This window comes from Copadichromis virginalis, linkage group LG9 (assembly GCF_057382275.1).
Source record: "Copadichromis virginalis isolate Kocher_CV1m ecotype Utaka linkage group LG9, C_Virginalis_male_GT1.1, whole genome shotgun sequence".
Classification (NCBI taxonomy): domain Eukaryota; kingdom Metazoa; phylum Chordata; class Actinopteri; order Cichliformes; family Cichlidae; genus Copadichromis; species Copadichromis virginalis.
The window spans coordinates 15,489,669-15,778,026 of record NC_140626.1 but is presented as its reverse complement, the minus strand read 5'-3'; the positions used below and the strand labels follow the sequence as shown (position 1 = coordinate 15,778,026).

The 288,358-nt window shown below is 41.9% G+C and overlaps 2 protein-coding genes across 4 annotated transcripts; one reads left to right on the top strand and one right to left on the bottom strand.

Annotated features, from left to right (window-relative positions):
• The first annotated feature begins 62,459 nt into the window (after nt 1-62,459).
• LOC146701652 (cadherin-10-like) lies at nt 62,460-136,694 on the top strand. Its single transcript, XM_085467948.1, has 12 exons — nt 62,460-62,733; nt 86,295-86,691; nt 100,007-100,301; nt 102,203-102,322; nt 109,388-109,555; nt 111,645-111,832; nt 119,127-119,380; nt 125,933-126,069; nt 126,648-126,769; nt 128,955-129,072; nt 129,179-129,430; nt 131,758-136,694. The coding sequence occupies exons 2-12, from the start codon at nt 86,458-86,460 to the stop codon at nt 132,258-132,260; spliced, it is 2,391 nt and encodes a 796-aa protein (XP_085324074.1). The 5' UTR covers nt 62,460-62,733; nt 86,295-86,457; the 3' UTR covers nt 132,261-136,694.
• Nucleotides 136,695-138,597: 1,903 nt separating this feature from the next.
• Nucleotides 138,598-282,216, bottom strand: drosha (drosha ribonuclease III). Of its 3 annotated transcripts, XM_085467944.1 has the most exons (34): nt 282,161-282,207; nt 282,019-282,058; nt 278,878-279,706; nt 278,734-278,802; nt 277,021-277,321; nt 273,439-273,580; nt 272,044-272,204; nt 268,522-268,602; nt 266,558-266,644; nt 266,334-266,420; nt 264,027-264,098; nt 263,602-263,683; nt 261,075-261,149; nt 259,762-259,931; nt 256,437-256,561; nt 251,959-252,058; nt 247,544-247,651; nt 242,438-242,545; nt 227,656-227,794; nt 227,495-227,555; nt 227,353-227,403; nt 227,145-227,204; nt 221,851-221,950; nt 215,517-215,619; nt 205,683-205,753; nt 181,725-181,769; nt 175,931-176,088; nt 165,598-165,703; nt 164,294-164,435; nt 158,178-158,260; nt 156,548-156,651; nt 152,928-153,020; nt 151,892-151,938; nt 138,598-139,249 (listed from the first exon to the last, which is right to left on the bottom strand). In XM_085467944.1, exons 3-34 carry the CDS (start codon nt 279,702-279,704, stop codon nt 139,119-139,121), a joined length of 4,089 nt encoding a protein of 1,362 aa, XP_085324070.1. In that variant the 5' UTR covers nt 279,705-279,706; nt 282,019-282,058; nt 282,161-282,207; the 3' UTR covers nt 138,598-139,118. The 3 variants fall into 3 exon arrangements, with proteins under 3 accessions (XP_085324070.1, XP_085324072.1, XP_085324073.1); XM_085467946.1 differs by lacking the exon at nt 282,019-282,058 and having other exon boundaries at nt 282,161-282,216; XM_085467947.1 differs by lacking the exon at nt 227,353-227,403 and having other exon boundaries at nt 282,019-282,192.
• Nucleotides 282,217-288,358: the final 6,142 nt, after the last annotated feature.

The window sequence follows — 288,358 nt, the reverse complement described above, 5'->3', positions numbered from 1 at the left end:
AGTTCACTTTCTATCGCATACAGTTTTCACCCACCTTCCATCCCCTCTCCCTCTGTCTCTTTCTCTAGTGCTTTCACATCAACTCTCTCCACAGTGGGAGGCAACGCAGAATCCCTCCAGTCTTAAGAAGTCAACTTGCCTCCAACTTAGATGTGGAGGGGTTGCACTGGAGGCAAATCTCACTACAGCCATTTTCTGTCTGTGCAGTGCAGGTGGCCTTGTTGAGAGTGCCCAAGGGGGGGAACTAGTCATGCAGCGAGGATTCGTGCACATGAGGCTTTGGAGTAAATGACGGGGAACTGACTGGGGAACTAAGGAGAACTGGCGTACTGACCCAAAATTAAAAAAAAAAAATTAAATACTGCCACCATGCAGCACACGAGTGCACTGGTTAATAGCCTCAGCAGTTGAAAATAATAGGTGTAGCCCGTGAGCCAGAGAACCTGAGATCCAGTCAAGGTCCCAATGGTGGAATTAATGTGAAGGACAGCGTTAGCGATATGAGGGTGCTGCTGCAAAACTGCCATGCCCAGCTCACCAGTCATTTATTTATATAAGCCTCTTGGTTCACAGAAAAGGTTGGTAATTACCATTAGCAATTACCACTGAGCAAGTGCAGGCACCTCCATAGCTCTGGCTGGAGGTGCCAGATGTGATCTGGAGGTGAGAAAGGGTTCTTTGAAACACACCCAAGGGCACAGTTCCAGATCCCTGATGCAGCATCAGTAGTTCAAAGCACATCTTCCCAAACAGCTCTGATTCAACTGTCGCACCGTGCAACCTAAGCTGCGGCAGACACTTGTCTTCCAGAGCCAGTCTACTCTAAAAAATATATATCTCCCTCAGACTGGTCTTATTATCATGTACTAGAGGTAACGACTCCCCTTTACCAAGTCAAAAAAAAAAGTAAAAGGCAAAAGGAGAGAGGGAGAGGCAGAGAAAACAATGCACAGTGAGAGAGAGAATTATAGGCAATGGGAATAATAGGGCTGGCCAAGTGAATGCATCACTCTCTGTATCCAAGGTAAAATAGGGCCTTATTTGCAGGAAGGGGCTACGATTTAGCAGCAAGATAGCAGCAGGTTCTTGGGTACAGTTGTGGCAGGAACTTAGTAGGGGGTGTACAAGAGACAACTGGACACCTCTGGGTCCATGTACTTAACTCAAGGGGCTGGGAGGCAGGAGACATCATGCTGTTCAGTGAAAGCGTGGACACCCAGCGACGATGGTAATGAGACAAGACCACCGCCACTGCGGCAGAGGCGATAATTACACACAGATATAGCCTCACACAGCCAAACACAAAGAACAGACTCACAGTGAGCCACCTTCCCTATTTCTTTTCAGCTGAACCTGAAAAGAAAATGAAGTGCTACTGTCACTTAGTTAATGTGTAAAGGTGAAGCAGAGGGGTTTTTGTATGTAGTCACAGCTTGTCAGAGGAGGTCCTCGCAGTTATGATGCCAGGTAAAGGTTAATTAAATGAAGGTTTCTCAGACAGTTTGGAAAACAAAACAGAATACAATGAAGTGCAAATTATTAAGTTATCTGGTTTGTATAGAAAGGACCTTTAACAAAGTTGACTGAAAAGTAAAAAATCCCAAGGGTTCACTCCCATCTTGTGGTGGTAGTTCACTTATTTAAAGATACAATATGTAGCATTTTTGCTTATAAATATATATATGATGAAACCTGTTGCGTTAGTGTATTCTAATAGTTAAACAGAAATGAAACCATCAGCATTAATCAATGTTTATTTCTATAGCACATTTAAAAAGGACCTGTATCCATCAAAGCGCTTCACACAAGTGCGGTTACAACAAAAGACAACAAAAACCATTATAGTTACAGTAACACTTACAGTTATGTAGCACAAATGCAGACCGGGTGGAGGTCTGAACTAATTTGCTTCAAAGGTTAAATTAACGATTGTATGGATTCTTACGTGCCAACATCGATTGGAAGAGTTCCAGAGTTTGGGTGCAGCGTTTGCAAAAGCTCTAGTCTTTCGTTGGGCCTTGGTTGCACTAAGAGCAGCTGGTTAGAGGATCTAAGTGCTCTCTTGGGGCTATACATGTCGATGGGGTTGGTTAGGTAACTAGTCGCCAAGTTATTAAAATTGTATAAATATGCAAAAGGATTAAAAACGATACGGTATTTGACAAGGAGCCAGTGTAGATTGGCTAGGACAGGGGTGATGTGATCATGCCTTCCAGTGCCAGTTAAGAGGCGTGCTGCGGCATTTTGAACTAATTGCAAGCGCTGGAGGAGAGAGAATTGGGGGCCGAAATATTAACTTGATTGCTTAGCTGCCACCAGCCTGTCAGCATTTCACACCCTAAAGCAGATATAATTTACAGTAAATTCACAAACAAACCCAGATAGGTCTGATAAATCATATAAATATATGTGTTTTGCTACACCAGTCAATCCCCTCAGTTCTCAAACACTGACATTCTAGTATCAGCTTTAAAATGGCCAATAACATTTCTCATTTTAAAAATCTGATGTTTCTTTGAATTATTTCACCTAAAAATATTGGGTTTAAAATATTTGCAAATGATTGCACTTGTTTTATTTAATAATCAAGCCAATGTTTTGGAAATAGCGTCATATGCTATCATAAAATGATTCTTGGCATGAAATGGCAGCTGTGTGTTGTTTGAAGTTAATTTCTGACAGACCTGAAGTTTAAGATAAATTGCTCTAATTTGTAAGGTCATAGCCAAGGTGAACAAATGCTCTGGAGCCTTTGAGCAGTTGCTCAATTGTCAACAAACTGCACATTCACAATCAGCCGAGTGTTTTTTTGATTTCAGTAGCCTTAAGCAGCAGGCAGGACTTAATGAACAATAAAGCCAGTTCACATTTTAGAAAAAAAAAAGAAAGAAATACTGCAGAACTACCCAAAAGACAACAATGTGCAAAGCATTTCTAGTTATGAGTGGCTCGGTTGAACATAAATTTAGAAACTCATTTGCACAAACTCTGTGGCAAAATCACAAATTCGGACCCAGTAGTAATGCTGAGGTCAGAGCCAGACACTTGTTTCACCCTCTCCTCCCAGAGTTGTTGTCGAGGTGGCCGATAACCGTTAGCGCTCCTCTTTGCAGTGTATCCACACGCTGTGTAATTATCTTCAGCCAGGATAATCAGTGGTGCTAAAATGTGATGGATGGTGAGGGAATGCGCTGCAATAAACTGAGCAAGCAGTCCACTGATAAGCTAAACCATCTAACGAGCAGTCTAAATTTGTGATATATCTGATTGATTTCAAATAAAAACACAGTGCAATTAGATTGCTTACAGAGCGCTCTAATTGTAAAACATCTGGGTGTAAAAAAAAAGAAAGAAAAACAAGATTTCATTGGAATAGATAATTAAGATCATTCGCTAATTTACTAAATGCTGTTTTCATGGAAATTCGAGCGTTTCAGAGCAGGAAAATAAAATGAATCTGTTCAGGTTCCAAACAGAGAAAAAATAGGCTCTAAAATATTACTACCACGAGGTACAATTTCATCATTTTTGCTGTATCTGATTTGAGTGAAAAATAATATGCATTTGCATTTGAGGCATTTAGCTGATGTTCATATTCAGAGTGGCTCGCAGTGAGTGAGCAAGCAGGGGTTCGGAGGCTTATTCAAGGACACTTTGACAGGATACAAGGCTGTTTGCTGAGCATATTGTCTGTTGGAATGATGAAAATCTGTGACCTTTCAGGTTGAGGACAGTTTCTGATACTGACTTTTAAAAGTCACAAAGAGCAACATGGAGAATAAGTTTCTATTTCTTTATGCTTTCGGGTGTCAGCACAGCCACACAGGGCTGCGCCTATTAAAAATTTGCAAGAGCAAAATGTTAAAATCACAAAACCTTTCACAATAATTCAACATTTTTCGGCTGAGTGCTGTTTTGCACAGCTGACACTACAGAAGCTTCTTCATTTCTCTGTAAAAATAAAAAAAATTAAAGTTTGCTGGAAGGGCGGTATCTACATGACAGCTGAATTTTCATCAGCTCTTGTGGAACTGTGTCTGTTTGAGATACTAAAGCTTTGAAATCTAAATATTTCAGACATTATTACATTTGAAATGCTTTTTAATAACCAACACTGGAAACAAATGTTTGGCATCATATTTCTCCTTTTCTGTTTTATTTATTTTTGCAATTCATTTTGCAAATAAAATCATTGCTTTAATGGAGACAACATATCCTTAACAATGCGTAATGCTTTATGAAGTCAAATTCTTAAAAGTACCATCATTAAATGTTGATTTGCTGAAAAATGTCCTGCTGCAGTGTCAAACTACATTTATGCTTGTTCTTAATTGCAGTACTGAAATAAAAGCCTTTTGTTGCTGTCCTGTGCTTCCGTGCAGCATGCGCGGAGTCCTCTGGAGCAGTAAATGCATGTGTTTGTGGTCTTTTGTTGCAATTAAAGCTATCAAATAAAAAATGGCCATGTGTTCATTTTTAAAGGTCACTGATGGCAGTGACATCCTAAAGAATGCTGCATATTCATGCAAGGCAAATGTGAAGGCTGTGTGCCAGTAAATACATCTGCTTGTACAGTTGTTTGCGGGGCACTTTTTGTGCGGCCAGTTTTTCTCATTAGAGAAATAAAAGGTTTGTGGATTTTGCAGCATATTATATCGCAACATGGGTTAAGGTCCTCTGCAACACATCAGCAATTACACTGGGTGTGCTATTTAGTTTCAACTAACAGTTTTTTAAAACATCTGAGTTGGAGACAGATGTCGAATCTTTTGCTGTAAAATCTGATTTACCAAACAAATGTTTGTTTTTTTTCTGGTACACTTAAAGGTTATTTAGAAAAGCTATTTTCTATTTTACAAGAAAATTGTTCCTTATGCGGTCTCTTTTAGTATTTTGAACACTAAATCTCGTGTTACAGGACTTTCAGTGGTTCATTTGCAGATAAAGTGACTCCATTATGGTTCTCCCATGAGATTGGGAAGTTGCATGAAGCTGCAGTGTTAACTGCAGGAGTGAGATCCTAAAGTTGCTGAATGTGGAAATAGTTGAGCAAAGCAGAGGTACTTAAATATTTATCTGAGTACAGTGACTTGAGTAAATGTACTTAGTTAAGCTCTGCAGCTGCCATGCAGACCCGTATGGTCCCTTAAGGTAATGATTTCTGCAACAGTTAAGTTAACTGTTTATATGTTTCCCTGCAGCGCATGGACAACATGCTACACATTTTCTTTTCCAGGAGCTATTTTTGCAGATCGTCAGGAACAGCGTTCACCAGCTTGATGTAAAAGGAAAAAAAAGCAATTCATATATCAACCTGTAATGTCCTCATAGTGTGTCACATTCTTTCACCAACTCTAAAAAAATAAAAAATAAAATATGCTGATAGGGATAATTAAATTTTTTTTGACGATTCCAAATCCTGAAGTGCTTTTTTCTTTGTACCCTCCCTGTGACTCTGTTCTGAAAGTGCAGCGAACAACAAGTCAATATGTTCTATAGAGCTGAGAGACCAGGGACCTCTGGCTGACATGTGGACAGTCAACAAGCTTGTTGGCTGAGAAGAGTTGGCCGTAGCTGAACTTTTCCCACTAAGCAGACGACAACAGCTTGCTAAATTCCTATGTTTTCTATTTCTGTGCAGAAGCAATTTTGTTTCACGACTACAACTCTCCCTGGCAAGAGCAACAAGGATGAGAAGTTGATAACAGCTTTAAACGCTTCTCAGGTCTCTTCAACTTTTGTCTAAAACAAGCATGTAATCTGTGAAAGCCAACAAAGGATGGCTGGAAAAAATAAACTATGCATCACTGGTAACATATGGGATAGACAAGACTGACTAATGCAAGTGAAATGGTGGGTTACAGCCATCTAAACAAGAATAGACTTTATGTTTTTGGCCAATAGTGCAGGGCTGATGTTTGCAGTATGTGTCAGTTAAAAGAAACAACAAGAGCACAACAGCAAAGGAAATTACAGTGAAAGTTTGAATGTTGCTAGGAAACCAATCATTTCTCTTAAAAACAGCCTAGAAGATCTCTTGTCCTTTGGTGAGCAGGTCTTAAAAAAGTTCCTAGTTGTTAGAGAATGTTTAAAATATTTTTCTTTCCCTTAAAAACATCAATGAGACATACCGATTCCTGCTGGTTTGCAGACATTTTAAAGCCATTTCACATTTCACACAAAGTTAGAGTCATGTTGAAGTATTTGGACAATTACTTTTTTTCATGTACTACCACAACACTGAAATCTTAAAGATGTGCCATTTTTATACATAAATATCAAATGCTAGTTCAAGACTTACTTTTTCTGCTTAAATTGTCACAAATTACAAAGGCAACACGCCTCACTGTGAAACTGTTTTCAGTTCTCCAATTACTTTTGAGCGTCTGAAAATGGGGGACTGTGCATAAAAGATACTTATAATTCCTTAATATAATACTTTTTCTAAACTCCTTAAATTATAAACTCCTGTCAAAATATTATTATTTTATGTGCCATAAAAAGTGCATCTAAGCAACACATTACGTTAATGGATTAAAACATTGCAATTAGAGTTACAACTGCTCTAGCCTTAACGATAAGCCAGTGATACTCAAAGGTCAATTAACTTACAAAATCTCAATTTTTCATTATCCATATAAAGAGCACTTTTCTAGCCACTCAAAAGGCTTTACTCTGCAGCCACTGTGTTTCATAACCTCTGCATTTTTTGCGACGCAGCTACCTGCTCAATAGACCTGTTCACATTTGAGATTGGTCATGTATTACCCAACCCATAGCTAGACTGGGAAAGCATGGGTTGATTAATCAAGTTGATTACTGCTATCTTGGAACCGCTTAACCTGATTGCCAATGTTGGAGTAATTGAAACCAGATAAGGAAAAGCTATCCTTGGTTCAAGTTGTGTTGCAGTATAGGCCCCAGGTGTTCAACAGCCTACAGTTCAGCATTGTCACCCAGTGAAAACATTTGGAAATGAAAAATACTTGAACAGGGGCCTTGAGCTGCAGCTGCAGTCGTAGTGTTATTTCGAGCGAGAATGGGAAAACATTTCTCTTTCAAAACTACAGCAGTTCTTATGCTCAGTTCAAACAGTGTAAACAGGCTTCGCCCCAACTTACTGGAAATGTGATGTTGGCATTACTTCAAAATGAAAGTAAACTTTCCAAAAATATGGTTGTACCAGTTTGAATTAAATATTGTCTAATTGATTAGAAGATCATTGGTTTTATTGGATCCAAAATGTTACATGTTTGAAAAGCATTCTCGGACCAACACAATACAAAGTGTTACTGAGAAGGCGTTGCATAGTGACATAACAAAATCAAACTTTGTGACGGTTTTGTTGAGAAGGCGTTTGTGTATCTTGTGCCTGAATATGATAATGCAACTGTGGAGATTTGTTGAGAAAGAGACTTACTGGCAGTGGCCTACAATACAGGACATGTGTACTGCGGATCTTTTACTGAGCAAAATGTGCACACCATCCTATCACACACAATTGTGATGAGATGCTGCTTGGATTTGACACTTGCAGCTGCATCAATTCCAAGAAAAATCTAATCGAGGGAAAGCGGCTGGTCTGGCAGCCCAAAACATGACAATACAAACAAAAGCGTCATTTATTCAGAGTTAGCACCGGAGATAAACTGTATTGGGGTTAAATTAGGATACATTTCAAGGATGTCTTGAAGCAGTATTTTTATTGCTTTGTTTTCTTTATTAGATTTCGAGCTAGCTTGGAAACACTTTGTACTTTTGAATTTGGCCGTAGTTAAGCCTAATGAAGGCTATACAATTACACATAAACTCAAAGTGCTTTAAAGCCAATGTAAAATGGAGCATAATGAAAGAGTATAGGACATAACAATGCTTCAGTACAAATCAACCTTTTAGACACTAATGTGGCCCCACAGTGTTAGAAAAAGACTTCTTTTAAGACATGTTTCTCCTGGTTTTGTATCAAGGAGCTTGACTCGACTGCACAAAACCCTGACCTCAACCCCATCCATCACATTAGCGTTAAATGGAGCCCCAAATGCCACAAAGCCTTATTGTCCAAAATAGTGACTAACCTAACTGATGGTCTTAGGAATGAAAGAGAGCAAATACTGCAGGAAGCTTTTTATATCCTGATACAAATCTTTAAAGAAAAGAGCAGCAGCTCTTTGAGTTTCAGATATTTGTCCCACACTGGTGTAAGAATGTGAACACATTTAGCTCAAAAATCTAGCAGGTAACATCAGCACTAAAACTCCTCGAGATGCAGAATCCATTTAACCAGCAGTAACTGTACTGTAGAATACATTCACCAAATCTACTAACTGGCATCTGAAGCAAGGGTGTCAAGCATATGACTTGCAAATGGGACCGATCCAGTCTGTCGGAGGGCTTTGCAGAAGAAAAGGGTTTAACTTTGGGGTTTTTCCCATTTTATTTGCACCAGAAATGACTGTGCTGGAACTCATTAAAAAGGCCTGAATCATCATCATCAGTTTTCCAGCCTTCTTACTCACAAACACATTACCCATGGCGATGGTTTGCCACACCACACTAAAGCAACCATGCTGACTTGATTCTTTGATTTACGACAATATCTCCTCTTTGCAGTAGTAGTACATTTACTGAAACTGTGTGTGTCATCAGTCATCCAGACTTGGTAGTCCTTATAAGCATTTGTGCTGAAGGCAACTGGACTGCTGAAAGGTTTCTTTTGTTGTAATGGGGAGTCCCAGGTATTGCCCTATTAGGTTGAGAATTTCCAGGACCAACCACAAGGTGACAATCCCAACAAATGGACTGATCAGTGCAGGCTGACTTCGATTGATTGCAACATTCCTGTCTGTTTATAGATTAAATAGCATCATTCTGTCTGAGAATGATTGCAGTCAGTCTGAATCAGACCACAGTTGTTTGGAGACAGGCTGCCTTCCATCAGTTGACCTGTGCAGTGGTTACCCCGAGGTTGCGGAGGGTGTTGCATGTTCAGTGACCAGTTAGTCACTACAACTTCTTGCAATCAGTTGCTAAAACTCCTGTGCAATCACAGAGCAACTGCCAAGTTTTAAAAGTCACGTGGAGGATCCTATTTTTACTCTTGTATGATTGAGCAATAAGACTGCACTCAATGAATATTGAAAAACTGTGATATACCATTGAAACTGCATTTATTTTTCAGCATCTAATGTGCACTTGGATGGTTCAGTAGGTATGAGTATTTGCTTTTTGGCCAATAAAATACTAAATAATATATTTTTTTTATTTTATTTTGCAGTATTTTATGGTCTCGTCTACTTGAGATCAAATTGGGCTCTTTGAGCCAAAATGAGTTTGACACCCCTTGTATAGAGGCACCTTCCAGAGTGCTTCCATATCACTCAAACAAACCGTATTTCACAGTTACTGTCATCATTTTCAGCGACTAATCTGATAGTAAATCAGCATGTCAACACGTGTTGTGCAGGGGTGGGCGACAGAGCTCTTTATTTTTGCTTCATTCTTTCTGATTTGTGATTTACGTCTTTTTGGCAAAAGTGCAAACTCGAAACTTGTATTTTTGCTGGGTTTGTGATGGAGCCTCTTGCAATACACAAAAAAAATCCATTAGGACACAGAAACCATTCAACCAAGGTTCTGTCAGCGGTGTGAAAAGCAAACAAAGACTCGCAGAAAAATCTCTAGTTATATGTGCTGAACTAAAAACACAGTGTTTGCGCAATCATACGGGGTGTACTTTTCAGATGGTTAATCAGGTAATATTGCAACAACTTGGGAAGTGGCAAAGAACACGAGGCTTTATGAAAAAAAAAATGTGTGCTGCACTACACTTGGCTCTGTTTCTGATGAAACTGTCTATCTTTGTTGTGCTATGCCATGTGTTCAGCATCCCACTCTGTTCTGCACACACGGCCTACAGCAAATTTGTGTTTACGGGTGTTTGTGGGGTGGATGATACAGCCAAAAAACTGAGCGAGAGAGAGGCACACATTAAAGATGAAGAAAAAGACAGAGCAAGATAGAAAGAGGGACAAAGAGAGACAGAGGAGGGCAGTTACCTCAGATGCAGTTTGCCCACATCTCATTAGTGCCTGCTTTCAGCCCAGCTGATGTTCACCACCTACTGAATTATACATCCGCCACTAATTTGGGAAGGATTTAATATTGTATCTGCTTTATCTCTATCAAAAAACTGCAGGCATTTCATAATTTATTTGTCAGAGCCCTCTAGTTATACCTTCTAAGCTTTAGAGACAGGCGAAAGAATCTCATATTAGCCTAATTTTGAGTGTTATGACCCACATGTATTTTCATGTATCTTGAGTAGCTTATCAAAATCATGCTTTAAAAAAATACAAATAAAAACAGATTTGGACTTTTAGGAGAAGAAGTTATAATAAAACAACATAGCAGCTCCATCTTCATTACCAATAGTCTGATGTGAGGTAACTGTGGCTCTATGCTGTGTAAACTGGGCGCCCTCGCTAGTACGAGACATGTCTGATGCTTGTGTGCAGTCCATCCCCAATAAGTCATGAATATTTAATACGGTAAATGATCTTTCACCTCCAATTTCATGTATACAGTATGAAATATTACATGGTTGTATTTTTAGTTAGGTTAACAGAGCTTACACACCACACAGAGGCCACACGGGCTGATTATGTTACAGTGATAAAAATAATTCTGGCCATCCATCACGGGGTTCGAGGAAAAGTCTGTCACTCCGAAGCTGCAGGGGTGGATTTTATCTTTGTCGGTGAATTGCAGTAAACCAATCATGCCAATTATGTATTCAAACTCCAATGAGTCTACTTTCAAATTACAGGAAGGAGCTCAGAAAGGCGCCTCGTCCTTAGATTAAGCTACGGCGACCGAATCTGTTCCAGTTAAACACCTGCTTTTGCTTGTTACCAGGAAATGTATATAAAATTATATTAGTGTTATTCAGCCTCCAGGTTTCTTTCAATAATTAATCTTACAAACAACAAGCAACGGAAATTAATTATCTTTTGTTCATGCTGTAGTTCCTTCTTTTTTATTTAATTATTATTTCTGGTAATGCCCCATTATTCCACCATTGTTTTATACTGAAAAGGTGATGCTCCAGTCAATTTCTTTTCCAATTTCTCTTTTAATTTTCGGGGATCTGAATTGAAATGTAAAAAAGCATCTCTCTCTAACTGTTCCCTCAATATCCGTTTGACTTGAAAAAAGAAATTTAAACTATCATACTAATTTATTTTATAGCTGCTGGCACTATTTTCTGCCCTCGTGTAAAAGGAAGAAAAACAGAAAAACACCAAAGTGAATCAAATGTACTTTCTCGTAAAAGGGATCCAATTATTTCATCTCATATTCTGTATATACTTACAATGATAGGTGCTCATACTGGATGCTCTCTAGCTCTCTTCCTCAGCGTGTCTTCATCCTATCTTCCTCCCCTCACCCCAGTCGGTCTCACCCATCACTGAGCCCGGTTCTGCCGGAGCTTTCTTCCTGTTAAAAGGGAGTTTTTCCTCCCCACTGCTGCCAAAACACTAGCTCAGAGGGGATCCTATAAATTGTTGAGAGTTTTCATCTTTTTTGCATCATTGCAATACAATATAAAGCACCTTGAGCCAACTGTTGTTGTGATTCGGCGCTACATAAATAAAATGGAATTGAACATTAAACACAGCGGCAGTGTCAAATAATAAGGTCAGTGTATTTTCAAGTGATCCTGACGAACCAAAAGTTTAAGCTTCAGACCGAAGCACTCAGTTTTTGACAATTTTTTTTTACATTTTGCATCTTTATGATTTCACTGAGAGCAGATATGACTTCAAGCTGAAGCCCACTTGAGTTCTGCAGCAACACAATGATCCAAAACACACAAGAAAGTCCACCTTTGAATGGGTTAAGAAAAACAAAATGAAGACTTTGGAGTGGCCTAGGCAAAGTCCTGACCTCAATCCGATTGAGATGCTGTGTCATAACCTTAAAAAGGAGGTTCATACTTGAAAACACTCTCGTGTGGATTCTGCAAAGATGAGTGGGCCAAAATTCCTCCAGGGTGCTGTAAAAGATTAGCCAGTTATTGCAAACACTTGAATGCAGTTGTGGGTGGCACAACCAGTTATTAGGTTTAGGGGGCAATCAATTTTTCACACAGGGCATGTATGTTTGGATTTTTTCCACCTTATTAATAAAAATCTTCATTTAGAAAAACTGCATTTCGTGTTTGCTTTAAAATTGTTTGATGATCTGAAACATTTCAGTGTGACAAACGTACAGGAAAAAAAAGGAAAACGGGAAGGGAGCAAACACAGTTTCACACCACTAGATATAATATATACATTTTTATGTAAATAAAAAAATATTTAAAAAATAAATGCACACAAAAGGAATCTACGCTCACTACCTGCAGGTATACAAATAGAACATAATTGGAAATTGAGAAATATGTAAGATTATCTAAGCCTAAGCAAACAGTCTTTAGTGATACTTTAAAGCACATTTTAAATACAAAGTGGACTCTTCAGTGTCTAAATGTACATTTTTTACCCTTTAAAATCAGGAAATGGTGATTTTTTTTTTTTTATACATGAACAAAGAAAAATACATATTCAAGAAAACACACACACATTTTTTTAATTGTGTCCTAAAACATGGGTCAATAAAAAAAGCCATGATGATCTAGGGTTTATTTTAAACTGTGAAGCATGCAAAGTTCCTCCAGTAGAGTCTAAGAAAAAATAGTATTTTACAGCATAATTGGCTCACTGTAAGATTAATTGACTTGTTGAATGGAGCTATATAAAAAACCTGCCTTGCCTTCCATTGTCTTGCCTACATCATGAGTAAGTGCTAACACTCCACAATTTGAAGTCATCCCTGAAGAAAAATCATGGCATTGCCAATTCTATTCAATAGATAATTGAGTCTAGAGATTCAAGGCAGCATTTCAGTCTCTGTACTTCTGATAGAATATTATACTGATGTGTCCTTGTTTTAGTACAATTGCTGGTGAAACCTCTTATCTCTCCTCAAACTTGTCATTGAAGAACAGAGGACAAATGAGTCTCAAGATTGCATCAGGACAGACAAATAATGTCGAATTGCAAAGTTTTCCAGGAATACTGCAAAAACAATGTCCCCAACAAAACAATCCCACAAAAAAACCCTCACAAATTCTTGTGAGATTACCGATTCTGGTGCTAAACACACACACAAGGAAATGACACTGTAGGAATCAGCAGAGTTAATCTCAGGCAGAGTCACCTGGGGAATAACAGTCCCTCAGCTCATCAGAGTCCAAAGCAAAGTTGAGGAAGACACCTCTAGCAAACACCACCACAACACATCCAATATCCCTGACATCTTTAGCTGTCTGCCCATGTGTCCTCTGCCAGAGGAGGAAAACTGGGAGATTAGATCATATTAGATAACGGGTCAGATGAGGTGGGATTTGGTGGCGTGTTTTGAACCTTTTCCATCATGGCCAGCGATTCTTTCGAAAGGCTAAAACTGACACGGAGGCATAGCTTATCAAAGCTGCTTCCTAGACTAGATAGATCAAAAAAATTCATGGACACACACACAAAAAACAACAAAAAAATCCTCTTTGCTGACAATGGATTCCCAGGATGCACTGCTGGTTAATTATCATTCCTTTATAACTTTTTCAAATGGGGGGCTCAGCTGTTTTTGAGTCCATAGACAATATTCCCGATGACTATACGCAGAGCCAAAATAACATGCCGTAAAGCAAGCCAGCAGCAGCCCCGCCAGACCTACCGCTATTTTAAAAACAAATGTGACTGTTTAAATAGGTCCTTTTGATGAACTTCTCGGATTTGTTTTTGAAAACAAAAGAGGATAATTACATAAACATCATCGAACTACCATGTAATTAACAGCATCTTGGGTTCGTTGGACAGATAAGAAGGAGCAGGCATAGAGTTTTGTGTGCGTATGTGTGGGAGGTGTTTAGTTTCAAATAACTGCATGTTACTATTTGGTACACAGCGGCACCAGTGGTTCAGCAAGCATGTCTCAGGAATATGCCGAAAACCTCCACATAAGGACAGACCTGTTAGTCTTTGGTATTCCGATAAACTGATCAGCTCCCTCCCACCTCCGCACGGCTGCCTTCTTCTGCAACCCCTCTTCAGAAATAATAAAGGAGCGAGCTGTGTTTGTGAATTCCTACCGTGGAGAGATTCAAGGAGGAGCACTGAATTATGGGCACGCTGGTGCAGAATGAAAGAAATATTTCTAAAATTTCCTGCAGAGCAGCTGAGCTCTCTGCGCCCAGTGAACAGAATTTGATTTATCTTTAATTTCACTATTTTTCTTTTTCTTGCACCTGACTCCTGGACAATGACAAGGGCCTTGTGCCGCCTGCTGCAGCTGCAGGACAAGAACTGCGTCTATATTGGCTAATAAGAATCCCTCATCTGGCATTCATTTGCAAGGCATTCTCTGGATTGGCAACAAATTTTTGCATACAGAAAATCCATCTTCTGCATAGTTAGGTTCATTGTATTCATGCAAAACAATGTGTGTGGAGAAAAATATCGAGCTGATGCTTTTTAATAGAATTATTTGCTGTGATTTAGACTCTATAACCCACATGCACATGGCCTCCATATGGAGAAGTTTCCACCAACGCCTCTCTGTGGTCCACCACTCTGTTCTGCGGATTGCAGAAAGACTTTCATCATCCAAGCTATAATTGACAAGCTTGTTTTAACTGCGTCTGCACGCAGCCACGGGAATGCTATTTGACATCTGTTGCGGAAGCTGCTGGTGTTCCATTACATTTGATGGTGATAATACTTTTTTTTAAGCAGTACAGTAATTCAGCTACACCCTTTTTCTTCATGTTTTATTTCAACTCAGTTTTTCTCCTCTCTCCCTCCTCCTCTCTCTCTCTCTATCTTTCTCCCTTCCTCTCCCCGCCTACAGTATATTCTGGTACTTTGATAAAACAGTGAAATTAGAGGTCATTTTTTGAGCTCCAAAAATAGAAGGCAATCCGAGTTTTCCAGCCACCAGGTCTCTGTGGAGTCTGGTAAAATCAGAATTGTTAGAATGTAATACTAAAACAATGTTAAGAGGGGGCCCATGGCTCCCTGCCAGTAACACACAAAGAGTGCACCTCAGAGAGACGCATCCCTTTGGAAAACATTGCTTCATTAGATTCGCATGACTGCACAAACATTAAGTGTTTTGTTCAGAAATCTCCAGTTTAAATGTGCTCTGTGCAACTTTTTCATGTGTTAGACATTTTTTTTCCAGTGTGGGAAAGGATTTAATATAAGTGAAAATGTGACAGGAGAGACTTTTATGTTACTGTGGGCTAATTTTCCGTGAAAATCCAAAGGATGTGGTGCTGATGTTCACTCCCAAATGGCTTTCTCAACTCCCAGTGTCAACAGTGACGAATAGTAGCTATGAAGAATGGAAACGGAGACCACTCATAGACACTATAAAAGATGGACATAACTTCTGGGTCTGATAGGTCAAGCCAACACTAAAACCAACGAGTGACTTAAACCTGTACTCTATTATCAAAGGTCGCCAGCGGGCAATTTGCTAAGACGTCTGTAAACACTTTCCTCATATGATCTCAATTGGCTGTTTTGCATAACAATGAACAAAATATCAAGTCAAATTTGTAAATTTTGGTTATGCTAGGTTCAGGGGGTTTATCCAGGTTCAGCCATCATGCACCACACCAGGTTTCTGTCCATTTTTTATCCTGCCTATGATACCACTAATCTATAAAGTCAACAAACAAACAACTCCCAGCACAACATTATTGACACATAAACAAAGAAAACAACTTTTTTCATTAGTGTTTTAAAAGCAACAAGAGGAAGAAAATCATCTAATGAAGTCTGCGTGGCCAAACAACAATTTGATCAATTTTAGAGGAAATCAAGAGTGAACGGAAGTCCTAAACCTCACTTCTCTAATATTGTCTAATATAAGCTTTCCTGCTAAAACACATGAATTGCAATCTATTTTAAACATAAACAACATAAAATGTTTATTTTATGGAAGCAAACTAGCCTTCAAATCCCATCAAATTACATTTTGAAGTATCCATTGTGAGAGTTATGCTGCATAGCCATGTTACTGCTAGCTTGGTAACCATATGCTAATGTTTGTTTTATTCTGTTGCTCCTGTGACAGGCTTTAAAACACGGATTTTGAAAAGTATATAATTGTATGGTATATAATTGTAATTTATAAGAGTTAGTTATTATTTGTATTTACTATCTGGCTTGCTTAAATTATCACAAGACATATCATATCTGAGTGGAAATGCCTGATGGCTACGTTGCCTGATAACTTCACTAGCTAAACATCTAGCTAACTAACACATACTGTAGCTATTTTAGTATCTTGCAGTGGCATGCAGTGACTTATTGAAATGTAAGCAGAGACAATGTTTCTAGTTTGGTAGCTCAGAATAACAAACCTATACTTTCTTTTATAATGATATTAAGAAGAAGAAGAAGTATTTTTTAGAACTCTGAATTTCAAATGTTTGAGCACTCTGTGACATGATCATCTGTCATTATCTACAGGGGTATTAATAACAGTGTGTTGGTAAAGACAGCCAATTAAAACACAATGAATGTTTGTTACGCCAGACATAGTGGGAGTTAACATCCTTTCTTCATCAAAACAACTCTCTTAGTAACTGACTGTAAGTTGGTTACTAAGAGAAAACCTAACTCAAGATGATTAATCAGAGCAGGCTAATTTACTTGCTAATGTTAGCTCTGTTTCAACACAACACACAGATGGTAACTGATCTCAGAGCAGTGAAAGCAGAGCCAGTAACAGCTTTCCTAGGATGCCAGTTTCTGGGCAGTTCCAGGCAACCAGCAAAGGCTGCTGGTCTCACAACTTGACAAGCTCAGGAAATTGGTAATGTGACGCTAAAGAGTCCAATCAAGACGAGTCAATGATGCTCTAAGACAGTGCTTCCCAAACTTTTTCCAGCCATGTACCCCTTGAACTACTACCCCTACGAATGACTCTTAATTAGTGTCTATAAATACATTGCAATACCGCATGCATAAAAATAAATACTGCACAGTCGATTATTTCTCACCACCAAATGAATTTATTAATATTTTTTAGTAATGACAGAATTTTAATAACAAACTTTACTACTTAATACTAGCAGTGTATCAAAAGATTTATTAGAATTCACCGTTTTGTCGAGAGCATAAAGGCCATATATGAACTTTCATTAAACAGAACTTTATTTAATGTGATGGATGTGCTTGAGCAGAGGCACACAGCTCTTCAATGTTTGGCTCAATTTGGGAAAGGCTGAGTCTTAAATCGTTTTCCACACAAAGTCTTGCTCTGTATTTTGTTTTCATGTTTGTTAAAGCAGAAAATCCCCTTTCGCATAAGTATGTGGTGGCGAAAGGAGTCTTGACAGCGCGCTTAGCCAGCGCGGGCTGTTCAGTGCGCAGTCCTATCCAGAAATCCGCCAGGGTCTTTTGAGCGTGTTCAACTTTTAGAGATCCATCTGTGGCGATCTCAATTAGGCTCTCCTGGTCAGACGGTGATAACGAAGTAGGCACGGCGGTGAACAGGTGACGTATCCAATCATTTGAGCCGTCAGTCTCTGGGAAGTATCGGCGTAACTGCACCGCCAGCTCCTCAAGGTGCATGTTACATTCGCGCTTTACACTTTTTGATAATGTGAGATCCTTAGAGCACAGAAAATCATGCAGCACAGGAAAAACTTCGGTGTTGTTTGTATCCATGCAGTTCTTCCAAAGGTTTAACTTCTTTATCATGGCCTCAACTTTATCTTGAACATTGAATATAGTTGCAGAAACGCCTTGTAATCCGAGATTGAGCTCGTTCAGACGAGACAATATATGACACAGATAAGCCAGGCACGTAAGGTACTCTTCATCATGCAAATGTTCAGACAGCTCAAAGGGTTTCAAACCCAAACATGTTTCAAACGGACAGGTATTCCCTTTGCAGCAAGAGCCTCTCGGTGGATGCTGCAGTGTACCCAGGAGGCATCTGGCGCGACTGCTTGCACACGCGAAACCACACCTCCGTGTCTCCCAGTCATGGCCCGTGCGCCATCAGTACAGATGCCAACACATCTGTCCCACACAGAGTCCATGTGTGTTCATGAATGTGTCCAGCTTTTGAAAAATATCTGCGGCACTTGTCCTTTCTTCCAGCGGTTTACAGAACAGCATGTCCTCCTTAATAGTTCCTTCATGAATGTAACGCACATATACGAGGAGATGCGCCAGGCCAGCCACATCCGTGGACTCGTCTAGCTATATTGCATAAAATTCACTGTGGCGTATGCTCAGAAGTAGCTGCTGTAAAACATTTTCTGACATTGCATTGATGTACCGTGAGACAGTATTGTTTGATGATGGAATGGACTGTATCGTCTTTTTTGCCTTTTCCCCCAACATTGTCCCTACCATATCTAAAGCAGCAGGGAGAATGAGGTCCTCCACAACAGTGTGGGGTTTGTTGTCTCTAGCCACTCTGTAACTGACCATGTAAGATGCTTGTAGTCTGTTTTTATTCATAAGATCTGGCACCTGAATGCAGGTTTTACTTGTTGAAAGTGATTTTAGCTGTCGCTCAAAATATTCTCTTGGTTTATTTTTCAAATGGGGATGATTTGTCTCTAAATGTCTGCGCAAAAGTGAAGGTTTCATTGAGTTCTGAGACAATGCTTTTGCACAAATAACACATTGTGGCTGGGAAAATCCACCAATATTTATACACGTGAACCCCAGCGAAATATAATTGTCATCATATTTGCGCTTCTTTGATGAGGTTGTGTTACAGTCCGAGCTGTCATGCTTTCTCCCACTTTGACGCTCCGCATCAGACACTTCATCACTTTCCACATGACTGGCTCCAGCTATGCTAGCCACTTGGCTAGTAACCACAGATACATCCGTGCTAGCATCCAAATCTGACGAACACATTGTTGTTGAACAATCACCTGTGCGGTCACAGGAAAATGCATCTTCAGATATGAGCTTATTGGTTGTTGTGGCCGGTGTCTCTGTGGTAGGGCCTTTTTTTCTTGTTAACCACCTGTCCATTTTCACGCTGCACTGAATGCTTGGAGGCAACTTCAACTGTTAGGTGTCAGTCATCTGGGCAAGTCACGCCCATGCGCGCCCATGGGGCGACTGTGGCTCAGGGGGTTGGGAAGCGCATCTGTAACCGGAAGGTCGCTGGTTCGATCCCTAGGCTCTCTGTCCTGGTCGTTGTGTCCTTGGGCAAGACACTTTACCCTACTGCCTACTGGTGTTGGCCAGAGGGGCCGATGGCGCGATATGGCAGCCTCGCTTCTGTCAGTCTGCTCCAGGGCAGCTGTGGCTACAACCGTAGTTTGCCTCCACCAGTGTGTGAATGTGAGAGTGAATGAATAGTGGTATTGTAAAGCGCTTTGGGTGCCTTGAAAAGCGCTGTATAAATCCAATCCGTTATTATTATTATTATGTATTTTGTCAGAGCTATTTTTTTGCTGAACACCGGAGGGTGTTCATAGCCGCATAAAACTGCATTAGCGCAAATCTCGGCTTTTAAAATTTTTGATCAGCACTCCAACCCCGACCCACGCGTACCTCCTACAGCCACTTGCGTACCCCTGAGGGTACGTGTACGCTAGTTTGGGAACTAGTGATGTGTCGGTCGTGAACGAAATGGCTCTTAGAGCCGGTTCTTTGACATGAACGACGGGAGCCGGCTCCTTATCGCGAGCCGTGGTTTTTTATTTTTCTTTCTCTCACCCTCTCTCGCACTTTTTTTCCGCTTCACTCTGCACGCGAGCCTTGTGCTTTGCGCTGGGAAGAGGGGGGAGTGGCGTTAGTTACGCTTGCAGTAGCACAGGAACAGAGCGGGAGGGAGAGAGAGCGAAAGAGAGCCAGGGACAACAACGTCACATTAGAAAGGTATAGTAATCATCCACAACTATTTTCAGTTGCAGATGATAAAGGATTCAGAAAGTTTATTCATGCAGACCCATATGACAGAGAATGTGCATCTTCTTTTAGTTTTCATATTTTAAATTATATTTAATTGTGTTGTGGTTTGCAGTGTTTTGTGTTGTTTCACTTTAAATTTGTTTAAAAGGAAAAAGCTGAAAATTTAAATAGTTAAAAGTTGAAATGTGAATAGTTGGTTTTTGTATTATATGATTTATTTATCACATTTTATGTGGAGTGAATAAATAAAAGTATATTTACGGTGGCCCCTAGAGACAAAGCACGTACAAACACGTACGAACTCTGAAGGACGTACAAACTCCAAAGCACGTAAAAACTCAGAAGCACATAAAAACTCTAAAACACGTACAAAAGACAACAGAAGTGCTCCAGAATGCTAGGCGCAGTGTTGAGCTTTTGTTACTTAGTGGCTACACAAGCCAGCAAGTACCAACGACCTGATTTGGTGTGTGGTAGTAACAGGTAAATGAACATTTTTTTAAAATTATTTGAATATATATGAGTGCTTGTGTATAAATACACAAACAATACACATATGCTTTCAATTGTGTAATTTAAGTGATCTAGTAGCTCTGTTTTGGAAGTTCAGTTCATGCTAGAAATGTGTTTTAGAGTTTGTACATGTTTTGTCTCTAGGGGCCACCTCATATATTCATATATAAACATATATAAATAAAACCACTTTTTTTTTTACATTAGTAATTCCTTTTGTGCATAATTTTATATTATTGTTAATAATAAATTAACTACAGCAACAAAACAACCTGAAGAGCCGGTTTGGAGCCGAAAGAGCCGGCTCTTTTTAGTGAGCCGAGCCGAAAGAGCCGGTTCTCTAAAAAGAGCCGGAAATCCCATCACTATTGGGAACTACTGCTCTAAGAGACAATAATGCAATGGCACAAATAATTTACATTTTATTTCAGCCAGCTAGTCAGCTAGCTACAACTCACTATACAGCCTGCATCCATTATTGCTTACATTCAGATCAATTTTGACATCATACTGACACTCGGGTATGATAAGATACAGGGTAAAGCTAAGTGTAACAAGCTGCTGACTACAGCTTACATAAAAAAATCATTATTAACAATGTTTATCTGAAAGTTAACTACTGAAGTGACCTCAGATGTAAAATGTAGCTGTATGACTGATAAAAATATGGTCTTTTCTTCCTATTTAATTCAAATCTATCCACAACTATCTATGTGGTGTCTGACAGACAAAGCTAGCAAAAGGTAGAGGACAAAGGGTGAAGGGGTCAGCAGTAATTTCCTCCTCTTCAGTGACCCAGTAAGCAGAGACTCTGATGGTGGTGTAATAGAAGTTGACTGTCACAACAATATTGAGGAGACATGAAGACAGAAATGGGAGCGAACCATGAGAAAGGCTGTGACCCGATGACTTTGTGAGTTGTTTGGGATACAAGAGGGCAAAATTTGGTGTCTCTCCACTAAGCTTGTGTGTGTGAGAGCCCATACTGCAACTGACCAAAGTTAACAGGAAGCCAGAGTTTAGTACTCATGTTACAGTCAGTTGGAAAACTTGTATTAGCGAGTGAAAGCAAAAAGCCAGCAACGTGACAATTTAGACTCTCATTTATTTACTGTTGCTGCTGGGTAATTTTCTCTTATTATTTTTGGACTACGGTACGTGAGAAGGAAGAGTGGTAGTCTGCACACTTCTGTTATTTTTATCTTAGGTACAGAGCACGTTATACTCAACGCTGTGATGTTTCTGCACTGAACTTTGCACAGATCACCTGTCAATCTCACAATGCTATCTTACTGTGGTGCTTTTACTTCAGGTTGTTTTTAAGAGTTAAATTTGGATTTGTGTAAGCAGCAATCTCTGTTAAACACACATAGTTGGCATAGCTACTGCTTTACAGTCGTTAGTACAGTAAGAGAACCTCTAGTGCACACAACTTGACTGTGTGGTTTCATTTAAATTTTGTAAGCAGGATGAGAAGTTATTTTAAATAAATGACCAGAACTGGGTGGATAACATAGCAGCATTAAATTCAACCCACTCAATAAACAGGTCACCATGAATAAAAGATGGTTTTGCAAAATCCCAGATTACATCCACTCCAATAGCTATTTACTGTAGTTATCCGTGAATAAAGTACACAATGTACAGCTACAGTGAAACTACATGGTCACAATCAGGCCCCAAACAACAATATGTGCCTGTTGTCCAACTTTTAAATCTCTGTCCGCACAAAAGTTTGAACATTTCTTCTCCTTGTGTGAATTTAGACGTGTAAATGAAAGTTATGCAAACAGCACTGATTAATGGACCAATGTGGCTGGAAAATGCTTAACTGCAAATGAGACACAAGTGTCATGGTCCGTGAGTGTCTTTGGTTTGATTTATTTTTCCACCATGACTCCTGTGTCTTGGTCCCACCTTTCATGTGACAGTGCGTAGTTGACGTGGGTTACATAGGATTTCTGAAGCCTCTCATCATGCTGGAACTCACAGGCCTCCTTGACCTGGGAAGAGCAGGTCAAGGAGGCCAACAAGTGGAAATGCGCAAAGTACCAGGAAGTAGTGCAGGGGAAGGGGCTGGAAGACTTTCTATAAACCCATAGGAGTGGATTGTAGGGGCTTTGCAGGACAATCACTCTGCAAAGTCCTGGGTTGGCTGGGTGTGGCTGGGGCAGCCAAGAAGAGGGCCATCCAGCGAAGCAGCAGAGAAAGCCACAAGGTGGCTGTGGATTAAGAGGGCTGATCCGTAGGTAGCTACTGGTACGCAAGTCGGGGCCTGATCACCCCCGGCTGGGTCGCCTGGGCGAGGGTGTATGATGTTGCGAGACCCAAAACACCTGATGACTCCAGGACACATCCCTGAAGTTTCTTGCATAGGTAAAGAAAATTGTTACTTATGTTAATTACTTTGAAAAAAATTACCTTTACTTTGCAGAATTATGAATTGCTAAAGGGAAATAATTTCACAAGGTTTGAAATGTTTTGCTCTATTTTATACTTGAGACATTTTCTGTTGATCCAAGCCCAGTTTCATGAAAATGTTGCCATCTGAAAAATGGCATTTGACATTTGAGTAATATTTGTCAAAATTCAGGGGTCAAAAATGATTTTAGTCATTTCTGAATTTGATTTAAAACATTTGGTCTTAGAACTATCCTGGTAGCATATGAATAAAATTAGAGCCAACCGAGATTTTTTAGCACTATCATCCCCAGTTATTAAATTTTGACATTTTTTTAAACATTTTTTGGCTTCATAAAACTGTACACCAGTTTTACAAAGTTAAATGCAGTTAGGTGTAATCATGTCTAGATTTGAAAGCCTCTTCCAGAGATTTTAACAATTCTTTTAAAAAGCAAAGGCTTTACTGGTAAACCATGTTTATTAAATATATGGATGTTTTAAATAACCATAATGAAGACACAAGCTGCAGTGAGTTAACACATTGAATATTCTGTAGGGCATTTGGCAGCCATAATTTTGGAAACATTTCCCGTCACCTCTAGAAGTTACAAAAAAAGCTTTTTGATGTAATAAAAGTAGTGTATCTTGGCAATGTTATCATGCCTCAAAAATAATAAATAGTAAAAAGCATTTGCTGTTCCTGAATGGTTCTTACCATTTTTGGCTTAGAACCCGTGGAAACCAAAGGTCACTAGGGGAAAATGCTCATTCCTTAAGCTATTGGCACATAGTTGCTGCCAGTCATTAGGTGAAACTTGTTGCAAAGAGGTGCACAGTGACACACTGAAAAAATCATTGCTATTGCTATTGCTTTGGTTGCAAGGAGTCAGCTGTGATCACCCTTTGGTTGCATGGTAAACAGTTGTCTGCAAATAGTCTGCGACTGGTTACAAAGCAGTAGTGAAAATGTAAAAATGTGAGGCCTTTTTCTAGCGTTGTCTTCTGAACTATATACAGAAATCTTCCACACATATCTTTTTACATTAGACCAAGGAAGTCATTTCCCTGTACCACTCCAAAGTAAAATTGCAGAACGTGGTGAGAGCGATGGATCTGTGTAGCTGCTTTGAAAAACAACAACTAAGAAGCAAATATTTTTTTCACCCCATTGAGCATGTGGACATCTCAGTCACTTCTGATTGCTTTGGATGTTATGGCACCATGTGAAGTTAGCAACTAAAAAAATGTTTAAATTCTAAAACATCTGCAATATTTTTATATTTTAGAGCCAACGTGGCATGTTCCAGCGTCTAAGAAGGCAGTCTTACCCTGCCGTTTTGGCATGCTGTCTGTCACTATTGCACTGGCACTTTATGTTGACATTATACTGCATGCCCCCCACATAATCACCCACTGTGATCTCATATTTCTTGGAGGACTATGGTTGTTTGTGTCAGAAAGCAGCAGTAAGGAGAAAATTGCTGCAGATATTATAGAAGAAAACTTTCAAGTGCTATTTGATTAAACGATACTTTACTGTAGTAAAAGACAGGAAGACAAAAGAGGAGGAATGGTTTGACTGTACTGTTCAAGCATGTGCAATTAGACTGAAGATGATGCCTTTTTCCACCCGTATCCTAATGACAGACTGTGGAAAACATAGAATAACTGCAAAGGACCCAGGAAATGGCAGAGAAGAGAAAAAGACGCACTGGAGAAAATCTGAGAGGCTTGTTGAGAAAAGAGGCTTGAAGACAACATTATGAGGCACTGACATTGGCACTCTGAAGCAGAGGAGGGAAGGAGTGATATAAACTCGATGTGCTGTGGCAGAGAAGATCGAAAATATCAGAGCAAAGAAATCGAAGGGAGAAATTAGAATAGGTTATTGTGAGATTATGTGTAATCAAGTTAACATTTGGGCTCAATGAAAACAAATAGATAATTGGTGTAGAAATGTTTTCAGCAATATACCCCTGCTTTCAGTGTAGTCTTTATAATGCTGCAAGGACAGGCCAGGCCAGTCAGTTCCAGTGGCATTCATGCAAATGAAAACTGCTGCAGCTTATTCAATTTCAAGGCCTTGTTTTGCCCTACATTCTCAAATGTTGCAGTCAATCTGAAGCCTGAGAGAAATTTTAAACTTGTATCAGAAAACTCTTGGGTAGTCTGTGGTGAAATATATTTCTATATGTAGCAGGAGACTCTCTGGTAAACAGTGTGGGTTTATGCGGGCAGCGCTCTGGGTTTATCATGATCTATTAATCAATATTCTGTGCCGCCATGAACAAAAAGCGTCAGATTTTCATTGTACAGAGATGACACACTCAATAGGAATGGTGCTTTATAAATGTAAAGTGGAATATATCTATTTCAGTGCTGTGTTTTAGGCAGGATAATGAATCAAGTGACATAGCATCCCTTACCCGCCACCTGTCAGCGATTTATTGCCAAACCAAACCAATGGTTTCTGTCATCTCTTTTATTATCTTGTCTGCCAGCGAAGTCGCTGCATTGTTAAAATATATTCTAATCTTCGTGCAATGTGGCTTATTGTCGAAGTAAAGGTTCCCCAGCGAGGATGACAGCGACGGCATCAACGCTGAGCGCTGACCCTGCTCCAATTTCCTCTTCATCTAATTTCTACATGGCTGCACTCAACCACAGAGAGGAGGAGGAGAAGAAGAAGAGGGGAGTCATCCTCAGAATGGAAATAGCCACTTTGAAAGAGGCCCTAGAAAATGGGCCGCCCCCCAGTGCAGACAGGGGCATCAAAAGTGCTACAGCAATGGATGCTAATGATCCCATGACACTTGGAAAGGGGGTGCCAGAGCGTTAACCTCGCTCTAGACGACCCATCCTATGTAGGTCAAAATGAATAGGTTCTGCATCAACACCCTGCTACCTGAAAATGACAGATTCTGTCCTCCTTTTCTTTCCCTCTGCTTTACCTCAAAATGACAAAGAAGGGCCTTTTGTGACACATCTCTGCTGCAGCTGATGCCACATTGCAAAAGCCTTTCCATCTGAAAGCATTATATTTTTGCTTTGATTTAATACAGACATCTTCAAATTAGCTAAAGCAATTTGACTTGCTTCAAGATAATTTGGCAATTTTCACTGCAATTTCAAATCCAAAAACAAAATGAAAATTAGATTTGTTGGCATAACCTGATGCTGAAGAATTATGTTCATATACAAGTAATTTCGTCCTGAAGGAAGTGAAACACTACTATGGTTAACAGAATTCAAAGGTGGAAAGATAGCAGCAATTCTTCATGCTCATCAACTTGGGAAGGGTTATAAGGCCATTACTCTACAGTGATAAAGGTTGTGGGAAACATTCAAGACAGTTGCCAAGCTTCCTACGAGTTGATGTCCCAGCAAATTCATCCCAAGGTCAGAGAAACTTCAAAAAACCCAGATCTACATCTCAGACTCTACAGGCCTTAATTAGCATGTTAAAATACTATTTTGGTGTTGATATTTGGGCATAATACACAGCGCCACATTTAATAAAAACCACAGCATATCAGAACAAAGACTTGATGACAGCTGAGATAGGCTCCAGGCCCCCCGCCCCCCCATCAAGCACGGTGGAAGAGGTGTGATGATTTGGGCTTGTTTTCCAGCCCTAGAACGTGGGCACCTTGTAGTCACTGAGTTGACTCTTCTGTATATCAAACAATTCTTGAGTCAAATGTGAGGTCATCTGCCCAACAGCTAAAGCTTGGCCCAACTTGGGTCATACAACAGGACAATGATGTTGGAACCTTATAAGAGCTATGTCTAAATTAATGTTCGCAAAACACGATCTGATATCGTCGTGTTGGTGTTGTTCCCAGAGCATCATACTAAATGTTGTTTCAGGATCAACATTGCAAGTGACCAATCAGAATGTTGTGACGTCATTCTTTGGCGACTTCGGGAAAAACCGCCATAAAACAAAAAACTGTACTTAAGCTGCGAGAAACCACCTCTGTCCGCCGATTACGGACCCTAACCCTAACCGTAACCCTTTAATAAATGGTAAGCAGAACTGATATTGTCTTTGCAACATTGGAATTTCATAAATGCACGAATGGCTTGGCGAGCAAAAGAATAACGTCACAACAATGTGATTGGTCACTTGCAATGTTGAACCTGGAACAACATTTTCATGATGATCTGGGAACAACACCAACATGACGATATCAAATCATCAGTTCGCAAACCTCAATTAACTGAAGCAACGTTGTTAAGAAGAATAGTTCCAACCTCTTATATCTGCATTTTCACTCTGGACTACAGTCGTGGAAATGTCAAACTGACCTAACCTCGTGTCAAGAATTATCACTGGTGATGACAGCTGGGTCTCACAGCCCCCGGAAACCAAACAGTAGTCCTCAGTGGTAGAACCCACAGTGCCCAAGCATGAGAGCAGTACACATGAGGTCATCAGCGCAACCTTGAACATGCTTTTTCAGTCACAGGGTTTTGACAACTAAATTCATCCCCCCAGGATTCAACTTTTAATGAGGAGTTTGACTGTAGCGTTCTAAGGCACAAAAGACCTCAGCTGTGATGCCAGCCAGCATGCTAATATGCTCAAACTTACCGCTGAAAAGCTTTTTGGCCACCAACACAATCGTTGCTTAATACCTACAGTGCTCGCATTTTATTTAGCTGCAACTTCCTTAAATGAAATTCAAGTTGAAGGATGGAAGAGACGACTCACACGCATGCACTAGAAGTCAAAGTAGGGCGTTCGCTAACAATTGCAGCAGTGCTGAAATTGGACCTTGGACCTTGAAGGAAAAACTTTATTAGGCATATCTGTTGATGGGAAAAGGCTTGGATCATCCAACTGCACTCAAATAGCCTCCATAGTTGCCAGATCTCAATCCAAAAGAGCACCTTGAAATGTGGTAGAACCGGAGATTTGTATCATGATGTGCAGTCAATAATTCTGCAGCAACTTGTGATGTTAAAATGCAAAATGTCTGAAGAATGTTTTCAGCACCTTGTTGAATCTATGCCACAAAACATTAAGGTAGTGAAAATGGGTACTCAAACCAAGGTGTACCTAATAAAGTTAGCAGTGAGCATAAATTTGTTTTTGTTTTTTTAGGAGATGTGTTAGTAGTAATTAGCAGTAAAAAAAAGCCTGTATTTAATGGTCATCAGTTAAACAAAACTCAAGAAGTGCAACTGATGACTGAACCAAAAAACAAATCATAAGAAATAATTAACCCTTTAACGCAAGGCAAAATGACTCATTAACATTTCTTGTTAGTGGATCATGTTTTATTCATTTGACAAACATTTCAAGGCCTTGTGTGCCACGATGATTTCGTGTGAATAGCAACACATAATGCAAGTATGGATGTGCTATTGATTCAGTCACACATGTTCCCTTGCAACAGCAGAATAAAAGACATTTGTGAGAATTAATGAGCTGATTGGATTATGATGCAGTGTAAATTCCCTCATTCAGTTCCCTTATGAGGCAATAATGACAGAATTTATTCATACAGACATGTTGCCAGATTAATTTTCCACCAATTTTGAACAATTATGATTATTGGGGTGGTGGTGGAGAGGGAGTATTCAGGATAAATGAGGTGAAGAAAAGTTTTGTTGGCCTCTGTCCTGATGAATACACAGAAAGAGCTTCCATATTAAGCACCACTTCTGATTCAAAAAGCTCTCTCATTCATCATTCATAAACATTTGTTTTGTGATGCTATTCTATTTGAGGTTTTTCTTGTTTTGTTTTGTTTCAGCTTTGCTTTGTCGAGCCCATGGCTTCTTTTCACGCAGCAAGACTGGAGAGCTGCGTCTCTCCCTTTAGACTCTTTAAGGGTGTTTAAAATGCATTTGAAACGTACGTGAACGTACGCACTCCTGCTAATGCCCCTGGATGTACTACGCACTCAGAAGGAATCAGACTCCTCATCTCTCTTTATGCTGTATACACATTTACACAATGCACACATGACCACGCGTTCAGCCCTATGCGACAAGAACCCAATTTAATTTGTCAAAGAATTATCCCGTCCATGCTGATATTTCCCGTCAAGCATGGCTTCTGCTGCTTTATCGGTTGCCATGCTAACTCTCGTGTTAACTAGGAAGCTAATTAGCAGTGTGTCTTTTTTCCTACTAGCTGTTATTCTCATGAGTTTCACATAAATTGGTACACTGCCTGTCAAAGGTTCTTAGTTTTGCCTTGTTTTTTCCTTTTTGCATTCTTATATGAATTCTCTGTGTTGTTGCTAATTTTGAACATAGAGTATAAATAAGGAGTAATTTGATTATTTCAGCAAACGGGGTAAACATAAGAAGAAATTGTACATTGGATTCAAAATGATAAATCAGTCCACAATAACTTTCTCCGCCCTTCAGCAGTCCACTGTTTATATATCGTAGCCCAACCGAGGCTCTTAACCCTGTTTTGATGGCTTAATAAAGGTTTCTGAGCTGTGACGCCCTGCCTCTTAAGTCTTCGCAGCCCCGTTGATTTTCTCGCGCTGACTCTCATTGAGCTGTGCCTTGATGTCGGCTGCAGCCGGCTTTGTGTAACGCCAGCTAGGGCAACTTATGAACTCGTTTGATTTTGTTGTCGATCTAGGTCTTCCAGCCCTTTTCATTTATTTATTTATTTATTATCATAGTCCTTCATTTCTTGATGCTTCTGAAATCAAAGAAAGACACATCGCTCAGAGATACTTTAAGATTTTTGTGGGGCTATGTCTCTTCAAGACAGTCTTTCATTCCTCAGAGTAATAACAGCTTGCCTTTCCTGCCGTGAGCTGTCATTTTGCTCCCATGATGACTGCTGAGTGCCTCAGAGTGTTCTACCAGAGACGTCAATCGTTGTATTTAAGAACCTACTAATTGGCAACCTCTCAGATCCTAATGGATCTCTAAAAGTCATATTTTTCTATTCACGTTTACTTATTTCGAGTGTTTACTACACTTCTTGAAATTTAACTAAGAGAGTAAAATATGGGCCTTTTAAAATTAGATGCGCAAACTACAATGTGCTATTCTCTGTGCACAGGAAAAAGATATAAAATTAGATATAGTGTCCAAGTATCTTGTGTACCCAAAGATTTTTCTGAACAGAACTGTTGTGTATCTTGTGCATCTTGTTCTCTGTTGTGTACAGCCCAATAGCTGTGTCTGTGATTGTATCTCTGTGCTGTATGCAGGAATTCCTATACACTTGCTTCAGAAGCAATTCTGTGATGCACCAGGCTATAGAGTGAAGAGATGTCTGCACTCCAACTCCTTTTCTACTGCACTACAAGACGTTTCCTATCAGTGCAGATAATTCCCAGCCAGGCCTATAGCTTTCATGTAAATGTCAGTGGCAAAGGCGCGTCAGAGAGATAAAAGCTCAGATAGTAGACCCTCGTCAAGACACATTCAACAATGCAGGGGTAGAGAATTGTACACGTGTCAGTGGAAGGTATTGACGGATGGTGTGCAATGAGTGCTCCAGCCTCTCTTTGTGCGATTGCTAGTTTATCGGATTTCAGTGGTCTTCAGATTTAAAAGTACGGGGAAGTTTTGATGACTTCCTCATCATCAATGAATTAAAACCTGCTATCATGATGCACCTTAGTCTCATCCCCGTGAGCATTACAGTATGGCTAATGAAGAAGGAATCGTGGTAACTAGGTAACTGTCCTACAGAGTCCAAACAAATACAGTTTAAACAACCTCGCTTTGGGAAGTGAAAAACGCTTATTTGTGCCTCTGCGGCACGCACCTCCCACTTGATCAAATTAAAGCCACGTGCTGCCTCAGTGCCACGGGCGCCTGAGAGCTCCCCCAAGTATTCCAGTTTTGTTTGACCCAGACAATCCTTTTACCAGTGATGCACATGATGCGGTCCTCAGTGGGGGCGCCACACTGGCAAGATTCCCTTTCACTCTGAACTCGGGGATGGGGTCGTAACCTCGCTCTCCAAGGGGGTCAGGGCCACAGATGGGGTCTGGCGTCCACTGCTGTGTTTGCGGCTGAATCGGAATCTTTAAAAACGGGTCTGTGTTTACATTAACTCACAATGATTGGTTTCACTGAGTGCCAAGGATAATTACCAAGGGTTTTCCTTTATTGAATGGTAATTACAAAAGACAAATAGACTTCAAGCAACTGACTTCCTGAGTAAAACAGCTCTCTCCCAGTGCAGCTGTGGGTGGTGATGCCGCCAAGAGTCAGCGTGTTTGTTGGTGTTGCTAACCACTCAGAACAGTGAAATAAATAGACAAAGGTAGCTGATTAAAAAATGAATGTATGAGTGAATAATTATACACTTTGCGGTGTTATTTGACTAGCTTTCTTTATTTTTACAGATTGCTCTCAGCTTAAGTGAGGGTAATAAATCAAAAACCTTTAGCGCTGAGTGTTTTTGCCTTTTGTTGTACTCTACAGTCTCATAATGTGACCAGAGAATCCACTCTTGCACACTTGATTTCAAACTTTTTCTTCCGCCTGACCTTCATATTATTATTATAATGACCTTTGACAATCTGCCATTTCAAAACTCAGCCCATTCAAAAGGTATACAGCCAGATATGAAGATAGCACATCATCACTGTAATTGACTTCTGTCCAGGTCTTGACTGAAGGTCACGCAGGCAGCCAGACAGATGAGTAATTAAAATCTCTTCTGCTCTTTAAGACACTCATTGAAGTCCACCCTTCATTTGGAACATCATTAGTCATGCTACAACTGACTCAAGCTTTATATCATGGAACTTCTTGGCACGCATTTGCATTCGCACACAATGTATAATCATTAGGAATATCCCAAGTAATTGAAGGTGGCACTTGGGAAATGGCTACCTGACACTGACAAGTGGAGGATGGAGGGTGCTGTCAAGGAGGTGCCAGACTTGTTACCTTTTTTTTGGTTCATCAGTCAGAATCTGTCAAAGTGTGATGAACTGGAGGTTAAACTGTTCCTTTCAACTTGGACTGGACTCTTGTTTCTATGCTCCGAAAAATTATTCGAATAAACTCATAGCACAAAATGTAAATATCTAATTATCCTCAGTTAAACAGAATGGGGCTGTGCAAACTCAGCTCAGCGTGCTTGCTGTAGGTGAGCCCACTGTTAATAAAATTAGTTCAATGCTTTGATTGGTTTTTAAAAAAAAAAAAGTTTCTGTCTGCCGTTTCTACACGATAAGAGGACGAATATCTCCAGTCCTCCGTTGGAATATAAGCCATGGAAAAGTCAACAGTTTAACAACTGGAAGAGCTTAGATCTGAGCTCTAATAATAATCAGAGTTTACAAAGGATCATCACAAACTGCTAAACGAGTACACGAGAAGAGATATAAATTAGTTGATGTTTATTTAAGAGAGATAAGATAGAACTTTATTAATCCCTCGGGTGGGTTCCTCTGGGAAATTCGACTTCCAAAAAAAAGCACAGCAACGACCGAAGTTACAGTTACAGAATTGTTATATATATATATATATATATATATATATATATATACACACACACACACACACATATATAAATACAGAGACAAATATAAATAAAATATACAAAGGGGATAAATAGAATAAATAGGAATAAAAAATAAAAATACAAGTGAATTGCACATTTCAAGTATTGAGTCTATTGCACTGTTGACTATTTACAAAAAGTATTGCACAAGGTATTGTACAGTGAGGTGAAGAGGCACTACAGCTTAGTTGTTCCCCCCTCCTTTGTCCTCCTGTTTCCCCTCCCTCTCCCCTCCAGAGAGGAGTTAAACAGTTTGATGGCGTGTGGGACAAAGGAGTTTTTAAGTCTGTTAGTTCTTGTCTTGGGGAGAAGCAACCTGTCACTGAACAGACTCTTCTGATTGTTTATGGCCGTGTGCAGAGGATGCCCAGCATTGTTCATAATGTCCATCAGTTTCTTTAATGTCCTTTTCTCTGCCACTGTCACCAGAGTGTCCAGCTTCATGCCGACCACAGAGCCAGCCTTCCTGATCAGTTTCTCCAGCCTGGATGAGTCCTTCTTTGCTGGAAAAGGGTGGATTGTGCCTTAGAACCTTTTTCCAGCAAACATGGCTTCCAACTAATTCTCATTCCAGTTGATTCACACTTGGCTGCAAACCACCCTGCGAGGTAGAGGTTACCATCTGATGAAGCCAAAAGAACCACACAATCCAAATAAGCAGAGAGATGATCCTGAGGCACCAAAGTGGAAATCCCCACCACCACTTGGCTACTTAGAAATTTTATGCATAAAAGCTGTGAACCGGTGACAAAGGGAAGGCCTGGTGGAGTCCAGTGTCCACTGGCAACAGCTCTGACCTACTAATAACTTACTTGTAATGATCATATAAAAATACTAATTCAATATAGGGATTCCAACAGCATCAAAACTGCAGTGGATATATTTAGATTCCTCACTGTTTTGGGGAGCCCTGAAAAACTTCAGGCCCAGTGGAGCACACTGGCCTGTCTTGACTGTCTTCTGTTTGTCGCTGTTTGTTTTGCCTCGATGAAAGGCCTCAAGGACAGCCTAGCTGTTAGTGTAGAAGCTTGCTGTGTTCTCTTATCCCCACGAGGGTCTAGGAAAACACTCTAAGGAAGAATATACTTCAAAACACATCTGCTCATTTCTCTTTTCCTTAATATCAAGAATTTCCCAGGCGGCAACCTCTGGGGCCACCGCAGAAGTGCCAAAAAATTGCAGTTCCTCAAGTGGTCACTTGAGGCTAGTTCCAAAACCAAGTCAGTCCCCACAGACTCCCATAATAAAATACACAACTTTACAGCATTATCATGCATGATATGAAAAATGTTGATTGTGATTTTATTTTATATATTTTATTTCATTATGTTGATGCTTAAAGTTATGGCTGGAAGCTCTCTGCTGGACATCGCGCTGTTACCTTGAGTCACTGACGCAGACCCCATATCTATATTTGTGGTGCTTTGCTTTTTTGAGCTTTTTTAATTTAATTATGTAACACATAACATGGCTACTCTGAGGTACAGACCATCACAAAATGTGCCAAAGAGTTGCTGTGTGAAGTTCTAGTATTTGATTAAGCTGTTACTGAGCAGTAATTAGTAATTAGTTTTGTGTGGTTGTGCGTGGCTTCCATACAGCTTATGAATGCAGCTTGCTAGCATTACGTTGACAGCTTGATGCTCTAATCTCCAATCGAGATATGCTTACTCCTGGTTCCAAAACTAGAAGCCAAAACACTTATATTGAGGGTTTTAATGCAGACTTCAGTACACAGTGAGTGGTTTATATATGGCTATGATATTTGCATAATATATTTTATACTTTATATCCGTGTTTCCTGAAACATTGCTGCTGCATGAAGCTAAACCTGATCTCATCATAAATTCTATAATAAAAACAGTACCAGGTAAATCCATTATCATTCACCTAATTCTGGGAATAATTCAGTTATTTAAGGTTCAGATTAAGGTACAGATTCAGTTATTCTCCTTTCTTTAAGCAAACTGTTCCACAGTCCAGGAGCTTTTGTTGTGACTAATTGTTAGGCCTTTCTATTATCTTGTTCAAGCCCCGAATGTGAATGTTCAAGCATTTGTAAACAGAAACTGTATGCAGACAGTTGTACACAAATGTAGGCTGAAATAACCCTGAACGTCTACCAACAGAAACACACATGGACACACACGCACGCACATGCACACACAGTGATGAACACTCACACAACCAGCTGCTGTGTCCCTGTGATCTCGTTTCCAGTGTTAGCTGTTCTGCAACAGCAAAGCCAAGACAAACTTCTACCTTTATTGTACTTGGCAAATAAAGTGATTGTGGTTCTGATTTTGAAACAACACACCCATAACTGGGAAAGAGACAACAAAACACAGCCTCCCATACACACAATCACAGAGACAGCTTTGGTCTAGTCGGCCGTGGTGAGTGATGGGAGAATGGACACATCACAGCAGCCTGCGGTGCTGATGGAGCCTGGCCCATCCGTGGCCTTGCCAATCTGTCATCCACTGTGTGTCCTGCAGGGCACAGACACATGCGCATACACATAGGCGCACATGTCCACACTCAGCCTGCTAGGCAAGGCAACCCATGAATCAGTCATCTCTTGCTCTTCCACGACCGCCACTCACCACCGTTCGTTGCCTGACTGACAAAAGCAGCAGGCCGCCGTGCCACAGCTCGGCTCCCCCCTCCTCTCCGCAGGAACCTGTTTCGAAAAGCCACTCTTTGGTTCCTGTGTGACCTACAGGTGCGTTTCAGGCTTCAGGTCTGTGGCAGAGACACAGCCAGGTCTAACTAGTTGCAGGAGGCCTTTTTTAGTTGCATTCTCACTCAGTTTACTTGAGCAGGTATGCACAAGGTTATTTAAACCTGGGTGGCATAAAATAACTGCCCTGGAAAATGCAGGTTGCAGTCTCCTTTTAAAGGAACAGTGGCAGGGCTTTTTGGGAGAAAAATGATATCCAGGCAGCAAAACAACCTCAAACACAAGACTGTCACTAAAAAGAGGTAGATATTTGCATCTGTTGGAAAGCTAAGGGTGAAATTCACATTAAGCTCCGTCTTTATGTGACGTTAGCCGGTATTAACACCCAAACAGGCAAAACGCTAAACAACACGTTCGGTAAAGAATTTAATAATGATCAGCGACAGGGGTTCCGCGTGGAGTCAAATCAGAGTTATTTGCCCGACCACCCACCTCTACCCCCCGCTGCACCCACCAAATCTCAAACCTGGCAGAATGACAGGTTACCAAAACTTTGTCCAATTAACCAGCCACATGTGAGTCCATGTGACTTTTGTTTACAAGCCCTGGTTGGCTTATAATTGGGCTTTGCCGACTTAAATGAGCCAAATGCAAAAATGCACCACAGTAAACTACTGCTGCGGTTGACAGAGAAGGAAAACAAACTGCCGCGCACCGTTGCTTAAAATACTGACGGAGCATTCGATTAAATACTGCACGGCAAATCTGCAGCCATTTGTGAAACTTTGATCAACAATGTAACGTGAATAAACAGGAAGAAAGGGGTTGTGATTCAGAAGGGACTGATTACGAACAGAGTATTTTATCCAAAAGTTTCCAAATTGACCGTGATGACTGAGCGAATGTTTGTGCAGAGGCGGTAGCAGTAAATTTAACCACCCTCCTCCCTTATTTTAAACCTGAAATGATGCCAGTTGCTGTGGTGTAACAGTTGCTACTCACTCTGTATTATGTTGTCTGACAGACTTGTTTTGCCAGCAAATCAGAACCAGAGGTAAGCAGCATCCAAACCCCATCCGATGAATAAAACATTTCCAAAAGACAATCAAACTCGCTTTGACATATACAGTCAAATCACACGGCTGGCTCTCTGATGGCTGTCGGCTAGAAATCGCCGGCCCTGTCTTTGTTGAGAGTGTCAGGGGGGAAGTGAGGGAGAGAAGCTCCAAGTCCATTATCTGTTCTCTCTCACTTAAACAACGTGGCTTCCCCTCGTTCTCCCCACCATCACCTATGGACTTTCTCCCATGGTTCAGCAGCAGGGAAGTCTGATAATTGGTTAGACTGCTGCACAGTCAGAGAAACACTGTTCTTTTTTACCTCATTAGAGACACCCATACAGCTGCATTGAAATTTCAATAAGCTGTTTGATTCAAGCCGCTTTGACATTTGCAGATATCTTATTGACTGAATACATTCTATTTTACACTCAGGGATATGACAGTATTTATATTTGATTTGCATGGCTCCTATGACAATGAGCAAATACACACACGCACACCTGGAAGCAAAGATCAAGCATGTCGAGAATCTTTAGTTGATATAAATCCACACGCCTGCATGAAAGACATTCCGATAATGTCTGATCTGAACGTTATATATTTTTAATCTTTTCTTTCTTTATTTTCTTTATTTGGAGACTTTGATTGTGTTAACCGTATTGAACCGAGTACTTTTATCAACCTACGCCTTGTTTTCGCCAGCCAGTCTTGATCGAAACTGCTGTTAATAGGTCCGTAAGGCATTATATCCTCCATACTTTCTTTGCACTTTAACAGTTGTTTCTTGCTACAGAAAGTCACAGTGCTTTTCACACAAAGCCTGACAATGCGGCAGCTAAATGTTATGTTTGTTTAAAGGCTGAAGAGATTTGCATCCTACTGTTTTAATGAAAGCGGAGCTCCATTATCTTCGCAGGATTATCGCGGCAGAAGAGTGTAGCAAAAATTAAAACAGTGACAAAATGCAAGCTTGATGGTCTAACGGGAAGGTGGAGGAAGTGTTATTGTCTTTTATGTGATGCAAATAAAATCAATGTTTAATGAAAGTGTTTCAAATGATGATGTGAAAACAATACAAGAGGTGTAGCTGGTGGAGATAAATTCGCAGAAAACTTACACTTCAATCTGCAGCTTAACTCAGCTTTACAGGGCTGTATAATTAATTCCGAACCTCTCTTTTAATTTTTATTGTTGTTATCTGTGAAGGGGAAATTCCAACAGTATATTGGTACCATTTTAATTATAGATTGTTCTCATTGATTCCTGAACCGTTTTCTGTGTAGAGGGAAAAAAGTAAGCCTTCTCTGGCTCATCATTTTCCTTCTTGGTGCAACAAGCGTGAAACGGTTTTGCAGGCTGGGAGATGATGAGCTACCTGTAGCAACACTATGTCTGAATTAGATGGAAGTTAAACAATGTGAGCACGGTGTTCATTTTCATTTAGGTTGCTTTAGTCAAATCAAAACTCGGCTCACCCTTACCCCTGTGTAGCACTATTGTTGTTAGGACGTTGAACATTTACTGTTTTTTCTGCACTATAAGGCGCACTTAAAATTTTCACAAAAATTGACAGCGCGCCTTATGTATGAATTCTGGTTCTGCTTAATGACCTTGAACCAATTTTATGTGGTGCACGGTGTTCAAAAATCTGTCAAAAAATGTTTTAGTATGACTTTAAGCCACACCGCTTGATGGATTGTCAGCGACTTACGCCTACCGTAGTCAGTAGCCTCGCAGAATAATCTGGGTCCAAAACTCTGTCCGCTTCAGGTCCCAAAGTCAAACACTGCGGCATCACTGAGAGTTAAAAACCATCTAAATTCTTTAATAAAATAATCAGCGTTGCTGCTTTACCAGGTGTAACAATTAAGTTTAACATCCAGGCATCTTTGAAAACAGAATTTATTAAAATTAACAGAGTTAGAAGTTAGCAGGAAGTTAGCTCGCAACACAGCTATGTTAGCATAACATAAACATAGAGAAGCTGAAGGATGGACGCTAACTTTTTTTCACTCGATAAAAGTTAGCGTGAGGGTTTCTGATGGCTTGGAACAAATGCAATTGCATGGCAAGATGCTGTAAACGGACCAAACTTCAGTCAGGGGAACAACTGAGATAATCCATCCACAATACGAGGTTAGTCATTAATATACTGCAACAACATGGGAATAGAGCAGTTGTGAGAGAATTCAACATTATTGAATTAATGGTACGGAAGTAGAGGAAGCAAGAAGAATGAGAAGAGTAAAGTTTGACTTATCTGACTGTTTTGTTTCGCTTGATGCGCCTTATAATCCGCTGTGCCTTATGGTCCAAAAAATACAGTACCTTCTGTAGTGAATGTGCTGCAGCTGCACCTGTGCACAGAGTGTCAAATCCATGGCATTCATGTTCAATATATTGCTGTTTTCTCCACCTTTATTTGAAATTGTCTTCTTGCAGTCATTACAACAGCCAATGGCGTCATCTTTCTTTCAGCCTTACTGCACCATGACTCCTTGTTGTTGTAAGTTTCCATCAGCGTAGAGGCACGAGTTTGACATCAAGCTCCAGACCAAATTCTTTTATTTTTTCCTTATGCAGCCCACAATTCATCTGTTTTGGATTCCCCTCATTGCTCTTTAAGTATTGTTTTTAGTCCCCCTCCCCCCAAAAAAGATAAGAAATTTAAATACCTCATGTAGAAAGCAGGCAACAAACAAGCTGGTGAACACACTGAAGCAGTTAGCCACTGAAGAGCTAAACATTTCCTCCAGTAGCTGGTAAGAGACCAAAACAGCTTAAAGAGAAGGGAATATTGGTCTTTCATTGCCAGGTTGCCAGACGCACAGCTCCCAATGAATAATAATGTTGCTCTGCAGCTAGTGGATGTGCACTAAATGAGCAATCTGCTAAGAAGTTAGCCATATTGACTTTTGAGGCAAAGATATGTCAGTGCTGTGCTCACCATTTTACAGCTCCCCTCAAATGGCAAAAAATAATCTTATTAGTTAACTGCATTAAATCTTTAATCTCTAGACTTTAAACTTGATCTTGCTTTGCAGAAAGCGACTGATACTATCCAATCAGTGCCAGGAAAGTAACAAATAGGGATTGCACCCCTTACACCCCATACAGGTAAACTCATCCCTACTGCAAAGCTCGTTCAAGTGAAATGAACAAGCTACACGTTCCTATGTGTTAATCAGTCATAAGGGACAGTCTTCAACAGTTGTGCTGCATGTGCTATGAATGTTTCTACATGTGATGTCTTCCTGTTTTGCATTGAATTCTCATAGATAGACAGATAGATGTGAAATGGCTCCAATAAACTGCAAGGTGCATTTCCCATAATGAATTCACATACATACTTTTTCAGTCTTATTTCTCTGGAGCTGTAATTTGTGCAAAGGTACATTGGATATAATTAGGAAAGAAGTTGTTACCTCCATCCAAGCAGCACCTGTCCATTTTACACCGAGGACCTGATTCAGCAGCACTTCCCTTCTGTTTTTTCACTAGATCTGCATTATGTTTAGATGCTTCCCGCTGAAGGTACTGTGTTTTAGTAGGTGTATATGTACCTTGTGAAAATTGACCTCAAGGGGAAATATATATATATATATATATATATATATATATATATATATATATATATCTATCTATCTATCTATCTATCTATCTATCTATCTATCTATATATATATATATATATATATATATATATATATATATATATATATATATATATGTATGTGTGTGTGTGTGTGTGTGTGTGTGTGTGTGTGTGTGTGTGTGTCAACTGATAGTGGTAAAGAAAAATTATCCCACTTGTTCTGTATCTACATCGTATCATACACAGCTTCCCATTATGATCCAAGCTAATAGTCAGATTTTGCTTCTGTGTGCCGGTGATTATATGGGCAAAATGAGCCCCCAGCATGCCCCTGTTTTTGTCCTGCCATTTGCAAAGCCTTGTGGGATATGACTAATGGAGTGTTGTGCTTAAAGGATTGTGGTTTCTAGTGCGAGTGTTCCCTGGGTCGTGGTGAAGTTAATTACCTGGGATTGAACAGTTACTTTGTCCCTCTCGGGGGAGGCAGTCAGCAGGCAGGAGAGGAAAGCGATGCGTCTTGAACTGGCTGCATATCCAGGTCACTGAGGGAAAAAAACAACACCTTTTTTAATATTTTTCCTCCCCTGCTTTAACCCTCCTGTGTGTCTCTGTGATCTTAGCATATGGCTCAGGAGCCAGACTCATTCCATCAGAGCCAAAGGACACCAATATCACCCCATGTGGAGATATTGGGAAAGTAATGGCTATTCTTTTTGTCCTCTGTTTACCATGTACAGGAGAGAAAAATAATATGGCAAAGCTATATACCCAAAAATACTTTAGAAAGACACTTTACCACATTCTTCACTATGTGCTGCTTTCAAAAGTCCATTCATAGTGTCCTTATAAAAAAGTTATTAATAACTCTTAGATTTGTGTAAAGTTGGTCAGAAGGTTCCTTTGTGAGTGCGCATGCGCCATTAGCGTGCTGCCTGCTGTAACCCCTAATTTCCCTCGGGATGAATAAAGTATTCTGATTCTGATTTTATTATACACATTGAGCATATAATAAGAAGAAATGTGTCTTTTGTTTCTATTGAATCAGTGAACTGTGTACAAAAAAGTAGTCCTCAATGATCTCCAGCCCACGCATGTCTGCGGCATTAGTTACTACTGATTTTTTAAAGCCACTGGTGAGGCTAGTTCACACACAAAGTGTCCTTTGGCATGTGTGCTAGGATGCCCTGGATTATGGCATTAGTAGGAGTGATTGGTCGCTGATTGTCAGTTAGCAGGGCGTGTTTTATTCCAAACAATTAACCTTCAGGTAGTTTGCATTACCATCAAGTAAATTGTACAATCTAACATTAACCAACAAGTGGACAGTAAAGTGAAAAAGTAAAGGGAAGGAGGTAAGTGCAAAATGTGAAAAGGGTCTTAAGATTGTTTACCTTGGAAAGTGCACTACCGCGACCCAACCAACCCTGAGGACTTTGTACTTTTGTTAAACAGGGCTGTTACCTCTCACTTGCCAATTTAGCTGTGACCATGTAGAAGACACCTAGCACCTTCAGGCTGTGTAGCCTAAAGCTAGGCACCACCAAACAATGTTTAGCAAGCAGGAGACAGAAACGTCATTAACCCTATTTCTATGCTAATGTTAGCTAGCCAGATTACAGCAGAAGATATTTTCCAGACATTTCAGATAAAAGTACATAATAGATACACACATTATGGCATAATTCAGTGTTTTTACTTGTTAAACTGGCCCCTTCAGTGTAGAAGAATTACACGTAAAAGAATTTAGCACTAATTATATTATAAGTGCTCACAAACGGTCATAGTTAGCAGCAAAGTTGTGGCGAGCGTAAAACCCAACTGTGGAAAGAACTGAGTGTAGAAAGACTGTGAAAATACTATACAAGTACGCACTCTAAAAAATGTACTACTTGAAAATGAAGAAAGTATTGCATTTTGACAATTAAGGTAACCTAGCTACATGAGTTTCTTGCAAAAACTGGTTAGAGTATCTTTTAATACTCCCAACTGACTTTATAATAATTAGAATATCAAATGATGGATGCCAACTTATCAGCACCTTCACCACATGAATAAAACAACAGCATTGTTCTTGAGTTACACCTATAACAAACATAACATTAGAACACCCTGTTTTCTTTTCCAAACTAGTCTCACAGTATCATACAAGACACAACCAAAACTTTACTGAGTTAAAACAACCAATGTTCACATATGTGAACAAGTGCACAGAGAAAATTGCTACATTTTCTGCAGCAGAACTCATCACCCTGGGAACTCAGGTAATGGAGGAGAAGCTTGCTGATTTACCTGGTGCCAGCACATAATTTAAAGACATTATATAGTGTTGCAAAAACTGTCTGCCTGTCCACACTTAAGTAACACCTCTGAAAGGTACCGCACACTACAGTAGTGCAAGGCTAATTAGTCCACATGCAATTTAACAGGCATACCGACAATTATCTTACCTTCAGTTATATCTACAGTATGTGTTTGTCCATCCTTTGCTTGTGAAGACTTTGTGACTTTGAGTATGAAAACCCATAAGTATCTAGTGGCATGACTTAGCCGAGACAGCTGGAAATGATGCAAAAGATGACCAGTAGTGTCTTGATTATGCTTCATAGCACTTTGCTGGAGCTGCCTTTTCCCACCATCATTCCTCAATTTGTGTAGTCCACTAGAGTCGAGGTTTTGCATGCACAGAAAAACAAACCCAAGCTCACTGAATGTTTTAGACCCATCAGCTAACCTCCACCTGGTCAAAACAACCTATTACAGCTATTGTCAGGGATGTGGCCACTGCTGCATGCATAAAGGTACAAGAAGCCACAAGTTAAAGCAGGGAAGCAGGTGCGGACCAAAGAAAAGAAACTAGTCTGGAGGGCAGAAGAGGTACTACAACCTGTATATATTACAGTTCTTTGAATGTAGGCTTGTTTGCAACCTGTTTCATAATGTTGCAATTTCTTTGTTAAGCATAAAGATAAGAATAATAGAGATGATGGTTAAAATTCAAGTTGCCAAAACTTAGAATTGCATTGTAATTTCTGTGAACACCTGAGAGGATTTTAACGTGACTGCAGAAAAAAAGAACTTATTAAATTTTCCTTTGGAGTCACCTGGATAAAGCATTAAATGACTTCTGTGCTGCCTCGGATAGCAAAGTAGCATCAGAAAGGTTGAAAAACATCAAAAAAGGAGCCCCTCAGCCTTCCTTCCAAAAATTGCCAGGTCTTCAACACACAACCTTGCCCTGAAAAACAACCCGCACATCCAGTACGCTGCAAAAATATAAAAGCCAGTCTGAAAAAATATTTTAAAAATAGTTGAATGCAGAGGGTGAAGAAATAAAAAATAAAATTAAAAAAAGATGAAGAAATCCCTATGAGCGTTGGAGCGTTTATCAGGGGATATATATCCCCGACTAGTTGGCAAGTGTGCAATGAAGCCTGCCACAGTGTCACGCCGCACTGTGGCTTTTAATAGGAACACGGCTTAAGAGGCCCTTACATCTTTCGTTTCACTTGAAGTTGTCACTCAGTAATCCCTCGGTAAAGTGTAATGCCGCTGGATTAGCGCCGCAACCCCAGATTTCCAAATTATCATCTGAAAAACCCACTGAATGATGTTGCTAATAGGAACCAAATTATGCAAAAGAACAAGAAGGCCATTTTTTCGTCTCTCTCTCTACCCTCTTTCAATTTGTCACGTCATTTTTTTCTCTCCTTCTCTCCGTAACTTTTATAACAGGCAGATTAGCATGCCGCTGTGCTCATGTCCACTAGCTACTTGGAACGCGGGGAAGAAAAAAAAATGTCCAGATGAATATACAGCATCACAGGAGGATTTATTAATAGGGGGCAGTCTAAGTCCATGTGTAGTTGAGCTCAGGACTAATCCTTTCCCCCAACTGAATGAGACTGTACAAATTCCCCATGATGGCCCACGTCAACAGCTGCTGGAGTGGGTGGGGAGAATGAGAAGTGAAAGGAAAAGGAAAGGAAAGCATCCAAGGCCTCCTCCCACTGTCCACACTCCCTGGAGTCATCTTAACCAAAGCCGAAACCCAAGCTGGCCATGTTTGTTGTGATCACTAAGCCCGGAGACTTCCACTTTCAGGATAAAGATGATTTTGACCAGCCCTTCTCCAAACCCACACACCAAGGCTGACTTAGAATCTTTTTTTGGCAAACTCTCACTGTCTGCCTTTTCTTTCCTCTGCCTCTCGCTCACTCTTACAGCACTTTCATGTTCCGTTTCTCTCTAAGTTAAAACACTGGGAAGAATTCCTCCCAGAGTGCATTTCAGTGCATTTCAACCATGCTAAATCATACACTCTGGGATCATGTGCTGTTTTTGCTCAGACTTTGTAAATTCTGTATCAAACTGCCGCAGAGTCACAGTGTTGTGACTACACCGTGACTGTCGCCGCTCACCCCGCCCACTGAGATATCAATGCTGATAGAAAAAGGAGACGGAGAGAGCAGACATGTTTTCGCCGTTCCACTTCTTTCTTCAGACACAGCCAGGGGACTCGGGAGGAGGGATGATGGTAGCTTCAATCTGCCCTCACAGCACAATTGGGCTGCCTGCCATGAGCCCCATGATTTATGATGCCGTCAAAATGTACACAGTTTTTTCTGTTGCTTCACCAAGGGTCACCGTGTTGTCTTAGATGCCTCTATCTCCCGGTGTGCTGCTATGCTCTCACTTCCAAAAAAGAACAACTAATCTCCAGCAGTCAGTGTCCATTTATCTGCTGTCTCTGAATATAATGTTAAAATGCTAATGCTGCATTTTAATATTCTTTTTCATTCCCCGATGCTGTGATAGAATTTATTCTCTGCCGTTGTTGCAGTAAAGGAGGTGTATCTTCGACGCTATATGCCTACATAGTCTTCAGATGTTAGCACCAATTACTGGGGAAACCTGCAGAGCTGGATATATACATAGTAGAGACTATTAAGCTTTGAATATCACCTTAAATTGTGAACTGCAAAATTTATGCCTCTACATATGCATGAAGCTATGCTACTCTGTAGAGAGGAGAGGAAAAAGGACTTCCACACACCTTGCAAAACTCTGGGAGCAGCCGAATTATAATCATTTGAGGGGAAACTTGTTCCTGCCAATTCTGAAAGAATGATTGTGACACAACAAATGCTGATCCATAACTCCAACCCCCTCTGGAGTCACAGCACCACAAGTTCATCTGCAGCAGCGCTCCAACAGGAAGCAGGATTTCTCTCCGTCAAAGGACATGGCTCAGCTTGGCTGATTAGCTACGCTCGCTGAGTGTGCCCAAACAGCAAGGCCCGCCGTCAAAGTGGTGGAAAGGATTCAGTTCCAGGAGGGGAGGGGTGGGGTAAGGGGTTTGCGGGGCGGTGGGCTGGGGGTGGAGGGGTTGCCGATGCAAAAATGCAAAAGCTGAGGTTGCATGCTAATAAACAAGACCGCCACAGTGTCATGCAAATGTGAACTCCCCTTGGCAATTTCACTGCATGTTTGATACAGTCCTTGTGTGCCACTTTCCCTCACTATTGTTAAGGTGGCCTGAAGTACGGTTTCAAATTCTGCTTTTTAGTTTCCGCAGAGCATGAGGTCCTCAAATCCAGGTCCAAATGCCATTCAAAATCCTTTTCAAATGCTTCACTGTGATTTATTTAACGGCATAACTGAATTGCCTCAAAGTGCCGGCCCCCTTTAAGACTGGCACTCCTGGTGTGCTTTAGTTGCAGAGAGACTGTGAAAACTTCTGAGAAGCAGAGTCAAGCATTTTTGATGCTTTTATATTAGCTTTTCAGTAAACACAACAATTGGGACCAGATGATTTGCCTCAGTGAATGACTCATCTCACAAGAAAAGTCACATCTTTGCAATACGTCTTTGTTAGAAAATAAATATATGGCAGTAAAGACTTCATGATCTGGGATAAATTAGTATTTTGGTGCTCTGAGCTGCAGAGAAGCCTTTAAAATATTCCTATTGACTAATCTGCTGATCAGCATTAGGTGTGGCTGCTATTCTGTCAGCAAAGAATTATGTTGATTATTGCACAATGTCAGAAAGTCTTCACCGAGTTGGAGGGGGTAGTTGCAGAAACAGTTATTGCTCTGCTTTCCTCTGCATAACACCAATCTCTACTCAGTGGAGAGTAATCAGAATATTTTGGTGTGGGAATTGAAAAGAGATGGCTAAAGACAGATCATAATCCCCCGCTTTGCGAGTTTTTCTCTTAGGGAAAAATTGCTACACTAATAATTTCCTGCCAAAGCTGAAAAGGGTATTTTGGAAACTGGAAAAGGTCATCTCATTATTGGGAATTACCAGAGGAAGCTATGTCGTCATGTTCAGTATGTACACATAGAGGCCAAACACCAGAGCAAAGACCTTATCAGTTTTCCAAATTAGTAATATGTGCAAAGAGGAAACAGCACTAAGTGTTAGCATTCAGGTTCACACTTTAATTGGCTTCAGTGTATGCTTAGGTGCCCATGCCAGTGTCCTATTAAAACATGTTAACCACTTTATATATGGAGGCACTGTACCATACTATAAGTTAAATGAAACACTAACAACTCCTCGGTCATTAGAAAAAGTGGATAATTTGGAAGTTGATAAACAAAATACCATAATCAAAACTTTGCCTCAGCACTGCTCATCTGTTTGATTTTAACATGATGTTACACACAACCAGAAACTATGCGCAATGTAAACAATATGAAAGGCGGAGGGGGAGAAAGATGTTGTGTTGAAAATATTTTTAATTCTTGTTTATATATTGTAAACAGCAAAGCTTACGTTGTCCTTTCATGGTTACTTCTTTGGCTTTGTTGAACAACTGAAGGTAATGTAGAATGTTGAATGGGAGGAAGATAGAAGCTGTTGGCCGTATTTGGACAAAAATACAGTCAACAACCTTACAATATTTGCCCAATATCTTTGGGCTGCTATTCAAATGTATTTTGACTAAAACAGCAGTTCCTCTTGTAGTGACTTCTTGTAGCTACCACATTTTCTGCACTAAAAGGCGCACTTAAAATCCTTTAATTTTCTCAAAAATCGACAGTGCACCTTATAATCTGGTGCGTCTGAATTATGGTTGTGCTTACTGACCTCAAATGGATTTTATGTGGTACACGGTGTTCAAAAATCTGTCAAAAAATGTTTTTGTACAACTTTGGTAAGCTACAAAGCCGCACTGCTTGATGGATAGTCGGAGCATTACGGCTACCGTAGTCAAGAGCCTCGTGGAGTAATCTGGGTCCAAAACTCCGTCCGCTTCAGGTTCCAAAGTCAAACGCTGCGGCATCACTGAGAGTTAAAAAACCATCTAAATTATTTCATCTTTAATAAAATGATCAGTGTTGCTGCTTTACCAGGTGTAAGTTAAGTTTAATATCCAGGCATCCATGAAAACAGAATTTATTAAAATTCTTTTTTAATGGAGTTAGAATTTAGCAGGAAGTTAGCTCGCTAGTTCGCATCTAAACATGATATGCCATGTTCTGACTGAGAGATTTCTGAAAATTTAAAACGTAGCTACAGCTCTGCTATCACTTCCAACATAAATGAAGACAGAAAACTAAACCGCAGTGACATTTGTAGGGTTACTGAAGTTGGACTAGCTGGTATATAATGTTGTGCTACGTGATCGCTAGCAACACAGCTTTGTTAGCATAGCATAAACACAGTGAAGCTGGATAAAAGCTAACTTTTTTTCCACTCAATAAAAGTTAACGTGAGGGTTTCCGATGGTGAAGAGAGAAGAATTCAACATTAATGAATTAATGGTACAGAAGTGGAGGAAGCAAGAAGAATGAGAAGAGTAAAATTTGACCCCTTTTTACTGTTTTGTTACGCTTAATGCGCCTTATAATCTGGTGTGTCTTATGGTCCGAAAAATACGGTACTTCCAAAGTGTTCTATTCATATGTGTATGATTATATCCATATTACTGTAGGATCTTTACCTTGAGGCAACTGTTGTTACGATTTGATGCTATACAAATAAAATTAAATTGAACTGAACATAAAGTTGTTATTAAGGCTTAAAATTTACATTGTTGGTGCCAATTTTATTAGATTCGAACAAAAACAACACAACAACATCAACACATCAGACGATGATGTTGTTGTGTTGTTGTTTTTAAACCAGGAAAGGAAAGGAAAAATCTGAAATTCTGGGTCCATCACAACCATTTTCATACATATTTCAGGATGTCCGTGGGACAGTTTGAGCTCTAATTGGCAGAGTTGGTGCCAGGCGGAGGAGGAAGAGAAATCATTTTAGAGAACTGATTGACTTGGAGCAGTGTCTAGCTGTGTGTCTGAGGTAAAATAGTATTATTTTATGAAAAGATTATTACCTTTTGGTAATCCAGGTATTGGCCACTTTATCCAAATGGCTGTAGCTCATTGCTCATTAGGGCTGGGTATCATCACTGATTTCTATAATCGATTCGATTCCGATTCACAAGGTCCGAATCGATTCGATCCACGATTCAATTCAATTTGATTCGATTCAATTCGATTTAAATCTTGGAAATTTTGCCTCAGACAGTCAGAAGTATTATAATTCAGATCAGTACATTTACATATTTTTGTATCTATAAAAAGGAAGCTGACACTCGCAAGACTTTATCAAAGGTGCAAGCATCACAGCAGATGCCTTTGTGTCAAAGCAGCTAAAGATAAAACAGAAAAACATGAAGGTGATTTTCCTGGCCTGGGATTTTATAAAAATATTCTGCAGTGCATCAAAAATGAAAGAAAACCATTAATCAACATATGAACATTACCTCTGAAGTTACAGTGGTTTTATTAGAGACACGGCTAAGCGTTTTGCATTTTGTATAATTTTAAAAAGTTTAAATTTGTTCAGTAGCCTATTGAACGGCAGAAATTAGGTTTTCTTTTTGGGAAGTAAGTAAAAGGAAAAAAAAACAGCGGCCGACAGTGCTGTAAATAACGGTCGTCTTGTGCGTAACAAGCAAGCAAATAATGCAGAAAACAGATTTTTAGACAAGAAACTGTTCTTCAAGTACAGAGAGAGAGAGAGAGAGCTGTGCATGAAGTGTGATTTTATCCTGGTAGAAGCAAAACAGCAAAAGTAAGAGGGAATTCATGACGATGTTTAAGTGAAGCGTAGTTTGGATCTTCTTTTGCTGCTGGTTCAGTCAATAATGTTTGGAGAGAGATAAAACTAACAGCTTTAGAATCAGCGAAAAAATGACGTAAACACAAAGCGCGGAGCCGCCGAAACATCAGAATCAGCAAGCTGTCAGCTTTCAGCCCCAACCGTGTCCGTGCCGTCGGGTGAGAAAGGCGACATCTCACTGATTCTGATACGTCGGCGGGTCCGCACTTTGTGTTTACGTCTTTGTGCAGAATCCGTGTTCGTGCTCTCATTTACTGTTTTAGCTGTTTGGTGGTTGTCGAAATTTTGTGAGGTTTCACCTGAGATTCTGGCATTTCGGGCAAAATAAATTTGTATTAAAAAATCGCTTCAGGATTTTAATGAATCGATATCACGTTATCCAAGCCAGAATCGATTTTAATCGATAAATCGATTATTAAAACCCACCCCTATTGCTCATATTCAACAAGGTGCTGAAAATGTTCCTCAGACACTTTGGTCCATATTGATAAGCTAAAATCACACAGTTACTGCAGATTTGTCAGCTGCACATTCATGATATGAATCGCCTGTTCCACTGCATACCAAAGGGTGCACTATTGGATTGCAATCTGGTGAAATTTGAGTACAGTGAACTCATCGTCATGTTCAAAAACAGTTTGAGATGATCTGAGCTTTGTGACATGTCACATTATTCTCCTGGAATGAGCTGTCAGATGAGGTTACCCTGTGGTCCCAAAGACATGGACATAGTCAGCAGCAACACTCGGATACGCTGTGGCATTTAAAAGAGCTCGGTTGGTATTAAAGGGTTCAAATTGTAGACATAGACATATAATTTCTTATAATACTGACCGTCCAAATGATGCAACAGAATTCGAGACTCATTAGACCTGGCAACATCTTTCCAAACTTCTCTTGTCCAGTTTTGGTGAACCAGTGCAAACTGTAGCCTGTGGCCTCAGTATGGAGTGGCACCCAGTGTGGTCTAATGCTGCTGAAGCTCATGTGTGTTCAGAGATACTCTTCTGCATATCCTGGTTGCAATGAGTGGTTGCTTGATTGAATGTTCCCCTCCAAAGAGCTTGAAGCTGGCCATTTTCCTCTGACCTGTGACTTCAACAGGACGTTGTCTCCCAGAGAATTTACTGGATATTTTGTCTTTTTCTGACCATTCTCAGTAAACCCTGGAGATGTTTGTGTGGGGAAATCCCAGTAGATTAGGAGATTCTGAAATACTCAGACCAACACCAACAAACAAGTCACATTCACCAGCACTTAAATCACGTTTCTCCACCAGTCTGATGCTCAAGTTTGGTCACCTTGACTGTATCTGAACATATCTATGTGATTGGCTGATTCTAACTAGTTAACTAGTCTATAATTTCGACTAACTAGTCTACCAAGATCACCACTTCTGTCACCCATAATAGCGTTGGCTCTTCAGAACTCTGCATTTAACAGGCGTGCACTGGATTGCTCGTGAAATAATTTTTTTTATATGTGAAAGAGTTCTCCTTTCAGAAGTTACACAGTTTTGCTTTGAGCAATATTCAGGGAGTCAAAAGCTTTTAAAAACATCTCTTTATCATTTCGATGTTTTGCTGACCACGGTTTATCTCTGGAAGTTTTTGAAACCTTTAACACTGACTATTTCCCTGCAACCAAATGTTATCAGCAGAGTGTCATTATTGCTATAGTACACTCTGTCCTCTCCCAGATCAGCTCTATTGCAGAATTCGAAGGGATACACACTATGTATGAGCTCTTAATTGCACTCTATGGAGAGTTATGCACAGCTCCTCACAGCAGTTCTCCTTATCCTGTCGCATGTACTAAAGATAATGCCCCGTGTTCCACAGTCATTAGAGGAGCAGAGAGACATTCTAAGTGTGAACAGCCCTCTGACATTTAGCTCAGGCCTAATTTTCAGCTCGGCACTGGCTAGAAAAGGTGGGCTGAATGTTTGAAAAAATTCTTTCGGTGGTTTTTGAGAGAGAGAAGAATACTTTGTGACTTTATTTTGAGCCGCTTTGGTTTATCTCACCTTAATCGACCGTTTAGTGCAGCGTTCGCCTTCTCGGTGCTTGCAAAATTAAAGCATTTCCATCTTGCCTGTCCGATTAGCCTACCTCACATTTTTTTCATACTCAGGAGCACTTCCACAGAAAGGCAGCTTGGTCAGCAGTCAAAGTAAATGTGCATCATGAAGGCGTGTCAAACTGATATTAAGGTCAAACCCCTAAGCACTACAGAAAACAATCTGCCATGCAGTGGAAAACTTGTGACCATCAGCTGTTTTTAAGTGTGATTCACTCGAAACAATGCACCAATTCAAGATATGCCCCTAAAGATCATTTTTGCAACGTACTGTATATGTGCTGTAAACAAGCGTCTCTTTATCTCAGCTGAAAATGACAGAAGAAATACGGTCGACTTCAGGCCGAGTTCCAGTTTTTTGCAGGAGACACAGCATTATTTGCGACATAGTGAATATTTATACCACGGAGTCCTTCAAGTTAGAAGATCCAAACATTATGCAGTTTTTTTTTATTTCTCTCTGGAGTTGGGAAACTGTGTTGATAAAAACTTATCTTAGCCCCACAGAACAACATGGTATCTGATATTCTTTAAAGAAGACTATGATATCTGTGATACGAGGTGCTTGGGCGCCTGACTCCTCTGTGCTCCCTTGTTCACTTTCCTGTAGCGTATCGATCTTTTTCTGGGATTGTTTATAGGACTCTGTGCGTCTAAAAGGAGACCTATTGATTTCCTTTTCTAGGGTTCTGCCACAGCAGAGCTCAAAGTCTCACCCTTAAAATAAAAATTAAAAAAGCATAATAAAATTAGTCAGCTTAATCATACATAATGAGTCCCCAAAGTGAATAAAACACATTTATGATAGCAATCTCTAACATGTGTAAAACTCTTCTTTGTTTTCTTATGAAAGTCATTTGTGGACTGAACTTTTTTCCGCTCTGATAGCATCACTGTTCATGCAAACTAACTAGGTCCCAGGTCTTCTTTTAGTTCAGAAAAACGTTCATTGCTGCTCCGCTAATGTAGATTTCATCACTTAAACACACAAACACGAGGTAGCAAACTCAGAGGGAGGGAAGTGAGAAGCTGAGCCTGTGCTGTAATGTTGGAAATTGTTAATTACTAGCCTATTTTAGCCTCTAAACTACACATCTCTTTAAAAGAGATTACACCAGGATTTGGTTGAATCACATCATATTTTCTAGTTTACTTAACTTACATAAGGTTTGCATCTTTAGTTAAACCTAAAATGTCCTATTCTTATTTTCACACTGCTTATATTTTTTGATTTCTAACATCAAATGAGGAGTTCAAATTTACCTCTACCAAGGATACCATGTTTTTGGCATCATTTGCATGTATGTCTTTATTGTCGTCATCCTGCCTGGCAGGCGGACTCAGCTCAACAACAAAGCAGCGTAAGAGTTTCAAATGGATATCAAAGGTGTATCTCCTAAAAATCTCAGACGTGTTCGAATCAGAGTAACCTCAACCTCAAGGTCAAGGTCAGAGGTCAAGTTTTCTGAAAGTTTTGTGAATGCAATAACTCGAGAAAGAAGTCACCTAGGATTTTGAAATCGATACCATAGGCGCATCTACTAAAAACCTTGACCTCAAGGTCAGAGGTCAGTTTTTCTGAAAGGTTTGTGAATGCGATAACTTGAGAACAAGGCGACATAAGATTTTGAAACTGATAGTGTAGGTATATACTAGGGCGCTGAGGGGTACCTCTTCCCGCGCCAGTATTTTCTATCTGTAACACGATAGAAAAATACATTTTGAATTCATTCTAATAAAAACTTGGGATGTAGATTGAGGTCAACGGTCAACCTCAAGCTTTATTGGTCACAAACTGACAAAAAAGCCTTATAACTTAGAAACTCCATTTCTTTCATGTGTGGTGGGCATTGTCGGAATATAAAGTACGCTCTAAATATTTAAAATATCATGTCACATTTGATCTCTGACCTCTTCTTCAAGGTCAATAGATTGATCTGAATGTCAAAGTGATAATAATGCTATATACACAGCAAATTCAAAAGTGTTAAATGTTTTGGTGTTAATAGTCTTCTTGCAAAAGTTGAGTTAATTTTACTCTAAGCAGAGTCACATTCTTTTAATGTAACTCTGAGGTGTAAAATGATAGTAGTTAAAATCGAGTGTTAAAAATGAGTGTTTCTATGTCAAATCTGGAGGTGTTACAATGGAAACATTAACTCTTGACCTCTTAACTCTGAACTCCTAGAGGGGCTATGACACCAACAGAGTAAATTCACAGACTCCGCCCCCAGCACGGCTTCAATCGAAGCTGAAGTGAAGCCGTTTCAGAACATTTTGCACTACATATTTGAGTTGTTTGCCATGCTTGGTAAGTCATTTTTTCAAATATTGTTTCAATTATTATTATGAGCTTTTACTTCTGTGGCTCTTTGGGGTTGAGACAAAGCTGTGTGGAAGGCAGTAGCCATGTTGCTCGGTGATAGCATAATATTCTGTTTTAGCTAGCTGAAAGGTATTGTTTGCGGGCAAATACCACAGCCTTGAAAAAAAGCTTGCATGTGAATTTTCAGTCAAACTTTTGGTCAAATACACCTAAAACAATGTCTAGAATGTGAAATGTTGGTATAATGGTGCTACTTGAAGCCTGAAAACGATCGCCCATAAAAAAAAACGAGCAAACAGCAGTAGCAGACGTCCTGACTGGATTCTACGGTAGCATAGATCCCTCCAGAGTTTTGTGCACACGGTTTGGGTAAAAATGAAAAAGGTTGAGGTTTTACATTTAGTTCAGTATTACCTGTTGCCTGTGTCTTTGTCTTTTGGGAAAATACTTTACACAAGTAATGGCTCAAAGAGGATTCCTTTTTTTTTTTTTTTTACTGTGCTGCAATTGTTTACTGGATTATTTGTGCCGTTAATTAGTGTCAACTAATTTTTTATTCAATCTCCGCACAGGATATGCTTGTGAAGATGGAATATGAGGGAGAGCAGAAGTGCGTTGAAGTTCCACAAAGGGATGAATGAAGGACATGCATATTGTATTGAAGAAATAAGTGATGAGAATGCTGTTATTTGCATTTACCATGTCAGACCTTTTGATAAACAAAATTCTAATGAAAGTGAGAACATGTATACTGTTACATCTTTCAGAAAATGTTTTGAAATTGTGGTGCACAGTTCAGAATAAATGTTTTTCAAAAACCATTGCGTCTTTTTAGTAAATGTTTATTTCCAAAAGAAATTTCTAGAAGTTCAGAACAGTAAAATTCCTGCTTTTTAGAATGAATTAGAAGATAACTCTTACGTAGTTAAACTAAAATACTCTTTGAGAGTTAATATATAAACTCTTAACACCCAGTGTTAAATTATCAACTCCAGACAGATTTGGTGTTTAACACTAAATCAGAGTTAACGTACCAACTCTCCAAAAAGAGTTAAATTAACACTCTCTGGTGTGGACCCATATAGACACTTTAATAGTGTTGAAATCAAATCCGACAGTGTTAATTTGGACATGCTGGATTTGCTGTGTAGAGCTTTTTAAAACTAGGTTTCTTACTGCTGTTGTTTGTATTGATAATATACAAGCACATAAGGAATGAAATACATAATGATCTGAATACATTTTTGAAGAAGTAACTAGTAACTATAATTAATTACTTTTTCAAAGTACACTGGGTTTGAGTGCCTTAGTGCATAAGAATAAATGAGAAACAGGTTTTGTTTTCACACACTTATAATAAAGGTAAAAAAAGAAAAACAGTCTTCAAATCAGTTATATGCATATTTTATTTTCGCCTTTCTAAAATAACTGACGCTGCTCATCTTAAACTGTAATTAATGCTGGTGAAGGAAGAAGGAAGAAGGATAGCAAGTGGGACATCTTTGGCAGCATGATTTTTTAGCAGAGACCAACATGGCAGAGAGTAGGTTTAGCCTGCACACGTTGGCACTGTCAAAAGTCACAAAGCATAAATAATGTTCACGCGTAATAGTTTAAAACCACATGCTCATCAAAAGCTTGCAGATTTGGTGGAACTCCCTTGTTTTCGGTCTCAAGCCAAGCATCCATCGTTGATTTGAAGTGTAAAGCATTAACAGTCCAAACAGGAGGCAAAGTACTTGAGGTAACCTCTTGAGACAATCCATGAAAACCTCCCTCAGAAATGACGTCAGTAGACGCTGGATCAAGGTGGAGAGGATGTGGAACGTTAGACGTTAGTGTCAAAAGCCTTTTTAAAAGCAAACCAAACATTATAGCAGATGATCAGTTATTAAACAGCTTCCACGGTAACAATGTTTATACTTTTAAAAAACCCCAGCTTGAAACAAACTACAAGGAAGATTTTTTTTTTAAATGAAAGAGTGATTTAATACTGTTTTTCCTGTTTAGCTGTTATTCATCCACTTGAGTCCAGTAACCGAGGGAGGCTAAATCATTTATTGCTGGAGATGAACAAAGTCAACTGTGATTTGGAGCATTCCCACATCCTCTTCGCGTTGGTAATTGGACAAATCCTCCCTGGTGGCTGCCTCCCGCTCCTCCTGGTGGAAACCCTGAAGTGCTTTACGAAAAATAAAAGATATAAAAGAGGAGTAATTACTATACAGTTGCTGTCTACTTTTGTGTTGAACTCGTGTTTATATCAATCTCTTTGTCTAACTCTTCATAACACACCTGCAAATACAAAGTAAACTTGTATATAACTGAGGCCTTGTAGTACAACGGTACACATTCCTGTCACATCTGGTTTGTAGAACTGAACAATGAACAAGCAGAGCACAAGTTTATGACACATTCAAAAGCTACGGCAAAAAAAGGCTTGCAAAGACAACACAAAACACCACAGTGTGACAGTGAAGCTAACAGTTAGTAACTGGAAAATCCCCAGGTTTAATGCTATAAACAGCAATTAACAACAACTCCTCAGATTAACAAAAAGAACAAGAAAAAGGAAATACTTTATTTGCCCCATATTTGGAAAATTCAACAGCTTAAATGATGATATAAATATCCTAAAGAGTTACTGCATATAATAGGAAAGATTTCCTGTGTCTGTCCTTGTTCAGTGCTCTGCTGCCTGTTCAGTAAGTATTAAAGAAGAGAGTCAGGACTGGCCACAGGCTGAGGATAACGTCTCCTCTACCACAGCTTCAAAGATGTCCATTTTGCAACCAATGATAGAGCCAGCCTTCCTAATCAGTGCTTTCAGTCTGTCTGTGTCACCGGCTCTGATGTCACTCCCTCAGCAGACCATAGCAAAGTACACTATGTTTGCTACAGAGAAGCAATGGGAAATCTCCATTTTGCTGCAGAACAGGTGAACAGAAATGGAGACAGCACAGTCCCCTGTGAAAGTCCTGTAGAGCCCATCACCAAATCAGAAAAGCACTGAATTTTTTTAGATTTTAATCTGCTAAGATGCTTAAATTACCCCCACTCTCTCCACTCCCTCCTCCCCAACCAATTGACAGTTAGATACAATATTGAAGCCATATTGGTCCAATGACTGATCCCAGGTTTGATCTTCAGTCCTCAGTCATGCCTACCTGAGTGTAATGAAGCAGTAGCAAAGTCACAGATACCACAGATAACATGAAATTTGATTATTATAATCTTTATTCAGATTTATATTTCTGTTTTTCTATTTAGCAATAGCTAGCTAGATGTGCAATAGCATGTGTAAGGTTTGTTTCAAAAGCCCAGAGGGACTGTTAAACCAAAGCAAGAACAGACGCAGCTATTGGAGACCGCATGGAGAGCGCCAATCTGCCGGCGCAGCTTTGGGCTTCAGTGCCTCAGCTGTCCGAGCTGGACCTGCAGTGGGACTACACTGGCATGCAGTGTTCCAACATGCAGCTGCACTCCACTCAACTGGGAGTCCTGGACAGCCAGCGGACTGCAGCAGGGCCTGTTCAGTTCACTACTATTAATACAGTATAATGTGGCAAATGATTTGTACTCATAACAATCCAAATGATATATTTTAAGACAGTTCCACATACTGTATGTCCTCCTTTGGCAATAAATGTCCACCTAATATTTCTGATCTGTCCATAACGAATACGTTTCTCCTACTACTTTAATAAAAAACTACAACTACACTTCTTTACTACAATTCCCAGTTGTTTACTTTTTTTCAAAATCAAACTACAGACTTCTACTTGCGACTCCTTTTTTAATGATTTGTGTCTTTGTTAGGAGCCTGTGGACACACTGTTGATTTCATTCTTTTAATTATCTGGGTTGCCTCTTTATTTTTACAGATCTGAATCCATTGCTAACCCTTCAAGAGCTCAGATGTGTAAATGAATACACAGAAGGCTTAAATCTAACCAACAACCAAACAACCACAGCCAGCCAAATCGCCAACTGTAATGAGTTTACAAAAACAAGATAAGAACTCATGCTGAAAGGAGGAGGGGGAGCCTGTGCTGGCGTGACGGCCTGGAGGACTGAGGATGGATTGGTTCACTGCTTGTAGATTGGCGGTATAACCATAGCTCACTGTGTCCTCGTTTTTTTCTGTCACTTTCAGATAGACCCTGGCAAAGCCAGACACAGATTAATGAAGTATGGGTGTCTATAAACACAGAAGCAAAGAGTCCTGGCAATTCTTTTTTTTTTTCTTTTCCTGACCAATCCTAAAGTATCTCTGCTGTCAGGTATAATAGGAGCACAAATTTCTACCAAGGCTGTCCTCCACATGCCTTGTCTAACTCCATGCGCTATAAATGTCATTTTCCTGTAAAATAACACACAAGGATGAATATCTAGGCTTTCTCTTCTAATCTATTCTGTCCTTTACAAGGCAGCTGTTGCACACATTTTCACAGCAGTATGTTTCTTATTTGCTCATTTATATTAAATACAAAGATCAAAGCAAAAAAGCGCATTTCCACATTAATATAACAAGTAAAGATTTGTCAGAATTGGTGTTTGCAGACAGCTTCTTACTGTTGTGATGTGTTTATGGAGGCCGGCTGTTAAATAATCTGCACAAAATACAGAGGCAATGGTGCAGTCAAGGGCAGCGGTTATTCATCTCAGGCTGATCTCCTGATAGAACATGATGCCAAATGCAGACATCCCTTTGGCTCACTGCATTTTGCGCTATAGGCAAGAGTTTGATGTTTGGTTGAGAGGACAGGACAGCAGCAAAGTGGATGCTTGGAGCACTTCCAGGGATTAAACTCATGAATCTAGCAGCAGCCAGTAGTCATCGTGACACAAACACTGCATGGGTGGTAACGTGTGCACAGCGTGGGGTCTTAGGCTTGGAACATAGAAGAGAGAGAAAGAGGGAGAAATTTGAAACCATAAAACCATAAACGCCTGCAGACTTTTCTCCCATCTCCCACATTTTTATTATAAATGACATATGCTTTGTGGCGCTTGTCTTGCTAAAGCTTCATTAAGTGTTGTGAAACTTATGAGACACAAATGATAAATAAAAGAACAGGCTGTGCATCTCTGGGCTCTCTTCTTGATGTATTTTCACCCCTTGAAGCCTCGTTTGTGAAGTCTTATAAACGTCTTGAATATATCTACTAATTTTTCCTGTACTCCTGTTACCTCATAACTTAATTATCCTGTTATGTCAAAAAATCATACTTTGTTTACTTGTATATCTCATCATCACAGCACTGCTTTCATGACTTCGTCGCTTAATTATGGGACTGATTATAGTTGGAGTGTCTGCCTTTGTTGCACCTTTATGACAGTGAAATCTTCCACAAATATTCAAATTCATCACTTTATTTCACTGGAAAGTCTACACTTGAATTAAACTGCATTTATGTTGAATGTAAATAGCAGCTGAAGAGTTGCACATAGTTACAGCATAATTAGATTGTGATTTAATATATTTTATGTTGTTTTTTTTATTGCATTCAGTGCACATACCAGCATTTTACATGTACCTCAAAGCCTTTGGAATATAATAACATATTCTTTACAACATCAGCCTTTGCATTGCCATTTGGTTTGTTCCTATTGAGGTATTGCAGACATGTGACCACTAACCGCGTGACTTCACCATTTTCAAGGCGTGACAGTCATGCTGTTAATGTAGGATTGCGTATAGAAGGTCAGACAGGCCTAGAGAGTGGAAGCATGTATTTCCCAATCAACTAATATTATATAAACCTTCTCGTGATTGCTTTCGTCACTAGCAGGTAAGTAGTTAGCACATGTTTTGCTGAGAAACATAAAAAAACTGCAGCCAACCTTGACAGTCCACTAGCAACCAAAGCAATCAGCAGCTTCTTTGCAACTGATTCCATCCAGTGAGAGCCAGAAACCTCCTGGAACCACTGCCAGCCAGCAGGGAATGCAGTTTTTTCATAGCCACCAGTGATTGTAACATGTCCAATATGATAGTGAACTCTCGAGCAGTGTGTCTATGGCGTCACATGAGAAACCTCAGTAGACAGTAAAACAGATGAATGCTTCTGAGCCTGAAAATTTGAGCCTGCAGGGGGCGATATCTGTGGCTACAATAAGGCTTCCAGTCCCATTGAAGTCTATGGGAAAACAGCTCTTTGCTTTTAATTCTGTAAACACCTTCCTGGTGGGTTTTTGGGTTTCATACTGTACAAGACAATTATTTTGTTATTTTATTGACTCTAAGGGCCAGACAAAATGACCGTGTGTGTTGTTGTTTTTTTAGCCAGATGTACCCCTTGCTCAACACTAAGATGGTGAGAATACTACACAGCGGCTTCATAATGGGACTTCCTGTGGGTGACATCATGGTATAGCTACATTCATCTTTTACACATTCTATATTAAAACTAAATCAGAATCAGCTGACTTAAAATCCTAAATTTAACATTTAGAGAGAGTTAAAAAAAAATATTGTCTAGAAGTGTTTTTACAAAGCTAGAAGATGAATCAGGTATTACACAAGGAAACCATTCACTGGCTAGAACAAGGACCTACTTTACACCCATAAAACTTCACTGAATTTTTCTGCATTTTTTGAATTTTTCTCCAATGAAATACTAGAAGCTTATTTCTACTACTTTATGTTCTAGACACTAAACTTGTGCAATCTTTCCACTGAAGCTTTGATATAGTCCATGACTGTGACTCTTGGGGTGGTTATAAAAAGGATTTGGTTGCATTTTGTAAGAGATCGCTTGTGTTTTTCAACCCTGAAAAATTTCCATGCTTGTCTCCTGTATTTAAGAAGTTATGAGAGCTCAAAAACAGTGGATAAATAAAAGCACCCAATTCTTTGATTCACTTTGAGGGTCTGTAACTTGGACATTTTAAAAGCGTGAAAGTTACATTTTGCATGGATTTTTCAAGTAGACTAAAGTTATTGTACAAAATAAGCAATAGATTCTGATGGGGTTCGATTTGACTGACTTTATATGCCACATATGTTATAACAAGTGTCCTTATGTACTATAATAGTCACAATAGGACAAATAAGTGTACTATAGTCACCAAAAAACAAGGGTCAGTTAATCTGGTTTGTAGATTTGGTTACCCATTTAGATTTTTCATATGTGATTCCCAGATTTGTTTGTGTTTGTGTGTTTTTCCTTACTGAGCTGCTCATTGTGTTATATTCAGCTCTACACATGTTCTAATATTTTATTCAGATTTGTATTTATCGAGCTCGTTTTAAGTATATTAATTGTGCCCCTTCTTTGTGTGTCTTTTTAAACCTGTTGAACCTATTGTGCTTTTTTATGGCTCTTCTTTTTTGCTATTTTGTCATAGGCCGTGCTTAATATTTTGGCTGCTGTCATACAGGATACCCACCACAACCATCGCCACCATTACAGCCACTTTTTTTTGTTTTAGTATAAAAATATCTCATTTTATCTCTGTTGTATCTTACGCTAGACAACCAAAAGAAGTGAAGCTAGCCAATGTTTCAGCTTAGCCAAGCGGGGCGCCATTAATATTTACATCCTGTCACGCTCTCCTGAGCACGAGCCACTCATCACGAGCAGAGGTATGCTCCCTGCTGCGGAGTGATAAGATTGAAGGGTGCTGGTAGAAAGAAAATACTTCCTAAATGAAACCGCTTACTGAAAGGTTTGTGGATATTTTGGAGTAAAAGGGTCATGATTTTTTAAAATGTATTTTTGTGACGATTTGAGCGCCACAAGGTGAGTGCCATTTACTTCCATTATATTCAAGAGAAGGCCGACATCCCTAGCAGCGGAAATCTTCAAAATTGGGCAACTCACGCCAAAACAGTCTAAATCAATAAATAGCACCGCAGACCAGGGGGAAATATACATGTGATTTAATAAATGTATTTATTTATTTCTGTAATTTATTTTTTGTAGTGAAGTGGCCTTACAAAAAACGCCTTAATGGAAAACTGTACATCCTGCAAAGTTGTTTTGTCAAGCGAAATTTATTTTTTAAAGCATCTATTGAGCTGCAAAAGCTCAGTTTAGCCCATTTTTCTATTTGCAGTAGTGCTCTTATGCTTGAGCACTTCCCACTTGATTGTGCTCTTAATTGAGATATATTTAGAAATGCTAAAATCGTGTCTTGGCCGGTTGAACAGATAAACCTCCCCAAATATAAGTCTGACATGATTAGCAGCAGATCAGCGGACCACACAGATTAAGTTTTCTTTTCAAGGTAGGAGAGGCTCTCGCAATGTTTGTGCCCACCAGCGAAACAGTTACTCTGAGAAAGTTTAGTTACAGGCTGATATATGTTTCCCCCTCCCAAATATCGCTATAGCTGATATTTGGGGAGGTCATAGTGTTTTAAACTGGATTACAGACTCTGAAATGACCACTGAGTTGAAGTGTCAAAAAATGAAAATAATAACCTTTATAAAGGTAGGGTTCATAGCAGGGATGCTGTATTAGATTGAGGTTTTAATATTAGAAGCCTCGACTAATAATAATAATAATAATAAGGACAGTCCTGCGGTAGCATTTAATCGTGAGGTATTAGTGGTAGAAACAGCAGGATGTAATAGAAGCAGTAAAGTCAGGCTGCTATTAACAGAAGTGCCTTAATAGTAAGTGTATGGTGATTGTTGCAGCAGCATTATTCAGTTCATAGAGTTGATTCATAGCCATACTTTAAGTACATTTACATTTGCAGCTCTGTTGGACGCACAAAAGAAAATACATGCATATTATTGAATTTATCATAAGCATAGTAGCTGTAGGCTTAATAGGGACATATTAAGACACATGCTAATTTGCCCTGGCATGACACTTGAGTTCACACAGTTACTCACATTTAATTAGCTATTGTAATAAGCCGTGATCTGTGGTTTACACGGTTTTAAAGGAAGCAGCGAGCCTAACTGGATGCTTTCGCAAATATAAAGATTTATTGATTGACTCCCAACCCGCAGTCAACCTATGACTTTGCAGCTGTTAATCACGGGGATTATGCAGATGCACAAATAAAACATCAAGCTTATTAATAAACTTGAACGCGCTCGCCCCACCGGAGCTCCTAATCTCCCCCTTTCTGCCATCTTCCTTTTGTTTAGTTTTTTGTCGGAGTGTGGCACTGTTTTTTTCTTTCTTTCTTTCGTTCGTTCTTTCTTTCTTTCCTCCCCTTCTCCCTTTCTGCTGGGGACTTGTGAATGGCAGCCAATGGGAGGGTTGAGTCCCCTCAGCCTCTCAGCCTCCCTGACATCCACAGCGAGAAGTGATGCAGCGCGACTGAGACGCGCAGTTGAGGTGGAACAACGGGCAACAAAAAAGCTGCAGCGAACGGATACACACTTGGCTCCGACGTGCGCCTTCAACACCCCGGGAACATTTCCTCCCTAGAATAAACTTCATTATCAGGTGAGCTTTGCTTGCAACTTCTCTCCGCCGGTGGGAAATTGTCTCATTTGTGCCCGATTCGCCGCTCGAACAGTTACTTCTTGTCTTTGCGGCGCGCTGTATTGTCCGAGTCGGGGTTAATTTATATTGGAATATGACCAAAGCGAATTAGTCGTGTCGCCTTTATAAGACGGTTTCCTCTTGTATGGATTGTAATGAAATCGCAAGTGGGGCAAAAAAAAGAAAGAGAGAAAGAAAATCCATATTTGGAGGAGACTAATTAGTGGGGTAACTTCGGGCTTTGAATTGGAAATGAGTTTGAATCGAAGTTATTTGTATGCACGTCCAGAGCCTGCTCATTCAACTTATATCGGGGGTCAATCTGTGGCCAGTGGGTTCTTTAACTTTTCTGTTTCGTGAAAGGGCTCTGTGCGCAATTCTCATTCATTTTTGTGGATGTAGAAAGGAAGCGTGCTCCTCCCGGTACAGAGGTCCTCTGCGACGCATTTTCCCTTCTTTTTTGCCCTGTGATGCGATCATGCAGGCCTGGGCTCTCAACGCACCTTTGCCTTTTATTCTGTCGCGTATGAAACTTCACCCCAACCCAACCCCCCACCCCGACGCTCGCGTGAATCTATCTGTGAAGATTCCCTTTTTTTCCGCCCCTCTCCACCGATGATCGCGCTGAAGCCAGTGGCAAATCCACGGGATGCGAATCGATGCAGGTGGGACAGCATGCTCTGATAAAGGCGGATGACTGTCTATCTGCGGCCGCCTGCAGTCGCACTGTGATGCTCTGCTGCCTCTTCTTTTTTTTTGCTCTGCTGTTAGAGATCAGCTCAAAGGCCTTGCTTTCTTTTCCTCTTTCTGGGGGAGGGCACTCCTGGAGTTGACTCAAGTTTTCTAAAAACAACATGTCCTCCAGCGTTATTGACAACAAGATGATATCAGTGATGTGGCTTTAAATATTTAATGGATTCGCTGAATAATGCAGGCAGGCTATAAAGGGATTAACTTGGCTGTTTTACTCCAAACTTGCAGGTATCGACATGGTGATGGGGTAGAGGTGTGGTGAATCCAGTAGCCCCTGCACAATCCTGAAAATTGAATTCTGTGCTTGGAAAAGTTTCGCCATCCTTTCCTGTTTGTCTGCAGATTGCTCCATGTTAGTTATTGCTCTGGCTTAAAGTAAGCCTGAGGTAATATGCCTGAAGGCAGCCAAGAAGTTGTTTGGGGGAGTTGTCAAACTACCCGGGGAATATTCTGCAATAAGCACGCCTCTTCACACATGCTTTTAAAATTACAAACAAGAGCTCCTCTTATCCGAAGATAAGGGAGAAAAAGAAAGAAAAAAGCTTTACATCTGAAAATAGTGGGTTAACTTCGCTGCTTGCCTTTTTACAGGAACAACTTCCCACCTGTTTCTATATAGCACAAAGCAGCGTGGTGAAAGGAGATTGTCTTAGCCAGAATAGCTTCTGTGGTCCAGGTTTTTCATTTGCTGGTTTGAAGTTTTGAGATGAAAGGGACAGAGTCGAATCTGTGGCTGATCAAAGTCAAACAGAAAACATGGCAGGTACTGAATATTTAAAGGCTCTGCAAACAGTCTGTATGTGTGCATGTGTGTGGAGATCATACAGTACATCATGTATGTGTTTATCGCGCCGGCTGCGGTGGAGCTTCGCATGAAGACATTTTTAAGCGATATTGCTGAACTGGTTTGACAGGCGGAGGGGGGATAGACATATTCCAGCCATCAGCATTTTCTAAAGCAGAGCTCAGATTACAATAGACAGCCCCTCACATTTCATCTCCCTCTTCTCCCACATATATCTCTCCTCTGTGGGGCATGTGCAGCAGCTCAGGGGCTATTCCAAAAAGCTCCAGTCTCACTCTGCCGGCCGGCTCCTGTCTGTCCCTGTGAGCGCTGACGTCACCGGATGGTGGGTTTACCCGATGGCCAGACGACGATGACCGGTGACCCGAGCTGATTACATTATTTGTGCTCCAGATGGGCAGCATCATTTTGATGTGTCCTGCTCGTAATATTGAACGGTTCTAGCCCTCTCTGCAGTGGCATCTGGAGCTAATAAAATCACATCCCAGCGGTCTGTGCTGAAGCACCCTTCGATCCCCTATGGTGATCTCTGCGGCCCTCTTTTCCTCTCCTGTGAGCGTGTTTGGATACTTGTGGGCATTTGTTGAGCCTGCGTGCACGGCGAGTGGCTCTAATGTGTGTGTGTGTGTCCGTCTGTGTGTGTGTGCCTCGCTTACGAATGTTTGAAGTCAGAGGCAGAGAGCACCCCTGGGCATTGTAGTTCAGTAGATGCACCTTGATTGTTTGAGTGCATTAGTCACGGTCTGTATGATGTGATAATAAATCATGACGTTGTTTGTTCTGCGAGTGCTCCGGGATTCCTCCTAAGATTTTCTTGTGCCAAATATTTATCTGGAGTTGCTTCTTTCAGTGCCAGCCAACTAGGTCTCTCTGTTTTTCTTCTCTTTTTCTCTTCCTTTCAAATCTGAAGTTTCCCCCCCTTCCACTAAATACGTGACGCTGTCTTTTATTTCTCCAGGCTTCTTGTGACCATTAGAGCAAATTTTCTGCTGCCACAATGGTGACTTCTTAACTTGCTCCTTTACTAATGAGACAGATTCCCTTCAGAGACGCCTATTTATGGAGCCGTCAGATCCGTAATTGCATGGAAACCAAAATAAGGCGAGACGCGTGTTTCTCACCCACAGACTCACAGAGAAGGCAGGAATTTGTGACGTCTACTTCTGGTTATTAGATTCGTATTGTCAGGGTCCGCCCTCACCTTGCCTCTGAAGGTCAACCTGAGTCTCAGAGTGAATTTGCTATGACTAAAAAAGACACAAGAATTAGATGGGATACAGTTAAGCCACGCGAAGGCTGCTTCTCGACAGGTTTCAGCTGAAGGGATTTGCGAGCTGGACGATGGCCAGGAGGGTTGAACATCCCTATAGAGTCTGCATAAATCCCTCCGAAAAAGGCCTATTCTCCACTCTGTGTGCTGAGAAGATAAATCCACACAGATCTGACAATTTATACCTCACTTAACAATGACTAATTATCACTTCCTGCTTCGTGTAGGAGAACACCAATTACACAGAAATATACTCCTAAATCTGTTTTCAAAGTGGTTGGACAGAGATGTGGTATGTGTGTGTGTGTGTGTGTGTGTGTGTGTGTGTGTGTGTGTGTGTGTGTGTGTGTGATGTAATGCACATTGCTGGATGAAGCTGATAGTAAAAAGCGCATGAACTTGTGATAAAAGACGAGTGCAGCTTTTTACAGTATGGCACAGTAGGACGGATGTGACTATGAAATCACTTAGATTCGTGTCTTTGGGGTGGGAGACGCAGTAAATCACTGCCAATGTTGAATAACGCAGTCTGCCAACAGTTTTTTCATTTTTTTTGGTCCCTCTTCCCCCTCAAACTGTGGCTTGGCTCCACAGCTTTTCTAATTATGAAGTGGCTGAGAGATAGCTTCACAGCTCCGACACTATGTGGTGGTTGAGCTAACCGAATGGCAATCTAACTGAATTACCAACAAAGCCTGACAGACTTGTGGAGTTTAGCGAACGTATTTGCAAAAGTAACATCCTCACCTTCCTGTTCAGCCACGAAATGTAGACACAGATGCACAGGCGCAGGCTCACACACATATGGAAAGAGGCGCGCACACACACACACACACACAAGCACAAATGCTAGCAAACAAACACAGTACAAAGAGCGAAGGTGTACAGTTCTCCGCACGCTTCTCAGCACAATTTAACAAGATATATTAGTCACCCAGGAGGCAGCAGAAAGCCCGGCATCCACAGTGTGCAGCAGACTGCAGTCTGACAGTGGGAGATAGTGATTTACAACAAAGCCCCGTAGACCATGGCACAATTTCAGAGTTGCGGAAATGACACTGGTAAAGCAGGGGCATGAAAGTCTATCCACCAGCCACGTCTCATTTCTTACACCATTTGCCCTGGGATGGGGAGGGTGGAGAACGACGGGGCAGATGACAAATCCACTATTGTAGGTACCACACAATGAGTCGAGCCCAGGAGTTGAATTCTTTCCTGGATGTCATCGAAAATATGAGCAGAAACTGGATGGAGCCCACCTTCAAGGACACTGAACATTCCTTGGTTCTTAAATTCGAGGTGAAATCGATTTTTTGACCCAGCGAGCATACCGTTAGACTGCGGATTGGATTTTGAATTAAATCTCTATATCCAGTATGTGGGTGGGTGGGGGTGGAAAACAATAATCATCTAATAGTGGAAATCACAGATCCAGATCACTATCAAAATCTAATCAACCCTTCTCAGGCTTGAGGCTGATCTCTCTGGCAAATTTCATGGAAATTTGTTCGTGGGTGTTTCAGACACCACGCTGACATACAGATTAAGTGACAGAGGTGAAACTGTAGCTTCCTAGAGAGGTGAAAATTCACCCACAAATTTAAACCCCAAAATGAGTGCTATTTTGTCTTGAGAGGATCTTGCGTCATTTAAGAAAACTTGGTTAATCACAAGTAATTGTTCCATCCCTGGATGAATTCTTAGATTCTGTAATCTAGCTCCTTCGCCTGTGTTTAATTTAAGAAAACCCATCATGTAGGTAACGTCTTGTATGATGTGTGTGTTTCAGCGCTGCCTTTGAGGTACCTGGCTCAGGAGCGAGAGTGCGAGTGAGTGCAGTAGACAGATTGTGTCCGCAGGTCCTGCCTTTCCCTTCTAGTTGGATTCCTGTCTGTGCAAAGCCCAGAGGCTTAACTCTGACTGCAGTAAGAGGACTGAGGAACGCTAAACACTGTCTGGGGGAAGGCTGCTGAACATGACAGCTAGTTAATAAGTGTATGGAAGACGAGCTTGGAGGGGTGGAAGGGGTGGGTGGAGAGGGGCAAAATTGTCTGTCTGACTTTTGAGACTTTTGTGAAAGCAAAGGGAGGAAGAGGGGAGGATTGGTCAGGAGGTGGGTGGGTTTGGGGGGGTGGGAGTTGGTAATATTGACTGTTGGATGACGAGAGGGTAATAGGAGATCAGAGAGTCCAGCCACAGGACAAGGAGCATTAGTGCCTGACTGGAGTACAATGAAGACAGAGAAGGCAGTGAAGGGAAAGGGTCGAGTGGTGGATGAAATAAGGGAGAGTTGTAAAATAGGGAAGTGCAGAGAGGTATGGTGAGAGAAGGCAATAATGATGCTTACTTTACCCCTGCAAGGCAGCAGCAGCGAGAGCTGTCAGCTTCAGGCAACGCTGGCTGGTGGGATGCTGTTGGGATGCCTTGGTATGTTAACCCCCCAGACACCACTGACAGTACGTGATAGATCGCGGCTGCGTAATTACGCGTATGTGTCTGTTTGCGAGAGAGGGCGATGCTGAGGTTGTTTGTGGGCCTTCGTGCGTGCGTATATTGAGGTGTGTCTTTGTATGACTTTTAGCGTGTCAATTTTTCTTGGCAGCGGCGAAAGCAGAATGATGTGATTTTCCCCTTTAACAGCCTCCAGGAGTAATGATCCAGGTTATTGCAGATGACGTGTAACACCTCAACCCAGCGGGCATTGGCGCAGTAAAACCTGTCCTTATAGGTTAGGCTTCAGGGATGCTGTTGTCTTGGTGGCAGCACTGAGCGCACAATTCCTCTGTCTCCCAAACCTGTCACCTTCACATGGGCCCCTCCTTCTGTGGATAATGGTCTCCTGTCTATGTTGTGAATGATATCTGGACTCTATTGTGCGCCTGTTTCCTTCGCTGTGCTATTGTCCTGTAGAATGCCTTTGTGAGGTTTGTTTTTTTTCTTCTTCTTTTTCTTCCCAGAGAGCTACAATGTGCAGGCTGTATTCTGAGGTGCTGTAAATGAACAGGCAAACACATCAGCAAAGGTCCTATTTACTTTCAGTCTCAGGAGTGAAAAAGAGAGGTTTCTGCCATTGTTCTCCTACCTCTCAAAACATTAGGATGGTTCATTGTGAGCGAGAGAAATAGAAAGACCTCCGCACAAGCTACCTGTCGAATCAAAGTGTGTGCGCCGCCGTGGGACTGTATATTCCTCGGGGAAGGACACAATAGGAGCTTTCTGCTGCAACATGGGACACACCAATAACAGAACGCTGCTGTTTCAAGCTAAATAATACCCTGAGCGTCCCTCAGACATAAGGGGGAAACCTGTCCCCTTTAAGAAAAGGTCATTGTTTAAGACCCCAAGCAGCTGAACACTGTGCTCTGACATGAATAACTGACAAACAGATGTGTCACAGGCGCCCAATTACTGTTTGACTCCGCTGTCCGTCAAAGACAAATGGGCCAGGACCTGCCGGAGGACTTTCACGTTGCTGGAGCAGGCAGCCTTAGAGTCCAGCCTTGTGCTGGAAGAGCTTTAAGCGCTCTGCAATAATTGAGTTTGATCTAATGGAGGCAATGCCAAACGTGGGTTATTGTTTGCCTGAGGACAATGCAACAGAGTTGAATTCATTGTTGGGAAAGATGCCGGGGGAATTTCTTTGAAATGGAAAAATTGCATTAAACATTCCATTTGTATTAATTATATTGTGCCTCTCATTAACATTGGCGCTGTTAGGAGCAGGAGCAGCAGAACCGCCGGTGGTATTGGGCTTAAAGCGGCACTTCGAGCAATAATATTAGAGGCAACCATCCATGCCTCAGGCACGCTGAAGCTGGCTGTGATGTCACTGACTGAATGAATATAGCTTTACTCTGAAGCATTGTGTCTGGACCTTTGGTCCTACGAGACATCAGTCATTCAAGTTACTCACCACTAGATTCAATTAATCATAGCCTTAATTCAATCCGATGGTCAGGCCTCCCAGCTGTAAGCCTTTAAGTGGGTTTTAAGAGAGCCGGAGCCTGCTGGTGTACGGTCCTCCGTGCTTGAGCCTGCCTACCAGGGATATAGTGACACTCCAGAGGTCAAGGGTTAGACTCACATAGGCAGGTGGAGTGGTTACTTAGGTCTGGCGTTCACTAGAGTGAATGTGCAAACAAGAGTACCCAAGCACACATTGGTGTGCTTGAGCTAATGTGCAAAAAAGTGGATATGATACCTTGAGCTACCGGTTCATCAGCCTTTGCACACAAACATGAGGCAGCAGGTGCGCGCACACACACATACGCACACACACGGAGTACAATGTCAGAACTCGACCTACAGTAGCAGAAGCAGACACTTGTGAAATGCAGTGTGGATCTCCTCAGTCTCATAAATAATGGACGTCGGTGAAGCATCTGTCAACTTTTCTGTCAACTCTGTTCCAGATGGGAGTCAGACAGGCCAAGCCAGAGCAGCGTGTTACATACACAGAACAAACCTCCATCCAGGGTGCCTCCTGCACAGGCGCCCTGTTTACATCAGCACACTGACACCCGCGCTCACCTACATGCCTCAGCCTATCTGCTGATTATTTAGGTCCTGCACCCGGCTTCCTTCGCCGTCTCTTTCTTGACACACACACACTCACAAATTCAATCACAGCAAGAAAAAGAGCAAGTGTGCTCTGAAGACCTCCCCTTGGTTCAATAAATAAAAGTTTTTTTTTAAAAAGCCATACTGCTCTCTATCTAAATACACACATATCCCCCAAAGGCTCTTCGAGTAAACGCATCAGTAGCACCTCCTCACTTGGTGGCAGGGAAGCAGTAAACACACGCCTCCAATGGCCTACATGTTTGTTGACTTAAATATGGCAGCGCTCACGTAACATTAAACACTCGCTGTGAGTTCCTTCCAGACGTAGCCACAGAGCTTTGCGTCACACTTCCTTGGCATCTGGCTCGGAGATATCGGGGTGTGTTGTCCACGGGCAAGCGGCCAGGAAGGGGACAAGCGAGCAAGCTCGGGATTTGCGCGCTAGAACAAGTTTCGGCAGCGACTTGGGCTCTGCCTCGCTTCCCTTCCCCCTGGCAGCTGGGGCGGGAGGATGAGTGGGTCGGGTGCTGCCGGGTGGCGGTTACTGTACGGTTGCTTTATGGACTAAAGCACTGTCTTCCCGGCCTTGTCGTAATAGAGGATTCAGCTCATAAAGCAGCATCATGATTTGCAATAAGCAGAGTTAGGGGAGAGTAATGAAGGTGTAAATCAACTGAGCCGTGGTTTTTTTCTTCTTCTTCTTCTTCTTCTTCTTTTAATCTGACGTTGGCGGTCTCTCTTTCCCTCTCGCTTTATTCCATGCTGCCCACTCCCTCCTCTGCTTCTTCCTCCTTTTCTCTCTCTCCCTTCGCAGTAATGGAAAGCCTGGCACTCTGTAATAAAGCAGAGTGAGCAGCAGTATTAGTAAACAGTCGCCGCACTCATTCAGCCAAGTCCAACTCCTTTATTTTGTGTGTGCGAAGTATTTCATAGCCCCGTATGGTGTTAAGGTTGTGGGCGTGGGGGCTTAATGAATGAGGATGGAATGAAGAGTATTTAATTCCAGTCTGGGAGAGGGAGGGACTATTAAGGCTTCCTCATAAGAAAGCCTTTGTTTTCATTTTTTCACAGAAGTTCTGGACCAAGAAAAGAAAAGCCTTCATTTTTTCAGTTGCACTGGGAATGTAGATGCAAATGTGCCGCACAGAAGCTTTGCAAAGAGGAAGAGGACCACACAGCCATCAGCGAGGCACCAGGGCTCGCCTCGCTCGCTGCCCTTTCCCCAAATAAAGACGTCGTCAGAATTTTGAAATGGAAGTCGGATTGGAAGCAATCATCAAAAGAGAGGGTCCAGTACTCCCCAAGTTAAAATGCCTGGCTGGGAATCATGTTAAAATTTCCATTCCTCGCTCCAAATCGATCGTATGGGTCCCTGCTCTCCAATATCCATGGTCACCTTTGCTATAAAGTAGGGTATTACTTCTTTAATGCAGTGGAGTTTTATTCTGTGACCAGTGAGGAGAGGAAGGAAAACAAATGTATCCACTGACCTCAAACACAAAGAAATGATGGCTGGGGATAATGAAAGAAAGTAGCTTGAGTTTTATATACACCGTACGTGTATATATGTGAGCAATGCTTGAAGTCCACGAGACATTGGCTTGAGTTATTTTCCTCGTCTGCCTGTTTAACGCCGGCTAGCCTCCGCGGACACGTTAATGCAGTATTGATTGTTTATCTGTAATAACACCATGCTGTTGCTGCTTGGGTGACAACAGACGAGGGAAGGGAGGAGGTGCTGCGGGTGGTAAGGTGGTGATAGATAACGCACTATACCCTCTTTTGACTGGTGGCTGGTGATTGTGAATCTGGGGTAAAACGAGGTGCCTGAACATATCCTATCTGGCAATAGTCCAGGTGTGAAATGGGAAATAGAAACTGGGGTGAAAACGTCAGTGCAATGTGGCCGCTGCTCGATAAGGCTGTCTCCTGTCTCTGAATAATTCAATCTCCTGCTCTGACCATTCTGGTAACTTCCCGGTGCCAATGCCGGCCGTCCACCCACTCTCTGCCCCTAGGCCCCGGAGCCCATATGGCCAGCTACAGTGTCTCTCTTTGACCTATGGCCGGGCCTGTTGTTGAGCCAACCCCCCCCCCCCCGAGGAGCTTGGTAATTACAAATAAGCTGGAAGTCACACCAGCCATGGAAAAGGTGAGTGTGATTAAAGATGTGTGTACAGCAAAGTTCAAGGGGTGCTCTGCTGGCAGGCCAGCATATTGAAGCGTGGGCCTCGGCAGCGCCGGGGAATCAAACGCTAACTTGGATCAATCGGGCTTCTTTGTTCATTAGAGTCATCCATTCCCGGGAGTGGAATTGAAAAGAAAAAACAAAAAAAGCAAGCCATCTCAGCGCTCATTTTAGTGATGAGGCCGCTGTCCCTCAGGGGTAACGAGCAGAGGTAAATAAACATGAGTAACAGTTAAGGTCAGAGGAGATCATGGCCGTCTGTTCTGCATCTGAGACGATGCCTGAATCTTTTTTGACGTGGTCGGATTGAAAGACCCTTATTTACCAGCCGGATCTGTTCAAAAAGGAGAAGGCAGCAAATACCCTCCTTTCATTTCTTAAGGAGCATTGCTACCAAAATATGTATTTATATGCGCCATTTAAATTCAGAAGCCTTCACAAAGTCTGCGGCTTATTCTTGAGTGGTATTCATACAATTTATACTGTTTTCATTTGTGGTGCTTTTTTCTATCCCAAGGCTAGGCTGATATCCTTGCAGGAGTCTTGCCCGTGACAAATGGCTTTCTTGACACTCGGCTGCCTCGCTGGTTTTAGTCGGGTGCGGTTTGAGAGGAATTTTGTCCAATTTACGAAGAGTCAAAAGCCATGCATGTCTCTAGCTTGTGAACATGTGTAAAGCCTCAACTGTTAATAATATAAAAACAGGTGCTCCTAACTGTCTCTGTGTGATTTTTATGGTGGGCTTCTGTGGGAAGGTCATTACTCTTAGTCAAAGGGGGAAACACATTTTCTCTGTGCAGCCTTTTATTGGGGTCATATTTTAAGTTGGTGATGTCTTTGTTTTAGCTCCATGTATTATTTAGGGTTTTGTGACGATTGTGTTTGTAGCTGCCTTGCTGCTGACCTGCTGTTACAGTCAATATACGGCTGAATGGAAATGTGCTTCCACGTTGCTGCCTTTCGTGTAATTGTCACAACAGGGAGGCTGAGACAAACGTGGGAACACAACTCCTCCACTGATTTTCAATTCAGTGCACCGAGTTTGACCTTTGTGTAGCCCAATCAATGCATCTGCTTCATGAGACGTACCATCATTTAAAAGCAATGGCTCCGTCTTAATCTAATATCCTGGAAGGGTAGTATTAGAACGGAAGAAAAACAATGTAATTGATACAGATATAACAGCCTTTTAATTGCCTGGTTTACTGTGAATATTATCCCTACACCTATGCATGCTCTCTGGCCTTTTGGCCTCCAGACTGTGCAAGGCTAAATATACAGAAAAGCCAGACTCTTGCGCTTGACTTCACATGAGCCATGCAAACACTTGGGAAGCAAACACTGATTTGCATAGAGACGGAGGCTCCCATAACCACCAGTGTATTACCACAAAGGCCACAGTGGGAAATGCAGGAAGCCGGCAGACCCTCCATTGAGCCTCTTCCCTCCTCCCGTCCCTAACCCCCCTCTGCCATTGTCAGTCCTTCAGAAGAGGGCTGTGTTAGACCACACGGCTGCTGGTGACAAAACATGTGCTCCGGTGAACACATAGGAAAGCAAACAACTCAGGCTGTCTCATCTGCTAACGTGTCACAGGATGAATGCCATTAAGCTATTATTTCTTTGCTCTTTATGCACGAGGACATCTCATGCCCATTTGTTCTGCCATCGAGCAGAGGACAACCACATCTGTTTGCCACCAGGGTACTAGACATTATTAATCTTTTCACGAGGACATTTAGCAAAATCAGGCCTCCATTTATTAGCCCCTAGCACAGAACTGAAGAACTGGCGAGGGGAGATAATGATTTTAAGCTCCCATTTAGTCAATTAATTCTCGGATGTGGAATCAGAAGCTGCTTGCTCAAATGTGAGAGTCTCTGTTGTTTATGATGTCATAGTCTGAAATCATATTTTTTCAGGGCTTAAAGTAATTATTTGGACCTAGATCTGTCACACACTCATGCCACCTTAATACAGTAATGCTTAACTAGAGTAGTTGTTTGATCTAAGCAGTAGAGACAAACAAAATAGTCAGGTGTATAGTTAGGTAACAGCCAATAAGTGAAGCTCACTAAAAGTATAGATAACATCTGAACAGCCAGTAGTATGGAAGCGCTTTGAACTCTTTATAAAAAGGTTATTTATAAAACTATTTCAGAGGTATGCTTATAATGATGATAATAATGATAATAATAATAATGATGATAATAATAATAATACAAAGAAGAGGAAGCTTTATGACCTTGTTTAAAAAAAAGTGCTATATAAATAAAGTGCTTCTCAGAGAGAAACTGCAGAGTTATAGAATATAAAAAAATCCAAGAACAGTAATTACTATTAAAATAGCAAATAAATAAATAAGCCAAAATGTCACTGTCACCCATTCAACTTTCATGAAAATGTTTCTAAAGTTTTCTAAAAGTATTAATATACATTTTTTGTGTAATAGCTAAGAATCAATGCAAATATTTTAAAAGTTTATTAAAAATATGAATAAAATGTTAAATGATCAAACTAAAAATGATCAAACTAAAAATGTGGATACAAATTAAAACTTTGTAACTGTTAAAAAAATATAAGTAAAGCTGTAAATAAAAAGTTTGAAATAAGTAACTAGAGATATGGCTTGCAGTCAAAAATGTTCATAAACAGCATCGACATTAAAAAAAAAGATTTGCCTTAAACCTACATTATTTTTAATGGCCACCAGGGGGCGATAACTGCTGTTATCTTCTATAGAACTATATGGATTGTTTACCAAACATCTACATGGCTTTCCGATCATATATAAGTGTTTGGCAGACAAAGTGTTTCTTGGTGATTTTCAACGACATAAGAGTAGCTACTTCTGTCAATCATAAGCAGTTGAAACAAGTACTTAACAATAGAATAGAATAGAACAGAGTAGAATAATCCTTTAATTGTCCCACAAGGTGGAAATTTCTTTAAATTCATCTTCAGATTGTTAATGTTAAAAAAGTAATTGATGAATAAAATTGTTTGGTAAAACACACATAATGGGTAAGTGGTTGAAGCTGTTTGCTAACATGTTTGCTAAATGTAAGTAAGCAGTGGACAAATGGCTGAGGTAGTCAGGCAGTATTTATGAGTCAACGTTATGACAGCTTGCTAAGTGTAACTGATTAAAGGATAAGCTGAATTTAATCACTTAGCTTCGAGTAATCCAGTAAAATGGACTTAAATTAGCTGATTTGAACCTGAGGGGAGTATGAAAAGGTTCATCTGACAGGACTCAGTGGGATAAACAAAAGTTTGGGAATCACTTCATGTCACACTAGGGGAAGGAACTGAGAGGATACTCTTCTGCTGCTCTGTCACTTGCCATAAACACTGTTGTAAGTTCAAAGGTGCCCATCTCTGTTTTTGTGACGACAGGAAGAAGGAATAGGGAGTGAGCTGAAAGACCAAGCAGTGTGTGGAGAGCTGGCAACCCACAATTTAGTCTAGACTGAAGAGACATATAAAATCAAGTGTGCTGGAGGAATGGTTACTTCAGGAGCCCTCTGTGGGTTTTAAACTGGGCCACTCCAGCTTTGGTTGTGAGAGCCTCGGTCTGAGTGATGCGGGCTCTGCTGAATGATGGCACAGTGGAAATAACTAGAAAAACAGGCAAAATAGCTCTCATTGACTTGGCCCAGATTGTATGATTTATATGGGTTATTTGGTATGCATTTGGGCAGCGAGGCAAGGTAATGTGTTTGCAGTGAGCTCTGGAGCGGTGCACTGGGATGAATGTTGTGGTCTCCCCCTATCTGTGTGTGCATGTGTGTGTGTGTGTGTGACAGGGATAGTATGAGCTAATTTGTTTCGATTACTGTCGTCCATTCAAAAGCACAGCCTCACATCCCCGACACGTATGATCCGGAAATTGGTTAATCACATAGTCTACAATTTGTCGGATTCACACGCAACGCATCCCGTTTCTTTCTAAATATTTCCTCAGATATATTATTAGTCTGTGGATAAACATCTAATAACATCCTTTCCCTGAGAATATATCGGTAGGGGTAATTGTTGGTAACACATCTTTGCTGAAAACTTAATGTGCTATTTAGAAGCAGATAGGGGACTTAGAGCAACTTTAACTAAATCTTGGTGCTATTCCAATGTTGCAGGTTGAATCCTAATTTCGACTAGAGGACTCTGGTGTTTTGCAGGCGTTCAGCGAGGAATTTCAGTTCAGCTTTGCATTCCGATTTGACTGGGGATTTTCAGCTGTTTATTCTGCAGCGTTTTATGATGATGATTTTGGCCTCCTCAATCTGTGGAGATTTTTTTAAATATATAATTTCTTTTGTGGTAATATCCCCCATCTGTCTGAAATCTCCTTTTAGTGTTCAATTTCCTTGCCTTAATCTGTGAGGCAGTGGGCACGTCTGTACATCAGATTGGAGTGGAGTGAAGTTATTTTCAAGACAATGTGACAGTGTGTCTAGACAGAGTTTCTCAGCTAAACAAAAGATCAATATATATTGACAGGGTTGTGAAGACATTGCTTTTTTTCCTGTCTTGGTTTCCATTTTGCTGCAAAAACGGGAAAAGGGAGCAAAAGTTCACCCAGATGCTCAGTTTTTTTTTTTCATAATTGGCTTCAGGGAAGTCGGTTGTGAACCACTAACCCACATGGGCAATAAGACAAATGGAGACTCCCACATTTGGGTCGAGTGTTTCCCTATTCACGCTTGGAATTTAGGCTGTCTATTTCTCCAGTGAGTGGCATAACATGGATTGTGACATCCACTCTGAGTTGGACTTAACAAACCGAGTCTGAGATGAAGCAAGGACGAGGAAACGGGGAGGCCAAAGAGAACAACCTGCTGCTGACACCTCCTCACATTAGCAGCCTTATAAGGGCCTCCTCTGTGGATTGTAACATGACCAGGTTACCTGTGGCACCAGTTCCCAACCCTCCTCCTCCTCCTTCCCGTCTCCCTTGCTCAGCCACTCGGCTGACATTCTCCTCTCTCACTTTTAATTGCACCCCCGGGGTTTTTTTCTGGGTTGCTGTGCAAGTCTTCGGCTCAACGGGCGCGATAGGGTGCTTTGCCGTGTCGCTCATATCCCTCGTTAGGGAAAAATAAAAAAAACGAGAAGAGAAGGTGGGAGAAGTAGAGGAGGAGTAATCTACTCTAGATTAGGCTAAAATGCCACCCAGGCCCACTGTTTGTAACAGCCCATGTTCACAGAAAAGGCCATTAGCTGGCCAGATCCAATATGTATTGATGAATGCATTTGTGCAGCTCACGTTGTCCCTGTCTCTATCCTCACGGTCCTGTGTTCGATAAACCCGATAGATGCATTTAATAACTAATTGCTCTGATTCAAAATGTTATCCCAGGCAATTCTTTGAGCGCAGAATCATGGGGCATTCTAAAATTGGCAGCAGACACATTAATCTTGCTTACCCAGCACCCACCACAAAGCACAAGTCTTATTGCTCTATGGTGACTCCACACAATCTGTGACAGGCAATTTAAAGCAATTTACTTTTTTCATTTTTTCATCAAGCATTTTTTTTAATGCAATTAAATGGCACATGATATGAAGTGAAGACGGGGCAGGCGAGGCAGCCAGTGTGTGTGTGTGTGCAAGGAGGGAGAAAATAAAGGCAGCCTTGTGCTTGTTGTAAACACTGCCTCTTAACTGGGAGAATATAATTATGGTGTCATGTTCTATTACACACCTTCATTATGACGATGGTGCTCCCTGAGAAAGCAAACAGGGAAAGACGAGACCTCTGTTTCAAAATTCACCTACAGCAATGGGCGTTTGAGGAAGATGGCTCGAACAAGAGCAGACTCATTTTTATTCTTCGGTTACACGTTTTTGCTCCGGTTCTTCTTTCTTTAACAGAAAATTAGGGTTAATTACGGCTTGTGTTTAGCCTGTAGTCCTCCACCATAATTTCTCCGTTTTCTCAGTTTTAATTACATTGTACTCACCGTAAGTGTGATCTAGAAACACAGAGGAAGTAGCAGAACCTTTAGATGAACTTTATTTGGAGTTAAAATCCTAAACTGCATAATAATGGTGCAGCATCGCTAATTGGTTTTGTTTGTTTTGTTTATGGCGTTCTGGCCACTGCCATGTTGTTTTTCTGCACACAGAAGTGACCACAGTCTATGCATATTGTCTATGTCTGCCTTTTATCTGGACGAATGCATAGACCAAATGAGTGCATGGCACAAACATAAATACCTGCTATTTAGTTCTGAGTAAAACACAAATAGGATACTTCAATGTGGATTTCTTGAATGTATAATTATTACTGGTAGAGAAAATTGTATTATGTATCTAATAATTGCATCAAGTATGCTTAATGGAATAGCAGACAGCTAGCTGAAACAGGAGCCTGTCCATCAGAGTGGCCACACCACAATAATCCATGATTTGGTCTCAGTGCAATTAAAATAGGAAGATTAACCAAAAACTATTGTTGTTACAAATCGGGAACTTAGCTATAGATACCAAAATCACTTTTGTACCATACATACATATATTTAGCTCTTTGATATCGCCGACAGCTGCTTGGTGAAATTGGTTGCAAAGAGGTATGCAGCACTGCACCAAAACCCTCCTTGCAATTGCTTTGATCACCAGCAGATTCCCACTGGTGCCTATAGTTTGCACAGACCATGTTGTTGCGTCTCCAAACACTCACCATCTACTCATGCAGTAATAAAAGTGTGAAAAGTGAGTAAAAGTTGCAGTTTTTGAAACATGTTGGCTGCAGCGGTGAGGCACAAATTTTACTTTGCAGATGAACGTTCTTCATTTTACATTTGGATAATCCTTTTTTATGTTTCGCTACCACTTTACGAGTAGTTGGCGAGCGGTTGCACGCAAGACACCAACTTGTCTGGAAACTGTCTGTAACCATAGCAATCATAAGGCGGTTTTTGATGCAGCACCCAGCAGCGCACAGGAATCACTTTCCAGCCAGTCATGGAATGCACATTTTTCCGTAGTCCTGTGGTTCCCACGGGGTCTATGACTGCGCTGTTGGGCTGTTTGAGAGGCGTTAGGTAAACACACAAAATGTGCACACCCAAGTTTTGTTGTTCATAGTATAATACAGTCAGTCTGCATACTGTGATGGATGCAGTAGACACATTGTTACAAGAGTGATATCTTTCTCTCTTCTTCTTTGTTTTTTCTGCCAACTAATTTGACCTCAGTTGGGTTTGGTGTATCTAGTTTAAGTTTTGCGTTCTCTTGATCTCTCAGACTTCTTTAAGGAAGGCAAATACAAATGATGTATTTTAGTACTGAAAATAAGATCCAAGTTGAAAGAAACCAGAAATTCCCATAAATCTCCATCCTTTCTTTCATTCAACGTCAGCCTCATAGAGTATAAATGTAAAGAGGCAAGCGTTTTTGTCGTAGCCACTGGGCTCCACGTGGCACCGCAGCATTCTTAACCAGCCGTGACATTTTTTGACGTAGCAAAAATCAAGCTTTAGCTGACTTACTCCTGGTCGTGGTCCCTTGTCAAGAGAATTATCAGAGCAGGGGACTGTACAATATGGCTTCTAGGGTATGACAAATGTGGTCATGGGGCGAGCGCTCCTTAGGGACAGTGGAGCCCTCTATGTAGTGAAAGCATTAGCTTTCCACAGTGACATTATGAAGAAATCCATTGAAAAGGCCGGCTTCCCAGTGCTGAGGGACTGGAGGTAGAAAGCTTCATGAGTCCACCCCAGAGACTGGCTGGTATTTCCAACCACGCTGAAGCCTACAGCAAATCAATAGCACAAAGTCCCACATGCTCCTCTCCAGCGTCAATTAAGTAAATTCATAAAGTCGAGAGAGCAGGGAGTTGGGGGAGGGAAATGAAAAAGGGAAAAAACTAGAGAGAGAGCAGGGGAAAAATCATCCAGTCATCTTACAAATTTGGATAGGAAACAGAGCGTCTGGCCTGTGAGTTGCAGTAGAAAGCGGAGGGTGGTGGTCTGAGAGACTATTTCTCTACGGGCATTATTAAGAAGCCTGACAGTCCATCTCACTTTCACCTGCCTCCATCAGCGCACGCACTGTTGACCTGGAAGTCTCCCCCCACCCCCACCCTCCCCACCCCGTGCTGAGCCAGGCAGAGGACACATGCAAAGTGACTGGCTTTCAGCGAAAAAGCCCAGCGATAATGCATATCAGCTTAGGCCTATGCAAGCAAAGCAGGCATACGCCGGGGGATGGGGATGGAGATGTGAGAGGGGGGAGGAGGGGGGACTGCTATAAACTGCAACGCATGAGGGAAAAGAGAAAGAGGGGACCTAACCCCCAGTTTCAATTTGCCTCATAAGGGGAAAACAGGGCATGCCTTGGCTGCCTCTAGAAGACAGGTAGCGTAATGGATGGGCCAGTCTCCTAGTCTGACTGCTGACGCTGCTCTGACAGGACGTTTCTACCTCTCCTTCACTCCCCACCCCTTTTGCCCCTTAGTGTTGTCACAGTAAGTACCTGATATCTAACTTTAGGCACGTGTGTCCTGTATGCAGAAGTTCAGCGTCTCATCTAGGCGACATAAACAAACACTCGGTTTGACATTTGTTTAACAGATCACAGAATCTGGTTTTCTCTGAAGTCGTGCCACAATGCAGTCCACAAGACACGCCATCATTCACGCTTGTGAATACAAAGAAAAAATAAACAGCAGCAGCTCTACTGATATTTTTCTTTTGTCATAAACAACTTAACACTTGTGAAACTGAAGAGATGGTTAGTTTTTAAGACCATTCTGATCAGTCCTCTTTTGAAATGTGTACAAAAGGTAACTTTTTCCTTAAAAGGACAATGGAAACTCATCAGCATGTCTTTTTAATAGTCGTTTATCTGCTTAAGGTTCTAGTATATATCAAGTTAAATATGGGTACTGTTTCTCACATATGGATTCTCATATTCAAGAAACTTGGATACAAGTCTAAACTAAATATCTCTACGTTTTGGCCTTTAAATTAAATACAATACTGTGCAAAAGTCTTGAGTCACCCAAACGTCTTTGCAATTTGCCACGTTTTTAAAGTTGTGTTGACCAGTAGCTCTCTAGGCTTTCTGAAGACATTCACCTCTTCCTTGAAAATCACCATTTACAGTGTTTTCTGTGTTTGTTAAGGACCATTGTGTCAACACATAACAGGCAACTTACCAAATAACCAATTTGAAATTGTATATTTGTTATTAGCAGCCTGTGGCGAGAACACATAATTTTTTCCCTTTTCTTTAGATCAATTTATGAAAAATGCCAAAGAAAACACAGTTTGACTTGCATAAAATAGTATTTTTATACCAGCAAGGTTATTTGCAGAAGACCAATTAGCTAAAAACTTGGTATATCTCAGCATGGTGTGCAGTGTGTCCTTAAATGACTAAACAAGTGGCGAACAAAAGAAGAAGCGGCATAAAAGAGAAACTTGAACAAAACGAGGAACGCCAAATTACACCAGAGCTAGACTCAAATCAGCAGCAATAGAACAGTAAGAGTCTGCAGTAAAACACATTGGAGGCTTTGTTATGGTTGGGCTTCATTTTCTAAAACTGATGGAACAATGAAGACAAAAAAAGTACCAACAGATGTTGATCCACCATGTAATACCATCTGGAAAGCATCTGATTGGCAACAGCTTTATTTTTTAGCATGACAGAAATACCAAACAGACCAATCAGTCATGGATTGGCCTCCTCAGAGCCCAGATTCAACATTATTGAAGCAGTGTGGCATCATCTTCACAGAGGATGGAACAAAAACCAGGCAAGATTCAAAGAAGAGCTCTGAAGAAGCCTGGGGAACTATTGTATTATTGTGTATATGCCAAATATTCAAGGATTGTACAAATTCTTTTTGCCTTATATGTTTCAATAAATTACTATTTTTTACTACTATTAACACATCTATTTCCCATTTTCCTAGCAAGATATAATAATGAGGGGTGATTCAAGCCTTTTGCACAATATTGTACTTGTGGAAAAAGTATTGCACACCTACACATGTGTCTGAAAATCTTCTGGTTTTAGAAGTGCTACATGTAATATAAAGGTTTGGGCATAAAAATGTTTTAAAGCGTTTAAACTATGTTTTTCATTAAAAACAATGTAAAGACAACATTTAACTAATTACCAACAACAGTAAAATTATTGGGTGTAAAATAGTAAAATCACATCTATTTCAGAAGTAAACGGGCTCACCACTGTGAAAGACTTATTAGCATTAATCTGGGGAAATTATCAACTATGCTGCATAACATTAGTAAGAGATTCAGAGAATTTCAAAAATCTCTTTGTGTCAATATGAATTGCTTTGAGTTTTGGATGCTGAGGCATTAACCAGCAGTCCTAACCCTAGCCTTAACTCTAACCCGTGGTAATCAGAAAACATAGTTTTTGTTTTCATTAAAGTCTTCTTCCAAGACACACATCAAAAAAAAATCATATTTCTTTTAGAAAATAATCTGTTTTGCTTTTCTGTAAAACATTGGGTTTGGGTAGTACTAGAGTCTTAAACCTCTGAAGCTCGAAATGCTGTTGCCCAAAGTAAAAAGAAAAAGATGTATACACACATTTCTATCTGTGATATACAATGAAGTGTATGGTTTAAATCACTTCCCAGTCAGTATCCTGGTTTACATTTTGCACGGCATCTCAACTTTTGTCAAAACAAGGTTGCCGATAAACTTTGTGATGATCTCCAGCTCACCAGGAGACGCTTTTCTTTTCATTGGGTATGTAAGGAAGGCAAACAAAAGCATGCTGCAGCATTGTTAATAAAAACAGTTCAGTCGACAAGCATCTTTACATGACGTTGGAGTCTGTGCCCTGGCTGATCTCTGGGATCGGCTTGTAGGAGTGAAAGTAAATAAGACATTCAAACTGTCTTCGTGAACCTCTGCCAATGCAGCAGACATTGCCAAATAAGCTGAAAACACACAATTGCATCAAACTCTCCATTATGTTTTGAACCGAATCTTTTTCACCACAAACAGCTTGACAGACTGGCACAGTGGAGAAATATGCAGCCGCTACAAAGACACCCAACCAACATCAAAATCCCTGTACAAAAGTTGCTGCAAAGCTGTCCCAGTCGATGTAGTGCGGCATCTGTTTTGTATGAATCTCAGCGGTTGTTTGATGTGTGGGGTTTTTTTCTTCTTTATTTCTGCAGCATCAGATTTTAAACTAAACTTAAGGTGTTGTATCTACAGCAAAAACTCTGGTATTGTAACAGCACAACACTACCGGCTCTGCTCCCATCAGCCGACACCTTTCCTCTCCCTGCTCTTCTCTCGCTCCATTTCTCTCACTCCCTTCAGTCTATCTGGCTGCACTTCTGCATGCAGGTCAGGGTACTTAATTCATGTCCAGAGACATCGTTTCCTCATTCTCTGATATAGTCTGCGGAGGGAAGCTGACCAAACCTGCCTTACACTGGGGCTACACTGCCCCTCTCCCCAGGCCCCTCATCCCTCTGCTCCCACCTTCTGAGAGCACGCGATATGGAGGAACGTTGCAGACGGTCCCCAGCGGACCCTCTGATAACCCTCCTACCAAACCTCAGCTGAGGAACATTGGCGGCCTGGATATCGCCCAGCCGCTGAGGAATAATGAGAACAAAAGCATAATACATGGCTTTCTTTCTCTTTTTACCTTCTGCTCCTCCTCCACCTCCGTCCTGTTGCTGTTCTTCTTGTTTCGTTTCCCTCTTACATTTGCCAGTGTTCACTGGCCTTTGGAGGACAGCGGACAGAAAAAGAGAATGGGTGGGAGAAATGACAGAGCGCAGATATTCTGCCGCCCACGTAAGGGCCATTCTGTATGGTTTGCAAACAGTCATTTTGTTCAGTATCTTTACCCTGATCTTAAGGTAATAAACGGGCCTCGACATTGCCCAGGGTCTCCATTGGCATTCTGCTGGGTCAGATAAAGTGTGCAGAAGCAGATTGCTTAAAAAGATAGAACGGGCCGCTCCACATACAGCCGTGTACTCTATTAGATGTTGATTCAGAGGCTTAATTCAGATAAAGCTCTACAAATGCTGTACAAGATGTAAGCCTATACGTTGATGTGCAAACATACTAATCTTAAATTTATCGTGTTAGGCAGCACTCAGCCTGCCCATCAATCAGATGACTGACATTCAGCATACAGAAATGTGAGCGTGTCTGCCCTTCGCATTCCTGTTATCATTTTGGTCTTGTGCCCAGCTTTTCCTGTATTTGATTTTCACGAAATCTTTTGACGTGAGCATTTTGATTTCAACGTGTAAGGTTTGATATGGGAATAAAAAATAAGGGTGATGTAGCTTTTTCTGGGTCACCTAGTTGGTTTTTAAATAATCCCAAGGTGATGCATTTAGATAGTTTCACTTCTATTATTCACAGAATGTAAAAAATGTTGAAATTATAATGATATACAACGTTTCCTAAACAATGCCCGGGGCATTTATTTATCTAAGCTGCACAGGCCAGCATTGCTATATTTGCAGCAGCCTTGTATTAGAGGCCAAATATTATTTGCAAGTCCTTCTGTTTGATTAGAATAAGTGATCATGTTAACTCAACAAAGCCTTGCACTGATATGTTTACATTTGCTCTTAATGGGTCACTGCCTTTAGCAAGCAATGACAAATGGATGATGATTTTCATTATTATTAATATTGCGTTTTTTATGTAAATTCTTTTCTCCTAAAATGGAGATGCAAACCAGTTACCCACTGCACTCATGTTGTCACAGCTTCACTAATGCAACATGAAAATCAAGCACTGCATGACCAAATTAACTGTGAATATAATGCTGCAGACACACTAGGGAAAACACTAGTTGGAGACTGCAGCACAACCCAAATTACTGCAGCTCTGTGCAATGAACTTGAAATATCTTTCCTTTGAAATAGTTGTTTAGTAGGTTTGCAGCTGCACATGGTCAGTTGCCACCTCAAAGCATCAAGACAGAAAGAAAATGGCAGCACAATGGAATCGGTCTGCGACGAGAAAGGGGTCAAGTTGGTAATTACATACAAACTTTCATAATACAGCAATTAATTGTGATAGAATTCAGAAAAATGCAAACCCGTTGCTGCCTACATGCTTGAAGTTATTTATTGTCGTGGGTTTGAGCTCTTGATAGCAGTTCTCTTGGAGCTCTGGAGATGCACCTGACTTGGAAAACTTTGTGCAGCCGTTTTAATGATCAAAAAGTCCAAGCATTGGACTGCCTCCAAAACAAAAATGAATCTTCATCTTTTGGGTTGTTTTATAGGTTTGTCTCTGTGAAACTTTTTCAGCCATTTATTTATTTTTGTCTTTCATTTGGAGTACAGCTTGTGTTTGTTCATATCAACCACACCCATGGCTATTAACTGTCGAGACTACCAATGTTTATTTTAGGAAATGTGGTAAAGCACAGAGAAACTGCCAATCTTCACATTTGAGAAGCTGCACCTTGCTGAAGGTTTGGCTCATTACAAAATCTACAACTAATTAATTTCAGTTCACCTGCGAAAGCAAACGAAAGCTCCCAGCAGCAGTAAACCACCTGTAGCGCGCAGGTTTTTTCCTGCTGATCAGTTCCATCTGGAGGGAAAGTGAAAGCTCACTGAAGCGATTCAGCGATGAGAAGTGAAGGGAAATGTAAAGGCAAGGATTTGGATGGAAATGTCTTTGTGAAATGATTTTTTTTTTTGCATTTCTAATATAAATTCCTTCTTTTCCTTATGTTTAAGATTGAGGTTTTGTGGCTATAAAATGACTTCATAGATCTTCATATCAGTAGATTCTTAAGATGTGTTTAAAGATATATGTTTGTTATTGTGCACTGAAGACTAAGCTGGTGTTAACGACAGGTTATGAAACAAAACGAGAGCTTGTGCAGTAACAAATTACTTCCTCTCCTCCCAATATTGACACTCTGCTTTGTCTTTGTAAATGTTCTAGATGCTGGTTGCTGCCCAATGTGAGTCTGAGGAGCCTTTCCTGCTTCAGTAGATTACAGCATGAGAACTGATCCGATACTCTGACTGAAAACAAACAAAAAAAAAACCCTGGACACAGACCACTGAGGAGTGGAAAGAAAACAGAAGGCTGTGGTGGCGTGGCCATGGATAGAAGGAAAGTTTGCATATTAATGGTGCTGTGGGCCATGGTCCACCTCAGCTCTCCAGGTCAAGGGCTCAGGGCCTTGAGAAGGACTACAGGGGGGCGGAGGGGGTCAGGACTGACAGGACAGGATGCCAACGGAGTGCCACTGAGACGCTCTAAGCGAGGTTGGATGTGGAACCAGTTCTTTTTGTTGGAGGAGTACACCGGGACCGATAAGCAGTACGTCGGAAAGGTAGTACAAGGCTCAACTTTCTTTCCTTTTTCTTTGTCAGATGCAGCAGAGCATCTGCACTACAGGCAGATGCAAACTGCAGCTGCTCTGTTACACCGAAACCTGCTGCAGATGAAACACAGCAGCTTCATGTCATGACTAAAGATGAGCCCACATCCGACCATCCACTCACACACAAGCATTACACACAGGCTAAACAAAACAACATGTGATAAAAAACAACAAAAAAGTGATTAGGTTTTTGTTCTGCTTTGTCTAGGCACCAGTTTTAAGTGCATGCACAGACACCTCAATAAGCCCCGCAGATGAGTTTTCAGAGCTTTTTCAGTGAGTGCACATAAATCAGACACATCAATGGAAATAAAACAAAATGGCCATAATATAGTATGCTAATTAAGGCAGGAAATTGAACCTTAAAACTCTTTTGTGGACACTAAAGTGTATCCATTGCATACAGAAAGCATGTCAGGCATAAAAAAGCACTAAGTGACAAAAGTAGGTACTGAATGCCTCCTCAGATTTACTATCTCGACTTATAGATAGTTGCTAATTCAAATTCAGATAGTGCTGGTGTTCATCTATTAAAGTAAATCCCCGTAGAAGTGCCGTCGGTACTTAATATTTATGAAGTTAGGATGCTTTAAGTAAAAATCTGAAGGAAAGATTTACAAGAAAAATACCAGAGTGCACTACTCTCGGGGTGCTTTTACTTGGATAAAATAAATGGCAGAGGTCAGGCTAGTGAGAGCTGGACCTGATTCTCTCACATTTGAAAGATTTAACATGGGAAAAGTCTATTGATGCAAAATATAAGATGTTTATAGTGAAACCTGTATAAAAATGGTCAGAATTTTCATTTTATGTACTATAATTATTTTTATAATAACAACGAGCAAGTCGTGTTTTCGTAGTTTTATACACATGCACATATAGCTCTCAATTTGGGCCCAAGTGTCGTTTGGTGTGGCTTAAACTGCACCCATATTTTTTTTTTCAATTTCCATCTTCAATTTGTTCACGGGGAATGAAAGGAAGTAGTTGGTGAGAGCAGCCATAACAGCATTATAGTTTGGAAAAGAAAATAGCAGCACATACAGAATCTCCAACGTCATTACGAAAACTGTCTGGACTGTAAAATTGATAAGTGATCACCAGAAAGTGCCAACAGCAATGACTGCTGTAGTAATGAAGATGTTTGCAGCAAAGTAGATTCTGGAGATTGGTTGTATATGTCTGCTATCAGGGCGTCTTTGAGAATTCAGATTTGTAAACAGGGTGTCTGCAGGTAAACGAGTTACATTTAAGACCTTTCAGGACCTTTTGCATAGTACTTTAAGTCAAATTTAAGATCAAACTTTCACAGCAGAAGTTAAAGTTTACTCTTTTCAGTTGGCGTCAGTTTAAAATGAACAGTAAGGTTAAATAGAATTGAATAGAAATGAATAGAAATAGAGTATTGATGAATGTTCTCCAAATCTTGAACTGAAACCATGGGCTTGTGTGTGATCTGAATGTGTAAAGCAGTGAAATTGTCACAGTGACTGGTCTTGAACTTGTGGCTCCAGACCAACATTTTTTTCCCCGTCTCCAGTGGTTAAGTGTGACTTTGACAAACAACTAGATGAATCTAATTATTTAAATGAATAACGCCAAGGCCGTCAGTCTCCTTGATCTGCAGCTGGATTTTGTCAAAATTAAACTGAAACTTTTTCTTTTGTTTTGTGTTTTTAAAGTAGGATTTTTTTAATTTGATTCAGTTGCACAAACACAGGCACTGTAGGACTGCTGTTTTATGTAGGCCTACATGTGGTAGTGGATACTTTGTTACTTTGGTTCTAGTCTGTACTTACTTTTGCAAATTTTGTGACAATTTTTGCTCAAATTTTTTTTCCCAAGAAACACTCCAACACTGTTGGCCTAGGACCCAAACAAACAAAATTTTAAATAGTTTTCTATTTTTAATTGTACATTTGTATTCAAGACATTTTAACATAGTGAGGTGTAAGTTATCGTTCCAAACTCCAAAACTGACCCTAAACCTGACGCTAAGATATCAGAATAGGCCATTTTTGGTTTTAGTTCATGGGTTTCATGCTGTGAGAAGACGTCGCTTCTTTCTCTGTCCACAATTTGCAAAAATCGTTATTCTGTAATTTGATCCAAATTGCACAGAATGCTCACCTACTGGATCTTTATTCATATTATGCAAGGTCACACTTGCATCAAGGTCAAGGGCACACTTGTCACTTTACGTGCAATACCCTGAGACTTATGACGACTCACTTTAAATGACGCACATGAAAAATATTTTATAATTTTTTTTGGAAGACGTTCTTTTGCCTTTTTCCAAAATATAGAAAATATATTAATCCCCTGAAATCTATGTTTCTTAAGAAAAGCTGAAAAGACTTGAAAAACATAATCCCTAAAAGGTTATTTTATATTCATTTTTTATACATTGTTTCAACAAGCCTTTCCATAATGGTGTTTGCTGTAAGTAAAATAATGGGACTGTGGCTTTCCCCACGTCTGAAACTGGCCAGATGGGAAAATCAAACGTATCACCCACCAGTGCAAAAGAAGCGATAGTAATGAACTGCTTCTTGCAAATTAGAACTTGCAGTCCCTAGATTCTCTGTTTAGTGTCTTTTTTCTTAATGCTTTTTAGTTGTTTACCTTTTTGTTTTTCAGTTTGCATGAAGACGCCATCTACGAAACACAACATGAACTTTCAGTACTGAGGCAGTGCTATTTATGTTCATCTAAAAATGCCTCATTATGTGCTGTCTTGTCAATACATATTTATGAAGACAGCGATCTGTTATTTATCAGTCCAAGTTAATGCACATTTCACCAAATATTGCTTCGTTTACATGCTACAGTCACACACACAGAAAATTTTGAATTTGTGATACAGCAATTTTGATATTCATTTCCTATAATAGCACTGATAGGCAGAACCTAACTACCTGTGGTGCCTAGTCTCGGTACCATAATACATACACTATGTAATTGTCCTCTGCAAACTACACTCAGTGGCAACGATCGCCGCTTAATGACATCCTTCACAACAAATAAAGTCCTGTATACGAATGTATCATTCTGTCCCCGCGAATACGAGAATCAACCCGTCATCTATTAGTCGACGTGACGTGATACTCCAATCGGGTAATGCTCACATATCGGACTTCCATCCATCCATCCCCGGGCTTTGTTTGCTGTCGGCTGTCCAATATATTTTGTGCTTACTGTCAGCTCTGTGGCTGCTTGCACAATGTCCATTCCACTCACATCAAACCATCCTAAAGCGGCTGTCTTGCCCTACAGTGAAATATGACTTCCGCTGAAGGTATTATTTGTTCAACAAAATGAAAACACAGTGTCGACCCAGATAACATTGGGAGGGGGTGCACAAGAAGATGGGCCAAATAATGCTTGCTTTACATGCAGCGAAGCGGAAGTCAAGATATCAGTCTCCTCTTCCAACCTACTGTAATTGAGGAGATTGTGAAGCGTTGTGGCAAGGTCAGGATGTCTGAGTCGGAAGAAAGGCTGTTTTGTGCGAGGGGCTGAATGGGGCTAGTGCTTTGCATTCCTATCATGCGTCCACGGAGGATGGAGTCATCCAACCAAATGAGATTCTGCAACATACGTCCTCCCCGAGTGAGGGTTGACTTTCAGTTCTTGCCTAAAAGGATTACAACATTTGCGGGCGAGCAAATACAAGAAAGAACAAAAAAAAAGTTGAAAAGAAAACCCCAGAATGAATGAAGATCAAAAGTAAATACAGAGCTTGATCAAACCACTTTGTCTTTGGAGAGTGGTGATTGATGTCCCACTTGTCCTTTTAGCTTGTAAAGGGACTAATAGCATAAGAAGAATGGATTATCTGAGTGAGGTATATACTTAGAGAGTAGGAGGCCGCGACCTAAGAGCCCATATCCCAAAGACACCATTAAAGCATCAACCTTCGAGCAGCGCACTTAATCATGACTGTGAGCACTTGTTGTTTCCCCTCCTAAGTACGTGCAGCTGGGTGCTTTTCCTCATTGTCAGCTCACTAGCCAGTTGTCACATAGGATTGCAGTATGTAGATCTTATCTGATTGCAATTACTGTTTGGTAATTGCCAGATAAAGTACAAGTGATGAATGAAGCCCTAAAGGGAATGAATAGCTTTTGAGTTGAACACATGGCTCAACATAGAGTGCAAGCATCTGCATCTGTATCCTCAGGTGGAGGCCGTATTTTTTGCCATGTAAAGGCTCCGAATGGGTGAAAAACTACAAGAAACACAAAAGAGAAGGCTTTTGTCACTGCGAATGACATTGTGGCAGCCGGCGAGCACAGCGTGGAACAAAACCGCTTTTGTTTGTGATGGAAAAAAAACAACTGGAAATAACACAATGACAGGTTATTATAAACAAGGGAGCTGCGCTTGACACACAGTAAAAGATAGAATGATGAAACTGCTCTTGAATTACAACATCGCGTCTGCAGTTATTTGGTAAACTCAATCTCCCTCGGCTTAGTTTTTTTAATTTATTTATTTTTGCTCTTTACAACAGCTTTATCGAGCTGTGAAGTACTAACAAATGAAATTGCAATTTTTCCAGAGCAAGCGTAACAAAAGCAGCTGGAACAGGAAGAAATTAAGAGAAGCGATCAAGATGTGATGGAAAAGACTCTGGCAGTGGCTTGTTGGGGGAGCTGGTTGGCTGCTAATCTCGCTGTATTGGCCAATGATTTTCTTTTTCCTGCAGAAAGGGAAGCCTTGCACTGCCTCTCATTAGCAGGCGAGCTGCATACAGGCCTCAGAGGGCCTGGGCTGTCACTGGGGGAAAGAGAATGTTTGTTTATTTCATTATTTCTTACTTTACCAAAGGGCACATATCCACTGAAAATGGTTAATGGCCTGTGGTTGAGGAGTGTTTGTGCTGCACTATCATATCTCATAAAGTATTTACAGCCCCTGATAGGCCCCAGTGGTTCTGGGCCTGGTGGGTAGAGTCTTCAGCGTAGTGAACAAACACCCCAGCGTACATGCAAACACACACACATGCACGCACCTGCAAATACTAGCCTCCAGTAATAGGCTAGAACTCACAGAAAAGACAAAAAAGGCTGATGAATACAGACATAATACGCTCCACAGCCCTGTATGACTCAGCGGTTGAGGCATCCTGGGGAAAGGACTTGCGAGTCTTATGGCAGTGGAAAGGTGCAGGGATTTGTGTGTTTTGTTTTTGTGTGTGGGGGGGCTGGGGGTGGTGGTGGTGGTTTTTGGTCTCCGTTCATACTCCCCCCTATTACCAGCTGCTCACCTTGGCACAGAGGCAAGGAGTTTGCAATATGGTGCAGGCCTGGCTGTACTCTAGACATGGCAGCCCCTGCAGGTCTCCAGTGGCGACCTGGAGCATGCATTGGCAGTGTTTATTGATTGGGCGATAAGTTCCCTGTTGTGTTCTGGGAAGTGTGGGCACGAGGGGGGGCGTGAGCTTCGGAGGAAACGGGCGCGATGAGGTCTTGCGGTGATGACACCCGGTAAACATCTGTCTGACAACGTTGCAGCGGCGAAGTGATATCTGAGAGAGATACGCCAACATGTCTAGGGCACCTGCAATTATCTCCATGCTATCACCTGCCTACCAGTGTTTAAAACACCCACTGGTTTTGTCAGATTAATTAATCTTCTCTCATCAACATCACAAGTATTTCGTTGGCCCGGCATTATTCGGCTGAGTGAAAGCAGCCCCACCTGCTCAAGAAAGTTCGACACAAAGGAAACAAAAATGTCAACTTATTAAAAAATTTAACTGAGCCAAGTGATGGTCTCAATGAGGAATCAAAGCCTTTAGAGTCTCATTTTAATGTCATTAAATTTTTTATACTGTAAAAAAGAAATTCAACGTTGCCAAGTACGTTGATGCTAAAACGGATCCCTTCTTCCTCAAGACAAACCAAAAATCTTACAGTTTAGAAATATAAAATGATGGCAAAAGAGCCAAACGGGACAGGCCAAAAAAAAAAAAAAAAAAAAAAAGAAATATAAAATATGGAATATTGCATCAATTTATTCTTGATTCAGTACAAACACACAGAGATATTTAAGCTTTTAAACAATGTTGTTTACTGAAGTAGAGCAAAGAATAGTTAGACTTTAACAGTAGAGCCGCCAACATATTGAAACCTTTGACACATCTGCAGTCAAAATAGTTCTTGAAGCAGTTAAAATGTAAATGTTCATCTATTCAAGTCAACAGTCTTGACAAAATGACCATTTAACATTTATTATATTACGCTTCTTAATTAAACAGTTGCTTCAGGCTTTTTCCTCACAGATTAAAAAGATAAAGCATGTTTTGGATTGCATTTACTGAGAACGCCACAAACAACGGATTAAAGGGCATTTAAATATTTTTTGTAGAAGAATTGTGTTGTTTTTGCATGGCTGTAACAACTGCAACAAGAGTTTATTAATTTTACAGTTCCAGATAGAATAGGTCAAGTAGTGTATCTTTTTAGAATTCAACACTTGACTATAACAACCCTTTTAATTATTGTAGAGGAACAACAGTAAAAAAATTTTGACCGCTTTTGAACCAGCTGGAGCTGCTACCATTGCTAATCCCAACCTGAGGTTTCCAGTTTAGTTCAGTTTTATTTGTTTGGCAACAGTCACAACAGTTGTATCAAGGTAACCTTAAAGCATTAAAGAGAAAACCCCCATTAATCAGATGAGCCTCTGTAGGCAGGAACTTGGTGAGAGTGGGGAGGAAGAACTCCCTGTTAATAGGAAGTGACCCACAGAGGAACCGGACTCAGGGACAAACAGAAGAAAACGCAAACTAGTGGTGATAAAAGGTAAACAAAGGCATGGGAGTGCATCACAGGAAGTCCCCCAGCAGCCTGGTCCTATGACTAAAGTTTGGTTCATGGTCACCTGATCCAGCCCTGACTGTAAGCTTCATGAAAAGGAACGTTTGAAGAATAATCTTTAATAGCCTGCAGTCTAAGAGCGAAGTCCTGCATTTGGGATAATATGGAGCAGTGAGGTCTTTCAGACGTGGGCACTGATCATTTGGAACTTTTTAAGGATCTGAATTGTGAGTATAGCTGAGAACCAATGAATAGAAGCTAATATAGGAGCAATGCAGTCTCTCTTTTCAGTCTCTTTCTTTGCTTTCTTTGCCTCGCCTAACAACAGAACTCTTTCTTTAGCTGGTTAGGGTTTCCTACTTAAATTTTTCCACCATTCCACCCACCTGAGGAAAGTTACCAATACTACTGCTTTGTGTTGGTTTGCATTGTAGATTTCGTACCTGGAGGCAGAGAGAATTGGATGGTGAAAGCAGGGTTTATAGGCAGCCAATCCAAATGTAGATGGTATCAACATTCATTCATTTAATTTCGTTTTTTTTCCTATTTAAACATAACTTAAATTATTTTTATCTTTTTGCAAAGAGGTTGCATTATTCTTTCTGCTCAAGCAACACTTAATTAAAGACAAAAGCAACACTTCTTAGTAATGTCATGCAGTGCAAACGTATCTAAATTTGAACCTACTGTGATACCAAGAGCAAAAATTATCATTTAAAAAAAGCACTAAACGTGTATTTATGACTGTTTAGTAGCTGAAGTGATACAAAAAAGTTAAACTGTTGACAACTGCCTGTAATTAGAATAAAACATGCTGAAAATTATGCACAAAACAAGAGATGTCAGATGTCCACAAGTGAGGATTGTAAGTTAAGTGACATTTCACCTTCATGTCGCAGCCGCTCTCACTGCATATCTCAAGTTTACACATCAACAGACATTTGATAGGCTATTTTTGTACACAGTCTGAGGCTACCATCTGGCTACATAGAAGGCAGCCAGTTCTCGACAGGCCAGGACACAAGGCCTTAAAGGCTAACTGGCTAATTGCCCTAAGCAGCCTGTTTCCAGTGCCATCTTTCTGGCCTAACTCGAGTGAAGCACAAATGGCGACCAGATCGAGTCAGCGCTAACATTTGCTGCTCTTGAAGCTGATTAATTTCACAAACAAAGACAGCTCGCTTATAAGTTATCACGCACAGATGTCTGATGAGTGCCACTTCACCTCTCAGCCCACTTCAAACTGCAAGATGAAGCATTTAGGAACAGAAATATGTTTGTTTTTCATTGTTGGGGGAAAATTACAAGCTTTTAGAAATATTATCGTGTCACTTAACAAAGTGGGATAATTGAATGAAGGGTTTTTGATATATATAGGCCATTATTGATGATATAAGGCTTGAAGCAAAGGCTTTATAGTTTGTTTCACAGACAATTCACAAGGAATTCTTCCTCACGAGTCATTTTTCTCTGTGATTGAGTCCTTGAACTCCAATTTTGTTGAAAAGTGAGAACATTTCAGCCTGTTTCCCATGCAAATCGACTCATTTCAAGTATTCTCTGAAATCAAGTTTCATTTTTTTTCTTGATGAGAGTGTGACTACTCTCCACATTCCTTCCATATTCTTTTATCCCTCCAGACACAGACACTAATTTTAGAAACATTATTACAAACTGTTTTGACATAGTTAAATGTGTTAAAGAAGGATTTCAACCAAATCCTAGCCAGTTAATGAGATTTTAATCTCATTTGCAAAGTTCTGTAACTGCATAATGTTTAACATTTAAGTAAATGTATAATCCTGTTAAATAAGTGAGAGTACAAAACTGACCAATGCATTCATCGGAGTATGAATGTGTGTGAATGTCAGTTGTGCTTGTGCGAATGGGTGTGAATGGGTGAATGCACAAGTTGTGTAAAGCGCTTTGAGTGCTCAGAAGAGTGGAAAAGCGCTATATAAGAACTAGTCCATTTACCATTTACCAAAAGAATCATAACTGTTAGTTTTACATTTCTGATCATTTACTTACTTTCAATTCAAATTTGTATGACGAATAACATGCTTAATTAGCTGGTTAGCGCAACGTTAAAGTAATATTTCTAAAGGTTGCAAAATCTACACCTCAGTAACTTGACCAAGGGTCTCAAACTTGCGGCCGGGGGATCACTTGTGGCCCATGTCACCCTTATATGCGGACCATATATTGATGTGAAGACATATAAAGCAGTTTGGCCATTGAAGTTACTTTTCTTGTTAGGGAGGATTTGTTTGTTGTTGAGTGCAATGTTAAAATAAGTTCTTTAAAAAGCAAAAAATGATTTAATATGAAGGCAGTATGAGCAGAGAGTACAAACATGCTGCTAGTTCAGTGTGAGACTCAAAAACTAATGTGTACTTTTTTTATTTGTTAAATATGAATAAAATTATAGCAGAAGTGCTGCCACAATCTGGTTATTTGGTTCAGTGAAAGGCTTCAGTTTGTTAAGAGTGAGAAAAAAAATGTTGGTTCACGTTTGCAGTTTTGTCTTGTTATAAAATATTTGAAATTTTTAAAAGCAACTTCTTGCTGTGCTAAGCTAACCAGCTATCCTGATAGTGTACTCATAATGGCTAAAAGTTTAAATTTGGAAAAGGTTGCTATCTAGTCCACCAACAATGTTTTAGCCAGTAAGAGAAAAAACCCAAAACATAACATTTGGAATAATTAATCAAGTAATTAAGTAAAATAAATGAAAAATATACAGCAAAGTTTTTAGTTTTAGTTTAGTTTAAGTTGTTCTGCCAGTTTTGTCATCACAATCAGGAGACTATATGAAAAGTCCTCCTGGCATCTGTGTGTTTAGTGACAGTGTGATGTGTAAATGATACTGCGTCAGATAATTTTATAGTTGTACATTTTAATGAAGCTAATGAAACCTACAATCAGATCAGTTTTCACAGGCATGAAAGCATTTAAATCAAATTAAAGCAAAACTGAGGCTAAATTGAAACCCAGGCAAATCTTCCATAAATCAATTAAAAATATAAAACTATAGTAACTCTAGTAGGATGAGGACAATGTCACACAAGGCAATGCTAGCTACCTAGCTAAAAGTGATAGATTGTACCAGGCACATAGACAGTATAAAACATGGACTTAATGGAGAAAACCTTCAATTTCAGAATAAAAGTCTTATACTATTGCAACCAACACGTTTGAAAATTATACAAACTGCAGGTAACTATATCAACCTGCTAGGGACCAAATCAATGTCAAAGAGATTTTCAGTGCAACTCCGTACTGCTTTGCAACCAATTTCACCTCGTGATAGCCAGCAACCACTCGTCAACTGGCCGTGGAATATAAATTGTTCCCTACCAACTGATAGTTGCCAGGAAGTTCTGCTGGAGGTTTCTTCCTGTTAAAAGGGAGTTTTTCCTTCCCACTGTCGCCAAAGTGCTTGCTCATAGGGGGTCATATGATTGTTGGGTTTTTCTCTGTATGTATCATTGTAGGGTCTACCTTACAATATAAAGCACCTTGAGGCGACTGTTGTCGTGATTCAATTTTATAAATAAATTTGAATTGAATTGAAGTCTTTGACCAGTACTAGAACTGTGTAACTGAGGTCTAACTTTACTTACTAGAGAGTGGCTGTCCAGTTTAGCTCTGATGTGTATTTTTTACAGTTTGTAAAAGAAAAAAATGTATTTTTTTTTCTTCAGTTCTTCCGTGTAATTTAAAAGTCAGTATTTGCAGTAGTACTTCACCCAAACCATCCAACCCTGCCACACAGTTTAAATGGTGTACACAGCGGGGTCGTATGCTAACAGAAATGAGACAGTGTGATGTGACTGTAGCATTAGTCTTCTAACCATTCCCTAAATGTTGAACTCTGCCTTTAGGAAAGCAATGGCTCTGTTGAAGTTTTTTTTTTGCAGAGCTTTTTTTTTTCTGTTTTTAAAAGACCAGAAGTCCAAGTGTTAATGGATATAGCATCATGCTCCCTGCCTTTTTTTACGATTTGGTGCCATAGGAGGGCATAGGAGAAAAGGCAAGCTATTGATGTGCCAGGGCTTCTTGGTGACCAAACTGAATGCACATGTGGCTTTCTTTTCTCCCCCTGTGACAGTTTAATTGTATTTTCGATATAAATTGATCAAAGGGCTTTTGTGAATGCACGTTGGGCTGCCACATTGATTTCCAAGAGAGTCTTTTTTTTCTTCTTACCACCCCCCTCCTTAATTTGAGTAGAAGGGCAGCAGTAAATTTTCCTCACCGGCAAGGTGGGCAACTGGGAGGGACGGGGTCGCTGCAGCAAGTGCTGGAGTTCGATACTCCGAGCTTCCTTGTAATATCCTTCAGTGTAGCAAGGAGGAAGTCTTCAAAACCACGAGAGCTCTCTGTTTCCATAGAAATGACAGTCGACACAGCATATGTCACACTGTCTATCTCACATCTCAGCCGAAAGAGAGGACTCAACAGTTATTAACTGAATTGTCGTGCCGGCAGAGATAGGCAGCTTGATAGACAATCATAGAGAAGGACATTGCAGCTATAACAGCGGGGGAAAGATAATAATGTTGAAGTGGATTGTTTTCAGCCAACTGAGTCTCTGTTTGGGAGCACGCACTGTAAAGCAGAACAGAAAACAAATACAATTCTGCAGAATATTCTCCTGGCTTGGTTAGGCAGAGCGAAAAAAAAACCAACCCCGAAACAAAACAGGAAAGTTGTTTTGACCAGAATTCAAAGTGGGTGAATGAAACAGTGCTCCACTCGAGATCCTAATCCGAGGATAGTCAAAATTTTGCAACACACTTGACTGGCTTGGTTAGACAGACAGAGAAAGGAATGAAAACAGTCTTTTTTTTTTACCAGCATTCAAGCAGTCGAACAAAACAGTGTTAAAGATGCTAATCCACAAAGCTGTTCATCTCACATGTGCCAGCTTTGCCCTGATAAAACAGCATGAATTAGTAAAGCTTCCGAGCACCTGCGATGAAAAGCTTTTTAATATATGATGAGAAGGGAGACTTTGCAATGTGGTCCCACGTGACCCAGCTGCGACGCACAATATCCCCCCCTCAGTCTGTCCACCGGCTGAGCCAAGAACCTTTATAGACACAACAGAAACTACCGGCGCAAAAGGGAGAAAAAAATAAGCATTCAAGCCGGCAAAATCAAACGTGCCGGCTCACTTGAGTTAATGAGGTGTCAATAACGGACCTCGGAATTACATCCCGGCATCCACTTACGCGGGTAAACATTCGGATGGCGTTTGCCTCGGTTTATGCTTGACATGTTTGCCCGTGTCTGCAAACATGTGCTCTCCTTTTTTGCCCTCTACCTCCCCCGCCACCCCACCCTGCAATTATTACTGTGTCCTTGGTTATTAAAAAAGGGGAAAGGGAAGTAGGATGGGAAGTAGTGGGAGGGGAGAAAAGACTGGACAAGCTTTTGATGAGTTCTAGGAGATAAATATGTTGTGTGTGTGTGTGTGTGGTTGGGGTGGGGGAGATTTGGCTGTGGAATTAAAATGTCAGAGCATGCTAAGCTGCTGTTCATGCAGAAAAAAATTAAACATTAGATAGGGAGGAACAGAGCAAATAATAATAACGAGGAGCTCCACACACAAGTGGGCTCTCGTGGTCTTCTGGCATGTTGGTCCTGCTGCTGATCCATCAGGGACTGGCAGGCTGCGGGGCGTGTGCTCACTCATGCTGGTAACCCCACAGACGTGTGTGTGTGTGTCCCCTCCCTCACCCACCCTTTCAGCGAAAAGTAAAAAAGTAACAGTAGCAGTGAATGCGACATTTTACACGCTCCGGCTGCTGGCTTTCTTCTTGGCAGGACGCGAGCTTCACAGAGGCGAGGTGAATGTGTATCGTCACAACACGATGACAGTTTACCAGAGATGATATGAATCTGTTAAATAACACCAAACACACTTATCAAAAGCTGTCAGCGTTTATTTGCCAGGGCCCAGATTGGTCAGATCACCGATGTGCGCGCAGTCGATCAGAAATGCCGCGATTCGGCTTTGAAATGTGATTTTTGCTGACATCTTTGCTGCAAAGCGCTCATCGCCGGGATGTGTTTTTGCAGCCGTCAATCAAGCGGTGCAGCTTGGACTGCAGCAGATGAAGATTTTTGTTTACTGTCACCATTTCTGCTCAGGCTAACAAGGAGATCTTTTTTTTCTTTTTTTTAATGTGGAAAAGGGTAGCTGACACTTGCTGTTCATAAGAGGAAATTAAGCAAATGTGAAAGCTTTCATAAAGTCGAGTTTGAATCTCTGTTGTGCTATAACAATTAGCAGTAGAAAGCAGCAAAATGGAAATTCATTAAAGTGAAAATGCCACAAACTGTTGCCTGAAATGGGTGTTTTGTGTTGTAGCAGGGGATCCAAATCATATTTTCTCCTTTTTTTCCCCCTCTTTCTTTCCACACAGCTTCACTCGGATTCTGACAGAGGAGATGGCAGCGTGAAGTATGTCCTGACAGGGGAAGGAGCCGGGACCCTCTTCAAGATAGATGAAAAGTCAGGGGACATCCATGCCACCAAGAGGCTGGACAGGGAGGAGAAGGCCTTCTACATCCTCCACGCCAAAGCTGTCAACCGCTTCACCAACGAAGCGCTCGAGGGCGAGTCCGAGTTCATCATCAAGATCCACGACATCAATGACAACGAGCCGCGCTTCACCAAGGACCCCTACATGGCCAGAGTCCCTGAAATGTCTGACATTGGTACGTTCCAGCTGTAAATATTAGACTCTTAAAAAGAGCTATTTATCAGACAATTAAATGTTTACACAAATGAAGGTTTGCGCCTGTGCACGCAAGAGGAGCCGAATTAAAAGGATTATGATTCAAACAGGATAGAGATGTTATAAAATGCCAGCCTTACCGGATCAATGGGACTTTATCAATCATAATAATGATGCCGACGCAACAAAGAAGGCCCAACTAATTAAACGAGAAAGACTAGGAGCTGTTTTATGACCGGAGAATAAACAAGGTAAAAGCGTCTCGACAGCGCCGGTGCAGATAATCTTTTAAATACAGTATTGTATCTTGTTAAAACGACATTTAATTTAATTACCGACATTGTCAGCTGTGTCATCACAGTGAATAATTGTGGATTCTGCACTGCCACTTCCTTAGACGCCGCACGGCACCATTCGCTGCTTTTGCGCCGTCCTTTCTGCTTGTTATTCAAACAGCAAATGAAATAATTCACGGTGCACTTTGGCTCCAGCCTAAAAGCACACAGCAGCCTCATGAATATAGATAAACAATAGGGAAAAAAAGTCATCAATACTTGCACGCAAACACGGGGTGAACTATATGTTGTGCTTCTGCTGCTGCCGTGCTTCTGGGACTGAGGGACGTTGGTCTTGCAGCCCAGACATGTGACAGAGTTGTCACTTGGTTCAGCAACCCCAAGAGAGAGGCCGGCACTTATCTAAGGGCAGCACGGGTGCCCATGGCAACAACCGAGGTGTGATGTCACCGCTTGGCAGAGCATGTGTTCACGAGTGACTGCCTTGAGACACTGCCCCTTTAAATGTGACACTTTGAGTTTTATTATAGTCTCACGGCTCTGACATCCTTCGCTTGGACTCTCAAGATTTTGACGCGCTCCTCCCTTTGACAAGTGAATGATTGCAGTTGGGGGTAATTTACTCCCCCTGCACAAAAAACCGTGATTATTCCTGAGTTGTTTGTCAGAAAATTCTTGTCTCGAAAGCTTAAAGTTGCCGATGAGATGGCTGATGTGGATCAGTGATATTTTCTAAAAGCCGCCATGTCAGAAAAGCCTCTTTGAGTCTAATTCCCTAGTTAAAGGTATTAGCGATCAAGGTTCGGTGAACTTGCTCAAGAATCCTCCCGAACTGTCACTTACAGCAAATCAGACAGCCGTGGTCTTTCTCTGTCTGTTTTTTATTTTTATTTCTACAACATCCTTCATCCATACAAATCACATGGGTTTTAAAGGAGGGAAACTCTGGTCTCACCCCACACTGATCTCTGCTGACATCAAATTACAGAAGTTTCATGAGGTCGTTATCCCATTGTATTGCACAATTCTATATTTATACCACTTTGCCATTAAATATTTCTACTCAATTAATTTTCTTCTGCATTTAATGAGGCAACACTTGGCCCCGCAAGGCGCCATTTGGGAGGTAGCACTTGGCTAACCGTTTCCCTTTGTTCTACTGAAATAGGGCCTCAGCCTTTCTGGAAGAGAAAATGGATCACAGTCGTTCGCCTGCTATCAGATATTTGGCTTCTCAGACACTCCAGATCTGTGGATACGCTAATAGGCTTCTCGGGGCTTGCAGAGAGCCAGTATAGGTGCTGCTGGCATGCTTAGAGAGATATACTTAGAAAAATACATTAGGAGTTATTGATTACCTGCAAAACTCAATCATGTATAAGGGTATAAGTGGCCGAGGAATAAAGATTGGTTTGGGTAACGCAAAGGGACAGAAATGATCCGTCACATTCTGCATGGGCATGATTAGAAGAGGATCCGACACCTCATCAGAAGGTGCATCAGCTTAACCAATTATCCAGCAGGCAATTTTCAGCAGTATTGAAGAGTTGATCTAAATCATTGTCATGAATCTTCCTACCCGCAGGCACCTCAGTAATTCAGGTGACAGCCACAGACGCCGATGACGCCACGTACGGGAACAGCGCCAAAGTGGTCTACAGCATCCTGGAGGGCCAGCCGTACTTCTCCGTGGATCCGGAAACAGGTCAGTGTTTAGTAAAATGCAAAAAAAAAGAAACCTCACCTGAAAATAATCCCAATTCCTCCAGTAGATAGATAAAGACGTCTTTGTATCTCTATCTCTTTTAGACAAAGACATTATTACACGCAGTTCACAGCAGACAACTCAGTGTCAGTCAGTCAGGTTGTCAAGCAATCAGTCTAAATATTTTTATCCATTTTTTTTCCACCTACTTATTTTGTAATATTCAGTGACCAGTAGGGGGCGACTCTTAACCCTTTAAAGCCGGTCAGAGCGTAATATAATATTCCAGAAACACGCTTTGCCGATCCGATCAGCTGTTTGTAACACTTCCTATGTCCAGCATCGCGAACTATCGCATGCCTGCCACGACCTGCGCGAAACCGGAAGTGACGTCATTTTGCGGAAATGTAGTTTTTTGCCTTCAGGGCCTTATGAGCCTATACTGGTGTTTTTAAAAGTTATGTTTGACTTTATGACTTTCTGTATTGTTTCTGGGATGTTTAGAGCTCATATTGCACTGCTGGAAATAGTTTATTTTGATGCACATGCTGTTTTTTGCAAATTTGCATCATAATATTTATTTTCGTTTTTCCTGCAGTGTAGAAAAATTGGTGTATTTCAAAAATAAAACTATGAAGACACTCAAAATAAATTTCCTGTGATGGGAAACTATTTTGTGCAACTTTTTTGTATTTGCAGTTTTGAGGGATAAGCCTCTTAAATTTCTCTAACTAGAAATATATGTTAAAAAAACAAAAACGATTTTAAATTTTTTTGTAGTTTATTGCACTTTTTTGAAATGTATGTAATTACTATGCACTTAATGCATACATATTATTAAAATGTGGGCTATAATGGTTGTATTGATGTATATCAACTTGAAATGCTCCCAAAAATGGCACTACAACATGTAAAAATATAATATAAGCTCTGGCGGACTTGGTTCTATGGTAGGTCTTAAAGGGTTAAGGATTCAGAGCATCATTCCCACATCATCTCGGTACAGACGCCTGAACACAAATGTTTGATGGATCTTAGTTGACATGTTATCGGAGAGCCCCGTAAATTCACCATCACAAAACTTTGCTAAAAGCCGTTTTTTGTTTTTTTTTAAGTAGGCGAAGCTTTTCCTTATTATGTCCTTCATAAACTTAAATATGTAAAATGTTAGGGGGGGAAAGTGTGGTGATACCCACTGCTGCCTCTCTTTGTGACATGTTATGCCCACAAATAGAGCACCACGCTGCACATATGTTTTCAAGGGCTGTAGAGTAGACAGGAAAGCAGGATGCCACAGCCAGTTATTTTTATCCCAGCTGATGTCAGATAGTTGGTAAATCGACTAGCAACACCACTGTGCTTGTTCATTGCATGTTGGATCCTATTTAAACACACTCCTCTAACCACGTCATGGAATCAAAAAGTGGTCAAATTGTAGCAATCTCCTTCTTCCCCTGACTCTGGTTCTTGGTGCTGAGTTCTTTTAAATAACTTTGGAAATAAGTTTTTAATTAGGTTTATGTCATATAACCTTTTTAAAATGTTACTGCCTTGTCACAGGTGACCTAGAAAGCTGACCATGGCGACCCTGAAATTTTAGACTGATGGATCAAAGTTAGGTAGCTACCAAAAATTAGCTAATTAACTCTCACCTTTGCTTTGACAGGGAAGAATTTCTTGTCCTTCATCTCTGAAAATCTAGCCTTTTTATACTTTTACCTGAAATATAAGATTCAACACTGACACTTTCTCACACACAGCAGGGACTGAATTCAAGGATTTTTAGCAAATGTGTGGAGTGTTGAGATTTGGGATGTTGCATTATCCTGCGGCAGCTGCAACGGCAGGGGTGCAATATTGATTTTAATGCTTGTTGTTATACCAATTTAATTCAGTTAAATTCATTTCAGGTTTATTTATATTCACAACAACAGTAATTTGAACATGTTTTATACTGTAAAGTATGTAACTTTAAAAGTTAGATAATATATGATGATAATATATTATATTATCATCATATATTATGATATCCACTGCCACAGTGTCGTCATTCATTTATTTGATTGTGATCACTGTGTAGTGAAAATCTGATGTTGACAGCCATGTGTTGATGGCAGTCTGGTTTAGATATAGTTTGGCGCTAAAAAAAACAAAAGCAAACAATTAAACAGATTTGTGGCTGTGAAAATTGTCCCACTGAGGGTTTCGTGTTCTGACCCTGCAGACTGTCTGTGAAAGACAGACATGTAACCAGACTGATGTCACTTTTTGTATTGACAAGATCTTGGGATGCCATGTTGTTTTTTTGTAATCAAAGGGTTTTTTCTAACCTTGTTCAAAAAGGACTTCTTCCTGTTCGTTCCTTTCACAATAGAAGTCTTTGACATACATAAAAATTATATTCATTGCATAAAGTAACTATTTAAAAATCATAATAATTCTTTTCTTTTTTTCTAGCAAGTTTCATAAACATATAGATTCCAGTGTGTATGTACACTTTGCTAGTTCCAAGTTTGCCTTCTACTCCAAATCTTTGTGGCACAGACTCAACAAGTTGCTGGAAACATTCCTCGGAGATTTTGAGCCATATTGACGCGACAGCATCACACAGTTGCTGCAGATTTGTTGAAGCTCCCATTGTATTGAGAGCCGGTTACTGTGGAGGTTGTACTCAAACAACCTCCACAGTATCATGTTCGAGAAACCAGTTTGAGATGAGCTTTGTGACATGGCGTGCACCACAAACCAAGACTCATCTGACCAGGCAGCATTTTTCTGATCTCCCATTGTCCAGCTTTGGTGAACCCGTGGGAACTGTAGCCTCAATTTCCTGTTTGTAAGTGAAGGGAGTGGCACACCGGTGTGGTCTTCTGCTGCTGTAGCCCATCTGCTTCACGGTTCAGTGCGCTATGGATTCTGGTTATTTGAGCTACTTCCTGTCAGCCCAAAGCAGTCTGGTCACTCTCCTTTGACCTCCAGCAAATCTTTGCGCCCCCCCAGCCACTCACTGGATATTTTTTTCTTTTTCAGACCATTCCCTGTAAATCCACAGGATGGTTGTGTGGGAAAATACCAGTAGATCTTAAATTAAAATTTGGCTTTAATTCAAGTTTTCCTTTATAAATTTACACGTTAATAAAAAAAAACACACAAAGAGAGAAGAGAGTGTAACTTTAATAAAAGAAATCAACTTTAAAAGTTAGATGAAAGGAAAGCTTTTCATAGAAATAAGCAAAAAGTATAGTGTAGTCTTTTTTTTTTTATTTTAAACAAAAATTTTATAGAGTTTGAAGGAGAAATCCGTCACACAAAAAGCAAATTTCTCCTCAGTGAGAGCAGCTTTAGTAGAGCGGCATGCACAGCAGCCCCGAAGGACGCTGCTTTTTGACTGATGTGCACAGCTCCTCGCTCTTTCTTGAGCAGGAAGCCTCTCATCCTGCTGCTCTAACAATGCTGCAGCCACTGCACTCTCCACCTACGTGTGTAACCCACGGCTCAGCGCAACAAGTTCACACCTTCCTTTCTGGGGGTGGCCATTGTGGGAAAGATAACGAATGGCTAACGAAACAGAAACGGCGCAGGCATGCTGAGGGAACGCTGCTTCAGCGGGAAGGTGAATTAAAAACAATTTATCAGAGGATAAATCCTGAAATAAATGCAGTGATTTTCCCTTTAACCAGCAGCCTTCTCCTCGCAGGCTGATGTGTGGCGAGGGATTTGTAGACAGAGAGAATGGCAAATAACCAACCCCTAAAATGTAACCGCTTGCTACTTTTAATCATTAATGTGCGCTTTGGAACTCATCCCGCTCGTGTCCTTTTTTCCCCGCTTAAACAAAAGGAGAATGACAAAAAAAGCCATTTGCAGATTAGCAGAGGGATTAACAGTAATATGGTTTATCCCACATGTGGTATGTAAGCTGACATCCCCTCTTACACAAAGACATGCCTGGACATCACATTATAAGCAGGATTTGTTTCTCCTCTCCTCCTCTTCTGTGTGCATTGTAGTCATTAAACAATAACAAAGGTAGCCAGAGGTGCAGAGCGAGCGAGATGCTGCTTTTCTAAAGATGCTATACCTTTGCTTGCTTCCCCGCAACACCGTCAAAACGATCGCTGTTTCCTTGCGTCTGAGATAAATTGTACATTGTTAGAAGTTGGGGAGGGGGGGAGTTATTGTATGGGAGGAACAAAAGGAGCAAGTTGGAGGGCCTTCTGAACAGCGTAGGCCACTCTGATCTGAGCGTGAGCGATGCGCCACATCAGCTGCTCCTTCTTCCTTATTGTTTGATATGCGGTGAATCATCAGTTCTGCCGAAAAGTGCTGAAGTTTGTCAGAACAGTTTATTTAGGGTGAAATTTATTTTTTCATCTTCATTCTCCCGTTCCGCTATGTCTGTCTGCGTCTCCCCTCGCCGCCTCCCCCCTCCACCTGCTCCTCTTTTATGATGCTTCAAATTCAAACGTGTAATAGCAGACAGGATTTAAGGCCGACTCTGATGGGAGATGGAGCACACCTTTTGAATATGCTGCCAATTACCGCTTCACTCGCTCTCTGTCCTGACTCCAAACTAGAGATCTGAGGTGTCAGAGCCGAGAAGTAAGCAACTGCACGGCACTTGAAAGGCTGAACATTAACAGAGTGTTAATTCAGAAAAAAGAGCAGATAAATGGTGCCGAATGCATTTGGAGGCAAATGCTACACTTAGGAAATTAAAGGAATACGCCGTGGTTTTGGTATGTTGGCTCTTTGGTCCACTTACCAGTTAAATCATGAGAACACAGACACTAAAATGTGCTCCTGGGTGGCCGCTGAGCTCCATGCTGCTGAGCAAGAGCACTGACCTTTGAGTAATAAAATGTTCTTAGTGGTTTAATTATCTGGCCTGTAGATGCATGAATCTAAGAGATGAAATATCATTAATTCAATACAGCTGATTCAGGCTGTTATTTTTAGATATGTTTCAGGTGAGAACTGTACTTTATTTAAAGATATATATTTATAGATATACCCAATTCACCCGTGGACGCATTATTTTCTGTCATGTGAGAGCAAATGTACTCCTTAGAAAGTATTTATTACTCATGTTCATACTGTATCTATTACTCATGTTGTACATTTACCACATTAAATCACACTGAGTTATTTGAAAGGCCAAAGGCAGTCAGAAAAAATTAGTTTTTAAGTCTGTTCATCCGGCTTTTTGGCAGCGTGTGTCTCAAGTGACCACTTGAGACTGGCTGCAAAAGTGAGCCATTCTCCATGGACTTTCATGTTAAAATTCCCAACTCTAAAAGCATCTTTGTAGAAGCCTGATTTTGGCTTCTGTAGGAAAGGTGCACCTTCATAACAGCTGTACAGGGGGGATTTCATTTATAAGTCACTGGCTGGAACTTTATTGAAGCATAATGTTTGCATATTTCGAGTTGTGGGTGCTAGCTACAGATCTAACTAGCATCCATGCATGTAAGCGTGCATGTAGCATGTAAGCTAGCATCCATGATTTCAAGTCATAGAACAAGTGTTTTGGGAGTTTATGCTTTCGGTGCATTTTTTACCCAACTGTCTTCACTTCTTGTTCTTTTCTTCTTTTGGCAGCTAATTATCATTCACAGTTGATTCCAAAAAAAACAACGTCATAGCTGCTAAAATGCTAACACTTAGGCACTGAGGCATTGCCATGTGTTCATTAGTTTGTAAATGCTGCACTGCTATGTTGTTGCCAGAAGTGACCACATCTGAGTTCCAAGTTATCAGCCCACAGTAGCAAGCTTGTTTAACAAGGTGCATTCATAGACTTTATGGGTTCATTGCACAGACAGAGATATCTTGTCATTTGTGATAGTAGCATACAGCTAAAATACTACAATTTTACTCATTTACAGACTTCTTGCCATGTGATTTTGCAGATAATTACTTCAATAGGCACCTACACCTCAATTAAAATGAAGAGGTCCAGTTCTGAGACTTGACGGAGAGCTCAAAGCCACGTGAAACATTCCTAACTTAAAGCAGTAATTAAATGGAAATGGGAGAAATATTAAAGAAAATCTAACAGTGCACCTGTCACAAAGGGAGGTATTATCTGTTGGGATATAAAAAGGATTTTGTAGCAGGGTAGACATGATCATTTCTGCTGTAAAGTTAGGCATTTTAACATGGGAGTCTATGGGGATTGACTCACTTTAGAAAGCATCCTCAAGTGGCCACTAGAGGAACTGCAGTTTCTGGCAATTTAGCATTCTATAATGATATTTTGCTTAGCGTAGAAAAAAACGAATTTTGCAATCACAACTAAGTAGCTGCAGCTGCTGGTGTGGGGCTATTTAATGTAGCTATTGTTCAGTTTTGTGACTGATTAATCAATTTACTAACTGCTTATTATTTTTGCTTCAGTGTTCATATTCTACACTTTAGAGTCCAGGCATGCTTTTATCTTTTCATACTTGTTTTCTTTTCTCTCTGTGCCAGCATGTACGATTACCTGGAATACTGCATGAATAGAGCATGTCAATTTATGTATTTTTGCAGATTTTCTCACACAAAAAAACCCTGTCATTAAAAAGAAGCAGGTTTAAATTGCTTTTCGCTCTGATGTTATGTTCCCACTCTGTCAAAAGTTTGCTGTAAAAGTGAGTAGTGACCGGAGTTGAAGGGTGAACGAGGTCACCGGGTCCTCTTGTACCGAGCACACCTCAGAAAATGCTTTCAGTTATAGACGGTGAAGAGGAAAATGGGCAAACGAGCTGCTGATTATGCAGCAGCGACTCGTTTCTCTCTAAGCAAATAAACATAAGTGGGTAAACTTTTTAGAGTTTGGAGCATTTTTAAAACTCTGATTTTCATCTAGATTTTTGCGTTGTTATTGTCTTCCTGATTCCCCCTAGTTTTTTAAAATCAAAGCTGGACTGATTTTAATGTCATAAAATAACAGATAATCAGAGGAAAACAGAAAATAATGAGTTGGATGAAGCTACAGATTGCCTGCTCTGATCAAATGCACGCTATTCTCTTTGTAAATCTACATTTTTTGGTTGTTGGGGTTTTTTTTTCTCTCCTCAGGCCTGATCAAGACAGCCCTGCCTGGCATGGACAGGGAAGTCAAAGAAAACTACCAGGTTGTGATCCAGGCTAAAGACATGGCCGGACAGATGGGCGGGCTCTCAGGAACCACAACGGTCAGCATCACCCTCTCAGACGTGAACGACAACCCACCACGCTTCACCAAGAGTGAGTACAGCCCTTCTGGTGGACTTGTGCATGCACACACACAGTGACCAATCCTCAGCTCATGAGAACCACTTGTCAGTGTGAGCCGATGCCAGGCCGGCAGCCCCCATCTGGTGTCAGTTTCAAAATGAATTTGGATTATTGCAGGGAGCTCTGGGTTTTGTGCAACTAAGGCGGGCCTCTTAAAGGCAGCGAATAATTAAATATAGAGCCATATGACAGAGCGAAGGGTCCTGCAAAGTGCATCAGATCAGCCCTGTAATCCCTATTAAATGAAGAGAGTACATTCACTGGGTTTTATCTCCCCTGCTCTTCCTCTCTCTTTGTCTATCTCTTGCTATTAAGTCTTCTGCTGCCTTTTTACTCCATAAAACCACTGTTCTCAATTTAGTGCTCAAACTGTCCTTGGTGCATTTTTCTCCTCTTTTTTGTTACACTCGCACTCATCAATCACTCACTCCTCTTTACTCCTTACGTACTCTCTTTTCACATACTCTCTCCCGTTCTTCCTCTCCCTCCCTCTTTGCTCTCGTTGCATCTGGCAAATAAATGGCGAAGGGAGCCAGATCAGATTGACAGATTACCGATGTTGTCGTGTCCCTCGCTCCCCCCACGCGTTTCACTGTACGGTGGGTGACGCGTGCGCACAGCCGCGAAATGCAAGGCAAACACGCGCCTGCGGAACTCCCACCAGCTCCGGGGTTGGTGGCAGTGGTGGTGGGGTGGCAGCTGCTGTCATTTCAAACCCCTCCACCAATGAATGAAGAGCGAGAGGAGGGAGGGAGGGAGACGGATACGACGGGGATGGCGAAGGTGACAGGAGGGGGGAAGAAAGGGGAAGAAAGAGGAAGAGTGAAGCGGACGGCAGAAAGACAGCCTGTGATAGAGGCGAGGGGGGTGGAGGGGTGGGGGTCGCGGGTAGATTGAAAGAGGAAGAAAGAGGAAGAGATATTGTAATGGGACACCCAGAGGAGGTAGAGTGTCAGGAAGCGATATCATTGTTGTCTGCCGGAGTGATGCCTCTTCTTTTCCACCCAATGCTAAATACCTGTTAGCCCAGGGAAACCTTCTAGTGGTGCAGTGTGTGTGTGTGTGTGTTTGGAGGCAAGTGTCAGCGTCACAGAGACCTGCCGACTCAGGCGTTGCCAAAACACTGTCAGCATGTTTTATTAGTGTGTCACTGCTGTTTGTCTCCGCAGGCTGTGTGTATATCACCCTCGCTCCCCTCCCGCAGTCCAGCTATTTATTTAAACATACGAGATGCAACCGAGGCCGCCGCGGCCGACAGGCAGCCATCAATTTATCCCCCTTCAAACCCAGAAATCATCTCAGAAAATAAGTGTGGGTGGGGGGAGGGAGAAGAAGAAGAAGAAGCAATTAATTTATGTTGAGCAAATTGGCCCAGAATTTATGTTACATCCTAAACTTGAAGTGGTGAGTCAATACGGCTCGTAGCAACCTACGTGAAAGGCCAAACGTCTGTTTTGGAGCTGAAATATGTTTCGGCACATATGAGATGTCTTTCCGCAGCTAATCTACAAATGTAGCAGCACTAAATCCAACACTCCTTCTGACACGCTCTCCCTCCTCGGCTGGCTCTTACACTGCTGCTCTCTGATTGGTTCTGACTCACTTTCTCCCTGACCTGCTCTCTTGTATTCCTGCTCTCTGACTCACCCACTTACACTCTTTCTTTTTTCACTAACAAGGCCGTAAAAAATACTCACGTTATGACGCTCGTCGGGCTGTCAGGGGTGGCGCTTGCTTCTTTTGTGTCCGGCGCGTCGTGTGTGACTGTGTGTGTGTGTGTGCGGTTTGTTTTAAATCGATCGGGGTTTTGTAATTGCTTTTCGATTAGACTTGAGGAGATCTTAAAAAAGAGGCGCTAATTCACCACTTATATGAATTGCATCTTTGTGTGGGAAAAAAATTGAAATCTGGCATGAAAAGAAACACCAAGGGCATGGCCTTGGTTTTTGCAGTCCTACTGCCACACACACACACTTTCAAGCTTTCTCTTTTTTTTTTCTGAACAGCTTCAGTGTTGCTCCGATTAACAAAATCTTTTCGTCTCATAAACTCTTTGCAGCCCTCTATGAGTTCAGGGTACCCGAGTCCATCGAGGTTGGGTCTGCGGTGGGAGTGATCCGAGCCATGGACGCGGATATCGGCCAGAATGCGGAGATGGACTACCGGATTATTGGGAGCGATGGGCCTGGGATGTTTGAGATCACCACCAATAGGAGCACACAGGAGGGTGTCATTTTGCTGAGGAAGGTCAGGCACTCTCTATGGGGAGGTTTTATGGGATCACATGAGCAGTTTTAACACTTTCACTTTGATTTATTCGCCAAAAAAATCCAAATTGTGTCTTCAAGATTATGAAAGCAGCCTGATAGAAATACTGACATGGTTATTATGTTGCAGCTTTTACAGCAGCAAGAATCATAAGCAACAGGCGCTTCTTTGTTATCTTTTTGCCCTGGGTTTCGCCTGTCAGGCTGCAATAACTCTGTGATTGGTGGAGAACTATATGAGCCTCAGGCTTCCTCAGAGGCAGCCCCGCAGACACAAACCATGAAAAAATTCTGGGAAATATATTCTGCATATTTTCCACTAGAGAAATGCTTTAAAATACATGTTTATTTACAGTAAAATCTTGTTAACACGAGAGGTTGCATGCACAGGCTGCACAACGACTTCACTCATGCTATATGCATTACTTTGTATTTTATATTTATATATTTATATTATGTGTGCACAAGACTAGCAATATCTCAGCTGTGACTGTGTGCGCTGTGCAAACATTGTGTAAATGTTCTCCTAAAAGTGCCCTAAAACTAATAAAAGATAAGATATTAATACAGTTCAACTTATAACCTTTACTTTTTTACTTTTTGTAATACATTACACAAGCACAACAGGAAAATCAAACATAATATAACAAATAAAACACATTCATAAAATTCAGCTTTCATACTCAACAGCATTATGATTTCTTATGATTGCAAGCTTTCACTGTTATTGGCATCACCTAATTAAAAGCCTTAAGGTGCATGTTGTGGTGAAGCAGTGCTATAGAAAGAAACTGAATTATAATGAATAGAATTATCACCTTAAAATCATAAATGACTTTTTTTTTTTTTACACAATTTATAACCTTGACATCTCTAACATAATTTGTTCTTGTTGGAGACTTTTTAAGGATTTTTTTTGTGTGTGTAGTCAAACAAACTTAATCTCAGGGTATTTTATTCATTTTGTTTAGCAGGAACTTTAAAAAAAAAATCTTTTAAAGAATTGGCTAAAAACTTTTCAAATTCAAGAATTTACTTAGAAGTGTTTTGTACTTTTTCTTTAACCTGCTAGGACCTGGCAACCAAAATCACATTTTGGGTTGTCTAGACCAAAATGCTACATTTTGCTCTACAAGGGCCTGATATCCACTTAAGCTGGGCAGACACTGTGCGATCTTTTTCGTGTTATTCAGCTTCTGCTCAAACTGCACGATTGACTCGCAGGGGTTAGAAGTTCGCAGGTCACGATGCAGGTCTCACACTATGCGGCCCGATGCCCTGATGCGACCTGAGTGCTCACACTGTGCCTCCATAACATGAAGGTTATAACGGAAAATCTGTCGCTCGCTCTCCCTCTCTGTCTTTCACTCACACAGACACGCACACCACCACCATCAACTTTGCTAAATTGCTATTGAAAAACATTGATCAGGCAGCTGTGATTGAGCAGCAATGTCCATCCAATTATTTTCACGGTTGTTGTGGTCGTGATAATTTTGTGAGGCCACATCGAAAAGGCTCAGATGAGCTTGCCAAAGTTCTACAAGTTGTGCCTCCATCGCTTGTGTCCAGATCACACGCTGCACTGCTGTGCTACTCCGTCTTTTTCACCGACATTTATGTGTTTGCACATGTGCAGTGTAAGAAGCTGCGGTGACCTCCTCACGACAGTCGTGACCAAGCAATTGATGATCGGAAGCTGGTCGTGAGGTGTTAATCGCTTCTCATTACCCCACGTATACTACATGATGCACGACACACGATGAAGGCGAAACTCGGCCCGATCACCAAAACGGTCGCACGACTGAAAAATCGTCTCAAAATGAGCCAAAAATCACAGTGTAAGCCCAGCATAAGCCCAGATTTACGAGGACATTATACTGCCACTGTTCTATTGAAATTTTAAACAAATATGCTCATATGTGGATCTCATTTTTCTCAGAAACAAAAATTATCTAAAAAAAAATAAAAATCTGGTAATTCTTTGTTTTTACATTCATCAGGTGCCAATCACCCCAAATATCAAAGAGAAATTAAAAATGCATGACATGGAAGAGTTTGGGTCTTAGGAGGTTAAAGAACATGCACGGTGAATTTAGAGAAATAAGTTTAAAAAAAAAACACTTTGCAAACGTACCTAACATTCTGTTCATGCTTTTTTGAGTATTTTTTTGACAGATTTCTGAGTGTGGCTAACATTAGAGCCCAACATCAGACTCGTGACCGTGGCTCTAGCTCTGAATTGGATAAAGGTTAAGAATAAGGATCAACTAATGTTAGCAGTGCTTACACCAATAACTTTCTTTCTTTCAAAGCTAGCATTCTTGCACCTGTACAGAAGGTGATCAGATCTCACTGTCCTCTAACACAGCAAACACGTCACATTTCACCTTGTTTGTTTATAACTTCCCGTCATAGACGGAGGGATGCTGCTGGCTGGTGACGGGTTGCTACGTAGAACCAGCTGAATAATTAATGTTTTTGACTGGACTCGACTTGACTAGCGAGGACGGCAACATCTGGTTGACTAATCGGACACAGGTTCACAATAAAAGCCAATTAAATGCTTTTACTGTGAAACAGGGAAGAGTTAGGCTGATTGCCATTGAAGCTGGGTTGATGTCTTGTGTGGAATTGCAGGACTCCGCTGAAAAATGCAATATACTGAATGCAACTGAAGTGGACTTATTGTTTTCATGGATGTATAAGATACATATAAGACATTAGTTTCAAGTAAGGAGGCCAGTGAATGGCAAGTAACCCCTGTGAAGCTGATCTAAACACTCAGTTTCATAGTTTTTAACCTTAGCCATTAAAAGCCGATGGGGTATTGTCATGACTCCATCGGGTCACCAAGAGTTTGAATCTTGGTTACGTTGACCTCCTTCCTGTGAGTACAGGGTACAGAAGGTTAAACTGTCTGGCAGCCAATCAGAAGAAAGTCCACCTACTGTAACAAGAGGAGTTAAAACAGCTTGTTGCAGACTGAGAATGAATTTAGAGTCTGTGTGTAAGATACTGTTTTGAACTGTGAATGCAAAGCTCCTCTAGTAGTGACCAAGGACAAACCGACGGAGTTAGAAATGATCGAAACACAGACTTTCAGTTCTTTCACCACATGCAGGCCTCACTCCCTCGGTGTAACCGAAAGGATAGACAACACAATAAGCAGCGCTCGATAAAGGGAAAAAAACAAACTTTATTTCCATACGCAGCTAGGAGACGGACAGCAGAGTTATTAGATATCCACTTCCACTTCCCCACACTTCCACTACATATGTTTTCAGTGAGATTCATTCTTCCCCTCAGCTGAGACCAAAGCAGAAATATTGATGCTGAGTATGGATTGCAGCATTCTGCTTGTGGTGTGTTTGATGTATTCAACAGTATCTGGCAGTTGCCTTATCAAGCACCCTGTCTGCAGCCTTCGATCGATCGCTTCCATCATGCCATCATTAAGTGCTGGATGACATAATTGCCCTTTGTAGTGGATGTGGTGTGCAGGCACACTGTGTGTGGGGACTAAGCATGCCCTAATTTTGAACATACTAATTAAATGGGCTTGTCATCCCATCTCTGATTGTACCGGCCCTTCAAAGGAACATATTCCTCCAGTGGACATGCGGTCCCCCTCCCCGGCTTGGCACCAAACAGTGAAAATCAATGACTCATAATATGTTACTATTCACAGTTTCAGAAAACAGCTCGTTCCATCTGGATTCTTTTTTCCAAGCTTTCACTGGCTGTTCCCAACAATCGCGGACCCGGCATCCTTTTATATGTACAGTAGGCAGCCGGTGAGGGAGCTCACTCTGATCCAGCTGCTCCAGCTCAGCACTGGGCGCACACTCATTAAAATGCACCGCTCCCCAATTATTTCCATCAATGAGGGGATACCTTTGCTGGCTACAACTTCAAAAATAAAAAGTTCAGACAGGGAACCTAAAAGAGAAAAGCTAACAGCGGAAAAAAAACATTAGAACCGCAAAGGAATCAGGCTCCTAATCATCATGCACAGTCCATAAATTATAGGCTGCAACAGCAGTGTACAGTAGATGCAAGAAGATCAGGGTTCGTGCGTAAAAGCAACTAAGCTGTGTTCTTTTATGTGTACAAATAGATAGAAATGAAAGTATGGCAACAGGAAAAAAAGATGTAGCGTGAGTATAGTATAGGGAAAAAGTGCAACGACAAACTGAAGCTCATCATCTGTGTTCTTCAATAGAATGGCTATGATGAAAGGACTTTATGCCCCTGTTTCAGTTGATTTTAATCTTTTTATAATCATCCCTATTAACCTTTTAACCTTAACACTCCCTCATAAAGTCTGGGATAAAAGCCGGGAGGAGGGGCATGCTTGAAATTGGAGATGAAGCGGAATATTTGACAAACGAGTGATTTTTTTGCATCAGTATCTGCCTTTTCCCCCCCCTTCGTTCTTTGGCACATATTCCAGCAGTGATTATTTCCCATTTTGAGATAGTTTGCAGTAATCATGCCTTCAGCTGTGTCCCAGAAGCTTTTTTACCTTAACTTACCTTATTACCTTAACATCACCGATTGGCTGACAGCTTTCTTGTGGAGACTTTCCAGTAAAAGTCCTCCTCATCGTCCTTCGTTTCTCTTGTGTTATTAACCTGCCTGCTTGCTCAAGGCTCCAGATAAGAGTAGGAGATGCTACTGCACTAACATTAAGTGAATGGACTGCTTCCGATCCATATTCACATATAGGAGTTGATTAAAAAAAAGACCAGAGGCATTGTCATATTTTTAAAAGGTTATAGCGGGTTTTCAAAATGCATTTTTCCTGGGGGAGAAATGCTTGTGTTGTAACTACTGAGACAGGTGCACTTTGCAGGTACACAAGGCTGAAAACATCAAAACTTTTAAAATTTGATCCAAATACACTGAATCTGTTTCCCAAGTGACTCTGTTGGCATCAGGATGGTGATAAAATGGCAATAAAACAATCAGTCTGCGATTGAATGGGGTCAGGTTGCCAATTATATGCCTACATCTTTTTCTGATAACACAGCAATTAACTGATAAATCGCAAATCTGTTGTTGTCTACACACAAAAAATGTACATTAGAAACATTAACTGCTTACTGTTCGAGCCAGATTTGAAACAGAAATTCCTCCACAAAGAACAATGTAGTTTCTGCAGGATGCAAAATAACATAGACACTTAGCAACTTGCTTTAAGATTGTATTACAACCAGAATATTACCAATTCAGTATGACTCTACTACGAGTTGCGCTCATCAGTGTAGACTGACTTACTATAGATGGATCGCCAGGTGTTGTCAATCTGTCTGCATTTGTCAATTAAACAGCAACCATTTGCAAAGCTTCACCAATCGACAAGACGCACCCCAGTTGTTTGGAGACAGGTCTCAAAATCAAAAGTGGTTGCACAGAAGTTAAGCATGCAACACCCCCAGCTAGTCGCAATAAGTACTCCAACAGCAAAAAAAGTTCAGTGTAATAACAGCCATTGATTTTTTCTCCTACTTGTAAGGAGGTTGCTGTCTGATTTTTACTCTAGTGTGACTGAGCCGTTATATAGACAGCTAAGTCACTGATAACCAGCTCACCCTGGTTTCACATTGCGTGAAGGCTCGGCTGAGGCAGCCTGGTCAGCTGGCAGGAGCCAGTTTCTCTAGGAAGTCTCTTTGCTTGTGGTTGATCAAAGTCTATCCCTGCTCTCTGGGACTTAAGATTGTGACATTAGTTCTTATTGTGCACTGGAGATCAACTCTAAGTTGGAAGACCACATAAATCAGAACCTGAATCAGGTGGAAAACTGGTTCATGTGTCACAACAGGATAAAGGATAAAAGTCGCCCGCTGCTTTCGGACTCGTTTTGAATCTTTAACATTGGTCTTTTGGCTCGTATGACTTTTGGTTTTTGGAGTTGGAAGTTACCTTATATGGATGATAAATAGAATGCTAGCCTAATGCTAGCTAGCTTGGTTACCAAACAGCATTCACTTTCATAAACTGTACAGGTGCAGTGCCCGGGCACATATATTGTGTAGATATTGCCATGTAAATAAAATACGATTTCAATCAGCAAACTTGAAGCACAGATTCCTGGGATGTGTGGAACCATAGGACAACACACCTGTTAGTCTGTGTAGCCATGCTATGGCCATGGATGAGTTAAAGAAAAAATCAACCCACTTGTTATGAAGGAGCAAATCTTTCGTAACAGGAAATGAACGTCCTTTTAAGATTGTGACTGAGCTAACCAACAAGGACAGGATGTGTATTCAGGAAGGCGGAATTGGACTATCTGTCCTCCCACTGGAGACCCAGTCGTTTATTTGTCTGTTATTTATAGTATGTCGTATTTAATTTAAGAATGTAGGGGTGAAGTACGACCACTACGACCATAAATAAAATCAAATTCTTAGGGAAACTTCCAAGTCTCTCAAGAATATCCAGCATCCCTGTCTTTGAAACTTGTAAAATGGCTTTTAAAGAGTTCACACAGCATAATAACATTAATGTTGCCACATTAGTCTAGAAGATCATACTATATGATACTATATTAAAACTAACCCTAACCCTAATCTTAAACCTATACATTAGAAACGTAGATGTTTCTCTGCATTTTAATTCTTTTTCACCAAATTCCTACCATTCACTATCACTGTGATAATCTGGTATGTTGATCTGAGAAACAGCATCAAAATGAACAGATGTCACCCAGCAAAGATCTGTGCACAGCTGTGATTGATTGTTTCATAGAGCCGCGCTGTGCCGAGCATCAGGAAATCAAACTGAAAAGCAAATGTAAGAAGTTGATAATAAAAAAAATTTAAAAACTTTGTTCTTGTTTGTGTTATAAGGCAGGCTGTAATCAGATTTCCAGTCTTAAAACATGAATCCTGTCATTAGCCAGACCGTGTTGTTGTCATGTTTGTTTTCCACTGAAATGCCACATCAGTCATATTATGCAGCAGCGCTTAGGCAGACGTCCACGAGAGCACGGCTGTGATGTGTGCAGCAGCCCGTGTTTGTCCATCAACAATCTTGTTAGTGTCCTTGAATGTGACACTAAGACCCTTTACATACTCTTTAGATACTCTGGAAAAGCTGTTTTTTATTCATTAAGCTGGCAGTCGCACCTAAAATAAAATGTGACAAATTACAGGACCTGTTCATGCACACAAATGTAAAGCAAATATTAGCACTTTAAGCTGTAATTAGTGGAATTGGTGCTTCTTCTTCTTCTTCTTCATGCCTCTTCTGTCTCTGTTTTGCAGCCTTTGGACTATGAAAGGAAGCGGCAGTACAGTCTGCGTGTCCAGGTGGAAAACGTCCACATCAACCCCCGCTTCTACTCGAAGGGCCCCTTTAGGGACGAGGCCACCATCAAGATCATCGTTGAGGACGTGGATGAGCCGCCCGTGTTTGAGCGCGCCAGCTACGTAGTGGAGGTGAAAGAAGACGCGCCCAAGAACACCGCCATCGGCTCCGTCAGCGCGTCTGATCCGGATGACAAAAACAGCCTCGTCAGGTAAATGAACCAAGCTGCATCTCTTCTTTTTATTTCACAGCTTAGCTCTTTTTCAAAATTTGCTGCTGTGTGATCTTTCCGAACGCACTTCAAGGCAGCTATTGATTTCTATTCAAAAGCCAATGAAAAGGCTGAGCATGATAGCTCATTCAAGCACCACTTAATTGCTTTTGCTGGAGGTTTCAGTAACATCTGAGCAAGTTGAGGACCACTCATCAGTCTTAGTTAACAGTACAACTACTGGGAGTTGGAGAACTGACAAAATTAGCTTTTAAGATTCGGTTTGGGGATTGTGTTGGCTTTACAAGTCATTTAGATGATTTAATTACAGATTGTAAAGGCAAAACATACTTTAAAATATACAACTAAACAAAAGGTACAATAACTAACCCATCTAAATAATTTAATTAATAAACAAGAAGAACATTAAGGAAAAGTTAAAAACAATTTTTGGATAACCAGCAAGCCACCCAGCTCTCCCTAGCTCTCGATCGAGCAGATGTCATATCCAAATGTGTGTAAACATTATGTGTTTCTAATATTTTATATGGGTTTGTATGTCATTTTAGGAGATGTGATCAAAGTCTTTTATTTTAGCAATGCTAAATGATTGAAAATGTGTCAAAAAGCTTTTCCTGAGCCAAGTTTCTTCCTGTTACAAGGGAGTTTTTCCTCCCCACTTTAACTGATTCTTGGGGTTTTTGCCTGAATACTGTAGAGTCTTTACCTTACAGTGTGAAGCACCTTGAGGAGAACTATTGTGATTTGGTGTTGTATAAATAAACCTGAAGTGAAATTAATAAGTTAATAAATGAAGTGCATAAAATTTAATTTCTGTTTGTGCAAACATGAATCAAAGTTAATGCATCCAAAAGACTGAAACTACAGCATGCGTGGGCTCTAAATGAGCATAACTGCTGCTGAAAGAAGTAAAAATTTGGATTCTGTTTTATCTCATATACAATGACTAAATGTTAGCAAAACAAGAAAAAAGAAGTCTTATGCCCTTAGATTGGATTTTCCAATTATCTTTAAGACTGTTTGAAAAATCAATAAACACAACTCATTTAACAAAGTTGTATACCCCAATGGTTAGATCACAGCTTCAGTTTGTGGTTTGAATAAACATACATTTACTGTGATATTGACCTGTTCTCGCCCACTTACATTATAAACCATCAGTCACTGTCAACATCCAGTGTAAAATCCACTATAAAAATCTGACTACAGAGGCTCACATGCTTTGATAGCATAGTCTAAACTCAAGGCTGAGCTTTTCGCTCTTTAAGCAGCTTCACACAATAAGAAAACAAGACAAAACTCAAGTAAAAACCACCGTGTGCACCTTGAGTTAAGCATATAATATCTCACTAACCGATTTCTATACAGAGTCAATATTTGGAGCTCCCATTAAGTGAATTATTCATCTTTAATGCGAGATGTTGTTTAATGTTCTGAAGGTTGTAAATGGATCTTTGTGCTCTTGTTTTCTTCACCATTAACATAAACAGCGCTAAAATAATGAGGCCTGCGCAGGGACACACTTTGTTCTGCTACACATACAAAATGCAGCGAAATAATGAAAAGTGCCAAAAGTTCGCTTACACAACTTAGCTCATGGAGATACAAAATTATGCGAGCGTTGTATTAAATGGGAATAATGGCAGTGGGGTGTGAGGCTGCGCCTCGACTCCGCTTCAGACTTTTTCATTTTTATGATGTACTAAGGGAGTTGGCTCTCAAGGTTGAAGTTCCACCACTTTATTGTAGGTGTCAAATATGATATCATTCTCTTTTATCGCCCATCATCAAGGAGGTAGCTACCCTGTGGCATTTAAAGCCGTGCAGAGGGGGAGGAGGGGGAGGGAGGAGGGTTGGGAAGCCCGGGGGCTGCCTGGCATGAGGAAGTCACTGAGACGGTTATCTTTATTAGCTCGCTGCGACTTGCGGACACGTGCACGTGTGTGGCAGGGATGCATACGCAAGTCCTTAAGTAAGCCATAAGTGCAGTATATAGACTCATGCAGACACATGCATGTTTCATCCTACATTTTTCCTTCTGAATGAAGATTTCAGGTCAGCTCTTTACATGAGATTTGATTTACTGCAGTCTGCAGCTTACATTCTTTTAAACGGAATACTTTGGCCTGAACAAATACGAATAAGATGTGATGAACATGTCATGCATTTCCCTCACTGAATGCCTCTTTGGCAAGCGTGTCACTGGCTCTGTGAATGTGGAGAGGTATCGTGTTTTCAGTGCTGTACTGTCCGTGTTAAGAGCTTTTATTAAAAACCAGATTCTCTACAGAAGGAGAGTTGCTTGGATGCTGACATTTCTGGAGCAGTGTACTTACATATACACTCATCAGCCATTTTTGGGGGGTATACTTGACTACTCATCTGGCAGAAACTCATTTAGGCATATAGACATGGTCAAGATGACCTGCTGAAGTTAAAGCTGAGCACCAGAATGGAGAAGAAAGTGACTTTGAATGTGGCATGGTTGTTGGTGCCAGACAGGCTGGTCTGAATGTGTCAGAAAATGCTGATCTGCTGAGATTTTCCTACTTGAGCATCTCTAGGGTTTAGAGAATGGTCCAAAAAAGAGAATATATCCAGTGAGCAGCAGTCCACTGGGAGAAAATGGATTGTTGATACCAGAAGTCAGAGGATCAGGTCAAACTGCTTTGAGTTTATAGGAAAGTGAAAATAATCACCATTATAACCAAAGATAGCAAAACATTTCTGAATGCAAAACACATTGAACCTGGTAGCAGGTGTGCTGCAGCAGCAGAAGACAACACTGCTAAGAACAGGAAACTGAGGCTACAGTTTGCAGGGGCTCACTAAAATTGGGCCATAGGAAATTTTAATATTGATTTCTTGAGTCTTGATTTCTACTGTAACATTTCTATAGGGTCAGAATTTAGCGTAAACAACATGATTGTGTGGATCCATGCTTGTGGGAGATATTTTCTTGCACCTCTTAGAACCAGCTGAGCATTGTTTAAACAGTGCAGCCTACCTGAGTATTGTTGAGTTCACTGTACTCAAGTGGGCTCAACAGTCACCAAAGCTCAACAAGCCAGTCCAATAGAGCATCTTTGGGATCTAATGGAACGGATGGAAAACATGGATGTCCAGCCGAGAAATCTGCAGCATGATATGAGGCTGTCATGTCAATATGACCAAAATTCCTAAGGAATATTTTCAGAATTAAGGCAGCTCTGAAGGCAAAAGGCAATCCAACTTAGTACTAACAAGGTGTATAATAGTAAAATGGCCAGTGAGTGTATGTTAAGATAGATGACGTGCAATAAAGATAATAGAGATGGGCTCATGAAAATGTTTATTTCACTCCTCTGAAGCCAGCGTGTTTAATCTGATGTGGGTGTTTATATGGAGCATTTCTAATCTGCTTTATTATTGAAGAACTGCTGTAGAGCCAGTATGTATGTAGCTGGTGGCTGTCCATCCCACTGTGATGGGATCTCTTTAGTGATGTTCAGACCTTTAAAGCACGAACAATATTCAAGGTTATTAGAGAACATTTCATTTAACCGGGGTTCAGATTTGCCATAGTGGAGCTTTCGAACACTTTTTTATTAGCCGTCTATATTGGCCAGCTTGGATGAGAAGCCCTCAAAGACCATCGAGTGCTGTGAAAAGTGGCTATTTGAACATCTAAATGTGAATGTGAACCCTGATGTTCATCTGGGCTAAATATGGTTAAAGAGTGAGTCATTTTTTTAGTCTTTTAGGTGCCATATAACAGCATTTCAGTTACCATTTTTCATAGTGTCGTTAGCACTGCTTTGCATGGACATGTAGCCGAGCTGGTGCTCGATACTAAGGATAGCTAACCTCTCCAAAATATAACAACTGAAATGATTTCGAAACAAAGATCATTTTGATACAGATTTTTTGACCTCGTGTTGAAGAAAACATTCTCAAAATACTGTGTCAAGTCGGTTGGTCTCTTCAGAAGGGAGGAAAGAAGCAATAATGTAGGTCCCAACCCCCTGATCACTAACATTTCTGTAACCCTCCTCGTCCTTCTGCCTGGCCTTCCAACCAGCCAGCTGTGTGCCTGCTGAGAGCAGCACTTTGGTTGTCCGGTCAGGACGAGGAGCGCCGTTATCTCTGCGCCATTAATCAAGGGAAGGGTTAGACCCAGGCAGCTGAATTATTGGGAATATTAGAAAAGCAATTAGTAAAGCCCACGGCTGACGCACATCTAACAAGGTTAGAGTTACTGTCGGGCCTGCGAGGTGGTAGAAAAATAGGTGGGAGTGTTTAGATAAAGACACCAAAATGTTTGTGCGGAGGAAGCAGCAGCAGCAGCAGCAGCAGGGAGGGGCTGAGGAGGTAGGGGTGACACCCATGGGGAGGGGGAAGATCGGTGGAGGGAGGAGAGGGATGCGGCGATGCATTGAGAGCCGCGGTTCATAGTCTCCCCTCGGGGGTCTCCTTCCTCTTACGCCGGCCCTCCTGATGCCTGCTACTCCATTAATCACACTGATGCATCACAGAGTAGTCTGGGAGGCAGAGAAAAACAACACAACTGGATAACCTGTTGGCTCTAATGTGTGTATCAACACAGGGCAGACTATTCAAGACTGCTAGTGCCAGACAAGACAGTTTATTATTATATGTCACAGGTTCAGTTCCCCCCAAATAACCAAAAATAGATCATTTTATTAAACTCCTGCTGGATGTATCTGGTCCAGCAGATGGGTTTACTTTTACAGTATGTGCTCAGGTTTTTCTCAGGCTCCACGTCTCCCACTGATTTCTCTGTGAATACAGCTCAATTACACCCGCTGCTTGCTCCTCTGTGGTGTTTTAGTTGCAGCAGATGTTTCAAGGTGTAGTCAGACAGCTCTAGGCCTAATAACAATAAAAACATACCCGATGTAAACGTGGGCCACCTTGCCTTCAAGTTTCCTTTTTGTGCACGTCTGGGCTGCTCCTAGTGCGACTACCATTTGTAGGTCACTCCCTTTGTGACTTCTTGCACGTGCATGTTTGTGATACCAGAGTCAGCAAACGTGTGCCAAACTGATCCAACAAAGATGGTTCATCTCACCAGGAGAATGAGTCTTTTTGGATGGCTGCTTGCTACTCCTTTACTTTACTGGCCCCATTACCTGATAGTTGCCCACTACCATTTTCTGCAGGAAGTAGCTTATTTTACAATGGTGCTGTCAGCGTTAATCTCGGTAAAATGATGTCAACTCCATAACCGCATTAACGCTGCAAATCTCTGTTAGCGAGTTAGCGTGGGTCGCCCCTTGCGTGGGGCTGCATGGCGTCCACGCGTTAGCGCGATTAGCTAGCGCCGTGCAGCCCCACGCACGGGGTGATCCACGCTAACAGAGATTTGCCGTCTACACAGCATCCCCCCTCCCCTTTAAAAAAGTAAAAAAAATAAAAATACACTCTAAAATTTTCATGGACCGCCTTTAGCTTTGATGATGGCACCGTTCACCGTGGCATTGGCAAGCTTATCCAATGTCACAACATTTATTTCCAGTCAGATTTCTAATAATTTTTGGCCAAGATCTCCCCGCGTACTGTGGCACATTCCAAAGATTGTGCTGGAAATGACTGCACTGCTCTTTCACAGTTTGAACCCAGTGATTCCTGACATTGTCATCTCGGAATGTCCCGGTGCCACCGGGAAAGAAATAAAACATCTGATAGCATTCAGTACATTCAGCTGACTTCAATGGAAAGCTATTACTTACACCGTGACCAACTGGTGAATCTTTTTTAGCCGGGCGGTGTATATTTTATGGCAAAAACAGACATGCTGTATTTTTTCTTTTTAATGACTTAAGTGCTATTAAAATATTCAAGAGTCATGACCGTCCCTCGTTTTTATGCCACGGATTTGTTCTCCAGGGTCAGACTAACTATGCTACTCTGGCCCCGGTGTGTCTGTAGAAGAAGAATCTAAATGTAGCTTATGCTGTGCTACTGTGTGCGCCCATTTTCTTTGGCCTCACCAACACAGTCTTTACTTGGCATTTCCCAGATTTGGATCACTACAACTTTATCCTCTTCCACAAAAAGAAAATTAAAGTAAAAGACTCACTGTCCTGATACAGTGGAGGACATTTAGCCTAATTTGCAGATGGTGAAGTCTTTCAGGAAGTGATTTTAAAAGTAGATGCAGTCCTGGAAGTGATCCAGAGAGCAGCCAAAATTAAATCAGTATGAGTCTTGCTTTTTGATGCTTTTTTCAGATACCATACAAATGAATAGAGAAAAGCTTTGTAAATTCAAATTAACTCATATTTCTTATTTGTGCATATAAAATGTATATATATATATATATAAAGATAATTGTGTTCCTTTCAGCAAAGTAGACTTTTCTTCTTCACTGTGTCCACCACACAGAATATCAATTCGACCAAGACACACCTGAGACGCTCTGTCAATGTGACTGTACCCTGTGTCTGTCGCCCTAGGAAAACAACACATTTCCACTCAGCATGAGTGCACAAGTTTACACGCCAATCGTTGTCTGTGTGTTTTGTGCAGGTACACTATTGATCGGCGCACAGACATGGACAGAGTGTTCAACATCCATGCAGGCAACGGGTCAGTGTTCATCCTCAGGGAGCTGGACAGAGAGGAAAACGCTTGGCACAACATCACCGTCATCGCCACCGAGTTCAGTAAGTGCAGCAGCCGGACCAGAAAGAGACATTTCGGTTCACGTACTTCCTCCAATTCTGTCAGCCAAATTGGATTTTTGGGACCCAAGTATTGGCTGGTAGCTGCTGTTTGTTTCCCCAGCCCATAGTTTACATTCTCTAAAAATAGCATGGGTGCCCATTTATCTGTTTTCCCACTAATTTAAAATCTAAAAATCAGCAAGCGTCTTTGTTTTCTAATCTGCTGCTGTTAATTCAATGCTGCCGCAAACTGCTATTTCCCTTCATCTTTGCCAGTTGTCTTAAAAAAAAAAAAAGATCCTAATAATTTCCACATCCAAAGACCTTATTTTACCTATTATTACTTTATTTTGTCAGTGAAAACTAGAACTTTGTGCAGAGTCTGCGCATAAATATAACTGTGGAAACAAAGAAATCAGCAAAACTTGGAGCATCTGATTTATGTTTTTAACCAGCTATTATTTATTTATATGCACAATACTGTAATGAGTTTGCTTGGAAACTAAAGCAGAGCTGCTGTTAATGAAATTTAATAATTACTCATGTAAATTCACTGTGTCCACCTTTGTGTTTCCCAGCCAACCCGCGACAGATCAGCCGGGTACCTGTATACGTCAGAGTCCTGGACGTCAACGACAACGCTCCAACATTCGCCACCAATTATGAGACGTTTGTGTGTGAGAACGCTAAGGCTAATCAGGTTGGTTATTACCCAACATAAAGCCGTAGTCATGGTTTCATCTCGACTTCCCAGTTTAGGATTATGCACCCGCTCCCAGCACAGCATGTAATTAGCGGGCCTCAGAGAGAATTTATAAATCTGTCACGTGTGTTTTAAGCTACTAGATAGTGGGACCGCTTCTGGGGACCAGACTTTCACATCTCAGGTTGATAAAGAGAAGTTTTCTTCCTCAAAATAGATTAAAGAAGTCAAGAACAGATCCACAGTGAAAAGAGATGTCTAGAGGTTCTGAAAAGACAGAGCTGCATTGTAGACCTTTTAATGTAAGACTCCCACAGCTGGGTTCGGATTTGCAGCTCTTCTTGGGTTGAAAAACCCAAGTCTGTGATACCTCAGAGATAAATGTGGATAGTGAGTCTTCAGTTTTAGGATCACTAGTAAAGTCCGAATAACGCCGTTTTACTAACAAAATGTGGTCCAAGCTGCAGTTTGCAAGACTTCTTTGTAGTCTTTACAGATAATAAGTCTATTCACAGCGTTAGCCTGTGATAATGTAGATGTTTTTCCTCTGGCCCTGGAGTATTATGCGATTTGTCCTTCTACATCAGGGCTCCTCAATGTCAAATTAGAGCCAGCATATGAAAAAAAACAACTGATTTTGTAATGTGTGTAATCAGAGGATGTCAGTTTTGGGGTTTTTTGTGTGCTTCATAGTTTCTTTTAAGCACGAGTGATGTGGCTGTTACATTTCTTGTCGCAGCACGTCTCCTAGTGCCAGTCCTAAACCCAGATAAACGGCGAGGGTTGCATCAGGAGGAGAATCTGGTGTAAAATCTTTGCCAAATCAAATGTGGATCATCAATAAGATTTTCACATGATTGGCCGACACCTGGCTTAACGACGACTGCCACTGGTGCTGTTGACCAGCAGGGTGCCCGGGGAAACTGTGCTGCTGTCTATGCTAAGGACAGAGTGAGATTGAGGTAGATGAGTCGCCTTGACAACCCCTAAAGGGAGCAGCCGAAAGAATATGAAGAAGCCTAGAAGCTTCTGTCTGGCTACAGCTGACTGTGTTGAGACACCTGCCAATCAAAGGAGCCGTCACCCCCCCTGTACAGTTGTTATGGGGTTTGCAGGTGTTCATTTATGCACAACTCTCCAAAGGTCTGGCCACAGCATTGCAATCAGGGTTTTGGGTCATTGGAGCAACTTGATTCTTGTTTTTACTTTGCTTTGTTTTTTCCATCAGTTCTGTTGTGGATTTCCTGTGATCATGGTCCTGTTAATCAGCACTTGGCTGCTGCTTGCCCCCTTAGTTCTCTGTACTTAGCTTATCTTAAGAAAAATATATATCTTCATGAGTGTAGAGCCACTCTTCCTTGTGCATAGTAATTATATTTTCAGGTGTCGTTCACTAGAAAGAACCCAGTTATTACTTAGGATAGGACAAGGCAGGGATCCTCACAATTCATCTCTCCAAAACTGAGCAATTTACAGTAAAATGATCTACTTGAATACAAGCCACTCTAAGCCAGAGGATAAACACCTATTTTTGAATTTGAGGTGAACTGTGCCATTAAGTAAATACAGCATCACTATATTAAACTCATACTGTGTTTCAAGGGGAACAAAATGATCCTTTATGCAGAATCAGCCTGGTGCCTTCATGTTGCATCAGATACAGATGAGGCCGCTTTAAACTACTTTGTATCCTGCTAGGTAGCTTAATTCAATGTGACACTTTGCTGATGATATCCTTGCACACGTTTACCATCTGAAAACCTCTTGAGGTTTATTCCTTGTTTGCGCGCCCTTAACTATTTGTCTTTACGAATTCCCAGGAGAACAAACCATCCCTTTAATCTTAATAAACAGCTCGGTTATTCATCACAGCAGCCGATGTTAACATGCAACTACCAGATGCTAATGAGCATGAAGTGGAGTTATCTTTAATTAGACGCATTACAGCTAGAGAGACAGCATCACAAAAGCATGTATGAATTAGATTTGTTGGTTGTTTTATTCTTTGTTTGAAATTTAACAGCTGTGTTCTTGCTCAGCTTCCACTTCCTCTTCATAGCTCTGCTAACCCATTAGCTAGCTAAAACACTAGCACCCGCACAAACAGCAGTTTAGCTGTGATTAAATGTTCACGGCTGGGGTTGGGTTGCCCTGTCACTCACCTGTGTGCTTCTCACTTCAGGTGATACAAACCGTGGGCGCCACAGATCCTGATGCCCCGCTCGGAGGACACCGGTTCTTCTTCAATCTTGCTCAGGAAGCTGCTGGAAAGGCAAACTTCTCTGTCCATGACAACAAAAGTAAGACACTGCGTGTGCCCTACATTCATTACCTGTTGTTAATGTGCTGTATGTGTCATTGATTGGTTGACGTTTTACAGTAAATAACCAGATTTTCCCTCATCAGACAACACAGCGTCAATCCTCACAAGGAGAAACAGCTACAGCACCCTGCAAAAGAGCGTCCACCATGTGCCGGTGGTCATTTCTGATGGAGAGTTCCCAATGCAAAGCAGCACCAACACGCTGACCATCAGAGTCTGCACCTGCGACCGCAAGGGCAACATGAAGGCGTGCAACGCAGAGGCGCTCACAGCGAGGGCGGGGCTCAGCACCGGCGCCCTGGTGGCCATTTTGCTTTGTGTCATCATCCTGCTCAGTGAGTACAGCCTTACGTTCTTTCTTGCATAAATCTTTTTGGGGCTTTTCACTACAGAGCTTCTCCAGCAAAGCAATCCATAGGAGGTGTTAAACAGTCGGTTTCGTATTTCACTGCTTAATTTGATTCATCACTTCCTGTGGGCGGATAATTCTGCCAGTGACCGCAGCTGTCACCTTAATTTGATTTTAACCGCGAAGCAGCGAAGATCTACAGCATCTCGACTGACTTGAACAGGATGCTTTTCTTCATTGCATTAGGATGGTGAGATAGGAGCGTTTTTATTTAAAACTACAGCCTGGTGAAGGTTTCAAAAGCCAAGTAATTATTGCTGCCATACCTTGAAGCACCTTTACTTCTCAGTCTTAACTCAATCTTAACTCAGTAAGTATAAAAACCTCAGCTATAGTATTAATGCCTCTCATACAATATCGCGGGTTTACTGGAAATTCATTTTTTACTGGGCATTAATATTGAGTTTCATAAAATAATATGACTTAAAGTAAAAAAAGAAAAACTTGGATCCTTTCTTAGGGGTTTCAGCGTGCTTTGAAAAACATGAAAACATACATTTAAGAAAAAATACATTTCAGTTTTCACAGTGAACAGCGTTAGTATTAACATCTGAGTCAGGACACGTCAGCATAAAAAGTGTGTGGATGCTGTCATTAGATTTGTACAGATAATACAATGTAGCTGTTCATGCACGACTACCAAACTGTCCACCCTCAAGGGCCTGTTGTCTGAGAAAGAGCTGATGATGTAGGAGCAGCAGACCTTGGGGCCATAGTGTTTCAGACAACAGGATATTTGTACTTACCCCATAGCCCAAACAAGTCATGGTACAACAGATGGCTGTGGCCTCTGAGAGCTTGGTTCTACAACCTGGTCACTTCCTGTTGAAGGGAGTTCATCCTCCCCACCTTTGCCAAAATCTTTTCATTGTCCGACTCTTGGGGTTTTCTTTTTAATATTGTAATGTTTACCTTGAGGCTATTTTTGTGAATTGGAACCTGGAGTATCTTTCATCTTGCAACATCTAGCAGATCGCCTCTGTCTTTATTTGCGAAGGCAAAGAATTCCTGTTAATTTTAATCCAAAGAATTGAAGTTCCAACACATAAAGGACAGTTTTATGACCAAGATGTTTCGACCTGTTTGTAACTTTCTGGATGACCCGGATGAAAGCCTGCAGATAGTGAAAGCAAGAATAAAAAGACAGGATATATTGAAGGTCTTGCTGTTCTTGGCTGTATTGCTTTGCTGTTTTTGTGCACAGCTAGAACTTTATTGTAGTCTGATATAGTCATACACAGTATAAAAGATGGATGTAGCTTCCAGGTCCAAAAAGCAAAGCCATCATGCTTTAAACATGCATTCTTTTTAAATAGCCACCAACGAGTTTTACCTGTGGTTGCAAAAAAAAAAAAAAAAAACCTTTCCAGTCCTAGAGAAGTCTATTACAATTGTCCCACTGCCTCAAACTCCGTGAACACGTCACTGATGAGTTTATGAGCTAGTCACTCATTTCAGGTTGCACGAATACAACATTGACTAAATTTTTTAAACTTTGGTCATTCCATGTTTCAAAAAGGAGGATTTTACAGAGTATGGGCTTGTCTGTCACAAGTTGTTAGCCAATAAGGGTGCAGCTTCACAGTCTGATCCTTGCTCATGATATCCAATTTTAAAACAACAAGAAAGCAATAGTGAAAACGCTCATTTGCAGTTTCAAAAGAAGATCGTCACAAAAATATAGGGGTTGTCACAGTAGCTATCTTTTATAAGACCTTATGGTTAGAGCGTATGTCACCAGGAACGTAAGACAAATCCAAGGAAAACATAAAAGATATAAAAATATCATAATTAATGATAAAAAATGACAAGGAGACTGTCTCAACTTGCTGAAATTTGAACTTCTTTCAAAAATAACGCTTAAACAACCCTGAGTTGTTTAACACCAATTGAATACTTAAAGAATAAAAGTAACCCTCACACCATCCCTTGAATGTCATAATGTTTCTTAATGGTACAGAGGTTGCATTTTTAGCGCGTAATGTATTCTGCTATGTTCTTAAAGGGGGTTCCTTTATGTTCTTAAGCAGCAGCGGCCCTGAGGAGCGAGAGATGCATAATGCATCCTTGTGGTAGCAGTGCCTGCTTTACAAAGTCAGACAAAGTCCCTGAACATCAGTGCACACTCACACAACATCAACAATTCCCCCAGGACAGTCACCGGCCTTCAGAACAAGGAGAGAGAGCACAGAAACAACAGCAAAAGTCACCAAACTCTCATATTTGTTCTCTTTGTTTTTGTTCTCCACACAGTGATCGTGGTGCTGTTTGCTGCCCTGAGGAGGCAGAGGAAGAAGGAGCCTCTGATCATCTCCAAAGAGGATGTCAGGGACAACGTCGTCAGCTACAATGACGAAGGGGGCGGAGAGGAGGACACCCAGGCCTTTGATATCGGCACACTGCGCAACCCGGAGGCCATCGAGGAGAGCAAACAGAGGAGAGACATCGTCCCCGAGGCCTTCTACCCTCCGATCCGACGGCCTGTGCTGCCCCCAACTCGGGACAATAACGGGGACGTGAGAGACTTCATCAACCAGAGGCTCCAGGACAACGACAGCGACCCGACGGCGCCGCCTTACGATTCCCTGGCCACCTACGCCTACGAGGGGAACGGCTCTGTAGCGGAGTCCCTCAGCTCGCTCGAGTCAGTGACCACTGAGAGTGACCAGGACTACAACTACCTGAGCGAGTGGGGACCCCGGTTTAAGAAACTAGCGGACCTGTACGGGGGCGACGACAGCGACAGGGATTCCTAACGAGAACCTGGCACACAGACAAGGAGAAAAAACAAAAATCCCAAACACATGTTGAAAACATCCGGAGGGTTCTGGTGCACGTGTGGCGAGTGAAATGTCGAAAGGACGGAGAAACGAGCGCCGTCTGTCCGAGTGTTCTTTCACCGCCTTCGATCACCGTTCAGTTGTCCCCTCCGGTGACCAGACGTAGGCTTTGTGTGTCCAGTCAGTGTTAGTTGCGTTTTTGCGAGGGCACAGTTAAAACAGACTTTGTGTCAAGACTTTTTGGTTTTTGTGTGTGTATATGGGGTGTACATGAGGCCCAAATATATCTATACCGATATTTTTTTTTTCTTTTTTCTCCAAAGCTGCCTGTGATGGACACTTCAACAAGCAGTTTTGTAAACCAACAGATATGCCTATGTATTTTTCAGTGTTTCTGGGACAAAAACATGCTGCATATTGTGAGTTCTATCTTAGCTTGTGTATGTACGGTAATATGATACAATACGCTGTACAGTTGTTTTGTTTTTCTAGGGATTTCTATCTTCCAAACAATCCCCTCTTTCAGCAATGGCTGCCTCACTATAAACACTTAGCCACAGTTTGAGTTTGAGCCACAAGAAAATGAAAAATATGGTTCCACACAAGGTGGGGGAGATATACAACATCAAATTTTGAGTTAGTTGTGGCAGGTGTTGAAAAGTGGTGGTTGTTCTTTAATGGTTATATAAAGCGGTGGTAAAGGACTGCTACTACAAACACCTGCAAACACACTGGTTTATCATTTTTACAGTATTTGATTTTCATCACCACACGGCTTAAAGCATTTGCTGTGAGGTGGGCTGAAATACCAAATATTTCCTTATTGAGCTGAATGTTGTCAGCAGTCTTTTTTTTCTCTGTGCAGGGTGAAATATGAAGTGCACAGAATAGTGTTATTTTCTATGCTGCAATGAAAAGCCACAAGTCTAACATGTATCGGGCTCAGTTAGGGGGAAAATACTGGTCTTGTTGGACCTTTTTGCTCACTTCACTTCAGAAACACAGAGTTGGAAGATGCTGAGAGGATGCCACCGAGCCTGAAATTACAGCATTAAATTAGATTAGGTTAAACATCTTGTGGACAGTTACCATTAAAATTCATTATGCAATTTTATTTTCTTCCCTTAAATGGCTCATTTTATCTGTTCAAGAGAGAGTGAAAGGAAAGGTAGCACTTGAATCAATGTAAGCAGCAAAAACAATAGGGACATATTGACTGGAGCCTAAAGAAATAAGTCTGCATTAATGTGAAGCTTTACATCTTCATGCAAAGCGTCATAGCTCATGAAACGAATCAAGAAAGTTGCCTTAAATTTAAAGAAAAAGAGCAAAAAAAAAAACCCCGCAAAATAAACACAGACACACAAAAAGAAAACAGCAAAATGCTTCCACAGACTTCATTCTCTTCTCACTAAGGAAAAATAAAAGGCTAAATCAGTGGTTTTCATCCTTTTTCATTTGACATATCCCCAGTCTTCTGTCTTTTTGCTAACTGTTGTTAGCTAATAATTTAACTGTTAACTGTACTTAAGCGAAAAATGCATTATATTAATACCTAATGTCAGCCAACTATCCTTTAAGCTAACAACTTTCTTTGTACCATTAGCTAACACTTGATGGTTTTCCAGTCTTTCACCTTGCTACTATGTTAATTCATAGTGCTAGCTGACAACATGGCTACTAACTACACTTCAACCAAAAAAAGCCCACTGTGCTTTGTCCATAGTTTCAACTAGCTACTGTTTTCTGTATTGCTATTATGTTGTGCTATCAGTTGTTTTGTACTGTTAACAGACCAAACAAAAAAAATTCAGCACTGCTGTATTTATAATTTTAGCTAGCTGTTCATCCATTCTGTTTAGCTAATAGCATTTTTTGCTCTATTAACAAACAGTTGCTAGCTCTACTCTTTACTGAGACTTTTAGTAACTATTTAAATGTCACTTTTGATTTTAGCCAGACAATAACTTTTTTCCCGTTAAGTGTTGCTAACAATTGTAAAGAGGTGATGGCAGTCAGGATAAAACACTTTATCGATAAGTAGGCTTTACTTTACTACACACACAAAACTATGGAAGCCCGTTTCCGCCACTAAAAAAAAAAAAAAGCTAGTATCCATAACTCGAAATTTCGAGTTATTTTCTCGAAATTTCGAGAAATATAACTCGAAATTTCGAGTTACTTTTCTCAAAATTTCGAGTTAGCTCTGCCAATCAAAAATATACGTGAATGAGGTCGCTTTCTTGTTACACGGAAGGATATGGCGCAGGACCGCGCACTCAAAAACGGATCCCAACAAATTAAAGTATGTTTGCTGATAGTAACACCATGTGATTCAGCTAATAACACAGGGATTTCATCATTTGTGAAGCCAGGCTGAAAACACTCAGCAATCTGTGCATTCACGACTGGATGTAATACCGGTAGCTTAGCTGTAGCATTTGTAGCTGAGGGCTTCAGCTTCCGGGTAACATGGAAATGACGTCATTCACGTAGATTACTGATTGGCAGCGCGAACTCGAAATTTCGAGTTGCTTTTCTCAAAATTTTGAGTTAATATGTCGAAATTTCGAGAAAATAACTCGAAATTTTGAGTTATGGATCTTTTTTTTTTTTTAGTGGCGGAAACGGGCTTCCATACAAAACACAAGCAACCAATATATTCAAAAATGTTATTATACAACACTGTATTAACAAAAACAATTAAATTTGATAATTTTTGTAGTGATCTTTCCCCCTATTTTTATTTATTATAATTCTTTTTTTCTCCAAATCAAATGTTTTTATGTTCATGGTACACTTTACTGGCTGACTGGCTAGGTTCAAGGCTTAAAACTTTTTATCGTGTATTAATTTTATGAAAGATCATTGAAGAAGATGAATGGGAAATATACGTCCAGAGCCCTTAAAAAAATAGGGCGGTCACTCTTTTGCAAAAGAGTGATAAATGTGTCACACTACCTACCTTAAACACTATTTAGCTAAGATTTTGTGTCCTGAGAAGGGCTCCGTCCTGCACTGTAGAATGTATAATAATGTAACATAGCAGTACAGTAATAGAAATGTGCCAAAAAGCAAAGAACACCAGTATTTTCCTTTAAAAAAACCCTTCCATTATTTTAGTCTCTTCCTTTGTCCTTCACTACGTGTACTGTATGTAGTGCTGAACATGAAGCTGGTTCAAATGTTCAGGCTTTACCCAACTGATTTCCTGTGGGACTAACAGCCCTTTCCATAAACATGCTTATCAAGGGGCACCTGACCTTTGAGTGGTGTGGAATTAGGTTCTTAAGCCCAGAGGTGTGTCCTCGGCTCAGAGAGAAGGTCAAAACATTATCCTGCAGCAAGATCACAAAGGTTTAATTTTTCAAAAGTAGGAGGAAACTTGTGAAAATGATCTCTACCACAGCAAAATTGGGAAATTACTTTAAGAGCTGCCTAACTACAAACACACAGCTGTGAAACAGAGAAAAATGTCTAAACCAGGAGGGCACAATGATATCAACAGGAAAAAAAAAAAAAAAAAAAGGCCAGCTAAAACAAGCTCTGCCCTCACTTTAGCAAAAGGCCAACCAGTGAAGAGGCTGACATTTATCAGACATTTGAAACAGTAATAACAAAACACAATGGCATAATTGCCATAGTGCTACTTTTTCCCCCTCTATCACGAGCCAGCTGATTGCACAGTGGTTGGAAAATTCTTTATATCATATACACGAGTTCTCTTTTCTATTTCTTGGCTGCCTTGTTTTGTTTATTAGCTTGTTGCTGGAGCTCCTGTTGTGTAAGTGGCCATTTCAGACTGTGGTAATGTTGCTATGATAAGCATTTAATGGGTTTAAAGACCCTTCACTATAAGAAAACTGCTTTTCCACCTCAAGGTGCAATGCGAGGTCTCAAATGAAAGTCAACATGACAGCAGCACTCACCAAAACCATTTTTTCCCCTTCAGTCGTCACAGTTTTCTGTCTTCATACAGGATGTCAGCATATCGCCATCACGAAGCCGTACTTGTGTTTTCCTACGGCGAGTGTAATTGTCTACAAGCGTTGGCTCCGGGCTCAGTTAAAGTCGTCGAAAACATTACACGTCCAAACAAACCATGCTGCCACATCTTTTTTTTTTTCCCTTAAAGCTGAGGCAACTAGATGGTGACACTGATGTCCTCTTTCTCCAGATAAAATAGATCTGTGGTTGTTGATGTGTAGACATGGTCGCTCTCGGGGCTCAACTCTACTACGCTATATTATGTTGGTGACAATGTGATTGAGCAGTTCTGTCAATGTAGAAACAATTTGAGAGGTCGTGGTACTTGTAAGGGGCCCTGCATCATTGGCCATCCATCAATCTGCTTTGTAAACCGTGATATTTTGTACTGAATATTTATATGACACAATTAAATATCTTTAAAATCAACCACTCGTTTCTCTTTATGAGGTTTTCTTCCAGAATATTTCACAGATTTGTGTGTCTCAAGGTGCAACGTGAGGCATTTTTTTAACCCGAGGCAGCTACTGTAGATGGTGATGCTGATGTCCTCTTTCTCCCGATAGCGAAGGCAGGAACAACTGTAATACACTCAAGTAAGAAAAAAGCTAGAGCGATTACACTAATGCTACAGATACACGCGATCTTGTTGCCTTTAACAAGGTCACTTCACTTGTCAGTAAGCTGTTCTCCTCAAAGCAACTTTGGTGTATGGGGAAATCGATAAAACACCAATGAGACGAAAGTCAGTCTGCTATCAGTTTGCGATTAAATGGGTTCAAGTCATTAATTACATGCAATCTGCTTGTGACAATACAGAGATTAACTCAGACAAATCAGTGAAAATCACAAATCTTTTCCTATTTGTTGCAAATCTGTTGTTGTCTACATACAAACTGACATTAATTGCTTTCAGAGTCTAACCAGACGACTCATGAGTCTGAACAAGAAACTCCTCCACAAATAGTGCTGAAGTTACTACAGGATGGTGATTTAACTGCAAAATGAGAGAGACTTGGGAAACTTCTGAAAACTTGCCCTCTTGTGAGATTTGAAGATTCACCTATGGTACCGATTTTAAATCGTGCAATCGTCTTCATAATGTTGGGGGTCAACGCTGACTGCCCGGCGGGGTGAATACAATATCCCATCAGCCTTTTACCATTGAGGTGTAAAAAATTAACATTCACTTTAATGTGGCTGTAGGCAGCAGAGTGATGTATAATATGTACTGTGCAATCATCATCAACACCGAAGACACCTGACATCTAAACACATTTTAAAGTATACACGATAAACATTTTTTAAATTACGTTACTCGACGCTATTACAGTAATTTGATTTCTGTCATTTAAAACTTATTTGCCTTGTGTCTTAGATACAGCAGACGTTATTAATCCCACACTGGGGAAATTCACCTGTTACAGCAGAACAAGGGTCAGAAAGAAAAAGCGTATTGGAGAGTTTTAATAAACAATAAAAATATCATTTGTATTATTTGCACCTATTTGTTCCTTTTATCAATAAAACCTCAGTTGCCTTTGAGTTGTGAAGTACGGTGCTCCCGGTCTGACTTAAAATAGATTTGTAGTTGTTGGTCGTTAATGTGTAGCCATGACAACCGGCCTCATTCACAAATTGTGCATATGAACAAATTCAGAACAGCCTTAACCTTTAAGAATGAGAAAATGATTAATTTTTAGTTGTGTTTTCCATGAGCCAAAAATGCTCAGTAAGATAAATTATTGGCAGAAGTTCTTACTATTTACATAAAACATTCAAATCTCTCTAAAATCAGCTGCTGTGAGGTTTTCTCTTTCAGAATAACATTGTTTGACAGACAGCTGTGTGGCAGCTCTAGTGGACCACTTTCACTTTCTTCCCTCTAGTTATGAAGAAAAATGTAACTTTTATCTGAAATGTGACAGCAGCCACAGGCTAGTAAGCTAGACAGCTACCATCCTCACAGGTACATATTTATTATCTACAATAAATCTCAGTATAAAAGACCCGATTCTAGACGTCAGATAGTTATTAATATGACGGCTTTTGCTAAATAGCTGGATCCAGAGGCTACTGAGCTGAGGAAATTGTTAATTAGACAATCTATAATTAAGATCTGTTAGACAGCCAATCGGATTTAGAGAGAGGTTAAAAAGAGAGTAGAGGAGGGGGGGGGGGGGGGGGGAATCACATTTTGATTATTAGAGGATGAGTGGCAGATGTGAGACAGATGGTGACACTGTAGTGAGGGAGTATAACGGACTCATCCTGTTTTAGAGGTTTAGAGATCAGAGTAGGAGGGATTACGATTAATACAAAAAAAATAAATAAGAAAATCTCACTTTTTGGACCAGAATCAGAAACTTTATTTACAATAGATGCTCTGATGGTTTATTTAACAGTTCTTACTCCATTTTAAAAAATGGGTTTTTTTGCCATGTGCCAGTAACACGGTGAGGTCCTGCTGTGGCTTTGTTTTTAAAAAGGTTCCACTCTATATTTAACACACACACATAAGACAACATAAAGCCACCTTCGACAGAGCCGGAGTGATAAACAGCATAAAACATGAACGCATGAGGCTTCATTTCTAATTCCCTTTGCCCTACTTTTACTTTGAAAATACTGGCCACAAAGCTAGTTTCCCCCCAAATATTTGTGCTAACGGTCACTTTGACCCAGTTGATCCCTACCTAAAACCCATCTATCTTCCTTACTACATCTTCATGATCAACTAGTGGCACCTCCGTTTTGCTAGCTCTTGCCTGAACAGCTGCAACATCTGCAGAGAAGGCTCCCTAATGTGGACCCGGGTCCTGATTGGCTGTCCCAAAGAAGGCGCTGTCACTTCCTGTACTCTTCCGAGTCTTCGGTTTCCTTCTCCTGCCGCTCCCGCTCTCGTCTCATCTCCTTCAGCTCCTGCCTGTATTTCCGCTCGATGAAGCGCTTCTGATGAGCCATCTGTGGGAAGTTATCTGGTACAGGGAGAGGCAGAGCGGGAAACACAGGAGTCGACCAAGGAGAACAGATAAAGAGAGAGAAACACAGAAGCAGAGGTGTGAGGAGACAAGGTCAGTTTCCAACTGGGTGAGGACAGCAATTTAGTTCCCAAATTGCACTGACTATGGTTTTCATAGCATGTGTCATGCTGTCACTTAGGTCAAATGAGCGAAAATGTTGCAGGCTGTATTGAAATTAAATTGCCCTCATGTTGTTATTTCATTAATAATGATGAAGTAACAAGGAATTAGACAGGCCTTGTTTGGTTTCAGCACAATGACTGTGAGATCTGATAACATAATTACAAGCGAACATTTCGAAAATGAGATCTGTAATAAGATGGCATAGTGTGACAGCAGGAAGAAAAATATCAAACAAAAACAGATACAAGCTTAAAGGTATATAAGCAGCAGACAAAAGAAACTGTTAACGTTTTGAAATTGTGTCTATTTGAAACTTTCATATTAAACTGCTCGTTTAGAAACCTCTTTTAAAGCTGCTACTATTTGGCGTTCAACCAGCAAACTGCAGCTTTGGCTACATCAGCCATTAGTTTCTAAAGAGAAGTTCTGAGGCCTCGATTTGAGTTTTCTGCTCGCTGCCAACTTGGCTCGAGTCGTCTCCAAATGTGGTGAAACACACAGGGAGCCCAGGCTCAGGAAGTGGGAACCACAACAACTGAAGTGCTCAGGACTTGTGTCAATCAGAGACACACTCTGAACCGCTTTCTGTGAAAGTCTCCACCAAGACGCAAATTGGTTTCTGTTTCAAGATTTCCACATTTCTGTGTCACATATTTTCATTAAGAGCTGTGAAATGTGGGGGCGGCGTACTCGGGAGAATGTGCTTAAAAGGCTAACGGCAGCAAATACGGGATTACGGATATATCTGGCCCGAGTGACGGATACACAAAGGAATATTTTATTAAGTATTCTGCTGCATCAATTTTGCAATGACTAAGTGTTTAAACCTTTTTTTAATTTAAACTTTTTAACCTTTAAGGGAAAGAAACACCTTTGAGATTAAAAATATCATTTGCAAGAGGTTCAACTTAGATTCAGGCTCGGAAGTTTTTAGACAAAGACGCTTTTTTTCTTTTTTGCCTTTATGCACCACCACAGTGGATTATAAAGGAAACAATTGAGCTGTCATTCAAGCGCAGACTCTCAGCTTTAACTCAAGGGCTCAAGGCTCTAAAGTAACTGAGAAGCACTTTTGTGGCCAGGTGAGGCCTGTTCCCTTGTTATTTCATGACAAACAAAGTAGATTAGAGATCTGGAGTTAATTCTAAGTGATGAACTTAGAATTAACTAATGTTACAGAAATCACACAAGTAGAAGCAACTAGTTTTGCATGCCTCAGATACCCAGTTCATTTTTTTTCCACCCAGTGCTGAAAATGACACGAAAGACAGTCAAAATCGATTAAAATTCCTTCGGATTTGCAATCTTGGAGCTTTGGATGGTTGTGAAAGATGAAAAAGTTGTGGGAAAAACAACTGAAACATCAGTTACTTTAAAAAAAAAAAGAATCAAAAACATGTCTTCGTGTTGGTTGGAATTTCACAAGAGCTGTAGGAACAATTCAAAATAAGAATCAAAGAATCAAGATGAGAATAAAGTAATTTAAAAGAAGAGAGGCCAATGTCAAGCTAGTGAGGCTAGCATCAAAATGTTAACTGCTAATGAACAAAAGTGATGCATTCCTTTTTTAAAGCTACTTACGTGAGCTTTTTCTCTTCATGTTTCAGACATTTGAGTAGATTTTTCAAAGGTGACAAAAAATGCCTGTTACAATTTCAGAAAGTGGCAGCTGACAGTTTATTTTGTCTGCTCAAGAAAGGTAATTAACTTCTTCTCAGAGTACTAACAAAAACTCACATTGGACAAACTGGAATGAGATCATATTGGCATACTTAGGAGAGATTATTTTACTTATTGTTAATACATTTTCCCTTCAGTTAAAATGATTTAAGCACATAACAGAGCAGTGACTCGTTTAAAAATATTGAAAACACCTTATTTGGTGCACCAGTGTCGTCTTGAAAGAAGCAACTTTCCTCAGTTTTCATGCCAAGCAGCACCGTTTGTAATTTTAATATTCACTGCTCAGGTAATTTCCCATTAAGTGTTTACATTACTGTGCCTGCCCACTGCAAACTTCAATTTAAAACAGCATGCATGACAGCTGCCCGGTGGTTTGTGTCTACTCGCTGAGACACACATTTGACTGTGCAGTTTTTCCAGTCACTGATCATGACCATGCAAACTCAGGCAAATTGGGCTTCCAATACCTTTTCCCTCAAACGTTTTAAAGATAGCCTGTGAGGGAAAACAGAGGAGCCACAATGGCCTGTACTTACAGGACATTAAAATAAGGTCCTCTGTGTGTTTTGTACAATTCTGCGAACTTTGCAAGTATCAGGTTATCATTTTTCATAAATTTGGATTCATACAAATGGATGACAAACTGCAGAGTTTTTTTTCCTTTAATGTAGCACTGATTTTACAAATCTTGAAGCTAGGCTAGGTTTGGGCTTGTCACCAATCACAGCTTAGCACCATCCCTCCAATCTCCTAATGTGGAATTTGCAGGTCTTGGAAATGGAGCCATTACCACTTGATGCCAGAGGACACCTTGTGCATAACAGGAAGACTGTGGTAGAATCTGTCATAACTAGGTATATTATGCCTCGGGATGAAAAGAAACAACAGTCCAAACTCACCCATAACTGTTAAACTGGACAGAATGGATGTGTGACTTATGAAGGTCGCAGCATTTGATTTAGATCACTTTCACAATCCTCGAACCATTCAGTGAACCTTTATTCCCAACCACCAATCTCTAGGACTGAAGCCAACATGAAGTAACAAAAACAAAGCAGTCAGACTGGCTACAAAACCAAGTTAGTCTAACAGGCAGAATAAATGAACATAATTACCAGTAACCAGTAACCTCAGGCTCTGCATTTTTAAGCTTTAATTAAGGGTTTTGGCAGCTAAAACCATTTTGCTGGCTCCAAACCCCCCCAAAAATATGTTGGCCAGAAGCGAGAACTTACCTGTAATGAATGAACAAGCTAGCTCCCAAACCCCAAAACAACACGCTGTTTCAGAATGCAGAGTCTATAAGCAGTGGGAGATATTATGGAAGCTGTGTCCAACTTCTATTTATTTTTTTCTGCCAGTACCTCATGAATAAAAGGCATCCCATCCCAGGATATACGTGCTTTGTCATCTGGAGAGCACTCAGGATAACTTAGTATTGAGCTGTATTGATCTTGTCTCTAAAGGGGACAAGTGGACCCAAACCACGACCTTCCACAGCAACTAGATCCGCTCAATGTAAGAGTCAAGGGTTATGGTTTTCCTTTCATGTAAGACCGTACTTTCTTTATTCCATTTTTCAATCTACAAGTGAAAGACTTTCTACATTTCAAGGCCCAGGTGTATGAAGTTTTAATGAACCTCTTTTTTGCTAGTGTGTTGAGTTTAATCATACCTGGTCTACCAGGTCATCTAGGCCAGATTATGCCAACTGTTAGGACAACCACTGCGCCAAGTAAAATAGCCTCTGAACAAACAGAACAGAAAGAGGTCACAGGTTCATTTTAAGGCCAAACTGAATAGCCTGTTTAATAACTAACAGCCTCTCCAATGTAAAACCTGAATTGTTGATAGAAGCATTGGATTACTAATGCAATGAGGAGACGAAGAGTTTGAAGATGAAATATGTTTAAGGGGAAAAAAGGGAAGCAAAAACCCATTAATTTAATGCATTTCACTCTTTCCATTTCCAGAGACCACATTGCACAACATCATTTCTAAATGCTTTCTATAGTCTTTTCAGAACTCGTGAATAGGACTTGGTATTTACGCTGAGACACATTTAAGTCATGATAAACTTGAGCTGAAGGTTAAAGGAGATACAGTAAAAGGTTTAGATTATTCTTTTATTCATCAGCCTGCATGTTGGAAATACGAGTTAATATAGAAACACTTTTAGCTATAAATATGACACTGGAAAGAACTGCAGGTATCTGGTGAAAATCTACTGTAGTTCTTAAGGTCTTTCTTGATGTCTGAGTAGTCTTATGGCGCATCAGAACAAATGTGAAGTGAAGTTTCATCTCATGGGTTTCTGGACCATTTTGAAATCCGCTATTATTAGCCCCTAACAGCCAATGGAAGAATTACTTCCTTCCAAAGTACAATCAATACTTGGAATTGGTTCACGGGAGGATATTTCCAGAACTTCTAAGGAAATCTTACAGTTTCCCTTACTTTTCTTCAAGTCCTCTATTTTGTTTTTCTCAAAGTTGAATATACACCTTCAGCTTCCTTTAAAGGGCGACAATAAGCTTGCAGATAGTGGGTGGTCTCAGTAAAATCCACAATCTACAGGAGAATCTCATCTGATATGCTATCACAACACTAAAGGTGAAATATATTGAACTTGCACTGATGCATATTCGGCTCCTTTTGCCCCAAGTCGATTTGTGCCTTTGAATAGAAAACTTTACTATGCTGCAGGTCTAAACACACCATTAACAAAACGACAGTTTTTCAAATTCTCACTGCTGGGTCTTCAAAAAACAAGAACTTCATATAAAATAATATTCTCCTAGCCTGTTTGCCCAAGATGGACACAAGAATCATCAACATCAAGCTACAATTCAGCCCTTTTACATGGTTCCTACTGCTTAAGATAATGCAAAAGACCTTTTAAAATTATGATAGTATGAAATCTCAAGACCAGCTTTAGAATAACAAACATGGAAGCAGAAACACATCAATTTCTTGATGGTTTATTTGATAGTTTGATAGGTCTCATCGCCTTGCGTCAGGCTCTTGTTAAACATTAAAACAACACGTCCCAAATGGTACAAGCTTGCTGATAAGGTTTACTTTGCTAGAGCTGCATGCAAACAACATACCTTTTACATTTTAATAGGTATTGGTTTCTGCCACTGATGCAAAATCTGGATTTAATAGCTAATTTTCATTGAATTTGCATGCTTGCTAGCAGAGACTGCATTTGCTCTGAAGGTCCCGACCACAAAACAAAATGAGCGTTTTGATTCTGCTGTTAGGATTTGCGTAATAAAGATGGAAGAGGTATTCATTGATTGGCTCGTGCTTTTTTAACTTAAGCAATTCAGCGATGTAATATCTTTGAAGGCTTTCTAAGCATCTGTAGGATTCTTGTCTTACCTCAGACCATGTTATTTAAAAATCCAGTGTGCTTCAGTACAGAGCCAAACAACAGAAAATACGGCAGTGTCTTAAATACTTAGGAGCTGTATCATGAGTAGATAATGTACATTATCCCCCAATAAATGTGAAAATTTAATTATTTCTATTGTCCAGACAGTGAACTCACAGCTGATAACATGGCGCCTTAGGGTTTTAGACAACTACTCGACTATCTGCTGTGGATTTGTGTTTTCTGCAAAGAGCTGCCGTCCTACTGCTGCAGACCCATGACCACGGCTGCAAAGATAAACCACAGGAGCACAAGTGAAAATGTTTCTCACATGTTGCTGGGACACATTAACCATCTGTGTTGCTTTTAACCTCCACTTTGGCGCTGATAAGCAGTAATTCGAAAACCATGAAAGGGTTTCACGTTGAAGAATGTCCCCTCTAATGTTGAAAAAAGAGAAGAGAAAAGGTGTTGTGCATTCAGATGTTTTGAAAGGATTTCCAGCCTCCTACATGTGAGGCTTAGGTTGCCTTTCAATTTAATTTAAATTCTTTGGAGAGTTGTTTAGGCATATGAAATATTTTAAAGATGTCACCTTGAGCTCTCTAGAGAGCTGTGAAGTAGTTTTCTTTTTTCCTGTCAGTTTATGGAATAAAGCATAATTGGCCTTAGCCAGGGCTTCAGAACATCAAATTCTATAACTGATTGCCAGGAGGAATTAGCCATGAGCGAGTAAAGGCCATGCAGTGCTTTGGTCGTCCTCAACCAGTTCTTGTAATCAAAATTCAAGAACCTACTATGGCAGATGAGCCACTGCCAACCCCCCCCTGCAATTTCCATATAATATGTGTCCGGCTTGTGAATGGAAAAGGATAATGTATTCTTCCCCTTGCAACACTATAATTTGTCATTATGGCAACAGAGAGGAAAGCGTGTGATAACAGCAATATCCTATTAAAAAAAGAGAAGGAAAAAAATCCTGAAGAAAGAACACTGAGCAAAAAAAAAAAAAAGCATGCTGAAAGAAACACACACATGCATGAACACACAGAAACACACAGTCTATTTCAATATGCTTTCAGTGAGTAAGCAACACTTGGTGAGCCTCGGAGAGAAAACTACATATTGCAGTTAAAATATGGAAATCAGCGGCATTTTTCCCTAGGAGATGACTTGAGAATAACCCACTCGAGAGGAAAAAAATAAATAAAAATTTGGCCATTTACATTGTTTAACATGCAGCACAAGAGCAATCGTCAAAGAATATGGTTGCTAAGGATACACAAGCCTTTTCATTTCGGCCTGTGTTGGGCATCACAAAAGCATATTGTGAATTCTCAGCCGTCCGGCGTTCTGAAGAAAAGCACCTTTGAGAAACGGTGCTCTTTGCATGCTGATCAGCTTTGGTTAAAGTGTTATTACATTCGCTCCGCACAGCTTTTTTGTTAATTGACAACATAGTAATTTCTCTCAAGGATGGAGGTTTGCAGTCTTGAGATTCAGGTGCAGAACTGGCAGTTGGGGGGCCTGCACAACAACGCGCTCTGTTGTGCCCACCAGCAGCAGTGCTGAGACGAGCAGCTGGATGTGGAATCTGTGATGAGAGATCAGCTCCCTCTTTTGTCCTTTCACTTCAGCATTCACTATTCAGCCAAAGTTTAAGGCTGTGAGACGACTTCACAATTGACAGAGCCGACTGAGCCCATCACCTGTACCGTTATCCTTGGCTTTAACTTTTACAGTTGAACACCATTAGACACCCAATATACTTACACAAAAATTATGATTCCATTAATGTTCATTGCATTGAACCCAACACATCACTAGATACGAGATCAGAAAAATGAGGAAAAATGAAAACCGTTTGGAATGAATCTACACATGTACTTTCGTTTTACTTAAATTGCATTGGAAAACACTATCTAACATCATTAAAATGCTGGTTAAGGTTAGCAATAAGGTTAGGGTTAGGGCTGGAATACATGGCTGGAACGTGCATTATAACGGGACCGTCATTCTACTGGATTTAATCCATAACCCGGTGCATAGTTATAAGAACCCAGCGTTCCTCAGGAATGCTGCGGGACTTGACAAATCGTCATTATATTATGCCTTGGGGAGTGAGAACGGGCTGCCTCAGAAAGCATCTGATGTAGTTCTGTTGGATTCATCGACCTTCAGCCTGCACTGGTTTGCAGCAGAGTGCAAACCAGTCAAGATAACAGTCAGCACCTGCGACTCTCGGTGCCTCCTCCGGACTGGTGGAGATAGGATTCCCCATGTGAGATAGTTTAAGGATCTTGGGATCTTTTAATGAGTGATGGGAAGGTAAAACAGTGAACTGCTCATGGTAAAAAGAGCTGGCCAAAAGGTGGAGCTTTCATATTAGCCATATATCTATATTCCAACTTCAACCAGATCTCTTGACCATAGGAGAATGACTGCAAGAGAAAGGTCATGAATATAAGCTGGCAAATGAGTTTGCTCTCAAGAAGCTGGGCTCATCCTTAGAGAACAGGTGAGGATGTTGGAGTAGAGCTGTTGCTCAAGGTGGCATCTGATTAGGAAGTCAACTGGGCGCCTCCTTTCGGAGGATCCCCGGTGTATAAGGACACCCTCGGGGTAGCCCCAGAACCTGATCAGGAGATAATATATCTTGTCTACCCCCGGAACATCTTGGAATCCCTCAGGAGGAAATGGAGTGTGTTGCTGGGTAGAAGGATGTCTGGAGGACCCTGTCATGGAATGATGGACGGATGCCTGTTTGCAACAGCACTTATCTACCCAGGATTTCTAAGGGAAATGCTGCAGAAAGAAGTCAACCGAGCTTCCTTTTGGGAAATTAACCCAGACTGTGTTCCTTCCTTTCTAGTAAAATGTGATTTCACTGGCCGAATATCAAAATTGAGAAAATTGAAACTCAAATGCGCTGACGCCCTATGATTCAATAAGACAGAAAACTACTGACTGAGACCATGTTTACTGACACCACAGACTAAGGGTGTCGAGGCAGTTTCTCCATAGATTTCCACAGAACTGGACTTACCTAAAGGAGTCACCCTCTGCTGGTCATTAGAGAAAAATGCAGCTTTAAAGCACTTCTGCACTGGCTTCCTTTTTTAAATATAAACAGCTGGAGGTAGAATCTGTGATGAGAGATCAGCTCCCGTCTAAGAGCTCAAGAACATACACTGGTCTATCACCATTCAGCTCAGGCACAATAGACCGAGTCCATCACCTACAGCTCACACGCACAACATCAGTCAACAAGCCAATAGTGTGCCTGTATAGCGGTGCTGATGAAGGGATTTTCCCATCGTGCCAAAGGCCAAACAAAAGATTCAAGCCAGTGAATGGAGATCCTGCATACTGTACTTTACTTTGCCTCTTTCCATCCAGTGCTTTTATCAAGAGATTAAGGGTTTTAGAGAGAGCTAAAGAAAGAATGCAGCTCCCCTTCCAGCTACTAGGCAGATTGAGGCTCCTACTCTTATTTAACAGATACCGTATTGTTTGAGAAACAAGCAGCTGTGAGGAAGCTGGGAAAAAAAGCGAATGGGAGGGGCTGAGCCATAGAGCGATGGGAGACTTTAAACAGACACTGTACTATCTGTAAGGATGAATGATAAATGCTTAAGCCGTTTCCATGTATATTTGATGTCGCCCAAGACCTAACGGTGCATGGTGCATGGAGCCCCAGGGCCTCAGAAACACTGCACCACCGGCTCCTTCTTTCTCTCCTTCCTCACGTCGATTTCGTTCGCCTACCTGGCTGCTCTCAGCTCGATTTGTTTGCACTCATGTTTCTTCCAGTCTGGGCTTTGGTTAACATTTAATTCTACCTTGACAGACACAGGCAGGAGACTGTCAAAACGCGGGCCATCAAATAATGAAATGTGAATCAGCTGAGCCACCAGCGGATCAGCTACAGACAGCACACACACCAAATATTGGGGCCCGGTCTCTTTAATGAGCTCTGAGCTGTCTGACTGAACACAGCCATGTCTCTCACCTCTCTGACACCGCTGGAGCCGCGGATTCTGTCAGGCAGGAAAAGCTCTGCAGCAGAAACAAAAAGTTCAATCCTGCTCAAAGTGCTGCTGATACTCGAGGAGGCTTTAAATAAAACATGGAAATGAATCCTGACACGTTGCGTCGAGTTGTTTTCGATCCGAGAGTAACACAAGGTAGGACTGTTGTACACGAGGAGTAATGGTGTAAGCTAGTACTGCACTGAGGGCCAATAAGACAATCAATGACGAATTACATGACACCGGGGCTAATGTCCTTGATTAGTCTTGCTATGCGAACAAATGAAGCGAGGCTCTTGACAATCACATGAGAGACAATGCGGCTCCAATAGGAGTTGATGCGTCAGGTGGTTCTGCAGCAGATGAGCTCCAGTCTCATTATACAAGCTCATGGTCAGGAGACACACAAATCCTTCAAAGTGTGTTTGAACCCTGCTGACTGACCTTGCATATTTAGCTTAACAAAAAGATGTTCAACAATGGAATTAATGAATTTTCTCTATGATTTCCAATACCAAAGTGATTCCTTTAAGCCTGAACACTAAGTTATGAATAATAAGGAATGATCAGCACACTGTATTTCATTTGAAATAAATATGACCTTTAATTAATGAGGCTTATCTGTGAAAGATGGAAGCGATTGGACTAAAAACAGGCAACAGTTCACTGAAGTTTTTACAGGCAGGTTTAACTGCAAGGATTTTCATTATTCATGGTCTTTTAAAACCATTTCATCAACATTAGTTCTCACAACTCGTGTCTTAAACGACTACAATTAATTAAGAATACCTCCCTGTAACGCAGCTATTATCGACAGTGCTGTGCAAAAGTCTCGAGCCTGAGCTTCTTCTGCTTTGAGCAACAGTTCTTCAGGGTTTCTTTAGACATTGGCAGCTTTTTCACTTATTTTCAGTCCAGGCCTTGTACCTGACCACTTTCACAGGAATGTTTTTTGTGTACGCATAACAGCGAACTTAGCAAAGAACCCATTTTAAATTTTATCTTTAGGCACTTTGTTACTACCAGCCTGTCACAAAAACACAATTTGTTCCCATTTCTTTAGCTGAATCTCTGAAAAATACCAAAGATAACACAGTTTGACAGGCATAAAATAGTATTTTTGTACCAACAAGGTGATTCCTGAAGAGCTATTAGCTAAAAACTTGGCATATCGCAGCATCGTGTGCAGAGCGTCCCCCCAAAAAATTTGTAGAAACTTGACAAGTGGAGGACAAAAGAAGAAGCGGCAGGCATAAAAAAACCCCATCTACTGCAGATGAGCAGTAGCTGAAAGTCATGTCCTTAAGAAATGAGAAACGATTCAGAATGTACATCAGAATGTCACAAAGTCATTCTTAAGGAAAGGAAGCAGAGAGAAAAGACTGAGGTATGCCAAATTACACAAGAGCTGGAGTGAAAATCAGTGGAAACAGGTCTGATGGAGTGATGGTCTAATAACTAATAACTTTATTAGCAGCGCCCTCCTGAAATGCACCAACAACATTGAGAGTAACATCCTCCTCTCCGCCCCTTAATGCTCTCTGGTTACTATGGTAACGCGTAAATATTTCTTTCAAAATAAGACACGCAACTACAACACGGGAAAAGACCCAGGGAAACCGAGTTAGCGATAAAAACCCTGAAAACCATAAATTTCACACCTGAGCCTCAACTCTTGCGCCCTGGTACCAAACGACTCACGGACCGGTACCGGGCCGTGGCCTGGGGGCCTGGGTTTCAGCCAGTGGTGTTGGGCTTTTGTCAAAACTAATGAAATTATGAGCACGACAAAGAACAATCAGATTTTGATCCACCGTTCAATAGCATATGGAAAGCATTTGATTGGCAACAGCTTTGTGTTTCGGCATGAAAAAGATCCCAAACACACTGATGATGCTGTAAAATCATGCTCAAACAGGAAAACACACAAATATTCCATGCCATTTTGCAAACAAAATATAAAGAGAGGTGGCTCAAGATCTCTGCAGAGTTCTGTAAATGTTCTTAAAAACTGCTCAGAGTAACATAACAGACAGGTCGGGTGTGAGCAGAGAGTACATCAAGCTGACGGCTGACTTGTAAATTAGTGGGTTTAAATGAAGTGACGGCGCAAAGTCAAACAAAGCTCTAGAACTGGAAGCTTTTTTTTGCGCCAAAGGAAGGAAGACTTGGAGAGATGATTTTAAATTACCTGACCTTTTAAAAGGCATTGCTAATCTAGTCACATGAAACAGCAATTTATGAGGGGGGAAATGTTCATTTACTAGGAATGAGCATCTATCAATCATGGTGACAGAGGTGTACACTGGGGAGAGGAAACGGGTGGAATTAAGGGAGGGAGGATGACACAGGAGAGATAAGGAGGGAGGGAGGCGAGGGAAAAAGGGAGCCAAAAGCAGAGGGAGAGAGGGAGGCTGAGAGAGCGGCTTTAAATAATAACACACTAATGCTAATGTTTCATAAAAAGCTAAAGCATGGGTGCGCAAACAGTATCAATCACAAGTGGCTGGAGGCCTCATTTAGAAGCCAAATGAAATCAAAGTTTGACCTTTCTGCCCTCTGCAAGTTCCACAGGCCTGTTCCAACAAAGCCATTTGTGTTCACCTCCAGCTAATTAGTTGAGTAAAGAACAAATTGTACATTTGATTAATGTGGTCACACAGATAGCAACTGAACCTGGTCCAAACATTACAACCAAACTCTTTCCACTCTCAGTTTAATGGAGGTTATTATGCCCACGTACGTATGCAGAGTATAGGAAGCAAATTGGAGGTGTTGGAAGAGGCTCGTGGATGTGTTTCTGAGAGCCGTGTAATTGTATTTTTTACTTAGCAGCGAATGAGACGTTACCTATTTTCCTTAAGTGGCGTTTGATGAAAAGACAATGACAAGATGGAAAACAGCCAAGGAGTGAAGCAGCACGTAGGGGGACGCGTCAGCTGCACTCCTTCAAATCTGAAGAGGAGCATAAGAGAGCGGAGCAGAGTGTGCAGCCTCGCTCTCGTGGTCTCTAAAAAGCGCTTGAAAACAACATTTTTTTAAAAATGCAAACTTTGCGTGGCTCTCGAAACAAACTTGCCGCTGTCCCCCGGGGATGATCGACGTGGTCGAGGATGCTTAGCTTCCCCAGTCTTTGTTTTATTGCTTCTCCATCTCTGGCTAGGCCCCATGCCTGTGCTCTGGGCTAGCACTTCAAACAACCTAATGTCCTATATGTTGCAGCCAACCGGCTGGTCAGGCCACAGCTCTCTGCCAGCCATCTTGCATACTGTACAGCCAAAGCTAATATTCAACACTGAGGCAAAGCATGTGAAGGGCTTAAAGTGTGAAAACGTTTATGTGTGTGTGGCGAGGAGAGGTCTTTGTTGCCGAACAACTCACATTTTTCGAGCGCATCCATCGCAGCTCCCATTTCTGCCTGTTGGATGCTAGATTAGAAATTTTTTTTTTTAAAGAAAAGGAGACAGAGAAAGAGAGAGAAAAAGGTCTTTAGCATATTTAAAATGTCCTTTTTTTTGAATTCCTGTCAAAAAAGAAGAAGAAGAGAAAAATACCCCACAACCAATATTGAGAGGATTATCAAAAGTGCATTATATTTGTTTTCCAAGGAGCCCTTCTTCGCTAACAATCTCAGGTAACACGGTGCACGCATTTCCAAAAGGTAAGCCTATCGGCGGCTCTACGCTGGGCACTGTTTACTCCTGCAATTCACCATCCCCTCCTTATATATTATGTGGTGTGTGATCATAGCCCAGCAGTGGAGGTGGCTGGGAGCTTAAGTCATGTAAATACAAAAACAGTAAGCTGCCAAAGATTCTGTGGAAGGGACAAACTTATCGCCAGCTTAGTGCAAGAGAGAGCGGTTTCAAGTAGGGGGTCGTGGAGGGGATTTTCACATGTGTGTGTGTGGGGGGAGGGCGAAAGATGTTTGATGGATTTAGGTTTCATTTCTCGCAGGCTCAGCTGCAGCTTTATCGTCAACCCCTCCAACCCTGAAAAGGCCTCGGCGCAGAGATTCACTTTCTTTACTTTACAAAAGCATGAATATGCGAACACACACAAAAGGTGTGCAACTCAACACTGAAGGGGGGGTTATAATAAAAATAAATAGATATGTGTGAACACAATAGCTCAGGTAGACCTAAACACAGCCCCAGCAGCAGCGCCGCCTCGTCAAGCTCTCCTCGGCAAAAAGTGATATTTCCATAACAGAATTTACATCGGATCAATAACGGATCGATTCAACTTTCATGCTGCATAATGTCTCTCGCAATAAAATAGGCCAGCCAGAGCTTAATTGCTATAATAAACACCATCAATAAAGTGCAGCCATTATTCTGGAGCCCATTAGCGGTGCATTGAGAAGGAGAACGCCTTGTCTTGTTTGTGTCTTATTATATTGTACCATCTTACTCACCTTGGGCCTTTGCCACAGCCGATTCGCTCTCCTTTGAAATACACGGCGACGGTGTAAATGCGCGCGTGCGACGGCCCCACCGTCTGCAAGGTCCTGCAAAATTCAACAGAGGAAGGAGGGCAGAGTTTAGGAATAATAAGAAAAAGAGAAGCACAAGGACACTCGGGGACACAGTCCTTCAGAGAAATACAAAAAAAAAAGTTTTGAATTGGAACAAATGTAATTCGACTAAAGAGCGCTCTTTGAGAAGACGCACAATCCATCTGAGGGACACATAAACAATTTTTAAAGCCTCCCAAAGTCCCCGCACTCATCTTCTGACACCTAGATCTGAAGAGGAGTGTGGGGAAATAAATAAATAAATAAATAAATAAATAAGTGACACGTTGAGAGAGGAACTGAAATAAAAGAGTGACAACAGTCTTTGAGAGACCTGCGAGTCTTTGGCGCGCTAGAAGGGTAAACAATGAAAACGCTAAAGAGGGAGAGATGACAAGAGACTATCACTGAAGTAATTTACAGATGTACCTCATTTAAAAAAGAAGAAGAAGAAGGAGCCAGATGTTGACTTTGTTTTATTTCTGCAGGGACATGTGTACAAGACAGTTGTTTGAAATGTTAACATTAGCATAAACATCTCAGACCCAAGCTGTGAGTCACCTAAATTATTCACAGACAATTTACTTATTTCAGGAGAGCAAATCCATTTTTAATGCAACGTGGTCACTTATGACACTTTATCAATAATTCAGCCCCCTTTCTCGATTACAAATGAAGAAGCGCATAGCATGTGCCGAGCAAATTAGACTCCTGCGTGCGCTGCTTTAGCCAAATCTCGACGGGGAGAGCGTGTCACTTGGAATTATCGCGGCGCTAAAATAACACAAAAGGAGACGGAATAAAAGGGAAATCTACGGGGCCGTCGGGAAGTCGTTGGCGCTGCGTTCATGCTAAAAGCTACTTCCAGACTGGGGCCACTTTCTGTACAGTGCGAGATGGGTGTATATGTGCGCTCCCTGGTGTGTCGAGATGTACAGGAAAGTGATAGAGCGCGGGGTTGAGGTGTCGATCTGTCATCAGCCAGGCACATTCACCAGGGAACCTTTAGCAGGGGGCTCGGTACATTAACTCCTTTCCTTCTCCTTTTTTTCCCTGTCCTTTCCTGCCTCTTTTGGTAATTTAGTCTCTTTCTTTCCAACTCACACCCTAGTCTCACTCTGTGTTTCTCTACCCTTGACGCTTGTAAACAAATCCCGCAGACTTCGAAGACCGACAGCAAGACAGATTCGACGCTGAACAACTGCTCTATGAAATGCTATGAAAGTTGTATGAGTCTGGCTTATCGACCAACAGGGGTCAGGTCATCTCACGAGGTGGTCAAAGGAATGCTCAATATTACCGGCTGCTACTGTGTATACATCAAACATGGGGAAAGAAAGAAGTAATTACGCTCAAGGATGGAGGGGAAGCCTTCCATTCATCAGAGGCTGGGTTTTATGTAAGCTTGTGTCTCCTGTACATGTGGGGCTGTGTGAATTTTTGAAATTCAGGTCACCCAGGAGCTCTATTTGTTTCTCCTTCACGTTCTTGTGGGCAGTGGACTTGGGGAGGGAAGTGTTGATTGCGGTGTCAGAGCTGTGCTGTGTCAAAAATTTTTTTTAAAAAAATCGCCATCCGCTGGGCAGATAGACGGAATAATAAACACGGGGGACTGGAAAGACGATTAAATAAATACAAGGGAAGAGAGACGGGGAGGAAAAGGGGACAGATTAGATGCTGAATTGTGGAGTTCATTGTACGCCGAACCGCTCCGTCTCCAACCACCCGTGAGCCTCGAGACGACCCCCCCTCTTTTTTTTTTTTTCTGAGAAAACTGTGTTTGCCAGCTTCCAGTGGTGACACAAACACTGCATCGTGGCAGCTCTCAAAAGCTTTCTGTCAAATGACACTTGCTCCTTGGCTTTTTTGTCAAATAAGAGATCGTTTTAGTTATCTTTTCTTTTCTCATCACAACAACAAAGACCTTTACACAGTTGTTCAAAATGTTTAGAGTCTGATGACGAGTAGTCTTGTAAATTATGTTTGTGCCAGTTCATTTCCCTGAATTTGTGCTGCAGCCCACGTGATGCCTGACCCTTCTGGACTGCAGAGTTGGGCTCACACTAAAGAGACTGATCAAGTGTACGGTGCAACCATGTGATTAGATTAGATTAGATCTTTAATCTCAAAAATTGAATTTCTTACCATTGCTAATAAGATGTCATGTTCAAATTCAATATGTATTTTATGCTTAAAATGTTTAAGTGGCAGCACTTGAATGTATCTTAAGACTGCTTTAAAAAAAAAAACTTGCAAAAATATAAATGGCTACTACATTAATCGAAATATGCAGCTATATAAAAAGTTAAAGGATTCATCACTGTATATAAGCCATAGAAGATTTGAAACTGCTCTGAAAAAATGAATGACCAAATAGCTTAAATAGCGTGAAGTAGTGTTTAATCAGTTAGAGCGGAGTTAAAGATGAAGATAAAAATCCTTGACCATGTGTTCCTACAATTCTAAGCATAAAGAAGCAATGACCAAAACAGTATTTACAAAAGAAAAGCACAAAAAAGGGAGAAAGGGTACCCTTGCTGCACTGCTTTCTGCTAGTCCTGCAGAAAGCTATGTTTAGACATAAATGTAAATTCGGCAAGTTAGCCACCCAGAATCCGCTCAGTAGTCTGCAAACAATTAAATTCGTTAGCAGGCAAGCTACGGTTAGCAAGCTGTGTGACTCTGTTGTGTTTTATAACATTTGCTGATAAAGACATTTTACAATGAATGGCTATTTAATGAGCACTTTGGTTGAATTAGCTGATATTATACTTTGCTAAGTTAGGTAGCTGCCTTTTTTCAGTATCCTGGTAGGTAATGTTAGCTTGCCTGTGAACCAGGCTGGATGCTAACAACCTAGCTTAACCAGATGTTAAGTTGAATGAATTCAAAGCTATTTTTAGCTGCTCCCTTATTCACAAGGAGTCCTCCACAGCAGGTAGCTCGGTACTGTTTGATTTGTGTCTCCCAGAATCACACTGAGGGACTTTTACTTGTTAGACAAATGTGCAAACCATGTTGAGTAGCTAGTTGGGCTAACTCCCAGGGGTTGGTTAGGTAATAAATCACTATTGGATAATTACTTCATTAGCTAAAGTTACAAAATAGCCAATATGAAATTCAAAACCATGTTTTAGGTATCTGAATTAGCTTTAGCTTGTTTTCTCAAGAGTTTTATTGTTTGTTTTTGTGCCCATGTGAAGTTTTTGATAAAGTTTTTGAAGTTCTAGGAGCTGTTTGATTCTTGACATTAGTAGAATTCTTAACTTTATTGATTCCGTACCGAATTGCCACTATGATGAAGCCTCGAGTTGAACAGTTGTCTCTGTTGTATGGTTTATGTCAATGAAGAGTGTGGCTTTCAGGTAAGAAACTTGCCTGATGGGGCCAAGAAATTACAACTGTTTAGTTTGTATTTAAATATAAACTAAGCACAAAAGACTAACCTCTAATCACACACTGGTACTTCTAGATAATGCCGAAAGAAATTTATGCAAGCCTCGGTAATATGGTGGCCTTACTTGTAGAGTGGGATATCAGGCTCCTTGCCCTCTGTTCTCAGGGTCAAACAACACTGCTGCAGCTGAGACTTGGGGTCGTTCCAGTCCTGGTTCAGAATGAACTCCTGCAACACACAAACAACACACACTTGAGACCAAACTATCTCTCTTCACCCACTCATTTCAAAGAATCAGAAACAATGAAAATGAACTGCAGTTACAACCATTCTCCTTCACTCCTTCATGCTTTTATTTCATTCCTGCCATCTCCAAGCTTTTACCCCCTTTTGGACTTATTTGCGCTCTCTCTGACTGGCTCTCCATCTATGACTTGGCGGTGAGCACAAATCACAGGCTACTTAAGACAAAAGCCAATCCCCGGCCAGAAATAAAGAGCGTCTGGGAGTCTCCCAGGTGTGCAGCTCTGATACATTTCTCTTATCCAAGGGGGACTTCTAAAAGCCCTTCCATTAACAGGGAAGCAGCCTTGTCATAAAAAGGCAGACTTTGAATCCAGAACTGTCTGCTCCTATTAATTTTCTACAAAGAGTGCTTCTGCTTCTCTCTCGCTTTGCAGCTCCCTCGCAGCCCCTCCATCTCTACTGTTCTTGCTTTCGTGCTTTGCTTCCCCTTCTTCCTCCTTTCCGGTTTTCCTCTCTCCGGGGGCATCCACACTCCTTTCGCTGAAGGCTGAGAAATTTGGCTGCAGCTTATAGCCTACCTCTTGTACATTTCGAGTGCGGTGATGCATTCACGCTCATGCAAACACCTTAACATGCATAATGGAGGGAAGAAGAAAAAAAACTGCGAACATAAGGAAAGGATTTATGTTCCCGGTTTTGCTTCTCTATTTCCATCTAAATTGGATGAAGCAGCACAGTTTGCAACACTGTGGTTTCCAGAGGGCTATGTAAGGAGACATGCTGGCTGTTTCACAACTTTTCTCTTGGAAGTGGAAATGAGGTGCTCTCTTGCAGCGACCATGACGCAAAGCTCAGCTCCTCTAGAGCTGGGGATTCTCCCTGGAGAGGCACACCAAGACAGCAATTAGCATGGCATATCAGACCGCTGCAGCAGCTTCACAAGGAGAGGTCCGTGCTGTGTGGGAAACTCGTACACGAGCACGCGTGTGTGTACGGACACCCGGTTTCAGTTTGTCTTTTCACTGCAGCAGCGGTAATAAAGGGAAAAACGGAGCTCTTCTATCTAAACTTAGACTTGAGCACTTAAGGATATAATGCCCGTCCCTTCCTAACGCGCATCTTGCCATTGAAGTTTTGACTGAAGCCTACTTATTCAGCTCTCGCAACACTCCAGAAGTGGATACCGTCAGCAACTTCAAGCACTTCTCGGATCAATAGAAAAACACAGACGACTAACATTAACAAGCCAATGCATGCATCCCAACGCCGTTGAGATTCCCATTAAAGATGACTAAAATAGCCACCCAAGCCGCCATTGTGAGAGGCATTCAAAAGCCAAGCACCACTTCAGGCCTCACGTCGATGCTAGTGCCATTAGGGCCCTGCCATTAGCTCCCCTCCTCATCATCTCCCCCCGGTTCGCTCGTTCCCCGTCTCTCTCTTAGGTGCTCGGCTCAGCAGCTCATTGATCAGGTGCGAGCGGTGAACAGCTATCAATAGGGACTCACCTTCAGTCGAGGGAAAAAGCAGACGTTCATGAATGTGTGCACGTACTCCAGGTCTTTATCAATGTAGAGAGCTGCGATGAAAGCTGCGAAAACAAAAGAGACAGAACGCCTTTTTAAACGAGAAAAAAAAGGAGGTGGGTGCTTTGCTTTGTTTAACAATCAGCTCCATTTCTGCTTCTGTAGTAAATAAAACATTAACAAAGACCAGAAGAGAGACCCGAGCAGCGGCCTCCCTCGGCGAGGGACGTGATGTTAATGTTAACAATTGGAAAAGATGGCTCTGTAGCCGACTGTCCTTTTCTATCACACAGGAAATTGGAACTACAAGGGCCACACAGAGTTCAGAGAAACATGTCATATATAAGATAAAATTGTATGTCAAGCTGAATAAATAACTGGCGGCCTAACTGCTCTGAGAACAAAAAAAACAAAAAAACCGAAATGTAAGCAGAAGGTGCTGGGTGTCATCTTCATCTCATGGCTGTCCCTTTGTTTTCCCCTTCCATTAGATGCCACTGCATTCACTCATCCCTGTGACTAAGACAGTGGGACATGAGAGAGAAATAATAGGTAATATATTTCAGGAGGCCAGTGAGGGCCCGCTGTAGCTGCAGGGCACAACTGTTCATATACAGAAGAGCTGCACTCATCTCCAGCGCTGCCCCGCGTCCTCTTCCCGTGTCATCAACTCTGCTCCGCTGCAAACTTTTGAGGGATGATTTGAAAGGCAAATGATATGAAGCCCTGTGTTGTTTTGTGATTCATGCATTATGGTCTGTCTATTGAACGCTGGCCTGAAAAACATTAGTGCTTTTTAGTCTTTTTTTCCTCATTTAATCTACCAAACTGGAATGGCTCATTTGCTATTCCCTTTGTATCACAGTTCCTGTCCCTGCCTGCTCCCCCTGTTGGCCTAATGTGGACCGCAAAAGGTCTCCTCCAATTCTCCGTTTCCATTCTCCTCTGCATGCAAATCCCTGCGCTCATGTTCAGCTTACACCTTCCTATAGTTCACCATGAACTTCCTTTAATTGCAGGATTGAAATCAAGTGAATGTTATCTCTAGCTTAATTTATCGGATTTGATGTACACCTAGGTGCTTGAGGGTTGAGGGACATTTATATGTGATAGGTAGGCAATGAAAAAAAACTCGAGATCTGCCAGAACAATCTGTTACAGCCCAATCAATACTGGAATTTATTAAGGGCCAAACCCTCGCAGATAAGCTGATCTGAACACCAGCTCACGTCAGCTTATAAAGTGTTTTATTTAAGCTCCTCAGGCCTGTCTGTGCAAGCCGCTCAGCAACCCCCCTTGAGTAGGGCTGTATCGGGTATCAACCATAATCAAATTTAGTGATCAATTTAATTAAAAATACAGTGAATCTGCCTCACTGTCGTTTTATTTGGCATCTTCATTTATAACTTGTATGACAGACATGTATATTTCTGACTGCTGGCTTGATTTTTAAACGAGAGCTTAATGTTAGTGCACTTGAAGAGGCCTTTGTTTATTTCATCTTCTTATCTCCGCCCCCCACTGGGCGCTATTGTGGGTGGAAAATTCTGCTGTGTGTGCAGAGATCATGACGCAAAGCGGAGAAGACAGGAATGAACTATTTAAAACACAGAAAACAGACTGGATGAGTTAGGAGAACTATAGGTCTGAAGTAAAGAAGTAAAGAGCCGTGCAGATGTTATATATCTGTTTGGACTGACATCCGTCCACTTATGTTAATTACTTACAATAAAGCCAAATCATTTATCGTACAGTATGTCAACATGTAAGTGTCTCATCATGCTGGAAGTGAGAAATAAACTCTTTTCCCTGCGTGTTGTGGAGTTTTTCCTGTGTTTGGGTCACACATTGTACATTACGGTGGGTGGATAATGGGTACATGTTAACCTCCTCTGCCTCCCACACAGGTGGTGCTATCGGTCATCAGCGATCGTCCAGAGGGACAATAGGATGATCGGACTGTGGAGCACAATGCCCAACTCACCCTCCACCCCAGGTTCTCTATTTGAAGAACCACATCTACTGTCATGAATGCTCTGCTAGGGCTGCTCAATTAATCGAATTTTAATCACGATTACGATCTGGGCTTTCAACGATCATTAAAAATGACTGAGCCGATTATTAGCCCCTCCCTCATTTATCCGCGACACCTTAAAGGCCGTCTGTGAAAATATTGTCGGGCATAAACCGGTCCGTGGCGCAAAAAAGGGTGGAGACCGCTGATTAAGAGGACCCGAGGGAAGCTCGGAAAGCTAAGCAGAAGTTATTTGGAGAGTGACTGCCGTTGGTTGAAAAGAGAGTTTAAAAAAAAAAAAAAACTTCAGTGGTGTTGCACACTATTTTATATTATTTTTTAAAGTCATTGTTAACCCTTTAAAGCCGGTCAGAGCAGCACGCTCCGTTTTGCGTAACTATTTTTAAATCCCTGTAGAACCTGAACCGCGTAAGCTAGCGCAATAATTTGTTTTGCATATGAAACCGGAGGAGTTGTACTTACATCTGATGCCATCAGCTTGTCCTCGGTCACGGTTTCGTTCCACATATAGCTTTGCAAAAATTGCATAAAAAGCGCTTGCATGAACAAAAACATAATATTCCAGAAACACGCTTTGCCGTTCCTGTCAGCTGTTCGTAACACTTCCCACAGTGAAATGATGCACATGCTGTTTTCTTTGCAAATTTGCATCATAGGATTGTTTTTTGTTTTTCCTGCAGTATATAAAAATTGCTGTATCTCCAAAATAAAACTATGAAGACACTCAAAATAAATTTCCTGTGGTGGGAAACTATTTTTTGCAACTTTATTGTATGTAAAGTTTTGAGGGATAAACCTCTTAAATTTCTCCAAGTAGAAATATATGTAAACAAAACAAAAGCGATTTTCAATTTTTTTGTAGTTTATTGCACTTTTTTGCAATTTATGTAATTACTATGGACTTAATGCATACATATTATTAAAATATGGGCTATAACAGTTGTATTGATGTATAGCAACTTGAAATGCTCCCACAAATGGCACTACAGCATGTAAAAAAATAATATAAGCTCTGGTGGACTTGGTTCTATGGTAGGTCTTAAAGGGTTAAATAAATATCGTCAAATAATCGTGATCTCAATTTCAGTGAACATAATCGTGATTATCATTTTTGCCATAATCGAGCAGCCCTATGCTCTGCTCCTGTTTTCCATGGATGTCTGTGGAGGTCCCGTCCCCCAAAACAGCGCCGCACCACCAAATTTAAGTTTCTGCAGGTAGAATAACAATCCTCTTACTGTTTAATGATATGCACTTGTGCTACTATATCATACGAGTTTAGTATGTATATGTAGAAAATTACATTTTACATGTGAAAAAATAAATCTGTCAGCGTAATGCAGTGGGAGGAAAGTATCGAGCACCACAGAGAGACAGCTTCTTAATGGCCTCCAGCATATATTTCCCATACAGTAATGGCATGTTTCCAATAAGTTACTATGGGCTGATTTATTTGCCTAGTTGCTTGTTGGCTGTTTCCTGGTTGTGATGGAGAGCGGCCTAGAAAAGGGCCATGGATTTCTAATTCGCTTGTCAGAAAAGAGTCTCAAAAGCACCGGTGACACGGGCTGATCCCTGACAGGCTTCCCACCCACAAACTCTACCAGATGAGTTTGACAGAACAACAGAAGTACCACCCTGATGGACTGAACTCTCCTCACTGTGGCAGCACCCCTGTTTACACCTTAAAGAGCAGGTAAAATTAACATAGGTCCTTATCACCAGAGCCACAGTAACAAGACTAAAATGCACAAATATGACCAAAATCATGAAAAACAGGTGGTCCAACACTAATTATATTGTACTCGTACTCATTATAATTTATACATACTAAAATAGATTTGAATGACAGTGGCAGGTGCTGCCTACTCACTGCCAGCGCCCTGGGGCACATTATTTTTCACTTCTTTGTTATTTCTATTTTTCTGTTTAGCTAATCATTAAAAACAAACTCACTGTCTTTGTGTAAACAGCAAAGAGACAAAAGCACAAACCCACCACTTTTGAAGCACATATATTGGCTGTATTTTCAGCATTTTAATCTTTAGTTATGAGACACGCTGTCATGTGTGGTGTCAGTATCCATTTCCTGGTCATTTCCACATAGAATCCAGTTGCACATCGTGGGGATTAACTGCCCACTGCCACTGATAATAACCAGAAATACCAAAATGTCCATTAAAGCAGGAGCAGAAAAATCCAACTAGACAATTCACCGATTGTTTTATGCTTAGCTGTGGCCCCATAAACATTGCAGCGAACACAAAAATAGCTGCCATGGTAAGAAAACTATTATCTATAATACTGCAAGTAATATGGCTTGTTATGGATATGTATGAATGAAGTAGTGGGCCATATCTAAGAGACAGAAAGCCATCTCTCTAACAGACTGAAGAGCACAGTGATATTACAAACTCCATGTCTGGAAAAGACTTTATATTGGTGGTGCTATTTAAGCTGCTTTGCATCCCACCTATACCCCAGCAGCAGGCCAAGTGGGGTAATCCAGACATTCAGCAACAGTTTCCAGACTTTCCCAAGCCAGATGAAATATATCATATTTCCAGCGGGTTTGGGTCCTCCCAGAAATCCTCCAAAGCAGCAGTTCTCAACCTTTTTTGCACCACGGACCGGTTTATGTCTGACAATAGTCTCACGGACCGGACTTTAAGGTATCGCAAATAAATACAACAAAATAAAACCGGTACCCCAAAAAAAGAAGATTTATTCCTAACACATGGGAAAAGACCTAGGCAAACCGAGTTAACGATAAAAACAATAAAAACCATAAAAAATAATTTCCCCCAGGGATCAATAAAGTATTCTGATTCTGAAATTTCACACCCGAGCTTCAACTCTCGGGGCCTGGTACCAGTCCATGGGTTGGGGACCGCTGCTCCAAAGGGAAGTGCACAGGAAGCATCCTAAGCAGAAGCTTGAGTCGCCTCAACTGACTCTTTTCAACAGAAAAGAGAAGTGCGTCTACTGTGACCTGCTATGGCAATGGTGTCCAATCCCGGGCCTCAAGGGCTGGTGTCCTACAGGCTTTAGATGTGTCCTTGATCCATCACAGCTGATTTAAATGGCTAAATTACCTCCTCAACATGTCTTGAAGTTCTCCAGACGTCTGGTAATGAACTAATCATTTGATTCAGGTGTGTGGACCCAGGGTGAGATCTAAAACCTGCAGGACACCGGCCCTCGAGGCCTGGAGTTGGCCAAGCCTGTTTGCTAAGCCTATTCCACCATTTTTCAGCAGAGAGTCATGCCCTCAGATTGCAGGTATACTGACTCTTATCATGGCTGCAAAAGATTCCAGTGCATTTAAAGGTTGAAGGCCAAGCTCTGATGAAGATAATGAAAAACAAAACGAAACAGGATTGTTTTTTTTTAGGTTCTCGAGATAGATGGACAGGATCAGCCCCCTCCTACCTAGGGCTGATCCTGTCTATGAATATCACAAACAGGATAGGATATAAGGGGGAGTCCTAGAGGAGTCTGACACTCACTGTAAATATGCTTGACTTTATGCCAGAAAGAGCTCTAACTTTGGTTATACAAGAACCGGATGGGCTATAAAAATGTAATTTTGGGAGTGCGGTCATAAACCTCGTCATGTAGACCTGGTGGTCAAACTCCCATGACCCATCCAGACTGCAGTTCTGATGAATCCAGTGATATTGCATACATTTATTGTACTGCAAGTCACATACTGGTAAAAAACAAAAGTCTTATTAAGCCTGCAGAACCACAAGCCAATTAATAGCTCATTAATTATGAGAAAATCTAGCAGCTGCAGCAGGAAGATTAAAAAAAGCCCAAAATAAAAACTACAGCGGCACACAGGGAGCATTTTCCAGCCTCTTAAGCAGAGAAGTGACTTTGTTTGACATCCACCACAGAGCGAACAAAGAAATCAATAATGTTACACCATGCTGCCATCTTAAACTGCACATTCTGGAGAGACATACAAGAAAAGGAGTCGGGTCTATAAAAGTCTATAAAGACGGTCTTTCTAGTCATTTTAGATTTGCAGAGATGAATCAAAGAGCTGGGAACCTACACTCCAACAAGTCGGCCAGAGTCTTGGTCCGCAGCGCGACTGGACGTTTGGTTTTGTCGTTGGTGATGGCGAACTCCTGCATTCCCAGCTCCTCGGCCACTTTGGCCTGCGTGCGGTTGTTTACCAGGGAGCTACGGAGGAGCTGCGGGCGAACAAACAGAGGATCGCATTTTAAAGTCCGCCTGTCAGAACACTGGAAACACCAGAGTAAGATCCACACTGCAGAAGTACACAGGAACATCAAAATGGAAGGGAAACATGAAATAATTCATCAAAGACAGACATGGTTACGCTGAATAAATGTTTCAGGGTGATTGCACGTTAGTCTGTTAAATATTGCATTGTGACTTGGAGCTGAGCGCCTTTACAACATGTTAGATTGGTTGAAGTACATTTAAGTCCCTAAAAGGAAAAACAAAAACACTTTAAATATAGCTACAAGATGTGGAAAAGAGCAAATGGAATGCAATATGACTGAATGTGTCTTGCTGTGATATGCCCTCCTTAACAGTACACACGCAATCACAATTGGAGCCACAGAAACACGCACTAGTTGAATGGGCACTTTTTCTTCCTCCCGATTTGAAATCCATTTCAGATGTACCCCGTCTTGACTCTTGGGCATTGCTGGAGCTTTCAGTCTCTAAACCAAAGCTCGCTGGATGCTTTTACAAAAATTACATCATGAAATATCCATAAAAAATAAAATAAAAAAATAACTGCAGAGGTTCTTATTCAGTTTTTAGACCAGCTCGATCCTTGCAGCCTCCAGCAGTGGGGTCCTCTGAAGAGAAGTGCTGATGCTCGACTAAAAAGACGGCGCCGCAATGCTGTTTGACGCCATCGGAAAATGGACTTGCGTGTTCAAAGTGTGATCATTTGCTTTGTACCTGTGGTACAAGCCGTGCAGGTTCGCGCACACGCGACTTTATTTTTCAGACACTTGACAGCTTTTGCAAAAATGTGCCAACAAAGATGTGTTGCTGAAAACCACTGAACAGTTCCGTCTCATGACAATACCCATCACGAGGAGTACAGTAAACATACAGGCACAGCATGAGGGGGGGTGAGTGGAAGAGAGCTGTGGAAGCAAAAAGGTAAAAAAAAAAAAAAAAAGAGGAAGATCACAGATTTATGAGAAGGGAAGAAGGTGGGGAAAGAAATATCACCCCTCAAATGATGTAAAAGGCAGGAGACGGTGGAATAAAGACCAAACACGGGTGTAAAAGAGGAAGATGTGAGAAGTACATGGCTGCAGGTGGAAAAAAAGCCTTAGGGGAGTGTTTTAAGTGATTTGATCTTACTGTTAAATGTCCTTCATGGTGGTCAGGAAAGTGGATGAAGAGATATTCTGTGGCTACCAGCTGCATGATGGAGTCTCCCAGGAACTCCATCCTCTGGTTGTGGCCCCTGGATAAGAAAAATAAAGGAACAGCGAGTGGGGTAAACAGAGGCGAGGCATGGAGAGAAAACACAAGGTTACCGAAGGATAATGTGGGGAATGAAACGATATGTGGGATGGGAGGAGGGTTAAAAAAAAGGGGGAACAGGGAGCGTTTCACATGAGGTCATTCATGTACACATCAATGGGGCATGAAAGGCATCGCGCTCTCTCGACAAATCTACCGAGCTTTTAGTCTTTTAACAGAAACGGCAAAGTCGGCTGATGTACATTTCATGGGTGGCCTCTGGGAACAGCTGCACTGACAGGGTGTGTGACAAGTCGGAAGCAGCCTGAAGTAGCAGGCCCTTATGAAGAAATCCTTCAGCTTTGATTGCAATTCAAATTTAAAGGTACGAAGAAGAAAAAAGAAAGAAAATAAAAATTCTGGTGCACCTGCAGGAGGGCCTGTCAAAATCCTAAGCCTACAAAAGGCAGCAACTGTGCGCGCAGCTTTAGAGAACATCTTTTAACCCTCCAACAATTCCTGGAAAAAGCTCATGGCAGCACTGTGATACTGTACATCAGCTCCCTGCCTTTCTCCACTACCAGTGAAAAGCAGGGAGGATACTGTAACTCCCCGCACAGTGTTAGACAGGGCAGGACGAGAGGGGTGTGAGGGGGGGTACGCAACTGCTGTTGCTGCTGTAATGGTCATTAATTAAACAGAATTATAGATTAGCATTGCAGATGTGGGCTGGTGCCATGCCAGGCAGGCAGGAAGCGTCGGGTAGGGTGGGCGTGAGCTAGCGCCATGCAAGCAGGGAGGTATATTCAGCAGCAGAGCGCATATCCATCTATAGCTAAGAGCTCCACGCAGGAGGGGAAGTCTGAAGATGAGAGAGGGAGAAGATGAGGAGGTGGTTGACATCAAAGAGAGAAAAAGGCCAAAGTTTATTGTCCAATTTTTAGCGCTTCTGCCTTTTATGAGCTGCCGCCAAAGAGATCTGAGGTTAAAACAGAGCGAAACTGCAGTTAAAGCATATTAAGCAGAAATGTGTCCGTCTAGATTTTTGATTAAAGTCTTCATTTGTTTTTTCTTTGTTCTTTTGACCAATTGTTTATCTCGGGGCGGCTGTGGTTCAGCAGGCAGAGCTGGCCGCCTGCCAATCGGAAGGTCGGTGGCTCAATCCTCGGCTCCTCCAGAACATATATCAAAGTGTTCCTGGGCAAGATACCGAGTCTGTGTGTCTTTGTGTGTGCGCAAGATAGTTAGAAAGCACTCAAAGGCATGGAATAAAGTGCTGCGCGAACGTGTGTGAATGGATGAAATCGGCTTTGAGTGCTCAGGTAGAGTAAAAGTGCACTATATAAGTACCGGCCCGTTTACCATTTACAATGAAAAATATACACTAGAACTGTTGAACTGGACCGACAGTTCTAAAACTCAATGCATCAGAAAAGTATTATCAAGTGTCATCCTTTTAAAAACGATCATACAGTGTTGAAGTTTTCGCTAAGCCTTTACACCTGTGTAGTTGGCTTTGGGTGTAATTATAAAGTTATGTCCACAAAATAAGTGACGACTGTTGTGATATTTTGATACCACGGTAGCATTTACAGGATATTGCTTTGTAGTGAAAACTGTTACTCAATAAGGCCCATTTACTAGTTGTTTTTCTCTTTCTCTCTGACCCAAGAATTGATGTGTAAGAATCACAGGCTGGTACCCCAAGGTCGAAAATACCACAGAGACGAGACCACTTCCTTACTCCCATCCTCCCTTCTTTATCTCTTAGAAAAAGGCTCGTTAAAGGCCAGGTGGTCCGTTTCAGAATTCACTAATGAAAGAACTCTGTATTCTATGTCTAGGAGTGTATTTTGCTGGAATGATCATAAATTGTAGCTGAACTGATAAACTACACAAAGGATACTTCTTTGCTCACAAGGCAGGAAGACGTTTCCTTATTTGGTCTGTACTGGTTTGAACTGAGAACTTGCTGACACACGAACCTTTTTTTCCTCTATATAAGCTGTTTTGTACTGAATAAACCTTTGAGTTGATTTGGGAAGGCAACCTGAAGCAGTCTGTGTTTCCTTGTTCTCCCAAGCTACTCCCGGCGCTGTAACTAACCCAGCTGAATGGCATACTTGAGTGTTACTTTGAATAATTAGGAATCTAATAAAGAAAGGACAGAACTCTGCTTATCGGTGCTCGTGCCTTGGAGGGAAACCGGGATGGAGATTTTCTCTTCAACGACCACACGTGATTTCAATTTCTCCCCTTCAAGGTAGCCTTCCAGCATGGCTGTTAATTTCCAATCACACCCTGGAAGTTGTTTTGTCACCACATGCACTTGTGACTCAATATGTCTGGGATCTTATCCAGTGCGCCCAAACAATTTTAATTTCAGTTTGTGGATGTAAAAAAAAAAAAAAAAAAAAAACCCTTTCAGTGCACTTGGTGCCAACAGTTCAGGTTTGTGGTTTTCTGGATGTTAAAGTAGAATTTTGGAACGATTCGGTCACGACTTCACGGTGCACAACCCCGTGAATGTCAAACAAAATGGTGAGCATGCTCTTGGTTGCACTCCAGACTTAATGCATTTCCTTTGAGCTTGAACACTGAAGGCTGCTGTTTGGTTATTGAGTTGTAGCCAGAAACCCAGATCTCAGCATCGCTGATGATCCTTGACATGAAAGTTTGGTCAGTTTAACAGAAAAGGCTCTCGGAGGCCTGTGGTGAATTTCAAGTAGTAAACAAACTACTTTCAGGAAGAGAGTTAATATTAGCAGCCATGCTGGAAGCACTCTACAGGTGCACAAGGAGAGATACTCATCCAAACTTAAATCCACCCAAGTGGGTCTCTCCTAATGGCCCACCTAAGAATGAACGGCGACTGGGCCCGGACCTGCCTCGTAGAAACCCGTCTTGACAGATGACAATTTTTTTTTAATCAGTTCTAAAAACTGCTTTTGTGTCCACTGTGAAAGTTTTGTTGCTGCTCTTTTGTTTTAGCTGTTATGTGTATTGTTATTTCTTTTATTTGACTTGATGATGGCAGAAGCATAAGAAGTAGGAGTGCTAACTTCAAACTACAACACCAGCATAATGTTGCCGTCTTCACGTTTAATCGATTTTCCTCGTAACTCTTTATATTCATTTTACTTGTCACTCAAACTCCTCTTAAATATTTAGATGTTTAATACAAGAAAGAAGAAACCGATTTGAATTGTTGCGCACTCAAAGATCACAGAACAGTTGATACACCAAGAACTTTTTGATATCACTGTGTATTCGAGGCCCAGGACAGAGCTTCATTAGGAGTGAAGGGACACTGCCTAATGCAGACTCCACATTAAAAATAATCACAGAGCGTCTTAATGAAAAGGCTCTGCTTCATGAGAGCGTGGAGAACTGAGGTTGGGAAAAGCAGGGGGACAAGGGGAGGGGAACAAAGACCAGAGATCAGTCAGTTTTCATCCTGCACCTCAGCACTGTACATGTGCACACGTGTGGTAAAAGGCTCAAAATCTATCACGTATACCGTTTGAGAGCTGAGTAAAACCGGGGATGCCAGAAAGAATGTGGTGGATAGGAGACGATTGAAAAGGTGTAGTGTGAGCTAATTTCACATCCAATAGGAGGCAGAGCGGGAAGGCAAAGAGGGGAGTGACAGTGAGAGATGAAACGAAAAAACAGGCAAGAGATGGGGGGAAAAAGAAGAGAGAGTAGGTCAAAGAGGAATGCGTCGCCGTGTGAAGCGGCACAAAGAGCCATCCCTTATTCACTTCAACAGCAGAGGCACAATGCTCCAGTAAGGTGGGGGAAATTGAAGTAAAGTGTGGAGCCAAGGTCTTTATTTGCCTTTGACTTTGATCTAAAATACCTTTAACAGGCCCTCTGAAGAGGCGGCGACAGGCTGCCCGCTCCAAAAAGGGGCAAGTGCACCATTTTTAAAGCCTATTTTTCTCTTTTTAGGGAAATAATGTTCTTGTTTCATATGTGCATGCTTGTGTAAGCTTCAGATGTGTAATCGCCAACTACTTTTGACAAAGTTTTGCTTTAGTTGGGGGAAACTGGAGCGGTCACTTTGGACTCCGAACGTAAGGAAACAGTGATTTTAGGCAACCGGGAAAAAAAAAGGGGGGGAAACCATTTGCACCGCATGAAAAGAGCAGTTTTAATTTAAAATGACTCTCTGACAGAAAGAAATCTCAGGGTCTCCTCTAGCAAAGCTGCACTGAACAGAAAATGAAGCTGGAATTAGATTTATATAAAAGCTTAATTTACAAACTATTTAATAAACTATGTAATGTAACAGGCTGAAAGCTTGCATTATTTGAGCTCATTTTATTCAATCTCACGGTCAGGAAATTCTTTATAGGAGATCATCCAAGTGGAATTCTATTTGCTTAAAGAGTGGTCACTGCTCAATGTTATTTTCTAATTTCTATTTTCAAACTAAAGTAAACTGGAAATTCCTATTACGCGTTGGCTTACATCCATCACATACATACACAGTGAATGCTTAAACATAAACACTTCTCAAAGTATCTAAAGCCGAGAGGTTTTGTAAAACCCACATCAACATATACATAGGCTACGTTCACACTGCAGGTCTTAATGCTCAATTCCGATCTTTTGATCAAATCCGATTTTTTTGTCTGCTCGTTCACACTACAAATAAAATGCGACAGCAAACGCGCTCTAGTGTGAACGCTCAAAGCGGCCCGCATGCGCAAAAGAAGACGTCACACACAACGCACTCTGTTTAGACCCAGAGCAAACAGTATTGTTTGACTGATGGCCCTTAATATAAAGACTTCAGACTTCAATTTTTGCTTTAAGTTATTTTGTTATTTACATAATAATGTAAATAACCTAACAATGATCCTTATTACTGTTTAAGAGAGGAGCGGTGCTTCAAAGGATAGCTGCAGATTTCTGTCAGAATCTGCAGATTATACAGTACAAATAAAATGTTCACATTTCTCCAACGTTGTCTTCCCAACAGTTTCACTGACATCTATACTGGATGGCCAGGAAGCGTTCGCGATGTCTTCTCGGGCGCTGATAATTGGCGTCTGTCTTGTGTCAGTGACGTAAAAGACTGATTTAATGCAACATGACCGTTCAAACAGCAGTCGCTTTCTAAAACATCGGATATGTATTGGATTCAGTACCACATACGAAAGTGACCCAGGTCGGATTTGAAAATATCGGATTTGTGCCGTTTGCACTGTCATACCATGATCGGATATGGGTCGCATAGGGTCAAAAAAAAAAAAAAAAAAATCGGATTTGATGCGCTTTCGCCTCCAGTGTGAGCGTAGCCTTAGGTCCATAGTTTTTGGGTAAAGGCACAATTTGGGTGAAGTTGCCTCGGTGCACACCACCATTTTAACCCAGGCAATCAAGATGTGATTGAAGTGCCTCTTTAATGCAAGGAGCTCAAGGAAAGTATTGCAGAAATTACAGCCAATTTTAGACACACTCCCCATTTTTCTTAAGGCTGAAAAGCACCTGGACACTTCACTGACGACCACTTTTATGGTCATGCAAGGCCTTTTCAACTTTTTCCATTAAAAATCAAGCAGATTAAAGATTTGCAGTTCGTTTGGTAGTTTCTAACTGGAAATCTAAAATATGATGTCTAAAGAGACGAGGCCTTAATTAGACTGAAAAAACAAAGTAAACTTATGAGAGAGGCGGCAAAAACAACAGGAGCGGTTAAATCAGCAATCTGATGAAGGGCTGAAGAGAACGAAGGTACTGGCCGGCTCAGCAACACCAGTGCCTTTGACTTAAACCGGCACTGGTCGAAGAAAAAAGTAGAAATATTTAAGTATGAGAGAGATGAGGACTTATTTCAGTTAATTCAATCTTTTTTTTTTAAAACGCCAAAGAGCTCACAGCATTGTTTTGGGAGGGGAAAACCCCTCATAGACGTGTTGTTAGCCACTGGATGAGGCAAGTGACGTCAAACGTCACGCTACAAACCTTAACACAAGTCCTGAAAGAATATTCGACAAAGTTCGGAGACCTTTTAGAGCTCATGGACTCATGACTCATGGATAACATTCAGTGTTTGGCTGGTTATTCTGAGAGTTTCTTCTCTGTTTTCTTTTTGTGTTTTCTTTCTAGTTTACTGCTGATATTAATGCTTTTAAGATGATAACAAAGCTTTTGTTGAACAAGGTGTTCTGGATTCAGACTGCTCTAAACAGTCAGCTTTGTTTACTCCTGGGTCCGTGTGCCCTCGATGAGATCCATGAAATGGTCATCTCTGGCGCACAGCTCCGGCTGTGAGCACAGCAACCCGAATCTTTTGTTTATAAAGGGCAGCCAATCAAAACTAAGCTAGTCTAACGGGCGGGCAGACAGGAGCTGCACCAGCTTGCTTCAGAGAGTTGATGAATCGAGTTCTTGAATCAAGGCCCAGCATAAGATGAAGGATTATTTTTAATAAAATATTGTAAATTGCATTTGTGAATCATGCAAAGCTGTCCAAGTCCAACAATAAAACTGTGAAACTGGAAATGAGCATAACAGGCCCCCTTTATTAGATAATCTGCAGTGATTAGAGGTCCGAGAATAAAGCGGCAAAGAAGCTTCTCTGTACTTTATACATTTCTCTGCTTTTCACAGCAGCCTGAATCACAAATATTTCATTCACTAATTTCCTTTAACTTTCAATTTTAACCTAAAACTACCGTATAAAATATAAATGCACATATAAATGTTTCAAATGCCTTCTTTTCAAAGCTGTACAGTGAAACGTGCTCTCATTGAACAAACACTGAACATGAAGAAAAAGCCGGACCCCGTTTCATCCTTTTTCCCTAACAGTGAGATTCTTGCAACACACCCAGCTCTTCCGCTGTGAGAGGAGACAGGAAGCTCATCGCCTGGGGGCCGCAGCTCTCCATTACTGCTGTCTGATGCTAGCCTCCGGTCTCCGCCGCATCAAGACACCATCAGCTCCCACCCCTGCATCTTGCACTGTCTTCTCCTTCTAGGTCAGCTTGTCCTGGGTCACTCCCGTCTACTCGTCTTCGGCCTACCTTTTCGCGTGACCCTCCTTTCCATTTTCTGACCTTATTCTTGTCTCTATCACGACAGCCTGACCCACTTTGGTATAACCTTTGGTCCTTATGGGCAGCCATTGCTCAGTTCCAGCTTTCAAGTCAGTCGGCTCTATTTAGGTCAACATGCCTTTGGCTACTAATGAGCTACTGAACATAAATTACCCTGAAAATATATTAATTTGCTCGTTTTTGCTCCAGGAAAAGCAACAATACAATTCAGTGAAATAAAAAATACATTTGTTTAAAATTGCCACCCCTGCATTTTTTATTTATTTATTTATTTGTTTTTAAACGTGAGGTCACCAAATTGGAAAATATAATTGGGATCAACCTTGAGTTGGAAAGTCCTTAAAGTGAAGCTCAGTAGGAGACAAACCTCTGGACATCTAATCAACTTTGACCCTGACTGGAGAGATATTTGACATTTAAGTGATGGATTAGAACATGCACAGCAGTGTGTGTGTGTGCGTGGATGTAATCCACACATGCACACTCACAAACGCACACAGAGCAATGTCCTAGTCCAAATCTAAGCAAGCAATTACAGAGTGCAGCCTGCCAATAAGATATCAGAGGTGTGCTGCCAAGGCTAATTTGCTTTAGCTGTCAAACTCACTAGTGTGTTGTTTGGTGGAGCTCAGAAGTGAGTTAAGCTTCAGTTGCAAATAACCCTCTCATAGTCTGAATCAGAAACACCTCAAATTGGAGTGAACGGTCTCATTAGCGGAAACATTTTGCTATGAAAATTGCAATCTTTTCAGCCTTTCATGTGACGAGTAAACGAGCGCAGCTACACAATAACGACGAGTTTGTTTCGGGCAGACCCGGCCGCTCTCTTCCCGATCAATTTTTAAGTCGTCCTTGTAGAAGTTTGTAACTTTACTGACTATTGAACAGATGTCAAAACAGAAGCGGAAAAAAATTCCAGTGTTCCAATGTCAGTGATAAATCACAGCAGCACTGCAGAGAAACACTGTAATTAATAGAAAAAGGGGAAAAAAGCAAACTTACACCTTAGAGTTAGTATATGTTTTATTGTATGTAGTTTAATGCTCATGTTTAGATCAATATGTTGTGTTTGAAACCTGCAACATTCATAGAGTTAAATAATCTTTACCGTTTAAGCCATTTTAACCTCTTTTTTTTTTTTTTAAATGCAACTTTCTTCTGATTGGCTGCCACTAAGCTTGAACAGCAGGTAGGTGGGACTGTTGTGTTTAAAGTCAGGTCTGTGTGCCTGAAACATGGAGCACGGGCAAATAGTTCAAAAATGACACTAAGTTCTCACATATCTCAAAGGAAACTGTCACGAGGTTACGGAAAGGAAGGAAGGAGAATTTTTGACAACTCAGGAAAAGAGAAACTCAGTTATCAGAGAATCCAACTGTTCTCACATTAATCCCCTTACCAGTGTGTCCAGCAGACAGCCTACAAAGTAATCTGTTCTTATTCTTTCTAGCTCGAGAGATGATCCAACATAACTCCTTTCCTTTAAGATTCCCATGACCAAAGTCAAATTCCCTCCATCCATAACTTATCCAGGAGAATTCACCCAGCTTTTACGACTGCCACGCAGACACTTCCGGATCACTTCACCCAGTTAGGAACCTTCCAAAGCGAAATTGACTATTAGACTGCAAAGCCAATTCAGAAGTGTGCCTTAAGCCTGCATTCTCTGAACCTAATCTCCACCTGCAGAAGATTCTGTTAACTAGTCCACAGTGGAGAGCAGGAGCAGGACGACTGACACCAGCTGCAGTGCTGGAGTTGAAGTGCATCCAACCATGGGACGAGATCCTCTCTAAGGAAGCAGCTGAATGATCTAGAAGACTGCTACAGTAACAACCTGGCAAAAGAACCAGGCGACAGGGCACTGGATCTCAAACTGTGGGGCGGTGCAGCCACTCTCAAAAAATCATAATCATGATTATTTTGGTTAAATGTCCTATTATACAACTTTTTTTCCCCCAACTGAATACTTCAGTTAAAAAAATCTAATTAAATGAAATAAAAAAAGGTAGAGGTGGTGGAGCGTGGAAAGTTAGGGTTTAATCAGGGAGTGTGTTTGACTTTAAAGCCTCATATAAAGTCTCATAAAAGCAACCTCAAGTCCCAACCGGCCTGCCTCCATCACGAGATGTCGGTTTAATGCAAACGGGTGGCAACAGCAGCCTCGGTTTAAGCGACATAAAACCCAGGCTGAGTAACGCTGTCACGTGTTACTGAAAGCCTGAGAGACGCTGAGCGATCCAGAGACACAAACAGCTTCGGTCAATTTTTTCAGTGTTTTCACAGAATCAGGAAATCCAGAGTCTGAGGAAAAACGCATCGCTGTACAGGAAACCCAAGGGAAAAAAAAAACAACTTTTTCCAGATTATTTTGTTTTCATTTATACTGGAAGCGAAATTGAAATTAGAATCTATTTGCCCAGCTGGAGAAGGAGCAAAGGACAAGGTGTCCCTTAGTTTCTCAGATTCAGCCCTCAATTGTGTGGAGTAAACGTATTACTTTCTGAAAAAGGGTCTTTTGTGTAACAGTGTTATACATATATAAATATATATGACAAAGTAAATACGGACAAGCAAAAAGCTTTAAATGAGAATCCAGGAGTTCACAGGGTGGACAGTGAAATAAGACATGAATCAAATCTCCTTTTTCCCATGTGACAGCAGGGTTATGGCCTCACAGGTACCACAGACTACAAACACGAGGACTTCACAGTCCCCTGGGCCTCACTCTTGGCTGTGAAACCCTCGGATTAGGCTTTGTGCCAACAAACAAACCAAAAAAAAGAGCCATCTTTCACTAAGGTACTTTGAACATGACATTCAAGACATCATTTGTTACAGAAGCAGCTTTACCGACGGCGAGAACATGTATAAGCTGCAGGGGGTAAACATAATGATGATGTGGGAGGAGGCGGCTGCCGCATTCACAACAGATACAACAATTTAAAATGCTCAACATATAAAACTCCCAGCATTTCAGATTATATTATACATTATAATGCATCATGCCTCATCACCTCTGAAGGGAGCGGCAGATAAAAGTCTGGCTATTTCTGCAGCATCCCTGCAAATTGCATCTGGCCTGCTAGCGCCACACTTTGCATTTTAATTGGCCGTAACTCTATTATCCACAAACAAACAGCGGAGTTACTTACAGGGTGAGGTGGTTAAAGCCCACGGTCCTTAAGGTGAAGGCTCTGGCCAGCAGGCGCACATGTGTGAACAAAACTCCGATAGACTCCTCGAATTGGGTCAGTTTTTGGAGGACCGGCGACGTCTCAATCAGCTGCCTGTCTGTCTGCGGCTCCTGTACCTGGAAAAGGACAAAGATCGCAACAAAGGAGGTTTGCTGACGAGATATGGGGCCCTGAAAGAGCTCTGGTCATTATAGATATAACGAAAACAGACAGAATGCCAGCACTCGCTGAAATCTGTTGTTCCTGTTTAGGATGATGGCTGTGGCAACAATAAACAAGACGTCTATTTATCAGTGAGTTCCAGCACTTGGTCTGTTTTGACCCTTCCAAGGCTACGTACGTGTGCCAGATCACTTTTCAATATTTGTACCCGACACACTTCTACTCATCTTTTATAGATCTGAGACTAGCCAGAGCCAACATTTAGTGAGTAGCAATTTTTCAGTGTTTACTTTTTGGCGAGTCCTTAGACCAGGTAAAGAGAGAGCTTAGTGCTAGAGCGCACGGTGATTATGCTAAATTACAGACTGCTTCCAGGGTGCTAACAGTTTGGGAAAGACCCTCCTTTGCTTCTACATAATAACATATCCTCAAACACAAAACCAGTCTGTGTGTTTTTGTTGTTTTTCTTTCAGTGTTTTGATTGAAGAGGAAGAACCTGAATCCCCTGCACACACCCCTGACCTAAACTCTGTCAGTGCTGCACCTCACTGTTGCTCTAGCAAACGGGAAATTCTCTCGCACTGACATCACTCAGAGTTAGGGTGACTGTGTTTAATGTGAACGTCCACCACTGTAACAGGATATACACTCAGCAGCCAACCAGGTTCAACTCCTGTCTTCTAACGCCGCTAACGTGGTCTGATATGATTATCGTCGTCGAGAGGGTAGGGTTGGGGTTTTGCCCGCAGTGCACCCTGCTTCATAAGATCACGAAGCTGAAATCATCTCAAACTGGTTTCTTGAACACAACGATGTATTCAAATGCCCTCCACAGTCACCGGAGCTTAATCCAGGAGTGCACCACCTGTGGGATGTGGTGGAGCAGGCGTATGACATCATGGATGGAAATGACTCTGGTTAAATCTAATATCAGGCAAAAAACCTGATATTAGGAAGGTGTCCCTAACAAAGTGGCCAGTGAGTGTATTTGACAGAAAAAACAAGCGGTAAAGCTCTATTGGCAGTTTTGTATTCAACTTGTTTTTAAGTAGAAATAATGTTCAGTATTTTTAGTGTTATTACATTTTTTGAGTAATGTTTTGTGTTTTGTTGTACTTTATTTATATTTTTGCTTATTTTTATCCAGCACTTTCTTACCTTTTCAGTTACTTATGTATTATATTTATCTTTTTTTACAAGGTATTTTATTACCACTGTTGACCTGTTTTAATTTTTGATACTTCATTTACTCCATTTAAATCATAATTTTGACGCACTGTATTCATTTTATTGAGCTGTTCTTTATTTAACTCAATTCATTTTGGGTTATTTTTAACGTTTTGGCTAATGTACTGCAGGAATTTCCCAACTTCTGGGCATAAATACGTAAAGAAATAAATATGAAATTTTCTGAATAAAATTTGATACGTAGTTATGAATAATGTGCTCGCGTTTGATGCGCCTAATCGCTTTTCGCTGTTAAATCTACTCTTTTGCCCTTGCATATACGTTTTGTAATTCATTTTAAAAATGTGCTCTTTGCTTTGGGATATCTCACAGCCCTGAATATGTATCTAGTAACAGCCAGCAAGACCACTTCAAGGATGCTTGAATAACACACCAAAGAGAAACTTGCTCAATGAAGTCGTTCTGCATAAGAGTGTCAGATAAATTCAGTAAATGAGATGAACCTCTGCAGTATGCGCTGCTTTAGGGCCTGTTTAGAGTGTGTGTTTTTCCTCCGACTCAAAACAAACTCAGATGATCTGGAGCAGATGGAATCTCTTAGTCATTAAGTTTTAAGTCAAACAGCTCCCTTTCCCCACCACTCTCTGTAAATCTGATGATTCCCACAGTCAATTAATATCTCTGGTGACTCAGTGGTACTGTAAATGCGCTGGCTTGTTATGTGAGCCTACTTGTGACTGTGATGAGACTTGAAAGAGTGGTTTTCAGTTGTGTAAATCGATATAGATTATGCTTTTAAGATTAGCTCCAGGGCATGGAGAGTTCAGAGGTAGATGGGTCCACGGCTCTCTTTAGCTACAGCATTTCCTCTCGTCTGTGCTCATTACAAAGAACATATGAAGAAAGAAGAGGAAGAAATGATATGCAAAGAAAATGTGTACACGCATGTTTGTTAAATCAACAGATATCCTTATGGGTGCATTAATTAGGCTGCTAGAATGAACTAATTGGTCTCTGCGTGGTGCAACTGTTAGCTTGACCAAGACATCTTTTCCACAGAAAACAGAAACATTGAGACGTGGACACTCAAAGGGAACGCATGCACATTCACTTGACCTTGTTAGTTTGCTCTATTTTACACTACGAAGTACCCTGAAAATAAGAATAAAGAATACACGCAAGGCTCTCAGAGGCAAGATAGCCACTTTCTTCATTTTCCAGCACTTTCTTTTGTCTGCGTTTTCGTGATGGAATGACAAGTAAACAGCGCTCTCAAAGTCTCCCATGTCGAGCCGCTGCACAGAGCAGAGATGTATTTTTAAACTCAGTATTTTAATTGGAGTGCTGCCGGTAATGTCATGCTTCCATCTTCCAGTGTGTCCTAAGAAACATTTCACTCCTGCCTTTTTTGCTCGTTCTGTTAATTAACGAAAGGCGTGTAAATGTCATGCATCGCAACTAACGACATCTGACGAGTTCAGCACTCATAGGCGCGAGCTTATCCTTCAGGGGAAATGGCCAGCAGCAAGGCTTCAAACGAAGTGAAGAGGAGACAGAAAAAAAGAAGAATCAACAGCAGTTTTGAAAAAAGATGGGGGAAAAAAAAACATGTTTGAAATGGCTTCAAAGCATCACTTTCAGCTCAGTCCAGACAGAAAGCAGAATCAGAGCCCAGGTCTTCTGAGGCCAAAAAAAATAAATAAAATAAAATAAAAATCCAGACTCTCATGTATCTCCTCAATAAACTAAAGGAGGAATTTGGCAATCCAAACTCAGTGTAAATGATGTTCTGGTAAATTATTCTGGAGAGCTGGAGGTGATGATGTGCTGGTGTGAATCAAGGAAAAAGGAAGGAGCGCAGAGTGATCCGCAGTATTCTGTAGGGTGAGGCTGCTGCAGGGTAGTGTATGCGTCTATGACAAAGATCTGTGTACGCACAATTACACACACCACCTCCAGCTGCCATCACCGTCGCCTCAAACCTCATTAAGGTAGCTTCTCTCATCTCTGCCCTGTCATCCCTCTCTTGGTCGGGGGGGAGGCTGGCACACCTTGTTACCTTTCAACAGCAGATTTAGGCAATAGAGGCTCAGTTAGAAGCAGAGAGCACGAACATGTCTGTGTAGATACTCAGTCACTCAGGTCATGACGGTCGTGTGCTTCGGTCAAAGGCGACAGGACTTCTTTTAGGTTCTTGAAGACATTTTAACTTTCATCCAAGAGGCTTCATCAGTGCTGATGAGAAGTTAATTTAACCCCTAGTGGGGCTGTCACCTCAGAGGTGGCACCAACACGCCTGGACTGGCCTACGACACCAAAATAGATTTAAATCTCAAGGGACGTCCTGGTTAAATAAAGGGTTAATTAAACCTTTATTTAAAGACCCAAAAAATATATTTAAAAAATCCAAATAAAAGTCATTAAACTCGTATTTCTTGGCAGCATTTTTTAAGCAATGGCCGTGAATTTCTCATCCATGCTTCCTTCCTTTTCTCATGGCCTGCTTTCAAATATTGGTCTTCTGTTAGGCTCAAAATTAGCTTGTTTTCTCCCCTTCTTCTTTCACTCGAGCCATAGTCCATGTCTCAGGGTAAAAAACATTTATCAACTCCATTATCGCAGCCCAAGCATTTATTTATTTAAATCAATGTTTTTCCAAAGAAAATGCTTTGGAAATGAGGCCTCACAGCAGGAGCGTTCTCCAGATAGGTTAATGCTATCTATGTCAGCACAGGTCACTCTTGCAAAGATGTGCCTTTTCTTCGGCTTCTGATTCTGACACTTCTTTTCCAGTTTCTTCTGATGGAAATTCTCCTACTTTCTGCCTTTAGGAGTGCATACCTTTCTCTTAGAATATCCCTCGTTTCTCCATGATCCACTTCAAGGTCTACAGACCAATCGGCAACCTCCAATCGCTAGGGAACAATGAGTATTTCCCAACAGCTTGGCTGGAGGTTCCTGGCCATGTCTAGGTGAGATTGCTGCGGTCACATGTTGTTTGTATTGAACTGCGTAACTGGAGCTTGAGCGGCTGCTTCACAGTTCCTGCCAGCAACCTGCAACAACCGCTCGTCAACATTTGTCCCTGGGGAGCACTCTTTGATGGGGGTTGTCAACAGGTCTCTCGGCATGGGCGATTGTAGCTTTAAATGCACGCGGTGATATAAACTTTTCCTCAGGGTGAGAACTTTCTGCACATATTTGAGAATGAGGCCTAATCTTCCAATTCCAAGATTATATGCTTAAATACATAAACAATTAAAGGGTAAATACAGCTTAGATCACATCACGGTTCAGGGTGCTTTCAAGCTACCGAGAGGCTGACACAATTTAGTCAGGTCTTATCCCACTGGCAGAGGACCACCCAGAGGAAACCTCTGCAATGCACAGTGTGTGGTAATGAGGCTGTATGACTACTCAAGCACACTGTGGAGGAACCAACCGAACCACAGAGCCATAGCAGGACTGACCCAAGAGCTCCACCCTGCCCACATTAACTGCTGCCACCGCCTGTGCAGCTCACCAGGAAAACAGGCTGCTGGGTACACAGTGGGTTTAGTCTGAGCACTGAACAAGATCAACAAAAAACATCCAGGCTCTCTGTGGATCTTGGGGATAACAAATACAGGGTTGAGGAGGCTAAGATATATTAAAAAAAACCCCAAACATATGTTGTAGGTAAACAAAAAAGCACAATGTTACTTTTTGGGGGGGCAAAAGCAGGATGTGTAAAAATGTACATACGCAGCAAGATGAAGAGAATAAAGCGCTTAAAGACGACTCGGCATACACACAAAGAAACACTTTCTCCTCGCAAACACATCAGAGAGAAGGATGCCTGACGGTCCCTGGAGGCCCCATGTGATTCGGGACTGTAATCCTGTTATGGCATCTTTGATCTCTTCTTCCAAATCCTAATTTCAAACAAACACTGTTGACATGTTTAATGTTTCTGGGCAGATCATGCAAAGCAAAGAGCAGCAGAACGGAGAGAGACTGAAGAGACGGATGATGGAGAAAGGATGAGGAGGGGGGGAAACGGGGGGGATGATGTGGCAAAGAGAAAAGGCAAGAGAGACTGAGTAAGTGAAAAAGCGGATTAGGGTCTCGACCAAAATGGAGAGCATCGAGACAAGGGAACAGAACAATAGAAACTAGTGGAAGGCTACCGGGAGCCTTGTGACAGCCATAAAGAGCTCAGTCAGCCTCAGGCAAAATACCCAACCAGCTTGCCCACCTCTGTTACCGACACACACGAGAAGAAGAAGAAAAATAACACGCACATTTAGACGAGAAAACTTCAAAGATTCGCGAAGGCTTTTGTGTCTTGGGGGTGAGGTGAGTTTTAATGAGAGGTACCCAGACAAAATAAACATCAATAATAAAACATATCTCTCCTAACCTGCAGGGGGTGTGGTGGGTAGTTGAGCCAGACCTCCCGCAGATCCTGTGAAGACAAACAGAGAAGGGAACAAAGATGAAGAGTCAGGGGGAAGAAATTAGCGCATTTCCCCTTGGCATGAGGGTCATCCTGTTAATGAATATAATTCATTAACACTACAAATAAACACAGCGAATCATTAAAAGTAGCAAAAGAACCCAAAATGAATATTCAAAAATAGCTCATTTTTTATAGATGAAGGGTTATTTCGGCTTCAGATTGGTTGGTTTTGAACATTACAAAAGCTTCCCGGGCACAATATACTACCTCTCACACCGCTTTCCTTCACTGTGAATAGGAACCCAACCTTCAAACGATTTTTCTGCAACTACTTCTTTTGTTGCATTTTACCATGCATTTTCTGTAGCACTTGAACTTGAATATTTTTAAGCCTATGTGCACACGTGTATGTGTGGACTCTGTTAAGAGAAACAGAGTGTTGTAAACCACCTGATTTGGACAGATGTACAGAAAATGAGTCAGAGAGTGAGTTGTCTATAAAAGCCACTTGATTTCCAAAGCAGCGAGTGTGCCTAACGAGGAAGAGACTCCCTCTGAAACGTGACGCTGACAAATCAGTTCACACGTAGGAACTATTAGCGCTATTAGCATTATTAAGAGTAACCTCCAATGAAGTCAACGCAAAGTGGCAAAAACAGACAGTTCCTCTAGTGGCCACTAGAGGCTCTCTCCAAATGTGAGTCAACACACACATTAAAAAGACACATTTACAACCTGCTACAAAATACAGTTTAAAGGTTCAATAACCCACCTTGTAAGAACTCTGGGGATAATTATTTTTATTACTCATTTTTAGTCATTAAACTGGAGTGCTTCACTGTGTGTGTTTTGTGTGCGTTGTTGGAGCCTTTTGGAGTGTTTTAATGGACTACGTGAGTAATATTATCGCCTTCTATCTGGTGCAGATCAACCTAGAAGTTCTTGCTTCAGTTTTGGTGAAATTCTAGAGCTTTATTAGTGTTCTCCTTCAGCGGACTCAAACTTTTTTTGCGCCACAGACCGGTTTAATGTCAGACAATATTTTCATGGACCGGCCTTCAAGGTGTCGCGGATAAATACAACAAAATAAAGTGATAGGAGCAAGACAAAAACTGTGGTATTTGGTAAATATAATAATAATAAATGTGAATTCACTGTGTAATTCTGTAACTTTATTAGCAGCGTCCTCCGGAAATGCACCAACTGTTAGATTAAATAGTTTAAACATTTGTCATTTTTATATGTACCATTTGTCCATTGTTTTTAACCCTGTGAAAGGAATTCTTTCTTTCTTCCCATACCCAGATTCTCGAGGTTCTGGGTGCAAGGTTGAAGTGTTTTATCACAGGAACGTCCTTTTGAAGATCTGTTTGATGTTTGGTAGAGCTTCCTACCCTTTGTATGGTTTCACTGTGTTATCTTTGGTAAACCATACATTGGGTGTGGGGGAAGACTACCCTCTTTATGACCAAGGATGTTGTTCCTGCTTTTAGGTTTTATGACCCTTTGATCAAAACACACACACACACACACACACACACACACACACACATAGACAAGGAGTGTGTGTGTGTAACCAAAAGGGGTTGCAGGGGGAGGTGTTTTGTAAACTATTGTTTGAAGTTTGTCAATAAAAGGCGGCGAGAGGAGGCCACCATTGTGGTCATTTCGACGTGCTGGACACAGATGAGGGCTTCCCTTGCGCAAGAAATCGATCGAATATTGTTGCCTTGCTTTTCTTTCATGGGAATAAGTCTTAGAGACAGCGGGGTCTGAGTTTAGACCCAACATTAATTGGTCCTTCGAGCCGGAGTCCAAGAATTTCGCCGCACACTGAGGAGAGAGAGGACACGCCGCAGACTGTCGACAACCAGGCCGTTAGGACGCCTGACAAAGCCCTGGAGTGTTAAATTCGCGACCAGGCCGGTGGTATAGCGTCTGAACTCCCCTCGTGGACGGCGACTGACGGGATTCTAGGACTCTCCTGTGAACGAAACGCAACACAACGGTAAGCAATCAGAGAGCGTCTCTATAACCGTGTGAATGAATGTGGGATCCTAGAAGCGCGTCACCGTGATTCTACGTGAAACGTTTGAGTCCGGGGGAGCGCTGGTCACGAGAGCGCACGTGGACCCAAAACAATAGAAGAGCGGCTACGGGCTGTGCGTTAAACGTGAGTCCGGGAGCGCGCTAGCCGCGTGAGAGAGACGCAGGCTTCTCCGCCGTTTGGGGGCGTGGAGAGAACCTAGGTTCGGAGTCCGGAATCTCCGCCATTTGGGGCGTTGGAGAGTGTCTGAAGGTTGAATTCTCCGCCATTTGGGGTGTTTGAGAGCTTTCAACAGAAGTTACAGGCCTATAAACAGTGTGAATGAACGTACGTGTGTATGAGTGCCAGTAAAGTGAACGCAGCAACACAGAAGGAAACCTAAAGCGGTGTTAACGTAATTCTGTGACCTGTTGTGTACACACAGCCTGGATTTTGGAGTAAGGCGTTGCCTACCGTAAACTTGAGAGAATTGTCATAATGGGGAATAAAATGTGTAAGTCTGCCTTAGAAGGGGATGTAAAATTTATGGAAAAATTTTCACCAGGCAGCACGCAGTATATAGGTTGTTGGCGTAAGAAATATGGATTTGAAGGGATATTAGTGGAAGTTCAGTGTAAAATGCTGGTAGAAAGAATAGCTGTAAGTGTTGCAGGTAAAACAGGGAAAGCGAAGCGGAGGAAGGAATTGCAGTTAGCAGTTGCTAAGTTGTGGCTGGAGCAGGCTCAGAAGAGGAGAGAAGCACAGAATGTTAAAAGAGCAATATTGCAAGCAGTAGTTGTGAAACCTGAGGATGAAACTACAGCTCAATCCACTGCAACTACTTTAGAACAACACCGTAGAAAAGCATTAGAAAGAGCAAGAATGTTAGCAGAAAGAAGAGCCAGAGAAGAGCGTGAGAGAGCAGAGGCAGAAGTGGAGGACAGATTAAAGGATGAATATGGAGAGGCATTGAGTCCAAGACAGACTAGGCAAGAGAGGAGACAGAAAGGAAAGAAAGTGAACACGAATGTTACAACCACATATCCATCCCTGACACAACACAAAAAAACATATGGTGTTTCAGCCCCAGAGTATGAAGATGAAGCAAGTTTTTCTCCTGATCCAATCCATGAGGTGAGCACTTACCCTATGGTAGAGGTTGCAAACCCGCATTTTGGAGTGGATGCAGATAATAGCCGCACTATTCATGTTTACCGGCCATGGACCGAGTCTGAATGTGCTGATGCTTGTAAGAGCCTTGGAGACCCATTGACTAATGTTGATGAGTTTATAGCTCGACATAGACAGCTTTGTTCCTCGTACCGTTTAAATGGACAGGAAACTGAGACTACCTTTAGGAGATGTCTCACTTATAACTGGACCCGTGTCAGAGGATGGTACACGGGCAGAGGGCCAGGTGATAACACCCTGCCCTATGGAGATGCAGGTCTCGCTGTCCAAATTAATGGAGTGTACGATCGTCTCAGAAATACTTTTAGAACAACTGCAGACTATACAAAAATTTCACAATGCACACAGAAGGAAGGAGAAGACGTTCATGAGTATAGAGGTAGATTGGAGGAAGTGTTTAAGAGGCATAGTGGACTTGAAGAAGATGCAGACGTAGCAGGCCCCTATCAACAGCAGCTGAAACATGCCTTAATGAGTGGCTTCCATCCATCCATTGCAGATTTTATTAGAAAGCAAAATGTAAATCACACCACAGATGGAGTTACTCAATGCATGAATTGGGCAAAGCATGCACAAGATGTGATTAAAAGTAAAAAGAAAAAATTGCAAAATACAGTGAATGCTGCCACATTTTATGTTGATGAAGAGTCTCAGGTACTTTTTCAGGGGCAGACTAGACAAAGTAAAGGTAGAGGAGATAGAGGTAATTGGAGGGCTAGAGGAGAACGAAAGAGAAGGGATGAAAGGTGTTACAACTGTGGGAAAATAGGTCATTTCATTAGAGACTGCCTTGAGGACCTACGTGAGGAGTACAGACGACCAGGCCCACGAAACCCCTCATATAATAAATGACTAGTATCTGCTGCCACTGTCAATACACATGCATGTTTAAACACCCCATCAGACTGCCACAAACAACAATCAGTGCCCCAAACCATAGATTTGACTGAGGTTTTGTTGAATTTATCAGGGAAAGAAGTGAAACCCTTTCGCACATTAACAGTGCAGGGAAAAACTATACAGTTTTTATGTGACTCAGGAGCAGATAAAACCGTCCTGAGGGACCATGTGTCAGGAATAAACCCCTCAAACGGTGTCATTTATGTAAAATCTGCAAACGGACAGTTAAATCAACATAGGATCTCTAAGCCAGTATGGATCAGAGATCCATCCACTGGAGAGACAGCTCAGGGCTCAGTAGTGATGTGTCCAACATGCCCTGTGAACCTTTTGGGTAGAGACATGATGGTAAAACTTGGAATCTCAATCATTCCCATGGCTGTTGGAATGATAACTGCAGGAAAAGGAGAAACTGCAGAAGCAATGGTTCACCAGGGCAGTAGCGATGTACATTACTATTGGACGCTTGACCTGTCAACTTCCAGGCCAGATCAGATAAACTGTAAAATGTTGACCACAGCTGAGGAGAGATTAGCTGAGGGCTATGATAGACAGGAGCCAGATGAGATGCACATCACACTTAGGTTTAAAACAACACCAGGACTTGATGATGCTTACACTGACAAAGTAATGAAACTGGATCCTCAAAGAATTACTGTAAAAGCTGTATATACTGATGGTAAACAAATGGCAGGATGCAGTGTGATAATTTCTGAAGCAGCTCGACAACTCTTCAAAGGAAAGGTGCCACATGTTCCACTAACTAAGTGTAGCACAGCTGAGTGGGAAGATTTAGCATTTTTAGTGGAGCAGGGAGAGCACACAAATGTATGGCAGCCATGTGGAGGGGGATGGGAAACAAACATGCATAGCAGTATCTTCCGTAAGAAGCTGGGGTGGGTGACACATGCAACACCTCAGACACACTTAAAGGGAAGTGAGAATGAAACAGCAGAATGACACATGGTAGATCTAAATGATCACCCTGAGCTTAAACAGATTCCAGACGTTTTGTGGTCAAAAGGAAAGACTGATGTAGGGTTAATGAAAACAGCAAACCCAGTAGTAATAAAGCCTAAAACCTCATATAGACCTAGAGTGAAACAGTATCCACTTAAACCAGATGCAGAAGTAGGGATTAAGCCTGTAATAGAAGACATGATTGAAGCAGGGATACTGGTAGAAGCCCCAAATGCAGCATGTAACACGCCCATTTTTCCAGTAAAAAAAGCTGATTCTCAATCGTGGCGCATGGTTCAAGACTTGAGGGCTGTAAATCAAGCTGTAGAAAGTATTGCACCATGTGTCCCAGACCCTCATACCTTGTTAAATCAGATAAGACCAGAGATGACATATTTCACAGTGGTAGATCTGAGTAATGCTTTCTTTTCCATACCAGTGCATGAGAATTCACAAGGTTGGTTTGGATTTACATACCAAGGTAAAAAATATACCTACACTAGATTACCGCAAGGTTTTTGTGACAGTCCGACCCTTTTCATGCAAGCAATAACTAATTGTCTGTCTGATTTCATGATACCATCCCATTCACAGATCTTAGTTTATGTGGATGATATTTTGATAGCGTCTGACTCAGAACAAAATTGTAAAACTACGTCTATAGCACTGTTGACACATTTGGCAAAAACAGGAAATAAAGCATCGCTTTCAAAGTTACAGTGGGTACAGGAAGAGGTGAAATTCCTAGGTCACCAGCTTAGTTCAGCAGGAAAAAGCATACACCCAGAAAGGAAAGCAGCTATTTTAGCAGCTCCTAGGCCAGTGACAAAGAAACACATGATGCAATTTCTAGGACTGCATATTTTGAGATGACAAGATAATGTGTACTAAGCATAGAAATGACAGGTCCTGTGAAAATGTACCATTTGACTTTCTCTTTTAGCCTTGACAGCTCACTCCGCTGACATCCAAAGATTGTGTTGTAGTTTCTCAACATTAAAATTAAATGTAACGCTCGACGATGATGCGTTGATAAGGCGGTGACTCTAGTAGCGCACCACACAAGGCTCTATGTAGGAAACTCCTTGTCCAAGTGCTTTCAGGTGCCATCAGTGAGCGATGGTGAAAGAAAATAGATAATTTTCAGGCCCAGAAGTCTGCATATCGACCTTACACAGTCAAGTAAGGTGGTGCTTGTAAAAAGGTGGGTTGTGATGTGGATTTGAGCAGAAGGTGAGGGGTGTTTGCGGGTGGAGTATTGGTGGGATTTAGCTTTTAGAGGAGCGTTTCCTCTGGAGACGCACACTAGCAGCGCTGGACTTTTGCCCGCCCTGCCTGTGGAGAGAAATATGTGCAAGATCAACATGTTTCCTCAACCCTACTCTGAGGTAACCACACAAGATCGAATAGTAGAGAGACCAAGGCTGAAATATACACAGTACAAAGAGAGAGAGAGAGAGAATAAGTCGTGGCTCTCAAGTTGTTGCCAAGGACAACGCCAGCCGGAGGCAGTTTTAGGCCTAGAGTCTAATGTTGGGTGAGTCATAGTGGTGATAGAGATGTGGAGAGGGCCTCTAAAGTACAGTATCACTCAGGTGTTTAAAAGGTTCAAGGAGATAAACCTTTAAAATGCGGTGATGGCCCACGGGGGATGGGGGGGTGGGGTTGTGTGTGGTCAGCAGCATCGAATGGGCGCCTCATCTTCTCAACGCACCCAGCTGGCAACCCATCGCCTTGAGCAGCCGATGAAAAATTCATGAAAAGTGGTCAATACGTTTGAGTAAATGCTTCCTTTTGGTTGCTTGTCCTTTTTTTCTTAGCCTGCGAGCTGGGTGGAGGAGCACTAAGTACACAGCGCCTATCAAGTCGACACTGAGCTTGCTTCCGGATGCACGCGTCGTCGGTTGTTAAAAGAACGTCGATAGCGCCGGCTAATGGATTGATTGCTTTCACACTTCTTTTGCAGGTGCACAATTTGCTTTAAAACACATAAAAGTGATTCACCTAGGCCGACGCATTTAAAGCGGCATAGGGGAAATGAGAATGAAAAGGACAAGAAGGGAGAACATGACACTTGAAATAAATAAATACATACATAAAAACAAAGGGAGAAGTGAAGTACACGAGTCGGTTCGGCTTAAGATCGAGGCTTATGATTAAAATCCATCCACAAGGCGCTCGCGATCCGCCCACATGCTGTATATAGACCCGAACAGCTAATGTTTCAATTACAGCCATTCCAAAGACAAGTCAGACAATGATTAAGCCAGCATCGAGTGGGGATTTAAGAATAACAACAACATTTTCCCCCCCTACACACAAACACACTCTCTCTCCCAGTGTAAGGAAGGTATAATTACTAGGGGCACAAATCATCATGTACAGCAGCTGAATCACAACCATTTGGAGGATATAACTGCTGCTACAAACAGAAGGGGGAAAACACATGCAAACATGTTTATTCGAATGTCACTGACCCACCTGTAATGACATTTGAAAATAGAAGCAAAATAAAGGGCAATTTGGAAAAAATGCCTCTGATCTTCCTTTTGTTGGACTCAGCTTTAACCCAGTTTTCCCCAACCACGGTAACCCGCCTCTGCATCACCACCTGGATTCAACTAAGCAAACAGGCAAGCTCCATCATACGGTGATTATGTTTTAGCTAGTAGCAGGTTATTTACCACAAGAGGTCTCCCAGCGGGAGGCAACTTGTCTCCAAAGATTCGTGGTCTGACTGATGGCAATTGCATTGTGGTTAAAATCTCTTATAAAAGCAAGTCATTTTGTCATTTTGATTTAAAAATTGTGAAATTTTTGCATTTCTGGTCGGACTTTGAATGTAAGTACTTACATTTCTCTTTGATGTGAATTTCTGTATATGTAGACAGAAACAGACAGCAAACAAACAATATATCACTAACCAGCTTGACCCCAAAATCAATTTGAAGGGAGCAACCGATTAGCAGTTGCAAACCCGGTCCCTGCCTTAGAAGCAACGATTTCCTGGGCTATGAAACTGCAACTTCATTGCACATAGTTGAAGTAATTTTGGCCACGCCACGGTCTCCAACCACTATTTTCCCCAATGTGACTGTAGCATAACTGATAAATGGTATGCCGAATGTAATTGCTATAGAGTAAACGGCAAGCTGAGAGTAGGTCAGATCCTGTCTAAAATGAGTTCAACTGAATGCCATGAGAGGCGGTCTGATGAAGCAGCTTTTGAAACCATCTCTCAGGGATTTGGGGGTATGTCAAATGAAATTGGGAACCAATGCTTTAACCCACAGGGGAGTCGAGGCACAACCTCATTCTTGCACATACTCCGGCCTCACAAGCCAACCGTGAAGACTCAGCGTCACATCCCCCTTTACCCACACACACTCAAGCACACACAACCCCTGGGATTGTTGGCTGTCCATGATTGGGACATAATGGTGCTCTTCTCTGACAAGGTCCAGTGCTCGCTGACAAATTGGTCTCTAGCTACAGGCTGCCAATCAATCCATCAAAAGTAGTAGTGCAGCGGAGAGATCAATAAGAGATAGCGCCGTTGATCAATACTGATATAAAAGCAGCCCAAAGTCCAGAACAAAGGCTTCTGTCAGTGAGTGGTCAAGGTGATCTTCTAAATATGTGAACTAACGTCGATTCTTTTGGTGAAGTGTACCACGCAATTTATATTTGAGGTTAAGAGCACACCTTTTACAGTTCCTCTGAGTGTAGGCAGAACAGTGTATGTGAATAGAAAATGGCCCGTGAATGAGTGAATGCATTCATTCTCCAGGCTATTAGCAAAGCAAGGACACAGTAGAAGCATACACATTCTCATTCAAACACTGGCAATATTATGCTTAACTGGACAAACGGTTCAAATTGCACAACGAATGGAGAGGGACACTAGGGTGTCAAACAGGTAAAGAGAGCCAGAGTGAAAAGATAAATGAAGCGCACGCTTGTGGTTCATATAACCTTTGTGTTTCTTCTTTTACAAAGAAACAAACAACAAAATAGCTTGAATTTAAATTATAGGTACAAAGGAACTGTTGCTGTAAGACACTGAGGTGGCCTTAACATGGAGCGAGTTGGTCACCTGTATGATCATATAAACCCAGCACACTCTACTGGTACACAAAGAGATAGAAAAGCACCCACAGGGGAAAAAAACCACTCAGAATGAGTCACATTTAAAAATCCACTAATAAACCTAATTTACTTTTTGCAAAAACACTCATTTTGGAATACATGCCAACAAAGCGGGGGAAAGGCTTGAAAAACTCAAACTGTTTTCCATCACTGCTTGAGTGTGTTGAAGTTGAGCTTCCCTAAAACCCTTTTTGGCACTGCACCCAGAAATGAGTAAAGTAAGAAGACTGTGGCAATGCCATGTCACCACAAGTTATTAATCTCTGCGCCACAGCGGCTGTCTTTGTTGTCACAGCAACCTTTTCTCAAATTTGGCTTTTGAGTGTGTGGTGGCTTCTGTGGTGGTGTTACTAAAAACCCAACAGATTAGCTGATGGGCCACTAGTGAGATAATTTTGGTGATTTTTGTTCCTTAAAAATAGTTTGTTGAAGCAGCTAGTTATAAATATCTAAAGAAAAGTTTCATTAGTTAGTACCAGACTGGACCTCTTTTGCATTCAGAACTGCCCTAGTTCATGATGGCACAGATTCAGCAAGGTCGTAGAAACATTCCTCAGAGATTTAGCTTCATTAGCATGGCAGTGTGACAAAGTGGCTAGGACAGAATTCATTTGCCATTTGTCACTTGCGTATATTGTTATTCTGTCTTCTGTTATTTTACAGTCAGCCATAATGCTTTAATTTAGACAGTGCTGGTGTAACTTCTCTTAACACACAATATCCCGGGTTTTGTTTGTGGTAGCAGTAGTTACATTCTTTACATCCATGCATGTGTTTTAAAGCAAACACTACTAACCATCAGATCATCTGAATTTTCTTCTGTTTACAGGCACATGTCTAGTAAATTATGTTTCTTTATGTTGCTTTGGTTATACTTACCATGGTGTCCATGTTGTGCATTCAGGTCCTGTATGTGAGACGGGTGTATGGGAAGGGCCGCCCACTACTTCCTGTTTATATAGGGTCATGAGGTCAATGATTGGATCACTGGGTGTAACCAAATGGAGGGTTTTCATTTTGTATAGTATTGTTTGTTTTCTTTAAAGTAGCCTTTTGAGTTATATTGTATGCAGTGTTTTACTTTACAAACCATTTAGTTGAGTAAATGAGTTTGTCAGTTTCATGCATGACTTTATTCCTGTTCTTTGTTTAGAATTGTATTATTTGGTTTGACCTATTTTGTTCAATGGTAGGGACTAACGAGGTCAGGTGTGGGCAAAGTCTTGTATAAAGCCAGTGGGATTTTTGCATGCCTGATTGATTGTTTTATGGTAAAAGGGAGATGCTAGCAATAAAGTATGCTTAAAAAGAACTTCAATTGTCTGCTAATGCTATTTACTTATCACCTTCCTTGCTGCTTAAGTTATGCTACATCACAGGCAGCATAAAAAAAATGTATCAGCTGTAAATCCATAATGACATCCCGTTCCATTGTTCAAGAAACCAGCTTGGAATGATTGGAGCTTTGTGACGTGGTGAGTCATTCAACAGAAGATGGGTACACTCGGGTTATAAAGGGATGGTTATACTCAGCAGCAATACCAAGGAAGGCTGTGGTTGTTTAAATTACATTCAGATGGTACTAAGGCAGTGGTCCCCAATCCCCGGGCCACGGAGTCGTGAGTTGTTTGGTACCGGGCCACGAGAGTCGATGATTGAGTGTGAAATTTATGGTTTTCAGGGTTTTTATCACTATTTTTTAAAATCCTTTTTATCATTAACTCGGTTTCCCTGGGTTTGTTCCCGTGTGTTATGAATAAATCTTTTTTTTTTTTGGTACCGCTACTCATTTTATTTTGTTGTATTTATCCGCGACACCTTACAGGCCGGTCCGTGAAAATATTGTTGGACATAAACCGGTTCGTGGCACAAAACAAAAAGGTTGGGGACCGCTGTACTAAGGGATCTAAGGTGTGCCAAGACAATAAACACCATACCATTACACTACCACCAGGCCCTTTACTGCTGTGGCTCATCTGCTCAAGGTTCAAAGATTCTGCATTACTTGGATGCAACCGGTAGTCACTTGAGTCACTATACCAGGGGTCTGCAGCCTTTCACACCCAAAGAGCCATTTGGACCCGGTTTCCACGCAAATGAAAACCCTGGGAGCCGCAAATACTTTTTGACATCTAAAATGAAGATAACACTGTATATATTGTTTTTTACCTTTATGCTTTGTGTGAACAACTAAAGTGTGTTGCTTATGAAATCGATTAGTTATGTCTATAACTTCTGTTCCCTGAAGGAGAGGAACGAGGTACAACACATAAGTATGGGATATCACGCCCTCGCGTGTCCTGGCTGAAGAAACCTTTATTCACGCCTTTACGGCAGATGACGTGTGATGACACGCGCAAGGCCCCGCCCGCACATATAGCCGCTGCCATCACCGTCATCCCTCAGTTCGATAGCCGCTCTTCACCGAGCCAACTGCTCAGTGGGGCCACCCTGTGTTGTACCTCGTTCCTCTCCTTCAGGGAACAGAAGTTATAGACATAACTAATCGTTCCCTTTCAGTCGATTCACTCGGTACAACACATAAGTATGGGACCTATATACACGCCCCGCAGAGCAGCCACCGAACCGGAACGGGACCACCACATCCTTAGTGAGTGGTAGACCCAGCAGAAAGGACAGCATGAGCCACCGAAGGGGCTGTAACGTCCAACCGATAAAACCGCACAAAAGTGTGCGGCGACGCCCAATTAGCCGCTGCACAAATATCAGCCACAGGCACCCCTCTAAAAAGAGCCCATGAGGTCGCCATCCCCCTGGTGGAATGAGCTCCCACCCCGTGGGGCAACGCAAAACCTCCGGTGCTGTATGCCAGCGAGATAGCTTCTACAATCCAGTGGGACAGCCTCTGTCTGGACAGAGCTCTACCTCTATTCGGATTAGCGAAGCAGACAAACAACTGGTCACACAAACGCACATCCCGAGTGCGCTCAATGTAGGTGCGTAGCGCACGCACCGGACAAAGAGAATGCACCCTCCTCTGCTCCTCAGATTCAAAAGGAGGGGAGCAAAAGCTCAGCAACTCAAACTCCATTGAACTATAAGATGCAGGCATGACCTTGGGAAGATAGGCGGCATTCGGACGCAATACGACCTTGCGGCCATCAGGAGAAAACTGTGTGCAGGCAGGATGCACAGACAGCGCATGAAGGTCCCCCACTCGCTTCGCCGAGGCCAAAGCGAGAAGTAATGCGGTCTTATACGAAAGAAGTTTCATATCTACCGACTCAACGGGTTCAAACGGAGGGCCACAAAGGGCCTCCAGCACCAAAGACAAGTCCCAAGCCGGGACACTGGACTTAAGCACGGGCCTCAGCCGGCGAACCCCTTTCAGAAAACGCACGGCGAGGGGATGCGCACCTGGTGTCACCCCGTCAAAACCGATATGACAAGCAGATATAGCCGCTAAATAAACCTTGATCGTCGAAAACGAAAGGCCTTTATCCAACAGCTCCTGCAGGAATGTCAAAACATCCACAATAGAGCACTGAAATGGGAGAGTGTGGCGGTCCTGGCACCATCGCTCGAAGGCTCGCCATTTGTAAGCGTACAAGCCTCTAGTAGACGAGGCCCTGGCGCTCTGAATCGTCGCTACCACACTAGGTGGCAGACCCTTAGCAACCAAGTTTAACCTCTCAGCAGGTAAGCATGAAGGTGCCACAGATCCGGGCGCGGATGAAACACTTCCCCCCCCGCCTGAGAGAGGAGATCCCTGCGGAGAGGAAGCTGCCAAGGACTTGCTGCAAGCAGGCTGATTATTTCTGCATACCACGACTTCGCGGGCCACCAAGGGGCCACCAGGATCAGAGAGAGGGAATGCCGACGCACCCTCTCCAGAATTGGAGATATCATTTCCACTGGGGGAAATGCATACAGGAGCACGTCTGGCCATTGGTGCGCTAGCGCGTCCAAGCCCAAGGGTGCATCGTGGTCGATTATGGAGAAGTACAGGGGGCAGTGAGCATTCACCCTGGAAGCAAAAAGATCTATTTGCGCCTCGCCAAATAGATCCCAAATCTGAGCCACTATTGAAGGGTGTAACCTCCATTCTCTCACCAGAGGACCCCCCCTGGAGAGAAGGTCCGGCCCCAGGTTCAGGTGGCCCGGGACATGGGTGGCTCTTAGAGTCAGAAAATGAACACTGCACCATAACAGCAGAGAGCGAGACAGCTGCAACAGGGGAAGAGAGCGTGTTCCTCCCTGCCTGTTTATATAAGACACCACTGTTGAATTGTCCGTCCTGACTAAGACATGCTGGCCCTGCAGGACTGGACGGAAACGCTTTAGAGCTAAGAACACTGCTAACAGCTCTAAGTGGTTGATGTGCAGCTGGCGCTGAGCCGCGGACCAGATCCCTCTCACTGACGCACCCTCGCACAGCGCTCCCCACCCACTTAGGGAAGCATCTGTGGACACCACCTTGCGAAACAACACCCTCCCAATCCGAGAGCCCTGGTGCAGTAGCCCGGGCTCCCTCCAAGGACGGAGAGCTAGCATGCAAGACGCAGTTACCGGCAGCCTCCTCCGGAGGTGACGCGAAGCACACAAACGGTGAGAGAGAGTCCAGCGTTGAAACGCTCTCATTTTCAACAGCCCAAGCGGCACTACGGCGATCATGGATGCCATCATGCCCAACAAGCGCAATATCGTCTGGAAACGCAGTCTGCGTCCCAGCTGAAATTGAGCGAGGCAGCGATGAAACGCGGCCACTCTGTGCTCTGACAACCGTGCGCGGCTGGAAAGAGAGCATATTTCCAGACCGAGAAAAGCGATCTGTTGACCTGGGATTAGCGAGCTCTTCTGAAAGTTCACAGAGAACCCCAGTGTCTGAATGTGTGACAGAACCCGCGACAGCTGCGTCTCCGCCTGTTCTCTGGAGCAAGCCACGAGAGCCCAGTCGTCCAGGTAGGCCAAGATGCGGATGCCCCTCTTCCTGAGGGGCGCTAGCGCTGCCTCGGCACATTTCGTAAAGGTGCGGGGAGCGAGCGACAGCCCGAACGGCAGCACTAGGTATTCGTAGGCTACGCCCTCGAATGCAAACCTCAGAAACTGCCTGTGTTTCGGGTGTATAGCGACATGAAAATAAGCATCTGTTAGATCGATTGTCGCAAACCAATCTCCCGGGCCGACTGCACTCAGGAGCTGTCTGAGTGTTAGCATCTTGAACCTGTACGTTCGCAGGTACGTGTTCAAGACTCGCAGGTCGAGGATGGGACGAAGCCCTCCCCCTTTCTTCGGAATGACAAAATAACGGCTGTACCAACCTTTGTCCGTCTCCGAAGCGGGGACCACCCGTATTGCTCTCTTCTGTAATAGCGCTTGTATTTCCTCTCTGAGTACCAAGGCTGCCTCGGGGTTGACAATCGTGTTCACGACTCTTTGGAAACGAGGCGGCTTGACCCGGAACTGCAACCGGTAACCCATGGCAACGGTTTGCAGCACCCACGGAGAGGGGGCGCAAGCGCGCCACTGAGGGAAGTGAGCAGCCAGCCGGCTGGCCTGCAGCACTGACGGCGGGGCGCCGTCGCCCCCCAGTGTGTCTGCAGGGGACTGCATCCCCTGCCTGACCTGGCTCATTTCGCCTGCAGGTTGAGCATTTGAGATTGTTTGAGAGTAAACAACACTCTTTATTGATTGTAACATGGGAACATGTACATTTATACATTTTGTTAGGTGCACCTTTTCCGGGGCATAACAATGAAAAACAGCGGGAACACTCGATGTGGTCACTTGAACATTCAACACATCTGAACCGTGTGCAGGGGTTATGTGCTTGGGAGACCGCGATAGGGAAGTGCAGCGCCTTCTGGGGCTGACAACCTGAACAGAACTTAAGCGGCACCTCTTGTGCGGCAACAGAGGGGTAAGAGCAGCGTCTCCCTGCTGCCGGATCCCTTCCCCACTCGCAATCACAGCTAGGAGGGCTGAGGCTTCTTCCTCCTGGGCGTCGGGTCCCGTCGGGGGCCCGGGGGAGGGCCTTTGCCCCAGGCCGACTGGCGTGGAGCTCGGGCCGGAGTACGTGCTCTCGCCGGCGGCCCTCCCACTCCAGCAGTGGGCGCCGGTCTCTTGCCAGCTGTCAGAGGAGCGGCGGGCCTGTGAGAGCTAGCAGTGGGCTTGGGCTGGGGCTGGCGTCTGGGGATGATGTCGCGCAGAGCTTCCGTCTGCTTCTTCCTCAGATCGAATCTAGCCTGAATGGCTTCAAGTGAATGTCCGAATAACCCAGCCGCAGACACTGGTGCGTCCAGATACACAGCTCTGTCTCTATCAGGGACGTCGGAGAGGGTCAGCCACAGGTGCCTCTGCGCCACCACTGTCGAAGCCATCCCTCTGCCCAGGGAGAGCGCTGCACAGCGAGACGCACGGAGGATGTAATCCGTGGTGACTCTAACCTCGTTAAGAAGAGGTGACAGCGGGCTGTCCTCCGGAACCAGCGATCCAAGCTCCGCCAGGCACATTGCTTGGTACGTCTGGAGCATGGTGACGGAGCTCATGGCTCGAGCGGTGCCGGCCTGAGCCCGATAAATCTTCTCCAGCTGCGAGGCCGAGAATCTGCAGTGCTTGGACGGCAGAGTTGCGGGGCCACCGACACCATGGTTATGGGACGGGGCCAGATAAGCAGCCAGAGACGGCTCCATAGGGGGTGGGTTAGCTAAACCAGCTCCCTCGGCGCCGTCCAATTCCATGTACTGTCCATAGCCGGGCACAGTGACGCGGGTAGACAGAGGTTTGTCCCATGACGCTGTTAGCTCGCAGAGAAAGTCTGGGAACATGGGGAGGCAGTTTTTGGCCGTTGCGGGCTCCGGTGGAAGGAAAAAACCCGCAAACCGCGACGGCTTCCGAGCTGGTGGAGGAGAGGGCCAGTCCACCTGCAGCTTCTCAGCGGCACGGCGAAACAGGGAGAAAAGAGAGGTGTCATCGTGGCCGACCGGCGCAGCAGCGGCGGCATATTGGGTCGACAATGAGCTCTCCTGCTCATCCTCCGACAAACCATGGATGTCCAGGCCGATGTCCAGCACGTCATCGTCTTCCTGGGGAGCGCTGGCGGGCTTCAACCCAGGCTGAAGCCCGTCAGCGCTCCTGCATGGTTCCGGTCCGTCATCGGCTAACCCGTCAACGTATTCCATGTGGTCAGCCCAGCTAATCGCGGGGACATCGACCTGAAAATTTTCGTCTTCGGACTCGGACGAAGCCGGGGCTCCAGACTCGGAAAGAAGAGGGTCATGCCGTGCGACAGCCGAGCGTCCCAGCACTCTTTCCACAAACGTCACCCGTCTTTCCAGGGTCGAGCGTCGGAGCTGGCGACAAAACGCACAAGCTTCGGGCTCCGTCAACGCTCTCCTAGCGTGGACGATCCCCAGGCAGACAGGGCAGGCATCGTGCTGGTCGCTGTCGTGCAAAGAGAAACCACATCCCTGAGGACAGGGGCGAACAGAAGATTTCTGCTTTGCTCGCTTCGGTTTGGAGTCCATTCCCAAAACGCAAAGCGAAACGCTGCACAAGAAAAACTTGAAAATAGCGCTCCGCGGGCAGCCTACGCACCAGCTGGGCGGTGGAGGCTAACACCAACAGGGGCAGTTAAGCTAGGTTCAAGTTGGCAGACAACGGAGCTAACTAGCAGTAGCTAGCTAGCCCAACTCAGCAGAGGTGTTCTCAGCGAGGTGAAGAGCGTAAGAACTGAGGGATGACGGTGATGGCAGCGGCTATATGTGCGGGCGGGGCCTTGCGCGTGTCATCACACGTCATCTGCCGTAAAGGCGTGAATAAAGGTTTCTTCAGCCAGGACACGCGAGGGCGTGATATCCCATACTTATGTGTTGTACCGAGTGAATCGACTGAAAGGGAACCATGAAGTGCTACAGAGAAAATTACATTTTATTTATGTAATTAACACATTTTGAACTCTTAAATATAACAAAAGGAACGACACCCAGCTGAAGTAAAATGATCCATGTAGCAAACAAATACTGTTGTGAGCCGCCACCCTTATATCGCCTTTGGGCTTTTGGAGCCTTGACCTGACTTTTAAAAGATAATTGGAAAAAAGCACTATGCTGCTAAAAAATAAAAAAAGTAGATATTTGCAATATTCTGCCTAAATATGTATTTTACCTGGTTAATGTGTGTGGCGGGGCGTGGTCTGCAGCGCCGCTGCAGGGGAGGCGGACGCACCTGAGCGGCACCCGCAACCTCACCGCCTTAACGTCTGTGCTATCTATGCTGTTTTGTTGGTGTGTGTCGGGCTGTGAGCTGAAAAGCTACAGCCGGCTGTATGCATACAGCAACCGTGTGTGAAAAGTGGTCAATAAAGGGATGCTGAAAAGCGTGTTCATGGAAACATCGTCGGGTCTGCCGTGGTATGTTTACAATGGGACTTCTGCTCCTGTACCTCTGTGCACAGCGTCTGCAACTCGGGGCTGTACGAAGTCACTTTCAACTTTACACAGGACTGTAAGCTGTCATCTGTGAGGCGTGAGCGGTGTTTGTTTTTAACATAGTTTATGGTGGAGAATAGCTGCTGACATAATGTGGATCCAAAGGTCCATAATTGGCCTACCTGGGGTTGAAAGTCTCGGTAAATGCACGCCGTTTTGGCGGGTATACCGGCTTCCGCGAGTGTGACGTTTATTTTGAGCGATGAAAAAAATGATAAAATATAATTATATTTTTATATTTCAATAGCACAATAATCTAACAATTTAGAACTACAAGTTTAAAAAGAACTAACATAAATAAAATACACTTCAGCTAAATACTTCTAATTTATTTTCCCAAACCACGCGGAGCCCACTATACGGACTAAAGAGCCGCAGGTTGCCGACCCCTGGCCTTTCCATCAGGATGACACAGCTGACACAATCAAGACTGATGACTGATGTTCGGAATGTAATTGCTAAACAGTTAATGCAGTAGTCCAGATCCAGTCTAAAAGGAGTTTAAATGAACACTTTGAACATGGCTGTTGGTAGTGATGATGGGCATTCTGAGCCCATCTCAGAGGTTTAGGGATAATGTCAGAATAGGCAACATTTGTGGGGGGGAGAGACAGTAAATAAACCTGATTCTGTGTTATTTTTCCTCTATTGATATCAAAGTGTGGTGAAGAGTTGAAAAATTCAGATGGTTTTCATTCTCTGCCTGAGTGTGTTGAAATCAAGCTGCTCTAAAACCCTTTTTGGCACTGCACCCAGAAATGAGAAAAGAAAGGTGGTGGCTAAGCCATATCACCAAAAGTTATTATCTCCGCGCCACAGTGGCTCACTTTGTTGTCACAGCAACCTTTTCTTAAATTTGGCCTTTGAGTGTATGTGTGCATGCTTGTGTGGTGGTATTAATAAAATCCAACAGATTAGCCGATGGGCAACTAGTGAGATCATTATGGTGATTGCTCCTCAAAAGAGGTACTTCCCTCAGGACATGGCATCAACATCTTTTCCCAGCAATATTGCACTGCTGTTGAGTCCAGGTTGGGAGCAATCGAGCAGCTCCCCCTGAAGAAGATGCTTCCTGCCTCTCTGCTGATGCTTTAATAACCTCCACAGTAATGTCATTAGCAAATTAGCATCTATTGTTTCCTCCGGGCTTCTGTGTGCAATGAAGCTAGATTCCATCCTCGGCAAGAGCTCCGCTGTTTGGGAACCAGAGCCAGCAAAGGTGACGTGTTGAGAGAAAAACAAGGAGACGGAAATAACTGTTGCGCTCCAGCCATGAATGCCATACCAATTAGGGAATAACAGAGAGGGTGAAAAAAAACTGAGGATACTGTTTGTCTGACTAGGTCTTGAGGTGGAAATTACATGCATGCTTTGTTTTAGGTAGTCGGCTCTGAATTTTACCTCCGGAGTTGTGGAGCTTTTGTTTTGACTTGTCATAAGAGCGCGGGGAAACATCTGTGGGGGTAATGACATCCTGGGGTGTGAGTGGGGGGAAAGAATGGAAAGGAAAGAGAGAAAATAAAAGGGAGCGAGAGAGAGTCACCAGGCAGCATCCTTTTGTTACACAAGGAGTGCATGTGACTGATCACCCATGTGTGAATGGAATACAACACCAGCAAAAAGGGTGCGATAGAAAAAAAAAAAAAGTAGAGTCCTTCCGTTTTGCACTGCATCCCTTAGTTTAGTAATATAATGTGTGAAGACCCATTTTGACGTGTTAAGCTAGAAATACAGAAGGATTCGAGTGGTTCTGCAGACTCTCCTGCCTGTCCATCTCGCCGGTCTGCCCCTCCAATTCCCCGCCCGCATACCCATCATACCACCCGGCTGGTGTTTGGCTTTCTGGTCTGTGTCCATCTGTCTCCTCTCAGCTTTGTATAACAGAGCTGCCATCAGGAGGATTCATTCAGCAGGGGGTGGGGATGGGAGTGGGGGTTGTCAAGCCATACTATTTCAATCCTCAGTCTGCATGTCTGAAAACTTTCAAACTAAAGTCGAACTTCCCTCAACTTTTACTGGGAATTTTAGTTGCATGCAAACTAATCAATATGTTTATGTTGTTGTTTTTCATGGATACAAATTGCTACGCTTTTTTTGCGCCATAAACCTTTAAGTATAGTATTTCCACAGGAAGTATGTTTTGTGCCTGCACTGTGTATTTTGTCCAAATAAAGAGAGAACATGTCACCATAGAAACCAAGAAAACAGAGCATTAAAAGAAGTGGTGGCAACGGTTGTATTTGAACCCAAAAGCATCTTGTTTTTATTTTCTTCTCTAACCGTGAGTTGGCAGATTAGAGGTTGTAACCATTTCAACTGGCATGGCAGAAAAATGGGTTTCATCTTACTGTAGAGATGAACTTATTGATCGCATTTAATTGCAAATATATTACTAGCGCCAATATTATGTAAAGCATTTCACAAACCATGATCACATCCAACACTAAACCCCATGGGGAATATGTTTATCAACAGACGCCTGGTACTTTTACCTGTCAGTATAGCACAAATTGTAGGGTTGTGTGTACTCTACTCTATCTTCTAGTGGCAAGAAGTTGTATTTCTAAAGCTAATTTTTGCTCTTTCAAACACCAGAATTATACTCACTTGTTGACCTACATGTGGATAGCTGCAGACACTGGTCGATACAAGTAGATTTTACATTTTTCAAATGGATATATAAATAGCTAGTCCATTGCAATAAATGTCTTGCAGATGAGTCTAAAGCAGCTGTATAAAGTTGGCAGGAAGATGCCCATTTACATGTATCTAAGGAGGGTTTCCCAAATCTCCTGGTGGATACTGACGTGGTACCAGGCCAGATTAGATATATCGCTAGCATGGCCTATGTCCACCCTACAGACGGGCGGGGCTGAGATAGATTTTGGTCGCCCGACTGGAGATATCGCTAGCTCCGGGACGTCGGACTAGCGATTTTGCGAGTCCTGAATGTGATTAATACATAAGTAAAAGAAATTCCTATACACTCTTCACACAATGGTCTGCTACAACACCTACATTACTGATGCACCAAAGATCCTGAAATACTGGAACACCTTCACTTGGGGTAATAACCTCTCCCTAATCCAGATAAAACAGGCCACATCTTTTTCTGGCCGACAACCACATGTTTGGACCTGAAGGTGGTGGATTCAGACTCTGATAACAACATTTAGGAGAGCCTTGCATACTCGGGATACTCAAAATGATAACACTGGAGAGAGTTTAGTGTTGTCAGTGCAATGACATAAGAATTCAACTTGGTAACAACTTTTTAGAAGTTGTAAAGTTCACTTGCTAAAAACAGCCACAATATGGTGCTTTCTTCCTTGTACTGACTGTGTACAGCTCTCCAGACAGTAATGGAGCTTATTATGATGTATAACCAGCAGAAAGACCTGACAGTGTAAAGCTGTTCAGTGCTGTACAGGCACCAATGTGGAAGAGCCGATTCCTCTGTCCGAGAAGAACCAACAAACTATCCACAGAGCCCATGCTAGGTAAGCTAGCTGCATGTTGGTAGTTCTTCTGTTCTGTTCTACTGACATTACCATATACCACTCATTACTGTTTGAGAACCCTCCTTCATCTTAATGCTTCATTTATGTCTCCAACCTTGCTTATTACCCAGTCTAAAGCAAAAATAATCCTAGCTTGCTGATCTTGTCAACAACCATACTAAAACCCAGTCACAAAACTTCCCAGATGTGTAACGATCAAAAAGAAAGATGAGTACAAAGATGTATGAGGTCCAAGCAGCTGGTAAGACCACACGGAAAGATAATGTGCAATTTACATTGTACCTGAACATCATTTAAGGGTCATAGTGTTTATCTGAAAATGACAGATTTTTTTATATTCCCACTGAACTTTCAAGGTTATGCACGCAGCGTAGGAAAATCATCTTTGTGCATTTTATACTAGAAGAAAGTGACTTATAACTTTATTATTCTTATACTGACCACGCTAACTCACTTTTTGCTCATCTCCAGGAGAATCAAACATCTGAAGGGAAACTTTTAAAAAGACCAAAGAATATAGAACACACATCCCAATTTGGCCACCGTTATAGCCTCCTGTTAGAGTTTAGAATGGATTTTAAGATCTTGCTCATTAGTGAAGTGTTGAATGGTTTAGCTTCTGTGTAGTCCTTTCAGCCTCTCTGAGCTTGAATGTCCTTATTCCTCCATTAATCTTAGATCCTCTGATACAGTTCTTTGTAGTTCTTATCTTTATTAGCAAGATCAAATAGAGAATATAGATAGAGCACAATTTAAGCTATAACTATTCTGCACCTCACGTTATAATCACTGTCCACTTTGTTTGCCTTTGTTGCACAAATAGAACGATGATCACACTGATAATTCTTTCATAAGCACAGTCAATGTTCCTCTCCCTGTGTGATACAACAAATACCAAACATAGTGTCCAAGGCCATCACTATATATGGACCAGGAGTTTTTCTCTGTAGCCCTATTTATACATCTGCATTTGGCCTCAGTCAGAAACCCTTGTGTGAATGCTTGGGTCGCTAGCAGATTGCCCCGCTTACTTGTAGTTGGCATGGGAGAAACCAAATTGTTTGCAACCCTACGTCAATTACTGCCAAGAAGCAATGAAACTTGAAAAAGTACAATGCAAACCAGAAATGGACGATGCTCACCTTCAAAATAAAAGTAGCAACTTAACATCATAACTACCATCTTTCAGAACATGCACTTTACACTATCACTCGGCAAGCAGTTGGCAAGTGTTTGCCAACGTTTCCATCTTCCACGCAAGCTACATGTGACGGCAGCAACGTGTTGGGGCCAAGGTTTTCACAGGAGGTTTTCAGTAAAGTTTATATTTCTTTACTGACTGATTAGAAACTTCCAACATTTCCCATCTGGCTGGGGATTACACATTTTTCCTAATCGACAGATGGTTGCCAGGGGGTTGGTGTCTGGTCTCTAGGCCTATGCGATTGGGGCTTTTGTACACATGTTTGTGTTTTTAAATCAGCCTTTATATCTAATGTACCCTATCCTCAGTCTGTTCCAACAAACATTCGACTGCTATTCATAAAAAGGATGTAAGAATACTTGCGTTATAGTGGTTTTTTATCCACATCCACGGACTCAAAAATATGTTTTTAAAGGGGAATGTCTTGTTCTAACAAATAAAAACCTCTGCATGAAGACAGATGAAAAGCTTGATAACTCCTGTTGATTTTCATGGCCGCAGGATGACAGCAAAACAGAACCAAGGACATTTTCAGCTTTGCAGGCAGACACAAATACTCAATAGGCAGCCTTACAGTGGAAGAAACTCACTGTAAAATTCGGCCAACTGAAGGGGGGAAGAAAAAAGAATCAAGGCCAGCTGTTCAATCAATTAAAGTGAAAAAAAAACTTAGTAAAAAGGTAGAGTTTGGCACAGAACACTGAATAATTGATCTCGAACCCTTAAGACAATTATGATATGTATTCACTTGATGATCATCTTCTCTGGTAACTTTTGTGGTGTGAGGTTTTAAAAGATTCAGCCCTGAAGTCTCTGATCTGGTTTCTCAAAGACTACAGGACTTGTTTGATAGAGTTCTTTGTGTCATACAGTGTGTGGGAGTCACCGACTGATTCTCAGCAAACAACCTCAATAGCCAATTAGAAGCAAGCCTGCTGCTACTTACTAGACTAGCTGCAAGTTATTTGATTGATTCAGAACATCTCTAGCCAAGATAAATGCAAAATACTGATTCATTTATTAATTATGCATGCCTGCTGAGCTCATCCACACGTACACACTTACAAACAATAGCAGGTGTCCTGCTCAGGAGTGGCGATCTGCAATATTCAACATCCTCAAGTTAATTTTTCAAACTACATGAGCTGTTTTTCCTGCTATGGATTAATCCACATCTCATTTTTTCCTCAGTTATATTGTTTCATCTTTGTGCATATCAGCGTACACACAAAAAGCAGCTAGTCAAAAGTACAGCAGGATAAAGCGAGATTTTGTGAGATCTCAGGTTCTGGTGCTGGCAAGGCCTCAATAATATGCAATGTGTGGTATGTTGCCAAAACATGCTGTGTGTGGGTTTGAGAGAATAAAAGAGACGTCTTACACAGATCGAAATAAGAAAATCTTGTCTGCCGCTCAGCTCTGTGACTCAAAGAGAGATGCGCATACCCTTGCAAATACGCTTCCTGTGCAGCAAACCACAGTGTGGCAAAGGGCAGACACCAAATCAGAGTCAGTTACCTCAGAGTTGAAAAGCAGCCTCCCAAAGAGCTGCCGGGCCTCGTCCAAGCCTCCTTCCAAATACACGGCCCCTGAAATGAAAAACAGGAAATAAGAAACTTACTTTATTTAGAGGTGTGTGCAAACAATGTAGCTGTGCTGCAATTTGTGAACCTTACTTTGTACAACATGTGAAATGTTATTTAACATTAGTGTGAAAAAGCACGTCCTTCCACCAGTGCGGTGTAAAAAACTTCTACCAAATCTGAGGCAATATCAGAGTTCTTTGCTAATGGAAAACTTAAAATTAATTGAACTCCGCAATGAGTTATAATTGCTTTTTTAAAAGTAGGAGTGCATTTTTATTGCTTTTTCATGGTGAAATGACCTCAGGGTTCCAGTGCACATCCACCTCCCCCTTGTCAGAGAGCAGGATGAGAAGGACGAGGAGGAGGAAGGCAGAGATGGTTGCATCACCACTCCGAGATGTAACCAGCTAAGGTCAAAGAAACCTTGAATTTCTGTCATGCTGGGCCTGCCTCACATGCTTAGGCATGAACACGGACAGCATTTATAAAATGGTCTTAGCCAAGGTGACTAATTTGTTTGTGGATCCGAATTGAGAATTCTTTGCTTTTGTGAAACAGGACATGAAAAGCAAGAAATCTACCAAACTGTCAAACACGAGGACATGGCTTACACTAAACCCTGATCTTTTCTTAGCACTCAAAGCGCTTTACACAACTTGTGCATTCACCCATTCACACAAACACATTTTCAAAGTGCTTTCCAACTAACATTCACACACACTCATACTCCGATGGATGCATAGGAGAGCCAAGTATCTCCTAGTAGTATCTTGCCCTAGGATATTTGGCATGCAGACCAGGAATCGAACCACCAACCTTCCGATCAGTGCTCTACCGCCTGAGCTACAGCCAACCCCAACTACTGGTGGGTAGGGAAAATGTACATTCCCCAACTGGTTGGCGAGTGATTGCTGGAAGTTTGTAGGTAAAACTGTTTTAAAGAGATATTTGGTCTTGCACCAGAAACCTCCAGATTTCAACTGGTGCAGTTGCTTGCAGTTTCCATGGAAGATGCTGATTTGTCTTCAACATTCGGCAACTGCTGATCAAGCTGGAGTGAAAATGAAAAATGTGGCACAAACCAGAAACAGAGATTGTCCGCCTTCAAAAGAAAACATATCTTTTGAAACACGCTGGTCGCACCAGTAACGGACCACCTTTATTCTGAAAGTGAAATGTCACTATTTCGAGATTGTATTGCACTACCGTTCAGCAACCAGTTGGAAAGGTGCAAACTTTGCCAACTACAGGCGACTATTTTAGCAACAGCCAGCAACCTCTGCAACCACCCACCAACCGATTAGAAGATGCACATTTTTCCCAACAACTGGTGATTGTCAGACAGTTACTGAGTCCACTTTTTCCCATGAACTTGCAGCAACCAGAGGTCTCACCCCCTACTGGCCATTGTGAAGAATGCAGCTTTAAAAGAGACAGGTCACCCCAAAATAAAAATAACTTTTTTTCCTTCTGGTCTGTGTTTAGACTGTTTCGTGAGTTGCCACTTTTTAGACATTTTGGCTTTCAAATGACTTGCCTTCTCTTCAATATAGTGGAGCAGCATAGCACTTGTCTTTTGTTATTCGAAGAGCTTTGAAAAACCTATCAAGAATGTCTCACTTCAGAAATAAGTGACTTCGTCAACGCTCACAAACCTTGTTTGAGCAATTTCAAGTAATCACAGTGCAAAAAGTATGCATCGGTTTGTGACTGAAGGCCCACAGTTGTGACACAAAAGAAAAATGAATGATCCAAATTAATGGCTAAAAGTTTACACTGCTTGGCAGCTGTCATCTACTAATAGTAAGTTTGGCAGATTGATCCCCAGCAAAGTGTCCTTGGGCAAGACAATGAATCCCGAATTCCTTTCCATCCGTTCATACATGATCCATCCATCATTCACGTAGAAATGCAGAAGTGCTTTGAGTGCTCAGTAAGAGCAGGAAAGGGTTATCTATTTGCCTCTTACTTCAGCAGACTTCAGAAAGCAACATAAAATTGCTCAATGAAGTTTTTGTGGTTTTTTTTTTCTTTTCTTAGAGTGACTGAGTCATTATTCCTGAAAGTGGACATTCCTGCTGAGTTTTTCAAATGCATTTTTGGTCTTTTAAGCACCCCAAGGTGGGTGTCATTTAGTTCCATTATATGTAATATAAGGCAGACAGACGATATCTTCAAAACTGGGCAACTCACACCAAAACAATTCTGATGAATAAACAGCACTTCATGCCACAAGAGAAATATGTTCATTTGATTTTGGAGTGAGCACTCTTTTTAAAGCAGTGCTGTGTACTTCTTGGGCTGTGAATAGACCCGACAAACACATACAGACATATGTACTTCATCTTCGAACCCCCCCACGGACAACGTGGACAAAAGTATAATATCTTTTTTGTCACTCGCCCACAATCTTGGACATGAGTGTTGGTGCAGATGTCCGCTGAATCAAACCTGAATTGCGAGGGGGGGATAAAAACATAATAATATTCTGCACAACATGTGCATACGCCAACACACAAAAGGAACAGGACAAAGGAAGAAATTTGGTTGAAGATTGGTCCCAAAATGAGGAGATCTGCTGCCACAGCAAGCAAAGAACAAGACAAGTATTCCAAATTTCTCCCTCTATGGGAATGATACGCCACTTCTTCGGCTCATTCTGCTGCAGCAGTCAGCTTCTTTTCACAAGTCAACTCCCCTTTGTTGTTTTGCTCCTCTACTGTTTCTACTAAAATCAGTGGAACTATCATGGTGCCTTTAAGCTGCATACAACTTCAAACCATCACACTTAGGGTGGCTCATTCAATTTAGAAAGCAATAACCACCTGGCAAATTGGGTATACAATCGTGCAGCGGTTTTTATTATGTGCACAAATGAGCCAGTGGAAATGGGGCGCGGTGCGGTCGCAAGACTAAATGCGCAAACTGCTTTCATGGACGACATCAAAAACATATGAGGGATTCATCATCTGGGGAGGGGAAACTGCTTTCAGATGGCTAACAGGCCATTTACACACATACACACACACAAACAGTGAAGATGCTGCCTACATAACCAAACCATAAAGAAATACAAACAAACCACCTAGCACACAAACAATCACAGATGGACTCCCACTCTATGTGCTTTTCATGCTCTTTACTTCTAAACAGAATGGGAAATTACTACCAGCCATTGCCCAAATGTTCGTAAAATTTGATTAAGCCTGCCAACTTTGTCTCACCCAGCAGCCACTTTGGCAAGTAAAACACTCAATCATTTAGACACCCTTTACTAATACAAAAATCTAGTTGAGTGCTAAACTAATGAAAGGAGCTTGTGAATTCTGGAAGACAGCAGCCACAGTGGCTATTAGACAAAAACTCGTTTCTCGCCATGCTTTGGACCGTCCTAGATGTGAAACAGAATATGCCTATAAATCAGTATCTGTAAATCTATAGCCTCTTTAAAGTCAGCACAGCAAGACATTAAAGCCCTTGCAGATGTGTATCACTGGGAAAGCCCTCTGTAATCTTGGCACGACGAAGGCGAGCGTCTCACTGAGGCCGACCGCGACAGGCTCTAGAGACAGGAGTGGTTCGCCTACAGGATGTTTTCCACTAAGCAGCAGCGCTGAGATTTGTGGTTTTACCATAATGCGGACCTCAGTTCTAGATGCTGCTACAAAGCAGATGTTACCTCTGGAAACCAGCTGTGAGAGTGCAAGAACTCCCTCTCAAGTCCAACTTCTCAATGTCTTTCAACTACTACTCATAACGCATTCATGTGTGCGAGCACCGATGCTACGGGGAGAGTGGGTGTGGCCGGGAGGCAGCTTTCTTCATGTTCTGATGACACTGCAGATTTGGAAAGTTCCCCAAATGGAGGCTTTAAAGTTGTTGAAATTCAAAGTTTTTTGCTTCTTATAAGATTTTCAAAACTTTTTCCAAGTGGAAGGAGAATGTAGGGGTAAGCGGTTAGAAACCAGGAGAGCCTCAAGGGATTTAAAAAGGTATTAAAAATCTCAAAGCAACACCTTTGGTGTCAATCAAAGGGCCCAGTGGATGAAGAAACCAAGATATGCAGTTAAGTCTAGCGAGAACACACTTGACAAGGAGGCTGTCCGTGCAAAGAGTGTGCCCCAAAGCAATCCAATCAAACACGCAACTTACCGCAATCATTAAACGGAGATGTGTGCTTCTCAGGCCACCCCGTCAGCCTGCAAACTTGAAGCTGACGCCCTGAAGACACACGGCCCACAAAAACACCCGAACAGCTCGACTGGTAATTGAATGCTAGCATCTCTCTACAGCTCATCTTGCAGTAACATCATGCTCTGGCCAAATCACTCTGCAGTCTCCGGGCTCCAGTGCATTCAACACTCAGTTGTCAGTTCTGCCTGAGAATCCAGTGCGAAATGCAGGAGGTCTACAACTATTAAACATCTCACAATAGCCATGAAAGTCATAGCAAGCGTGCCCAAAGGACATTATGATTCACTTAGCTTCACAATAATAATAACACAAACGTAAGACCGAAGTTCAGCAGCATTTTACATGAATCTGAATAGAATATGAAAGTGCTATTTTCCTCCAAATCCCTTGTTAAATGTATCGAGTTTAAGCCTTTATGTTCAGATAACCAACCTGAGAAATGACTCACTATTTAAGACCTCAAAGTTCAGTTCACTAAAACGTCTTTTTCCCCAACCTGGATCACCTGTTTACTATGTTGATAAATGACTACATAACTTATTTATTGCTCTTTATAGCCTTTGTCTTGATTTGTTAGCCTGGTTTAATTAAGAAATGTGCTTTCAAAATAAAAGTGAACAAAAGATGTAATAAAACGATGTAATAAAAGCTGAATCGTATATAAAACAGACAAATACATTCAGATCTATTCTTCTATGAGACTCCAACTGCAAGCTCTACCAGTAGGACAAGGCGTTTACAAGCCAGCCAACATGCATTACCTCTCCAGTCCTGGATATGCCCCAGAGTGTTTTCCTGGTTGAACATGCCTGAAACACCCCACCTTCGAGGGGTCCAGGAAGCATCCAAGTCATGCGCCATTTAAACTCACTCTTTTCCAGAGGAGTGGTACCTCTACTCAGAAGCCCTCATGAATGACCAACCTCTTTATCCCATCTGAGGAAAAGCTACAGACACCTTTGGGAGGAAGCTCATTTCCGCTGCTTGAATCTGTGATCTCATTCTTTCGGTTACTAGCCACAGCTTATGGCCATAGGTGAGGCTAGGAAAGTAGATCGACCAGTAAATCAACAGTTTCACCTTCACGCTCAGCTTCCTTTTTAACACTACAGACCGCTACGGCGTCTGCAGCACCAATCCCCCTGGCATTCTCCCACTCCAGTCTTTCCCCACTCATGAACCTTGATACGGGATACTTGAACTCCTCCACTTGGACCAGTAACTCCTCCCCAGCCCAGAGAAGGCAATCAAATCTTTTCTGGGTGAGAACCATGACCTCACCCAGTGTGAATTCTCATCCCAGTAGCTTTGCACTCAGCTGTAAATTGCCTCAGTGCGAGCTGGAGGTCGCCTCTCAATGCAGCAATAACGACTACATCATCAGTAAAAAGCACAGGCATGATCCCCAAGACCACCAAACAGGAAACCTTTCACCCCTTGGCTCTGCCAAGAAATACTGTCCATAAAAGTCAAGTCAAGTCAACTCAAAGTCTCCTGTAGCACATTTTAAACAACATCAGCTGGCCAAAGTCCTGTATAGGACATACAAAATATAAACTAAGTGTTGTCACTAAATCAATATTAAATATACACTAAAAACCGCCAAATAAACAAAGTAAATAAAAACAGAATTGGCGGCAAAGGCCTAAATCCTATTCCCATCAGGAACAAGCCCCCATAGCACTGAGAGACTACTAAAGACTGAAAGGCCAAACTCCTACGCACCCCAAAGTATATCTGAGAGAATAAAAAACACTCCAGTCTTCAACAACCAGGATGAAGAGGACTCTGAGCCTCCTGAATTTGAGGCATTCCCTTCACCAGCATCCTGGCATAGAGTATAATCCCTCTGAAATTGAAGCACACCTTCCAGTCTTGCGTCTGAAAATGGGGGGATCAGCACCCATTTTGCCAGTCCAGAGGCACCATCCTCAAACTCCATGCAGAGGAATGCCAAACAGGACGGTGCCACGACATGCAGGGCCACGATGAACTTAGGCCAAGTCTGCTGGAGGTTCACTAAGGGCTTTTTTATAACCATCTCTGTCCTGATACCTGATATACCGACTATGATACTTTAAATAAAAAAAAAGTCATATTTTATAATGATTGTCCTTTTTTTTTTTTTTATTAAAAAGGACCAAAAATGCTTTTTTTTCTTGCCCTTTACTTCATGTACCAAGTTTGAATCCAGTGCTGTGCAGAGGATATCAGTCATGGCCAGAGAAGGCCAGCGTCTAATGAATCTCCACATTGTCACAAGTCTAATTCAGACAGCCGTGCTGACTGTACACCGTTATGTTTAGGAATGGGATTGCAATGTCTGTGGGCTTTCAGTGACCAATAAAAACCCAGAGTCAGGGGCATATGAAACACCAGTGGCTGACAGACACATTAATAACCTAGAATGAATTATTCAAAAACGCTCAGGCTCTAATCCATCAAATAATATATTAAGCTCCCTCTCAGCTCAATGGGGGATGAAGCAGCAGACGGACAGGGAAAGCAACACATTAAAGGCAAAAAAATAAACAAAAGCAAAACATAAAAATAGAATTTTTCAGCGCGGCGGTGACAAAGGCAGTCGAAGTGCATTATAACATCAGTTTCAAAAATGAGGCTCGAGCGAGGGGTGAGATGGAGAGACAAAAGAGGGCGCGCATGAAACCAACTCCACCGCTGCTACCATCGCGGCAATTAACAAAAGGAGCAGTTCTCACTCAATGAATACACCGGGCGCATTGTGTATGAATCTGATATTCAGCAAGTGAGAGATAATCCTTTCTCTGCGTTCTTTTAATAGGAAGAGCTTAGAGAGGGGGCCTCACAAAGGTTCACCATCTGTATCCCCCATGGCTGCTGGCAGCGTATAATCCACAGATCAACTGTACAAGGAAATTAGGGCCATAAAACAGAGTGGGGCCTCTTTTCTTCTTCTCGCAATTCTTTTCAAACAGTTTGGTAGGAAGGAAGCGGCGAGGCTTATCAGCGAAGAGGACCTGAGAGGGAAACGGGAGGGCAACAGGCGTGCAGAGTTTCTATGAATAAGCAGTGGGAGAAAGTGGTTTCTAAAGACGAAGAGGTAAAGTGGGCAAGAGCAAAAGTACTGAAGGAGAGGGTGAGAGCGAATGGTTAGGGGCGGTGGTGGGGGGGGCGTTGTACAGAATGGGAGGTGCGCAGGCCAAAAGAGCCCAAATGAGAATGGCCCACTCCGGCAGAAGTTAATGACGAGGGATCAGAAAAGCAAGATTTCCATTCAACACTTTGAATTATTCAGGGTTGCAGGGCAGCTATTTGCATTGCAGATGCCTTTGCTTTCCATTCCTCCACTGCTCTCCCTCCATTCGTCCTCTCTCCAGCTCTCTCCCTTCCCTTTCTCTCTCTGTCTCGAGCAAGAGAATGGCCCTGCCTCAGGGTTAGGAGATAGACACATTCTCAGCTCCGCGGAGAGAAAGCTTTGCCCATGCAAAGCAGGAGATTATCTGCCATTTCCAACACAGCCCAGGTTCAATGGTCACTGTGGCAGAGAAACAAATAAAACAAAGGTCAGAAAACATGCATAGTAAGCCGTTAAAGCTATCTGCCAGGGCCCTGGAAATATTATGAGCATGTCATATTCCATCAGAGCTTTCAAAAGGAGCGTGCGTGGAAAGAGGCCCATTTGAATTCGACGCATGAGCGCGCCGACGGGGAAAGAAAAAAAAATGTTAAAAAGGGAGGGAAAAAAGAAAAATTAAAAAAAAATATTATGGCAACTTCAGACAACGAGGCAGCGACATATCTGCAAGTGCACGTCTGTTGATGTGGCGCCTGCTGCTTTTGAGAAAGTGGTGGTTTGACGTCTCTGTCAGAGGGAGCGGCGTGCGCAAGGATGAAATGACAGTGCTCGCGTGCCCCTCGTACCATCCTACGGCACGTGCGAGCGATCCGAGTTTGTCTTGTAAGGAGAAAGAAGTGCTCTGTTCAGTGAGGGAGAGAGAGTGCTGTGGGGCTGCAGGGTGAGGATGGAAGAGGAGGAGGAAGAGGAGGAGAGGGGGAGATGACAGAGTGACAGCATGACTCATCATCTTCGTGGCACATCTTTCACCTAATAACACCCAAACTCTAGATCGTAGAGGGAGGGGGGCAGAGAAAGATGGAGAAACGCAAAAGGATATAAAGACTAAGTCAGAGACGGGGGAGGGTGGAGACAGATCGACGGCTCGACAACAAGGTCTTAAAGGAGGCGTTTGAGTAAGAAAAAAAAAAAAAAAAAAACCTGAAATGAAGATGACAAAAGCCTCGGTGAAAGAAGAGGAGCAACATCAGACGGCATTCTCGATGCAAACGACTTTGAAAGCCTCATTTTTTGTGGTTTTTTTGGCGTACGTGTGCATGTTGCGCCCCTCAGCGAGTGTGTCTGCGGTGAGCGGGAAGACGAGAGAGGGGTGGGCGATATTTTTGAATTAGCAACCCAAAAACCCATCACCACAGGGTGCTCTCTGACAGCAAGTTTTCTCACCGGTTCCTTTACAGCACGAACCCTGTTTATTCATCACTTTTCTAAAGATGAAACTGGAGGACAGAAGGTGGGGGGAGAGGCTGAGAGAGACGGGAGGCATCCGGTGTCGCGGCCCTGCTGCCTTGCTCGGATGTGCGCGGCGATGAGGCGGCGACAGCCACGGGACAGAATAGATTATGACTTTGTCTCTGCCGATAATGAAGCTGTTACAAGCACGGAGCCGCGGGCCCAGCGAAGAGGCCGCGGCGCTAGTCAGCACTTTCCCCCCGTCGCTCTCCTGTTTTCCGTGAGAGGGAGGGAAGCGAAGAAGATCTCTTTAAAGTCACCCACTTTCTGTATCTATCATCAGGGGAGCGCAGAGATGGCTGAACTGGTTCAATCAAGATGGTGATAAGATGGGGAAAGCTGCCGACTCTGCAGCTCTCCAGGAGTGAGGCTTAGCTTAGCGCTGCCCATGGGGTAGGATGAAGAGAGAGAGAGGGAGACGGGTCCCCACCAAGAGATTTTTTATTATATGTGTGTGGTTTCCAGCACAGGGTCCTAATCACTGCACAAACCCTATAAACGGAGCAGCTGGAGAGACGAATGGCGAGCTTGTGTATGTGTTTGGTGCGGGCAAAGGAGAGCAGCTCTCTGGGGATAGCATGTCCAGCCAGAGGTCAAACCGCATCTCCAGAGATCAATAAAAGCTGCGTAATGTTTCCAGAGCCTAATGGGAGATCCACTGCAGCTATTTATACCGTTTAACAAGCACAAAAAACAAAAGAGGAAATACATTATTATGAAAAGGTTCAGTTTCATTCAAAGCATTTGAATTAAACACATTTATGCATTAAAGCGTTTTCAGTATGCACTGATGCAAAGTCCACTAAAACTCGACTATTAAATCCCCCTACTAATGCGTGTGTTGTGTTTACACAGGCGGAGAGAAAGTATTTGTTTTCCGTATATGGAAATCTACCCTTTTAGGAATAGATTTACATATTTAGTTGACTCGAAATGCATTCCTCTGTTTTGTTCTCCTGCCCGACCATCATCCCCCCTTCTCTCTTGATCTCAGGGGAATCTCACCCATCAGAGCCTCAAAGCAGTTGGCCATGGCGTGCCGCAAGTCCGACTCCCTGCACAGATCCGGTCCGTGAGCGTAGAGCATGAAGCGATCCAGCTCCAGTTTCTGCAAATGAACAAATGCATTCACGTTAGCTCGCTGTCAACAGCACCTCACTAATAACCACGTAAAAAATGATGACCTGTTTCGTTTCTTTTTTTCTTTTTTTTTTTGCATTCCGCACTTTCACAGGCTTTTATGTAAGAGTCCAAAAACTCAGGGGAAATGAAAAAGATTGCATGCCCTTGCTGGAAAAGGTTCTACTTCATGGCACTGACAGATGTGCTCATGTGCTGTCCAGCTGTGGCATGAAGCACTAAGCCGGCACAGGAGGAGAATGTTCACACGTGTGCATACAGGCAGACGCACGCTCACACGCACGCTAGATAATCCCAAGATAAAATGTGAAATCGCACTGTGGTGACCTTCATTCACTCTGAAAAGTAGTTCTTTTAGTAGGCGCTACTTTCTTTACAAAAGCATACATCAGTACAGCAAAATTGTACCACAGAGAAATGGCCTTTGAGCAGCAGCTTCCATTCATATAAAGAATTGATGCTCAGAATCATCGTACTGACTTTAAACAAGTCACTGGGATTTATAAAACTCTCCCTGGAACATATGTCCATGTCCTAATTTTTAATAGGATATTAGTGCACGCAAGGTAAATACAGTCAAGTCGCTAATGAGGAAAAGCCAAAAGCTGCAGTTTCTCCAACGGCCTTTGGAGGCTCCAAACATGAGCTGAAGTTGTGCTTTTTACCCCAATAAGCAACAAGAAACAGCAACAAGTAGTTTCATGTAACAAGTTTGAGGTCAGATTTCTTAGTTATGAGACCAAACTTGTATGTATTTATAAGAGCAGTTAAAAAATAAATAAATAAAAGATAACAGAACATAAATTAAATAGTTGCTCAACTGGCTCCTGATCCATCCAGTTCACAGATCACTGTAATGCCTGAATTATGCTTCAGTGAGACATCGATGTTGTACGGTGTAACCAAACACTCCTTTAAAACCCTACAGTGGAACCTGACGTGCACCTGCCGAGAAATGTAAATACACGTTGAGTTAATGTAGCCCGCAACAATTCGAATGGCGTGGAAGGGTGAGGGGTAATGTTAAGAGGCGTTTCTGAGTCAGGGCGTAGATTCACTGCAGAAGTCTAAATAAGCTCAATGTATAAAGTGCAAAAACAAAGTGATATGTTTTCTGGTCTCTGGTTGGCTGTACTGCTTAAACTAATGAAAATGTACTCGCACGTACCGAGTCTGCTGGACGGTTACAGTGTGAATGGAGTTTTTACTACCAAACTTCAGCTACCACAGTAGCGTTTCCTGGGAGTCATGGATGGACAGACTGAGGCCTCACATTGGCATAAGTGGTTCTTTGGCTTAATCATCTTAGAACATCAAGATCATCTTAAAGCTACACTTATCAAAAGACATGAGCATGGCTACACTTAAGCCAATGTGGAACTGCCAAAAACCTTACTTTGGAGCCATTTGCGGCTCCACAAACTCCACAGACCCCCGACATGTTCAAGATATGAGCTTCTCAAGCCAATTAATGTCCAGTTTTTACCCACAATAACCAAGAAGTATCAGTAAAATGTCAAGTTTTTTAGTGTTGTATAATTAACACATAATCAAAACAATTTAAAAATGTATATTTTCATCAAATGTGGAAGTGCAAAACAATACAGTTCCTCTAATGTCCTCTTGAGGCTTCAAAAGCGATCAATCCCCATAGACGCCATGTTAAAAGGTCTAACTTTATATATGCTTTTTACAAAGCATGCTTACATTCTAGTATACCTTATAGTTTTGGTCTCAAATGGCTTTTTTAAACAAGTGCATGCAGGATGGATTTTCTTTTATAACTCATCCATTTGGATGAGTTATAAAAGTTTAAAATTACAGCAGTGGTCACTTTCCTTGACATGCAGATGCTACCACAGGTAAGGCTTAACCTTAGTTAATTTAAGTCACTGGTCTGAGCCACTGGATCACTGTTTGGTATTAATGGCCTTTAAAGCGGTTATCAAACAGAGAGCGATGGTTGAAGTGCTGTTAATTATCTTCCAGGAATTCTGTGCTCCAATTTTAGTTGGCAATTTATCGGTATTTCCCCTGGTACTAATTAGCAGATATCTCCGTGTATGTGACAAACCCGGGACAGTCTGTTTGCAGCTTGATAACCAAGTTTGCTAGCATTGACCTGATGATATCCGCACTTCTGTTGTGTTTTCTTAACCCTCTGGGCTTGTTCAAAATCACTACCCCTTTCAACTTGTTCGTGGCCAAAAGTGGCCACCAAAAGATTAGGTCTATGTAATTTTTATTATTTTTATGTTTTTTTGCCATTTTTTCTGCATAAAACTTTTAACTAACTTCAATTCTTTTCATAAATATAAAATAGTTATTACTTTTTAAATTTTTAACCCTTTAAACACCAGTTTGTTTGTCCACTTTTAAAACACGTCTTAAAACTCATTTTTACTCTTTGGCTTATGACACAGTCTGACCCTGATTTTATTGTTTTAATCTAATGTGCTGATTTTATTGTTTTAAATGTTTTTATATATATATATATTACTTATCTTATATTATTATTACTATTTTTCTCATTTTTTTTAACATGCTCAATGTATCATGTTTGGCATGTCAAGTGTACAGCACTTTGTGTTCAGCTCGTGGCTGATCTGAAAGCGCTATATAAATAAATTGCTTGCTTGCTTGTCCACTGCACTAGCTGGAAGACAACATCAAATCTCGCAATTTTATATAATTGCATTGCTACTGAAATTTCTTGTATTATTAATAGTAGAGTCTGGGGCATGTAATTGATTCACATCAACATTGATTATAATGCATTGTTATATTTGTGCAGGGAGAGCAAAAACATAAAAACTCCCTCTCAGCTTATTCGTGGCCAAAAATGGCCACCCCCTGTTTACGTTTACAAAATGCTATAAAATTCATATATATTAAGAAAGATTCCCACTTATTTGTTCAATGACTTGCTGTTCAGTGCTGTTCAATGGGGGGGTGGGGGGGTGAATGGTCAAAAACAAAAATCACACATGGTATGTTAGTGGCCAGAAAGGCCATTTAATGACCAAATAACCACTGAAATGACCAATGAAATGATCAAAATGTATATTCCAGTGTGTGCTTCTGTGTGCATCCTCATTAGCAGCAAGATGTGCTAACCACAGTAGAGTGGTTTTTGTAGGCACACTTTCTACACCTGGTGCGAGGGGCTGCTGTTCCAATCCTGGAGGTGCTCCTTTTGCACCTGTATCTCATTTTGTTGGTGGGGTGTGGGTTCAGAGTACTGTATCTTGAGATCAATGGCAGAAGTGGCTGAGAATTAAGGAGAAGGGTGTCTTGCAGTTGTTGAGGTCACCAGCATGTGTCCCAGCTCTCCCAGGATCACTCTTCATTTGTCGATTGTAGAGGACTCCCCCACTTCAGTGAAGTTGTTTCTGGCGGGACAAAGGCATCATCATCACCTCTGCCAAGGTGCCCGAAGGAAAGACGTTGTCCTCAGAGCTCCTCCGTCAGTTGGAGTCTGAACCCCATGCCTTTTTTTACTTCCTGATAACTTCCAGTGTTGTCATCCAACATGCTATGTATTGCTTTATTCTGGTGTAGGCTTTATCTCCACTTCATCTACAATCCTCCAATCCTCACACCTTTGCCTCCCGTGCAGGTTTGTAAGGGTGCACAGCAGCTAAAAGATCTCCTTTGTTATAACAAAGTCAAAAGTAGATCTCAGGCTGCTAATGCAGGAAACTGCATACAGGGTGAGCCCTGGTTTGACACCAGTGGGTACTGGATTGTAGAGCAGTCTCTCTTCAGTGGTGGGACCCACATGGTTTTCCTTTCATGAGGGATCCACTCAGTCACCGGCTCCTCGGTCTCAGAAAATGCTCCTATGTTCTTTTCCATCAGCTGCTCGGCCTCCACCTCCATGCCCCCCAACCCCAATCCTCCCCCAAAGAAGAGGATTCAGGCACTGGCTAGTACTCATCATCAGTGGTGATGCAGTCAGCCTCTTTGGAGATTGTCCCCTCATCTTCTGGAGAGGAGGTTTCTTCATCTTGGGCAGATGTCTTTTCTTCAAGGACAGATGACTGCTGCCGTCCTTGCTCTCTGACCAGATCATACAGACAGTGCTTGAAGCAGTGATGACCTTCTTGCCATATAGCCAGAATAAATGATCTGGAAGCTGTTAGGCTTACTTACAGCAGTAGCTCTGTCTGCACCTGCATAAACTCCAGGACACGTTTACAAACAGTGTTTGTTGTTGTTTGAGCTCCAGCTGCAGGTTTGAACTCTGCAAAATGTCCTGTGATTGGTTTTTGTTTTTGTTTCTAGAGTTTATATTTTTGGTATGGTATCTTTTTATGAAAAATACAAGAGTAAAAGTGCTTTTAACATGTGCTTCAAAGCGAAGTTTGACTGGGAACCTCAAAGCTCAATAGCCTGCATCCACAGAAATGCACTGCAGCCTATATAATGTTTGATGCGTCATTATTTATTCCAGTCTATCTTGCAAATACATGTTTGTGCTGCAATGTCATGCACAAACATAAACTATTAGATCCTTAAGATCAAACCTATGTCAAAATTGTTTCATTATTTTGGTCCATTGGAGTGTGGTAGGCCATCGAAAGCCGCTACTAGAAACTAGGAATATTACATGAAATCGCTTGCTTGGCCAAAAATGGGTAAATGATGTAATTTGATAAAAAAAACACTAAAAACTATAACTTTCATGTGTTGACTTTAGAATGAAAGCAATTTTACCTAAATCGCATGATATAGTACTGTCAGTAACAAGGAATCAACAAAGGTGGTTATAATGGGTTTCAATTGGCCAAAAATGGCCACGATAGAGTCAAGAGGAACAATTTGGTGTATAGTGAATATTATTGATATTATTAAGGAGCTGATGTTGAAAATGAAAAAATCTGAAAAAAATACACACCTTTGTGAAGTTTCATTCCATTTGCATTAACAGAACAAAAATGAAGTAGCCACAAATGGCCAGGATAGAACCCAGAGGGTTAATTAAATGTTCACATCTGTTTTCTTTTGGTTGGTAGTAAAAAATAAGCAAAAACTCAGAACTTCACTAACAGGTGACTGCATGCAGTAATTTCTAACTAAATGCAGTTACTGTTAAAATCTGTTAAAAAGGGTTTGGTTGATTAAAGCGATCCATGCTTACATCACTGATGCAGGCCCGTAAAGTTGTAAAATTTCAAATGTGTACTAATAAACATCAAACAGAGTTTTTCGGTCTAACAACAAAGCACATCGCAGATAATAATCTGCATAGGTTGCAATTCAGTGCTGTGATGTGTGAGACTGTGGGTCAGGCAAACTTTCTGCAAACCATTTCTATGAACCAAGTCGAAAGTAGCCCAACTTGACTCTTCTGGCAGCGCACTACAGACAACAAAAAACAGTCAGGGTGCTATTTAATTACGGCTGATAACTGTTGGTGGTATCCCACCCCCGGTGATTGCACACACAAATTAAATCACAATTCATAAATACTCCAACTCAGAGGGAACCCGCTCTGACTTTTAAGCCTTCCAATTGAAGTGGCGGATTGTGCGTTGCTCGCTCAAGATATTTTTTTGAAAGATAATTGCGAGTGTTCTTGAGCAGACGGCTTTAGAGGAGCCTGGTAAACAACTTGGCAACGTTGAACACTGTATCACACTCACTTTACCGCAAGCGGCAAATTGAAACAAGCCAAACTGCTACACAGCACTAATGCAGATTCGGGCGGCTGCATCTTTGTATTCAGCAGGGAGCAACATGAAAGATTGAAGTTTTTAATTGCTTTCTCCACATCACGGGACGATTATTGTTGTGTTCTTTACAAACGTGCCAGTGAGTACAGCTTGGCTCTACGACGCTGCCAGCAAGAGAGCGAAGGAGGGAAGCAAGGGGGCCTAACGATAACAGGAACTGGAGAGTGTTTCAGGGAGACCTCTAGGGGCCCATAGGGACCCCAGCCGCACTCGTCTAGTCCTCCAAAACAACAACCTTTTAACTCCAATCACAAACCTGAGGGGGCAAAAATGGGGTAGTAATGGCATCGAGACAAAATTACTCTTTTCCCCAGTGCCTGCTTAGAAAGGAGCAAAGTCATAACAGCAAGACAGAAAACAATAAGACTGTCTCCAACATGTTCTCCTGCCAGATCTGACACCTTACACCACTTTGACCTGCAGAGGAAGGTAATGAGTTGGAGGAGGTGGGGGAGGTTTACCTTGGCTAGCATGGCCAAATGCTGGTTCTGTACGATGGCCGTTCTGTAGGTGGCCAGGCCACCCTCCTCTAAACTGGGAAAAAGGTAGTACAGGTGAACACTGTGGAAAGAGAAATCAAACACAAAATAGTTCAAGTTAGCCTTTTTATGATTTTTCAAATCAGAATTTCTCATCCGAACATGTTAAAGGATAGAAAAATATGACCAAGTATAATCAAATAAAAGTTATTGCTCAGCCCAACAGACACGAGAATCAGTGATGAAGAAAAATAAGCCAATAACTGTCCAAAATAAGGATGACAAACATACAATCTACACGCCAAAAGCAGCCCACCAAAGACGGCTTTGCAAATGTGAAAACTGGGCATCGTTTTGGACTCTAGCTTGAGTTGCGAGTTGCTAAAAATACCAGAAAACCGTGTTAACGTGGTGTCTTTTAAGGATTCACTGTTACATGGGCCAAGTACGGGTGTTCGCTGGCTCTATTATTCAGTCCAGTCTCATAGCAAAATGTGAAATAGTCACAAAAGAGCAATCTATTTTTCCCCACTGACAACAATTGCCAATTTTTTCTGTGTCAGCGAGAGCACAAGTTTGTAATATTTGTGATATGCTTAGGTAGGAATTATTTTTTATTTCTTTTATTTATAACGATAAAGAAAAGAAAAAGCTTTAAAAGACTAAACTGTGATCTTTTCCTGAACCTAACTCAGAGGTTTCTAACGCCTAAACCTCACCAAGTCATTGTTAATGCCCGAGCTCAACCGAGCGCCATATGTTGAATGAATATTTAAAAATGATACAAATGATGTGTGAAAATCTGCGTATGACTCAAACTGGTGTGAGCAGTGAAATGACTCCACCATCAACCCCTCCTGTCTCAAAGTGGAAAATTTTCATTTATGAACATGGACGAGAATCGGTACATAGAAGGGTGGACACAGAAATAACTGCCTGTTGGCGAATGACATGACATTTACAGCTGGTAGTGGCTAGTGTTTGTCAGTTATTTCATTAGGTCTACATTAGAAAGAAGGTTTGGTGAGGAAAAGCGGAATAAACAATGACATAATGACAAAATACAACAACCTATATTTTCAACTGGCCAAACTGGTATAGTCTGGTATGTCTAATTCCCTTTAAATGTCACGTTTTTGGATTTTCTTCCCTTTCTTTCTTGCCGATTCTTTTCTGAGCCAAATGTCTGAATCATCATGAGTTTTGCATATTTGTTACTGACAAAGAAATATGCATGGCTTGACACACCACCCCGAAGTGAAGCGGTTAAGTGAAGGAGCTGTGCCAACACATTTCTTTGACTGATGACAGCGGGCTGACTGAATTGCCTTTTTCCCCCCCATAAAATATCTCAGGAAGTTCATCCATTATTTTGTAAATGAAGGATTTGATAAATGTGACATTTTCTGGATGTACTTTTTCAGACTAAAGTAGTGGATTTTTTTTAGCTTGTTATATAGGACTTGAGATCAAATTGGGCTGTTCTTGGCCCATGAACTAAAGAGAGTTTGACAGCCCTGGTCTGTCCAAAAAGTTTAATGCCATTTCACGCTGCCTCATCCTGCATTTTCAAAACTCTTCAAGACCGACTAATTAATTTTCCCGACATATCCAGCCTTTCCAGGTCTGCGCTGGAACCCAGAAAATGGCGGCGGACGCTTGAGTGGTTCCACAGCTGGGTTCCGCGCTAGCAGGTTCCATTTTCATTACGGTCCGGCGTCTCCCTAACTGCGGCGTGTCATTTGATTTCATTTGAATTAAAACAGGCAATTTAATTCAGTCATTTCTAATCAATGCAAAGAGAGGAAAGCAGGTGGCGTTCTGTTTTTCCAAATTCACGAGAGGTCCATTTGTCAGGGTATTGTGATCTTAGTGTGGAAACAAAACACTTAGAATTAATAAAACCCACTTAGTGTAATGGAAAATAATGAGACCAGAGACTCTTGGTTTGCTAGCCAAAGTGTCAGTCACACAACCCGACTGAGTGGACTCCACAGCAATTTTCAGGTAGGAAAACACGCTGTATTTATATCTCTGCTTATTAATAGCCTCCACCAACTGTGGCACTTTCCAGACACCAACTGTGAAGCTCATCTGCAGTCTGTTCCTCGTGTGCTTTTCTTTACGTGTGCTGCTGTACTTTCTGGCCCAAAAATAAAGAAACCAAATCAATGCGCCCAGCCGTGCCTCGGTGTTTCTTAACACAACTACAAACATGACTTCACAAGCATTTATCTTTAATAATTTTTACTCATTTAAACACCTGGACTTAAAAAAGTCCTTCTGATGAAATATTTACTTACAAATATTGCACGTGGCCTTATTTTCTTTACATCAGCTGCTGACCCTTGTAAAAAAATAATCTCGCTGCTCCCCTCTACTCAACACTAACTCCCACCCAGCGTTTGGAGCTATTCAAATGTGCAAAATATTCTGTTGGCTGAACAGCAGAGACGCAGATAGCCTCCAAGGGCAGTGCATGCTGGAGGTGCACGAGGCAGTTGGCCGGATCTGCTGTAGCCATTTAACTGGACAAGAGGCTGATAAATAATTCAGAGGGCCAGAGCGTAGGCCAAGCATGTCTCGTCAGACGCTAACAATCAAAGAAGAAGGCAGAAGAAGAGGAGGGGGGTGAGAAGGAGAGAAAGTGGCAAAACATGCCCGGAGATACCAAGAGAAACAGAGGCTAACCACCTTCTTTGTAACACAGTTCCTGGTGCATAAGGAGCTGAAGCGGTATCCTTTGTAACCCAGTGTCAGCTCCTATTAAGGTTTAATCCTGTTCCTGGATGTTATGGAAGTGTTAGCATTGAGGCTTACAAATGAAATTCTGGTAGGAGAAGTTATGCTGGTGGGCAAATGGAAATCTGATAAAAATCTATTCTCCCTTTTCTATGTGCATGTATGCGTGTGAAGGGTACACCTCGCGGAAAGAGAAAAGCCCTTTTCTTATATGTTACAGCATTTATGCTCGGAGACGGGGGAGGAGGATGTGGTGGAACAGTGGGAAAGTACAGTTAGTGGCACACTAACGGACTTCACCGCGATGGATTTCAAGTCAAATGATTGAAATGTGATTGAAGTGAAGACTTTCGGCCTGTCATTCAAGGGTTTTTACAAAAGTACCTCATTAACTGTTTATTAATTAGTGTATTTTCTGCACTATAAGGCAAACTACGAAGCCGCACCACCTGATGGATTGTCGGAGCATTAGGGCTGCCGTAGTCAGGAGCCTCACCGAGTAATCGGGGTCCCAAATTTCATCCTCTTCATGTCCCAAAGTCAAATGAACACTGCAGCATCACTGAAGAGTTAAAAACTGTCTAAATTCTTTCATCCTTAATAAAATGATCAGCGTTGCTCCTTTACCAGGAGTAAAAATTAAGTTTAACATCCAGGCATCCTTTAAAACAGAATTTATTAAACTTAACAGAGTTAGAAGTTAGCAGGAAGTTAGCTCGCCAGTTTCGCTAGTTACCCAAACATGATATAGCATGTTCTGACTGAGAGACTTCTGAAAAAAATAAAACGTACAGCTCTGCCATCACTTCCAACATAAATGAAGACAAGAAACTAAACAGCAGTGGCTTTTGTAGGGTTACTGAAGTTGGACTAGCTGGTATATAATGATGTGCTACGTGATCGCTAGTGACACAGCTATGTTAGCATAACATAAACAGTGAAGCTGCAGGATGAACGCTAACTTTTTTACACTCAAAAGTTAGCATGAGGGTTCCTGATGGTTATGGACTTCAGTCAGGAGAACAACTGAGATAATCCATCCACAATACGAGGTTAGTCATTAATATACTGCAACAACATGGGAATAGAGCAGCTGCGAGAGAATTCAACATTAATGAATAAATGGTACGGAAGTGGAGGAAGCAAGAAGAATGAGTTGAGTAAAGTTTGACTTATCTGACTGTTTTGCGCCTTATGGTCCGAAAAATACGGTATAGCCTTTTTTTATACATAGTTCCCAATTTTCAGAGATTCAATAGTAATTAGGCAAGTTGACATAATTTATACTATCATTAATATAAGGATAAGTACACTCTGGGTCATCATTTATCCCACTAGCACTAGTTCCACTCGCACCACATGCCCATGCCATAAAACTGTGATCGGCCTCGGATTATCCTCCTCACACCGGTACAAGTTAATTTTAGTCTCCTCTGTCCAAACAGCTTTTTTCAGAACAGTTTCTTGAGGGTAGCCAGTGGTTCATGCCATGCTGTAAACCCTTTCTATTTCTATGCATGGAGGCATCTCTTGATTGTAGACCTTGACACGAATACACCTGCCTCCTTGTGTTTCATTCCACATTTCAGACCGCATTGTTGATTTGGTCGCTCCTCAAGTTTTTATTACCTCTCCAACAGCCCGCCCACCCACCATAACGATGTCCTCCCTCCCTCGCTCTGACGTCCGTTTGGACCACACCTGGAATCAACCCCAGAACTTTTATCTGTTTAATCTGTCGTGAAATAATAAAGAGATGTTTTTCAATTATGTCCAATAACTTCTGAGCCTCTGAAAGCAGAGAACTATATATAAAAATGGGTGTACTTCCTAAACTGTTAATGAACCCCTTGAATCAAAGCTTAAAGTCTGCACTTCAATCACATCTTGATTGTTTGATTTCAAACACTGTGGCGGTGTGGAGAGGCAAATTGCCAAAACACACACAAAAATAGTGCCAGTGTCTAAAAACTATAGCTACTGATAATCTCTGCACTTTTCTCACGTTTCCTCTCAGAGGAGGAGGAAGTGGTGGAACACTGAGGAGGTAGGTGGGCTATCTCGCTAAGTAATGTATGAGATTAGTAGTAGCTATATATATATATATATATATAATGAGCAGTGTGTGCTGTGCTTAGGTAAGTGCCGGACAGCAGCGCCCGCACTCACCTGGCAGTCAATAACACAGTCAGCATTCCAGACAGCAATTCCAGACAGCTAATTGCAAGTTGTCATGGAGAATTTCAGCCTATTAAAATAGGTTGAGGGCGGCGTGAGAGGTAACGAGGAGGAGGTGGTGGTGGGAGGGGTGGGGTTTACATCCCAGTTCCAATTACCAGTAAATCACTGTCTTGAATGAGTTGAAAGTATGGAGAAGAGCGTGGCTGTGACAGACGAGGATAGATGTAGACAACGAGAAAGAGGGAGAAATGGAGTGAGAAGGTGAGAAAGGAAAAAAAGACAAAGGCCGATAGTGTTCTCGTCGGCTTCAATTAGCGCAGGTGTCTATCAGAGGCTCGCAGGCGCTTTCTCACCTGGTGAGGAACTCGACAACAGCATCACCGAGGAACTCCAGTCTCTCGTTGTGATTGATCCTAGAGATGGGGAGGAGACGAAAGGAAAGGCGGAGATGTTAGGACATTAGAAGAGGTAGCAGGAGAGATGGGCTTCTCACACATGCACGCACACTCTCTCACACACACACACACACACACGCGCACACACACACACACACCTGCTCACCTGCTAAATCCCTTGCTTTCACAGTTAAAGTTAATTTTCTTGTCAGCAGGCCTGCCGGGTATATTAATCACAAGAATCGTCCCTTTGATTGCTCCTGTGGTCAGTGATAGCATGAACAGATATGTGCCCGCAGGCAGCCTACCTGGAAGGGGAGGGGTCATCCTGTCCCAGACGAGACATGATGTTAATCAATGTGTTGATTCCTGCGAAAAAAAATTAAAAAATCCCCGGGATGGTAGGGTTAGAGTTGCCTGATAAAAACGACTGGTCATTTTTAGAGTAGGAAAACATTGAAATAAAGACCTTTTTTCCTCATGTACATGTGGTGGACCTTCCTGTCGCCATATTTGGGCTGGCGGATGCCGCAGTTGGACAGCGAGTTGCGGGCGTGGTCGGGATTCATGCCAAAGTTGAGGTGATGGCTGGGGTGAGTTAAGGCCAGCTGAAAGAGAGGAAACGTTCGTCGATTAACAAACGGGGATATTTTGAACACTTTGTATACCCACAGGAAGTTGCTGTCACACTTTGAAAATCTGACTGGGATGTTATCTGAAATACTTTTACGTAGTTTGTGTCAGGAGGTCCTCCGTTTTGGATAAAAAATACCTGTAGTGCGTCTGAATTTGGACAATTATGCATATTATTAGTTCCTTGTGACCATTTCAATGGTCTCACAGGGTGATGATCATTGTTTAATACAAAGACAAGTGTTGAGCAGTCTCTCCATTTCAGAGCTAAAATTTCCACACTCTGCAATTTGACCGTCACAAGGAATCCATGCAGTACTTCATGAAGTTGTACCCGATTGCGTGAATGCTCTTAGAAGCATGTTACAGTTTGGCATCTGTGAGTGTGCTTGGGTGCAAGTCACGTGAATTTCGTCACCAGACAACGATCGCAAGGCTCTGAGCGGGCATCGACAAGCCGGCTGCTTTTTAATGATCGCACAGATTTATCTGCAGAGGTGCCAGCCTACAACGCAGGACCTACGCAGGCACCTTTTAGTCGGACTTATCAAAGACTTAAACAAAGAGTAAAGTGACTGACTACTCATCCGTGGTGTCTCCAGCTGTCTGTGTCCACAACTAGAATATAATAGCCGCTTTACAATTCCCTCGTCTCTGAGTCTGCTAGGGTCCAAGTGACATAAATTTCATCATCAGACAGCAAGCGTGAGGCTCTGCCGTTTTTTTGTGACTGGCAGACTCGTCCACAGAGACTTTGCATTACAATACACCAACTACGCTGCGCCCATCAGACAGACTTCAAAGGAGAATAACAGGAATGACTGCTGACCTGAGGTCTACAGCTGTCTGTGTTAAAATAGCAAGTCTAAGTACGGTAGTAGCAATTTGAAACATATTTGTTTGATGTAAGCAGTGGTTCTGACTGTATAGAGCAGACAGACAGAACATGTGATGTCCATTCACTGGCTGTGATATGTCACCAGACTGTTACCTAAGCAATCCTCACATGCACGCTATCAGGCATCACACGGGGGAGCTGCTCGTTAAAGGCCATTTAATGTCTGATCTTTTGAGTCCTGTTTGGTCTGGAACAGTTTAGGCTGCAGTGCATGAGTAAAAACAGCTTTCTTTGCAACCAGGAAGGTCACCTATATATATGAGATGGAGTCTACATTACTGCCGACTAAGGTAGTAATTTCTAAAAGGCCAAACGCTACAGTGGAAAGCGTTGAAGCACTGACCCATGCTGGCTGTTTAAACACAAGCCCTTGTGTGGCTACAACTTATATGCAGTAATCATTCAAGTACATATAGTTTCAATCAATCAAATAATAGAGAACGAGGCGTTGTTTCTTTTTTCTGCTTAAAATTAGATCCCGGCCAGCAGACACCAGCAGGTCATAAAAACAAATCAAGGCCAAAATCAAGATCAAACTTCCAAATAAACAGCTCTAACTAGGAAGACCGCGCTCAATACGCAATCGCATGGAAAAACAGTTTAAATGAGGGAGCCACACTCCATGAAGAGGATCTCAGACAAGCTGCCAGAGGCAAGCACCAGCAAAGAAAGGAGAGAGTCCCGTATTCGAGCACCTCACATCAATGCCCACACTGCGAGAACATTAACGGTTCCAGAATTGGCCTCTTCAGCCAATTAAAGACCTAAAATAAGAACTACCCAAGAGGCGCACCATACTTGAGTTGTGAGTGTGCACCGATTACAGTATTCATCTGCATCCAGTGGCAAACATCCACTTATTGCTAATAGAATCAATGAGGTTGGAGGGATTTGGATTTTAATTAAATATTTTGACAGATAGCTTATCAACTATTGTTAAAAAAAAATAGAAGATAAGAACTGAAAGAATTAAGGCAATATACTCTAAAAGACTCAAACACTGCAACGCAAAAGAACTCCATAGTTGGACCAATGCTTTTATTCGGTATTGTGATTATAATGGTTGATGCAACAGGTCAGAGCCATTCACTTAATCCTCATCCTCCGCTGCAGGCTATTATCCTGTCCTTTAACAAAATGGAGGAAACCATGAGCTCCAAACAACTCCATCTGAAAGCGTCTTTGATTCAGTGTCCCAGATGGCAAAATGGTGAATAAAGCTAAGGCCATTTGCCAAATACAGCAAATGGATCACAGTAACATTACCAAGACAACGAGTGTGAGGTCACCTTTTGGCTCGTCGCCAAAGTGAGACAGAAAAAAACAGCAATTCTGCAAAGTAGTTTTGGATCAGAATACTTGGGCGGCTTTCAAATGAATCTGAGCAAATTGCACGTTTCTTCTCATTTCATTCCAACTTGATTGTTTAAGAAAGTTAAAATCTATTAAAAAAAAAAACACGCACAAACAGAACATCAAATATTTTTCATGACTCTTTTTCACAGCGCCAAACACTAAAATAAAAGCCACTAATTTTCCAAGGAGTTTAATTTACCTAACTTTTACAAAATATTCCAGTTGTAGTCAAATGCAAAGTTCCTGGTATATGCATTGCTTGAGTGTTTGGGCTGCTTAGGTCATGAGACTTTTTTTTCCAGTGATGCTATTTGCATTCTTAATGCATTTGTTGCTATTTTGCATTAGTGACTATATATATTGACATCTGAGCTGCCACTTGGGAGCAGAATAAAGGAATACGGGAAAAACAATTGACCTCCAGGTCAGTGTAGAACCGCCAAAAGCTGCAGTTCCTCTAGTGGCCTCTTGAGGTTGGTTCCAAAAGTCAGTCAATCCCAAAAGACTCCCAAGTTAAAAGTCCAACTTTACAGGATCTCTATTAATCATATCGTCTGGCATACCAGCTGTATGGTTTATGACAGGGGTCGGCAACCTTGGGCACGCGTGCCACAGCCGGCATGCGAAGGGTTAACTGATGGCACGACACGCAGTGAATTAATCTAAGAAGGTGCATTAAAAAAAAATAAAAAAATAAAAAATGGCCGGGCCAGAGGTGCACAGTGCAAATTAGCTCACATAGACACATTAGTTGTGCCACTTCTTAATGACGGTATCTTAGCTAACAACCCAAACTACCAGATTCAACTTGTAATTGGCTAAAAATAACTTAGCCTACCGGTGAGAGGGACGTTGCTAGCTGGCAGTTTTAAAATGCAAGCGATGTTGAAATTTCCACATTCCGACACTTCAAATACTTCAGGAGCTGTCCGCTCAGCGCAGCATCAGCACCACTGAAATAAACGGATACATCCGTAGACTTGAGACAGAACTCACAATGTGTTTTGTGGACTTTCAGGTTTATGGACCAATGTTTTCTTTTATGATCAAACCAGAAAGCTTTAATGAGCAGTTGGGTTTGCATTAAACTGGATGGACACAGAGGACATCGAAATGCAGCTGATAGAACTGAAAAGCTCGACACTATGGGGGTCAAAGTTTGGAGAACTACTAACGCAGCTGGAATCCACAGCTGTGCGTGTTCATGGAGCTGCATTTTCACCTGCTGGACATTACTACCTGACAAGTTTAACTGTCTTCAGAACATTGCAGAGGCCTTATTGACAGTATTTGGCTCTACATATCTGTGTGAGCAGATTTTCTCTCACATGAGTGTCCTCAGGTAGCCGTCTGAATGCTGGACACTCGGAGACCTGTGTATCTGAGTGGGAGACCAGAGATCACATTAACATGTGTATCCCTGTATTAACAAATATGCCCTACTGGCCCAGTTTATTTTTCTTATCATTGTTGTGAGGAGACCATAAATAGCATTTGCATTTGCTGTTATGGAGTTCTTGTTATGAATAAAAAGTGTCTTTTTTGTTTCAAAATAGCTGATAGCTGCTAACATCTGCGAACAAATATACAGTGGCTTGCAAAAGTATTCGGCCCCCTTGAACTTTTCCACATTTTGTCACATTACAGCCACAAACATGAATCAATTTTATTGGAGTTACACGTGAAAGACCAACACAAAGTGGTGCACACGTGAGAAGTGGAACGAAAATCATACATGATTCCAAACATTTTTTACAAATAAATAACTGAAAAGTGGGGTGTGCGTAATTATTCGGCCCCCTTTGGTCTGAGTGCAGTCAGTTGCCCATAGACTGCCTGATGAGTGCTAATGACTCAACAGAGTGCACCTGTGTGTAATCTAATGTCAGTACAAATACAGTGGCCCGGGTTGCTGTGAAAACTATTGTACTGCAATCAAGAGTTCTCAAAATAATAAAACATTGAACTGTATCTGGACCATTTCTGTTAAAAAACATAATGAAAATTGAGGAAGATGGTTCAACATTTCTGGGCTAGAGCTCCACAGGACTCCATTTATTCTAGACTCTCTCTTTAGTATTTATAAATTCTTTGCAGACAACAACGCAATACCACAAATACGCTTTTACAAAGGGCAAGTGCAGCGCACAGTGAGCAGCAAAAGCCAAACTGACAGCATTTAGACATCAACAACATGACCAAAACCTCCCGAGGCCTGGTGTAAAATCTCCACAGAGTCTGATTTCCATTTACCATCCTGGACTTAGACTGACTAATTGACTAATTACCAACTGTAACACCAGAAAAGCAGCCTAATAATGCTGGATGGAGGAGAAAGAGGGGAGGTAGCTCTACTTAGGTGAGCTGCTAAGAGAGAAAAAGGATTCCTCTTCTTTCTCACAGAGAAAGTTGTTTGCATGAAAATTAATGACTAAAACTTTCAAACCTGTAAAGAGAGCCAAAAGTGGGAATTTAAAGTAAAGCAACCCTGAAGGAAACGCATTAGTCGACATTCAGCTTTGTTTGAAAAAAAGGACAAAAACCGCTGTGCCTAGAAAGACTGCCGCAGCTGAACATCTCAAACTCGCTGAGGGAAGAAAAAGGGAAAAGATAGGGCTCCAGTAGGATATGTCAAGCCTTTATCAATCTTACATTAGGAGAATGTTAATCTCAGCCCAGAAAAAATAAAAAGACTCCAACTACTCTTTCCCCTGGGCTTGCTTTTCAAAATGCTTGTCTCCTTTCAGCCAACTTCAAATCAATTTCAAGCTCCAATGAGATATATATGTAAAACGTTAACAGAGAGGTTTCAATATTTATAGTTGCTCAAGAGGCCTTCAGCTTTGTAGCCCTGAACACAGAAACGACAAATTCAACAGCATCTGTTATTTTTTTCTTCCCTGGTTAAAAGTAACAGCATTCTGAGGGAGGTGGGTAAAAAAAAAAAGTCAGTTATTTGACATGACACAAACAGAAATCAAGCAATTCTCAGCACCGCGTTGACACTTTGATGAGAAAAAAATAAAAATATAAGTAAAAACAACCCACCACGTCTACATCCAATCTCACCTCCCCCCATTGTGTGATGTCAAACACCAGTCAATGACTGCCTACTACACAGCCTGAACTACGGTGCTGGGCCCTCTAAAGAAAAAAAAGTATGAAACAAAATACACGAGTAAACACTGCAGATCCCTCACTGCTAAGAACAACAACCAACAGCAGTGATTCTGTGGACAGGATTGACGTCTGCAACTGTTCCTGTCAAGATAATGACTCCGTTAAGTATTGGAGTGATTCGGATTTAGCGATCGCTGCCTCGGCTGCTGCTCGACCGCCTTTGGCTAAACGGAAATAAACATCATCGCTCAGCTGAGAGCAGAGGACCTGACTGGAAAGGGTGCTGCTCGTGCACCCGCGTGCAGGGAAAACCGATGGGCCGATCTGCCTGCTTGGCAAACACAATGATGTAATTACTCTGTACAGCTTTATTTAAAATAGTGCATGGATAAAAACCAGGCTTTAAAGGTTAAAGAAAAAAACAGCGAAAAAAAAGGGGTTGAGGATATAAAACAGAGTTACCATTACGTTGATGGATGTTCACGACACAAGTCAAAGCTTGAGCAAAGAGATTCTGTCCATCAGAAATCCTTAATACATAATCCAGTTTGTGGCGTTTTAAAGATTTGACAGCCATAACGAGGCAACAGCTTTGGTTGTATGCTTTGGATATTTGTGAAGAACAAAAGAGAATATTGGAGATCTGTTCTGAATGATGGCCGTTTAGCCACATGATGACAGCTTGGCTTTCAGTTCTTTGAGAATATAACCGCGCTCGTTATCACGTCCTTCACATAATGAAACACTTAGCGAATCGCCTTTCATTCATTTCTTATGGAAATATTGGTGAGAACAGGTTAACTCTTGTGTGGAAATAATCTTTTAGGAGGCACAGATGAATATTATAAAATAGGCACATTTGTTATGGAAATATCAAGAAGCGAGAGGAACACACGTTTCATAGTTTTCCCTCCTCCTACACACAATCACATCAAACCATTCTCCATCCAGTGTTTCCCCATCAGCGGCTGCTGAATGCTTCATGGAAAAGGTGTGCCTTCACTAACACTTAAAAACAGTCACACTTGACCCATGTCTGAGATCGCCAGGAAGGTTATTTCGGAGTTATGGTGCAATGGCGGCAAAAAGGAAAGTTGGACCGCCCCTTTTTGTACAAGCTTCGATTGTGGTGGGAGAGAAAGAGACGCAGCCCTTAAGGATCATGAAGGAGAATATGGATGCAGCATATCTATCACTTATGCAGGCGCAAAGCCATGCAGAGTCATGTGATTTTTGTCCCACTCAACAATGTGACTGAAGCATTCTGGGCTCGTTGTAAATTAGACTTGACTAACTGCACTGCATCACAATACTGATACAGTCTTTTACCAACATGCCATGAGGGTTTAATCTATAAAGATTTTGTCTCTGAACAACTTCGCTCACTAAGAAGGAAGTTCATTAATTTCTAAAAATGTAGGATCAGGCTTGAACAGAGTTATGTTTGATTCGTTATTTTTGCAAGGGATTACAAAGACATAGACGCATGTTGAAACAGCTTAGGTTTTACTGATTTCTTTGATTTGGAAGCTCCCACAGACCCCGCGGCTCTTTGAGGACTTAGCCTTCAATTGGTGTTGTATTTAAATCTGTTTGTTAAGTAATTAATGCGTTTGATTCAATTAATTCCAATCTGGTTGTTGGTGTTACCCCCGTTTTCATCCTGCTGAGTGAGAACTCCAACGCTGGCATCTTCCTCGCCTCCATACAGCTGGCCAATCACAGAATGGAGTGGGAGTGAATATCGGATGGATTGTTAGAAAGGTACAGAAATGGTTCGATACAACCCTTCTCCAATTTAACCCCGGGAATGTGTGGGAGAAGGAGGTTTCCAGAGCGAGCCTTCCAACAAGCAGTTCTGATGAACCACAGCGGGGCACACCACATGGAGACTGCAAGAACTGTAAGAAATCCACTTGGGCTCCTTGTATTTTCTCAGACAACTTTATGAGAGGGGAGTGGGCAATATTAGGCAAGTTTAAGAGTTAACAGTTCTTTCAGTCTCTTCACTAATACATAATGCAAACTATATCCATTGCAAACCACCTTTGCACTGCAAGCGGTGCTCTCCATCACAGTGAATCGAAGAATGTAAACATCAGGCAGGCGCAGTAGTCTTCAAGATGAATCATTCGTACAATATATCTGTCTCGTGTTGTGGTAGTTGTATCAATCAGTCAAATCAGACAAACTAGAAATATAAAACTATAGCCTTAGGTACTGGTTCAGATTAAGCGGCTGAAAAATGAAGCAAACTGGCTATAGTTTTTCCCTCAAAGTGAGTCAATCGCAATCGACTCACGGTGTCTGAACGTACCCAGCTTCACAGCACAAATAAACACGTTTACAGCCAGTTTTTTTTTTTTTTTTTTTAAACAGAACAAAACAGATATTTTCTTACACAACAAGTCTGAGTGGGATGTATTTTAAATAACCCATTGACCTAGATAACTGAGTTAAGGGCGTGGTCACATTGATTGACAGGTGTCTTGACAAATGGAGCTGAAAGATATCTCTTAGGCCTCGTCCACTGCTCTGAGTAATTAAAATGGACCTCTTCCATGTGTGGGTGATTTTGATCCATTTCCAAGCATTTTTAAAGTTATTTGACTAATTTTATGGTTTGCTATTTGACACAAAGCATTTGAGTAGTGTGTACTTTGGTTCTGGTGAGTGAAAATCTAGTATTTTACTAGCCTGTTGGTTATATATACCTACATACATATATATGGATTGTCTGAGTAAAGATTTAGTTTGCCAAACTTTGGTATAGTCTGTCTAAAACATTTCTTTAAATTAATTCTTTAAAACAAAATAAAAATAAAATATCCCTAAAAATTGATTTGTTAAGGTTTCTGAAAAACCTAAAAATATTTATGCAGTCTTGAGATTCTTTTTCGGGCATTTCAACCATGAGAAACCCACAATCATGTGACCTGAATAGCTCTCACAGCGATGGGTTGGGGCAATATCTTACAGAGGTTTCACACTTTGGGTCCAGGTATGTTAACGACCCATTCCTTTATGTCACACCTTGGCTTTTGACTGCGATGACTCGCGTGATTAATTGTGGGTCAACGACCATCAGGACTACCTTCAAATGGGCCAACCCCCAGTAGGGATTAAATACCCGTACCTTTTCACCAATTTGAAATGAAGACGTCTTGGATGAGAGGTGAAACATCTTTACAACCTGATAGAAGTCTCCAGTTGCTTTTTTTTAAAGCACTCAAGACTACAATGTCTTGGATGACTGAAAACCTAAGCTTGAGTGTGAAATTCTAGTATGTATTTTATAACTTTGATTGCACTGAGCTAACCAAATCTGCTAGCTAGTTAGCTGAAAATGTAAGCACTCGGGACTTTCTAAAATGATCACACATTGGGCTCCAAAAGCAGCAAAAATGCTAAATTTTTACCTTCACAACAGTACTTCACAAAGAAATAGGTGATGTCAAGCTGACTACACCTATTCTCAAGCCTTAGCCAATAACAGCAATCAACCCTTTCAATTCCAATATTAAAAAACATCTGGTGCCAAACACCCAACCTGGCGGCCATATTGGATTGTCAGAATTCGGAAAGGTCTTGTACACATGGGTCCAATTCACGCTACATTTTAGCTACTGTTAACAGTTAGTTCCATATTGTAGTTCATGTGTTCAGCAACCACAAAAGTCCTGGCAATAAATAAATACTGTATCATTCTAATATCCAGCATACAGTACATAGCACTAGCAATATTTTATTTTATAAAATGAAAAACTCAGGTATTCAACCTGAAACAAAAGAAAACATTCAAAGCATGTGAAACGGTATTCCCCAACTGAATCAAATGGACACCTCAATCACATGGATGGTAATGTGTCGCCATGAAAACAAATAAAATACCCCAGTACACAGAGTCACAGTCGTATTCACAGGGGCACACAAACAAAAGCATGCAATATCAGAGGCAGGGCTGTGGACTTGTACAGTTAAATTATTGAGATGCTCTGTGATGCCTCTCATTCTGTCAGCATGGGTCAAAAGCAAGGAACGAGGATGAAGCAACAGGGGGCTGGGTGGGATTATGAGGGTCTGTTGGATGTGGGGATGCGGGAGCATGTGGCGACCATGAACACGTGTCTCTCCAACCCTGCCCCGCCCCTCCTAAGTTTTAAATGTTAAATGTTTAACGGGGAGGCTCTCAGAAGAGGAGCTTCAAAGGGCCCAGGCTCCACTGCAGTCGGGCGGGGGGGAAGTGCAGAGTGCAGAGGCTCCCGCTCTCAGGCTGGGTTTTTGTCAGTTGCCTCATGCCGGGATCACATTGCCTTTCTCTACTGCATAAGCAGGTATGCTGCTGCACAGAGAATCAAAAGATGTTTCATGGCTTCGCCGACTGAGTTTACTATGGTGAATGTACATCAGCAACATTTATTCTCCTTACAATTTGGATTTACAGATAAGCGTTCATTAAACATTATAGAGAATGAGCTGAAAACAAGCATCGATTGCACCCAGCTCTTCTCAGATGATAAGCCGCTTTCATCTCTTATGAAAAAAGGGAAATAAATTCTCATTCCTTTAACAGGAGTACAGCTCATTAGTCTACATAGATGGAACAAGAAAAGCCATTCACAAATACATATTCAACTGCTCCAAACCCAGACAGACCACTGAAGTCTGGCTCCTCATTGGAGAAATACTCACTATAGCCTTCAACATGAGGATTTAAAGACTGTAGGCAAGTATATATGATGACCTGTGAGTCAGTCTAGTCTATATTTAAAGATCCTGAAAAGCATTTTCATGAAGCACTTCTGTTTTTGTTTCGGATTTGAAGTGTGAAATGTAATTAATATTTATAGTATTATTCCAGGGTTTTCTTCCCATGCTGGTGCTGTGCATAGAAATGAGCCTAATAAAGTGTGTTAAGTTGGTATAATTCTACATGTCAGGCTGGCTCAAGGACTTAAGGAGTGAAACAAATATGTAAAATTAATGAGATGAAATGCAGATAAAACAAAAATAACTATATTAATAATAATAATAATAATAATAATCATCACTGTCAGCCCAAAAACCAGGAAGTGGTGATACATTTGTTGATCCATATACAGTGCAACCACGTCATGCGCACACTTTTCTTGGTGCGAAAAGAACAAACTCGCCAGTTTGAGATTATTTTTGTTTTATGCCACAAACCAAGCTGGTAGACCCAAATGAAGCAGTCAGGTGAAGGACACCTTGCACCTCTACATGAAGAAACAGGTGAGGATGAACAGATGCTTTTAAATTATCACCTCCAATGTGTGGTAGCGTCAGTTCACGGTAGAACCGCTGAGGGGGTCATTTTGATCCCTTGGCTTTTTTAAAAATCATGTAACCACATCTCATATTTCACAACTTTTCCTAAAGTAGGTGGTTTAATTTAAGTTTTTAGAAAGATAATATGTGATGTGGGGGATAAAAAGATAAAGAATTCATGATTACTTATACCTAGAATCACTGAGGACGTCATTTTGACGCCACAGAAAATGATGTAAAACAACAGATGTGGTATTGCTTAGCAACACAAATTTTAATATGACGCCTGCTGTAACGTGAGACACAGCTAGATAGCTGTGATTGATAAATAAATACATAGGGCACTGTAGTTAGGTAAAAGATGATTAATAACTGCAGGGCTGATGGGATGTTGGCCTGGGTCAGAGGGAAAAGTGTAGCGTACCGGGCGGGTTGCAGGCTGTCAGGGCAGTGGGGGAACCGTAGCTGAACTGAACAGAGTGTGGAGAACCAATCTGAGCAAATACAGAGTGAAATCCTGAGCAAATTAGCCAAATCTGATGGTTATAGGGCCTCAGGAGGAGAGCTGAGGGGCTAAAGTGCAGGCAGATTAGGATGGTCTGATAAACTTTAACATTAATAAATCTATTAAAACGTGTTTCTTATTCTATTTTAGTTGTTTTTTTCAGTATCTTTTTTAGGGCATCTAACTACGGAGCCCTGCAAGGGACATTGGAGAAAAAAAAAAAAAAAGATGAACTTTTGCGAGATCTTCGCAGGTCGCATTTGAAGGCCGAGTCGGTGTATCCTTCGTGGCCCAACTGCTACGGCCCTATCAGGGCCTCCTCCTGAAGGTGCTTGTGTGGGCGTGTCCTACAATCTCTTCTGCCTGAGGTGCCACCTTTCTCTTTTACACAGCTGACTCGCATCAGTAATTAAAAGTATTTAAGCCCAGGGAAAGGTGAGCTCTGGGCCAGAGTGCCATGTGTTTTTGCTGTTTGCAGCTAGTGAGCTGCGTGTCTGTGTTTGCAGCTAGTGAGCTGCCCTCTCTTTTTGACTTATGTTTTACTTTACTGACCAACGCTTGAGTTTTGTTTGTTTCCTTAAATGGTGATAGCAGCTTGTCCGTCTCTTTTAGTTGAACATTAATAGAAACTTTAATAAAATTCTTTAATTTAACCATTTTGACTCTTTTTTCTGACCCGGACACATTTTGTTATACTCCCCCACCCCCTCATCACCTAGACCCCTTTTAGGGGAACGTAACACCAACCTATCCCAGAATTCATAGCACGGCCCAGCCAACTATAGTTTCCAACAATGGCAGCAGCTACTTAGTTTTAATATTACTCTTTCTGCATCACAAAATAAACTTCTAACATATTTTCAGGCGTGAATGTAGCTGTGTAAAGTTCAAATATCTGCTCGGCTTATCAAGACATCACATATTTGCAAAAGTGCTGTTACGTCTGTTACCCACCAGCTCGAAGCTGACCGGGAGGTCGAGGCCACTAGAGGCTCACTAGAACCGCACTCCCGGCGCATCGTGCCTCGACCTCCCGGCGCATCGTGCCTCGACCTCCCGGCGCATCGTGCCTCGACCTCCCGGCCAGCTTCGAGCTGGCGGCCTCCGAAGGATGCGGCCTATTTTGCGAGATCTCACAAAGGTTCATCTTCATGTTTTCCCCTCCAATGTTCCTCGTGGGGCTCCGTATCTAACACCACTTCATCCAACATTCAATTTTACATTTTTTTGTAATCCTTCTACAATAATTAAATCGTTTAGATGTATAAGCTGCTGTTTTTGTTTAGTGAATGCTACTATATATTTTAAGATCTAAATCACTTGTAAAAGTACTTATTTTGTAAAATATTTCACATATATTTATAAATGAACAACTCAGCTTCTGTAAGAAATTACTTGTTTGTCATTGCTCTTGTTGTAATGCAGGGTCAAAACAAGCAACAAGCAAAGCTGGTGCTTTGGCATGCATTACGCAAGACTGACCAAACAATCCACGACAATTTGTTAGTCGTACTGAGGAGAAGCTCTGGCAGTCTGTGTGTACACCCTCCACTGCAGCTGAATCACAGACAGTGTTAAAGATGGATGGACTGTGGCTTCTGGGTCTGAAAAGTGAAGCCAATGCAGAAGAAACGCCTTAAATCTGCATTTTTTTTTTTTCATGGCCACCAAGGGATGAAAATTTCTCAGGTTGTATAGAAGTTTATGAGAAAACAGCACTCGGCTCCTTTGCTCTGTGACCTCAGTAAAAACTTAGCTGATGGTTTTTTGATCGCAGTGACTAGTCTCAGGTTATATTGATGATAATATTTAAACAACTGGTCACCCTGGATAATACAGGATTATCCAGGGTATGCTGACTGAGCGCAGTTTCATAGCCAGATCTTCTCTTTTGCTCATCACATGGTTACAACTTGCAATGCAACCAGTTCGCTTCCTTGTGTGTTGGTGTTTGTTCCATTCTCCTTGAAACAAACAATATGGTAGCCACTGTGCCAAAACTTTTATACCTATGCGTTCGACACAACTAAGGATAAATTATATTCAAAGCACACAAACCTTCTATCAAAGTACAATTCATTTGTAATGCAATCAAAGGGTGGGAGCTGATTCTCCTCATGTTAAATGAGCGGAATGTCACAGGAAAACATTTATCTCATTAAATGTGATCATCCCATCCGAGTGGAGGCAAATGAGAAGTGACGGCGGATCTGAAACCCGCTCTGACTCGGAGCGGGGCTGTTTGAGCAGGCACCGCTGCACTCCTGCAGCCGTTCTGTCTGAATCTATCTGGGCGCAGAGTGTGTGTGAGTGCTGTGGGACATTAGGCGCTGCTGTGTGTGTGCTGTAGATGAGGAAAGTGTTTTAAGCCCAGCAATGATGGCTCCCTACTTGGGTCATTTCAGTCCCAGTAGTGGCGAACTGCTGACAGCCCTGGCTTTGTCCACACACAGATACACAGCGATGCCACTGTATTACCACCTCAATGGCAAGAATTGCAATGCAGGCAGGCAACAGGCGCTGCAGAAGCCTGTAGTGCGCGCTGCCTGTGAGCTGTTATGTATAAATGATTGTTTTTCTTTCCATCTGTGCGTCTTCTACGGGAGATGAAGGAGTTGAAGGAGAAAGGGGGAGGGACAGATCAATTAACATATCCCTAGAGAGACCAACCATTGAAGCTCAAATGGACATCTTCACGATGAAAGAGGCCGCAGCTTGTCAGCTACCGGCTGGCCTCGCAAGCCAGTGTTTCCTTTTTAGCGCTTGTAATGACAGGTCGTCATTATGCAAACGACAAAAAGGCCAATCATTGATCGATATGTGCAAAAACCACACACAAATGCTCTCAGACCACTGAGCAGTCTGGCACACAGACACACAGAGCCCTGAGCGAATCTTAATGCATCCTTCCCCTTTTTAACTATGTATAGGCTACAACACATTGATTTCTAATGTATCAGGTTATGACAGCTCTTCAATATTGCTGGAGGCAGCCGTGGAGCTCACTCTGAGAGCACACAGCTTGAGGCTGTGGACCTGACAGGGGAGAGCTGGCATTACGGAGGAGGCTGTCGTTGTCCTGACTACTGTCACTGCAACTCACAGCAGACCTGGGCTGCTCACTGCAGAGATATGACTCAGGCCAGTGTGTGTGTTACCTTAGCTGACTCCTGAGCCCCTGTTTCCACCTGAACTATCCCTGCAGAGGTGGATCGGGCACAGTAATGAGGGGAAACGCTGCCTCCCTGGATCTCTGTGCATAACAAGCTCCTGCACAGAATGTTTACTTTTTTTATCGGCCTATCTAACCTGTAGACTGTGCACCGCCTGAAAGCACTGCACGGATTCGCCTAATGTTATCTATCTTGTTAGTTATCATCTATGCCAGCCTTTAAGTAAGCTTGGGACAGGCCTTCACAGTCACATCAAACAGTCATGACAGATTCTTACCTGAAGGAGGCAGCGCTCCTTGAAGACATAGGCGATGAGCTTATCCAGATGCATGAGACACTGGTGGTAGCGGATATGATGGGTGAGAACGGGGAGCATCATGGCGTGCTGTGGAGGACAGAGAGAATTGACAAGCAGGGTAAGAAAGGAAGACAGGAGAGGAAGAAAAAAATAGAAAATCTCAAGTAACAGGAAGAGGCAGAGAACAAGGATCATGGCGTATATGAAAGAAAAGTGAAGGGAGCGTGTTTTGAGAGCAAGTGTGATGAAGAGATTGGGAGAAAGAATGGGAGAGGGTTGATGGAGGGAACGGGGAGGGAGAAATCAATCAGCCAGTCATTATTTATTAAGTGGTGCTCTGCAACAGAGAGATGAAATAATCAAAAACCCAATTGCTGTAGAGCGAGAGGGAATGACAGAGATGGGGGAAATTCACATTTGGACAGGACAGTCAAAATCGAAGCCCATTCTGACATGTTGACACACTTACATTGGAACAAACGCTGACAGCCCCCGCTGACCCTCACATATGAAAAGAAAAAAGTTTGAGTGCAACAAAGTAAAAGAAAAGTCAAGGGCAGGGCGGGGTTGGAGGATGAGCTGCGAGTGAGGGGAATGTGACAAGAAAAGTGGGAGTTAAAGCGAAACAGTCGGTGGTCGGATACTGAGCTCGGCAGTCTGCAGAGCCAATCTGCGGAATCATTAGCCGAGGCTTATCAAGTCTTCCCCTCGGAGTGACTGAGAAACTGTAACAAAGGCTGGTGTACACACATTAACCCCGTGCCACCACATGAGAGAGGAAGGAGCCGTGCATGTTTTAATTAGTGCTACTGGGGAGGGTGAGCCCGAGGCCCGGCGGCTACAAGCGGTGCTGCCACGTAGCCCTGGGGCCATCACAGGGGCCGTGGTGACACAGTCCCCGGGCCTTGTTAAGCAGCCAATTAAACAAAGCCGGGGCCCGGTCATGTCTGCTGCTCCTGACCTGTTCTTACGACTGCCTGAGTGACTGAGTATGTCTCTGTGTTCACAAAGGCAGGGTGGGGGCTTGTTAGAGAGTTGATACGCCACTAATTAAAAGGTGAGAAATTCCTAATTTACTGTCACGGGTGACGTTTGGGTATTTTGGACACCTTCCAACCAGGCCAGCAGCCTGAATTCACTTTTTCTTTGATTTAAGTATTACAAGCACGACTCCACACCAAGGCTTTACTCTGGGAAGCCAGTCAGGTTTATTATCTTCCACCCAAGCATATTTGGCACCTCATTTTAGCGATAAAAAAAAAGTTATATAATTATGCGTTGGAGAGATTTATACCACCTATTATCGATTTACAAAAGGATAACTCCATGCTAGACATGCTCTTTTCCAGCTTTTGTTTCTACTTTAGCGTCTTGGACTACAGCTCTCGCTTTTGTGATCTGCTGTTTGCGCAATCCAATCAGAACCTACGGTGGGTGGAGAAATGCAGATCTGAAGGACTACCATCAGAAGCTACAGTGCAAGACGGCAGAGCTGGAGCTGGTTGGGTGGAGACTAACCCAGCTTTCACAGTGCATGAGCCTAGGTAGACCCTGGAAGAGTCGCCATCACGGGACTAACACAGAGTCAGCAACCCTATCGTGCATCTCTTTGGACTGTGTGAGGAAGCCAGAGCACCCACTCAAGGGCTAAATTCAAACCCAGCACATTTTGGCTTTTCTCTGACGGATGCATCACGACCAATTTGCGTTTCACCGTCTTGCCCAAAGACGCTTCAACATGTGGTCTGGAGGAGCTGAGTAACCAACTAGTCTTCTGATTAGCAGATGACCCCCTCTACCTCCTGAATCACAGCCGGTAGAGCTACTTAATTAATCATTAAATAACAATTTTGTTAAATTAACAGCAACTTGGCTAGTGAGGCAGAAAGCAGAGAGAATACATTGAGAATTATGAATTGAACAGCGTGTCTTGGCATGTACAGGGAGAACACTGCAAACCGGGACTGCTGTGAGGCGACAGCGCTAACCGCTGTCTAACCACCTATGCTTCCTGTTTCTTTTCGTTGATAGGCTCATTTATTTTGATGCACATTGAGCCATGTGTGATGTGAGTGAAAGGCCTCTGGTTTACAGTGCTTCCACAGATTTTATTAGGCTGTATATATTGTGCAACGTAAACTACTGCAGAAATTCACCTTTGCAGGCGAGCTTTATTACCTACCCCTAACACAGCTGATACAGTTGTATTTCTCCATGCTTTGCCTTAGTTATATAATTTATAAGTAGGTGGATTAATATATATATATACACTAAGTAATTGCTGCAGAAAACATAGACCCGCCCACACTTATTCTCTCCACTGTAGAAAAAGAAAAACAGACTTCCCTTTGAAATGTTTTTGACTGTCTGACTGAACATAAATGTGATCAGGGAGCCAAAAAGAACAGAAAACAAGAGAGTGAGAAAAAAGGCAGTGAATAAAAAAAAAATTTAAAAAAAAAATATGAACATAAAATAAAATTGTGATGAATAAATAAGTCCCATCTCTGCCCCCGATGTGCAGCCCGGTCCTTGACAGAGCCTTTCAAGTGAAACAACCTTGGTGTTGCCGAACGATGTTTGTAACAAGGGGGTTGATTTTGCTCCGGAAAAAAAAAAAAAAAAAAAAGACGAAGTCTGCTTTTAAAATCGAGAAACTATGGGTCAGTTTTGCAGCTATCTATTGTCTGTGTCACATGTTGTGTAGACTGTACCGCTGCAGTTCGGACTGAAATTATTCATGAAGCAATTAGTCGTAGCGGTACAGCTTGAAGCAAATATAATTGGACAGCAATTATGGATCGGATTCTTCTTTGCTAGACCTTGCTGTAAGAGAGGCCTGGCTTGCACGGCTAGAACATTCTGTCATTCCTCTCCAAATGTGAGCAGCAGCATCAGCTGTAGGATACTTTCACTGCACTACATTGATAGTGGGTGTGCCGAGAGAATAATACGTGCTACGCTGATGCCAATTATCTTTTCAGTAAGAAGTTTAAGACAAAAAAGATCCTAGAATAGACAATAAATAAAAAATGCACTCAAACAGACTTAGCTATATCATTACACTGACTATCAATGTAGTGCATGAGCACACGAAGCGCTCTGTTTCAGTGGGCACAGCGCGCTGCTTACACATTCAGGGTTATGGTTCAAGTCTCATTAGTTCTGCCCGTTCGAAATCGCGTGCACACATCCAAGTGCAAGTTGAACATGCTGCTCCGCTTCCTAGAAAATGAGCTACAGTTACAATAAAAATAAGAATCCATCCTAAATATATTTTTTTGCTGTTAAAAGTGCATGAAATGCCGAGTGACAGTCAAGTGGCATATAAATAAGCTGTCCAGTCGGAGTCGTTACTTAATGAAAGGTATGGCTACCGCTGCGGCTCTGTGGGAGTACGCTTTGCCTACACAGATTTTGACACTTGAATGGAGAAGTGACGCAATGTGTGGAAAGAAGAGAAGGGTGTGCGGCTGTGGCTGTGCAGTGGACGTGTCCGTCTGAGTGGAGCCACTGCAATATGTGCATGTGTCCAACTTCTAGTGACTATGTTTGCTTTTTGGTTTTAAATACAAATTCAGTTTTATTTATACACAGCCAATGCACAACAGCAGCTGCTTTAAGTGGCTTCACGTTGCAGGGTAAATAACAAGGAGTCGGCGACAGTGAGAAGGAAGAACTCCCTTTTAACAGGAAGAGACCTCGTGTTTAACTAAACTCAGGGAGGGGCAGCCAACTGCCACGAGCATACAAAGCGAGCATTTAACTTTGTACCCTGAAACTATTGCACTTACATTGTTAACAGATATAACGTAGACAAGATTTAGACAAACGTTAGCTAAACTGTAGCTAAACTCAGAAGGTGGCACTAAAAAACATGTAATTACAGAGGAAAACAGTCCATAGAGACGAAAACAATGCAAAGTAGAATCCCACGTTAAAATACTCTGCCTATAGAGCAGGCATAAAACAGTGCCTGCTACAAAAAAAATGATTTGGGTCCACTCTAACCTGTACCATGTAGCGTCACAGATCTATTTGCCATTTCTGATCATGTTAATCCGATTATTTGACAGATTGTATGACTTGGTGTGTGGCTAGTTGTACTAAGAAACCATCCAAGAAGGATGCACACCAGTTTTGATGGATAAATGTTGCGTATTTCCTTTGCATATTAACTGAAGCTAGTGCCAGTAGCTGTATCTGTATAGTCTGTGAATGCACCTTGCTAACCAACCCTAATAGTATTAACTGATAACTTCGCAGTTCTCCTTCTCTTCCATGTCTAAGTACAGTCATTAATATGTTTTTGCCTATAAACCCGCCCTCCCTGCTATTAAAGCTGTCTATAGTACAGTCAAAACTCCAAGAATACTAAAGCATTATTGTCTATTTAATTTGACAATGATGGGTAGGATTTAGCTGCCTTGCTTTTCCGTGTCAGTCAGCAACAAGTGTTATAAGTAGCTGTGGTTTGATTCCTGGTTCCACCAGTCTGCAGATCCTTGGGCAACAAACCAAATCTCAAATGGACCCTGATGCATCCATCAGTGCGTGAGTGTGCATTTATTTGATAGGTACAAAGTGTTTAAAGGCACAGAATAAAGCACTGTATGGGTGATTGTGGCTTCCAGTAAAAGGGATTCTAATGCTTGAGAAAAGCGCTATATAAAAACCAGTCCACTTACAAAGTTGATTCTTTCATTCTTGAATGAAAATGCTCCACACTCTGTGCTTTCAGCTTCTTGAATTTGGGGATTTTTTTGAATTTAAGGTAAATGGGTTTTTTTCTCTTTACTATAGAATTTAAAAAAAAAAAAAAAAAAGTCTGTAATTGAAATAATCTTTATTTAGTATCCTATTCAGTCTTGTTAGAAATATATATATATATAAATCTTTGTTTTAAAAGATTGTTTATACTTGTCTCTCTGGAGTGCATTAAAGGATGTTTTGAATCTCTTTACTTTTAAAAGCACCAGGGTGTTATGCTTCATTGTTATGTAACTGTGAAACAATGTGTACATTCGTTTGTTCGATCCATGGAATCGGCGCTGTATGTGCATGCATACAATTGAGTGGCGTTACCTGACAGACGTCAGAGCGGATGCCAGTCTTCCAGAAGCCCTGACTGCTGAGCTCCACTGTGACCTCTCGGCGCATCGTGTTCTTCTGACGGATCTTCTGAAGAGCTTCCTGCCAAACAACCAGCCAGTCAATTACTGATCCACTGGAGCACAGCCTACGGGGACAGCTCCCATCCTCAAAACCTCACCCCACCCTCGCTCCCCCCTTTCTTTGACTCTTGCTTTTCCAACAGATAGGCTAGCACATGTAATAATCTGAAACCTCCATGGCAGGATACACATATAGCATAGCAGCAGACAGCAGCAAGAAGAAAAGTGACAGCTTTGCTGGTTCTAGCTAATTGAGGCGCTGCCATAGGTCAGCATGGCTGTGGGGAGTGGTGGTTGTGGTGCTCCTGGGTGTAAGAAAGCTGATGATGAGGCTTCAGTCGCTGCAACCAAGAGCTGAGGCACCTGCCTGCCCATTAGGCCCACCACACCAGAGCCTAGAGGTACCTCCATCAGCAACACCAGGAATCATTACAGACACACAAACAGACAAACATGTCAGCCCTACAGCAGATTCAGCAGAGTAAAAGGAGAGTTTGAGTCTGAGATAAGAGGTCCTACAAATAACAACCAAGATGGAAGACGTATTGACAGACAGCACCTCCTAAATGTGCGTGCGCATGCATTCAGCAGAGACGCTATCGACTCTGAGTTAGCCGTGATCTGCCTAAAATGGAACGCCAGGAATTTTCGACTCGCAGAGGAAATAAGAACAACAAAGGCATGAATAAATAATGCCATCCTACTTTGAACTGTGCATCAAAGTGAACACCGTCACCCACGCGCACAAGTGCATGTGCAACCACACACACACACTTTCCATGGACAGCCAACCACTGTATATGGAAAGCAGTAATCACAGAGAAGTGCGAATGATATGTAAATGCTTCATTTTTGCAGGACGAAAATTTGAGCGAGAAGCACAAAAAGTAAATAATTAACCAGTGTGGGAAGGAGATGAGACGTAACTTTCTGCTGGTCAAAGAGACGAGTCATGGCACATTTGACTTTTATCATCATACTCTTCTGCTGTGAAGAGTGTTTGTGTTTTTGGAACAGGCTGAGGTCAAACACCAAAGACACTGTCTGAAATTCAATGACTGTGGAAGGCAAGTGCACATCCGTAGCTTGTGTGCACCATTTACTTCAGCTTTTGCTGGTTCATTTAGGGCCCTGTAGCTTATTCCTACCATATTGTTTCCAGTACAAAGCAGGAAGATTAAAGCTTTTGCAATTTTAGGTCATCCAGCATATGATTTGCTAGAGCTGATGCCCTAATTTCCATAAGATGTGCAGGAATGCTGATAATGAATACCAGTGATTCTTTATTAAACTTTGCTGTGCTACCTTCTTTAGTCCAGACCACTACAGTAATTACCCCACGTTTATGGTCTTGTTGTGTTCCACCTGTGGGTATGCGGAGCAAGAAGCCAGATGAGGTGGGGGGGGGGAGAAGGAAGACTGCCCAATACAGAACAGAGCACAGCAGATACTATTGAGTCAAAAATAACATGACTAGCAGTAGCAAAGGTTAAGGGTGGGTTGCAAGCTGGTTTGCAGAGACATCATAATGCTATGGTAATGAGATCAGCTGATGTGCCACCATCACAGGCTGAATTTTGCAGTCTAACCTAATGTTACGTTCGATGATTGGTGCCTGTTCTTCTGGGTAAAATCTCTGTTTCTACAGAGGTTCAATGTACTTAACCCATAATCCAAATAATCCAAACAAGATATAATCTAAAGGGTGATTTACTGTCTGAAACGGTGTGTTTAGAGCAGTCTGATGCCTGAGCTTTTGGCTCACAGGGATTACTTTGACATGCACTGACCTCTTTATTTGAAACCTCAGTCATGTTTAATTTTAGCATCCACCAATGTAGCAATATATATATGCATGACAGAAAATAAGGCAAAAACATAGCAGGTCCATTTTAAAGAACCAAAAGAATAAAGTAAAGAGAGCCGCAGTCTGAAAACTGGGTAGAGACATCCTTAAGAGCACATCCCTGTCGATGCTGAAACGTACTGAGGAAAGAGAGCGTTAAGTTCTTGTGTGGCCGAGCTGAAGCTCAGACTCGAAACCAACAGAAAAATCTGTGGAGTGAGTTTAAGATAGCTTTGCGAAGATGCTGCAAAAGAAGAATCGGAGCAAATCCCCAAATCCACATACGCCGAGCTGATAGAGAAGACTCGAAGCTGAATCCACTGTCAAAGCACTGACTCGGGGCTGAATACTTATTCAAATTAGAGATATGAGATAATAAAGTAGCACAGTTCTGTATTTCATTTTCTTTCATTTCTAATACAGAGACAAATAATATCTTATAACACACTTCACCTATTCGCTCTATGTTGGGAACAATTTTAACCAAAAACTTTATTTATATTGCAAACAATCACTGCAAAAAAATACGACAGCGTTGTTGTGTGAATGGTTTTGAGGACCAGTCAGTGGTTTGGCTAAGGGGATGCCACAAAGTCCATCTGGGCAACACAGCCAGCCAGCCAGCCAGCCAGCCAGCCAGCCAGCCACACACACACACACACACACCTCTCTGTGCTCTCAGCATGAGATGCAGAGGGGGCGCAGAGGCGTGAGCCAGGGTGTGTAGGCCAGTTTTTGCCACACCTCTGCTCTCCCCGGAGCTCTGCAGACTTCAGGGGGAGTGCGGAAGTATCAAAGGGCCCGTCTGAGGCGCACAACACCTCTGACAGGGTGCTTCTTAAAATGCCTATCAGATGAGCAGACATTTAGTCTGTCAGTGAACGACCATTTACAGAGGAAGCTTCAGTGTTCCCTCGGGCATTAAGTAAATAGCGGTGCCACACTGCCACTGCAGTGAGGAGACACTGACATGGCTAATGCTGCTGGAGGAGCATGATGGATCCACTGTTTGGGTTCACTAATTGCGCCAGTGCAGGTTGACAGTGGGATTGTCAGGGCCTGTTAGCCGGGGAGCTTTGCCGAGCTACCTGGGAAACGAGCTAATTGAGCTCCGAGTTCTCGCTCATTATTGGTCCAGAGTGTATCAAACAGTCCAAAGGAAGAGGCTGGATCTGCAGCACACTCAAAGAATTAGAGGAGAAGCTGTGTCTGCTGTAGAGAAGTTGTGAGAAGGATGCAGTGTGGCAAGGTGCTTGTTCTCGGCTTGCCCAGGCCCCACACACTCTCACACAGCACCACCACCCCATGAATCCCCGTGGCTACACGGTTATTACTTCACTAAACCTAAACCTTTTCCACTCCTGCTCCCAGGTGGAGGTTTGACCTTCACAGTCAACTCGAGAGCGCAGTTACAGGCGTTTTATTTTGAGCAGTAAAAATCAACTAAATTATGCATTAAAGGGTGGCGTCGCATTTTTCACATCTGTCATAAAACAATATTCAGGTGCACCGATAATACCTCGACTCGTGAGACTCAGACTGCAGAAAAGTTGAATTTTAGCCCAGAACACAGGAAGTGCATTAGGATGGGACGCTTCAATGGTCTGTATGCACAGAGGCATGCTAGAGCCCAGGTGATCTGGTCACCTGACTGAATTAAATAAAACAAATGTGAGTCGTCAAAATAAAGACAAAGGAGTTAAAACAGATAAAGTGGAAGAGAAGGTGCGAAGAGTGAGAAAGGTAGTAATATAGTGCAAACTTTTAATGTTGCTCTGTTCTTCAGTGCACCATCGTTCGACAGTGCAAAACTTTAGCAACATAAGAAAAAATATCAGAAACTATGAAAAAGGTTGAAATGGCCAAAATAATAGTTTAACAATAAAAAATGACTAAATATCCTCGCGTTGGCTGGACAATTGGACTGTTTAATCAGCGGTAAAGTTACGCTTTAAGTAAAAGCAACCACTTTAAGTCTGATATTCACACACAAAAAAATAACATAATTTGAAAAACTCCAGGTATTAATGTGTAGAAAATTACCTCTGCTACAAAAAAAAAAAGCATTAAATGCAACAAAGTGTGGCTACGTTTTCTTAACGACAACAACAAAAAAAACTAACAAAAAGAATCAAATATTGCTGCCTTTGTAAGTTTTGAACATCTCACTTTTGTTGAGTGAAATAGCATCTTTGTTACCGCAATAACGGCGAGTACTGGCAGGGAGTTTCCGATAAGCAGCTTTTGAATCAGTGCGCACAGCAGGAATAATAGCAATGGTAATAGTTTTGTTTTTGTAATTAATATCTGCGAATCTCTTACTTCTGCAGAGAGAGTAAGAGCGCCAGTGTTGCAGCAGCACCTTTCATATCTCCAGGACACGCGCTTCCACTGAAAGCGCCTTCTACTGATAAATTATGAGTGTGAGAAAAGAAACAAAAAAATACATATCAAAGGCGGTTTTGTTTTCTTTCACCCACCTCTCTCTGTGTCATCTTCTGCTTGTCGATCTGCCTGACCTTGGGGCTGTTGGCCAGCAGGTGGCGTAGTTTCACGTAGCTCTTCCACAGCTTCTGATACCTGCGGACGGTAAATAAGGAGGTGACATGCTGACAAGTCCACTCTCTCTCTTTCACTCTCTGTTTCCATCCTTTGCAACAACACATCAATATTTCATTTGAAGCTTGCCTGATATCAAACATAATTTAACAGCAGCCAGCAGCCACTGTTGCATCAGCTGCTTGTGTGTGAGGGGCAGTGGACACAGAAGAGTCAGTGTTTCAGATGTCCACTGTTTGAGCTGTGGGCAGAAGTTCACACACACACACACACAGATACAATTTTCTGCTCACGTCGTAACAAAGAACGAAAAAAAAAAAAAAAAGGGAATAGACGTGACACTGGCTCGAGTTAACTCGCAACCTCATTCTCATTTTCTATAAAACTCTATTGTCTTTCTTCTCATTTGCATCTGAAAAGAGGCACGGAGTTATCGGCAAGGTGACATGTAGCCATGATACCAACCACCTCCCCCCTCTCTCTCGCTTCCTCTCTCCCTCTCTTTTCAATCAGACCCCCTGATTGATGCACCAAGGGCCGGGTGTGACCGTTCTGCTCCCATTCAGGAGACTTTCTCCTCATTTACCCAGAGTTATTCAATTATGATTGGTGGGATGGAGGGGCTTGGGGGACAGGATGGCGCGCTGACAGGGAGAGTGGCATAAAATGACAGAAGGAGTGAGGGAGAGAGAGGAGGAAGGAAGGAAGGGTGGAGGATGAGGAGGGAGGTGGTGGTGATGGGGTGGGGGGTATACTGTGGAACAGAAGAATTATAGAGCTTTAATAGCGGGGACTTCATTAGAGACTGAGACGAGGGAATGAGGCGGCTTTACCGCCCCGATTATCAGCTCACCAGCACCTCCGCACAGAAGCCCCGCTCGGACGAGAGACTGAGAGGAAGAAAGGGAGAGCGAGATGGAGAGAGAGAGAGAGAGTCTATCCAGCCTGGGAGGCCCCCTCGTCCCCAATCCGCTCCAATGACCTTTCCACAGATCTGCTGTGTGCTCTCAGGGTAGCGCTGCCGCGGCTCTCGCCATTCCCTGCACATGCTTTCATTAGCATATGCTGGCTCTTTCTTTCTCTTCAACCGCCCCCTCCCCTTCCTCCCCCATCTCCAGCCCTTTTCAAATGTAGACCACTGCTGGCTTCATCTATCTGTTACAGTAATGGCGCTTTGGCATTCAAACACAGCTTTCCGGCTTCAAAATTCCACAGTGGAATTTTAAGAACAGTGTGGAAAAATCTGGGAAGTGAAAAGTGACTTTTATGTTTACTTTGCTCTTTCATATACCCACTACAATGATGAAGTACAATACTTGTAATATTGGCCTAACACCACCGTCTCTGTATCTGGGTGCTGCATGGTGGAGCAGCTGTCCACACCCCTTTTACGAAGGCCCAGAGTGGGACGACTGTCTCTTCTGGTTTGTAAATACGCTCCAGAGCGCTTTAAGGTGCAGATAAGACACAACGATAGGGACGCATTGATCAGATATTAGTCCGATCCTTACTCAATAAACCATCCACACAAACTGATCCATTTAACTGTGTTTGCCTCTTTGTTTCCAGGACTGCAGCAGCTAGTAGGAGCACTATATAGGAGGAAGTTAGCAGCACAGCAGCAGCAGTTTGGAGGGATTTTACACCTGATACACCAACAGATTTATTTATACATTTTGGTTTTTTTTAAACTGTTTTTAAGGAGTTTGACATGACTGAAAAGCTGAGATAAGACAAAGCTTTATTCAGTCAGAAAGACTTAGGGTAGAAGCTAGAGGGACACTTGGCTAAGGGTGCACAGATGATTGTAAACAGTTTAAGTTTATTATTTTACTTCACATGCTGACGTTCGTGTGTGTGTGAGGTGATGGAGAAAAAGGAGAAAGCAGCATGACTACAGCTTACAGCTGGATGCAGTAGCTTTATGATTCTCTTCTCTCGATCTTGTCAAACGCGCTAGTCTGCAGGTTTTTATACATGTTATTTGTTTGGTCATAATTTCTTATATTTCGGAAGTTCCACATCAGGTTACGGTTAGGTTAGAGTCAAGAATAGTTTCCGACTACGTTGTAACGTAGATTTCCCGCTGAAGTATAATTCATCCATTAGTAACTTTTCCTTCTTTAGCCAAACAACCTGTTATAGGTGACTATGTGCTAAACCAAAATAATCTAAATTCATAGAAAAATAACAAAACTATTTACAGAAACATGAAAACAATTTTAAAAATGTATTATTTTAGCCTGGTTTTCACATGCTGCATCTCATTTCAACTTTTGCGTTAAACCGATTGTCTTTTCAAGCCGTTCTGCCCGCACTTACAGTATCTCAGTCCGATTTTTTTCCCTCCATGCATCAGTAAGTCTACAAACTAACCCTGTCGCTGAAGAGCTTCTTTGAAAAGCGAGAAAGAGCCAAAGATGAGACACCAGAAGAGTGTCAGAGTGCCAACAAAAAGAAAGCTGCATTTAAAAGAAAAGATCAACAATCTTACTGAAATCAATGGTTCATCTCAACAGGTGATTCAAATGCTCTGTAAAATAAGTGGCGACCAGACAGCTAATGAAGCCATGAAACAAGCTCAAGGCTCCCAATGCATGAAGCTGCTCCATGGTTAAGTAGACAATTTTAATCCATTAAACATCGTAAATATTAAACCTTTTAATGGGGGAAAATATAAGTTTTATATATTTGTGTTTAAAAAAGGTCATTTATTGTAAAGAAAGTGTATAAATTCCTTTATTTCTTTACGTTTCTGTTGCTTTAGTCTTTACATTGCACTCTTTGCCTTTTCAGACCAAAGACTTGACTCCCAGTCATCTGAGAAAAATGAGAAGCCTTCAGCATTACAGGACCTGACAGCATCAAATCAACTTCATTTTGCTTTCCTCATCAAACACTGTGCACCGTTTTATTTCCATTCTCCTTAAACGTTTGGAAAACCCATTTAAAAATAAAGACAGCCGCTTTTGCGTTCTGTGAAATGTAACTGCAGTGAGCTACGCAGGCACGGATAAGAAAAATGATGCATGGAAACACTGTGTCAGTACGGTGTCACTGTCAGTGTCAGGAGAAAACGGCCCAATCACGGCTCGGTATGCAAATTATGAGCTCAGCTTCAGGCTCATGAGTGACAAGAGACTCTGCCACTCTGAAGCCGTACATCAGCGAGGCATGAACGTGACGGCGTTCGGTTCAAACTCGAGCCACGCTGGCAGCGTTGTAGTTATTCAGCGAGACCGACATGAGAACCCGACAGCACGTTTGAGGGCTTTTCTGAAAGAGGGCTTCCGCCTCCTCTGCATAGTTTTTTACCCCTTCTCCCCCGTGTGTGTCGCTCCTGCTTTTCTATACATCTCCTGACCTCTGTCATGCCATCACTCCTGCCTCATTGGTCGAGCTGGGGTAGCTCGAGTGACAGCCCCCGAGCGCACGTGTCCAGCTGTCGGCGCGGAGGGAAGACGACAACACAGCATCTTCAGTCTCCCGAGTTAATATATGCTGCTGCTGCTGCTGTGTCCAAGACTCCCTCTCTGTGGCATTGCTGCAGCCGCAATCAACACCGACTCCTGCCCTCGCTACACGCATCATTAGCAGTAGTAGGAAATCCTTTCCGCTGGTCTCTTACTACTCGTTTCTGCATCGGCTAATGATGTCCCAATCCATCCATAAATTTGTCGTTGTCTGCCGCTTTGAGAAGTTTGACGTGGCAGCAGGGTACACGGGGATGAAAGTGCTCAGTGGACAGACTGCTAAAACGTGGCAGCAGGGGAGAGGGGACATTAGAGGGAAGAAGCAAACTAGTTCTGCCTAAATGGATTCCCTAATGATCATCCTCTTGTTTGCATCTTCATCACCACCATTTTCCTCCCGCACCTCCCCCTGACTGTTACGCTTTAAACCAGACATTTGAGTTAAAAAAGAAAGCCACAGGTTTAAATTTAGCATCAGAGTGCAGGAGTTGTGTGCCGACTTTTGATTAGCGATGTTGTCGCATCTCTTTGAACACCTCAGAGACTGCCGCTCACATGATCTAATACACTGCTTTTGTTAATTATGCAGCGGCACAGTACAGTATTCCCTACTGCAAGCCCTCCGGTGCGTGTATGTTGCATTACTATTCACGAGACAAACCGCGCCAGCTCCCGCCGCGGAGGCACCCAGCGGAAACCCGGGACCCGTGACGACGCATGTAAAAATGTCACGCCGCTCGTTTTCTCTTCCTCTTCCTCCCCTTCAGCTAGCGCCACTCCTCTTCGACATACGCTGCTCTCGTCTTTCCTTGACGTGCAACGCCGCCGGTTCTTCTCTCGCCACCGAACGAACGAGGAGCGGTGGGAACGAGGGGGCCGGTGAGCAGCGGGGGAAGATATTTATCTGTGCATGTCGGCGGCCTTACTGGGGGTCTCCAGCGTAGCTTAACTGCGCGGGCCGTATCCCAAAATGAACGATGATGGGGAAAGTGATGACGTCTGGGTTGAACTGCTCCCTGTCCAGTTGGTCGATGCGCACCGAGCTCGGTTTCTGCAGGGGGGGGAGAAAAAACAAAGAAGTCAGCACAGCGAGGAGAAACATATTTACATAGCTACCGGGCAACCATCAATCAGTCACCTGCTGCCAGCATGTGAAATAAAAAATAATCCACCCAACAAGGGTCATCTGTCACAGGCGCATAATGAGATGAGGCCCAGATTGTGCTCGTAGCGTGAGCGCAACAATGATAAAGCGATGCCGGGGATGGCGAGCTAACTTCTGACGCTCTTATCGGGGAGGAGATTGACAGGCAACATGTCCTCGGCCGACTCCCAAATCACAGTTAGCCTGTCAGGCGTGTGGTGGGATCAGAGGAAGGGGCCGCGGCATAAGGAGCGCTGATCTGCATGGCAGATGGCTGGAGGCCTGCGCTCACCTTGACATTAGCCGCGTCCGCCCGTCGCCGCCTGCATGCAAACTTTGATTAGAGAGCGAGAGGTCGGCAGGCAACTTTGATTGTGCCGTTAAAGCGACATAATCAGGTTTGATTGGCGGCGTGACTGCCCTGTTTACAATCCCGACAAATACACTGTAAATGCTAATTCACAGATCTTAGGCCATTTAGTGTCCTCAGCTCCACCACCTATGCTTTAATTCACCGTAACAGATTGAAAGGTGATGGCGTCAGGGGAGCCTTGCGTGATTGGCATCGGATGCTTTCACTCGGAGCAGCATGTGACCTTGGTGTAACGCAGCAGGTGAGGGCTTTTCACAGAGCGAGAGTACGGACGGGCTGACCTACACCACTTAGCCCTGAAAGGACATTTTTATTGATTAGGGAGCGCTGTATGGTTTACACTTAAATACCTGCAAGAAAACACTTGTGTTTGCTATCAATTATGTGACTGACGGAAATGAGAATGCCGCTGGTTTGGTTTAATTAATCTATTGATAAAAATGCCTGGTTACAGTGTATTTTTCCAACTTAATTGCAATGTTAGCTGCAGTTTAAACTGTGTGTATAATGAGCCACTTTATTGCCATCTGCTATTTGCTGTGCTTGTTCTCTACTACATTTAGTAAACTTTCCCACTTCTGTTTTTTTTATAATTGATTGAGCCATTTTGTTCTATTTAAGTATTTTTAAAGCTGCTTTTATTTCATTGAACACTTTTCTTTTATTATACTCCATTTTACTGCGCTGTTACTTTATTTTGGATTTAACAGAAACTTCCCACCTCAGATTTATCTGAAAGAAGTCGACGGGAAAGATTCACTTCCTTAAAGTAATTATGCATGACGACTTAAGCTAGGTCGTTCCTGTTTTTCAGGATAAATATCTGATTATATGGCTCTGTGAATGTGGTCTCACAGCTCATTGGCTGCTACACTCATAAGAGTATTTCAAAAATTCATACTGGGGAAAACGAGAGAGAAACATCACAAATTTTGAGCATAACATTAACACAATCTTGCTCTTTCTAAAAAAGTTCACGTGGAGCTGGCACATGGTGTCATTCCTGGGGAATATCACAGTGAAGTTTCCATATTATACACTTAATATCTGCAAAATCATTCAGCAGATTTGGACTGTTTTAAAAGAAAAAAAAGTTAGGTCCTTGTTTATGAGAAGCTGTAAATCAAATATCAGTCCCCTGCCTGCAAAAATGTGGTTTCTGCAGGCCTTTAAATTTGCTGTCAGAGATCAAATTTAAAGCATCCATCATTCTCTGTTAAGCTGACACTGCTGAGAGTCCGTATTCATAGAGCCACAGTACCAGGTATTTACCCTAAAACATTCGAATGACCGAGTGAAAGTAGTTTTCGAGATAATGAAATTGAAAATGGCTCCTAAAAAGATGCGACTGCCATGCCTTGAAAAGCATTTTGGAGAAAACTAATAACAGCAGGAGCCTGAAATTGTGCGTAACAGGGAATTTTTTTTAAGATAAATCTGAGATGTTCAGGTGGGAGGCATTTCATAAACTGACATAATGTGTGTTTTGGCTGCTGTTACAAAACATCTGGGATAATAAGGCCTTCAGCTTCTCTTTCCTCCCTCTCCTCCTTGCTACAGAGTGGCGGGCCTAAATTGACCCTTGCCAGGCCTCACAGCGGGAGATTAAAAAGAAATAAATCCAGAAGCAACAGCCTGAAGAAAGTGCAAGTGTAAAAAACAAAGGGTATTATGAGTTCATATGTTTTGCCTGCTCAGCTGATTGGCTGCACATGTTAACTAAACCAGAGTGCCAAGTTATTCATGGCTGCATCTCAACAAGGTTAAACTTGATTCGATGTACCACTGCTGGTAGAGCCTTCGTCATTTTATCTTTAACCTGGAAGTGGGAAATAAACACCCTGAGGTGAGTTCACGCCCGTCACCCACCGAGCACGTGCACAGCTGCTAGCGCTACACTGACTGAACTCTCATCCCCGACCAATCGCAGCCGCCGGGCATGACAACTTTCCTGTTGGAAACTCTGCCCTGGACTCGGGGAACTTGTGATTGGCATGTTTAAAATATTAATTTTCCAGCATGTTTTACAGACAACACACAGGAATGGCAGTGATTTAATCAAAGCTTAAGGCGCTGGGCTTAGAGCTGTAAATATTTTAAAACCATGCTTGGTCAGAGAGAATGAAGTGGCTGTAATCAGCCATCCAAACAATCACCAATATTGGAAAAAGCTTCCTGGGAGTGTTGTGATCCATTGCTTTGACCCTTGCATCTGATAACTCTGTTTTCTTCAAAAAGGGTAAAGCTCCAGACACGACCTCCTTAATACACTTCGTTTGACTGGCGGTCTAATCGTTTAAGTTGAGCGCAGCAATGGAAGACCATTATACACCCACGGTATGGAAAGCCTGACAGCAACAATTCAGTTCTGCCAGGAACAGCAGTTGACTCAATAACTCACCCACACCAAAGGTTACACAATCACATTCACTGCTCATATGCAACATCCTTGCTAGCAAGGACATCTTCACCTTTACCCAGACACAATTTCTGTACCTCCTTCATAATGTGGGCCACACGAGAAGGTTAACCAACTTTGACTGCGACATAAAAACCTTCCTGCCGTAATAGTGCCGATGACAACAAACGCCCTGGGCATAAAAGGTGAGGCTGCTCGTGTCACAGGCTAACAGGAGCAGCCTCATTCCTGCAGTGTCTGAGGGGACGTGCAAACGTCCTTGAAACGTCAGACAAAGCCACCTCGGTGTCGTAACAAAGAAGCCGAGGGCCTCACCATGCCCGGGTTGGTGACGATCATGCCCTTGCACTCCTCGGCGTACTTCTGCCACGCCAGCTCCTCCCACTGCAGCATATCTGCAATCTCCTCCTCAGGGACCAGGGGCTTGCTGCTGCGTAGTAGGTAGAGCAGCACCTGATGCATTGACAGCACCTCCTTCCCGCCATCTGAGACATTTCATAAACACAAAGAAGAAATAAATTAATAAAGCCACGTATGCATAGAAGCTGAAGACAGAGTTCAACAGATATTTATAGTTAATGGGGAAAAAAAGGAAAATGTAAAAGCCTCACTGCAGTTATAGGAGGTTAACTGTTTCTCCGAGCATCCATGTGTTGTTGTATAAAAAAATAAAATAAAAATCAAGAATGCTGTTGGAGAATATTCTCTGTTTTATACATCTAACCCGCCTCACCTCTGCCAACTCTCAGTTTCTCAGCCAATATTCAGCGAAAACATACTGTGAAAATGTCCCCGTGCATTACAATGGCACTGTTCAGGAAGTGCACAGGTGAGCAGGGGAGCTGATGCAAGGTCGGACGGCGCGCGATACGTGAAGGCACATAATGACACGCTTATAATAACAGTCCGCCCTGAATTACAAGATCAGAAATAAGCTGAGAGGCACCGCACACACACATATGCATGTGCAGAGAAATACAGCTGAACACATGCGTGCAATCACGCAGGTCAAACAGAGGCAGTTTAATAGACACTCATGCAAAATTGATTGACCTCTATTTCAGATGGACACAAACCAAAAAAAAAAAAAAATCCACTGTCCTCTCAGTCCGGGATGCATTAGGACTAATGCACACCCGGCGACTCTAAATTCCAAACACACCGTCATCGTGCTCTCACTGTAACTCCCCTGTTTGCTCTCTGCCTCTTTCCCCTTTACAGATCACATCAGAAACACTGGATTGGGTCTTCTGGCGCTTTTGTAAAAGAGACAGATAAGTGTTTGTAGCCGACTAAATTGGGAGAACTGGGAGAGAAATTGTTTTTTGATGGAGAGAAAGTAGGTGGGCACGGCTGTCATGACAAACGCCGCGGTAATATCATAGTGCACCAGCACCATCATGTGCATCAAAGATGAATACCAGGCAGACACGCAGAGGCTCAGGCACTAACTCCATCTGCCATTTTACCAAGAACGAACCACAACTATCACCATGAGTGTAAAAGCTTTGAGTGGATATCGCTGGAGGAGAGTTTTTTGGTTTTAGGCAACGTGAGACAGCTTAAGAATTACAGACCACAAGAGGGAGACAAATGGCAAAAAAAGATGGTTCTGTGACGAGTCCTACCGGGCAGAAATCTGACAAAACGTGGCATGAAATGGAACCGTGGGCATCCAGAGACCTCCCCGTCAGACTCCGGATCTGGAAAAAAGACATTTATTAATGACACAGTCTTACGTGCTTTTCACTCATTATTAAGAGTCTAACTTTATGAAATTGAAATGAAGACCCCAATTATTTAAAATAAGAGTTATTAATAAGAATTCAAGCTTTTCCTTCATATCATGGATGTGACTCTAAATGTGAATTACTATGTTTAATATTTAAAATGTTCTCTGTATGTGTAATGACTGCAAAGGTTAAACTCATATAGGATTAGGTGTTGGTCGCCAATGCTCTCTGCCCCCATCTTATCTCCTCATTATCGCTCTGACAGGTATAATATAAATGCATGATCTGTGCACATTGTTATCAAAAATGCAGTGCTGTTGTAATAATGGGGAAAATTACATTGTTTTAAACACCTTTCAACACAGTTCTCAACAGATTTTAACCAAGGAGAGAAGAAAGCATAACTTTATTACTAAGCAACAAAAAAGATCCATTATTTAGTTTTATGAGCCTTGTTATCCAACTATATATGCATCCGAGAAAACATTACAGCAAGTAAGTTTATAACAGAATGCAGTTCCTCAAATGGCCACTGGGGGCTGACACTAAAAGTGAGTCCCGTGGTAAAATATATTTCACAGTTTTCTTTTTTTTGTTTGTTTTTTTGTTGTTTTTGTTGTTGTTTTTTTTTAACTTACCTGTCAAAGATTATTACTTTTAAATTTTTAAAATTAGAAATTTGCCCATAGTGATTGACAGGTGTCTCAGCAACGTTATAATAGTGGATTAAAGCTAACCTTAAAACTAGACGAGTCATCGTAAAACTTTGTAGTTTACTGAAAAATAGTCTAACAAATGAGTTTGTACGTACAAAACTAATTAAAATCACATTAAAAAGATTTAGTTTTAGGCAGTTTTGACAAATATGCCATAATCTGCCTGATGAGGCTTTGGTGCATCCATCCTGAAGAATTTTAGTAAATATATATATATTTTCATCTGTAACAAGAAAAAGCGTAATTAGAAAAACTGGAGTTCCAAATATCGACCTCTTGCCGATGGTGTCTGTTCCCCTTTGGATCATTTTTAACGCAGCTACCGACCAAATGATGGGGCTTGAAGCACTCATCTGAGAAAGGTGTGCTCCACTTTGGGCGAGTGAAACACTGAGAGGCGGTCTGTTGCAGCAGCTCATGATGTTGTTTTTAATGACTTCAACATAAGGTTGATTTTCCTTGCTCACTGTGTTTTAGGCAAGATCGAAACAGCCACCTTTTGTCTTGCAGTGAAGTTTTAAAAGCCTACCAGTGTTTTAAAATTGGATTACACTTTTGGGAATAGCCAATCTCTATCAGCTGATCGCACTGACAGTTCTACCACCAGGAGGGAGGCTTGTAATCCCAGAGAAGCTATGAAGGAAATGACCGCCTTTCACAGCTGTTCCACGGAGGTATCGGGACAATAACACGGAACGAGCTCGTTGGGCTGATTAAGTGTAGGCGTGTAGATGAAACACTCACGCTTCCTGGGACCACAGTGTACCTGGCTTCACACGTAACGTTATTCTGAGCAGTAAGAAGAAATACAGACGGACTGCAGTGGTTGTGGTTTAAACGTCGATGTAATCGCAGACATGTTGCTGTGAAGAAATGCTTCTGTGGACTAACTATCGAACTGCTAGCTGTGTGAATGCATCCATTATAGTGGCTGAGGGAATTGCTCCGTTTCAATCCAGTTTACATGAACACAGTTTGGAATTCTCCATCAGTGGATACAAGCATCACCCAAATGGTAATAGATCCTTAGCAGCCTCTGCACCACTTACTGGAGATGCTCAACATTTTCTATTACATCTATTGCGTGCAAGCATTGTGGTATCTATAACAGACACCACAATACTTCTATTAATTTTAAATTTAAGCTCATACTAGATCTGATTTATCGAGCTCTTCGCTTTCTTGTATTTTCCATTTAGCTGAACAAGTTCTTTAGTGTACGATTTCAACTTTCCAGAGCTGTTTTGTTCAGTGAGTCAGAATTTGTTTTATTGAGCCAAGCTGGCTGCTTTAACAAAGTGCATTCCCACCTTTTAACTCTTAATGCAGGTTTGTATGTGTGAGTTTGTGTGAATGCAGTTTGCTAAAAAACCTTGCAAGCATCAGCACCCTCTCATCTAAATATGGTCACTTATGTCGAAGAAAAAACCCCCAAAAAACAAGACAAATTGAGGCTTTTAAAAAAACAAAACTATTATATACAAAAAATATTTCCATAAAAATAAGGGATGGCATTCAATAAGATGCCCATTTTGGTATTTCTGTAGCGTCCAAGCTGCAATTTGAGATAATTTCCTCTCATTTTGTGACCCATGCGTAAGAGATGCTGGTAGGACACGCTGCAATTTACAAGCGACAATCACCGATAAAGCTGGGAGTTTCTGTGATCTGTGTGTAATTGCGAGCCCTCGCTTTGGGAATCGTACCTGTCAGGTTCCAGTCATAAAGCTCAAGAATATCCCGGAACAAGTAGGAGGCAAACAGCTCCAGGCCTCGGACGCAGTAGTTCTGTACACGAGAGACAGCAGAGGTTTGTTATCAGCGCCACGTGAATATACAGTAGCAGCATGCAGCCACAAAGACTACCCCATAATGTAGATATGATTGATAACTAAATCCAGTTCTGAGACTTTATCACATAAGCCACCTTATTGATACAATCACCCTCAGCGGGTCAAAAGGAAGCTCTTTTTCCTCTTCTAAAAGGATTAGCACCTTCACTCATCCGAGCACTGAGGTGCAAGAGTTACACGGGGCTCAGCGGCGCTCAGTCTCAGCCGTTTGAGATAAAAACAAAAGGGGTGAGAAAGGGGAGAAAAAGAGCTGGCAGATAAAGTGGGGTTTTACTGACCTCCGGTGCCATCTCCTCTATGAAGTGAATGGTGTAATCTATGTTGAAGCGGATCACACGGCACAATGGAATCTGTGATGATGAAAGGAGCAAAGGACGAGAAGAAGAAAGGACAGACCGACTCATTACCATGGCGTTAGGCAGAGGTCACAGCTTTGCAAGGGAACTCATTAAAACCTTGTTTTTGGGGTGTTTTTTTGTCTTCAGTGGAGCTAGCTCACATCTGTTGGAATATTTGGAAACCACATGGAAAAAAACAAGCAACTCAAACACACATGTACAAGTGCTCTCCCCCCACTCACTCACACAGGCGTGAGCACCTGACTCTTGAAAATTAACTAACTGAAATCATGCTAAATAGATAAGCCTGCTCTTCTGTGTTTAATCTCCCTAGTTACACGGTCTTTGTTGTTCGAGCGCAGGGGTCCATTTTAAGAGATTAACCTGGGAGCTACTTTCATTCTTGCCCATCCCAGCAGCCAACTAGCAGGGGGCTAATATCAGCAAACTCTGCGCTTCCTAATCCCCGCACTGCCACGAAGAGTTTACCCCAGCTTTTAACAAGGGCCGCGTAAATTATCCAGTTCAAATCATGCCTAATCCTCTGGGTTCTTTTCAAGCTAGAGGGGATATTGACAGAGTGCTCTAGTATTCAAACGTGCAGGAAAAACACACACATGCGTAGAGAGGGGAGGGAAATATTCCAGAAACGGCGTTTGGTGATCCCCTCGGCTGATTTCTCTCTTCTTTAAAACTTCCACTTTGGGGGACGGCGAGAAAGAGAGGCTCCTCTCAAATCACAGCCACTCTAGTGTTTGACAGTCACTGATGGGCCTTCAAAAGTGAGCAAGAGGACTCTGTGACAAGGTCAGCCCTGGGAGAGAGGAGCACTTTGTCCACGCGACAAAGAAGTCGACCCGAAGCCAAGAGTCGATTTGAAGTTATTTCTGACAAGAGTGGAGCTAAAAGGAGGAGGGATGGTCCACTTAAATGCTGAAAATACGAAAAAATGATGTGTTGCCTCAACAGACACGTAGAAGGTTGAGAGTGTCCCATCACAGGCAATCTAGATCTGACTGAGCTGCACAACTGATCGTGGGCCTGGGCTTTTTAAACCGCAGGCTTTCGAGCAGGCAGGCTCACACGTAAGAGGGAAAAGGGAATAAAAAAAAAAAAAAATAAGAAAAATGTATTAAGAAGGGTACTCTATCAGTTTGCTATTGCAAACTTCTGCAGCTCCACCCATATAAATCAAAACTAATGCCCGATTTTAATTTGGCTGATGTCCCCTTGAACAAAGTCTCCTTGTGTGGCGCTGACATGCTTCCAGGGTTTCCTGCTATTTTTAAATCGCTTTCTGGAAGCTCCATTGTGACTGCTTGCACAATGATGTGCACTGGATCTCTTCAAATGTATTAAAGCAGTGACCTTTCAACTGCTTTAATACATCATTTCGTTTTGTGAAAGAAGGCAAAACCCTGCATGCAGCCACATCAGGTGTGCAAGGTGGGGAAATGAGGGAAGATTGAGATGGTGTGGGGGAAAAAAACCCCGTTGTATTTTCATGTACCGTTACATGATGGCACAAACTCAGGTGCTATTTTTCCCCAAATCCCTTATGTGTTTTTGTTTTCTAACTGCATGGACTTCAGTGACTGGACTTTATATACAGAGATTACACATGTGATTCCTTTTCCTCTTGTTGTTTTCGACCTCATGTAGCTGCAAGGTAACTGATGTGCAAGATTTATGTATATGTGAATACCTCTTGCAACCCTAAGGTTAATGAGCAGGATCCTAGTAATGAGTTTCCAAAAAAAAGCCCTAAAATATCACCAATGAAAGAAACAATCCACAAAAAACACTTTAGCATTTAGGTTTGTGTATCCTGTTTCTACCAGACAACCTTTTGGCCTTTAAGTCATTAGTGAAGCTGCACATATCTATGAATAACACACTATATCAAGCATTTGTGCAGAAAAAGACTCCCCCGAGGTGAAATGTCAATGAGGAAGTCGTAACCAACCCAGTACACTTATACTTCACCTTTGTGATGCTTAACATGACACTAACAAACAAAATAGAGTAAACCCAGTGTGACACTCGCCTCCGAAAAGCTCAACGCAAAAGGAACTGCCGACTCCGAACAAGTAAATAAATAAAAATAGAAACTATAAAACACAACAGCATAACTGAGAAAAATGACTTTACACTGACACCCACTGTTACTGTCAAAAACCTGAGAGTGCTGTGGTGGAAAATTCATGGCTTACCGCCCGAGCTGCTAACAATTCAAAGCAGGCTTACGTTAGTGAGAGGAGTGTGGGAGAAGAGAGAGAAGCCTTCAAACAGGTACTCGTGGTCATCGTACTCAATCACTGTCGGCCTGTCGGTCTGGAACAGAAAAGAACAAGAACAGTCTCACGAGCATGCAAACACAGCGCTGCAGTTTAGGTAGAGTGCTGTGAATATAAACAATCAGAACAATGTGTTAGCATGTATTCAACCTAGTTGTTTATTTTAAGTTATACCAGGAAGTTGGTGGGAGGTGACACAGTGATCCTGTAGTGGAACAGTTTGCCAGCGTTGTTGTTCATTGGACGGCACCGTTTCACAGGCTGGAAAAGATTTTAAAAAGTCAATATTTGACAACGAGGTGTTCCTCTGTGCTCGACATTTATGAGCGAATTTAAGTAAATGTAAGAGGTACAAATCATGAATGAACTGAAACTCCCTTTTTTCCTTTATAGACTCATAGGACAGCAACTTTAACGGTGATGCGAACATCAAAGTGTCAAAAAATGCAGTTCCTCAAATGGCCACTTGAGGCTGGCTAACAATAACAACAACAACAATTATAACAACAACAACAACAATTCTTTATGCAGCGGTTCCCAACCCCTGGGCCATGGACCGGTACCGGTCTGTGAGTTATTTGGTACCGGGCCGCGAGGCTCGTGTGTGAAATATATGGTTTTCAGGGTTTTTATGGTTAACTCTGTTACCCTGGGTCTTTTCCTGTGTTATAGTTGTGTGTTTTATTTTGAAAGAAATATTTACACGTCACCATAGCGACCAGAGAGCATTAAGGGGCAGAGAGGAGGATGTTACTCTCATTGTTGTTGGCGCATTTCAGGAGAACGCTGCTAATAAAGTTACACAATTACACAGTGAATTTGTATTTATTATTATATTTACAAAATACCACAGTTTTTGTCTTGGCCGCATCATTTTACTTTGTTGTATTTACACCTTAAATATTGTCTGACAAACCGGTCCATGGCGCAAAAAAGTTTGGGGACCGCTGCTTTAATGAATACAACACTGACCAAAACAGCGATTAGCCACAGTGGCTAATTCCATCTTTTCAGTCTACTTTTAAAGTATTTTAATTCCAATCTGTCATTCACCTTCTTGGTCCTTTATAATCAAGCCAAAAAACATTCAATTTATACCGATTTAGAGCGAAAAAGGCATCAAAATGTTCTAATTATGAAGGTTAAACTGCGACATATTTTCCAGTTTTCTTGAGAAATTACTTAAGCATATACAGTGGATTGTTCTGCTAATGGACTCTTTATAGGATTTCACTCATTAGCTGGTTGAGCCGACTGGGAAAAAAAAAAAGGGGGGGGGGGCATTGCTGTTCCCTTCTGCAGATGAATGCAGTCACGCAGAGGCATCTTGTTGAGTGCAGAAGTAAGTGAAGAGCAAAGCATGTTTGCAGAGGTTATTATGAAGACAAACTGCTGGTATGAGTGATGAGTAAAAGCTTAATTGGCATCCTATAATGAGCATAATTATAAAGTCAATACACATTAGAAACTTATTAAAACAAATAATTGACTAACAACTTCCAGGTCAACAAAGAGCAACAAGAAATTAACGCACTAATTAACTCAAGGCAGATTTTTAAGACAGAAAATATTACTAAAAAAAAAAAAAAATCAATCAATCAAATATACATCCCCAAACAAGTGAGTATGGAGCAGACATTTACCCGCCTTTGTCTGGAGGATGATGCACATTTACCACTATTTAACGTACCTATCATTGGTTAATAAAGTCATTAAGGATTCATTAAACAATCCCAGAGTTTGATCATTTCCTACTGGGCATAAAGGCAAAAGAAACTGAACGACTGAGCTTTTTGTAGATAAAATGCATTTTACTTGTTAGATGAGCACGCGGCTGGTGGGAGTTATAGTTCCAAAACACAGCAAAGTAAGAAAGTGAGTCATAAAAGAAAATCTATCTCAGTGTGTGGAAAAATAGCCGATGAATCACTCGGACGCAACTCCCCAGTCAAATTTTCCTGAAATGCAATATCCTTTTGTTCTTTAAGATGCTTCTGTCTCACTTATCGCGCCTTTAACACAATAGAAGATGGCCTCTGTATAGAAAATGCTTTTAGCCTGACTAAAATAATGCCCTTGCCCCCGCGTGGCACAACTTCAAGGTTATGAAAGGGTGATTTATTCATGGCGTGTCATACCTCTTCTCCCGGGTAGATGCTGTGGCGGATCCCTGTACGTCTGGCCTTGGCACTGCACTTACACAGGGGACCATCATTCATCTGGACAGAAAGAAAATACGTAAATCAGACAGAACTGCTTCACTTGCCATGTATAACACAGGGGCTGCTCAACATTTTACATCTCTAAACTGCAGACTCCTGACCTTTATTTCTTTGCTGCAGTTTGAAGTTTTGACTTTTTAAACTTCACTTTGTGACACTGTCTCCGCAATACATATCCTCACAATAAAACTGCTGGCCTATAACTTTATTACACACCGTCTTTCCATCAAGTGGAAATGACATTTATTCAAAGCAGAAAGAGGAAGCGTGCAACTGACATAGAGACGAGACAACAATACCCAGAATACCTAAAATGTGAAAGTCGGCTGTCCTGTCACCGCAACCAAAAAGCCAATAAAGACCCAAACCAGGAAACCTGTGAACCAACCACGTTCCATTGACACGAGGGTCACGGCAGTTTCAAGTGGTTGGTGGCAGACTTATTCACACATCAGTAATTTCCCTTGCAGTAAAGATGTAGCTAGGTGTATTCAAAACATGAATTAGCGTGGCATTGTTCAGTGCTCTGGTGCCTGGATTGAGCCACTAATGAAGCTGTAGGATTGTGTTACTCTTTCTGTGGATACTAGAAGTCCAACCTGCAGGTGGAAAAGCAGATTGTTAGATTTGGCTGGTGAGTCTATATATCTGTTTTTTTATGTCCCACTGAAATAAAAGTTATGGCTCTTTTCACATTTATGTAGACAGCAGCTTCAAAATAAATGCCCAGAGGCTCTGCTGGCTGCTGAGTTTGAAGACTTCTTTATAGAAGGACTTTGGTTGTATGTGCTGTTAGTGGTTTCTGATATTTACAAAAAGACTTTAGAAGCCAACAGGGAAGAAATGGAGTCCTTACTGTAGCTACACTAGATATTTATGGCCACAACAATCAACTCTTACATTCTGCTTTTTTCAAATGTTTTTTGCAGTCTTATCGAGTTTGAAGTCTGTTGTGGAGTTAAGTAATGTGCAGATTATCCTCAGTTCCAACAGCATAGCTGGTACGGTTTCTTTCTTCTTTATTGGATTATTTAAAGTCAGTATTTATTTTACCTATGTGGATCTAACACAGATGAATACTGGACTGCAATGATCATATGGATGCCCTACAGCCTTTTTGACAAGCTTTCTTCTACTCGTTCTTCTTCTACTCTTTGATTACAGAGCCATGCTGTTGTAATACACGTGGCAGAAATAAGTCAGGCTTTACTGGACAGCAGTTTATCTACTGTCTTAAAACTAGTATATACTCTCACAGGTAACTTTATATGGTATATAAAGTTACCTGTGAGAAGGTTACAAGCAGTAGAGCATAACTGTTCTACTGCTTGTTATGCAAACACCTAGTGAGCCAGTGAGATGGCAGCAACTCAGTGCACTTAGGCATTAAGACATGGTCAAGATCCTCCGGTGAAGTTCAAACCAGCCACCAGAATGAGGAAGAAAAGGCAGGCTGGTCCAAGTATTTCAGAAACTGCGCATCTACTGGGATTTACCTACACGACCACCTACAGTGTTTACAGAGAATGGTCTCAACAGACAAACTATCCACTGAGCAGCAGCTCAGTGAGTTGACAAGAGTACATCAGTAACTTAAATAACGCCTCCTTTTAACCAACGTTTTCAGAAGAGCACATGTCGAACCTTGAAGCAGATGGGCTACAGCAGCAGAAGCCCACACCAGGTGCCCCGCTCCTGTCAGCGACGAACAGGAAACTAAGGCTACAATTCATACAGACTCATCAAAGTTAGACAACAGAAGACTGTTGTCTAACTTTGATGAGTCTGTCTAGCCTGATGAATCTCAATTTCTGCTGCGACATTTGGACGGTTCTAAATTGAATGAAACAGGAAAGCATGGATCCATCTTCCCTTGTTTCCGTTCAGGGTGGTGGTGGTGTACTAGTGTGTGGGATATTTTCTTGGTATCCCATGATGACCACAGTGTACCCACCTTCTTATGGCTGCTTTCAGCAACATAATGTGTCATGTCACAAAGCTGAGATCCTCTCAAACTGGTTTCTTGAAAACAACAGTGTACTCAAATGCCCTCCACAGTCACCAGATCTCCATCTAATAGAGCTGTGGTGGAATGGGGGTTTCACATCACGCATGTGCCACCAAAAACTCTGCAGCAACTGTGTGATGCCATCATGTAAATATAGATCAAAATCTGAGGAATGTTTTGAGCACCTTGTTGAATTTATGCCACAAAGAATTTAAAGACTTCTACAAGCAAAACGGGTCCAGCCTGTGTGGAACTGCGAGTGCATGTGTCAGGAAAATGTGTTGTTGGAGACACCTAGTGTTACCGCACCATAAAAACAGTGGTTTGGCAGGTGTTTGACATGCTTCGATGTCTGGTCGAAACACACATAAAAGTATGTCACTGAGATCAATGAAGGCCAAGATCAAAACCAGGTGGAGTCTGACCTCTGAGTATTGTGATGATGGCTCATGGATTGGATATTCAATCTTTTTATATAAATAAATACCAGTTAAATGGAGGAAAAACACCAATAATAACTTAGTAATTCACACATTTAGTAACTAAAATATGGAAGTGTGATGTTAAAACTAAATTACTGTTATTTCCTAAAAAATATAATATATTATTTATGTTGTCTGATGAATTTATTTCGTTAAGTGAGACATACATAAACGTATGTGTAGACTTAGTTAAATCTGACAGATTAAAAAAAAACTGAGATTGCAAAGTCATATTTTGCTGATGCAAAATTCTGCTTGAGGTTTTAATTCAGGATTACTTGAGTGCTTTTCTTATAATGTCTCTGGTCTAACGCAAAGTGAGGTCTCTGCAGTTTTCCTGCTTTTATTCACAATGCAGGGCCAGTATCAAGTCAATTTCACATTGCACAGCAGGAGCCAGCACATCAGATTACATCTAAGCGCTGGAAATAGTCTGTTTGGTTTTGGAGAGGGTTCTTCCTTGGTAGAGAGTACAGGGGGGCAGGAGAGTTAACATCATCAGTTATCACATAGGCATAAATCACCGGGACTTTGATCTAGAGAGCTGGCAGGTTAAGGACCATTTAATGTCTGTTCTGGCTGCAGGGGACATCTGCATTCTCACTTGTTTCTCTGCGGGGTGATGTCTTTGAAAGTTCTGGGCTGTAGTGCACGTGTAAAAAAAATGTTATTTGATTGATTTACTTTAACTTTTAAAATCATTGATTCAAAAATGAATATAAAGTCAGCTGTTGTCAAAAAAACCAAATGCTTTGGTTAAAGGTTTCAGCCTGTCTGTGCAGCTGCCTTATCGTTCTCACATCGACAGTATGTCTTCCAGTATTTCAGGAATGCTTTCAGATTGAGATATTCCGTATGATTTAATACTTTGTCGGGCATGAATTCAAGAGGTATACACAGAAGATAGAACAATCTATCCTCGGCATCCTTTTGTTAAGACACACTAACCTCCCCGGGGTCATTGTACCAGAGCTCCTCGTGCAGCCGGTCGGGGTGAGCTTTCTTCCTTTTGATCTCAGCGATGACATCAAAAACCTCTGAGTCAGAGCTGCTGGAGCAGGTGGTTCCTTCGCCTTCTGACTCACAGTCTGAGTCGCTGCTGCTGTCATCTGAAACCACAGTGCAAGAAGGTCTTTAATCATGTGAATGCTACGCGGCTAACGATTAAAACTAATTCGGCGAGCCGGAGCTGGTCGAGTGGTTAAGCTCCTCTGCTCAGCTGTGCCCTCGCAAAGTATTACACTCACAAGGCAGAGTCAAAGTAAAGTAATCTGTCAAAATGCTTTAAAACTGCGCGCTCGGGCTCTGCCAACTCTTGAGGAGGAATACTCACCCTGGCTGTGTAGATGACACAGCAAACCTTAAGATCTGTTACCCAATTTGCACTTGCTTAATCTTTCATTATGCAAACAAATAGAGTTTAGCATGACTAACAGCTAACTGTGGTGGTTTCGTTGTCTAAACACTGTTGTTCATAACAATTTCCAATTTTCATGCCAGTTGCAGTCTTTAATGCATCCGTGAGATTAAAAGCAGGGTGCACTTGCCAAAGTTGACATCTGGCACTTGTGTTTTCTCTCCTCCTCTCTCACTTGTCATTCTCCCTCACCGAAAACAAACCTCAAACCAAAATGAGGATTATAATTACCATTCTGCTGAATGGTTTGTGGCCCTTAGCTAAGCAGAGTCTTTAATTCTTATCAGCACTTTAACTCGAGTGTTTGATTGAGAAGTCGGCGCCCAGAGCAGCATATTTAGCAAATTGGATCTCCCTGAGTGAGATTTATATTATTGCGCTGGTGAAATAGACAATCGGGCTGACAGCCCTGCAGATAAAATCAGAAACATAACTTAATCTCTGTCTCGCCCCAATGCACTGCTGAGAAGATAGCAAGCTTTTTTTCCCCATATCAATAAAAAAGGTTGTCAACAGATGTTTTAGCTGATGGCTTTTATTTGGTAACACAAGTATGTGCAGGCCAAGGGTTTATTTAAAGACGATCATACATACATACAGTCACAACAGCAGATATTAAACATTGCCAGTTACAAATGATGAGGGCAGTGTATGTAAAATTCTCTGTCTTAGATGGCTCTAAACACTCAGTTTCAGCAAGTTTTTTTATACTCTTGGCCCTATATGATGTCATTTAGATAGGAAATTCCTTATATGGCCATCTCAGGTAAATAAGCCCCGCCTACTTGCTGTTCAAATCTTCCTCTGACAAAGGGCAGCCAATCAGAACAAAATGTGGAGCTTGAAATGAGCATAATAGATCTCCTTTACAGAATTAAGTTTAAAGACTGAGGTTAAAGCTAAAATATAAAAATAGCACAACTAACCTGGGTCCTCGTCCAGTTTGGTCTTGGGCGGCTCCCATTTGGGTCGAGCAGCCTTGGCTCGCTCCTGTCTGTTTCCCAGCTCTTCCTCAAAGCGCTCGTACAGATCACGCAGTTTACTCGTTCCCACCACTGTAGAGTCTCCCTGAAATACAGCAGTTCAAATGCAACAAGCCAAGTTTGTTCAACTGCTGAAAGTTAAATGGAAAAGTTGTAGACTGAGAAAGGATTCCAGGATCTTTTAGTCAAACTAACATTTTAATATTTAATGGATATTTCAGTCAGAGCCACTTTAGTCGAAAGAAAATTATAATTTCCTCCTGTGCTCATTGATTATTATTATTATTTATAGTGCAGTATGCCTCATGTAGCTCCCACTCTTAAGTGAAGCCTAAGATAATGCATCTCTAATTAACCCTCAAGCAACCGAATCTAAAAGAACTGAGGTTGGGGTGGTGGTCATACAAGTATTCCTGTATATTTTATACTGATACACTGACTGTTTATACTGTAAACTATTTATACAGCGCTAAATCACAACATCAGTCGCCTCAAGTCGCTTTATATTGTAAGGTAGGTCCTACAATAATACATACAGAGAAAAACCCATCATATGACCCCCTATGAGCAAGCACTTTGGTGACAGTGGGCAAAACCAGGCTCAGGGAGGGGTGGACATCTGCCGCAACCGGTTGGGGTGATATCTTTCCATTAAATATTATACCAATGGGCCAGTTCATATGAAATGCTGTCTGGTGGTCTCTGGATCATTTGCCCTGTTTTGTAGATGATGTGGTTCTATTGGCATCATTGTGAGTAGACCTCCACTTCATACTGTAACAGACTGTAGCCAAGTGTAGAGCAGACAGGATGAGAATTAGGACCTCCAAGTCTGAGATCATGGTTCTCAACTGGAAAAGTGTGGAACTGCTGCCCCAAGTTGAGGTATTGGTTTGTTGTATTGAAAAGAGAGCAGGCCGTGAAAGCTATCGGTTAAAATTCTACATTTTACTCTCGCCTATAGCCAAGAGCTTTAGATAGAGACCAAAAGAATGAGATTATGGGAATAAGCGGTGGACACGAGCTTTCTCCATATGTGTCTGCTCCTGCCATAGAGACAGGCTGAAGGGCTTGAAGTAGAACTGCTAGTGCTCCACATTGAAAGGAGCCAGTTTGGCCATTTGATGTAAACGCCCACTGAGGACCTCCCAGTGTAGGTGTTTTGGGGCAGACCCAGGACACACTGGAGAATCACATCTCTATGCTGGCTTAAAAATGCCCAGAAAAGATGGAGGAGGTGGCTGGGAAGAAGAAGGCCTGGGCATCTTACTCAGACTCCTGCCCCCACAACCCAAACCCTCAGAAACAGCAGAAAATGGATGGATGTGCAGATGGATGTAAAGTTGTAGGAGAACAATGACAACTGATGGAAGGAAACCTTTTTATTATTAAAAATATAATAAAATCACATAGAAATATCAGACTATTCTGTCAGTTGAATTTTAGACTGTGCACTCTATACAAGACATGCTGACAGGATGCACCAGCTGATGAAGGTTGGCATTGAGATGAGATGAGCTGGTGTGGTGGGATTGTAGCTGAGCTTGATTTTGTGGGCTGCCAGAACTAAAACTATGTTTACTTTTGTGTGTTTTTTTATGCTTTCACTGGAGACGGTTCTGAGCAAAGAGGAAATGAGGACTGAGCCAGAGGGGATGACATGCAACAAAGAACCCCAGCTGGACTCTAATCAGGAGGATTCTGGGATTACACGGTCAGTCTCAAACCCACAGGCCTCCAGGATGCACACTGACTTTTTAAAACTTAAGCACAACTATATTTGAGTTTCTTTAATATACTCACACTAACAGTCTATTGATCAAGACAAAATGTGAAGTTAGGTGGTATAACAATGTCACAAACAAAACTGCAAAACATACTTATGCCTTTAAAAGAGAAAATGATCTGCTTTCCAATAGAAATGTATCTTAAATTATTACAAAGCTTGGACCACTGTGAAGTGTAATCGAAGTGTAAGTGCAGTTCTACACACATCTGGCACAGCTACAGTAATTGACACCCAAAGGTAACATCCTCTCTGTCATAACAGAGACACAGGAGAGCTAAATCTGTTTGTGAAGGATGCTTACAAGTAAAGTTGGGTTCCCGCTTGACATTTAATATCACTTCAGTTTTCCTTTAAGGACAGGTCAAGTGTCTGCCAGAATGTGTAATATGTGGGGAGAGAAAGGAGCTGAGGACACCAAGCATTAGAGACTACGGATAAAGGTCAGCGAGGAGAGAGGAGAAAAAGTAGGTGTCAGTATCTACAAGATCCAAAGACTTCAGAAAAGCATTTGAGAAGGATTTGCTAAAAGAAGAAAAAGTGGCAATAAGATGTTATTTGAGTGTCAGCTTAACTGACTGAAAAACATACTGCTACAAAGCCACCAATCCAAAAAATATCACAAGTAAATATACGAAGTAAAAATACATAAAGATCTATGGTACTTTATTTACTCACAACACATGTAAGTGCATAACTACAGATATGCACGCTTTTGTTAGGTGTTCATAAATGTTCTGCTATGTTGGGTCTTCAAGAGGATATGGAATGTATCGATATATGCAGGGGTGCACATAAGTGGTCCGCAGGTGAGCATTCGCTGTCAAAATAAAAGACGCGCACCAGATAAGAAGTTGCAACAAGCGTTAGTGTACATATGAAAGGCACTGTTTTTGTCCGCTAGAGTGGGATTTTCATGGCATATTCTGCACCACATCTCTGTGCGTTCATCATTTGTTTGACTCAGCCTTAGTGCGTGAGGTTTAGAGATACCGGCTAGATATAGTCTGACTCACTTCAATGGACAGCTTGAGCTATGGAACAGGTCCTCTGGAAAGGGGCTGGACTCTGTTCCAGTCTGTAGTCGTCCTCAGTGAGAAACTGTGGGTTTACCCTCGTGTATGCTGTGAACAAACGTCCAGGGAAGCCGGCCTTCTTAAAGACACTGGGTGGGGTGCTGGAAAGTGCTGCAACTGGGGACTACCTTTTTCTACTGGGAACAGTATGAACCAGAGGGAAACGGCTTGCTCGGTCTGAACATGAGGAGGTGGCCAGTGGGGAGAAGGGCTGAGCTTATCTGCTTAGACCCTATGGTCCAACCAACAGAAAATAGACAGATGGATGGTGTGGCAATGATGACAGAATAAAATGGGTATTTAATAGTTTTGGTGTTGATAAGCTTATTGAACTGGTTTCTAAAGCTTAGAAAGGACAGCATGTCAAATTATTTCTTAAGTATTTATAATTTATGGTACTCCTTTTGCTCTGGTTTCTTGTTATTAGTCTGTTGCAAGTCTACTTGGGGTGGGCACATCTTTCAAAAGCTATTCTTTAACACCACTGCAAACAAAATTAGTGTAATGGCAGAAAGAAGATTCACAAAGTTTCCTTTTAAGAATGTAATATAACCACTGAACTACTGTCCCCTTGTTCAGGCAAGAAAGACAAATATATTGTTAGAGTTACAAATCAGGAATTTAGCAAATGTTAGCTTTATGAAAAAAGAAAGATAACAGTACCACTTGGTCCATGGGGTCATTGGAATAGTAGTTCTCTGCGTGGGTGCACCGAATCCAGGCAGGTTTCAGCAGGTCTTCCTCTTCTTTCTCGTCATCGCCCTTCTCCTTCACTTTTTCTCGCTCCCTGTCCCGTTCCCTCTCTCTCTCCCGCTCTCGGTCTCTGTCGCTGAAGGCTTCATCAGAGTCTCTGCTCCTTATGGCGGAGAAGCTGCGCTCTCTGCTCAGCCCCGAGGAGCTCTCTGACCTCCTGTCCCTCTCCTCCTCCCAGCGACCACGTTTCCTGTCTCTGCTCGTTGACCGGCTACATACGAAAAGGAAAAGTCAACATGAGACATGAGGATAAATCTGAGTTGAGGTCTCATGTTTACACTTGCTCATTATATCAAAGAAAATATATTAATACTAGAAAACGGCAAGAAATTAATAAGTTAAACTGTTTGTATGATACTACTTTCCTTTGCTTGAAAAATGACCTCTGTCTAAATAGAGCCACTGCTCAAGAAACCAGTTTTTTCTGCCACAGAGGTTTTTTGACATGATTCATTACCAGTATGGTGCCTTCAGGTTTTGATCTTAGGTATCATGACTTTGATTTAAAGTAGATATCCATGAATCTTTACTGAGGTCTGTCTCTTTTCCTCCTGCTTGACAGCTCCATCTTCAACATCCTTTGTCCAGTACATCCACTTTCCCTCCTCTGCACAAGTCCAAACCCTGTGAGCCTCCAAACCGCTCAACCCGAGCGGTCCCTCTGATACACTCATTTCTAATCCTGTCTATTCTGGTCACTCCCAATGATAATCTGAGCATCTTCAGCTCTGCTCTCTGTCTTTTTGTCATCTTGTAAAACTCCCCTTTACTTTTGCTGCCATCCTTCTGTTGCAAATCACCTCTATCCACTCAGCCCTTCCTTCACCTCTCTTGTGCACAGTCTCTTGCTTTGAAATCTTAGGTAGGGCTGTTCGATATAACGATATGTATCAGATGACGATATAAAAACGTCTATCGTTTCCTATTACGCAATCATTTGTTTTGTGGTGTCGCAAAATAAACTGTTTACGGCAATATTTTTTCATCGTTTTAAAGGTCACTGTAGTGACTATATTAATTTCTTAAAGTTCTCTCTTTATCTTATATTTAATATAACCACACTACGGACGGACAAGCGCCTGTTTTTATGCGTTGTGGTTAGCAACAACGAGGGTAACACCATGGGTGTCTGCTTGTTTATTTTCTACATAAACCTTTCACAATAAAGCTCAAGATCCTGTTGAGACTTTTCAAAATAAAGTGAATCACGTGAAAGAGTATGCAGAGTGTTTACGGATGAGAAGCAAAAAAAGAGCCGCCATGGCACATTTTAAAAATGTGAAACATGTTTTCAAATCAATAAACACCTTCAGGACACTCTCAAACAGTGCTGGAGTAATAAAACGTTTGTTGCAGTCAAAACAGGAAGTAAAGCAATGGCAGAGATTTTTTTCTATGATTCAAGGAAAGAAAAAGCATAATTTCTTCTCTCTATATAATCTGAAAACATCTTCTGTACTGATGTGTGAAATGCTGGTTAAAAAACAACTATGAACGCTTTTCTTTCAAAACCAAGGATTTTTCTTTGTGACCTTAAACTTTGTCTATTACAGATTTAAAAGGTTTATCGATGAGTGCTATTTCACAACAGCTGCATTAAGCCAAACAAAGCAACACGTGTACCTTCGAGGCCTCTTTCTGTGCCTGTCGGGTGACTGGGATCTCCGACTGTCTCTGTGCCGATACCGCTCTCTGTGAACAGACAGAGCAGTTAAAAGGAAATCATTTCACTGATTGATTTCATTTGGCAGAGCGTCGTCTGTGTACCTGCTGCGATCCCTGCTCCTGTGTCTGGGGGGAGTCCGGCCTCTGTCGTATTCAGACCTATACCGCCCACCCTCTTGCCTGCTGCGCCTGTCTGGACTTCTCCCGCGGTCCTTCCTCTCTCCAGGAAATTCCATTTTGTGCCTGTCGCCGTGGCCTCCATAGCCAAAGCACTTCCGCCTGTGATCATCGTGCCGATACCCTCTTTCTGGGGACCTCCTGCTGTCCATGGGCTTCTCGTACTTGTACTGCCCCCCATGCCTGATGCTGTGGTCTGCTTGAAACTGGGTGTTGCTTTGGGTGTAGCTGGAGCTGAAGGTAGGAGGAGGGAATGGAGGGTGAGGAGGATGGGGGTAGTTCATGGAGTACGGAGCGTGGTAGTTCATTGATTGAGAGGCCATGGGGGGAGGCATTGGGGGGTGTGGTAGCGGCGGTGGGGGCACAGGAGGCATCATGTAAGGGTGGTAGGCATTTTGAGCAGACACCTGCGCCCTTGGAGCGGGACCACCTGCGGAGCCGGGTAAGGGAGGAGGTGGAAAGTTAGGTGGCGGTTCAGGGAAGCCTTGTCGGGTGGGGGGCTTCGAGAAAGGTGGGCGCACTGGGCACTGGTTAAGAGAATTGGAAGTTTGGGATTGAACTGGTGGTGGATACTGCATGAAGTCAGGGTGTGGAGGCATGTAGGGGGCAGTCTGCGAATCGTAACGGTAGGAAGGAACTGGAGGCTGGGGAGGGGGCGGCCTTATGTTGGTGGGTCTGTAGTTCTGGTTGGCACCGTGCTGGCCAGGAGGCACTCCTCCCCGGGGACCCCCACGATCCTGATGGAAAGACATGGCTGTGGACAAAAGAAGACAATCGGGTCAACACAACTGACATCCACCTGCGAATGAGACACATCTGAAAATCAATCGACTGACATGAAAGCTTTAGTTTCCACTCACAGGTTTCAGCCTCTAAAGCCTAACCTGTCGCTGGCGTCAGACAGGTTGTTTCAAACATGTGTAACTCCTGAACTATTTGCTCAATTGAAATAATTCCAGTGGTTCCTGAAAGCAGCGACTCTGCACTTTTATTAGTAGTAGTATCGTATCCCTGCCTGGGATTAGTGTAACGACCCCGAAGATCACTGAAAAAGCACAGAGTTGATGCTTTCGGGAACCATTGGACTTTTTCAAATTTAAGTATTCAAAAAAACATTTGTTCCGCCCAAAATAAACATCAGACCAGAAAATCAGACTTTTATTGGCCACTAGTATTGGCTCACAAAGTGTAGTGACGGCCAGAAGTTTCGGCACAACATTTGTGTTGCATACTTTGACAAGTCAGTTTTTTATTTTGATTATTTAGATTTATTTCTTTTTTTTAGATCTCTTTGATAAAGTGAAAAACAGTCATTAGTATTGTCATTAGTTTTAAATACTTTGATTGGCAAATAAATCAGATTTGTTTAAAGAACAGGACTAGCCCCAGATTCTCGATCAGATTACAGTATGGAGAGTTTCATGGTCATGGACCCAAAATGGTAAATTCATGATCTCCAAGCCCTCATCAATTTAGCCTAGTGACATGGAGCACCAAACTGCTTCTGGATCAATGGAAGAAGATGTTTTTCTTAAAGACAGTTTTAGTCAGTCTTTACTCACCATGGGCGGAAAAGCAGAAGCCCAAAAAAACTTTCAAGTTCAAGCATTGATAAGGCAGGAAATGCCATCAGTCAGGATTTGGCTCATAAGCCGATATCCAACATGCCACAGAGAAATCCAGAAGTTATGAAGAAGGTGGTTCAACAGTTTACATTTTTTTTGCATCAATTTGATTTTGTTGCCAATAAAAGTCACTGAAACATATGAAACGTGTGTTTTTGTTCTTTCCCAAATCACAGAAACATGCAAAAAAGAATCTAAATAAAAACTGAAGTGACACAAACAAAAAACTGTGCACTGCCAAAATTTCCGTGCACGACTGTAATTTATTTACTGCATAAGCTGCTAAACTATAAGAACGCCAACGTATAAGTAGAGTTATATTTTATATTATAAATCTATATTACAAAATCATTTGTGTCTAAAACTATAATTAATTTAGTACACCAGTTCTTCTTTACACTTCCCTCTAAATGCTGCAAGTCTCTCAGCTAGAAAGAGCGAGGGTGGCTGATGTCAGGCTGCAGATGGACGTTAAAAACAAATTCTTTCCATTTAAAGTTCCCAAACAGTTCGATTGCTGTAATTATTTTATTAGTATTAATTATTATTATTATTATTATTATTGTTATTATCATTATTATTAATGTGATGCATCCTGTAAGAGCAAACTACTCATTGGGGAGGGTCTCTTTTGGCCAGTTTGCTTCACAGGAAAGATAATACTGGTAAAAACAAATAAGATATTACCTCGCTATTTTTTCATGGTATCGTGATCCTCGTGTTACGTATTATTTCATTAATAAATATCGCTTCCGTTCATTAATATTCTTAGAAGGTTTTTTTCCTGCTTATTGGAGAGAGTTAGGAAAGAGTTCGAGCCCAGCCTAATGCTGCCTGGAAATAAGGACGGGTTCGCAGTTTCTTTAATATTGTGATGATTCATTTAACACTAGTATTGGATCAGCAATCAGAAAAGCTTAGTAAAGGTTGGGTCGGTGCATCAAATACACTGTCACACAATGGTTGTTTTTAAATTGCCCTTTCTCTACATGAACAATCTCGCTCAAGCTCAATCTCTGGACGGACAAACGAAAGTCGTAGATTTGTGACCAGCACTTTATTCCCCTAATGTGTTAATCGACGCAAATGCGTATATTGAAATCTAATATTGTTGTACATATACGGAACTCTGAGCTTGATATAATGATTTTGAAACTTAAAATAGCGTTAGCGTCTTATAAAAAGCCAAATAAAGGCTAAGAGATAGTAAAGGTTTTCACAGCTGAGCACCGTTAAACGAGCTGCTTGCAATTACGAACTCCACCTAACCAATACAAACATAAAACGCAGAAAATAACCAGCAGCAGCCGGCGTAACGTAAAGGTTAAAGGAGAAGCGAATACTCTAATTTAAGAGCATTATTATCCTATGCTAAGGTTGGATAGACGGTAATGTTAGCAAGTTAGCAGCAACAGCATCATGTCAGGATGTATGAAGTTACCTTCAAATCGAGGAGGGCTAACAACAAAAGTGTGTCATTCCTGTTGGTCAAAAAAATCCAGAAATTCTAAATGTTGGTACTATATTGTTATTATTATATTTTAAATATTTGTTAGTAGAAGCTATGCAATACGGCTAGCTACCTGGTCACGCTTTCGAGGTGCCCGTGTTTCAGGTCGGGACGTTTAAGGAGACGGACACAGATGAACCAATCGAATTCATGGATTTGGGGTTGTCCAATAGAACTTTATAGTTTTGGTGGGTTCCTAACGGCGTCGTGGTAGCACACAAATAAATTAATGAATAAATACGTTTTTCGCATTTTAGAACCATTTCGAGACTTAGACTTGGTCTGTCTGTGGCTTATAAAATTAACATTTATGCTTGCGACACAAAATGAGATTACTTTTAGGAAACGTGTGTGGTGCGTAATTTAAACCTGAACTATGTCTGCTAGACCCAGTCTTGCCTTTAAATAGGCACAAAGTCTAGGCCATCATTTTTAGCTCATGGCCCACATACAGCCTACTAAATATATATACCATTTAAACATTGATCATGAACAGAAAATACACCCACATCACTAAGTACACATTGCTACTAACTAATGAGAACTGGTTTAATTCTTCATGGCATTGATTCAACAAAGTTCTGAAAACATTTCTCAGAGATTTTGGTCCATAGCATCACACAGTTGCTTCAGATTTACCAGCTACACATCCGTGATCTATTCACACCAAGTCCCAAAAGTGCTCTATTGGATTGAGACCATTTGGGTACAGTGAACTCATTGTCCTTGTTCAAGAAACCAGTTTGATATTATTTGAGTTTTGTGACACGATAAGTTATCCTACAGGAAGCAGCCATCACAAAATGGCTACACTGCGGTCATACAGGGATGGACATGGTCAGCATCATTACTCATAGAATGCTCAGCTAGGTTTACAGTGTGCCAAGATATTATCCCCATACACTACCAGCAGTAGCATGAACTGTTGATACAAGGCAGGAATGATCAGTGTTTTTATGATGTTTATGTCAAAGTCAGATCTGAATCACAAGACAACTTTTTTTTGTTTCCAATCTCCTGCTGTTCAGTTTTGGTAAGCCTGATGTTGTGTATTCAGAGGTGCTCTTCTGCCTAGCTTCGTTGTAAGAAGTGGTTATTTGAGTTACTGTTGGCTTCCTGTCATCTAGAAACTGGTCATAATGAAATCTGGCATCAACAAGGCATTTTCAATCAGAGAACACCCACTCACTGGACATTTTCTCTTTCTTGGACCATTTTCTTTGATGATTTCTCTGAAATACTCAGACCAGCCTGCCTGATTATTATAAAAGATTTGAATGTTTCCCAAGATAAGCCAAAAACGAAATTATTATTATGTTGCTTTGATAGGTGCCTTCAGCTCATCTCTATTTTGATGTTTCTCATCTTCCTCTTGACTATGCTTCTCATATTATCTGTGGAGATCAGGTCGGGAGAGTTGGCTGGCCAGTAAAGGGCAGTAAAACCATGAGCAGTAAAATATTTGGTAGTAGGTTTGGGTCGGTGGGAGGGTGCTAAGTCCTGCTGGAAAAACAAAATCTTCATGAAGCCTGCCAGCAATGGGAAGTGCTCTAAAATCCTCTAGTAGACAAGTTGACTTTGGACTTGATTAAAAAGGGTGAACCAACTGCCACCAACACCAGCTGATGATGAGGATCCCCAGACCATCACCTTCAAACACATTGGATCCATTCTCTGGCTTCCAACTCTTCCTCCAGAGTCATGGACCTTGATTTTCAGTCTTTAGAGATGCACTAGTACATGTAAACAGGGACAGGTTGGTGTATTTTGTAATTTTTATGGGGGCTTTAACTTGTGAACATGATTACTGGTAAATGCAGGCTGATGCTCTCTTTATAGATGTTTCTTTAATGTGCTCCATGTTTCATGGTGCTTCATCTTGTTTCTACTGTACATCAGGAAAGGATGTATGTGTCTTTGCTTTCTTTGGCTACTAAATGTGACCCCGATTCTGATCCTGTTTACCACAGCTTCTTTTTTGTGAAATAAAGAAAGCAGGGCCATCTTTACATTTATTCCCATGTACTTTTGCTTTAACTCCCCTAGAGGGCAGCAGAGGGTTTCTTTCCCCCCCTGAAATTTCATTGCAATAACTTCGGGAAACATTACCATGGAAACCTGTTTTCTTTCCAGAATGAATGACTGAGTCTGCAGTGTATCATCGTACATTTATTTCTTACGGTCAGTCTGTTCTTCTACACTTAAAGAACCTGAGGGACAATCTGGCCTCAGCCAGTTGAACTTCTCGTGTATTGTTCTGAGAGAAGCCTCTTAAACTGGTGCTCTGTATTGATCTCAGTGTGTCTCTGGAGATGTTGGGCTGAATACAAGGGTCACAGCCTACTTGTTAACCTCCCTGCGCAATAACGTTGCTGTGACCTCTGCTGTGATTTTATGGCCAGCCTGTTGCTATGTGAATTAATGTGAAAGAACAAGGTGAAGGTGTACAAACCCACACAGCTTGTTAAGAGGAAACACGCACATTCTGCTCTGACCACTAATCACCTAGCATGGGGGATCCAATGTAAAAAAACAACTCAAGAATGCTGGTTGGACAGACAGGTAAATATTTTCTTTACTTCTGAAATACTAGAAAAAATGTGAAAAACCATCCTCCAAACTTCCACAAGTCCACAGGGCAAAGCCAGGATTATTACTTTGTATTTTTAAAATGATTATAATATAACAGCACCGAATCAGTCGTGGAAATAGTAGCATCTCAGTATTTAATCAGTTCAGCTTCAGCTCTGAGCCAGAGAGACCTCATCTCTCAAAATCCAGTGATGATGTCCGCCTCGCCAGTGCTCTCATGGCAAAAAGGGAGCAAATATCTGCAGCCAGGTTACTCAAATCTGCTGAAACCTGAAACTGAAACAAGTTTTAAAGATGTATTAAAAATTCCCCTCATTTTGGGTTGCATGTGTGCACATGTGTGCACATGCTTTTAGAAATATAGCAGTAGCTGCTACTAGTATGCAAATACACCTGCAGATTGCCAGTGTCTAAACTGTTTGCACAACACAAACACCTATAAAGTAACAGGAATACACAGTATAAAAGATGGACGTAGCTGCCGCGATGTCACCCGATGGCTTCAGACAGTGCATTTCAAAATATTAGAATTTTGGTCAACTTTTTTTTCTAGACAGAACCTTATGAATGAAAACTTCATTATTAAACTATTTGATGGTATAAATGGATAGGAGTGACAGATGGGTTCAAGGTGGAGGTGGGATTACATCAGGGAGCGACTCTGAGCCCCTTCTTGTTTGCAGTGATGATGGATAGGGTGACAGATGAGGTCAGGCAGGAGTCTCTGTGGAGTATGATGTTTCCAGACAACACTGTGATTTGTAGTGAGAGTAGGGAGCAGGTGGAAGAATGAAAGTCAGTAAGAGAGAATACATGTATGTGAATGAGAGGAAGACAGTGAAGAGGAGGAGGGGTAGAGAAAGTGGAAGAGTTTAAATACCAGAGGTCAACCATTCAAAACAACGGAGTGTGCAGAAGTAACATGAAGAAGAGAGTGCAGGGAGGGTGGAGACGAGTGTCAGAAGTAGTTTTTCAACAGAAGTGAAAGGGATAAGAAATATTTGTCAGATGGTAGTGAGACCTGCTGTGATGGATGGTTTGGAGACAGTGGCAATGACAAAAGGACAGGAGGCTGGGCTGGAGATGCTAGTGCTAAGATATGAACTAATAAAATAGAATTTCACTCACCAAAACTGAAGCCTAGACTTGACTGTCTGACTGCAATTATCACAAAAAATGGCCCAAAAAGCTAAAAAAAATATAAGCTAAAAATCATCATACGTTCATATTGTCGAGTGGATTGTCCTTCAAGCGACCTCACGTAACCTCACCATACGTGGCAGAGATGAAAGAGACAGAGACATTAAAGGGAGAGGAGGACATTTTCACCAGCCTTCTTGGTTTTCCTCTGAGGTGTCTGATGGTCAGCAGAGCTCCATTCAGATTCACTTCAGGCTGCCTCAGGCGGCATTAATATTCTCTGCCTTTCTCCAGCTTCACTCTCCTTTCTTTAAAATACAAAAGCAGATTTTCTTCATCTGCAGGAAGCTGCAACACAACCACCCTGTCTGACATGTTTTCATACATATTTTTCACTCATAAAATCACAGAAAAAGGGGATTTTGCATTTGCTGCTAGACTGTGTGGGATGCCTTCTCCTCAGGTAAACTTTGTTTTTACTAATTTACACAGTTTTACTACACACACACACACACACACACACACACACACACACACACACACACACATACACTCACATATATATTTCGAAATACTTAAAGCCTCTGTTTCATAAGCCTAATACTCTTCACTGGCCTGCAGGGATCCAAAGTATCACATAAAATATGAGGAAAAGATCATGCTGCCATGGTTGTGGTTTTACCCCTAGTGGGACCACAATCCGAGCGCCTCCAAGTCTGAGGCCAGCTTGCATTTAAGAACTTCAAGGTCTTGAGCACAAGTGTGGAAAGAGTGGAGTGAACAGAGCCTGAAAGCAAAGCTGTAGATTTACCACTCCATCTACATTCATACCTGTGGTTATGAGCTTTGGGTAGTGATGGAAATGAGCTTCATTCAAAAGACAGCTGAACTCTCCCTTAGAGATTACGTACTCACACAATCGGGAGGGGCTCAGAGTACAGCTGCTGCTCTTCCACATTGAAAGGAGCCAGTTGAGGTGGTTTGGGCAATTGCTTTAAGCCTCCTGGGTTCCTCCTAACTGAGGTGTTGTGTGCATGTCTAAGTGGGAGGAGACCCAGACCCAGGAGATGGAGAATTACATTCCTTGGATGATCCTTTCTGATTAAAAGGAGCTCTTATAACATAATAGAAGCAGAGACTTTGAGACTAGGGTTGGTATTTTTTTTAATTAAAGAATGGGCAACATCCAATCAACATGCAGACTCTTATTTCTTCTAAGGGGCTCAAGTCCTGCTGCAGAAAATAGAAATTATGCAGTCAAATTATAGCTCAGTTGGTTTCTACTCACAGAAGTGCTTCACACAGCACAGAGACTTTCATATTAACTTGAACATGTAATTGTACTGTGCAATATTAAAAGAATAGGAAGGAGACCAAAAACACCACCCGAGGAATTGCACGACAGAAAAGCAAAGCTTAATTACTCTACAAATTGATAGTAAGGTGCACAGACTCATTACTGTTGAGAGGTGAAATTAAATTAACTCTACTTTCAAATTCACTTTTCATTTTCTAAAATTTGCTAAAAACAATCAAATGACAGGACTGGAGCTGCTAAGGAGCACAAAAAAATCTTAGTGAATAGTCAAAAAAATCTCAATAGTTAAAATAAGAAGCCCAACAAAAGTATGAAACTTGGTGGAGAGCACTTATGAAGGGCCAAGAATCTGGTCAGCAGCCCCCTGGCAACCTCCATGTATTTTTCTTGATGAATTGGCGAGTAGTTCCTGGTGCTTGCTGGCTGCAAAGAGAGCGATGTGGTCCCTTGTAGTTTAGATGGAAGATACGACTCTACAAACACTCACTCACCTACTGCTTAGATGGGCTGAAACATTAAAAAGTGCAATGCAACTCTGGATAACATCTTTCGTACAAACCACAGGTGATGATGGCAGGCTGCTAATGGCCAGTTGCACGGATGTTTTTGGTGCAGTACCTTTGACCAGTGTCACCTAGGAACAATAAACAACCTTCTGCAACCAGTACGGGAGTATACATTTTTCCTCTTCCAACCGGTGCTTAACAGAGATCATTGTCTAGTCGCCACGCCTATGTAAAGAGGGCTTTAGCAGCGGATTTCATAGCATCTGCTAGCAACCTCCAGCAGCCACCTGGAAATGGTTAAGGATTTTTTCCTAGCTACCAGTGGATACCGGTGGTCAGCAACCAGTCTCTACATCTTTGTGACTGGTGCCTAAGCTGAAGAGTGAGCTTCAGTGCAGTCCTCCCTGCAGACAAAATGATGTCTTCTGTGTTGCCTTCACCAGCTTGCATAATAGGTGTGCTAGATTTTCTGCATACATGAGTCTGCTAGGGTCCACTTGGATGCTAGTGATGTAAATGTTATCATCACATGATAATGTGAGTATCTGTGTGTCTGTCTGTGGATGGGGGCACGTGTGTACGTGTGCCCTTTTGGTGGATTGCAAAGAAGTCTTAATAGAAATACCAGTTTTCCACATCTGCAGTGGAACGCAGGATTTATGCACCGAATGTTTCCTCCTATACCCTCTTCTCGAAGAGGGGAAGAGCAAGACTA

Coding starts and splice junctions, on each gene's coding strand:
- LOC146701652 (XM_085467948.1), top strand. CDS start 86,458: ATGGATAGAAGGAAAGTTTGCATATTAATGGTGCTGTGGGCCATGGTC. Junction 109,556..111,644: donor CCCACCACGCTTCACCAAGA/GTGAGTACAGCC, acceptor AACTCTTTGCAG/CCCTCTATGAGTTCAGGGTA. Junction 126,770..128,954: donor AGAACGCTAAGGCTAATCAG/GTTGGTTATTAC, acceptor TTCTCACTTCAG/GTGATACAAACCGTGGGCGC.
- drosha (XM_085467946.1), bottom strand. CDS start 279,704: ATGTCTTTCCATCAGGATCGTGGGGGTCCCCGGGGAGGAGTGCCTCCT. Junction 266,645..268,521: donor GCATCTACCCGGGAGAAGAG/GTATGACACGCC, acceptor AATCTTTTCCAG/CCTGTGAAACGGTGCCGTCC. Junction 205,754..215,516: donor CTGCTTTGAGGCTCTGATGG/GTGAGATTCCCC, acceptor TTTTCATTTCAG/GGGCCGTGTATTTGGAAGGA.